Raw genomic sequence first — 202,381 nt, forward strand, 5'->3', positions numbered from 1 at the left:
CAGGCAGAGAGGGGGGAAGCAGGCTCACTGCCGAGCAGAGAGCCCGATGCGGGGCTCGATCCCAGGACCCTGAGATCATGACCTGAGCCGAAGGCAGAGGCTTAACCCACTGAGCCACCCAGGTGCCCCCAACCAGTGCTTTTTAATTAGAAAAATTCTAACGATTACTACCTTCAAGGCTATGAGAGACCTAATTCTATTTTTAAACCTAGCATTTGGTAACTCGTGCTTTTTATTAATACTTTAAAGTGTTAAATAATTCACATACGCAAAATATTCACTGACAGTCACTAGGAACTAATAAAAGCAAACAGACGCTTTTTTGGAAGCAAATTTTAGTTATAATATTCAAATGTGAAAGGTCTGAAGAAAGTTATAATAACTGAAAAGGAAATTTGACTGGTTCAGTGGCAAGCAAAACAAAGACAGGAAAGCCATCTGAAAAAATTTTAGAAAAATGTCTCCAAGTGGTGCCTGGGTGGCTCAGTGGTTAAGCGTCTGCCTTCTGCTCAGGTCATGATCCCAGGGTCTTGGGATGGAGCCCCGCATGGGGCTCCCTGCTCTGCGGGAAGCCTGCTTCTCCCTCTCCCACTCCCCCTGATTGTGTTCCTTCTCTCGCTGTGCATCTCTCTGTTAAATAAATAAATAAAATCTTAAGAAAAAGAAAAAGAAAAAGAAAAATGTCTCCAAGGATAATGATTAAACCTATTTTCATATAGGCCTGTGAATAAGCAATCTGACTTATAAAAATAAACAGATATAATTTTTCTTTCCTTTTTTTTTTTTTTTTTAAGATTTTACTTATTTATTTGACAGAGAGAGAGAGAGAGAGAGATAGCAAGAGAGGGAACACAAGCTGGGGGAGTGGGGAGAGGGAGAACAGGCTCCACAGGGAGCCCAATGTCACGTGGGGCTTGATCCCAGGACTCTGGGATCATGATATCTGAGCTGAAGGCAGACACTTAACAACTAAACCACCCAGGCGCCCCTGACTATAATGTCTATAGTGTAAAATATTTTAAGACTTAAAAATCCTGAGGCCTAATTTTTTTATACTAAGAGATTCAGAAAGTCCAGAGTAGTGCCTAGACTTCTGTATATTTATAGAACTTCACAGACAAGTCTGATCTGCAATCTCAATTAAGAAACACTGGCTTAGAAAATTCTAGATTCAAATTAAAGAAGTTGTGGCCGGCATTTTAATAATATTGAAATGATGGCTAATAATACTATATGGTTGTTGCAATAATGTCATGAGAAAAAGCACCACCAAGATATAGGAAAGTTCTTCAGAACAATGTTCTGGGTGGGGTCAAATTTTAAGCAAAGCAAATGTTGGTTATATATGATAAAGGAATTAGGCAAAAAGAATATTGAGAATGGATATTTGTTGGGAGTGATAAAAATATTTAAGATTGACCACTTACTGGGATAGAACAGAGTCAGCTGATGAAAGTAACAGTAATCAGGACAAGCTAGAAATCTGGGTGATAGAGGAAAGCAAGAGATCAGATTTAGAAAAGAAAAAGAATATAAATTCATTGTATCAGTTAAAAATTTTATCCCACAGACAGGTGTAGGAACTTATTTATGAAGACAATTGTATTGATGTATTTGAAAAGACCAACCTTCACTCATTCACACACACATCCTATGATAGTACATGTAATATATATTATTTAATATTTATATTTAATATAGTTCATGCACTTGCATCTTTTCACTTGAAGGGTGATAAAGACAATGCTACTCATTTTATAAATGTAAATATATAAAAGGAGCTAACCTCTTTAAATTTAACTAAAAGATTTCCATTAGTGATTTCTTTAGTAACAACAATAAAAATATACTTAAAGGCCATGTGTCTATCATCATTAAATAAAAATCTGATATTTGAGTTAAAAAAATTTTTTTAAAAGATTTCATTTATTCAGTTGACAGAGAGAGAGAGAGAGATAGCAACGGAGGGAACACAAGCAGTGGGAGTGGGAGGAGAAGCAGGACCCCACACTGAGCAGGGAGCCTCTGTTATGGGGCTCCAGCCCAGGACTCTGGGAACATGACCTGAGCTGAAGGCAGACGCCTAATAACTGAGCCACCCAAGTGCCCCTCAAGTTAAAATTTCCTCAGCCTACTCTTATTCAAGTAAAATATAAACAATCTTAGGTTAAGATTCAACTTTCAAATCTAAATTCTAATTAATTATGAGGGTACATTTACTCCTTCAAATGCATAAAACTGATTTTCAATACCAGTTCTTTAAGGATAATTGTTATATGCCTTATATAGAGAAAAAAAGGAAGCCTCACTGACATTCCTTGCTAATGACATGAATGCCTGGCATTTTCTTTCCTACAAAAAGGATGTGACCTAAAAAAAAATGCTGTGACCTAATGGAAACTAACAGGTAGAAACTTATTAACAGCTGACATGAGCTTCACAGGCTTAAAAGATTTTAAGCCAACTGGACAAGCTTTAGTTTCATCATATACTTTTCTAATTTTCATGCCCTGATCTATTTTTTCTTTTCTCCTCCAATTTCATCTAAGCATCATGGAATACTAATTGGAGAGTGAAAAATTGGTTCTTTATTCTCTAAATGAAAACAGTTATTGTATGTTTTAATATCTGAGACCTCACTTTCTAGGAGTAAAATCATTATCCTAGTATAAATCTCTATCACCAGGATGCTGAGATCTTTCATTGATTTCGTTGATGATTTCCATCATCACCAGTGTCGAGAAGCAAAAGCAGATGAAAATTTCCTTAGATAACAAACTTCATAGCAGCTAAGTTGAGATATTATACTGATGAACTAAAATCACCTGTTATTCTATTCTAATCATACCGTTGTTCATTTCTCCCATTATATAAATAGAAACATCTTCTATGGATACACCTAAATATACCAGAATCCCCCAAAGTATATCTTTCCAGTGATTTTATCTAGTCATTTTTAATTCAGTGGGCTACACTGTTTAGAAGAGGTTTATATTTTTCATATAGAGGTTTATATTTTACTATATTTGCTTACTTTAATAGCTGAACACAGTTCCATTCCCCTAGACTAGTATTAGTATTCGTAGATTTTCCTGAAAATCTTACATTTTTGGTTTTTACTTTTTGGAAAAACTAATATAAGGAAGCATTCCACAGTTGTGAGCATCTACTGCTAGTCCAGGTAGGATGTTTATTTTACTGTGAACGAAGGGTCTTCTATTTGTGCTACAAAATGAATACTGCTTGTTTGGTTCTTCCATCTAAAGAGCAGCAAAGTAAAACACCATAAATTTGGGGATTTTGCCCTGAAAAGTTAAACTTCTTTGTAATTTTTGTAAGCATTCATCCAAAATAATTCCAAAATCAACATTAAGTAACCTTAAAAATAAAGAAGACATCCTTATACCAAAATTTCCAGAGGAATAAGCAAAAGAAAAATTTCCAACATTTTGATTCAGAACAGTTAAAAAAAAAAAATCAACATTTAAAATATCAAAAGTCAATCATGTTGGTTCTGATGACCTGAAACCTCCTAAAAAATGTAATATAAAAAATTGAATGAAATAAATAGAAGCAACAAATCTCAATAAATAATTATCTCTATTGACTTGTTTTGAGACATTTTCATCAGAAATTTCTTAAGTCCTTAAAATGGAAATTTTCACATTTATATATGCTCTATTTTACAATTGCTGCATTGGTTTATTTCAGTGCTATTTACCTAAAATATAACCGTTTTTTTGTTGGTGGTGTTGTTTTCTTTTACTGAACAAAGCAGGGGATTTTAAATAATTGGAATGAAAATTCTTTTATAAATTATTAGTCCTGACTGAAACAGATCATATCTATTCAAAAAGCTTCCCTAAACTGAATCTTGTACTTCTCTTAATTGTTTTACTCACTCATAGGATTAAAGAAAATGGTATTAAATACTGTGGACAACCGAAGAGAAGAATTACAGAGGGAAAGTTTCTTAAAGATGCCATTGAGAAGAAAACTAGATGTAAGGAAATCTATGATTTGTGGAATAAAAAGGAGTATTATAAGAAACTATTATTGTGAGAAGTCTTTTTTTCCCTTCTGATCACAGACCCCTTTATGAAAGTCACACATGCACTCCTGAAAATAATGCAGTTAACACAGAATTTCCATACAATTTCAGAGGATTCATAAATTCCCCCAAACCCATGGAATCTCAGATTAAGGACACTTATAGTTGAAAAAGCTCTCTGACTTAACTCCAAAGATGACCTTATAAAAGCACTAGGTTTAACAATCTCTTTGAATTCCAAAATAAATCTATCAGCTTTTTACTTTAAAATATTGAATATTAAGCATATGTAATACTTAACTATGTATAATAAAATTAATTATAATCTTAGAAGTTATACATAACATGAAATAGAAATGTTTTTAAAAATTACTGTATCTACATGACAGGTTTAAGTGATACAAATCTTTTCAATTCATTTATCAATCACATGGAAGTTGTAGGTAAAAATGTTAATGTATTTGGGTATCATTGCTAACACTTCTAATTACGGGGAAAGACACAGTATTTGCTTAGTAAGGAATAAGCCAAGAAATTTTGAACTTCGCAAATACAAATTGTTGCAAATGCTACTTAAAGGGTCCACCTGTCAAAATCATAATCAGCATTTTTCCTTCATTATACTACTAATGAAATATATCTGCAAAATATATCTCTTGTTTCTCTTATTCCTACTTAACCTTTATTATTTAAGCATAATAATGTATTTTAGTAAGTTCTCATTAGTAATATGCTAAGGAGTGGAATGACCCAATGCCGGTTTCAACTGTCTTATATTCAACTTATCATGAAAACCTGGAATTTACATTGAGTTTTGAAAATCCAAGTGTGCAACAGATGCCTTTAAAATATTACCCCAATCAGAAGTTCCATAAATAAACTGATGAATTTTTAAATATGGTGGTCAGTAAACAGGAAAATGATTAAATAAAGAATACATTAAAAGCCATGTCTCTCAACTATCCAATCATCTGTACTCTTCTTAGAAATACCTTACATTTTGCTGTTTCGGATAATAATGGAATTATATACAACTTCTTCATTTTTGGAAGTTTTTTTCCCCAATGGATCTAATGATCTTCAGGAATGAACCACAAATCTAATTCAATTGTATTTTCTCAAATCCGTCTTGGTGTAGATCAAGAATCAATCAATAAGACTGGATTCAATGTTAACCAGAAATTTTTAAAGTGGATAATAATACAACCAATGTCTTTATATACACATAGCATACTGAATTTTGGTAATCCCTAAGCGATTTTCAGTGATAAAAGCCCAGATATATTTCAGAGAGTTGAGAGATGTGGTTAAAGTGCCAAAGCAATAAATCAAGTTTCATTTATCCATGACAGAAGATGGAAATAGTAATCACTTGAAATCTTGAGTATTATATTCAGTTTCTCCAGCTGAAATCTGGCTGAGTCGCTTGCTAGATCCCCACAATTTTCGAGAAAGCTGACCTGAACGCATCTGTTTAAAGTAATTCAGAGAAACAAAGAATAGATGTTATTACGAAAAAAGAAAGAAAAAAAAAGAATAAATGAAATTGATATACAAGACACCGATTCTGTAGAATGCAGAATGTAGTTTTGTTAACAGAATAATTAACATTTTAGTCATTCGTGATTAATAGTAATTAAAGAAAGGCTTCTCTGCGTTGGTTGTCTTTCAACTAAGAAAGGTCTAATGCTAATGTTAATTCTAAATTTTATAAAATTAAGTGTCCCAGTTTGTCCAAATTACCAGAGTCCCTTTCTTTATAAATTAATAAAACCAGATGTTATATGCAACTAATAAATTGTTGAACACTACATCAAAAACTAATGATGTGCTAAATGTTGGCCAAATGAACATAATAAAATTTTTTTTAATTAACAAAAGTATATTTTATTATATTAAAATAATCTTCTGAAATTTTACTTTAATAAGACACATAAGTTGAGTATTTTCTCCTCTTGTATTCTAAGTAATATTAATGCTTGTCACAGGGATAAGAAGAAAGTAAAATAATGTTTGGATGAAAAGAAAATAACTTCAGGATATTTTGATATATAAGAATTTAAAAAGATAATATTTAACAAGAGAATGATAAAATGTGATTTAGAAAACAAGAATAGCATCAGTTCTCTGAAGATAAGAATCACATTTTGTCCATCATTAAATTTTTACCACCTGCCACACTTCTCAGAATATAATAATTATTAAATATTAATCCAACTGGTGAATAAATTCCCCTCTAAAAGTGCTGAAACTTCTAGGTAGGGCAAAAAAAGAACCCATGTGGGAAACATTTCTCAGTCTAAGCATATGATTATGATGTCAGAATTACTTTCCCAAGTGCAACCTACTTTTTAATGGTGATTCATCTGCCACCCTTTTTCAATGGTTATCCTTCTCTAAGGTACACTTATTGAAGGGATAAAAAAAAAATCAAGTCTCATGCAAAGACACTTTGGGATGCTTGTTTTACATTTTCATTTCTAGATGTATTTCCAGAAACATTGTTTCCATACTCTATTACCACATTACCACCTTATTTATAAATATAAATTTTGTACTGAGAATGTAACATATAAAACTGATGACTTAAAATACACATTAATCAAGATTTTGATCTTTTAAATTCAGATATTGAAATAAAAATCTTTTCATACCTAAATCTTGATTTAATTTTGATACTGTCATATACAATTATATTTCAATTATGCAAGATTCTAAGTGTTCAATTATATACTAAAGTAGAACTATACTTCAGCTGATACATCCAAAGACATAAAATGATAAATACTCCTATTCAAAATCTACACATAATTCAGATTCTCTGTGTTGTAGACTACAAAAATCTTTCAGTGAAGACAAAAAACTTATTTAGTAAGTAGTACAAAACATTGACTGAGGCCTATGAAATGAAGCTATTTAGGGTTTTTTTCCCCAATCAATTTTTAGAAGAAAATGTGTGCACATAATGGTCACTTCACTTAAAAAAAAATCAGTAAAATAAAAAAGTGAAGCATACTCAGTGAGAAAAAGTGCTTAAAGTGTTTTAAATACAAGTGAATACCAAGATATGGACTTGCTGACATTGTTTGGGGGATTGTTAATCTAAAGGTAACTGACAATATCAATTTAATAAGACCTCTGTTTTGTTACAATAATATCTTGAAAAAGAGTATAAGAACTAACAAAACCTTAAAATATATATAAAACAAAAAGGCCCCCATGACCCGTGGTAGATTTATTAAAACCAGTGACAGTGTGTTATTCACTAGTGTCTTCTCTTGAAATGATTCCAAGAGTTGACATTATTTTAGATTTCTCAGAAGAGACTGATGCAATCAGTACAAATTTATAATGCTTAATTTGGCTCTATATAATAAAAGAAATTTTCTAGAAGAATCACTAAATTACTTGGAATATAGCCACTAAGTTTTCGAAGGAACAATACCAGATTTATGGTATCTGAATATTCAGTGATTGATAAGCCACTGGCAAATCTATAGTTAAGTACAAGAAACTCACTGAGAATTAAGCATATTTGTTCTGCTAATTCTGGTATTCTTGTTGAAAGTAAAGTATACAGTTTTATTGTTGGAGTCTATATTTCATTTTTTATAAAGGCTTTTATGTATTAGAAATCCAAATACTTTCTTGAATCTAGATTTGGAAAGATAGATAATAAAAGAACTTCCTTATTCATATAGAGGGATAGAAACCGCCAAATATGTGCTTTCACTTATATCACAATATAAACATCACTCTTGAATATTAGATTTATGCCCTTTTCATTTACTGCCCTTTGAAAAATCAAATTTGGTTTTTAGTTTGTTCATCCATAATGGAGACTTCTGATTCAGCTGGAACAAAGGAGAACCAAAGGAATCCCCAACAGTATGGGAAAAGAAGTTCTTGATGCTGTGTTTTACCTCAGCTGGCTTCCCAACACCCACTACAATCAATTTGCCATCTTCTAATCCTACAAGAATATGGCTGTATTCTTTGGTGACACAAACACAGTGGATAGGCATTCGCATGGCTAATGGGTTCATGCTGAGATTCAAACTAAAAGAGAAATAAAACACACACATAATTACATGGATACATAATAGATTCAGAGACTCTTATACTTGGAAGATAACCTAATGATCATCTGATTCTGCATTCTAATTTTACAGATGTGTAACTTAGATTCAGAAAGCCTGAATGACTCACCCAAGGGCCCACATTACAGCATTACTTAAAATACATACTGTTTTTTTTTCTAGTCTCAACATCTGTTTTTCTTCTAACCATATATACGATCTCTCATGAAATGATTTTTACTTTGTTGATTAAAAAGTTAAAGTAGAATAAAAAGGAAAAAGTTCAAAAAGTGTTCGTGTGCATGTTGGGGAGTAAGGTTGATAAAACTGTTCTATTTGCCTTGTCTTAGAAAGATGTAATATATAAACATATAAGATAAAACATAATAAAATAATACATAATATTTAAAAACAGAATGATATAAAAACATAACACAATACTCAATTATGGAAAATGTCCATGGCTTTTAGGATCAAAGAATAAAGAATCCTCTGATGTACACACTATGTTTGGACAAACCTGCTAAAAGATCTCATTCATTTTTCTGATCTGGGGTTCTATTTTTTTTTCCCCTCACTACTGATCTGGGATTCTCTTAACAATACTGTAAAAGAAAATGTTGGAAAGATATGATTCAAATAGGGACTCAGTGCTCTACTGCTGGAGAAAGAATGACAAAACTAAGAAGAGAATTACAAAAATGGGGAAAGGATGTTGGTACAGAAGTGATTCTGATATGAATGTGGTAAGAGAGAACACCCTGGGATCAGGAAATGATTTATAAGAAAGGTTTGGGAGGGGCCACGACAGTCTCAGGAATATAAATATAAATATAAACCACAATAAATTTTTTAAAAATGGAGGAAAGGATATATTTAGGAATAAAAGGAATAACAGTGCTTTGTATATATGTTAGTAAATATGAAGAATATAAAACTTAAAAACATATCCACTATTTAAACATCCTTTTCCTTCAGTGCTTTAAATAATAAGACTCCCCACCAATTTTACATATACATAATACACAATCATGAACAGATACATTAGCCTTAAAAATACTTTAGATTGTTTTGCCACAGTTAAAAACAATTTTTAAGACCTAGCTGTAGTTTGTAAAAATTCAAACTATAATTGAACAAATTTACAAATCTATAATCCAGGCTTGGCACAATGAAAATTCTTTTTCTGGCTTTTTAAAAAAAAAATTTACTATGCTAAAATACACATAACATAAAGTTTCCTACATTTTTAAAACATACCTATATATTTCATTTACTAATCCAGAAATAATTTAGCTTCCCCAATTTTTTTCAGAGTTGTTAAAAATGACAGGTTCACAATAAATGATAAACTTTACAAAAGATTAGAAATCTGTGATTGCTGATTTCTACTCTAGGCTGCAAGTATTACTACCTTTTCTTTCTTTTCTTTCCTTCTTCTTCTTTTTTTAAAATATTTTATTTATTTATTTGACAGAGGGAGAGATCACAAGTAGGCAGAGAAGCAGGCAGGAAGTAGGCTCCCTGCAGAGCAGAGAGCCCGATGCAGGGCTCGATCCCAGGACCCTGAGACCATGACCCAAGCCGAAGGCGTCTGAGCCACCCAGGCGTCCCTCTTTCCTTCTTTTTTTAAGATTTTATTGTTAAGTAATCTCTACATAAAACATGGGATTCGAACACACAACCCCAAGATCAAGAGTTGCGCGCTCCAGTGAGGTGCCCCTATTACCACCTTTTCTTAAGTCAGACTTCAAAGAATCTTATTATTTACCTGTGGAGATTTCTTATGGACAGGAAGCCTTGTAAGCTGCCCGTGATAATATGTTCTCCAGTGATACATATATCTGATACTTGTTCTGTCAGGACTTGGGACCCTAGATACTTGCCATTTATGGAAAACAGATGTAATGCATTCTTATCCTGTAAAGATTAGATGAAGAAAATTTAATGATCTCATATGAAAATGGGGTTTTAATACTGGCAATTAAAACTGTGACTATAACAGAATGACTACTGGACTTAAAATTTTGAAATAAACATATAGTTATGTTTATTTTTTATTTTTATTATTTTTAAAGATTTTATTTATTTATTTGACAGAGAGAAACACAGCAAGGGAGGGAACACAGGCAGAGAGAGTGGGAAAGGGAGAAGCAGGCTTCCCACCGAGCAGGAATCTGGGATCACAACCTGAGCAGAAGGCAGCCACTCAACCGACTGAGCCACCCAGGCGCCCCTACAGTTAGTTATGTTTAAAGAAAAAGTGTGTAGACAATATTATTACTGTGATTTTAAATGAGAAGTAGCTGTATATTTTAAGAAAATATTTAAATAAGTAATTGCCAAGTAAATAAATATTAAACAGGGACTCTCATCCCTCCAAAAGAATTAAAATCTCACTCAGCCTAAAAAAATCCCACAATACATTTTTTTAAGCCCCACATTTTTAACACAGAACAAAAAGACTCTCCTAACTTTTTTTAAAGCTACAGTTTTTTAAAAAAATTTATTTTAAGTTAGCTCTACGCCTAGTGTGTGGCTTGAACTCATAACCTGGGGATCAAGAGTTTCATGTTCTACCAACAAAATTTAAAAATTAAAAAAAAAAATTTTTTTTGAGAGAAAAAGAGAAAGAAAGAAAGAATGTATGTGTATATGGGCATGCAAGTGGGGGAGAGGCAGGGGGAGAGAGAGAGAAAGAGAGAGAGAGAGAGAATCCCAAGCAGACTCGCCACTCAGTGGGGAATCCAATGCAGGGTTCAATCTCACGACCCTGAAATCATGACCTGATCTGAAATCAAGAGTTGGATGTTTAACCAATTAAAGCCACCAGGCCCTCGGTTCTCTAAATTTTATTATTTAAAAAAATTTTTTTTAAAAAGATTTTATTTATCTGAGAGAGAGCGAGCGAGCGAGCACGCAGGCGCATAAGCCTGGTGAGGGGCAGAAGGAGAGGAATGAGCAGACTCCTTGAGCAGGGAGCCCACCTTGGGGCTCAATCCCCAAACCCCAGGTTCATGACCTTAACCAACTGAGCCACCCAGGCACCCCATCAGTGCTCTAATTTTTTAAAAACCTTGATCATGGAAAGAAAAGGAATATAATTCATGGCTCCTTTATACCCAACCTGTACAAAAAGAATTTAATTTGGTTATAATTTCCACTGAAACTTCTGAAGTCCCACATAACCAGAAATTCTTTTTGCAATCATATATTATATAGGTCAATAAAAATCCCTAAAACAAAATATGAACATGAGGCCAACACTGTGATGGGGTCCATCTAATGGTAAAGAATAAACAAAAGATGAAAGGAACATATCCTTTTAAAAATATGGTGTTCTTCATCAAAATGCCTCATATATACAGTATAACATGGAAAGAAAAAGACAGGCTTATAGATAGTCTAGCCCTCCTGAATGTAACTGTTAGATACCTTGAGATTGGTTTTTTCTTCAATGCTGGAATAGATAACAATATGTCCTTCCCAAGATATAGCCAAATTAGGAACAGTCAGGAGCACAGAACTCTCAGAAGGTGGCCGTAAAGTCCTCATGTATTGACCTTTCTGAATGGTATGTATAATCACAGTGCCATCCTACATACAGAAAATAGTAAGTATAAAAAAGAGAAACAGAACAACAAAAAAGAAGGCCAGATAAATAAATACAGGAAATGAACTCAGAAAATGATTATTCTACCAAGGACTCACGTTATCTTAGGAAAAATTTCAATCTTGAAATTTGAAATAGTATTTTATTTCATGAGATGCTCTCTTTCTGTAACTAATAAGACCAGTAAATTACCAAAGTAGAATCCAGTCTCTTTAAGTTTCTTCTGTGTTATGCTACTTCTGCAAAGTCCCACACAAACAATAAAGAATTCCTATACTTTTACCAGTCCCCCTAGAAGAAAATTTGCCATTCTAATTTTAACATATGTGCCTCTAAAACAAGTATGAAAATAGTTAAATATAAATATTCCTTCTCAATTTGTAGAAAAAAATTAGCATTTTTTTTGAAGATTTATTTATTTATCTTTAGAGAGAGAGTGAGGGACAGGGGGCAGAGGGAGAGGGAGAGAGAATCTCAAACAGACTCCCCACTGAGTATGGAGCCCAAGGTGGGGCTCAATCCCATGACCCTGAGATCATGACCTGAACCAAAATCAAGAGTCGGATGCTTAACTGACTGAGCCACCCAGGCACCCTGAAAAAAGTGAGCATTTCTTAAAGGTGAAATCTTACCCTTGATCCTGACACTGCCATATCTAGTTCAGTGCTGATGCCAACACTCAATACCTCATCGGTGTGTCCATACAGAATCTGAAAGGGTTTAGATGCTAAGCCCACAGGAACACCTCCCTAATGTCAAAAGAGAAGCAAAGGTTAATTTTCCAGTAGGCTATTTTCTACAAAAAGGTTTATACTATATTTAAATTGTCTAATCGAAAAGTAATATTGCAACTAGTTCTTACCACAGCATCTATTCATAACAAGACTCATTCTTGTGTTCCTCCTTGGATTCTCAAATTATTCTCAGTCCTTTGAAGCTCCAAAACTTAATCTGAATCATTTCCAAGTTGACTGCATTGGATCAATTCTAACAGGTGTATTTTTTGTCCTTTTCACCCACAGATTTGCTCTTCCTGTACTACAAATAAACTTCATATTCTTTCTCTGAATACTTTTCTTTCTTTGTTTTTGGTTGACATAAAATGTCCTTTCTTTCTTTTTTTTTTTGGTTGACTTAAAATGTCAGGTATACAAACAATGATTCAACAGTTCTGTAAATTATGTTAATACTGACCATGGTAAGTGTAGTTATCACCTGTCACCACACAACGTTATTACAATATATTAGCTATGGTCCCTATGCTGTATCTCTGTGACTTATTTTATAGAACTTAATTATTTTAAATATTTCATTTTAATAATTTGATATTCAGCCACATCAACTCTGTTGCTTGTTTCTACTTTTGAGTTTACTTATTTTATTTGTAATGGTATTGGTTTTAATATTGGTTTGATTCTTCTGCAATCACCCTTTTCATCTTATTAATTTTTTTAAGATTTATTTATTTTTAGAGAGAGAGAGAGAGCACACACATGAGTGAGTGGGAGGAAGGGGCAGAAAGAGACGAAGAGAAGCAGAACCCCCACAGAGCGTGGATCTGGATGCAGGGCTCCTCCGTTCCACAACCCAGAGACCATGACCTGAGCTGAAATCAAGAGTCAGTTCCTAAGCCGACTGAGCTACCCAGGTGACAATTCTTTCCATCTCTCTCTCTTTTTTTTTTTTTTTAATATTTCATTTATTTATTTGAGAGAGAGAGAGAAAGTGAAAGAGCACAAGCAGGGGGAGCAGTAGAGGGAGAGGGAGAAGCAGAATCCCCACCGAACAGGGATCCTGATGTGGGGCTTGATACCAGGACCCTGTGATCATGACCTGAGCTGAAGGCAGATGTTAAACCGACTAAGCTACCTAGGTGCCCCTCCTTTTCATCTTATTACGCCATTGTATAATTTCATCTTTGAGGTCCTTCATGTTTTACTGAATTGATATTATATTCTTCTAATAACACAATTTTATTGCAGAGATCTCTCTATACTTGAGTTGTTGTCTTCACCTGTGTTTAGCATGTTTTGTTTGTACATTACTTTCTATATATAGATATAGAATGTTTGAGTAGTTGCCATGGTATTTCTTTTATAATTATATATAGAGTATATATCTACACTCTTACTCTATATTAAACTTAAAGAAAAGTTAATTACCAATGGATTAAAGATTCAAATGTAAAAAAAAATAAAGAAAAATATTACAAGAAAATTTTTAGGTAATTATTTTAACAAATTTGGAGAAGAAAGACTGTTAAGCAAAGTAGAAAACCTAAAAGCCATAAAGAAAAAGGACACTTTCTTGAAGGAACATTATGAAGAGTATAATACGGTTGATGAAAATAATAATCAATAATTTTTAGCAGTCCCACCAGAAAGGAAGATGAAGTGTAACTACCTGTTGTGTTATTTGCCATATCATACATGTAGTATCTCTGGAACCAGAAATCAAATGTATTCCACAGTAATCTGTAGCTAAACAAGTCACAATATCTGTAAGAAAAAAGGAATTACAAAGGATGAAATGGTGTGGTTTTTCTGAATAGAGCTCTAAGAGCAATTTTAATTTATAGTCTAACTATTACTAAATCAGTTGTTTTAGCAGAAGTGTAAGAATGGCAACAGAAAAGCACTGGCAAAGGGTGACACAGGAAAGAAGCAGTATTTTTTTTTTAAGATTTTATTTTTAGGGCACCTGGGTGTAGACACCCTGACTCTAGACTTTGGCTCAAGTTGTGATCTCAGAGTTGTGATATCAGGCTCTGAGTTGGGCTCTGTGCTAAGAGTGCTTGGGATTCTCTCTCTCCCTTTGCCCCTCTTGCTCCCCAACTCCTCCTTTCTAAAATAAATAAATAAAATCTTAAAAAAAAAAAAGAATGTTAAAGATTTTATTTTTAAGTAATCTCTGTACCCAATGTGGGGCTCAAACTTACAACCCTGAGATCAAGAGTCACGTGCTCTACCAACTGAGCCAGCCAAGCACCTCAGGAAAGAAGCGGTGTTACTACTGGGTATTTACCCCAAAGATACAGATGTAGTGAAAAGAAGGGCCACCTGTACCCCAATGTTCATAGCAGCAATGGCCACAGTTGCCAAACTGTGGAAAGAACCAAGATGCCCTTCAACAGACGAATGGATAAGGAAGATGTGGTCCATATATACAATGGAATATTATGCCTCCATCAGAAAGGATGAATACCCAACTTTTGTATCAACATGGACAGGACTGGAGGAGATTATGCTGAGTGAAATAAGTCAAGCAGAGAAAGTCAATTATCGTATGGTTTCACTTACTTGTGGAACATAAGGAATAACACGGAGGACATGGGGAGATGGAGAGAAGTGAGTTGAGGGAAATCAGAGGGGGAGACAGACGAACCATGAGACTGTGGACTCTGAGAGACAAACTGAGGGTTTTGGAGGGGAGGGGAGTGGGGGGTTGGGTGAGCCCAGTGGTGGGTACTGTGGAGGGCACGTACTGCATGGAGCATTGGGTGAGGTGCATAAACAATGAATTTTGGAACACTGAAAAGAAATTTTTAAAAAATGGAAAAAAAAAAAAAAGAAGCAGTGTTAAACTCAAGTAGGAGAGCTTTGAGAGTGAAGAGTATACACAGGGCAGGGAAATGTCTGCTGGAGTCCGGGCAGTGGGTGAGGTGGCTTGGAATGGATTCCCAGGAAGTTTTGATATGCTTCTCTGCTCTCTTACTCTCTCATTCCCATTCACCTTCTACTCCCATTAGCACTGCAATCCTGTGGAATATGTACCTCTAACCAAATTAGTACATACTACATTGCAAATTCTCAATATGAAATAGATTTTTTACTAAACAGTAAAAACCTGAGCTAAGTGTCATCTCAGGAGTCACCTGTATAGCATTAGTAGCAGACTCCATTTCCCTTTCCTAATAGGTATACTAGGGGGAAATCTACATGGTCTTTTGTTTTTAGAGACAGCGAGTGTGGAGAGAGGGAGGGACCGAGGGGCAGAGGGAAAGAGAATCTTTAACAGGTCCCATGCCCAGCGTGGAGCCCAGTGCAGAGCCAGACAGGGACCAATCTCACATCCCTGAGATCGCAAACTGAGCCGAAATCAAGAGTCAGACACTTAACCTACTGAGCCACCCAGGCACTCCCACAATATTTTATTCTTTTACTGAAGGCTGAAACACTAAGAAGCACCAGGTTAAACTACCTTCAGTAATTTACCTCCCTCATGCTTAACTAATAGGGCAGGTGATATCTTATTCAACAATGACAGATTTTTTTTTTTTACCACTTTGTCTTAAAATTCTTATTTTTATTAACTAATTTTTATTTACTTTTATTTTTAAAAGATTTATGTATTTTGAGAGAGAGGTGGGGTAGAGGGAGAGGGAGAGAATCTCCAGCAGACTCCCTGCTGAGTTGCAGAGCCAATATGGGGCTCCATCCTACTACCCTGGCATCATGACCTGAGCAGAAATCAAGAGTTGGGTATTCAACCAACTGAGTCAACCAGGCACCGGTTTTCAACTAACTTTTTAAAAAAGACTTAGCCTAACATTGTTCAGATACTATAAAGCTGTATTTAGTTTGTATAGTATTTAGTATATCCCAAATACATAAATACTCTTAAAGAAACCATAATGCTCTTAACACTGCTCTATCAAAAAGTCTACTTAGCTTCGAAGGTAAATTTTAATGCTTTCTATAGGAACATGTACTACTTTTGTAGTTAGAAGGAAGTGAAACTTTTCTTTTTGGGGGAAAAAAAGTTAATACTTACCCATGTGTCTAATATTGTGTGAAATAATTTTGCCTTTTGTAAGTGACATCACTTGAATGCTATTATCCCAGTGTCCAGCACTGAAAAGCAACTTCGCATCATGTGATACTATGAATAGCTTAGAAGTGATCTCCAGCCCTGGAGCAAAAGGACCATTCATAATACGCTGAGTTCTGTAAACACAATTAAATATTAGACTTTTCCTTAAAAGATCACTTAGGCTGATACCAATTATTTTTTAAATCTGAAAAAGAAAAAAAATTAATCTGTTCAACCATTCAATTTGAAATGTCCATTAATGAATGATAACAACTTTCAGAAAATATATTAATAGTATTCATATTTTTTATTACATAAGAAGGTACCTAACAAATAGTCTCAAGGGTTAAGCTAAAGAAGTTGAGACTGGTGAAGGTGTGGAAAAGATTTAAGTCTTGCCTTTCAAAGCCAATTTGGAAGATTGTCAATTCTGTAAATGGTAGTATTAAAGTATAAAGGACAAGATAAGGATATGACAGGATGAGGAAAGTTGGAAATCAACTGAAACCAGGAATCTACTGCACAGGCAGATAAATGTGTACTTAACAATACTCATGAAGATCATTTCTCACTCAAATGAAAGCAAGGATATAGGTTTTATCTGCTTTCCTGTGAAGTAAATACCTGTGAGGTCAGTCAATCTAGATTTTGCAGACACACAATGAAGTTATACACAACCAATGAATCATTGAATACTACATCAAAAACTAATGATGTACTATATGTTGGCTAACTGAACATAAAAAAAGAAGTTATTACACTTCAGTGTGTACACAGAGAATGAGGGCCAATTCTGACAGTTCAGCTCTAGAACTTTATTATTCAGTATTAATTTGCTGAAGGTATGCTTTGTACCAAGCACAACAGTACTAAGTTCTGCATGGGATAAGAAGGAAAAAAGACATCGCTCCTAATAAACATACAGCTAATACAACTCGGAGTAAGGGAAACATTACTTGAATTTAAAATGTAACCTTTGGATATTTAAAAAATTAACTAAGGTAATAAATAAATAAATAAATAAATAGATTTTAAAAATCTAAAAGAAATAATAAAGTAAAATTAAAAAAATTAAAAATTAACTAAGGTACATAATAAATTCTTATATAAAATACACAAGGCTTATTTATAAGTAAAATTGTGCAATAAAAATACAATCAAGCCTAAAAACTACTAATAATTTTTTTTTTAAAAGATTTTATTTGTCAATGAGAGAGCAAGAGAGAGAGAGTGCCACAAGCATGGGGAGTGGCAGGCAGAGCAAGGAGCCTGATTCAAGACTCACTTCCAAAACTCTGGGATCATGACCTGAGCTGAAGGCAGACGTTTAACCAACTGAGTCACCCAGGTATCTTAATTTCTGTTTCTATAATGGTATTATAAAAATTATTTTATCCTGAAGGCAGGAAGAGGGAAAAAGGGAAGAAAATCTACATGTCTCCTGTATTACTTTCAAAATAACACCAATCAATTTAGTTGTTTTTCCTGGCAATAAGGTACCAGGTGCACCTGTTTTGCTTTAAATATTCATTTACTTACTTTGGATTTGTTACAGTTTGATCTTTGATGAATGTAAAGTAATTGGAAATGTTTCTGTCATAAGGCAGCCATCCATGGGTTCCAACAATGTAATTCATGTTTACTGTTATCTGGTAAAGAACATATGAAGACAAAAATGAAATAAAAGATTAAAGAAAGCAGCACAAAATAACGAAATGCTCATATGATGTTAGCATTTACCATTTAAGGAATAATGTGGGATTGTGTACTTAAAGCACAAAATTCATTAATTCTTTTTCTCTTTAAGATTTTATTTTTAGGTAATCTCTATACTCAAAATGGGGCTCAAACTCACAACCCTGAAATCACATACTCCACTGACTGAGCCAGCCAGGTGCCCTCAATTAAGCCTTAATAATAATAATTAATAAAGTCTTAAAATGGAAAAATCTCATTGTCTATTCTTATCTTTTAGTTTATCTTATATCTCATGGCAAGACAAGTTGTTCAACTATCTTTCCTCTTTTTTAGATTTTATTTATTTGAGAGACACAGAGGGAGAGAGAAAGAGCATGATCAGAGAGAGGCAAAGAGAGAGGGACAGACTCCCCCCTGAGTGGGGAGCCCAACGTGGGGCTCAATCCCAGGACCCTAAGGTCATGACCTGAGCCTAAGTCAGATGCTTAACTGACTGAGCCCCCCAAGGGCCTCTGTATCTTTCTTTAGTGAGATAATTTTCCCCCTCATTTCTCAAAGTTTACTAGCATCTATTAGTTGGCATTTGGAAGAAATTAAAAGTATTAAAAAGAAATTAAGAAGCTCTCTCTTAGTGACAGTCATAGTGAATATCCTTTTTTTTTAAATAAATTTATTTGAAAGAGAGAGTGAACAGGCGAGCACAGGGAGGAGGGGCAGAGTGAAAGAGAGAATCCCAAGCAGACTCCCCTCTGAGCACCGAGCCTAACACAGAGGACTTTATCTCACAACCCTGAGATCATGACCTGAGCCAAAATCAAGAGTCAGAGACTTAAGCAACTGAGCCACCCAGGCGTCCCTTATAGTGAATAATGAAAAGTTCCCCCCCCACCAGATTATAAAACAGATTACAAAGAAGATATAACTTAAAGAAATACAGGTATTAAAGGTGAAAATCACAAGAATTCTACCACTGAAAGGCACTTTTTTTGGGAGTATGTCTTTCTAGACTTTTTTTTCTAAGCAAACACACAATATACATAATTAGAAAAATAGGTTTAATTCTGGAATCTCTACTTATCCCTGTACTATACTCTTGTCTTATAATTTGTACATGACCGAATGTGAATAAGACAGACCTAGGTTTGGTCCATGTACCTGGGTCCCAGATCCCTTGCTTGCTAGCTCTGCAACTATGAGCAAATTACATTTGAGTTTTAATTTCTCATCTGTAGAAGGGAAATAATAATAGTGCCTATCTCACAGATTGTCGGTGGATTAAATTACAAAATTCATGTAAAGCACTCACTAACATGTCCTGAGTGTATATACCTTAATCAATTTCGTATTGTTTCTCATTTTCATTCTTTTACTGCCTTATAATATATTATAATAGATGATGTTATATTGTATTTTTCTTGTACAAAATTTTCTGGTATTTTCAGATATTTATTATTCCAAATAAACTTTAGAATTACAGTTAACTTGAATAACGCTATGAAACTAGAAGTCAACTTCAAGGGAAAAAATCTGCAAAGACCACAAATACATGGGGTTAAATAGCAGGCTCTTAAACAATGAATGGGTCAACCAGGAAATAAAAGAAATAAAATATATAGAAAGAAATGAAAATGAAAACACAAAAGTCTGCCTTTGGGATGCAGCAAAAGTGGTCCTAAGAGGGAAATATATAGCAATAGTGGCCTACCTCAAAAAGCAAGGAAAATCTCAAATAATCTAACCTTATACCTAAAGGAGCTAGAAAAAGAACAGCAAACAAAGCCTAAAGTAATAAATGACAAACTAATAATAATAATAATAATACAACAGATCAATGAAACCAGGAGCTAGTCATTTGAAAAAAATAATACAACTGATAAACCTGTAGACTCAATCAAAAAGAAAAGAGGTGTGCCTGGGTGTTTCAGTCTGTTAAATCTCCAACTCTTGGTTTTGGCCCAGATAATGATCTCAGGATTGTGAGATCAAGCCCCGTATCAGGTTCCCCACTCAGTGGGGAGTCTGCTGGAGATGCTCTCCCTCTCCCTCTATCCCTCCCTTGCTTGCTTGCTCTAAAATAATAAATAAATCTTAAAAAAAAGAGAGAGAGAGAGAGGAAGTACCCAAATAAAATCATAAATGAGAGGGGAAAAAATAACCACCAACACCACAGAAATACAATTACAAGAGAATATTATGAAAAACTATATGCCAACAAATCGCACAACCTGAAAGAAACAGATAAAGTCCCCAAAACACATAAATTGCCAAAGCTGAAACAGGAAGAAATAGAATCTGAATAGACCAATAACCAGCACTAATTTATTTTTATTTTATTTAAAAACTTTTTTTTAAAAAAGATTTTATTTGTTTGACAGAGAGATAGAGCACAAGTAGGCAGAGCAGCAGGGAGAGGGAGAAGCAGGCTCTTGGTCTAGCCCAGAGCCTGATATGGGGCTTGATCCCAGGACCCTGGGATTATGACCTGAGCAGAAGGTAACCACTTAACTGACTGAGCCACCCAGGGACCCTGTCCAGCACTAATTTAAAGGGAAACACATACCCCAATATTTATAGCATTACTACAATAGCCAAATTATGGAAACAGCCCAAGTGTCCATCAACTGATGAATGGATAAAGATGTGGTCTGCCTGTCTATCTATACATAATGGAATACTACTTAGCCATAAAAAGGAATAAAATCTTAATATTTGCAATGACATAGATGGAGCTAGAGAGTATTATGCTAAGCAAAATTAGTCAGTCAAAAACAAATACCATATGATTTCACTCACATGTAGAATTTAAGAAAGAAAACAAATGAGCAAATGGGAAAAAGACAGAGAAAGAGAGGCAAACCAAGAAACACACTGTTACCAGAAGGGAGGTGGGAGGGGAGATGGCTTAAACAGGTAAGGGCGGGGTGGCTGTTAAGGAGTGCACCTGTTGTGATGAGCACCAGGTGATGTATGGACGTGCTGAATCACTGTATTGTATACCTGAACCTAATATTACACTGTATGTTAACTAACTGGAATTTAAATGAAAAGTTAAAAACAAAACAAAACAAAACAACCATTTCTGGTTCTAAAAACAGACCAATAATACTCAATAATAAAAAACAGACTCAATAATAAATTGAGACATATTTATTGAAATAAAAAAATAGAATTACAGTTAAGTAATTGAAATAAAAGCTGTGTATCTAGAAGACATGTATTTTAAAAAGATTTATTTATTTTAGAGAGAACATGAGCAGGAGGGGCAGAGGGAGAGGGAGGCAGAATCTCAAGCAGACTCCATGCTGAGTGTGGAGCCCTATGCTAGGCTCCATCATAGGACCCTGAGATCATGACCTGAGATGAAACCAAGAGCTGAATGCTTAAGTGACTGTGCCTCTCAGGTGTCCTCAGAAAATACATTTTCATATTTGATCAAAATAATTCCAAAGAAATCTTCTATTTTTAAGAAGTCTTTCAAAATTTATTTTCTCAATTTTTTTTGCTATGTTTTTTGTAATGTATTTTGTAAGTATTTTGTAATGTATTTTTTGTAAGTTTTTTGTAATGTATTTTGATGTAGCAGTGTGAAAAAAATATAAGTCAACTTACCAATAACTCAGGACTGCCTTGAGACATAAAAGAACGAGACTGATTTTTGGGGACAATGGCCTTTATTAGTGGGACGCCATCACTAATTCCCTATAAAATAAAGACAGAGGCTTAGTAGCTAGTTCTGTTTATCTTTATTAGGTTTAAGTTACTGAAAACTTCTATTTCTTTGAACAAGAATGAACCCTGTGAGACAGCATTTTACTCTTATCAAAACATATCACTCAATTAAAATGTAGAAAAGGAGAATCATTATGCTGTACACTTGAAACTAATGTAACATTGTGTGTCAAATAATACTTTTTTAAAAAGCCTAAAAAAATGTAGGAAAGGAACTATGTACCATGTTTGAGTGGCACACTTCAAACTTCTAAAACCCGTAATTTTCTTGTATTCTACTACTCTGCTGTGAAAGAGAGATGCAGATTTCAAGGAGCATCAACCATTTAACACAGCCAATAATTTCAAATCTTTCTTTTTCCCTTGCCATGCTGACATGAATATAAAGTAGAAAATGTAGACCATATAAGAGCATATTGCCCAAATAAGTCAAATACAACTGGTTATATTTTTATAGAAGTTCTTTTTGGGTTTAACTTTCAAAACATAGATCTATCCGATTAAAGTGAGAAAATCCTGAATGATGGAACACTAGTACCGGAAAATAAAGTCCTTAGAAAATATCTGCCATTATCTTATTACAACATGAAAGAGAAGAGTGATTTGAACTAAGTTTTTTGATGTAACAGTAGTTCATAAATTATACTTCACATTTATTAGATAAATTATAACCTAACATTATTGGGTATATGTTATGTGTCAGGTATTATTCTAAGATACTTACTTGAATTAAATAAAGAATTATAAACCATACAAAATTAGTCCCTATCTCTTCTCTTCACTCTGTGAATCAAGAGAACAACTTACACTTGCACAAGCATAAATGAACATGGTGTTTGAAGAAATCCATTTATTAGGCCTTTGCTTTCACTGCTTACCTCTGTTTTCTTTACCATTTTAGCAACTAGGAAGAGATAACTACAGACAGACCTTCTCTTTTCATATGAATGAGTGGGGAAATAGCTCCCCCTACAACGATGAACAGGGATTAAGAAATTACTAGCACCCAAGGATATTTATTGTGTTCTTTGTCCTGCTCCAGATTCTGGTCCTGGGGATAACTACCCTGTGACATGTTAGGTTCAAAGGGTTCAAATGTCACTGAATCTGCAGATGGAACTTGGAACGCATTATTCTATAAAAACAAGGTCACAAATTATTAGACATGATGAAATAATTTTATCACCGTTGCATAATATAGTATAACATGTCCATCAGATTATGTGTTCAACAATGGGTTGTCTATGTGCAGTGAAGAGTTACCATAGCAGGCTCCAAAGAGTCTCCTTAGAACGGCCTGCCTTTAAGGTTGGCCCCTGGCTGGCATCTGGGAACTTGGTGGTCAGAGCTCCCTACACTGATACAAAACTTGTCCTCAACGATAAAGGCAGCTCGTTATTCATAGATTAATTGGGTAAACAACATTTTCTCCTGGGAGTCTGGAATTTTGGCATGTACAAGGCACATGTGACCAGCCCCCGATAAAAACCCTGAGTGTTGAGTCTCTAATGAGCTTCCCTGGTAGACAAACATGTGTTTTCACATTTCATTACTGGGAGAAATAAGCATGTCCTATGTGACTGTCCTAGGAGAGGATTCTTGGATACTTGCCCCTGATTTCCCCTATACTCCACCCCATGTGCCTTCGTCCTTTGCTGATGTTGTTTTGTATCCTTTCACTGTAATAAATTTTAGTTGTGAGTACAACCATACGTTGAATACCCTGAGTCCTTCTAGCAAATCATCGAACCTGAGGATGGTCTTAGGGACCCAGAACACATCCAGGAATTAGTCATCTTTTATCTTTCTTTTTAAAAGTTAAGCTCTATGTCTAACATGGGTCTTGAACTCATGATCCCAAGATCAAGAGTCGCATGCTTTACCGACTGAGTCAGACAGGGGCCCCCAAATAGTCATCATTTCTAAGCACTGTTTCTATGTATGCCAAGTTCCAGGCAACTGACTTAGATACTTTGGGAAAACAACTGATTCTGAAGAGTTTGTATTGTTAAACACTAAATAACTATATCTCACTAAACATGAATCTAGGAAAGGAGTGGCAAGAATTAATTATGAAGTGTTTTCAGAAACATGGGGAAACATTTAAAGTACTATAGAGTTTAGTACAACATGATTCATTTGAATAAAACCCAGTATAAAGCTAACTATAGGTAGGAGAAGAGTAAATGAAACAAGTTGGGATTGGGAGGGAGACAAACCATAAGTGACTCTTAATCTCACAAAACAAACTGAGGGTTGCTGGGCAGAGGGGGGTTGGGGGGGGTTATGGACATTGGGTAGGGTATGTGCTATGGTGAGTGCTGTGAAGTTTGTAAACGTGGAGATTCACAGACCTGTACCCCTGGGGGAAAAAAAAAATATATATATATATGTTTATAAAAAATAAAATTATAAAAAAAAAAAAAAAAAGCTAACTATAATAGAAACTTCATAAAATTTTTACACCAAATTATTTAAAAATTCTAAAATGATTTCCCATGCTAGTGAACCTAAGAAACACATTATAATGATGTTCTAAGGCAGGATTTGACAAACAGCCTATGGTACAAGTCCAGCCTACCATCTGTTTTATAGGCTGTGGGTAAGCAAAGAATGGTTTTTACATTTTTAAATGGTTCTATTTTAAGTGGTTACATAGGTACCTATATAACATTCTTGATTTTACCTTTTGACTACAGAGTCTAAAATATTTATTATCTGGCCCTTTAAGAAAAGTTTTCCACTGTCTATTGTATTGTGCGAGAGCTATTGCTTTTTTCACACATTTCCAAACTATTCTTTATCACTTTTTATCATTTTTTTCTTCTTGCCAAGAATATTATGTCTTAACCAAATTCGTAGGTATAAATGCATTTCATCAGGGAGATTCAAATTAAAATCACATTGAGATATCACCTTACACCAGTTAGAATGGCCAAAATTAGCAAGACAGGAAACAACATGTGTTGGAGGGGATGTGGAGAAAGGGGAACCCTCTTACACTGTTGGTGGGAATGCAAGTTGGTGCAGCCACTTTGGAGAACAGTGTGGAGATTCCTCAAGAAATTAAAAATAGAACTTCCCTATGACCCTGCAATTGCACTACTGGGTATTTACCCCAAAGATACAGATGTAGTGAAAAGAAGGGCCATCTGTACCCCAATGTTTATAGCAGCAATGGCCATGGTCGCCAAACTGTGGAAAGAACCAAGATGCCCTTCAATGGACGAATGGATAAGGAAGATGTGGTCCATATACACTATGGAGTATTATGCCTCCATCAGAAAGGATGAATACTCAACTTTTGTATCAACATGGACGGGACTGGGAGAGATTATGCTGAGTGAAATAAGTCAAGCAGAGAGAGTCAATTATCATATGGTTTCACTTATTTGTGGAGCATAACAAATAGCATGGAGGACATGGGGAGTTAGAAGGCAGCTGGGGGAAAATGGAAGGGGAGGTGAACCATGAGAGACTATGGACTCTGAAAAACAATCTGAAGGGTTTGAAGAGGTCGGGGGGTGGGAGGTTGGGGGAACCAGGTGGTGGGTATTAGAGAGGGCACGGACTGCATGGAGCACTGGGTGTGGTACAAAAACAATGAATACTGTTATGCTGAAAATAAATTTTAAAAAATGATTAAAAAAATAAAATAAATGCATTTCACATTTACACTGTGAATGAAAGTAATTCAGTATGTATATAAACGTTAGAATTTAAAGTACTCTTTCAATTATAGCAATAACTATCCTGTTTTACTTGATTATTCCTTCTGATATTAGCAATTAACAATCTGACTTATTGGGATATATTTTATAAACGAGCAGACACTATAATTAGGAGTTATTTTACACTCTCTCTACGTATCATTTCAGCTGTCATGAAAAGCAATTTAAATCAAATTATTTATTCTTCCTTGTCTGGAAAATGTGAAGTAGAAGACAGCAAGCCAAGAAAAACAGGTCTCACTACTACTCAGCAGCAAACAAAAACTTCCAGCAAGATTGTTTTAAAAACCAAGAACATATTATTGCAATATTACTTACTATTTTGGATTAAATATTATGACCCCCCCCTTTAGAGAATAAAAGGAACATTGATTGGTGTATAGAATTCACAGAGAAAATGCTTTGATATTACCAAGCTGGATATTACCTCTATAAAAAATGACTTGAGTTCGGAGAGATGTTGAAATACATTTAGGGTTGAAGTGTCTGGTTTGGTCTGCTTCTGCCCTGCTTCTTCTGCTGACAATCTAGGAGGATGTGGTTCCTTCAAAATAATTTTAAGAAAAAATAACTCCATAACTATATTAAGACATCTCTCACTGTATTCCTGCAGACCTACTGGACTCTAGCTACAATGGATTACATACCATGAACTGTTGACAAATTCCGGGCCACTGTTCAGACTACTCCTTCAGCAGAGTTTTTATGCTGCTCATTTCTAGAGAAACCCTGCTTCTACTTTAAAGTTTTTCTTACTGATGTCTGTCTTGAATTTCTAAGCCAGAATTAACAATTCTCTTTTATTATTTTTACTAGCACACTGTTCTGTTTAGTATTTTATTTAGTAATTATTTCTGTGTTGGATTATGTAGTTTTTTATGGTCTACCTTTTCCAACTAGGCAATGGGCATCTTTTTAAAGATTTTAAAAATAATTTTTAAGTAATTTTTAAGTAATCTCTATACCCAATATGGGGCTTGAACTCACAATCCCGAGATCAAGAGGTGCATACTCCACTGACTGAGCTAGTCAGGTACCCTTAGGCAAAGGTATTTTAAAATCAGAAAACAAATCTTCCTCATTTTTGGATTTTTGATACCCAGAATAGTGTATTGAGTGTGATAGATGCTTAATAAATATTTGGTAAAATTAAATGAATCATTCAAAAGTCAAAATTCATATGGGTAAATCCTTATTTCCTGAAATAAAAATCAAAATGTCAATACTATCAAAATCAAATTATAAATATTGCTGCATTCATTTTCAAATAAATTAAAATATTCTTCCTTAATTTTAATGTCAGCAACACAGAACAGTGTTACCTTTATTAAATAAGAAGTAAATGGCAAATCAAATTAATAAGCAAAAAGCATAATTAAAATATATAACAGAATTCCATCTAAAGGGGATTTTTCTATATCACAAAATATTAGATGACAGAAAATAATATGACAGCTATAAGTACTTCAATATTTAGCTCTCAATCCATATGAGTGCTATTCACTTTATTTTATTTTATTTTTATTCACTTTATTTTAAATCAAAGGCTGACTGGAAGTTAAGATGGTGGAGGAGTAGAGGGATCTAAGTTTGTCTCATCCCTCAAATACAACTAGATAGTTAACAAATCATTCTGAACACCCAAGAAATCAACTGGAGATCTGAGAAAAGAAATGCTGTAAGTCTAAAAGTAGAAAAGCAACCACTGTTTGGAAGGTAGGAGGTACAGAGACTTGCACCCAGTGAGAGAGAGCTGAGGATACAGCAGTGGGGAGGAGGCCTGCTTAAGGAGGCAACCACAAAGCATCATAAGCAGCTGAGTGCAAAATCAGAACTTTTGGAAGACTGCTCCTACAGTGAGGGACATGCCTGGCTTAGAGGTGCTCAGAGGTGAAGTGGGGCAGCATCCCAGGTGTGACAGCATGATCTGAGGATCCCTGGCGTCACAAGAAGAACGGGTGGCACCTAAGGGTGGCACAGTTCCCAGGTACAGGAGCGTAGAAGCCAGCTGACAACAGTGAGTCTAAGTGCCAGCTTTCTGCTCTGTGTTGCCATAAACTGATCCCCTGTGTGATCAAGCGACTGCTTTCCTGAGACAGGTTTCCCAAATGGCAGAAGGGTGGCAAGACCATCTCTGGGAGGAATAGGGAGGGTCCAAACCATGGGAGTCCCTAAACTTTGGAATTTTGAAATTCAGTCAGGTGCTAGGGATAAAAAAGCTTGGACATGGGGAGGGTGACCACAGAGTTCTGACAGAAATGCGGGAGACAAGAGTGAATGAGTGCTTTTCTGTGAGGGCTCACTGAAGAGTGGGGGGCACAAATTTTCAGCTTGGGGGGCTAGAAAACAGAGTCCTGCCATATTCATCCTGCCTGTCAGTGCTAAAGTCCTCAGGGAGCGAAAGAGAGCCACCTAGTGGAGTCTGCAGCCACCAACACCAGCCCCTGCCTCCCTGTGCAATGCAGGCACATTTCTACTCAGCAATTCCACCCGTGAATGAGCACAGTGGGGCCCCTCTCCCAGCAGACCAGCACAAACAATTCCCCTGTACCAAGTCTACTGATCATAAAGGGCTGAAAAACTTCAGCTCTAGGGGAAAACAGTAGCTAGTATTCTTTGTATTTTTATTCTTTCGTCTTTCATTATTATTTTTTATTTTCTTATTTTTTTCCAATTCCTTTTTAAATGTTTACTTTCATAAACACTACATAGATGTTTTATTTTTTGTTTCTTTTCATTGTGTGTGTGTATGATTTTCTTATTTTGGGATCTAGTTTATTTTCTTTTTAATATTTATTTGAGAGAGAGAGTACAAGAGAGATCATGAGTAAGGGAGAAGGGCAGAAGGAGAAGCAGACTCCCCAGTGAGCAAGAGCCTGATGTGGGACTCGGTCCCAGGGCCCTGGGATCATGACCTGAGCTGAAGACAGATGCTTAACCATCTGAACCACCCACATGCCTGGGATCTAGTTTCTTTTAACAAGCAGACTAAAACACATCCAGGATTTAGTTTTTTTCTGTTGATATTGTTTTTCTTTTTCTTTTCTTTTCTGGACAAAATGACAAGACAGAGAAATTCACCCCAAAAGAAAGAAGGGGGGGTAGTATTCACAGTCAGGAATTTAATTAATACAGATATAAGTAAAATGTCTGAACTAGAATTTAAAATGATGATTATAAAGATACTAGCTGGGCATGAAAAAAAGTAGAGAAGACCCTAGAGAATCCTTTATTGTAGAGATAAAAACTAAAATCTAGTCAGGTTAAAATTAAAAACCCTATAACTGAGATACAGACCCAAGTGGAGGCCATAAAAACAAGCATGAACAAAGCAGAAGAGTGAATCAGTGATACAGAAGATAGAATTATAGAAAGTAATGAAGATGAAAAGGAAAGGGGAATAAAACTATTACAGCATGAAGGCAGACTTAGGGAGCTCAGCAATTCCAAAAAGTGAAATAATATCCATATTATAGGAGTCCCAGAAGAAGAGTGGGCAAAAAGGGGAAAGAAGGTTTATTTGAACAAATCATGGCAGAGAACTTTCCGAACATGGGGAAGGAAACATACACTCAAGTCCAAGAGGCATAGAGAACTCCCTACAAAAGCAACAAAAATAGGTCAACACCATGACATGTTAATAGTGAAACTTGCAAATTACAAAGATAAAGAGAAAATCCTGAAAGCAGCTTGGGACAAGAGGTCCTAACCTACAACGGTAGACATGTAAGGCTGGCAGCTGACCGGTCCATAGAGACCTGGTAGGTGAGAAAGGACTGGCACGATGTATTCAATGAGCTAAATGGGAAAAACATGCACCCAAGAATACTTTATCCAGTAAGGCTGTAATTCAGAATAGAAGGAGAGATAAACAGCTTCCAAGACAAATAAAAACTAAAGGAATTTGTGAACAGTAAAGCAACCCGGATGAAAGGGGGCATATGAGCAAAAAAGATAAGAAAAGTAACAATGACCAGAAAAGAATATAGAAAATCTACAGGAGTAGTGATTTTACAAGTAATACAGTGATACTGAATTCATATCTTTCAATAATTACTCTGAATGTAAATGGACTAAATGCTCTAATCAAAAGACATAGGGTATAAGAATGGATAGAAAAATAAGACCTATTGATATGCCGCTTAAAAGAGACTAATTTCAGACCCAAAGACACCTCCAGATTGAAAGTGAGGGTATCTCCACCATTTATTACGCTAAGGGACATCAAAAGAAAGCTGGAGTGACCATCCTTATATCAGACAAACTATGTTTCAAATTAAAGACTGTAATAAGAGATGGAAAAGGACACTATATCATAATAAAGGCATCGATTCAACCAGAAGATCTAACATTTGTAAATACTTATGCCCCTAACTTGGAAGCAGCCAAATATATAAATCAATTAATAACAATCTTAAGGAAAGTCATTGATAACAATACAATAACAGTAGAGGACTTTAACACCCCACTCACACCAATGAATCTAAGCCGAAGATTAACAAGGAAACAAGGGCTTTAAATGACACACTGGACCAGATGGACTTCACAGATATATTCAGAGCATTTCATCCTAAAGCAGCAGAATACACACTTTTTTTAGAGTGCACATGGAACATTCTCCAGAATAGATCACATACTGAGTCACAAATCAGGACTTGACCAGTACAAAAAAGACTGAGATCATACCATGCTATTTTCAGACCACAATGCTATTAAGCTTGAAGTCAACCACAAGAAAAAAAATTTGAAAGGGCCACAAATACATGGAGGTTAAAGAACATCATACTAAAGAATGAATGGGTCCACAAGAAATTAAAGAATTTAAAAAAATATAGGGAAGCAAATGAAAATGAAAACATGACAGTTCACAACCTTTGGGATACAGCAAGGTGGTCCAGAATGAAGTATATACCAATATAGGTATACCTCAATATATACCAATATAGGCCTTCCTCAAGAAGCAAGAAAAGGCTCAAATACACAGCCTAACCTTACCCCAAAAAGAAGCTAGAGAAGGAACAGCAAATAAAGACTAAATCTACCAGGAGAAGAGAATAAATAAAGATCAGAACAGAAATCAATGAAATAGAAACCAAAAGAACAGTAGAACAGATCAATGAAACTAGGAGCTGGCTCTTTGAAAGAAGAAGATTGATAAATCCCTGGCCAGACTTATCAAAAAGAAAAGAGACAGGACCCAAATAAATAAAATCATGAATGAAAGAGGAGAGATGACAACTAACACCAAAGAAACACAAACAATTATAAGAGAATATTATGATCAATTATATGCCAAGAAATTAGGCAATCTGAGACATGGAAAAATTCCTAGAAATATATGAACTATCAAAACTGAAAGAGGAGTAAACAGAAAACCTAACAGACCTATAACCTGCAAAGAAATTGAATCAGTAATCAAAAATCTCCCAACAAACAAAAGTCCAGGGCCAGATGGCTTGCTCAGGGGAATTCTACCAAACATTTGAAGAATTAATAATTCTTCTTCTGAAACTTCCAAAAAATAGAAATGAAAGAAAAATTTCCAAACTCATTCTCTGAGGCCAGCATTACCTTGATCCCAAAACCAAAGACCCCACCAAAAAGGAGAACCAAAGGCCAATATCCTGATGAACATGGTTGCAAAAATTCTCAACAAGAGACTAGCTAACAGGATCCAGTAGTACATTAAAAGAATAATTCACCATGACCAAGTGGAATTTATTCCTGGGCTGAACAGGTGGTTCGACATCTGCAAATCAATCAACATGATACACTGCATTAATAAAAGAAAGGGTAAGAACCACACGAGCCTCTCAATAGATGCAGAAAAAACATTTGACAAAATATACAATCTTTTCTTGATTAAAAACCCTCCACAATGTAGGGATAGAGGGAACATATCTCAACATCATAAAGATCATATATGAAAGACCCACAGTGAATATCATTCACAATGGGAAAAACTGAGAGCTTTTCTTTTATGGCTAGGAACACAAAAGGAATGTCCACTTTCATCACTGTTGTTCGACATAGTACTGGAAGTCCTATCCTTGGCAATCAGAAAATAAAAAGAAATTAAAGGCATCCAAATCAGTAAGGAAGAAGTCAAACTCACTATTTGCAGATCACATGATACTCTATGTGAAAAACCTGAAAGACTCCACCAAAAAGTTGCTAGAACTGATACAGGAATTCAGAAAATCCCAGGATATAAAAATCAACACACAGAAGCCTGTGGTATTTCTACAGACTAACAGTGAAGCAGTAGAAAGAAAAATCAAGGAAATCAATCCTGTTCACAATTGCACGAAAAACTGTAAGATACCAAGGAATAAACCTAACCAAAGAGGTAAAAGATTTGTACTCTGAAAATTATAGAACACTTATGAAAGCAATTTAGAAAAGACAAAAATAAAATGGAAAAATGTTCCATGCCCATGGATTGGAAGAACAAATACTGTTAAAATGTCTATGCCACCTAGAGCAACCTATATACTCAATATATCTATCAAAATACCATCCACTTTTTTCACAGAGGTAGAACAAACGATTCTAAAATTTGTATGGAACCAGAAAAGACCCCAAATAGCCAAAGGAATGTTGAAAAAGAAAACCAAAGCTGGTGACATCAAAATTCTGACTTCAAGCTCTATTACAAAGCTATAATCATCAAAACAGTATGGTACTGGCACAAAAAGAGACACATAGATCAGTGGAACAGAAGAGAGAACCCTCAACTCTATGGTCAACTAATCTTTGACAAAGTAGGAAAGAATATCCAATGGAAAAAAGTCTGTTCAACAAATGGTGTTGGAAAATTGTACAGCCACATGCAGAAGAATAAAACTGGACCACTTTCTTACACCACACACAGAAATAAATTCAAAATGGAAGAAAGAACTAAATGTAAGATAGGAATCCATGAGAATCCTAGAGAAGAAAACAGGCAGCAACCTCTGTGACCTCGGCCACAGCAACATCTTACTAGATAGAGGTCTCCAAAGGGTAGGGAACAAAGGCAAAAATGAAAATTGGGACTTCATCAAGATAAAAAGCTTTGCACAGCAAAGGAAACAAAACCAAAAGACAACCAACAGAATGGGAGAAGGTATTTGCAAATGTCTTATCAGATAAAGGGTTAGTACAAAAATCTATAAAGAACTTACCAAACTCAACACACAAAGAACAACTAATCTAATCAAGAAATGGGCAGGAGGGGCGCCTGGGTGGCTCAGTGGGTTAAAGCCTCTGCCTTCGGCTCAGGTCATGATCTCGGGATCCTGGGATCGAGCCCCACAGCGGGCTCTCTGCTCAGCAGGGAGCCTGCTTCCTCCTCTCTCTCTGCCTGCCTCTCTGACTACTTGTGATCTCTGTCAAATAAATAAATAAAATCTTAAAAAAAAAAAAAGAAAGAAATGGGCAGGAGACATGAATAGTTATTTCTCCAAAGAAGACATGTAAATGGCCAACAGACACATCACCTGGCATAAGGGAAATACAAATCAAAACCACAATGAGATACCACCTCACATCAGTCAGAATGGCTAAAATTAATTACTTAAGTCAGGAAACAACAGGTGTTGGTGAGGATGCGAAAAAAGGTGTTGGTGGGAATGCAAACTGGTACAGTCACTCTGGAAAACAATATGGAGGCTCCTCAAAAAGTTGAAAATAGAGCTACCCTATAACTCAGCAATTGCACTACTAGGTATTTACCTCAAAGATACAAATGTAGTGATCTGAAGGGGTATCTGTACCCCAGTGTTTATAGTAGCAATGTCCACAATAGCCAGACTATGGAAAGAAGCCAGATGTCCATCAACTGATGAATGGATAAAGAAGATGTGGTGTATATACAGAGAACAGAATACTATTCAGCCATCAAAAAAGAAATCTTGCCATTTGCAATGACATGGATGGAACTAGAGGGTATTATGCTAAGCAAAATATGCCAATCAGAGAAAGATAATTATCATATGATCTCACTCATACATGGAATTTAAGAAACAAGGCAGATGAACATAGGGGAAGGGAAGGAAAAATAAAACATGATAAAAACAGAGAAGCAAACTGTAAGAAACTCTTAACTACTGGGAACAAACTGAGGATTGATGGAGGGGAGGTGAGTGGGGGGATGACGTAACTGGGTGATGGGCATTAAGGAGGTCACTTGATGTAATGAGCACTGGGTATTACATGCAACTGACGAGTCACTAAATTCTACCCCTAAAACTAATAATATACTATATGTTAACTAAATTGAATTTAAATAAAGAATTAAGAAAAAAATCAAAGGCTGACTTCTTTGGTAATTTTTTATGGTGATAAAAACTAATCAGCACTACTCTTATGAAAAAAAGAAAAGTTTAAAGCTGGTACAAAAATATTATAGAATTTACTTCAAAGCTCAGTGAAGTGTTCTGTTTTCTTCTATTACTTTTGCATTTTAACAGCAGATAGGTATAAAGCATTGATTTTAAATAGGACTATCTGTGAAAAAAGCAAATGTTGGAGGCTTTAAACAAACTCTGCTAAGGAACATCAGCAATTACAAACCTTAGTCTGATAACTGAATTAACAAAAGTTCAACATATTTATAGGCCACAATTTAGATACATTCTTGCTGTAACACTTGTGGAGATTCAATTTATAAATATTTACTACACAAATACTATATGCAAGAAACATATAAAATGATTAGGAACAGTTGCCGCCTGTAACATACTTATAATAAAGTGAGGCAACTAAGGCAGGAAATGTCATTATTAGGATATAAATAACAACCCACAGAACATGGAAAGTGGTCTGAATTCAATAGAGGAGTTTTCAGCTCTTAATTCAGAGGAGACATGGCATGGTAGAAACACTTCTAGGTTAGATGGTCATGAATCCAAATCCTGTTGCAGTAACATTTTAGTTGTTTAAACAAAATTAAGTGATTGGCTTTCTGAGTAAAAATAAAACTCCGCTGTGATTTAAGTTATTGACTATATATGTGGATTTTGACTACGATATTTTGTTATTTCAAAATAGGAACCATCATTTAAATCTATTTACTTTTTTAAAAATATTTTTTATTTATTATTTATTTGACAGATAGAAATCATAAGTAGGCAGAGAGGCAGGCAGAGAGAGAGAGAGAGAGAGAGAGAGAGAGAGAGAGAGAGGAAGCAGGGTCTCCGCCGAGCAGAGAACCTGACGTGGGGCTCAATCCCAGCACCCTGGGATCATGACCGGAGCCAAAGGCAGAGGCTTTAAACCACTGAGCCACCCAGGCACCACAATCTATTTACTTTTTAAGTGACAGTATAATTTTTCTTAAATTCTAGATAATTCTGAGAGATACAGTTTTAAATAATTAAAATATTCGAAAATGCTGGTAGTACTCCTTAGCAATTAAGTTTTAGACTTCCTATGTAATCAATAACATTTTTTTAATAATCAATAACTTTAATGATACCTTTAACAGTTGACAAGGTGTTTGCCCAAAATTATTAATCATCCCTTCTAAGGCTTTTCTTTCCTTCTCATCTGTTAAGGCATCCAGATCCACAGCTCCTAAAACAAGGAGAAGTAGTCAACTCACTACAGAGTGAAAACAAATCAGGAAGCCACACATGTTTATTAATATATGAGACTGAATAGTGTATTTTCAACAAAATATCATTCTGTTCTTCAATTTGAAAGAATACTGTAAGACAATTTTTAATTTTTTATACGATTTCATTTATTTATTTTATAGAGCAAGAGAGCACATAAGAGCTCGAGTAGGGTCGGGGTGGAGCGGGGGAGAGGACCAGAGAGAGGGAGAGGGACAAGCAGACTACACGCTAAGCGTGGAGCCCAACTCAGGCCTTAATCCCACAAGCCTGAGATCATGACCTGAGCTGAAATGAAAAGTTGGACACTTAATCCACTGAGCCATCCTGGCACCCCAAAAGGCAATTTTTTAAAAAACAGTGACTCCAAACATTAAATACGTATAAAAATAAATTCCATCCATGATTTAGAACAAAAATATTTTAAGCAAAAGTTAACTGATAATGCATAAAAAAATTTTTCTTGGGGCACCTGGGTGGCTCAGTGGGTTAAAGCCTCTGCCTTCAGCTCAGGTCATGATCCCAGGGTCCCGGGATCGAGCCCCGCATTGGGCTCTCTGATCATCAGGGAGCCTGCTTCCTCCCCTCTCTCTGCCTGCCTCTCTGCCTACTTGTGATCTCTCTCTGTCAAATAAATAAAATCTTTAAAAAAAAAATTTTTTTATCTTAAAAACGTACAAACTATCTCACAGTACATCTGATTGTTTTCTTCATGATAATCAAGCTGAACCAGGTGTAATAATCACACAAAATACTACTATAAGTTACTGCTTATCTAACAAATACTGGCATAGGTGATAATATCCAACAGTACTTGATATGCTTAGTAAGTGGCCAAACCATGGAAGTCGGATTTCAAAGTCTATGCTCATAACTACCATGCATACTAGCTCTCTACAAAACTATTACCAGATGAACATGGCAACACAAATACATGCTTGTCTATTTACCAAAAGGCATGTGGACTCTGTTCAAGGTCACATAAATTCACACTATTCACAATCTTTACTACTGAAGGATTAGAGAAAACTACTTCTTAAGGCTTTTAAACCCTTCAGAAAATGTTCTTGATTCCAAGCTAAACATTAGAATGAGGTCACCTTTTTTTTTTTTTTTAAACATTTGAAGAGTTTGTTATTTATAATACTAAAGATCTTCTTTCAAAATCTGCTAACAATCAACACTGAGTTTTTATTTTAGGACCTGACTGAATAGGACACTTACGGCAAGTAATCCAAAACTTTTATGCCACCAATAACTGACATTTATAAGATTTGCATATATACTTATTTTTTTAATCCCCTTTCACTCTTCCCTGCACCTATCTCCCCTCTGGAAACCATTTAGTTTGTTCTCTGTATTTCAAGAGTCTGTCTTTTTGTCTTTTACTTTGTTCGTTTTGTGTTTTTTAGAACTTATTTACATCATTTTAAAATTCTAACAGTTTTTTTTTTTAAGTTTTACTTAAGTTCCAGTTAACATAAAGTGTAATATTAGTTTTAGGTGTACAACACAGTAATTCATCAATTCCATACATCACCTGTTGCTCATCAGGACAAGGGCACTCCTTAACCCCATCACCTATTTAACTCCTCCTTCCATCTTCCTCCCCTCTGGTAACCATCAGTTTGTTCTCTATAGTTAAGACTTTCTTTCTGGGTTTGTATTTTTTTTTTCCCCCTTTACTCATTTCTTTTTTTTCTTAAATTCCACATATGAGTGACATCATATGGTATTTGTCTTTCTCTGACTTAGATCTCTTAGCATTACACCCTCTAGATCCATTTATATTGTTACAAATGACAAGATCACATTCTTTTTTATGTTCCATTGTATATGTTTGTGTGTGTGTGTGTGTATGTATGTATATATATATATATATATATATACACACACACACACATATATATATATCTCATATTTTATCTATTCATCTATCAATGGACACTGGTTGCTTCCATATCTTGGCGACTGTAAATAATGGTGCCATAAACATAAGGGTACAGAGCTTTTCAAATTAGTGTTTTCATATTCTTTGGGCAAATATCCAGTAGTGGAATTACTGATCATAGCATACCTCTATTTTTAATTTTTTGAAAAACCTCCATACTGTTTTTCACAGTGGCTGCACAAATGCACAAAGGTTCTTTTTTCTCCATATCCTTGCTAACACTCGTTATTTCTTATGTTTATTATTGTAGCCATTCTGACAGGCATGAGATAATTTCTCACTGTTTCTTTTTTTTTTAAACTGTGGTTTTGATTTGCATTTCGCTGATGATGAGTGATGTTGAGCATCGTTTCATGTGTCTGTTGGCATCTGGATGTCTTCTTTGGAAACATGTCTCTTCAGGTTCTCTGACCATTTTTAAAATCAGACTCTTTTCTTTGGTGTTGAGTTATAAAAATTCTTCATATATTATGTATATTAACCCCTTATTGGATATATCACTTGCAAATACCTTCTCCCACTGAGTAGGCTGCTTTTTTTGTTGACGGTTTTGTTGACGGTTTCCTCAACTGTGCAAAGTGAAGATTTGCATACATACTCTTAACTACTATTTTAAAAAACCACACATCAGTCTCTTAATATTTCAAATAGAAAAGGTCATTAAAACAATTTTTAAATGTAGTCTTTCTCATGACCAAAATATCACATATAAACACCTATTAAATGATACTTTCTATCAATGGAATGTAAGATAAAAAGTATATAGACTTATACCTTCATAACTACAGTAATAGAAAACATTCAGTGCTTCCACTGCAGCTGGCCCCCTCTGTTTGTAGCCAAAAATCAGATCTATCCATTCATGCAGATGAGCAGAAACATATTCAGACTCCTAGAAAAAGAACACATAATATAGAGATACCTTCCAACTACAATGTAATCACTGGTCCTTTAAAAAAGTAAGAGAAAATTAAAAATTTCCACACACAATTCTTATCACTGTAAATAAAATTATTCCAAAATCATGTTAAAACATTTAATTAGGGGCGCCTGGGTGGCTCAGTGGGTTAAAGCCTCTGCCTTTGGCTCAGGTCATGATCCCAGGTTCTTGGGATCGAGCCCCGCATCAGGCTCTCTGCTCAGCGGGGAGCCTGCTTCCTCCTCTCTCTCTGCCTGCCTCTCTGCCTACTTGCAACCTCTATCTGTCAAATAAATAAATAAAATCTTAAAAAAAAATTTTAATTAGTATCTATTACATATTTTGAATATATTCTATCTAGTTAATGTAGACATATTTATTAATATTTAATAATACATATATACTTCTTAACTAATGGGTAAGAAAATAACTCAATAGCCTAAATATCAACAACAAAAAACTTAATGATGGCTATGAATATATACTTGCTGTGAAATTTCCACTGAAATAGCTTTCTAGAAATTCAATTCAAAGAAACAAACCAGTTGGTGTTCATTAAAGGTGGCTGAAAGTCACTCCCTCCAACCTAGCCAATCTGACACCACCCCACTAAGAAGGTGGACTGTGTGGCAGGCAGAGGCTTGAAGGACCTCCTGAAGCCTGTTAGTTACGCTTTGAAAGACAGTATGGAAATTGTTATTGAGACAGGAGAAAAGGGGGCTCAAGTTTATTTCCATCAAAGATAGGAAGAGTACCTAATCAACTCATGAATCTGGGGATGGATTTTTTTTTTTAATTTTTTTTTTTAAGATTTTATTTATTTATTTGACAGAGATCACAAGTAGGCAGAGAGGCAGGCAGAGAGAGAGAGAGGAGGAAGCAGGCTCCCTGCTGAGCAGAGAGCCCGATGTGGGGCTCGATCCCAGGACCCTGAGACCATGACCTGAGCCGAAAGCAGAGGCTTTAACCCACTGAGCCACCCAGGTGCCCCTGGGTATAGATTTTTTGGTAATATTAGATTCTGGTGTACAACATAGTTTTTTAACACTTCCATACAGTGGGTGAGGGGATGGGTTAAATAGATGATGGGGATTAAGGAGTCCATTTGTTGTTATGAGCACCTGGGTGTTACCTGGGATGGAGACTTTCATGCTAATTGGTTTTTTTAGCTGCCTGTCACAAAGTGTGGAAGGAGTAAGATGAATTTAAAAAAATAACTATTCATGCAGTGCCTGGGTGGCTCAGTGGGTTCATTGTCTTTCTTCAGCTCAGGTCACAATCCCAGGGTGGTGGGATGGAGTTCTGCATTGGGCTCCCTCCTCAGCAGGGAGCCTGTTTCTCCCTTTCCTCCCCGCTCATGCTATCTCTGTCTCTCTCTCTCAAATAAGTAGATAAAATCCTAAAAAAAAAAAAAAAAAAATTCAGGTTTTAAGCACAATTTAAAAAATATATAAAGGAGCAGGTCTTGCTGGGTTCTAATTAAAATTATTTCACTCCCTGGATACTAGAGAGCAGAGTCTTTAATTGAGAAATGGCCAAGGTCAGTGATCAAATCAAGAGCGTCACTAGTAAAATACGGCCTAAGGTGAAAGTTTAGTTCAAGACTGTAGCTGTGAAGCAATGTGCTGAGACTTCAAAGATTTAAGGCTGTGCTGTACAGACCTACTCAACTAGAAAATAGAACTTTTTTTTTAAGTTTTAAAAAAATTAACATATATTATTTGTTTCAGGGGTACAGGTGTGTTAAATCGTCAGACTTACACAGTTCACAGCACTCACCATAGCACATAGCCTCCCCAATGTCCATCACCCAGCCAGCCTATTCCTCCCCCTACCCCCTCCAGCAACCCTCAGTTTCCCAAGATTAAAAGTCTATTATGGTTTGGTTTTTCTCCCTCTCCAGTCCCACCTTGTTTCATTTTTCCCTCCCTCCCCCCACCCCTGCCCTGCCTCTCAAATTCCTCTTATCAGAGAGATCATATGATATTTGTCTTTCTCTGACTGACTTATTTCCCTTAGCATAATACCCCCTAATTCCATCCACATCGTTGCAAATGGCAAGATCTCATTTTTTCTTGATGGCTGCACAGTATTCCACTATATATATACAGATATATCTATCTATCTATCTATCTATCTATCTATACACACACCACATTTTCTTTATCCATTCATCTAGGCTCTTTCCATAGTTTGGCTATTGTGGACACTGCTGCTATAAACACCAGAGTGCACGTGCCCCTTTGGATCACTGCGTTTGTATCTTCAGGGTAAATACCCAGTAGTAGGATTGCTGGGTTGTTGGGTAGCTCTATTTTCAACTTTTTGTGGAACCTCCATACTGTTTTCCAGTATGACTGCACCAGCTTGCATTCCCACCAACAACAAAGGAGAGTTCCCCTATCTCCGTATCCTTACCAACATCTGTCATTTCCTGACTGGTTAATTTTAGCCATTCTGACTGGTGTGAGGTGGTATCTCACTGTGGTTTTGATTTGTATTTCCCTGATGCTGGGTGATGTAGAGCACTTTTTCATCTGTCTGTTGGCCATCTGGTATCTTCTTTGCAGAACTGTCCGTTCATGTCTTCTGCCCATTTCTTGACTGGATTATTTGTTCTTTGGGTGTTGAGTTTGATAAGTTCTTTATAGATTTTGGATACTAGCCCTTTATCTGATATGTCATTTGCAAATATCTTCTCCCATTCTGCCGGCTGTCTTGGTTTTGTTGACTGTTTCCTTTGCTGTGCAAAGCTTTTTATCTTGATGAAGTACCAATAGTTCATTTTTGCCCTTGTTTCCCTCACCTTCGGCTATGTTTCTAGGAAGAAGTTGCTGTGTTCTCCTCAAGAATTTTGATGGATTCCTGTCTCACACTGGGGTCTTTCATCCATTTTGAGTCTTTTTTTTGGACGGTGTAAGGAAATGGCCCAGTTTCATTTTTCTGCATGTGACTGTCCAATTTTCCCAACACCATTTGTTGAAGAGACTGTCTTTTTTCCACTGGACATTCTTTCCTGCTTTGTCGAAGATAGTTGACCACAGAGTTGAGGGTCCATTTCTGGGCTCTCAATTCTGTTCCATTGATCTATGTGTCTGTTTTTGTGCCAGTACCATACTGCCTTAATGATTCAAGCTCTTTGTAATAGAGCTTGAAGTCTGGAATTGTGATGGCACCAACTTTGGCTTTCTTTTTCAACATTACTCTCACTTATTCGGGGTCTTTTCTGGTTCCATACAAATTTTAGGATTATTTGTTCCATTTCTTTGAAAAAAGTTGATGGTATTTTGATAAGGATTGCATTAAATGTGTAGATTGCTCTAGATGGCATAGACATTTTAACAATATTTGTTCTTCCAATCCATGAGCATGGAATGTTTTTCCATTTCTCTGTGTCTTCCTCACAATTTCTTTCATGAGTACCTTATAGTTTTCTGAGTATAGATTTTTTGCCTCTTTGGTTAGGTTTATTCCCAGGTATCTTACGGTTTTGGGTGCAATTATAAATTTGATCGAGGGGCGCCTAGGTGGCTCAGTGGGTTAAGCCTCTGCCTTCAGCTCAGGTCATGATCTCAGGGTCCTGGGATGGAGCCCCATATTGGGCTCTCTGCTTGGCAGGGAGCCTGCTTCCCCCTCTCTCTGCCTGCCTTTCTGCTTACCTGTGACCTCTCTCCCTCTGTCAAATAAATAATCTTAAAATAAATAAACAAATAAATTTGATTGATTCCTTAATTTCTCTTTCTTCTGTCTTGCTGTTGGTGTATAGAAATGCAACTGATTTCTGTGCACTGATTTTATGTCCTGACACTTTACTGAATTCCTGCATGAGTTCTAGCAGTTTGGGGGTGGATTCTTTGGGTTTCCCACATAAAGTATCATATTATCTGCAAAGAGTGAGAGTTTGACTTCTTTGCAGATTCGGATGCCTTTTATTTCTTTTTGTTGTCTGATTGCTGAGGCTAGGACTTCTAGTACTATGTTGAATAGCAGTGGTGATAGTGGACATCCCTGCTGTGTTGCAGACCTTCGGGGAAAAGCTCTCAGTTTTTCCCCATTGAGAATGATATTCGCTGTGGGTTTTTCACAGATGGCTTTTATGATATTGAAGTATGTATCCTCTGTACCTACTATCTATTCCCTTTAGAGTTTTGATCAAAAAAGGATGCTGTACTTCGTCAAATGCTTTTTCAGCATCTACTGAGAATTTATCATATGGCTCTTGTTCTTTTATTAATGTATTGTATCACACTGAATGATCTGCTGCTGTTCAACCAACCTTGTAGCCCAGGAATAAATCCCACTTGGTCATGGTGAATAATCCTTTTAATGTACTGTTGGATCCTATTGCCTATACTTTGATGAGAATAGAAAACAGAACATCTTAAGAATCTTAATTTTCCCACAGCAGCCTCCCACTGGACCCACTGTTTTCTAAAGTAATGTGAAATGGTTATTATCCAATAAAGATGATGCATAAGAAATTCATAAAATTTTATTTTTAAAATTTTTTAAGTCTTTTTTTTTAAGGTTTTATTTATTTATTTGACAGAGAGACAGCACAAGCAGGGACAGAGGCAGGCAGAGGGAGAGGGAGAAGCAGGCTCCCCACCGAGCAGGGAGCCCGACGTGGGATTCAATCCCAGGACCCCAGGATCATGCCCAAGCTGAAGGCAGCAGCTTAACTGACTGAGCCACCCAGGTGTCTCTATTTTATTTTTTTCAAGATTTTATTCATTTACCTGACAGAGAGACAGAGAGCACAGAAGGCAAAGTGGTGTCAGGCAAAGGGAGAGGAAGAAGCAGGCTCTCTACTGAGCACAGAGCTTTATGCGGGGCTTGATCCCAGGGCCTTGGGATCATGACCTGAGATGAAGGCAGATGCTTTGACTGAGCCACCCAAGTGCCCTGAAACCCATAAAATTTTAAAATATACTGTTATTACTTCAGACTGAAAGAGGCAGAAACTGTTCAAAAAAGATGAGACCTTCGGCTTCCAGTTTACTGTGGTTAAGTAAGAGGCTGACAAAGATACTCATGGAAACATTTTTTTTTTTTAAATGTAAAAGAAAAAATGTACTTTTTTTTTAAATGTAAAAGAATGACTCAAAGCAGGAAGCTAAGAGCCAAAGGGTAAAACAAAATAGCCATGGGGAACCACTCTGAGGGAAAAGGACTGGGCCCTAATAAAGGAACTGAAAACGTGTCCCTGCTGGAATTCTGAATTGTTGTAATCCAGTTACTGCTAGGTACCTCTTGTTTTTCTCTCCCACCTTTTTAAATTAAATTCTATACCCAATGTGGGGCTCAAACTCATAAGGTGATAGATCAAGAGTCACATGCTCTAGGGACTGAGCTAGCCAGGCACCCCTTCTAATTTCTCTTTTAAATGAGAATGTCTATGATGGTTCTTCCGTCTTTGTCACACCACTGTTGTCACGCGGGGACAGAGAGCCTGTCTCTCTACTCTACAGTCTTCAGATGCAAGAGCAGACAAACCTGAGTAGTTTTATGCCCACATGCATTTGATTTAGATTACTGACAAGATTCCGGACCTCAGACCTCATGCCTTAATGCAGGGATCAGTAAATTACTTACGGCTTGTGGCCCAAATTTTACTAGCTTCAGATTTGTAGAGTAGTACAAAAAAGCTACATCCATTTTCTTTTGCATTACAGTGGCAGAATTTCGACACAGGCCTTACAGCCAGCGAAAATATTTACTATCTGGTCCTCTACAGAAAAAGTTTGCAGATTCCTGACTTAAAGGTCGCTGACATGAGATTTTGGGAGGATCTTGAGAGGAAGTACATACATTTTGCATGTAGAAGGAAAGCAAATAATTTGTAATCAAAGAGCAGACTGTGTGTGGAGGATTAAAGATGGTTGCAAATTCTTTTCCCCTCCCACCACTGAGAGATGGAGTTTACCTTCCTCCTCTTGAATCTGCACTGATCCTACTAATGTCTGACTCTGACAAGGTGACAGAACTGCGGAGACCATTAACAGCCTTAAGCCTTAAGAAAGCATGGAAGCTTCCAATTTTGTACTCCTTCCTGAGCAATAGACAAGTGCATGTCTGGCTACCTAGCTAGAGCGACCACATGAATGGGAGATATCCTGAGATTACATGGGAAGGAAGAAAAGCCCAGCATCCCAGTGTCTCTCAATGCATATGACTCCATCTCAGTTGCTATGACTCCAAGGGCATGAGAACCTTGCAAGATGAGAACTTTTCAAGCAGGATGAGAACTTTTTAGTTGAGACCAGTCAACTTACAGAACTGTGAGAGATAATAAAATGACTGTATTTTAAGCCACTAAATTTTGGAGTTTATTGCACAGCAATACATAACTGAAACAAAGGCTTCCAACATATTAATACACGGAGCATGTCTTCCTAAAATCCTAGACCCCAACAGAATGCATCTGAGAAGGTCCTGGCTAGCCAATAAGTAACAGACTTTTTCTGAGTTGCTTAATTTTTTTTCCAATTCCTTATTCATGCATAGTGCTATTGCTTACAAATATTTTGATCTAATTCTGGTTTTTACAAATCTGACACACTATATACTAATGACATGGAATGTTTCCAAGCCTAATTAGCTTCAGGCTCTGAGACATTTCAGTTTAGACAGAGAACTAAGTGGACTATTGTGGGGTCGGGGGGAAAGCATCATTTACAAAATGACATAATATCAGTGCTTAACTCTCACAACTCTTTAAATCCCAAACTAGAAATTCAGCTAAAAACTAACATTTTTTAAAAGTGGAATTTAGGATTTAGTAGTCATATTAAAAACTTACTGAAATTCTTCAGAGAAAACAAGAATGTACTCATCCTTGGTTTTTTTTTTCTTTAAGATTTTATTTATTTATTTGAGAGAGAGAGAGAGAAAGAGAGAAAGAGAACACCATCACAAGCTGGGGGAGGAGAAAAGAGGAGGGAGAGAGAGAATCTCAAGCAATTTCTCCACTGAGCATGCAGCTTAACAAGGGGCTTGCTCCCAACACCCTAAGATCATGACTTGAGCTGAAACCAAGTTGGACACTTAACCGACTGAGCCACCTAGGAGTCCCTCATCCTTGTTAGATCTAAAACAAATGTGGGAACTGCAAAACACCAAATGACCCCAGCTTGGTGGATAGAATAGCTTAAAATACAACAGGCAGTTATCTTATAGAACTAAATACACACACACACACACACACACACACACACACACACACATTTTGCTATATATCCACAGGACTATACCGTATTCTTACTGTATCAGAAGATTCATAACCTCAAAATAAATTACATTATACTCTCCACAACAGTATACAACAGATGACAAATTAATCTAAAAAAATAACAGCTAGATATACATTAATCTATTCTCTAGAGAACACATGCATCTCTATCTTAGTAACCTAATAACTAAACACAAAAATCTTACCAGAGCTTTCCTATGTTTATAGATGAAATCTTCAGCTGACTTAGCCCATTTGGGGAGAATGACGTCATTTACTACTTCTTTGGAAACTTGCAGACAACCCAAGTTAAATTCTAAGACAAGTAAAAGATAAATGCATCAAATCATTTTAGATTTAAATAAATCAAGTAAAACAGATATAAGGGCACAATTCTTAGCAAAACTGAGACTTCTTCTCTAATAGGTGAGAACCAAGTTCCCTTCTTGATCTAAATTTACTGAACAGGTGAAGATAATTCTTTTCATATTGAAATGTATTTTACCAGTTGATTAAACAGGTAAATGAAAATAAAATACTTCTAAATTAGTTATTATAAAGTAAATCAGATTAACAACTGATTTTTGGTTGAGAAGCAGGGTATACTATAGATATGACCAAAACCTTAATCTAAACAAAAATGCAATATTTAGTATTCTGACATTAAAAATAATTAATATAATAGTCCCTGTTAATTTACAAAATACAGCTCCTTAGCGCTTTTTGGTGTAACTCATACTTTAAATACACTCAAAGGAAGTGTTGTATTTGTCATAATGAAAAAATATGTATTTGTGGGACGCCTGGGTGGCTCAGTTGGTTAAGCGGCTGCCTTCGGCTCAGGTCATGATCCCAAAGTCCTGGGATCGAGTCCCACATCAGGCTGCTTGCTCAGCAGGGAGCCTGCTTCTCGCTCTGCCTCTGCCTGCCACTCTATCTGCCTGTGCTCACTCTCATGCTCTCTCTCTCTCTGACAAAAAAATAAAATCTTTAAAAAAAAATATGTATTTGTATAGCCCTCTTCTAAGTAATACTGACATAAAGATTTTCTCGTATAGTTAAAATACAGTACTTTGACAAAACTATCCCAAAGATGAGGTTTTCTTGTTTATATAGCATGGAAAGAGAAAAGCGTTCACATAAAAGATCTTCATAAAAGAATCCACCCTAAAATATCAGTGTGTCCCAAAGCTGGAAAGAGGTTTGAATGTCATAAAATGACAGGATGCACAGGGCCTGTGGCTTTGTTAACCCAACTACTGTGTAACAGACATTGTTGCCAACCTGCTAGCCATCCCTCCTTATTTGGTAACAGAACCTTGATTTTATTCAAGTATCCATCCTTGTGCTTTATTTTATGCCTGTAGCAGGCTGACTGGTATAAGCACAATAAGGAGAGGTTACAAGAAAGGATTTCTCAGTCTTAAGAAGTGACACAAAGAATTAACAATCTACTTCTAAGACACTATTGTATCTGCCTATGAAGCCTAGAAATGCGTCAGTCATTTGTAACCATGAGAGGGACTAGCCAAGGACAAAGCCCAAACACTTGGAACAGCAGAATGAAAATACAGGAAGAACTTGGCTTTGATGATGTTGTTAAGCTACCTGGATACTACCATACCTTAGGGTTTTCACTGTGGAAAATACTAAAATTTTCTTGCACAATTTTGAGTTAGTTTTACTAATATTTGTTTTACTAATTAATATTAAAATTTATTGACATTCTAAGAAATGTACTTTGCTTTCTCCCACCTAACTCGTTTCAAACAAAGAAGCAATATACAATTAGAAAAGGAAGCCAGCAAGACAGTAATTCAAGACAGCAACTTGCTCTAGTGAACATCAGGAATTGTCAAGCTTAACTTCTGTGTCCAAATTTGTATGGAATCAGAAGAGACCCCGAATTGCTAAGGAAATGTTGAAAAACAAAAATAAAACTGGGGGCATCACATTACCTGATTTCAAGCTTTACTAAAAGCCGTGATCACCAAGACAGCATGGTACTGGCATAAAAACAGACACATAGACCAGTGGAACAGAGTAGAGAGCCCAGATATGGACCCTCAACTCTATGGTCAAATAATCTTCGACAAAGCAGGAAAAAATATACAGTGGAAAAAAGACGGTCTCTTCAATAAATGGTGCTGGGGAAACTGGACAGCTATATGCAGAAGAATGAAACTCGACCATTCTCTTACACCGTACACAAAGATAAACTCAAAATGGATAAAAGATCTCAACGTGAGACAGGAATCCATCAGAATCCTAGAGGAGAACATAGGCAGTAAACTCTTCAATATCAGCCACAGCAACTTCTTTCAAGATATGTCTCCAAAGGCAAAGGAAACAAAAGCGAAGATGAACTTTTGGGACTTCATCAAGATCAAAAGCTTCTGCACAGCAAAGGAAACAGTCAACAAAACAAAGAGGCAACCCACGGAATGGGAGAAGATATTTGCAAATGACAGTACAGACAAAAGGTTGATATCCAGGATCTATAAAGAACTCCTGAAACTCAACACACACAAAACAGACAATCATATCAAAAAATGGGCAGAAAATGAACAGACACTTCTCCAATGAAGACATACAAATGGCTATCAGACACATGAAAAAATGTTCATCATCACTAGCCATCAGGGAGATTCAAATTAAAACCACATTGAGATACCACCTTACACCAGTTAGAATGGCCCAAATTAGCAAGACAGGAAACATGTGTTGGAGAAGATGTGGAGAAAGGGGAACCCTCTTACACTGTTGGTGGGAATGCAAGTTGGTGCAGCCACTTTGGAGAACAGTGTGGAGATTCCTCAAGAAATTAAAAATAGAGCTTCCCTATGACCCTGCCATTGCACCACTGGGTATTTACCCCAAAGATACAGATGTAGTGAAAAGAAGGGCCATCTGTACCCCAATGTTCAAAGCAGCAATGGCCACGGTCGCCAAACTGTGGAAAGAACCAAGATGCCCTTCAACGGATGAATGGATAAGGAAGATGTGGTCCATATACACTATGGAGTATTATGCCTCCATCAGAAAGGATGAATACCCAACTTTTGTAGCAACATGGACAGGACTGGAAGAGATTATGCGGAGTCAAATAAGTCAAGCAGAGAAAGTCAATTATCATATGGTTTCACTTATTTGTGGAGCATAACAAATAGCATGGAGGACAAGGGGAGATGGAGAGGAGAAGGGAGTTGAGGGAAATTGGAAGGGGAGGTGAACCATGAGAGACTATGGACTCTGAAAAACAATCTGAGGGTTTTGAAGGGGCGGGGGGTGGGAGGTTGGGGGATCCAGGTGGTGGGTACTGGAGAGGGCACGGATTGCATGGAGCACTGGGTGTGGTGCAAAAATAATGAATACTGTTACGCTGAAAAAATAAAAAATTAAAAAAACAACAACAACAACAAAACAACAACAACAACAAAAAACAAATTTAATCTCCTCATCCTCCTAGCCCGGATACCCTGTTGTGGCAGTTCTAGTCCTATGGCTAAGAGTCTAGAATCAGAGTCCGTCAATTGATTCATTTGATTTTCTGAAAGGGACCAATTTTAAATATCTTACTCTGAGAAATCAGATGCCTCCAACAGCATGTCCCAGAGTACATGATCAGAGGACACAAAGCCCTGGATATGTTCTCCCTAATGTGGCAAACAACTCTACTACAGAAGCAAAGGGTCAAACATTAACACTTCATACTAGGGGAAGAAAAGGAAGTTGGTAATGGTCCTTTGACACTGTAATTTTCCTTAAGAACCCCAGTAGTAACAATCTTCTCATTTTCTTACTGTGCTTAAAAGGAAATCTAAAATTCCTTCAGAGAGGAAGTATTTGGATATTTTTAAAGACTGTCTTTGGCTCCATAATGCTCTACTTCAAAAACATATGATTTTTCAAATATTGTGGTAACTTATACCTTGTCATTAATTTCAATTTGCCTCCTCTCTTCTGCTCTAAACCAAGAATCAGCCAACTTTTCCCATAAAGTGTCAAAGAATAAATATTTTTTGCTGTGTGAGCCCAATGGTCTCTGTTGCAACTACTCAAATAAGCTATTATTCCATGAAAGCAGCCACAATCTATATGTAGATGAACTGGTTTGGCTGTGTTCCAACAAAATTTTATTTATAAACAAATAAGTCTACCCTGTGGATCTGACCCATGACCTACAGTCTGCAAACCCCTGGTTTAAATCCTCATCTTATCTAACTCATGTACTTTTTTTTTCTTTCCCACCCGTAACTGAAACACTTTTAGCCTAAGTGGCTAGCTATATGGCTGAAATAGCATATGGCCATTTTTGCATTTTTGCATTGGGTTCTAGAAAACCCAATACTCTGATAAATTCTCTCACCAATTCAAATATGACTCATTTATCACGGTTCACCACAGCACTTCCCTGGAAAAGTAAGACGACATCTGGGCATCAGTCAAACCCTATCTGTGAATAACAGACCAAACGAACCTTAAGTAATCTACAGAATATCACAAAAATTTCCTGAAAGGTATTTTTCAGGATCCTACACTGGGACCCATTGAATCAAAATTCTTAATCTCTCATTTCTTACGATTTTGATTTTCCAAAAACTCCGGGAAATAGAAGAATTCAGGAATAAGCTCCTTCACATCATATGCATTGTCCATGAGAGCCTGCCAGGTGGCAGGGATGGAATGGAACTGTCGATCTGCGCAGTCAAACCTGCATGTGGAGATTGACAGAGAACAATGAGTAAATTTCAGTGAGAGCAACAACAGACATGAAACAAGCCTTACACTCCCTTCAGGTTCCTAATGATTAGAGCCTCTCTTTCATTCACCTTTTTTTTTTTTTTTTTTTTTTTAGATTTTATTTTATTTATTTATTTGACAGAGATCACAGGTAGGCAGAGAGGCAGGCAGAGAGAGAGGAAGGGAAGCAGGCTCCCAGCCGAGAAGAGAGCCCGACGTGGGGCTGGATCCCAGGACCCTGGGATCACGACCTGAGCCGAAAGCAGAGGCTTTAACCCACTGAGCCACCCAGGCGCCCCTAATTCACCTTTCTCTTAATGTCTAAAAACACAAATTGGGAGGCACTTAGGTAGCTCAGTCAGTTTAAGTGTCTGCCTTTGGCTCAGGTCATGATCCCAGGGGGATCCGGCCCCCCATGAGGTTCCCTATTCAGCGGGGAGCCTACTTCTCCCTCTCCTACTCCCCGTTTGTGCTCTCCCTCTCTCTGTCAAATAAATAAATAAAATCTTTTAAATTAAATTAAATTAAAATACAATTTGTTTTTCGTACTTACGATAATATGATATATTCATATGATAATCTTTCATATTTTGTTGCCAGGAACTAAATACTACAACTTTTTTTTGAAGTTTTTATTTATTTATTTGAGAGAGAGAGAGCGTGAGAGTGGAGTGAGTGGCAATAGGGGACAATGAGGGCAGAGGGAGAGGAAGAAGCAGGCTCCCGGCTGAGCAGGGAACCCTATGCGGGGCTCAATCCCAGGACCTGGGAACATGACCCAAGCCGAAGGCAGACACTTAAGCGATGGAGCCACCCAGGCACCCCTCACTTTAACTTTAATCACTAGTATCATTTTAGTTAGAAGAGCTAAAAACCAAATCACACTGGAGAAAATTTTTAAGTAATTAAATGTAAACCTAAGAGACTTTTAAAGAAAGGCCTAATTTTTGCTGAGTAAAATTCATTACCGAGAGTGAATAAACATTATTTGGGTATTTTAGATTCACAGAATTTAAATATCATTATTAACATACATGGTTAACAGATCCATAGGAGAGCTGCTGATTTAATCCTCTATACAAACTCTTCTAAAAACCAGAAGGTGAGTTAGGGAAATGGTTCTTTTTATAATATATATTAGATATTAATATATAAATATATTATATATTAAATATATAAAATTTTATATTTAAAAAATATTTTTTATATTTTACTTGCATATACTATTATCTGATTTTATTTTTAAGTTCCACCACAGGCCTATGGTAAAGAAGCTCAAGTAGTCATGCTGCGATTTTATTATACTGTTTTTACGTATTTTCCATTCACAAAAAGCATAAATCCCCGTTTAATCTCCTTTGATATTGTTTTCCTGGATTTACTTAGTAATACCTACCAATCTTGGTTTGAGGTGGAGCTGAACTTAGCAGAATTTTGAATTTAATTACGGTCAATGATTGGGTCATCAATAAAGTCTAATAATGGTGTATCCAAATTCAAGGAGATATAGTTTTAATGGCAGAATTTTTTGTTTGGGAGAACTGCTTTACTGAGATATAATTCACATACAATTCACAATTCAATGTTTTCAATATATTCATGAGTTGTGCAACAATCACCACAATCAATTTTGAACATTTCCATCACTCCTAAAAGAAACCTTGTATCTATTAGCAGTTACTCTCTATCCATCCTACCTCAACTCTGGCAACTGCAAATCTACTTTCTGTCTCTATGGGACACTGCATGTAAATCACACAGCATGCGGCTTTTTATGTCTAGTTTACTACATTTAGCATACTATTTTTGAGGATCATTCATGTTGCAACATGTATCTTTCATTCCTTTTATCTACTCATGGCCAGGTAATACTCCGTTGTATGGATATACCACATTTTATTTATTCTTTTATCACCTGACAAACAACCTTTGGGCTGTTTTTACTTTTTGGCTATTACAAATAATGCTTCTATGTACACCTTATATAAGTTTTTGTGTGAACATATGTTTTCAATTATTTTGGGTGTATAGCTAAGAATGGAATTACTAGGTCAGGATAATTTTATGTTTAACCCTTTGAAGAACTTTGAAGAACTGCCAAACTGTTTTCCACATAGGCTACAGCATTTTTCATTTCCGCAGGCAGTACATAAGGGTTCTAGCTTCTCAGCATGCTCATCAACACTAGGTATTACCTGTCTTTTTTATCATAGCCATCCTTGGAGGTGTGAAGAGGTTATCTCAGTTTGGTTTTGATTTGAATTTCCCTGATGACTAAGGATATTCAGCATCTTTTCATATGTTTCTTGGACATTTGTATATCTTCTTTGGAGAAATGTCCATTCAGATCCATTGTTCAGTTTTTAATTGGGTTATTTATCTATCATTGCACTGTAAAGGTTATTGTATTGTAGACTTCAAGTCCCTTAGCAGATTATACAACCTACAAATATTTTCCTCGCCTGAATGGGTTGTCCTTTCCATTCTTGATGGAGTCTTTTGAAGCAGATAATCTATTTCTGAAGCCTTGTAGTAAAATCACTAATTGTTAAAATCATTAAAAGCTGAAAAGACCCAGTTATACCTTAATGGGGAGAAAACTACCTGCTATTGTGTGTATGTAACATTTGGAGATGGTTAATGTGATCACAGGGACAGAGTCTCTTCTTGAAAGCCAAGGCTTATTGCACTAAAGATAGGAGTAAGGTTAATTTTGAGAGATAAAGACTATATGCATGGAGAATAGAATAGGCAATAGAATAGGCAATAGTTTACATAGCTCGACTGGGTGCATAGGAAAGGTGAAATAGTAATGTTAAAGAATAAGGCAATACGGAGATAAAATGTAAGTAAGTAGGAAGCTATAGAGAGGATACATTGGAAAACCGAGGATTCATAAAGAAGTTTGTTTCTTTAAGATTATCAGGAAAGTGTGAACATAATATATTATAATTCTGAGAGGTAATATGATAATACAGTGGAATCATAGACATATGTGGATTATGTAAGAGCCCCTCATTCCTCCTCATTTTTATTCTTTAATAAAATATTTTAAAGAGGACCACACAGGCATTGGTTATGTTTAAATCTCTGGTAGATGTCATGGATCTAGGTCTAAATCAGTTCAAACTCTCAGTCTCTGGCAGGTACCTAAAACCAGTAAGAATCACAAAGCTACACTAGATAACCGTAAAAAGGAATTCTCCTTAAAGGTCATTTGTGTAAGTCAGTTGGAATGACTTATTCTCAAACTAGTTTGGCTGTTTTTATTTAGAGGCTATTAAATGAAATAAAATCTAATAGAGGAGACTAAAACTGATAAGGCCCTATTATACAGTACATGACACAAAGGCAAAGAGTCTTCAATGCTAACATGTGGTCTTAAGAAAATAGCTTATTTACCCAAAACATACCTTCCACTCTGAAGTTGGATGTGGAGGGTGGTGAATGGTTCTGTACGAATAAGATAGTGCATAACCCCAGCAGAATTTGAATAGTGAGTACCATAATGAAATTTATCAATAGTTCCCATGGGATCCTCAAAATTTTCATATCTAAAAAAAGAAACTAAACTTTTATAACCATAATAGTAATACTAAATTAGGACATAAGGTTGTAGTGCATTGCTAAAAACATAGTTTTTAAGAAGTCCTTATTAATATTCATTATTTACATATTCATATCATCATACCAAGTTAATAAATGAAAAAAATTATTCATTAATACTTTATCTGAACGTAGTATCACTAGAAACAGTAATACTGTGTTTCATATTATGCAATAATACATATTCACTGTAGATAAATTAGAAAACACAGAGTACCAAAAAAGGAGAAACTTAAAATCAAGCAGAGATAATTAACATTAACATTTTGATGAAAATCTGTCACCCTTAATATATAAGTTAGTACACAAATGTATTTCAATGTAAAAATGCTATACATAATACATTGTTCACAACCTATTTTTTCATTTAGCAGTTTTCTATTTGTCTTTCCAAATGACTGAATAGTCTACTTTTTAACAGCACCTGGTATTTATAACAGTAACATATACGAATGTATGACAATTTAAACATTTCTTTAGTTTTGGATATAAAGGGTTATTTGATTTTTCTGCTACCATAGGCAATGTGATAATGAGACATTCTTTTGGGGACAACATAATGGAAGAAAATATGGAGGATCATTCAAGAATTGTGGAAATGAATGTCTATTAATTAAAGGAAAAAGAAGGTTGTCTAGGAAGGAAGATGATGGATAGGAAGACCTAAAGTAGATAAAAAGGAAAGTATATATATATATAGTTAATTCTATAAGCTACCAATATGTAATTGTTTTGAATGGTGGTTTGAATATTGACATCTGAATTAGTGGGTACAAAATCTGAATAAGAAGAGTTTTTGGGGGCGCCTGGGTGGCTCAGTGGGTTAAAGCCTCTGCCTTTAGCTCAGGTCATGATCCCAGGATCCTGGAATCAAGCCCCTCATCGGGCTCTCTGCTCAGGGGAGAGCCTGCCTCCCTCCCTCTCTCTCTGCCTGCCTCTGCCTACTTGTGATCTCTGTCAAATAAGTAAATAAATAAATCTTTAAAAAAATTTTTTTCAGCTTTAACTTGATCTGCAAAAAAAAAAAAAAATTTTTTTTTTTAATTTTAAAAAAAAAAAAAAAAGTTTTTTGGAGGAAATAAACACTAAACTTTTCAAACCAAAACAGTAATTAGTTCATCGAGTTGAGGCCAATTTCCTTTTATGCAGAAATCATTAATATTCAGGAGAATAAAAAGCTTTCAGGTCAAAGTCATATCCATCTATGCAAAAACATACACTATTAAAATTTAAAACAGTGTTTCCTGTGGAACAGTATTTTTAAAAGCTTGTTTTTTTGTTATTGTCAAAAAAGTTTGACTAATGGTGGTTAGGTTACATATATATAGAATTCTACTAGTAAATCAAATCAAGTATCAAACACTACAGAGTCCTAAGATAGATTTGCAGATAAAATGAAAAAAAAAAAAAAAAAGTACTTTCAAATAAATCTACATTATTTGTTTGCAAAATAGTTTTTTGCATTTAATGTAAGTCATTACTGACAATTCATCCACAATTTCACATGGAGAAAAATGGAAATTAAAATTAGATTATTCTTTTACCTGTCAGCACCTTACTTTGAAGAAAAAAATTGTAAGACATTCACAGGATAGATCATAAATATACAGAATTATAAAAATTCCTTTCCTTATTAAAAGATAGCAACTTTCTACACATTTCGGTATACTTTATTCACATTATTTGTGAATCATAGGTTAGTATTAATTTTATATCTATCAAAGTATTGTATTAAAGGTATTTTTTCATGTTGATTAGGAGGTTAATAAGGCTAAAATATCTGGGAAGAAAAATTACCCTTCAGCACATAAAAGGTGAAAAGAAACTCTAAACAAAATCAATTTAAATTGGCACAGAAGTGAAATTAACTGAATATAGGTAAGATACTTGAGGGATAATCCTATATTTTCAAGAAGATACAGTGAAGGGATTATCAGACTGATTACCAAAAACAGTTGTGCATTTAAGAAAAGTAACACTTGGTTGGCCATATTAGAAATCAATGTAAATTCAAAATACCATCAAAAGTGATGGGTATCTTTTTTTTTTTTTTGAAGATTTTATTTATTTATTTGACAGACAGAGATCACAAGTAGGCAGAGGAAGGCAGAGAGAGAGGGAGAAGCAGGCTCACCGCCGAACAGAGAGCCCGATGCGGGGCTGGATCCCAGGATCCTGGGATCATGACCTGAGCAGAAGGCAGAGGTTTAATCCACTGAGCCACCCAGGTGCCCCGATGGGTATCTTTCAAAAGGGATAAAATGCACTTACTTTTCTCGCATGGCTTTGGCATTTTTATCATTAACTACCCCAATTGGTTTGGAAAGATCTCGAAATACAGATGGGTTATTAAGGTCCAACTCTTCTGAAGTATAATCTTGTAAAATCCAGGGAAACTAAAAAAGAGCCACAATTTACAATTTAGACATTCCTTTCCAGAGAAGTTATAATATCAAATGCTTATCTAAAGACAAAAAGGGTTAGTCTTTAAAAATATTTTTCCGTTTCAAATGTTTATTCATCTTCAGTTCCATAACCAGAAGCATTATTTCCTATAATTCCACTGGAATATTTTCAATGAAGTGAAAAAAAAAGCTTTTATTATTTAAATACTCTTCATGTTTATATACGTTTTGAAGATAGCAGGTAGAAAATATACAAAAGGCAAAAACAGTTTTTGCATCTTTTTTAAAGATGACAAATAATCATCAAACACATACATTTTTAGTGTATTATAAAACTGAAAGGCAATACCATATTTAGAGATTTCTATAAAACTTACCACAGGATACTGCGCAAGGTCATTATAGGTTCGTCCTGCCATTGTATTTATTTGAATGAGGTAGTCAAAATTTGATATCTCTCTGTTCACCCATTTCTAGATAGTACAAAAAGCAAAATCAGAACTAACTTAAATTTTTAGAAGTTAGTAACTGTTACTGATAGTACTAACATAATCTTTTGTTCCCATTATCTTCATCATCTTATTAATAAAAGGAATGGGACTTCAAAAAAGGCTTAAATCAATAAACTTTTCCTAAATTTCTTTCCTTTAAAAACTGGTCTTTAGAAAAGGAAGAGAAAATCAAACATAAATTTTTATTATAGTCAAAAAATGCAAGAGTTCTTTTTTCCAATTAAGTTATTTAAATATCTCAAAAATGTCAATTTTAGGACTGTCCAACATGGAAAATTTTGTTATAAACTGATTATTTTCAGAAGTGCACATATTAAAGAAAAGCATCCTAATGTACTAAAATGATCTGTAAATTTTAAATAAATATTATCTAACTATTCTCAGAGAACTGCCTTGAGATTTTGCTACATTAGATAATTTCCTAAAGAAAAACATAATCACCATTTTCTTTTAATCACTGGCCTATTAATTACTTACACAGTATGGGTATGCTCGAGAATTTTGCTGACAGATTAACATTCACTTTTAAGTTTACTGTTTGCCTTAAGCAAATAATACGCTTAAGGGAATGGTGAGAAATGAATCTATATATATATAGATTTAATAGAAAGCCCAATTATAATTATACTTGAGTACTAACTTTAGAAGTACTTTAACAAATAAAGTTTATTCCGCAAAAAATTAGCAAATACCCCTTTAAATAAAGCTTATTCCACAAGCAATACGAAAGAATTGCTGATGATTTCTGAACAAGATCAACACTTCAGATTATGATTAAAGCATATGGAAGAGGGAGACCTAATTTAGAGACCTAAATTAGCAGACTATTGCCAGTTCTGGAAAACAAAAAAACAACGGCCTTTCCTTGGATGTTGGTAGTAGAAATTCAAGATATATTGGGATATAGGAGAGAACAAAATGTACAAGAGCATTAATCAGATTTGGCTAATAGATGAACTGATTTTTTTTTCCTTTTTCCCCCATGGGGTCTTTTGTATTTTCCCACATTTTACCTCATGCATAGATAAATTTTATTATTAGAAAAACCCAACAAGGGGTGCCTGGGTGGCTCAGTGGTTAAGTGTCTGCCTTCGACTCAGGTCATGACCCCAGGGTCCTGGGATTGAGGCTTGCAGCAGGCTCCCTGATCAGCGGGAAGCCGGCTTCTCCCTCTCCCACACCCCTGCTTGTATTGCCTCTCAAGCTCTCAAGCTTGTATTATCTCTCTGTGTCAAATAAATAAACAAAATATTAAAGACAAGAAAAAGAAAACCCCAGCAAGCCCACCTGTTCTATTTTAAAAAGTAAAATTATTAAAATAGAAGAATTTGTAAGGTATACCCCATGAACCAAATGGTATGGGAGCTGAAAGACAAGACACAGTGTTAGTGAAACAGAAAGATTCAAAGATAATTCAAAAGATCAATTTGAATGGAAGAATGGTTGTAATAACCAAAATAAAATAATCAGAAGAGGAAAAAGTCTGAAATATAATATGAACATTACAACAGTGTTGAAATTTCCTACCTGTGTCAATCCAGATGCTTTGAATAATTCCTGTGGTGATCTGGTACCATAACTATTTGGAGAATGAAGTGACAACAGTCTACTATATACTTTGTTTCTAACCTATAAAAAACAGTATTTTACAGTTTAAAAATTGATCAAGACAAATTGGGATTGTGACTTTTGTAACTACTTTATTGAAATACATTTCACATACCACAAAATTTACCCTTTTAGAGTAGATAATTCAGTGGGCTTTTTTTAATATATATATTCAAAGAGCTGTGCAACCATAAACACTATCTAACTCTGGAACATTTTCGTCATCCTTGAAAGAAACTTCATACTCACTAGTCATCAACCCCCCAATTCTTACTCCCTCTCATTCCCTGAAAACCACTAATCTACTTCCTGCCTCTACAAATCTGCCTCTTCTGGACATTTCTCTTTAATAGAGGATTATGGCTTTAACTACTCTACTAGGTTTGGTGAAGTCAAGCTATATATTTTTTTGAAGAAATTACAGGGTATAATGGAATGATCAGCAGATACTGAATCAGAAAATAAGCTGGAGTCCAATTCCAACTCAGTCCTGTCATTTACTAATCATACTCGCAAATCAATTACTTTACTGAGTCTCATTTATACATTAAACATAATAATCTCTACCCTTACAGTTTTCTGAATTCCTCAAGGCTATACAAATAAAGTAATAAAATTCATCTTTGAACTTCAGTTTCCTCACCTATTAAAAAAGGAGTAACAATTTGCCACAGTGAATCTGAAGGTTGCTATAAAGGTTAGAACCATATATAAATGTGCTTTAAAAACTATAAATAAAGTTATACAAATAAATGTACAGTATTCAACAGGAGCATGGTTGGTTTAATTATATGACATAGCTTCCTAATAAATACAAGCTTTGTATATTCCTACTGGGAAATTTTATTTTTAATAAAATAAAAAAATATCCTTTTGTAAAAATACAGAAATGCCCTTTAAACCTCTGAGCAAAATCAGCTGTACATAAACCTGGATCCCACAAATGAACAGAAACTTAGTTACTGACTGTGCTAATCCAGATCATCTCCGAAGCAGATGAAGAAAATGGAACTGAATATTCAAGGATTTTATTAGGAGAGACGCCTGTGACAGAAAATGAAGAGAGAGCTAGGCAAGACAGGAGACCTATCAGAAACTGATGCAAGTGTCACCCAAAGCGAGTAACAGAGGGAAAGAAGGCTGGGGGCAAGCATCCCAAGTAACGTGCTGAAGATAAGTAGCTATAGCGTATCTTGATCCAGATAATCAGGCTTCAAGGGTAATCTCTTAACCACTTACACTATTCCAGAATTTACTCTATTCCCAGAAGAAATACCTGCCTCATTATTATTTAACTGAACTGAACCCAATTTCATAAATCCTATCATATCCTATATATTGCATGTTATTTCACAACTGGATATTGCGTGAGGCACCTATTGGCTGACACCCAGTATTTTACTGATTTATCTACTCATAGATTAAAAACTGAAAACAAGCACCCTAAAAAATACTCAAACATAAATCCCCCCAAAATTAATTTACTCCTTAGCTCCTAAGGCACATGTTTTTTCCTCTAGTATTTTGACTTCACAAATGAGTAGAGTCCAAAGTTTCATTATAGCTCACCAACCAGAAAATTACTTCAAGCTAATACTCTGGGACTTCCAGAAAGGCAGCATCTTACATACCTCTTTTTTGAAATTGAGAAAGTAGTTGGATTGGTCAACATGAAAAATCTCAAGAGCTGACCTCCTTAAATTATAACGCCGCAGGTGAATCTCTCGAACTTGAGAATGAGGCCACTTGAAATCAAAGCCTACTCCTAAAAACAGAAGAAATCTTGTGACCAAGGTACCATATGAAGTTCCTCATGTTATGCAGAAAATATCTCCTAGTTCCTGACAAAAGTAGCACTTAAGGAAAAGGAATTAAATTTCTGTTTCACAGAAATCATTTGTTAAATTTAGTGGATGTTTAAATGGCTTCTTTCATTTACTTTTTTGAGAGAGAGAGAGAGAGAGCGAGAGTGCAACATGCATGCAGGGGGTGGGGGGTTGCAAAAGAATGGGGAGAGAGAGAGAATCTTAAGCAGTCTCCACACCCAGCATGGAAGCGGCTCGGGCTCAATCTCAAAACCCTGAGATCATGACCTAAGTGAAATCAACAGTAGGATGCTTAAGTGACTGAGTCACCCAGGAGCCCGTAAATGGTTTAAAACTTAAAAAAAATTCTATAGCTGTTCCCGTTCCTCCTCATGAGAACAGAGAATAATCCTGATTATTATATCTCAAAAACATGTTTTCCTTTTCTCTTTATGTTGGCATTTTAGATTTAAATATCCTTTTTCTTTTCAAAGGACTAGGTGAGAAACTGATGGAAATAAATGTACAAATAAAATTAAGATTGCATTTTATAAAAACTTTACAGCAATCTCCTTTCATCAAAACCATTAAAAACATTAATAAAAAAGCATTCCTTTTAATACACTGTTGAATAATAAATTGAATCCCATATTGACTTTGTATTTCTCCTTTTAGATGATAGACCACAATTCCAGTCCTATCTTATTATTTTCTTTTCATTAGTATTTGATAAACTGGATACTTAACTATTGAACAACAGAAATTATTCCCCCAGAACTCCTCACCATCTTCTTTTTCAATGCTGCAATCATAGAAGTAAATGTGTTGAGTAGTGATTTCTAATCTGCCAGGAATTACGTCAATTATTGTAATGAGTTCACAGTCTTCTGACAACACCAATTTTTCTTTTTGATCCTGTTCTTCTTTCTCATCACTGTAAAAACAAGTATCAACCAAACAAAAACCACTGAACAATGTATTCTGTGTAAATGGAAAAGAGTATTAAGAAAGCATAATTGCATTACTTAAAAAAATATTTTACTGCATATTAAATTACTGAAATGCTGTCCAAATGTTATTGCCTAATAACACAGTTTCCAAAAAAAAGTTTTACATTTTAATTGTATGTGACCCATTAAAACAAAACATAGTGAATCTTTAAGACTACTGGCAGAGAACAATTCAAACATGCAGCAATTTGGGATTTTAGTTATATTTGGGAGACATGAATTGAGAACATATGAATCTGTGAATAAAGGACTGCATCATTAGTGATGTTTTATAAATAATTATCAGAAGCATTAATTGTAACTGATTCTCAAACTGTAAAATGAGACTTTTCAAGAGTAACTAAATCTAGGTAATGTCCCCTGACCGTGGGACTGGGGAGGATACTACTGCAATACCTTTCTTAGAGTGAAGTCACCTTGTATCAAGAAAACTGCTTCACTTTATTTTTTTGGACAAGATAACTGGGAAGGGGGAGTCTTCTGATGGCTTAGGTGACTTCTGACTGCCAGATAAAGAAATAGGAACTCCTACCACTCACAGAATGCCATTCAAGTAAATCTTGCAAGCCAGGTGTTTCCTGGACCTAGGTATTTCACATCTGCCCCATTTCCAGGATAGCAATGACTAAGTCTAATTTTTTCCCCCCCGTGGAGTTCCAGGAGGAAGTATCCTGGAAGTATCAAGTATCACCAACCTAACTGGTGATATTGCAGCCCATGACTTAAAGCCAAGCTTTAAAAAAAATAAGTAAATAAAAATCAAGAATGTTTTTCCTAAACAGTGAAATTCCAATATTTATAGTGATGAAATAGAGAAATAAGTGACCTAAGAGAGTAAATAATCTGAAGGTTATTTATATTTTATAAAAGAAAGGTTTTGGTTTTTTAGTTTGTAATTAATGAGACTGAATATTCACTGAATTTACTAGTCATTAAAGTGAGAAAATAAAATCCCTATTAAAAGGCTGATTAATAATATACCAAAGATAGCACCCTATATAACTAACCTTACCCAATTCCCTGAAAATTATCAAGGAAATCTTAAAAATTATTAAAATTATATGAACTTATTTATGCTAACAAACTATACTATCGAACCTGGTCAATTTGTAATACTACTAAGTTCCAAAGAAATATATGGCATGTGTAGCTTATAATCCACAAAAAAAGTGATGTTCAGAATAAATTATGTATTTGGGTCTTAACTACTCATTTTTGGCTGAAGGTGAATCTTTACAACAGAAAGTAAAAGGGCAGATATGTAAATCACAAAATTTGAACACATTCCCTAAAGCACACATAATTCTACTGGCAAAGAATGACACTCTTTTGGAACAAGGGGCTTAAATATAATCAACTAAATGATTATTGGTTGACCACCAAGCTATACTAACTAACTAAAAGGCCAGTATTTTTTTTTTAAACAGACTTTTTGTCTAAAAATAAAACAAAGTGAGACAAAAACCCAATGAGTACAGACATCAGTAGCAACATGCAGCAGGTAAGACATACTCCACAGAATTAGTCCAGGAAAATCACTAAACAAAAATATCACCACAATAACCACCATCAAGGAAGGGTACAGGAAACCCAAGTGGTTACAATTTATTATCTAAAATGCACAGATTTCACGAAGATTATGAGACATACAAAGAAAAGGTGAAGTATGGGCTATAAAGACAAAAGCAATAAAAAGAAACTATCTTTGGGGGACCACAGATGTTCAACTTAGTAGACAAAGACTGTAAAGTAGCTATCATAAATACATGAAAACAAGTAACGTAAACTATGTTTAAAGAACTAAAGTGCATTATGGCAACAAAGCCTAGTCAAATAGAGACTGTCAATTAAGAGACAGAAATTACACGTCCACAATAGCCAAATTATGGAAAGAACCTAGATGTCTATCAACAGATGAATGCATAAAGAAGATGTGGTATATATATACAATGGAATACTATGCGGCCATCAAAAGAAATGGAATCTTGCCATTTGCACCGACATGGATGGAACTAGAGGGTATTATGCTTAGCAAAATAAGCCAATTGGAGAACGACAACTATCATATGATCTCCCTGATATGAGGAAGTGGAGATGCAACGTGGGGAATTTGGGGAGTAGGAAAAGAATAAATGAAACAAGATGGGATTGGGAGGGAGACAAACCATAAGAGACTCTTAATGTCACAAAACAAACTGAGGGTTGCCAGGGGGAGAGGGGTAGGGAGAGGGTGGTGGGGTTATGGACATTAGGGAGGGTATGTGCTATGATGAGTGCTGTGAAGTGTTAAACATGGCGATTCACACACCTGTACCCCTGGGGCTAATAATACATTATATGTTTATAAAAAAATAAAAAAATTATAAAAAAAGAGACAAATTACATACATATCTGTAAAAGAAAGGACCACATGGAAAACTGTCCAATCAAAAAGCATAACTAAATGAAAAATTCACCAGAAGGACACAATAGCATATTTGAACTTGCAGAAGGCAGACCCAAGACTCTTGAAGACAGTTCAAAACAAATTGTCCAATCTGAAGCACACAAAGAAAAAAAAAAGCAGGATGAAAACACCTCAAAGCGTTATTACCATCATGGGGGAAAAAAAAAATGTGTGTAAAGGAACGCCCAGAAGGAGAAGACAGAGGAAAAAGGGCGAAACATATATTTGAAGAAATAATGCCTGACAACTTCCTAAATAACAATAACAGTAACCACAATAATCATAGCAGTAGTAATAGTAATAATAGTCTACACATCCAGGAAGATCTCATGAATATCCAAAGATATCATGGACATAAAGCCAAGGTGTTGAAAGGTAAGGACAAAAAAACACAACAAAAAAACACTAAAAGGTAGTGGGATGACATATTCAAAATGCTGAAAGGAAAAAAAAAACAAACTTGTCCACTAAGAACTGTATATCCAACAAAACTATCCTTTAAAAAAAGAAAGTAATTGCTGTGAAGTGTGTAAACCTGGAGATTCACAGACCTGTACCCCTGGGGGGGAAAAAAAAATATATATATATATGTTTATAAAAAATAAAATTTAAAAAAAAAAAGAAAGTAATGGTTCTCAGACAACTGGATAATCACATAAAAAAGAATGAACGTGGACTCCCATGTTATACCACATACAAAAATTAACTAAAAATGGATCAAAGACCTAAATGTAATAGACAATATATAAAACTCTTAGAAAATGTAAAACTTCTGCACATCAATAAAATGAAGGAAAACACATTCAATGGGAGAACATTTTTTAATTCATACATCTGATAGGACACTTATTCCTAAAATAAAGAACTATTATAACTTAATAATTAAAAGATACCCCAATTAAAAAGTGAGCAAAGGATCTGCATAAATATTTGTCCAAAAAAGATATATAAATAGTAAATAAATACATGAAAAGATGCTTGGCATCATCAGTGATTAGGAAAATGCAAATTAAAATTACAAGGTACCATTTCAAATCATATAGGATAGTATAATAAGTAAACATATAAAAGAACAAACATTGGGGTAGATGTGGAGAAATTTAAATCCCCATACATTACTTGGGGGAATGTTAAACAGTATAGTCATTGTGGAAATAATTCTATAATTCCTTAAATAAACATAGAATTACTATATGACTAACAAATTCATTCCTAGGTATATACCCAATAAAAGTGAAAATGTATGTTGACACAAAGATTTGTACATGAATACTCATGAAGTATTATTTTTAATAGCCAAAAAGTAGAAATAACTATAAGTTCATCAATTGATGAATAAACAAAATTGGTATAGCCATATGATGGAATATTATTCAACCAAAAAGGAATGAAGTACAGTTCCATGCTCCTCTATGAATGAACCTTGAATCATTATCTTGAATGAAATGAGATGGACACAAAAGCACACATATTTTAAGAAATAAATTAAATGTTGAAAACAGGCAAATCCAATAGAGACAGAAAGCAGATTAGTAGTTTCCAGGGGATGTACAAAGGGGAAAATTAGGAGTGACTATTGAAAAGTACAAGATTTCCTTTCAGACTGATGGAAATGTTCTGGAATTAGTGGTAATGTTCACACTGTGAATATACTAAAACCTGCGGAACAGTACACTTTAACCTAGTAAATTTTATATACGAATCTTAATTTTCAAAAAATAGAACTCTAGTTTTTAAGAAGAAGCCAAAAATGGAGGCAAAAATAAAGACTTCCACAGATAACAAAGACTGAGAGAATATGTGGCTATCAGACCTTCCTTATAAGAAAACACCACAAATCCTTCAGGCTGAAGGGAGATGACACTAGATGTACTCTGAATGTGCACAAAGAAACAAAGTATATAAGCATGGCAATTATTTTCCTTTAACTAATTTAGAGAAATGCCCAAAACAGTAACTATTAAACTGTATTGTTGGGAGAGGAGTCCAAGATGGCAGAGGAGTAGCAGTACTTGTTTAGTCTGGTCCCGCGAATTCAGCTAGACAGCTACCAAATCATTCTGAACACTTGTGAACTCAACCAGAGATCTAAGAGAATTGCTGCAATTCTACAAATAGAAAAGTGATCACTTTCTGTAAGAATGACAAGATGGAAAAACTCACCTCAAAAAAGAGAACAAGAGGCAGTAATGACTGCCAGGGACCTAATCAGTATGGATATGAGTAAGATGTCAGAACTAGAGCTCAGAATAATGATTATAAAGATACAAGATATGCTTGAAAAGAGCACAGAAGACACTAGAAAATCCCTTTCTGAAAAAATGAAAGAATTAAATATAACCAAGTTGAAATTAAAAAGGCTATTAATGAGATACAATAAAAAATGGAGGCTCTAACTACTAGGATAAATGAGACAGAAGGGAGAATTAGTGATACAGAAGACAAAATGATGGAGAGAAGCTGAGAAAAAGAGAGATAAAAAACTACTTGATCACAGAGGAGAATTTGAGAGATAAGTGATAAAGCAAAACAATATTAGAATAATAGGGATCCCAGAAGAAGACAAAAGATGGGGGGGGGGCACAAGGTATATTGGAACAAATTATAGTGGAGAACGTCCCTATCTGGGGAAGGAAACAGACATTGAACTCCAGGAGGCACAGAGAATCCCCCTTCTAAATCAATAAAAATAGGTCCACATCTGAACATATAGTAGTGTAGCTTGCAAAACTCAGAGACAAAAAGGAAACCCTGAAAGCAGCTCGGGACAAAAGGTCCGTAAACTACAAGGGTAGAGTGCTGGGTGTTATACACAACTATTGAATCACTGAACACTATGTCAAAAACTAATGGTGTACTATCCAGTGGCTAATCGAACATAATTAAAAAAATGATAAGTCCAAATAAATTAAAATTTTATTAAAAAAAAAAAAACCTACAATGGCAGAAACATTAGACTGTCAGCAGTCCTATCCACAGAGACCTGGCAGGCCAGAAAGGACTGGCATGATATATTCAGGGTGCTAAAGGAGAAAAATACAGACCTTCCTTATAAGAAATCCAAGAATACTTTGTCCGACAAGGCTATCATTCAAAATAGAAGGAGATAAAAAACTTCCAGGACGAACAGAAACTAAACCAGCCCTGCAACAAATATTAAAGTGGATCCTTTAAGAGAAAAGAGACCCCAAAAGTAACACAGACCAGAAACAGAGACAATATACAGGAAACACTGACTGTACAGGTAATACAATGGCACTAAATTCCTATCTTTCAATAGTTACTCTCAATGTAAATAGGCTAAATGCTTCCTGTCAAAAGACACAGGGTATCAAATTGGATAAAAAAGCAAGACCCAATGAAATCTTGCCATTTGCAACAACGTGGATGGAACTAGAGGGTATCATGCTTAGCGAAATAAGTCAATCGGAGAAAGACAACTATCATATGATCTCCCTGATATGAGGGAGAAGAGATGCAACATGGTGGGTTAAGGGGGTAGGAGAAGAGTAAATGAACAAGATGGGATTGGGAGGGAGACAAACCATAAGTGACTCTTATTCTCACAAAACAAACTGAGGGTTGCTGGGGGGAGGGGGGTTAGGAGAGGGAAGTGGGGTTATGGACATTGGGGAGGGTATGTGCTATGGTGAGTGCTGTGAAGTGTGTAAACCTGGCAATTCACAGACCTGTACCCCTGTGGATAAAAATATATTATATGTTTATAAAAAATTTAAAAAATTAAAAAAAAAAAAAAAGCAAGACCCATCAATATGCTATCTGCAAGAGACTCATTTTAGACCCAAAGAAACCCCCAGACTGAAAGTGCGGGGTGGAAAACCATTTATCATGCTAATGGACATCAAAAGAAAGCTGGGGAAGCAATCCTTGTACCAGACAAATTAGATTTTAACCCAAAGACTGTACTAAGTGGTGAGGAAGGACACTGTATCATAATTAAAGGGTCTGTTTAACAAGAAGATCTAATAATTGTAAATACTTACGCCCCTAACATGGGAGCAGACAATTATGTAAGCCAATTAATAACAAAATTAAAGAATACAATAATAGTGAGGGACTAACTTACAGCAAGTACTTACTTACTTACCGCAAGGGACAAGCAATCCTTGTCTAAGCAGAAGATCAACAAGGAAAGAAGGACTTTATATGACATATTGGACCAGATGGACTTCACAGATATATTCAGAGTATTCCATCCTAAAGAACAGAATACACATCTTCTCGAGTGCACACGGAACATTCTCCAGAAAAAACCACACACTGGGTCACAAATCAGGTCTCAACTGGTACCAAAAGACTGAGATTATTCCCTGCACACTTTCAGACCACAATGCTTTGAAACTTCAACTCAATTACAAGAGGAAATTTGGAAAGAACTCAAATACATGGAGGCTAAAGAGCATCCTACTAAACAATGAATGGATCAGCCAGAAAATTAAAGAATTTTAAAAATTCATGGAAACAAATGAAAATGAAAACACAACTGTTCAAAATCTTTGGGATGCAGCAAAGGCAGTCCTAAGAGGGAAGTACAGAGCAGTACAAGCTTTTCTTAAGAAACAAGAAAGGTCTCAAATACACAACCTAACTTATACCTGTAGGAGCTGGAGAAAGAAGAGCAAATAAAGCCTAAACCCATCAGGAGAAGAAAATAAAGATTAGAGCTGAAATCAATGAAAAGAACCGTATACCAGATCTACGAAACTAGGAGCTGGTTCTTTGAAAGAATTAATAAGACCGATAACCCCCTGGCCAGACTTATCAAAAAGAGACGAGACAGGACCCAGATAAATAAAATCATGAATGAAAAATGAGAGAGCACAACCAACAACAAAGACAATTAAAAGAATATACTATGAGCAACTGTATGCCAACAAATTAGACAATCTGGAAAAAATGGATGCATCCCTAGAGATGTAAACTACCAAAACTGAAACTGGAAGAAACAGAAAACCTAAACAGACCCATAACCAGAAAGGAAATTGAAGGAGTAATCAAAAATCTCCCAACAAAAAAGAGCCCAGGGCCAGATGGCTTCCTACGGGAGTCCTACAAAACATTTAAAGAAAAATTAATACCTATTCCTCTGAAGACATGAAACATACAAATGGAAGGAAAACTTCCAAACTCTTTCTACGAGGGCAATATTACCTTGATCCCAAGGTCAGACAAAGACCCTGACAAAAAGGACAATTATAAACCAATATCCCTGATGAACACAGAATTCTCAGCAACATACTAGCCAATAGGATCCAAAAGCACATTAAAAGGATTATTCACCATGACCAAGCGGGACTTACTCCTGGGCTGCAAGGGTGGTTCAACATCCACAAATCAATGTGATACACTACATTAATAAAAGAAAGGACAAGAACCATATGATCCTCTCAAATGATGCAGAAAAAGAAATCTGACAAAGTACAGTATCCTTTCTTGACTAAAACTCTTCACAGTATCAGGAGAGAGTAAACATACCTCAAGATCATAAAATCCATGTAAGAAAAGCCTACAGCAAATGTCATTCTTAATGGGGAAAACCTGACAGCTTTTCTCTAAGGTCAGAAACATGACTGGAATGTCCACTACCACCACTGTTCAACATAGTATTAGATGTCCTAGCTTTAGCAATCAGACAACAAAAAGAAATAAAAGGCATCCAAACTGGCAAAGAAGTCAAACTCTCACCCTTCGCAGATGACAAACTCTCAGTCTTCCACTCTGTGTGGAAAACCCAGAAGACTCCACCCCAAAATTGTTAGATCTCATGCAGGAATTCAACAAATTGGCAGGATATAAAATCAATGCACAGAAATCAATTGCATTTCTATAGACTAATAATGAAACAGAAGAAAGAGAAATTAAGGAGTCAGTCCCATTTACAATTGCACCCAAAATCATAAGATACCTAGGAATAAACCTCACCAAAGAGTAAAGGAATCTGTACTCAGAGAACTATAAAGTAGTCATGAAATTGAGGAAGACACAAAGAAATGGAAAAAATTCCATGCTCATGGATTGGAGGAAAAAATATTAAAATGTTTATGCCACCTATATATTCAAGGTGCCTATCAAAATACCATCAACTTTTTTCACAGAGGTGGAACAAATGATTCTAAAATTTGTATGGAATCAGAAAAGACCCCAAATAGCCAAAGGAAGGTTGAAAAAGAAAAAAAAGCTGGTGACCTCACAATTCCAACTTCAAGCTCTATTACAGAGCTGTAGTCATTAAGACAATATGGTACTGGCACAAAAACAGACACATAGATCAGTGGAATAGAAGAGAGAACCCAGAAATGGACCCTCAACTCTACGGTCAACTAATCTTTAACAAAGTAGGAAAGAATATCCAATGGAAAAAAGTCTGTTCAACAAATGGTGTTGGAAAATTGGACAGCCATATGCAGAAGAATGAAACTGGGTCACTTTCTTACACAATAAATAGAAATAAATTAAAAATGGAAGAAAGACCTAAATGTAAGACAGGAATCCATGAGAATCCTAGAGGAAAACACAGGCAGCAACCTCTGTGACCTAGACAGGTCTCCAAAGGGAAGGGGAATAAAGGCAAAAATGAAAATTAGGATTTCATCAAGATAAAAAACTTTTGCCAGCAAAGGGAACAAAATCCAAAGACAACCAACAGAATGGGAGAAGATATTTGCAAATGTCTTATCAGATAAACGTATTTATCAGATAAAGGGCTACTATCAAAAATCTGTAAAGAACTTACCAAACTCAACACCCAAAGAACTAGTCAAATCAAGAAATGGGCAGAAGACACGAACAGATATTTCTCCAAAGAAGACATACAAAAGGCCAACAGACCCATGAAAAAATGCTCCACATCACTTGCCATCAGGGAAATACAAATCAAAACCACAATGAGATACCACCTCACACCAGTCAGAATGGCTCAAATTAACAAGTCAGGAAACAACGGATGTTGGCAGGGATGTGGAGAAAAGGGAACCCTCTGACACTTCATGGGAATGCAAGCTGGTACAGTCACTCTGGAAAACTGTATGGAGGTTCCTCAAAAAGCTGAAAATGGAGCTACCCTACAACCCAGCAACTGCACTAGGTATTTACCCCAATGATATAAATGTAGTGACCTGAAGGGGCACCTGCACCCCATGTTTATAGCAGCAATGTCCTCAATAGCCAAACTAATAAGAACCCAAATGTTCAACAACTGATGAGTGGATAAAGAAGATGTGGTGTATAGATAGAGAATGGAATAGTACTCAGCCATCAAGAAATGAAATCTTGCTATTTGTGACGATGTGGATAGAACTAGAAGGTATTATGCTAAGTGAAGTAAGTAAATCAGAGAAAGACAACGTATGATCTCACTCATATGTGGAATTTAAGAAACTAAATAGAGGATCATGGGGGAAGGGAGGGAAAAGTAAAACAAGACAATCAGAGAGGGAGACAAACTGTAAGACTCTTAATTATAGGAAACAAACGGAGGGTTGCTGGAGGGGAGGTGAAGGGGGGGATGGTGCAACTAGGTGATGGGCCATTAAGGAGAGCATGTGATGGAATGAGCACTGTGTATTATATAAGACTGATAGATCACTGAACTCTACCTCGAAACTAATAATATGCTATATGTTAATTAATTGAATTTAAATTTAAAAATATAGTAAAAAATAAACTGTATTATTGGGGTTAAAACATATGAAAGCCTAGGGGCGCCTGGGTGGCTCAGTGGGTTAAGCCGCTGCCTTCGGCTCAGGTCATGATCTCAGGGTCCTGGGATTGAGTCCCGCATCGGGCTCTCTGCTCAGCAGGGAGCCTGCTTCCCTCTCTCTCTCTCTCTCTCTCTGCCTGCTTCTCTGTCCACTTGTGATCTCTCTCTGTCAAATAAATAAATAAAATCTTTAAAAAAAAATATGAAAGCCTATATTGATGACAATAATAACACAAAGGAGAGTTAAGGAAATTAATATATTTTCTGTTAATACTGATAGACACTTAACAGCTGACACAGCAGTAACAGATCGATGCTGGAAATACAGTTGACCTTCAATAATGCAGGGGTTAGTGGCACTGAACCCCGTGTAGTCAAAAATCCATGAATAAATCTGACTCCCTAAAAATTTAACTTTTGATTGCCTACTGTTGACCAGAAGCCTTACCAATAATATACACAGTCAATAATACATATTGAATTCTTATAATAAAGTAAGCTAGAGAAAAGAAAATGTTTTTAAGTAAATTACTCAGAAAATACATTTATAGTACTATACTGAATTAAATTGCAAATATACAGTATTTACTGAAAAAAATTGTATATATGTGGACCCATGCAGTTCAAACTTTTATTATTCAGGGTCAATGTACTTAGGATTATAAGCAAATATCTTCCACAATTTTATAGGCCCATTTTTCAGAACAAAATAATTTTTAATTCTTTCAAATACTTATACATACGTATTTACTCTGGCTGTTAAGTCGTCTTCAGGAAGGTCTAATTTATCCTCCTCCATATTGCTAACTTTTACTTGTTTCACTACTTCCAAAAGCAATGAATCACTGGAAGGCTGTGAGTGTTGGATACCTGTTTAAATAAATACAACATATCCATTAAACACAGTAAAAAAAAATCTTATTACAGGCCTTCTATAATTCCTGACTATTAATTACATAATAATAATAATGTGTATTTTAAGTAAAGGAGAAGGGCAGGGGAATTGGGTGAAGGAGTCAAAAGGTATAAACTTCCAGTTGTAAGATAATAAAGTATTGGGCATATAATGGGCATAAGGACCAGTTAACAATGCTATATGGCATAGCTGAAAGTTGCTACAAGAGATCCTAAAAGGTCTCATCATAAGGAAAAAAAATTTTGTAATGATGTGATAGATGTTAAGTGTATACTGCTCTGATCATTTTGCAATATGTGCATATCTCAAGTCATTACACTCTACACCTTACACAGTACTGTATGTCAATTATATCTTAATAAAACTGGAAAAAAACTAAGAAGGACTTAACATTTTCTAAGATAAAAAAGCAATGTACTGGGTCCCTGGGTGACTCAGTTGGTTATGCGTCGGCTCTTGGTTTAGGCTCAGGTGGGGTTGTGGGATTGAGCACTGTGTGGGGCTCTGTGCCCAGAGGTGAGTATACTTGGGATTCTCTCTCTCTCCCTCTGCTCCTCAAACCTCTGCCCCCGCCCCTGTACTCATGAACTCTCTCTCAAATAAATCTTTATTTTTTTAAGATTTTATTTATTTTTTTTGACAGAGACACAGCGAGAGAGGGAACACAAGCAAGGGGAGTGGGAGAGGGAGAAGCAGGCTTCCTGCCAAGCAGGGAGCCCAATGCAGGGCTTGATCCCAGGACCCTGGGATCACGACCCTAGCCGAAGACAGCTGCCCAATGACTGAGCCACCTAGGCACCCCTCTCTTAAATAAATCTTAGGGGAAAACCTCAGTTTACTACAGAAAAGTTTTTATACATGATTTAGAGTAATCTAGGTTATTTGTGATCTTAAAAACTATTACATGTATAATAAAAGGAATAAATGTTTTAAAAATATGTTATCTATTTTAATGATGGTATTATTTATATTTCAACATGGGCCAAGTAATCTCTTTAGTTCTAAAGTATGCCAATAAGTCACAGAAAGAATTATTCTCACTGTATTAACTCAATAGAACTATCCTTACTTTGTATTTGTACTAAGGAAACATTAAGAAAGAAGATGACAAATTATCTTTAATTGGAAGAGAATACATAACCCAAGAGCTAAAGTTTTTTTTTTTTTTTTTCTGGTGCACATGAAATTTAATAAGTAATTCTGGATACAAATATATGCAATAAATGTAATACATTTTATAAACTATACATTTTATAAGAAGGCAGGGCTAGTATAATGGGATGAATGAAGGCTGTGAAGTGGTAAACTTAAATTCAGATTCTGTTCTACCACTTATTAACCAGGTGACTCCTCTGAATCTGCTTTCTTAACTGTGAAATGGGGATACATCACATCACAGTGAGTATAAGAAAAACGGCAGCTATCATTATTATACATCCACTTCTCAAGTAACATAAGTACTTGAGTAACATAAGAATAGTAATAACCTGAGTAACATAAGAATATGTTCTTATGTTACATAAGAGTAACATAAGAATAGTAATAAAAATAACTGCTGCATAATTTATAGGTAGGACTGGGAAAAATTTATGTATGTAACTATGAATAAAGATATTTCAGTTGTGGGAAATAAAAATAATTCATACTAGTGAAGCCTTGTTAAGATTCTCTCTGTTCCTCTGCCCTTCCACCCCTCCCTTATGAAAAAGAAGAAAACAAAACAAAACAAAAAAACCCTAAGTAACAAAACATTATAAAGATGACAAATCCTCCCTTAGTTTTTCAAATGGTATCATTGCTCAGACATAAAAATGAGTCAACATAATGTACAAAGGCATTTTGTACATTTTACATCTATGTAAATCTGCTTTGATCACACCTTTGCTTATACCTAGGGAGGTACTGCTCACACTTTTCCTAGAACAATTTACTATTTTTATTGAACATGTTTCTTCATGTAGCCTAATTTATTTTGTATGCCAAAATTTATTGTTAAACACTTAATTAAACAAAGCACATGAGAATATGCAATGAAAACTGAAAATAAGGAATCTAGATAATCCGACACAAATAGAAAACAGACTTTATGTAGATGAATGACATTACTACATTAAGGGTTTAAGTTCAAAATTTGATAAGATTGGTGAATGAGGGGCACCTGGGTGGCTCAGTGGGTTAAAGCCTCTGCCTTTGGCTCAGGTCATGATCCCAGGGTCCTGGGTTGGAGCCCCAGGGCAAGCTCCCTGTTCACTGGGGAGCCTACTCCTCCCCCCAGCTTGTGCTCTCCGCCTCTCAATTTTTTTTTTTTTTAAAGGAAGATTGGTGAATAAAATGAGGATGGAAAACATGTCAGGCTAAGAGGCCAGCTGGGAAACTACTGTTAATTTTAGGAAAAGGTAGCACTAAGCTAAGCCATGGCAACAGCAAAGGGAATGAAAATAAGAAAAAACATTCAAAAGATGTGTAAGGGAGAATTAACAGGACATTATACCTATTATGTGTAGGGGATTAGGAGGGATAAGGATAGATTCATGGTTAATATTAATGATTCTGAGAAACTAATAGATGGAGAAAATAAAACTACAACCAAGATACAAGAAAAGCAGAGTCTAGGGTGAGGGGTAGACAAATGAGCAAGATAACGAATTCAGTTTCAGAACTTTTATATGGAGGTGTCTGTGGAAGAGGTATCCCAACAGGCAGACATGCAATTGGAAACCTTGGTCTAAAGTTCAAAAGGCAGGTAAGAATTAGAAATACAGGTGAGAAAGCATCATTTCATATACACTGGTAAGGTCATGAAATCACCACTTCACAGAAAGCGTAAGTAAAAGGCAAAATGGTATGGATCAGGGAACATAATCATTTAAAAGGTGACCAAGAAAAGAAGACTAAAAATTGGTAAAAAAAACAAAGAAACAAAAAAAGTTGGAGGTTAAGCACCAGCGCTAGAAAAAAATATATACTTATACAGGAGGATTACTACCTAAGTTCAGAGATAATAGAAACGGTGTAAGGACTAAAAATACGTTGTTGCAAATACTCAGGAAAGAGTATTTCTAATGAAGAAGTAAGAGCAAAAAAATTTCTCTAAAACCCAAACCAAACCAAAACAAACAAAAAAACAAACAAAACCATTTTTTTCTCTAAAACCAAATATTTTTTTCAAAAAATATTTTATTTATTTGTCTGACAGAGAGAGAGAGAGAGATCACAACTCAGCAGAGAGGCAGGCAGAGGGGGGTGGGGGAAGCAGGCTCCCTGCTGAGCAGAGAGCCTGATGTGGGGCTTGATTCCAGGACCCTGAGACTATGCGCTGAGCCAAAGGCAGAGGCTTAAGCCACTAAGCTACCCACCCAGGCGCCCCACTAACTATTTAAATCCCATAATTTGTAGGTGGTTGTGCTCCAAAAGATACTTTACAAATCACTTGTTTAATTCACAATGAATTTCTCATCAAAAATGTTACAGATAATAGTTAATTTTGTAGTTTAGCCCACAATGTAAAAACTATTCTGCACATTTGCAATGGGATGCTTGCAAAGCAGTACTGGGGTATGTTAAACAAAACAAAATAAGAAAATATTTTTAAAATACTATGAATTCTGGCAGCTGATGAAAATACGTACAGACAAAAATAAGGAGCAGGTAGAACATTTTACAATTACTTCTGAAGGATACTTCGGAAACTTTAAAGAGCTTTAGAGATTGATAACACTACGAATTTTTGTTTCTTCTGTACTATCTTTTTGTCACTATTATACTTGGGGTATATTTGAAAATTAGGTAAGGAGAAAAACTGAGAAATGAATAAAAGAAAGAACACGAGTTTTCCTAGATTTATTTAAAACCAAGAAGAAGGGACATAAAATTGTATCTGTGTACCAGTATAAAGGGGTGAGGAGAGGAAGAGGAACAGGAAATTTCCTGGGAGGAATTTCTTCACAAAAAAAGAAGAAAACAATAGGGGACACTATTCTTTAAGAATTACTAGATTCAAGTCATTCACCAAAGATATTTGCTGAGTGATAAGTGTAGTAAAATTTCAAGGAGTAGAGAAAGTATAATTGTCTCAAGATACGTACAGGGAGAACAAGCTGTAAGCAAGTGACTTCATATATAAGATACTCTTAGAGTTTCTTTCATGGGTAGGGTAGGGCCATTATTTTGCATTAAAGGAAATGAGTTACTGCATCTGATTTTTTTTAGGATGTAAGACTGTAAATGCCAGGCATCACAGAATGCACTCTGGATTAATTTATGGCATCAACTGTATTGGCCAATATATTAAGGCAACTTTAAAAAGACTTAAAAACTAGTACTTGAATTTCATCTAAAACTTAGTCACTGAACACAAGGTAGCTATGATAAAGCAAGTTAGTACACATATGACTGCCAATGACTCGACAGTCAATATTTTGGGTATTTCACAGATCTGTCTTCAAAAAGGGAAATATGAACTCAGATGGTTAGAAAGGCGGGGTTTCCTAAAGAGTTGTAGAGACTCTTTGAAATCTGTTTCGAAATACTGCTAAGCTATGTGTTTTTGTACTTTTCTCTAGAAAAAGGCATTGGCCCATCTAAGATACTAAAGGTTTCAAAAGAACAGGTTATAAAACAAAGATCGAAAGCATTGCTAAGAATTCTAAATATATCTAACATTAGCCTCAATCAAGGTAAGCAGACTAAGGGAAAAGAAACACTGTTTCAATATACAACAATGGATACAAGAGATAGTACATTGCACATAAACTACAGTATCATTTTAGGATTATAATTATGTTTTTCTTTGAAAAATTACAATTAATTCATACAGTAATTCATCTTAGATTTAGGCCAAAGGTAACAGAATTTAACCTTTACAACCCTTTAAGTATCAACTAATTTCTGTACGCCAAAGCTTTGTAAATAGTATCTTAACATTTTGAAAACAAAATGGCCCCCTTCATTCCTGAGTAAGCAATTCTGAAACAATTAACAAAAACAATACCAACCCACCAATACCCTCACTAAGATAACAAATAAACAAGCATCAGGACTCACCTAGATTATCTCTCAATGCACTAGCGTCTTCATGAGTTTTGAAGTTATAATTTGGCACCAATTTAAGTCTCATGCGGGAGTAATTTTCTACATTAGCTAGTTTCCAGTGAATTGGACTTTGCTTCCTATGAATATTCATAAGTAAACAAGTAAAATTACTTAGCTTGAAGTTATAAAGATTGGTTGATTGAAATAGAATAAGAAAGTATCAGGAATTTTGCATTTGTTTAGCACCATTTTATAAAAACACATTCATTATCTCGTTTGACCCAAAGAACCCTGAAAGAAAACCAGTGTGGATATGCACAGCTGCGGTTTTTACATGAAGAACCTAAGACAGGCTAAATTATTTGCCTGAGATGCCAAGTTGTTTGCAGGTATCAGAAATAAGAATTGAACATAAATCTTCACACTTATAGCCTGGTATCTTTTCCTCTTTAACTGCTCAATGGAAGTTCTTAATTAGCTATACAATGAATTTATTCTAATACAGTATTCAAAGTAAAATAATTTTACCACAAATAACGAGAATATAATTGATCTAAATATAAGAGCTAAAACCTTTAGAAGAAAAGACCGGAGCAAATTTTATTACCTGGATTTGGGAATGGTTTCTTAGATATTATATCAAAAACAAACAACAAAAGGAAAAAAAGAGATAAATTGGACTTTGAAATTTAAAAAAATTCGTATACCAGAGGCAACTACCAAGAAAGTGAAAAGATAACCTACATATTTACAAATCACATATCTGGTAAGGGTCTATTATTGAGAAAAAGAACTCTTACAATTCAACCATAAAATGTCAAACAATCTCATTTAAAAATGGGCAAAGAACTTGAATACACATTTCTTCAAAAAGATATACAAATAGCCAACAAGTGCATGAAAAGATACTCAATGTCACTGGTCATTAGGAAATACAAATAAAAAAATCATATGATACCACTTTACATCTACAAGGACAGTCATAATTTAAAAAACTGGAAAAAATTTACAAGCACTGGTAAGGCTGTGGAGAAACTAGAACCCGCAAACAATGCTGATGGGAATGTTAAATAATGCAGTTTCTATGGACAATTGGCAATTTCTCGGTAAGTTAGACACTGGATTATCTCATGACTTAGCAATTTTATTTGTACGTGTATACTTTCTTAAAGGAATTAAAAAACAGATGTTGAGGGGTGCCTGGGTGGCTCAGTTGGTTAAGCATATGCCTTTAGCTCAGGTCATGATCCTGGAGTCCTGGCCCTGCATCAGGCTCCCTGCTCAGGGTGGAGCCTACTTCTCCCTCTGCCCCAGACCCCACTCATGATCTCTTCTCTCTCAAATAAATAAAATCTTAAAAATAAGAAATTAAAAAAATACTGACACAAACACTTGTTCACAAATGTTCATAGCAGTACTATTTATAATAGCTATATGGAAAACCCAAATGTCTATCATCTGGTGAATGAAGAGACAAAATGTGGAATATCCACACAATGGAATATTATATGGCCATTAAAAAAGAAGTACTGATACATGCTACAATACAATGAAAACATAATGCTAAGTGAAAGGATTAAGGCCACATATTATATGACTCTATTTATATAAAGTATCAAGAATACACACATTCAGAGAGAAAGAAAATGGACTGGTGGTTGCCAGGAGCTGGGTAAAGGAATAGAGAATGATTGCCTAACAGGTCCAGGGTTTCTTTATGCAGTAATGAAAATGTTCTGAAGCTAGACAGTGGTAATGATTGTACACTATGAATGTACTTAATGTCACTAAATTGGATATTTTTAAATGGCTAAAATGGTAAAGTTTGTATTATGTGTACTTTACCGCAATAAAAGGGGTGTATTTTATATATATATATATATATATATATATATATATATATTACATTTTACATTATTTTATATATATATATGTAATTCAGCAAAACGTATGTGACTTAGGATCAAGTAAATTGTAAAATAGTGAAACACATAACATCACTAACTAGCTCAAAGAGGCAGTATCAGGAAGACAGATTTAAGACTTAAGTTCTACATGACAGGGTAAAAGGAAGGGAAGTAACTCCATGTGAAAAACATATATACAAAGCTCTAAACATTCCAGACCTGTAATTCACAAAAAGAAAACCAAATTAATTAAACGCAATTTTTTATAAGTTGAATGTTTTAAAAATCGGATTGGAGAGGTCACTGGCTCAAAAAGTTCTAGGCAGGAGTTCTAAAGAAAAAAGGGTTATTTGATAAATAATATCCTCCTACCTTTTAGCCCAAGGTCCCCTTTCAGATGTGAGGTAGAGCTGTACTGCCTTCCAGCGTCTCAGAGTGATTAACTGTTGGCTGCTAAGTTGTTTAAGTGTATTATTATACCTCAAGTTCTCTTGCCGTGCTTTTCTAGTAAATGGTTCCACAAAAAATTCCTGAAACAGCAATAAATAATAGCATTGAATCATTTATTTAAAGAATTTTAAAAACCTGACCCAAAAAAACCATGCAGTAAAGGAAAGAAGCTGGTAACCCAACAGTACTTTCTTGTTCCATTAGAATAACTTTCTTTAATGAAGCATATGATTCTAACTATAGTTTATCTGTATTTTGTAAAACTTAAAAAATTAAACATGTGAAGAACTTCAAAAGTGTAACGTACCTCAATACAGAATTTTTTACAGAAACTCAGAATTATTAACGTCATACAGTCAAATAAAATGATCTTCCTTTGGGACCCTTTGGTTTTTAAGGCAATGGAATGAGACTCATGCTTAAAATACAGCAGAAGGGGGACGCCTGGGTGGCTCAGTAGGTTAAAAGCCTCTGCTTTTGGCTCAGGTCATGATCCCAGGGTCTTGGGATTGAGCCCCACATCGGGCTCTCTGCTCAGCAGGGAGCCTGCTTCCTCCTCTCTCTCTGCCTGCCTCTCTGCCTACTTGTGATTTCTGTCTGTCAAATAAATAAATAAAATCTTAAAAAAAAAAAATACAGCAGAAGGAAGAGTAACCGCATCCATACTAATACTGGGGACCGGAAAAGAAATGCCAAAGACAAAAGAAATCTACAGGGGCAAATCTCTCACAATGAAAAATTTCATCATTTGGACTGCTGCTCTCTGAAAAACATCCTAGTTATTAGCAAATGAATTCACACACTTAGTCCAGTTTTCAGGATAATATAGACCCTAATAATAGGTTCTATCAGGATATAACGTTAAGCCCTGAAATTCAAGTTTTATAGTTTTCTAAAAAATTTTATTTATTTGAGAGAGAGAGATAGTGACAGTGATAGTGATGGAAAGCACAAGTGGGGAGGAGAGGGAGAAGCAGGGAGCTCAGCAGGGAGCCCGATATGGGGCTTGATCCCAGGACCCCGGGACCATGACCCAAGCCGAAGGCAGACACCCAACCGACTGAGCCACCCGGGTGCCCCAAGTTTTACAGTTTTCAAAAAGACAAGCGGTAAGACTGACTTATCTGACTCACATTGATATTCATCTATCAGGAATTAAATTAACAGTATTAATTTGTTTCAAAAATCAATACTGAATTACACTGAAAACAGTTAAAGACATGGATTTAAAAGACATCTTTTATTTATTTATTATTTTTTAAATTATGTTATGTTAGTCATCACACAGTAGATCATTAGTTTTTGATGTAGTATTCCATGATTCACTGTTTGCCTATAACATATCTTTAGAGAGGTAGTACAGCAGAGCGTGCTTAAGAATATAACTTTGTGGGCTCAACTGGTTAAGTGCCTGCTTTGGCTCAGGTCATGATCTTGATTTTGGGGTCCTGAGATCAGCCTTGCATCAGGCTCAGTGAAGAATCTGAGTGTCCCTTTCCCTCTGTCCCTGCCCTCAGCTTGTGTGTATATGCTCTCTCTCTCTCAAATAAATAAAACCTTAAAAAAAAAATGTAACTCTGGAGTTAGGCCTGGGTACAAATCTTAGCTACTTAATTCTCTGAGGCCCAGTATCCTCAACTCTAAGATGAAGTGGACAATAATTGTCATCAAGAAAGATTAAGATTTAAAGTGCTTAATACAGTGCCAGAAAAGTAGTGAGCTCTCAGTGAAATGTAGCTGTTATTACTATAATTGTTATTATCATTATTACTAGACCTTTAGAAAATCAATGATTTGGTATTATCAAATATTTACCACAGATCCTTGCTAAGAAAACTGAAGTCATGATAGCTTCATAATAATTAAACATGAATTTCATGGTGGGTGAAGTTTAAGCAAGAAGAATATTTTAAGGTTAGGTTTCCCTAGAAAAGCTAAGGGTAAAGTTGTGGAGAAAGTATTGACTGGAATAGAAATCGACAGAACTATGAGGACAGTGCAACAGTTAAAAAAAAAAAAAAAAGATCTTATTTGTCAGAGAGAGAGAGCGCGAGAGCGTGCAAAAGAGCATGAGCGAGCACAAGCAGGGGGAGCAGCAGTCTTCCCACCGAGCAAGGAGCGGGAAGCAGGAATCAATCCCAGGACCCCTGGGATCATGACTTGGGCTGAAGGTAGTCACCCAGGCGCCCCCACAGTACATTTCAAGAAAAGGAGTGGCAAACAAACAAACAAACAAACAAACAAAACAGTCATTTTGGTTTAACCACATATATACATAAAAATCAGGAAGGATATATACCAAAATGTTAATAGTGGTGGATTATAAAGGTTTCTTTTTATATCATTTTATGGAATAAATGTATTTTTATTTGGTCATCTTTGTTTCATCACGTTTGTTTTTAGATCCTGTACAGATTTTGTTAGATTGATATGAGTATTTTATTCTTTTTAGAGCTATTGTAGACCGTGCTTTTTCAAAATTTCAGTTTCCAGTAGATGGTTGTTAGTATACAGAAATATGATTAAATTTTGTGTACTGATCTTATGTCCTGAAATGTTGTTAAACTCATTAATCACAAGAGATTTTTGGTAAATTCATTCAAATTATCCATATAATTGTAATATCTACAAATAGTTTTATTTCTTCCTTCTCAAGGTAAATGACTTTTATTTCTTTTTCTATTCTTTTTTAAAAAATTTCTATTTATTTGAGAGAGAGAGAGAGCATGGTGCAACCAGGGGGAGGGGCAGGGGGAGAGGGACAGGAAAATCTCAAGCGGACTCTGTGCTGAGCCAGACATGAGGCTCAATCCCATGACCCCTGAGCTCATGACCTCAGAGGAAACCAAGAGTCAGATACTCAATAGACTGAGCCACCAAGGAACCCCTCTGTTTCTATTCTTAATGCATTTGCTAGGACTTACAGTGTAACAGTGACTAGAGGACTGGTGAGAGTGGATGTTCTCACCTAGTTCTCTTCTTACAAGAAAAGCACTGTTTTCCATCTTTTTCCCCCCTACAGATTTATTTAATTGAGAGAGAGAGAGAGAGAGGAAGCAAGAGCGGCAGGGGGCAGGAGGATCAGAGGGAGAGAGAATCAAGCAGACTCTGTGCTGAGTCTGACATGGGGCTTGATCCTACGACCCTGAGATCATGACCTGAGTGAAAACCAAGAGTCAGATGCTTAACTGACTGTACCACCCAGGTGCCCCCAGTTTTCCATCTTTAAATATGAAGCTGGCTGTAGGATTTTTGTAGAGATTCTTTTCTATTTCTAGTTTGCTGACAGCTTTGAACATAAAATGGACATTAAATTTTGTCAAATGCTTTCTCTACATCTATGGATATGATCATTAGTTTCATTTTAACAAATACGAATTTGGTCCACTATCATTATATTGATTAATTATCAAATGCTGAAGCAATCTTGCATTCCCAGGATAAATCACCTGGCATAATGTATTATTTTTTTATATATTGCTGGATCCAGTTTGCATTTATGTTCCTAAGAAATACTGTAGTTTTTTATATATTGCCAGATCTGTAGTCTGATTGTAGTTTTCTTGTACTACTTTTGTGATTTTTTTTAAAGATTTTATTTATTTATTTGACAGACAGAGATCATTAAGTAGTCGGAGAGGCAGGCAGAGAGAGGGAGGAAGAAGCAGGCTCCCTGCTGAGCAGAGAGCCCGATGTGGGGCTCGATCCCAAGACCCTGAGATCATGACCTGAGCCGAAAGCAGAGGCTTTAACCCACTGAGCTACCTAGGCGCCCCTACTTTTATGATTTTTAACCAATATAATAAATATACAGTGTTACAGGAGTTTCAGGTGTATTTTTGGATTATTTTTGTATGGTTTCAATAAGAGGATACTATTACCTTCAGATAATGATTTGAGAAGTGATTCTACTTTTCTGTTTTCTAAAGAGATTACGAGGAATTGGTGTTATTTTTCCATTAAATGTTCAATAGAATTCACCAGTGAAACCACTTAGGCCTGGAGTTTTCCCTTTTGGAAGGTATTTATTTACTTATTTACTTATTTACTTATCGGAGAGAGAGAAAGAGAGAGAGGGAGAGAGGGAGGGAGAGAGAAAGAGAGAAAGAGAAAGCACAAGCAGAGGGAGAGGGAGAGGCAAACTCCCTGCTGAGCAGAAAGCCCAATTTGGGACTCCATCCCAGGACCCTGGGATCATGACCTGAGCTGAAGGTAGATGCCCAGGCACCTCAGAAGGTTTTTAAAGTATAAATTCAATTTCTTTAATAGATAAGATTATCCAGGCTATCAATTTATTATTGAATTAGTTTTAGAAATTTACATGTGTCAAGAAATTGATCCACTTAAGTCACCTTATTTATGTGAATAGATTGTTTGGTGGCAGTCTCTTATTATCATGTTGGTATATGTGGGGTCAGTGGTGATATGCCTCTATCATTCCTGGTAATGATAATTTTCCACTTTCTTTTTTTGTCTTGTCAATCTGGCTAGAAGTTTATTAATTTTATTGACATTTTCCAAAAGATTTATTTATTTATTTTAGTATTTATTCGAGAGACAGAGTGTGAGTGAGTGCAGGGGAGGTGTAGAGGGAAAGGGAAAGAGTCCCCAGACTACACACTGAGAGCAGAGCCTAATTCAGGGCTCAACTTTACAACCCCTGAGATCAAGAACAGAGCTGAAACCAAGAATCAGATGCTTAACCAACTGCGCCACCCAGGCACCCCAATTTTATTGACATTTTAAAGAACTAGATTTTAGTTTTAATTTTCTCTACTGTTTTCCTGCTTTCAATTTCATTGATTTCTGCTCTTATTTTTGTTAGTTTCTTATTTGAAACTAGTTTAGATTAGTTTTCTTTCTCTAGTTTAAGATAGAAACTTAAATTATTAATTTGAGGTCTTCCTTCTTTTCTAAAGCAAGTATTTAGTGCTATAAATATTCTGTAAGCACTGATATATGCCCAGCCTCCTTAGAGATATGTACTATCAGCTTAACAGACTTTGTACATATCAACTATGCATAGAACATTTTGACATTAACTTTTTAGTTGTTACTGACTAATCTTTTTCTTTCACTTCTGAAATATTTTTAAGATTTTATTTATTTACCAGAGAAAGAGAGATCATAAGCAGAGGGGAGAGGCAGAGGGAGAAGCAGACACCCCGCTGAACAGGGAGCCAGATGTGGGAATTGATCCATCATGACTAGAGCCGAGGGCAGATGCTTAACCGAATGAACCACCCACCACCCTCAATTCTGAAGTAATTTTCAAACAACAGGAAATACCATTTGTTTTCAGAGTTCAGACGTCTTTACTCTTATCTGAATATTAAATGCTTGAAATCAACATAAAAAACTAGATACGAAAAACATTTAGTCATTTTTACCTGAAACTTAAGCTTGCTTTCTCCTCCTTCCCGGTCTCGTTTATGCATATCCACCATTAAGGCTTCATAACAATTCTTCCAATAAAGTGCCATGTCCTCATGACCCTCATAAAATGTATGGGTTTCATACTGCTTCATGTAAGGCACGATCTTGTAAATATACATATACATACACAGAAAATTTAACAGAGACTTCTATAAAAATGACAACTTAGAAAAATATCACTCAAAATAGATTAAAACTTACATATTTTTCGATGTAAACTTGCCATTCATTTGAACTGCAATATTCTTGAAAATCTTCAAAAAATGAAGAGCTACCATTGGTAAAAGGTAAAGAAGGCAGGTGCAAGTTCATGAAGAGAAGTTCATAGATTTTGGAAACCAGGGTACGGACCAGGGGAATCAGAAATGAATAGATTTCAGTCTGTTCCTTAATTGACTGACTTAGAACATGTTCCAGCTTCCCTAAAATGTAACACGCTTCATCCTGATTTTCAATCACTTTGGTTTGAAGAAGGGTGTTTAGCTTAGCTGACGCCATTGCACAAACCTGAGGAAACCATATAGGTGAGAAAGAACAGAATAAAGCAGACATTTAGCAAATGTTCTCTGGCTCTTCCTGAAGTTTTTTTTTTTTTTTTTCAAAATCAAAATTACAAAAGCAGAACATACAGAAAAGGTGGAGTGGATAATTAATCACCCCAACATCCATTCTACTCCTTCTTATAGTCTGCAAGGATAGGGGAATGATTCCATCTCTAGTTCCAACAACAGGTCTTAAACGATATAAACCAAACAGAATATCCAAACACTTTGCACAGTGAGTGGCTCAGGTAACTAATCTTTCAGTAAACTCATGTCGCTGTTTGAGTCACAGGGATTCATTTGGGGATGGCCTTATCAGTTCAAGTTCAGAACTTTTACATAATAACTGTCAAGCACTGTGAAGGGTTTCAGATTTTGCCTAACCTCCAAGCTAACAAATTAGCCTGCCACAGTTTATTAGATGCTGGCAGAAGATATGAGACTCCTGGTTCAGAGACAAAGACCTACAGCAATCCCAACAGCCAGAATATCAGTGTTTAACCTGGTTCCCTGAACTGATATTCCCATGGGGAGAGATGAACAGGACTAGATGATGGATGCACACCAGTGGCTGCAGTATAGGGGAGGAACCCCAAACATAAGGAACCTAAATCTTCTATACCAGGCAGTAAATTAGCCTGAACTTTGCCTTGGAGGGAGACACTATATTATACTGGGCAGTAAACAAACATGCCTTTTGCTCTGGAGGGAGACAGAATCTCGGTCTTCCAAAGTTGTTGACTATATGTGCATCCTCAAAAAGATAGTTCATAATGAAGACATCTAGTGCCTCTATTTATAAGATACAGAGAAACACAAGAGATCCATGAAGAACTGTCTACCAACAGTGAAGGTAGAAAGAAGGACTCTCTCCCTCTCTTTTGAAGATTCTATTTATTTATTTGAGAGAGAGAGCATGAGCGGGGAGGGGGCCAGGACGGGGCAAAGGGAGAGGGAGAAGCAGACTCCCCGCTGAGCAGGGGCTCTATCCCAGAACTCTGAGATCATGACCTGAGCCAAAGGCAGACACATAACCAACTGGACCACGCAGGTGCTCCAGAAACACTCTTTTTATCTGATATAAATGAGGAAGCATGTAGCACCAAATGCTATTGGCAGACATTTTGTGACAAGGGCAGCCAGCTTAAGACAAGCTGACTCATGAGCGAAAGGAGTGCTGTGAAAACAGCAAATAAATGGAACAGACTCCTTGATTAAATCATGCCTTAAACTGAACTACAGAATTTGCTATTATATGAGCCAATAAATCTCCTAAACTCAGTCAGTTTGGGTTGATGCTTCTGTTATTTGGAATCAAAGCATTATGATACATAAAGCATAGGTACAAGAGAGACTGAGTCCTTGACAGAAATGTCACTACCCTTAAACTTCCCAAGGAAAATACATGTACTAATAAGCCCAGGCAAAGGAATGCTCCATATTCCCATTAAACATTGTCCTTAACCCTGACACAGGAAGGTAAATTAGGTCATAAATGGGGTCTCCTTCTGTCCAGACTAGATCTAAGCCATATAACCATGGTAAGACAAATGATATAAACTATCTCCTTCTCACTTAACACTATATATTACAATGTTGGATCTTATTACTTTCAAAATGAAGAAAAGCAAGAGAAAAGAGGAAAGTTATCAGAATCTGACATCACTTTATGATTGTACTTGTTTCAAATGCAGTCTGAGCTGTATGCACAGGTCTTTGCAGGCCAAGGCAATAAGAGACCTTAAGCAGTCTTTCCACACAAGCCTTAAAAAGGCAAATAGCACTGGAGGAAACAATATCTAAGATGGCTCAAGACTTTAACTTTTCTACTTTTAACTTAAGCTTCTACTGGTGAAACTTTTATACTCTCCTCAGACTTTTGCAAATCCTTCATTTTAGTCTTTGAATGTGACTAAAACAACTTAATTCTAATAGGGAACAACAAATATAAGAAAAAAGGATATAAAATTTCATCATACAGGCAATTCCAATACTAAGCAATTCTGGGCTTTTTTGCTATGTGTTTTTTAAAATACTGTTTATTTTAATTAAAGTTAAATATCTAGTGCTTTGTTTTTAACTTATCAAATAAGCCATATACTTATGTATTTATTTAAAATTATAAAGATACTTGTAATGAATACAAGATAATTTATTTGACCACTGTCTTAATTTTGGATATACACACACACACTACATAAGTAGTGTGATACATATGACCCCTCCCCACCTCCACTATAAAGAGTACTGGATTAGGGTCACCTGAGAAATTACAAAAAATACCAATGCCCTAGTTCCTCCATTCTGATATAATTACTAAGGATGATGACCCACAAAGGTATTTTTAAAAAAGCTCCTCCAGGTGATTTCATATTCTCATCACTGGTTGAGTTAACTAGGGACAAAATGGAGACCACATGCTGCACTAAATAAATCAACAACCACCTAATCCTGCTTTAGAAGCTAGAAATGCTGACATTTATGTCAATATAATAGTTATATACAGGCAATTAACTAATAAGTATGAGTGAAACAAAACAAGTTTGTAGCCAGATTGGCAAAGAAGCTCTATTATAATCCCTTTAAGGGAAGAAGTTGCTTTCCCAGCCTTTTATGTTTTTATTCCCAAGAGAAAAAAATTAAACAACTAGCTAGTAAAAAATGTTTTAGGTTACTAACTACTGGTAACTAAGGTATCTACATATAGGTTATGTACTCTATTTATGTTTTGCCTCCAGGTTTTTAAAAATTTAAGTTCAATTTAATTACCATATAGTGTATTATTAGTTTCAGAGTTAGAATTTAGTGATTCATTAATTGCATACAACACCCAGTGTTCATCACTTCAAGTGCCCTCCTTAATGCCCATCACCCAATTACTCTATCCCCCCGCCACCTCCCCTCCAGCAACCCTCAGTTTGTTTCTTATAGTTAAGAGTCTCTTATGGTTCACCTCCCTCTCTATTATCATCTTATTTTATTTTTCCTTCCCTTCCCCTGTGTTTCTGTTTTGTTTCTTAAATTAAATATATGACATATGGTATTTGTCTTTCTCTGATTGACATATTTCACTTAGCATAATATCATCTAGTTCCATCTACCTCATAGCGAATGGCAAGGCTTCATTCTTTTTGATGGCTGAGTAATATTCCATTGTGCCTGTGCGTGCGTGTGTGTGTGTGTGTGTGTGTATTATACATACATATATACCACATCATCTTTATCCATTCATCTGTTGATGCACATCTGAGCTCTTTCCACATTTGACTATTAAAAACACTGCTGTTATAAACATGGAGGTGCATATGCCCATTTGAGTCTTTATTTAACAAGTATTTATAGAGCCCTACTATGGGACAGACACTGGATATTTAATGGTGGACAAATTAAACAGATATTTTATTTATGGAAATTTCATCAAAGATAAACAGAGGGTGACTAGAAGTGGGGAAGAAAAAAAAAAAAGAGTCCTCACATCTAAAATAACTATCTGGCATACTGGTTGCTACTGCTTTAACAGCCATCAAGCTAGTATTACTGAAAAAGCCCCAAAAGCTATCCTCATCTTACTTCTAGGTAGAGAAAAATAGAATACTACCATGAACATCTATGTGTACAAATGTTGTCTGGAATTTTGGATTATTATCTGAGTATAAGAGTGTGATCATTTTTTTAAAGTACCTAATTCATGTATTTTCCAGTTGCATTTGAATGGCTGCACAATTCAAGCTTCCACCATCCACGTATCAGAAAGCCCACCTTCTTATTTATCTAGTTTTTCTGCATTTTCCATGTTTCTACAATGAATATGTCACTTTTGTGATTAAGAAAAAAAAAAAACCCTATTTTTACATAGTAAGTAACATAGTACTATTCACATTATCATATTATCAAAATATGTGAAAATTTCAATCATCTGAAAAAAATATACACATAGAAAAATACTGATAGTTATTTCTTCTCGGGCTATGGGATGATGGATTTATTTTCTTTTCGTTTTGTTTTTGTGTATTTTCCATAATGAGTACATGTTACCTTTATAATTAGAAAAAAAAATCTATTGAAAACTATGGCCTTTAAAAAATATAGCAACCTTATAGAATTTTAATCTCTATTTTCATCATTATGGCAGGTTTATATATTAGAAACCATACCTACCCCTACCAAGTACTTAAAATTCCAATTATCAAAAGAAAATAAAAAGGGCTAAGTATAAATCCTTTAAAAGGAAAACTTAAAATTACACTGAGTCATATACATCAGGAAGAAACAAAGAGTTGCCTCTGAAGCCTCTTTCTGATTAACAAAACTGAAACTCGAGGGAAATCATGGATATTTTTGGAACTATTAAAAAAATAAAAATACTGAAAATTTATTATCATTTAGTTAGTACACAACTCCTATGCTGCATGCAAAGTATAGAAAATAACGCAAAAGAACTGACAAACCTGCAAATTTCCCCTTCCAATGAATCCTAGAAGCAACTGGATTTGGATTCGAGAAAGTTTTGCCCACACTTGACCTTCAGAATACCAAACTGACAGACCATCGAAGAGCAGCATCAGATCATCTAAAAGCTATCACAAGGGAAAAATTGAGAAACAAAAACACTGTCTTAAATTGTTCTGATGAGTTTTCCCCAAAGTAATACACATCATAAATATTTCAAAACTAGCTTAATGTTCAATTGATAAAAGCCAAAAGAGCTATTCTAGTAATAGCTAACAAAGTTAACTATCACTTTTTATCCATGTTCACTGTATCTGATTAAATATTAATGCTCTAAACAGAGAGGGTACAGGGGCACCTGCGTGGCTCAGTGGGTTAAGCCTCTGCCTTCAGCTCAGGTCATGATCTCAGGGTCCTGGGATCGAGCCCCGCATCGGGCTCTCTGCTCAGCAGGGAGCCTGCTTCACCCACCCCTTTCTCTCTCTGCCTGCCTCTCTGCCTACCTGTGATCTCTGTCAAATAAATAAATAAAATCTTAAAAAAAAAAAAAAAAGAGGGCACAAAATTTTTTTGTTGAATAAAGTCCTTGACTACCAGAAAAATAATATCAAGGAGTTATTACTGCACCTTCTCAGTCCACATGTTTGAATTAACAAGCCCCTCTGACTGCAGAAAGTCCTGTATGATCAGGATGAGTCGGAAGGCATTTTCAGCAGTTACTGGATTCATTTTTGATTCTCTGTTTTCTGTGACTGTCCATTCTAACATGTTCTGTAGCAAACTAAGTGTAAAACAAAATCCTCTTAAAATCATTTTAAGTTTAGAAAAATAGTAAAACATGAAAAGAAACCCAGTTATTCATTATTATGTCTTTAAAGATATACTATCACTGGAAAGGATCAGAAGATATTTAATAATAATGAAGCAGCTTTTTAATCTCTAAAGTATCTATCTTTAATAAACTTAATGTAAAAGGCAAAGTAAAAGTTATCTGTTTAATTATAAAAAAGCTATTGAAATAATTCAAATTCCAGTCTCTAGTAGGTACTTAAAAGTTTAAAGTTGGAAACTGGGAAGGTAAGAAAAAAAAGCCTTATAGGTCTTGCAGAAGGTCTAGCCCTGCAAAGAACTCTAAGTGCTTTGCAGAAGTAATTTTTATGAAAACATCACTTGGTTCCCTCAGCATGGAAACTCTCAAACATGGACAAGACTGCGGAACACAATACACCACATGTTTACATGTTACAAAAACTAAGTTAAACAATAAGGACTATATACTACTGAAGCCCAAACTAAAGATTTAAATCTCCTCATGCCTTTGAATTTCTCTCTAGATTCCATTAAAATGGCAACAGAGAGGAAAAGGGGCTGAGCATGAAGTTTTTCCTTTTCTCTCACTAAACCCACTGAATCCTGAATAAATGTTCAATAAAAAGTATTATTTTAGACTCCCATCCACTCCAAAGGAAAGAGGAAATCACCAATTGAATGCTTACATTAATTTTATTTCATCTGATGGTCGAAGTAGTTCACTGGATATTCCTGGTTTACTTAGTGCTGAAAACACTTGTCCCCGTTCAATCCAAGTACCATCATCAGACTTTTCTAATCCCCTACACATTACATAGTTCAAAATATTTGTCAGTAATTGAAGAAGCTCCTCCTCACATCTCTAGAAAAAAAGATGAACTAATATTAAATTATTGGAAGGAGGTGGTGTTAAAAGCACATAGAAAGAACCATCACATATACTGACTGTAATCATTCAACATATTTTTAAAGTGTCTTGATGTACACGGAACTTTGCTAAGTAGGCTCTAGAGATACGAGGATGACTAAAACACCTGCTTTTCTCAAGATACAATTCAGTGACTTCCAGGCTTCCAAAATCTTAGATCATGAGACTCAGAACATGAACAGAATATGGAATTGCTAACAATTACACACTTCTAAGGATTAGAAGTGTGTAACAGACATGTGAAAATAAAAACAGCATTTGGACACAAGGAATTTTACCTCTTGGCTTTCAGGTAAAGAGAAGTCATCACCAAACCCAGGATCATTTAAGACACCGCTCTCTTTGTCAGACTGCACGGAAAAGGATTTGGTAGATTCTATCGGGGAGGGCGTGCTAGGCAGGCTGTCTGGCATGTGACTTCCACTGTCGCTCAGTTCACATGAGTCTATTCCACTGAGATCTAAACTCAGATGTGAAGGGTTATTATTCCAGAATTCTTCTTGATTCTCTGATCTGAAAGATAATTCTCCCACAGAACTATCTTCTTGAAATAATGGTATGTTTGAGTCTAGAGAGTGTCCATCCTCTAAACTCCACTGATCTGAAGACACATTGGCTGAGGCAAAAGAGTTGATTTTTTCCTCATCAATCTTTTCACCAAAGTTCTTCTTAGTATCTTCAGTTGATAAATTTTTGTCACTGTCTTTTACTGAAACAGCCCTACTGTGCTTATGAAGGGTATTTCCATTTTCAAAATTTGTTTTTAAAAAAAGCCTAACTAAAGTGTCTTGCCAACCCACTTGTTGAGATATTTGATGTGCTGCATCTGGCTGGGACTGCAAAATCTGTAAAATCTGCAAAGATTAAGAATACAAAATTCATCAAAAAGTACACAGTACTTCACATCAAAAACAGTTCCTTTTCTGTTATTTTAGTGACAAAGTAATTTAATGAGAAACTGTGGGAAGATAAACTTTCACAAGATTATGTTCTTAACTGGATTACAAACTATCTGTAGGGTACATACTGTGTTTTTAACTAATCTGCATATTACTCATTGTACATAGTACTTAAATATTTGCTGAAAGATAAAAAAGGGAAAAAATGATCCTCCACATATCAACATACTCATGTTATTAATTTGGTCAGAGAGAAAATATAACTAGAATGAAGTATATATAAAATGTAATAAAGCTATATCCTCTCAACTAAATATTTGCCATGAGCCTACTACATTTGTTAAGCAAATACTGAATACGTACTATGTACCAGGCCCTGTTCTGGCCCTAGTGTTAAGGGAGTAGTAAAGAATGACACACTGACACTTTAATAGAATCTAGATATCCCAAGAATGTTTCCTTGGCTCATTTTTTTTTCCAGGCAAAGTTAATGGTTGCTTTTGCAAAAACATATTTTTTCCATTAACTCTATATTGTACAAACACTAATTCTAACAAGATGGATGCCACTATTTAGCTGTAAAAAGAAACTGAAATGAAAGAAGATACATTGACATCCAATATGTATGATCTCTACTGTACAAATGATTCCACATTTTTTGGATAACAACAAATTCTTAAACACTGTCAGATACCCAGTTAAGATCTTTCAAACACTTTTATCACAAAGCCAGTAAACTTCTATGTAGATGAAAAAAATTTTTGCTCCCAGTATTTAGAAAATCTCATTTATCTCTAACTCTGACAAGTGTCATAGGAGATGAATAATGTTGGTAGGGACTTCAGAATCAGCGGCTCTAATTCCTGCTGATGCTGATACAAAAAGCAACATGTCACAATGAGTCACAATGATGTGAAGTTCCTTTCCTCACTAATGCTGTCGGTGAGCTACCATTACTCTACTGATGCAGAATATCCATTTTTTTCTTAGGAAAGAAATTTTCATGATTTTAAAATTTCCGTAAAATAAGACTTACTTTATGGCTACTTTATATGCATGTGATGAATAAAAACGAGGCTTCATTGAAAGCTGTTTTCAAACTGAAAGGAAAGATCAATCTCTATGACCTGCTTCAAGAACACTATGCCAGAATCCATCAAAATGTGGAATACGAGTACACTTTGACACAGCAATTCCACTTCATGGATAATGTCTCACAGATGTACTATCAAAACCAGGTAAAAATATATGTAAAAAAGTTCTTAACAGAAGTTTTACACAGAAAAACAGGAGACAACCTAAACATCCATGAATAGGGAACCAGGTAATACTTTATTCAATAGCCACAGAATAAAAACTATACATAGCTGTTAAAGAAAAAGATATATATCCAGACTTACGGATGGAAAAATACAATAACATAATTAGGGAGTAAAAGTAAAAAGAAAAGCAAGGAAGCAAATTAAATAGTAGGTCAGTGACTACTAGTGGAAGAGAGAGAAGGCCAAAATCAGGAAGAAGCACACGGGGTAACTATTTCTTGACTCAAGTTAAAGGCATGCATGGAAGGCAAGTCACTGTTGCTTTTCCACAAAGTTCAAGATTCAGAAATTCTAAAATATGATATATGAATTAGAAATGGTCATAATCGTTGAAGTTTCCTGACAAAAAACTATTCTCTTGTACTAATTTTTTTTACTGTGGAAAGGAAATATTTCCAGGAGACCATGTAAAGCTAAGAACACATTTTTATGCTGATTTTTAAATTATAATGAAGTTAATTCATCTCAAAAAACAAAATTACTTTTTTATAAAATTGTGTCACTTATAAAATAACAGAAATTAAAACGTACACTCAGTGTAAAATACTTAGTATAAATTTATTCATTAATATATTCATCATGAATATAAAATTATTCATCAGAATTATTCACAGTATAATAATACTGTCATTTTTAAAGTATATCTTAAAAGTTTACTAACCTTTCTGCAGATAACCACTCTGACATTTATATGTGTTCTGTGAGATATATATACCACAGACAACAGATCTTTGAAATTAATAGCAGTATCTATGGTGGGAAAAAAAAATAAAAATTTAAAATTAAATTCTAGAGATAGCCAAAGAGACTGTGAGTGACAGTTAGATAATAATTGTTTCATTTTTATTTTTCTTGCTGCCAACAAGATATCCTTTATTTTTTTCTAGCTTTATAGCGATATAACTGCCATAAAACAGCATATAAATTTAATTTACAACATGATAACCTGATATACTTATATACCACAAAATAATTACCACAATAAGGTTAGTTAACATCCATCACTTCACATAGTTACCATTTTCCTTTAGTGGTGAAAACTTTTAAGATCTGCTCTTTTATTTATTTATTTATTTATTTATTTATTTATTTGACAGATAGAGATTGCAAGTAGGCAGAGAGGCAGGCAGAGAGAGAGGAGGAAGCAGGCTCCCCGCTGAGCAGAGAGCCCGATATGGGGCTCGATCCCAGAACCCTGGGATCATGACCTGAGCCGAAGGCAGAGGCTTCAACCCACTGAGCCACCCAGGCGCCCCTAAGATCTGCTCTTTAAGCAACTTTCAAGTACATAGTATTATTAACTATAGTCACCAGGTTGCGCTTTAGATCCCCAGAACTTATTCATCTTATAAGCGGAAGCTTGTACTCTTTGGCCATGTTCACTCATTTGTCCTCTGCCCCCAGCCCCGGCAACTACCAATCTACTGTTTCTAGGAGGTTGGTTTTTTGAATTTCACCTATAAGTTAGCAGAAAAATGCCCTGCAGGTTCTTCTGTTACAAATGGCTGAATAATATTCATATAAAACACCTCATCATTATCCACTCATCCATCAGCAGACATTCAGGTTGTGTACGTCTTGGCTATTATCATTGGCTGCAATGAACATGGGGATGCAGAAAACTCTTCAAGATAGTGATTTCATTTTCTTTGGATATGTATCTAGAAGATGGATTGTTGGCATATATGACAGTTTATTTTTAATTTTTGGAGGAACCTCCATACTGTTTTCCACAGTGGCCATCTAATTTGCATTCCCAGCAACAATGTACAAGGGTTTCCCTTTCGCCATATCTTCACCACCATTTGTTACTGTCTTTTTGGCAATAGCCATCTTTTCAGGTGTGAAGTGTTATCTCCTTGTGGTTTTGATTTACACTTCCCTTATGATTAGAGATGTGGAGCACCTTGTCAACTACCTACTGGTTATTTGTATGTCTTCTTTGTAAATATGTCTACTCATGCCCTTTGCTCTTTTTTTTTTTTAATTTTAGTTAGTTGACATACAGTTCAATACTGGTTTCAGGAGTTGAGTTCAGTGGTTCATCATTTACATGCAACACCCAGGGCTCATCATAACATGTGGCCTCCTTAATATCCATCACCCACCTATCCCATCCCTACCCACCTCCCTCCATCAACCCTCAGCTTGTCTTCTAATCAAAGAGTCTCTCATGATTTGTTTTCCAGTCTCTTTTCCTTCCCCCTCCTGAAAGTTCATCCATTTTTTCCCCCTAAATTCCACATATGAGTGAAATCATATGGTATTTGTCTTTCTCTGATGGACTTATTTCACTTAGCATAATAAACTCTGGCTCCAACCACGTCATCGCAAATGGCAAAATTTCATTTTTGATGGTTGACTAGTATTCCACTATCTTCTTTATCCATTCATCAGTTGATGGGCATTTGGGCTCCTTCCATGGTTTGGCTATTGTTGATATTAATGCTATAAGCCTGGGATGCATGTACCCCTTAAAATCTTTATTTCTGTATCCTTTGGGTAAATACCTAGAGGTACGATTGTTGGATCATAAGGTAGTTTTTTGGGGACCTGCCATACATTCCTAAGTAGGAATTTATAAATTTTTAGCTTTTTTAGGAATTGCCATACTGTTCTCCGGAGTGGCTGCACCTGTTTGCATTCCCACCAACAACGCAAAAGGATTCCTGTTTCTCTGCAGCCTTGCTGTTTCCTGTATTGTTAATTTTAGCCATTCTGACAGGTGTGAGGTGGTATCTCATTATGGCTTTGATTTGTATTTCCCTGATGATGAGTGATGTTGAGTACCTTTTAGCCATCTGGATGTCTTCTTTCGAGAAATACCTATTCATGTCTTCTGCCCATTTCTTAACTGGATTATTTGTTTTTTGGGTGTTGAATTTAATAAGTTCCTTACAGATTTTGGATACTAACCCTCATTTGCAAGTATGTTCTCCTATTTCATAGGCCGCCTTTTAGTTTTGTTGATTGTTTCCTTTGCTATACAGAGGTTTTTCATCTTGATGAAGTCCCAATAGTCCAATTTTGCTTTTGTTTCCCTTGCTCCCAGTGATGTGTCTAGTACCTTGTTCATTTTTTAATTGGATTTTTTTTTGCTATGTTGTATGATTTCCTTACATATTTTAGATACTAATTCCCTCTCAGATATTTGATTCACTAGTATTTTCTTCCACCCTATAGACTGCCTTTTCACTTTGTTGATGGTTTTTCTTGCTGTGGAGAAGCTTTTTAGTTGGATAAAGTCCCACTTGTTTATTTTTGCTTTTACTGCTTGTGTTTCTGGTGTCATTGCCAAGACAAATGTAAGCACTTCTCCTCCTCCTCATGTTTTCTTCTAGGAGTTACATAATTCAGGGCTTACATTTAAATCTTTAATTCATTTCAAGTTAATTTTTGTGAGTGGTGCAAGATAAGGGCCCATTTTCATTCTTTTTTTTGTTTTTTAAAGATTTTATTTATTTGTTTGACAGATAGAGATCACAAGTAGGCAGAGAAGCAGGCAGAGAGGCAGGCAGAGAGAGAGAAGGAAGCAGGCTCCCTGCTGAGCAAAGAGCCCCATGCGGGGTTCGATCCCAGAACCCTGGGATCATGACCTAAGCAGAAGGCAGAGGCTTAACCCACTAAGCCACCCAGGTGCCCCGCCCATTTTCATTCTTTTGCATATGAATATCCAGTTTTCCTAACACCATTCATTGAATAGACTATTTTTCCCCCACTGAGTATTCTTGGACCCCTTGTCACATATTAGTTGACCAGATATACATGGTTTTATTTCTGGGCTTTCAATTCTGTTCCACTGGTCTATGTGTGTTTTTATGCTAGTACCATACTGTTTGGATTACTGTAACTTTATAGTATAGTTTGAAATCAAGAACTGTGATGCTTCCAGCTATCCTCTTCTTTTTCAAATTCTTTCTCAAAGACTGAACTGTGGGAAATAGTTATATAAATACTGAAATAACTGTCTCATTTAAAATAAGGATTATAGAGGAGCTCCAAGGTGGCTTAGCCAATTAACCAGCTAACTCCTGATTTCACCACAGGTCATTATCTCAGAGTCCTGGGATCAAGCCCTGTGTTGGGGAGTATGTTTGAAGACTTTTTCTTTCCTTCTTCCTTACCCTCCCCCACATGCACTCTCTCTAAAATAAATAAATCTTTAAAGAAATAAAGAATTACAGATGTTATAAATTTTATGAAGAAAATAGATTTAGAATATTTGACAGTCTCCTGAGTAAGCCCTAAATAACTGTTCTTTTCTTTTAGTTGCCTGAACACACCATCCATACTGTTTTGATCTTGTACTATTATTTATCTTTTTATGTAAATGTCTTATATCTTATATACTTATCAATGAGAAGATAAACCATTCAAAACAAAGAACCTTAACTTATACCTTTTGAACCCTTAGCATCTGACATAAACACTACAGTTTATAGTAAGTACTAAAAAAGTTTTATAAAAAAAAAAGAGAAACAAAAAAGAATATCTAAAAGAATATCTGAAATTAAGGATTTAAGCTCCCTAAAGAAAAAAAAAAACATGTTTTGTATGTTATTTTCTCTAGCATCCTTTTCTTATTATAGAGGACCCTATTATTTACTAATCAATGAATCAATAATTATTGAAAGCCTACCAAGTAAGGTACTATACTATGCCCTGGGAGACAAAAACAAAAAAGGTAAATAAAAAATAGTACCCAAGAAAAGCCCTGCTGAATCAAACAATAAATAGTTAAAAAACAACCTGAGGAAGGGAAAAAAAAAACTCTTTAGAAAAAAACAATTGAGAACCATCAAATAGAATTATGCTACTATGAAGAACATTTCTTAAATATATCAGTATTATCAGCCTTAATCATACCTGTATTTATAATTTGATTGGTGAGGCTTTTAATGAGAGAGGTATTAATGGGTGCTTCATTAAGAAGAAGTCCCAATCCTGAATAGCCAACTTCTCTGAGCCGAATACGTTGTTTACTTCGTTCATAAACATTTGTGCATTTCAACATTTGTTCCATAACCTGGTCACAACAATAATATATTCTTCTCAATACAGAGAACTAAGAACAGTCTGTCACTTAAGTTAATATTAAATATAATGTTACTGTACAAGCATGATTTTGGAGAATCATTTTTTCCTTAAGTGTAACAAACAAACCCAGCAGTAACAGGGAGGAATATTCCATATCATACTCTTATTAAAAAATGGGTTTAAGAAGATTGAACTAAAATGCATTTGTATTTAAATAATTAATGCAGGGGCGCCTGGGTGGCTCAGTGGGTTGAAGCCTCTGCCTTCGGCTCGGGTCATGATCCCAGGGTCCTGGGATCGAGCCCCGCATCGGGATCTCTGCTCAGCGGGGAGCCTGCTTCCACCTCTCTCTCTCTGCCTGCCTCTCTGCCTACTTGTGATCTCTGTCTGTCAAATAAATAAATAAAATCTTAAAAATAAATAAATAAATATTTAAACCTGTAGTTTACATGTGTTTGCATGTCTTTACATGTGATTCCTGTGTTTACATGTGTTGCAGATCAAAGAAATAACTTAAAACTTCCTTTTTAATGGCTAAGGCTTAGATAGAAACAAACCCTACAGCCTCCATGAAAAACAAAAGTATGTTGTGAAAGAGAAAAAGGATATTCCAGATCCATCTAGTGATTTATCTAACATTTATGTAACATTTATATAAGAGTTATCAAAATAATTGTCAAGAACAAGGAAACATTTTGTGAAGCAACACATCCATATGCCAAAATGGGAGAATGAATTAGTAATTCCATACTTTTTGAAGTGAGATCAATGTTTTAAAAGTGACATACTGAAACCCTATGGAAAGGGTAATTTTGGCAGAATAATATGATGAACAATCCATATAAGGCCAGTTTTGAACAAATAACATTTAATCTCCATAAAGGAACATTTGTTTGGGCAGATACTTTAAAGAGCAGCCACAGGGGTCACCATAATTAATACTCATGAGAGACTATGCCAGGTAATTTTTATTGCACTTTTGTTTTCCAAAGTTTAGGGATTCCAAACAGCGGCAATCCAAACTTGACCACATACGTAGACCTTATAGTGTAACACTAATGAAACAAGAGGAAACAAATGTCACAGGCGATCAGGCATAATGAACAGAATAAATCATGAGAAGTAGAAATATGACTAACTCTTTTTTTTTTTAAAGATTTTTATTTATTCATGGACAGAGAGAGATCACAGTAGGCAGAGAAGCAGGCAGAGAGAGAGAAGGGTGGGGGGGAAGCAGGCTCCCTGCTGAGTAGAGAGCCCGATGCGGAACTCGATCCCAGGACCCTGAGATCATAACCCGAGCTGAAGGCAGAGGCTTAACCCACTGAGCCACCCAGTCGTCCCAACTAACTCTTTTTTTTTTTTAACAAAAAAGGTAAGGTGGATGGCTTCAACTAAAGTTCAAAGTGACTACTTTGGATAGCTTAACAAAATATATTCATTATCCTTTGACAAGTTACTAACCTCTCTGGCCTCAGTTTATCTGTAAAATGGGACTAATAATATCAACTTCGTAAAGTTTTTGCAAGGACTAAGCTAGCTAATATATGAAGAATGTTTACTGCATGATAAATAGTGGGTGCTACATAAGGTTGGTTATTATAATTAACTGCTAAAATGTCTGACCTGCCTCACAGACCCATGGTAAGTCAAAAGAGAAATGAGACAAAATTAATGAAAGAGAGTGGGAGGTACACGCTTCTAGTTATGAAATGAGTAAATCACAGGAATAAAAGATAGAGCAAAGGGAACATAGTCAATGGTATTATAATAAGGTTATATAGTGACAGATGGTTCCTACACTTGTGGTGAGCACAGCATATGCATAAACTTGTAGAATCACTACATTGTACACCTGAAGCTACTGTAACGTTACATATCAATTATACTCAAATAAAAAAATGTATTTTAAAAGAAGGCAGGGCGCCTGGGTGGCTCAGTGGGTTGAAGCCTCTGCCTTCAGCTCGGGTCATGATTCCAGGGTCCTGGGATCGAGTCCCACATCGGGCTCTCTGCTCAGCGGGGAGCCTGCTTCCTCCTGTCTCTCTCTCTCTCTGCCTGCCTCTCTGCCTACTTGTGATCTCTGTCTGTCAAATAAATAAATAAAATCTTTAAATAAATAAATAAATAAATAAATGAATGAAGGCAAAAAAGGGAAATGAGAGGTTTTATACTGAGGATGATATAACAAAGTGGATTTTCCACTAAATAACTGATCAGATTACAATACAATTAGTTTTTAAATGTTCAAAATAGGAGAAATATATATCAAAACAAACTGAAGAATTAATTAATTAATTTTTAATGTAGGCTTCACACCCAACATGGACCCAACATAGGACCTGAACCCATGATCCTGAGACTGAGACCTGAACTAAGATCAAGAGCTGGACACTTAACCTACTGAGTCAGCCAGGCACCCCTACAACAACTTAAAATTAAAGTAGACATGAAAAGAGAATTTACATTCATAAAATGGATATTTACAAGTAAATTCATATACTCACAAATGTCCCCAAATATAAAGATGCTTAAGAAATGTTTGTACCTTAAAAACGATTTCTCTTAGTCTGTCAGAGTACTTCTGATTTAACAGCAAGGCATAAAGTATGTCAGCATTTCCTGGTTCAAACAGCAACAAGAAAAGCTGACCTCTAGTTGGGCTGGTACGGAGGAGACTGAAGAGCATATCCAAAATTCCAAAGAGCTTTTAAAATTAAACAACACAAAACAAACAACCACACTTATATATGGAAGTACAAATAAAGTCATAAACCACAAACAGTTATTTAAACTAAATCCTATATACCCTAATGTTTTAGTGCTTAACTCAATGATCTGATGTCTTCTGAAATAGCCCTGCCTTTTACCTCCATTATGCTTTTGGCTTATTTCCTTTTGTAAATCCTCTCAATACGAATATTCACCTGCTGGGCCATATGTATAATGCTGTAGCCACATAAAAAACCATGTCTTCCATAAAACCTTTCCTGGTCTTCTCAATAGTAATACTCTTCTATGAAAACCTCATAGGACTTTGCTTCTCTCTTATAGCTGTTGTCATAGTCTTTTTTTGTTTGTTTGTTTGTTTCATAATTATTTATAAACCTCTCTTATCCACCCTTGCTTTTCTTAGGTTAAAAGAATGCTAATTCATTCATTATTACATACCTATATTATCTACTATTACTCTGTGTGTATAATCAGCATTCAGTAAATACCTCTTTGACTGAATTGACCAAGAAAATATCACTGGCAATGTGACAACACAGCTATCATGAAATAAGACTATTGGTTACTCTAAATAAAAAGAAACTTCTTCTTCTTCTTCTTTTTAGTATTTTATGTATTTATTTGACAGAGAAAGAGCAAAAGCAAGGGGAGCAACAGAGGGAGAGGGAGAAGTGGGCTCTCCACTAAGCAAGGAGCCTGATGTGGGGCTTGATCCCAGGACCCTGGGATCATGACCTGAGCCAAAGGCAGATGCCTAATCGACTGAGCCACTCAGGCACCCCAAAAGAAGCTTCTCAAGTAGTCTAACTTTATGGGGACATAGATTAAGTTAACTCACTTATATAAATCAATTATGAAGTCATGTAAACTCTGAGTACACAACAAATACTTCATTATAGAGCACAAAATATTTGAATCAGCATAAATTAAGGATACTTAAGTTTGGTGCTGAGAGTGGTATACAGAAAGTGGTATACAGAAAGAGCAGAGAAACAGCAGTAAATATACCTGTGTTCTGTTCCCACGTTTGTCAGCTGTATGACTTTTTAAATCACCTAATCTATCTGAAAAGTACTTCCAAATGCGCAAATGGGAAGACTGATTCCTGGTCTGTATACTTAACATCAGTGGTCCTCAAATTTTACCATGCACCATAATTACCTGGAAGGCGTGGTTCAGTAAGTGTGCATTTATGACAGGTAAATCTGGTCAGGAACCATACATTGAGAACAATTGTCTTAAAGGGTATTATTCTCTGAGGTATAAATGAAAAATGTACGTAAAAGTATATAAAAATAGAAATATAATTAATTCTTTATGCAAAATTTTTAAGAACCTATGTTAAAATTCATGTCAGAAATCTGCCCAGTATCTTTGATGACAGGTAAGTATACATTGTGTGACCTATGAAAAAAGGCTTCAGAACTGCCAAAAACTATTTCCAGATACTACTTTTTAGCTAACTAGAATATTTTATTGCATCACCATCTATTATTTTATTTAACTTTCAGTTAGGAAATAAAAATTTACTTCTATAACTGCAAAATACTATATTTTACATAATAAACATCTTACTCTTAAAATATTTTTAATATATGTATAATTTCAAAAGAAGATGATATAGCAACTTAAGTGTGAAATAGAAAAAACAGATTTTTCTTGAGCAAAATACCTGTTCTTCTTCATTGATAGCAGCTATGTAACCCATAATACTCTGTATCTCTTCATGAGTTCCACCTTTGCACAGAAAATATTTAATTAGTCCATACAAAGAAGTCCTTATTGTCCGAATGTCATCTAGAGACAGCTCACTATATTTACAATCACTCCTGAAAGAGAAAGTAAAAGTGCAAGAATTGAAATTTTAAATGTTTACATTTTAGTGCTTTTTTTATACAAAAGAATTCTTAGTTTAAAAAAAGATGTTTCCATGTAACTATTAGAATTCATGGTATCGGGGCACCTGGGTGGCTCAGTGGGTTAAGCCGCTGCCTTCGGCTCAGGTCATGATCCCAGGGTCTTGGGATCGAGTCCCACATGGGGGCTCTTTGCTCAGCAGGGAGCCTGCTTCCCTCTCTCTCTCTCTCTCTGTCTGCCTCTCTACTTGTGATCTCTCACTCTGTCAAATAAATAAATAAAATCTTTAAAAAAAAAAAAAAAAAAGAATTCATGGTATCTTTCTTTTTCCTTTTAAGGAAAACCTTGGGTTTTAATGACAAAGATATAGTTAAAACAGCTTATACTTAAACAACACTAGGTGACAGACACAGTTTTAAGTGCTTTACATGTTATTAATGCATTTAGTTTAATCCTCAAAATGGACAGGATGTCACAGGTTTATTATCTCTTTGTCACAGACAAGAAAACTTAAGCACAGAAAAGCTGAGTAAGTTGCCTACAGCCAGACAATTAACGAAACACAAGATTCAAACCCAATCTACGTGATCCATTGTTCATCATCTTAACCTCTGCATCATCTTTCTGAAGTTAAAGGATATTAGAATTTCTGGAAAATAAATAATCTAGACATTCCAAGCAAGCAGCAGGCAGAAAACAACATCAAACTGAGAAGGAGCAAGGACATCATACCCATAATAAATCCTAAGTGTATCTAGGAGAAACTGCACACCATACTTCTTTCGGAAAACTCTCCTGCTGTCTTTGATGATGGTGGAAAGATACTGTATATGACCTAAAATACAAAGTTCACTCTTAAATGAATAACTAAAATAAAACCTCACAAGTAGTTATAAATTTCTAAAACAAATGTAAAATTTGATCCAACAGACTGTTCTCACCGATTCGAAAGGGAAAATCTCCACGGTTCCAAATACGGAAGTCAAAGAGTAAATATTGATACATTTGTTGCAGGAGCTGCATATTTTTCTCTAATGACACCTGTTCAATTAATAACTGAACTGCCATCAGTACATTAACATCCATCAAGGAGCTTGGCACCTGAAATCCAAACAGATGAGGGTCCTGTAAATTTCAGTTTAATAATTATCATTAAGCTACACTTAATTTCAAATGAATAATTTAGAACATCTAAATATGAGAATCTTTGTTACAAAAATAAAAACTTTAATTTACCAATGTACATTAGAACATATTTTTCCACAACAGTCTTAGATTTATCAAATATCCCAAATACCAATATAAACAAATTCTTACATATCAAAGATTATATACTGTTATATAAGATGAGTAATTCTTATAAAAAGGTGATTCAGAGTAGGTTTTAAAAATCTGCCTGTGAAATAAAATTACGTCCACTAATATAACTGAAGCCACAATAGTGTTTTTAAAAAAATATTTACTTAGTAAGAAGAAAACCCCTAAAGACAAACTGCTAATTACAATCATCAGCCATATCTTCGAATGTTAAACTAGCTCACCTTCTGCAGCAAGGCACCAAGAGTGGCAACTCCATGGGAGTGAGTAAGATTGTCCTGGTTGATAGGATGTCTTTGAATAAAGTGCTTCACAATCAAGATAAATGTTGCAATTAAATTCCTTTCTAATCGTGACTCTGAGGAATTGTGAACATGCTTTAATTATCATAATTACTTTAATCACTTTTACATCACATTTTCTATGTTATAGCGCGTGTTGTAACAAACAAGAAATTTGGTTGAGCAATTTGTTTCCAAAGGTCACTTGCAGAATGCAAGTGTCAGAGAAAAGCAGTGACTGCATATCATATACTTACATACACATGCAAATATTTTCATTACCATACATTTAGCAGTTCTATCATATTTCCACTAATAGTACAAATTAAGGATAGTCAAGAGTAAAACCAATTTCTTAATTTTTTTGACTAAGGTATTATGAACTTTTTGAATTACATTAGTAAAATTAGGAGTGGGCTGCTTCAGCTACAAATGGTTAAGTTTCTTCCTAACGGTGGTAAGACATTTTTATCTATTTTTCAATTAATAACCAAATCTCTCAATGACTATTTTGTATTAATTTTATTTCAATACCTGATGCCTTTGTGGAGGTCAGTACAACCCAATCTCCTTCTACAGGCGTTAGCAATTCAGAAACTGTGCTTTCATTCATTCCTTCAGAAATCTGTCCTTCACCAAAGTGACTGATTTGTTCCAACAGAGGAAACAATACATTTAATCCACCTATGCAGTTTATGATGTCCTGAAAAAAGACAATTACAATTTTTTAATTTTATAAAACAAGGACAATTCTGTCATTTATTATTCACACAAGCATGTATGAAGTTACAATTTGCTAAGCTTTCAGGCAATGTCGAAGTTAAAGGAACCCTTGTTTGGGGAGCTGCTTTAAAGAATAGCCATGGGGTCACCATAGTCGATACTTGAGACTATGCCAGACCATTTTTACTGCATCTTTGTTTTCCAAAGTTTAGGGATTCCAAACGTAAGGGCCTACTTAGCCAGAGCGAGCCATTTTGTTGTTTATGCAGTAAACTTAGATTGAACATGTCCCTTCCCCCAAGAGGAAAGCGCTTAGAAACAGAATTGGTGAAATACGGCCAAATAGCCCCTGATAACGGAGTCCAGATTCAAGGACGTGTCCGGCCAGATGGAAACGTCCAATCAAGGGAAAGCGCACGTATTACCTCCCTACCCGCCAAGGACATGTTCGGCCAGGTGGAGACATCCAATCAGGAAAGCACCTCCCTAACCACCCAAAAATGTGGGCCCTGCCTTTTGGGCGCCAATTCTGACCAGGGTGATAGGCTAGTTCAAATAACTACTATGGGGTAGAATGTAATTCAATTGGCCACCTGTGTGTAGTCAGGCTCAACCACATGGCCTTTACTCTATAAAAGTTAGTCTGTGAGGCTGGTGGGGGAGGGGTCGCCTCTTTGCAAGAGACGGCCCTGGCTCGTCAGTTTGAATCTCAATGCTTGGCGTGAAATAAAGCTTTGCTTGACCTTCGCTTTCTATCAGTCTCGTCCTTTTGTCTACGGACCCTTTCACAAACACAGGCAATCTAAATTTGACCCCATTAAGTAGACTTTATAATACAACACTAATGAAATAAGAGGAAACAGCTGTCAAAGGCAATTAAGTATAATGAACAACAAAATAAATGAAGAAAAAATTACATTTGGTGGTAGAAATATGACTGACTCTCCTTTTACTTAACAAAAAAGTGAAGTGGGTGGTTTCAACAGAAGTTCAAAGTGACTATTTTGCATAGCTTAACAAAATACAGTCCATATTCTTTAACAAGTTACTAATCTCTCTGGTCTCAATTTTTTCATCTGTAAAATAAGGCTAATAATAATTCCCACTTTGTAAAGTCGTTACCAGGATTAAGTAAGTTAATAAATGAGTGCATAGTGTCTTACAAACAGGGTACTACCCAAGGTTAGCCAACATTAACTGCTAAAATGTTCTGATCTGCCACCAAGACTGAGTTTCATTTATTGAACCCTCTTCATACTTTTTGCCTGTTTTTCATATTGATTTTTAAGGTAATAGCAAGCAAATTAACTTTTTGGATGGCAAGTATTTTTTTTCTCAGTTGTCATTTAACTATTTTTGTGTTTGCTTTTGTTGCAGTATAAAAATACAATGAATGTAAGAGACACTGAACTCTAGGAAACAAACTGAGGGCTGCTGGTGGGGTGGTGGGTGGGGGGATGGAGTAATTGGGTGATGTGCATTAAGGAGGGCACTTGATGGAATGAGAGCTTGGTGTTATATGCAACTGATGAATCACTAAGTTCTACCTCTGACACTAGTAAAAATAGCTCTTAAAACTAACAAAAAAAGTAAAATATAATTTTCTGAAGGAAAAAAACACAATGAACATTCTTATTAATTCTATTCCCGTTTGATTTCCCACAGTTATAACTCAAAGGCACCAAAAACTACTTTGATTTTCAAGTATAATGTATAGCAAAAATAATCAGCTTTCTATATATAAGTAAGATATGCAACTAGCCTTTTAAGGCCAATCTTACAAGTGACAGCAAAAGTTAACTTATGAATGGACAAATGTCATAAATCTTACTATTTTAACAGGTAAAATTAAGTGGTTTCATCTCAAAGTCAAAGAGAAAAATGCTTTATACCATGAGAATAACACGACTAACATTAACTGATAGATTCATTTTTACACTGGCAGAATTATTCTAATTACCTCTGTTCCACTGAAACAGTAAGTGTATTTAATCAGTGTTAACTGACTACAAGATAAAAGGGATCTGGGGGACTCCTGTCTGGCTCAGTCCGTTGAGCATCCAACTCTTGATTTCAGCTCAGTTTGAGGATTCTCTCTTTCTGCCTCTCCCTCAGCCCCTCCCCCTGTTTAAATGTGCATGCTCTTAAATAAATAAGTGTTTAAAAGAAAAAAAAAGAGGGGCACCTGGGTGGCTCAGTTGGTTAAGCATCTGACTTTGGCTTGGTCATTATCTCAGGTTCCTGGGATCCAGCCCCACACTGGGCTACTTGCTGGGAATCTGTTTGTCCCTCTCCCTCTGCCCCTCCCGTGCTTGTGCTCTGTCTCTCACTACGATAAATAAATAAATTCTTAAAAATATATATATATAAAAGATATATATATATATATTTTTTGCCAATTTACCAGCAAGTTGCCTTATAATATCTTTTATATTTTTAATTTTACTTAGGCTATAATTTCTTTGTAAGATAACTTGCAAGGGAATACTATATTTTAGAAATAGGGTATCTCTTACTTGACTTTCTAAAGTTAACTTGACATTAATTCTAAAGTCAAGTTAACTTGACATGAATCTAAATAACCTTTATTAATTTAACAATTCAGTAAACAACGTTATTGCATATGCTTGTAAAATGCACCAGTGGAAAAAAGCTGTGGTACGTCCTTTCAAAGTTCTTAAGGACTACTGCAGAATCAAAGCAAGCAAATATCAAGCAAGTCACTATTTACAATAAGTGAAATGATAAAGTGTTACAGTACTCATGACAAAAACGGTTAACTCAGTCTTAGAAAATAAACAGAGGCCTCTTAGATAGAACCAAAGACATTATGTCCAACTGACACACACATATGAGGCACATCAAGAAGACAGACAAGTCATGATAGCTAGAGAGGGATGCAGGGAAGAAGAAAAAGTCTCTCATCTTTAGCCTCACAGAGGAGAGATCTGTGTTCAAAGCTAACAAACAGGAGACTACAGACAGAAGTAATACAGAAGAAAAATGATCATCAATGAAGTCCCTGAGAGGTTAGGAGGGGTTGAAATCTGCCACACAGTTTTAGGGATTAAATACCTTAAAAGTGGAGCAATGAACCAAGGCAGTATATTCTTCTTAAGGAAACTGTTAAATTTATGACATAGTTTAAGGAGGTAACTAAGTTTCAAGCAAATTAATCGTTCAACTACCTATCTGTTTATACTTCAGTTTATCTTGCCTGCAAAAATTTTCACCGGAACTTATTATTCAGATCAATCCAGCGGTGCTTAAAAGGTAAACTCTTTAAAAGGATCAGTAAACTTACATATTATGTAGCTCATCATTAACTTACCTTAATGTCCCAGTTCACTACTTTGTTTCCTGTTAATCTTCCATGCAAACAATTAGTAGATAAATCAAGACAGATTGAATTTTTGCAGGCCTAAGAATAAAAGGAAAATATGGCAAACAGCTAAGCACAATGAAGACAAAACATAATTTTAACTATATGTGAAACAGTTCACTATAATTTAAAAGGGTATATATTATAGTCAAGGATAAGATGCTTACAATATGAAGTTTAGTATTACTATTCTAATTGTCCTTTAAAAGAATCAGGGACTAGATTCTAAAGCATTCACTCATCAAAAATAGGCCACTGCTGCATGCCATTTGACAGATGAGCTATAGCAACAACTTACTCACCAATCACCATAGTTTAAAATTTTTTCTCTTTTAAGAACAAAGTGATAGTTGCCACAGGGGAGGGGAGGAGAGGGCCAAGGGCAAAACGGGTGAAGGGGAGTGGAAAATAAAGGCTTCCAGTTATGGAATGAGTAAGTGACAGGGATAAAAAGTAAAGCAAAGGAGATACAGTCAGTGGTACTGTATCAGTGGTGTATACTGACAGATGACAGTTACACTTGTGAGCATAGCATAACATAGACTTGTCAAATCACTATGTTGTACACCTGAAACTAATGTAACATTGTGTGTCATTTATACTTCAATTAATTTTTTTAAAATTCTGTGAAGTTAAAACAACTAAAAATAGAGAAGTTTTAAGCCAATTATATGCAAACAGATTTTTGGCTTTTTAAAAAGTTCAGTGTTCTGGGAGCACCTGGGTGGCTCAGTGGGTTATAGCCTCTGCCTTCGGCTCAGGTCATGATCCCAGGGTCCTGGGATTGAGCCCCACATCCAGCTCTCTGCTCAGCAGGGAGCCTGCTTCCCCCCTCTCTCTGCCTGCCTCTCTGCCTACTTGTGATCTCCATCTGTAAAATAAATAAAATCTTAAAAAAAAAAAAGTTCTGTGTTTTATTCCCATCAGTATTTCGCTAGGCATAATTTCACTGATAACATATAAAATACATGGTTAAAATGTGATATAAAAATCACAAAACAATTTACAAAAATCCAGTCACAGACATAGACACTATTTTCTTCCGTGTTCTTGACAATTCTGGTTATATTCATACTCAGCGTCTAGTCCATAATTCTAGAAATTGTCAAATTTATTAACTTCCATAAAGAATTATAAAGCACACAACTTCATGTTTAATCTGTGAATTTGCAGATAATGAAGTATCCTTGAATCCAATCACCACTCCAAAAAATCCCCCAAAAACAAAAAAAAAACCCAAACCCTATAAATTGTAGCACAAATGATGTATTAGTTATTTTCTTCTTAAAGCAACTGAGGAAATATGCTTTAATAAAACAAATGTAAATCGAATTTACAGTTAACCCAATGTAAACTATATTAGTCTCAGAGACAGAAATGTTTTTCTCCCATTACAACCTTTGTTTGGATATCGTGTATCTATGACTTGTCCTCACACAGTAAAACTCCTTATGGCATGACTGCCTCCCATCTGCTATCCCTCCAATCCAACTTTCACAGTGCAACTTCAGACCTTTTTTCTAAAATGCAAACCTAATTATATTTTGTTCTTCTCCTCAAAATCCTGTGCACTGCCTAGTTAGTCTGGCATAGGAGGCTTGCTATCATCTGGTCTCCACGCGCCCTCTAATTTAATTTCCTGCCATCTTCTCTTCTTAGTGCCTGCTTACTTAGTGCCCTAAACCCAAATATATGTAGATCCCAGTTTTATAGTATGTGCCTTTGAAGGTTCTGCTTGTTAGGCCTGGCACATGCCTCCTCCACTTTTTAAAACAGAAATCAAACCATCTTTTCTATGATCTTCTAGCCTTCTGAAAGAACCAACCCCTCTCCTGTTGCTCACTGTATTTTGTACCTAATTCCAACAGAGAAATATTGTATAGGTTAAGGATATGCATTAAATAGGCTGAGTTCTATATCCAGCACTACCACTCACTACAATTATGAGGCTAGGCAAGTTACTTGTCTTTACTGAGCCTAAGAAAACTAGACTTATAAAAGACACAAGTAATACCATATAACCCTTAGATTTTTGTGAAGGGTAAGTGAAAAAATACATGTAAAACATTTAGCATAATGTTTGATACAGTGTAAATACTCAATAAATGGGAACTAAAATGAAAAATGCTCATAAAATTATATTGCACTTATTTTTTTTTTTACATATTTACTTCACTTTAGGTTATAAGCTTCTTAAAGTCAGACACTTTATTCATCTTTATATCCTGAAAGTTCCGCACAATTCTTGGCTCAGAGAAGACACTCAAAAAATTACCAATAATGGATGATTTAACACCTCCTACAAATGAGTACAAAAATGAAGAACTGTTGACTGTCAAAAAAATCCTCTAGAGCAGCTCCTCCCAGACTAGCATTTGTTAGTAAGTGAGATTAAAAAATAGAACATGTTCTATGCTCAAATAACTGGTGAAAAAGTAGGATTAAATAAAAGTAAACTAGTTTCTAACAGGATTCTAACAAGATTTTTCAAGTGTATCATCAATCTCTAAAAATGGATATACGGAATACAGTTCTCCAAAACTCTGTTAAACACAGAACCCTCGTATCGTGATTTTATCACCATTTTCAAGAAATATTCTTCCAAGAAATTCTTTATTGTATATATTTGTCATCTGAGTTTCTTGAAGAAAAACAAGAATGGCTATTTTCTTATTACAAATTTTTTACTGTTGGAAGTTCCAATAAAAAAAATTCAACCTAATGTTATCAAGTTTAAATCTGAAAAAAGAATATGACAACCACAATGCCAGAAAGATTCCGTTAGCTATCACATGTCTATAACATGCTACCAGATACATTAGTGAGATTAAATTCAATTATTTCCTATCTATTTATAATATAGTAAAAATAAATATATGATATAGTTCTTGCCAAGAAAATAAAGTCTAGTTCAGCAGACAAACATATCTTTGGAAAAAAGTTAATGTTACAAAAGGCAAACACTAAAAAAAAGGAGGCCCAAGAGACATGATGGCCAACGCAATGCATGAACCTTGATCCAGATTAAAGTTTTGAAAAGGCTAAACAAAGTATTTTTGGGAAAACTGGGAAAATTTGAATGAATCATATAGTACAGAAATTATTCATAATTTTCCTGGGTACGTTAATGATTACACAGAAATACTTAGGAGTAAAGTGTCTAATAGTTATGTCAATCTGCCTTCACAAAAGACTGGAAACAAAGTCAACAGGTATGGCAAAATGTTAGTGATTAGTGAATTAGTGAATGAATGGAGAGTACACAGGATTTCAGTTTACCATTCTTTCAACCGCTCTAGGCTTGAAATTAATTAAAATAAAGAGTTAGGGGAATACAAATGATAGGTAAATTTTATTAGGTCAAATATAACAAGTATTCAAGGTAATAAATTATGACAAGGTAATAGCTGGCTAAACTAGAAGAAAAGTTCTACAGTGTATAATCTCACAAAAAGCACTTTCTGGGTCAATGTAACATTTAGTATAACAAAGACAACTAATACTGTTTATGCCACTTTTCTTTTTCTTCTTCCCAGTTCTACATTTGATCTTTCCCTCAGCCCTTGTTGACCTTAATTACTTTCACTAGGTAGTTCTTTGAAGGAAAAAGGACAACACATGCTATGCATATATGTAGTTTCTTTTTTCTCCTTCTGAAATAAACATTCCATTTTTTTGGGTTTGTTTTCTTGCATTACATTTTAAAAATAAACAAAAAAATTTTGAGCATAATTTTGTTTAATCTCTCCTTCCAAAGAAGTAGGATAACAAAAAGTTTACACGGTTTCATTTACTGATGTCAATTCATTAGTACAAATTCCCACCCCAACGATTCCCACTCATACTACTGGGATGACATAATGATTAACATTTGAATCCTAGTTGAGAACTGCACTTTAATTTTATTGCTTTTCCTCTTCTTTTGAAAATTAATAATTTTTTAGTGGAAATTCAAGTCTGTCCTTCTTAATTATCCATTGAAATGACAAAAGGAACAAGAAAGGAATTTTAGCTCACAGGATAGTTACAACTAGATACACGCCATGCATTTACTCTCACCTTTGCAGTGTAGTGAAGAAGGATGTTAGCAGGCACGTCAGCCATGTCAGACTCCTGAAATTTCCAAGGGCTTAAACAGTTTGGACCTGAAAATTATTTATACACATATACACAAACATCATTGAATATATATGGCCACCTTGGTTTGTGTAATTAGAATAAAATTTTAAATTAAGTCGTTTCAAGCTACTTAACACAGTTAAAACATAATAGCCAAAATGAACTTTATTTTTATACCACCTGTAGCTTGTCTAAAACCTAGAAAAGCTGGGGGGTGGTTAGATCTCCACTACAGAAAGGAAATTTTATATGGTATTAAAAAACTAATATCAAATATAACTAAATTTACCTATTAATTTATCTAATGTAATTTAAATTTATATGACAGAAGAGCAAAACAATCAAACATGTGAATAGATAACATAGAAATTGAACAGTAAAATAATAGGACTTACTAAAAAATCAAAGAAACAGAAATTACAGCAAGGTTCCATCTTACACCAAAAAATGGAGGAAACAGTACTGATCATTCCATCTTAATGAGCCTGTGGTGAAACTAGTATACCTACATTTTACTAGTATGCACTGTGAATTTGTATACACCTTTTGGAAATTGATTAGGCAACATTATTGAGAGCACCCCTCCAAAAAATTCAAACACTCTGAATATTTATCCTGGGAATTTATCATAAGTAAACCCACCCAAATAAGGAAAAACACCAAAAGTACAATAGTTCATCTCATTTAATACCTGAAGTTTATATCAAATTAAAAATTATAAACAACCTAAGTAAATCATGCAATATGGATTCAATGAACTATTATGCAGCCATTCAAAACAATCATTATAAAGACTATACAACAAATAATTATTATTTTATAAGAGTAGGATTATAAGTTGGAAAAATTATGAAAATAAAATCCAAACTATATAAGCTGTAATGACCACACTAAATGACTCAGTAACTTTATTTAGATTATAGAGCACTTTCATATACTTTGGTGAGTTTTAAAGTAATTATAAGATTCTAATATAAACTTTCAAAGTTTGGGCAGTCCCATTCACCTCAAAACTCTTATGTTACCTAAAAAAGATATTTTTACATAAAATAGCTCTTCTGAAGTTAATATATATGAATACTTAAAGTTTTGAAATTTGAAAATAGTTATGATCCAATAATAACCATCAGTGTGTATCTTTAAAATCACAGCCAAAAGAAAAGGAAAAAGCCAAAACAAAAATAGCTTATAATCTTATCCAAGGTCTCCTAATTCTTCTGTTCTCATTTCATCAGGTATATTAATAATAAAGTATAAAAATGACAAGTTTTAGAACAAGACTCACATGATTTTAGAATCAGTCATATGATTTCTTATAAATACAGGTTTATATTGTGTTTCACCAATTTATTAAAATCTGTCAAAAGTATTGGCAATATTATATACTGAAAAATGTTCCCTCCACATACTCGTATGTTGAAGCTCTAACCCTCTTTATGACTATATTTGGAGGTCTTCAGGGTAACTAAGGTTAAGTGATGTCAAAAGGGCCCTTTATAAGAAGAGGAATAGATATCTTTCTCTTTGCACATACACCAAGTGAAGATGGATGCCATGTGAGTACATAGTGAGAAGGTAGCCATCTACAGGCCAGGGAGAGTTCTCAACAGACCAAGCCTGAAGGAAATTTGATCTTGGAATTATAACATTCAGAATTATGAGGAAATAGTGTATAAGCCACCCAAGTCTGTGGTATGGAGTTACAGCAGTCCTAATAGACTAATACAGACATTATTATGGATGATGTTTGAAAAATTTCCTAGGGTGCCTGGGTGGCTCAGTGGTTAAGCCTCTGCCTTCGGCTCAGGTCATGATCTCAGGGTCCTGGGATTGAGTCCCATGTTGGGCTCTCTGCTCAGCAGGGAGCCTGCTTCCCCCTCTCTCTGCCCGCCTCTCTGTCTGCTTGTGATTTCTCTCTGTCAAATAAATAAATTTAAAAAAAAAATTTCCTAAAGGTTTGCTTTACTTATGCCTACCAAAAAAAGTATGGTGTACTATAATTAACTACACTATATTTTACCCCAAAAAGTTATTAAGAGAGTAGATCTTAAATGTTATCACCACACATGTAAAACAACGTAATTATGTGAGGGATGGAGGTCCTAACTAACCTTATTTTGGTAATCATTTTGTAATATACATGTGTATCAAATCATTACATTGTACTTTCTAAACTTACCTGTTTTATGTCAATAATATCCTAATCAAGTTGGAGTGTGGGGGCATGGAACGTAGTAGGTTTCTTCTTCCCTTTCAGCTTCCATTACAAATACTAATACACTCTTCAGATCAAATATATTCTTCAAAATATATGTAGGCAACAAAAAGACTATTTAAGTTTAAACAGTATGACTATACATGCTCACCTGCTAAATACAATGCCTTCACCTGAGGAGGCTGTAGTGCTTCAAAGAAGATGATAACAGACCCTAGCTGACCCTCCAGAGATGTGGGGCAGCCCCATTCACTATCTTGGGTTCCAGCTGATATCAATTTGGTAATCAATTTTGATTTTTCAAGTGTTCCTCCCCAGGAGGCTGACGACAGAATTCCGCCAAATGATGTCCGATGAGGGGTAATGGGGGAAGAAAAAGGTGGATCTGGGATTTGGGAAGGTGGAGGAGTGGTGGTTCTTTGCCCAGCTGAACCAATGCAGCAGGAAATAAAAGGCTATAAATTAAGAAACAAAATAAATCACATAATTTTAATTACATCTCTATCTTGATATTGAAAATAAAGAAAACAAATAGATGGAAGATAAAACTGAAGTTTTAATTGTATTGGATCATAATGTGTGCACATACACAAAGTCATTATAGATATTACTTTCGGCCTATGGGATTTAGATGCATTACTTTTATAACTCACATTTCAATGAGTATTTTTAAAAACTTCCACTATTTTACTATATTCTAAAATAGAGGAAATTACTACTTTTCTCCCTTTAAAATTTATAAAAAAAACTACACATTAGTATAATAATACTAATTACAGGTTATCCTATAATGAGCATCAGGATGAACTTCAACAAGAAATTACTAGAATCCAGGGCGCCTGGGTGGCTCAGTGGGTTAAGCCTCTGCCTTCAGCTCACGTCATGATCCCAGGGTTCTAGGATCAAGCCCCTCATCGGGCTCTCTGCTTGGCAGGGAGCCTGCTTCCCCCTCTCTTCTGCCTACCTCTGCCAACTTGTGATCTCTGTCAAATAAATAAATAAAATCTTAAAAAAAAAAAAAAAGAAATTACTAGAATCCTAGAAGAACTTGGGAAATAATAAATTTCTTTATCTTTAATAAAGGCTCTTTCAAAATCATCTAAGAATTCTCAAAAAACTTTTACACTAATGTTAAGAATTATCTCAGTAAATAAATTCCATCTTATATTTGACTACAATATAATATGTAAAGGCTTAAAGTTTCTTCATTATTAATTCAAATTCAGTGGGATGGAAATGAGTCCAACAAAAGCGTCTCTAAGTATTATTTATTTATAGATTTTATTTTTAAGGAAACTTTACACCCAACATGGAGCTCAAACTCACAACCCAAAGGTCAAGAGTCCCAAGCTCTTCCAACTGAGCCAGCCAGGCATCCCTTGGAGAGCTTTACTTAATGACCCTTTGCTCTGCTCTACTCAATTTCTCTGGCTTTCCTATTTTAAGCCTGACTTCATCTAATAATAATGGACTAATATTATTAAATATTAACTTACTATATCTTAGAATATAGAAAACACTTTAAAATTCATGGGCACATATTTAAAATAAACAGAACCTTCTACATTAAACTGAAATTTTTCAAAAGTTCTCAATCAATGGGTCCCATAAAGGGTAGGTTAGATACAGAGAAAGGGAAACACTCTTACACTGTTGGTGGGAATGCAAGGTGGTGCAGCCACTCTGGAAAACAGTATGGAGGTTCCTCAAAAAGTTGAAAATAGAGCTACCCTATGACCCAGCAACTGAACTAGTGGGCATTTACCACAAAGATACAAATGCAGTGATCTGTTGGGATACGTGTACCCCAATGTTTATAGCAGCAGTGTCCACAGTAGCCAAACTATGGAAAGAGCCCAGATGTCTATCAACAGATGAATGGATAAAGATGTGTTTTATATACATACAGAGTGGAATACTGTGCAGCCATCAAGAAAAAATGAAACCTTGCCATTTGCTACAACGTGAATGGAACTAGAGGGTATTATGCTAAGCGAAATAAGTCAATCAGAGAAGACAATTATTGTATGACCTAGCTGATATGAGGAATTTGAGAAACAAAAGAGGCTCACGGGGAAGAGAGAAAAAATAAAACAAGATGAAACCAGAGAGGGAGACAAACCATAAGAGACTCTTAATCATAGGAAACAAACTGAGGGTAGCTGGAGCGGGAGGGGGGAGAGAGCGACGGGATAACTGGGTGAGGGCATGTGATGTAATGAACACTGTGAATTATATAAGACTGATGAATCACTGAACTCTACCTCTGAAACCAGTAATACACGATACGTTAATTAAGTGAATTTAAATTAAAAAAAAAAAAAGAGTAGGTTAGATGTGCTTACTTCATTCATGGCAGGAAATCTGAGAGGGGCAGAGACCTTCTGCTGTCCATTGTCATAGATAAAGACAAGGCTATGACCAAAGGGTCTTTTTCCAGGCATGTGAACAATGGTTATGTTGTGCTAATAAAGTAAGACATACATTTAAAGACTAAAATTACTTTAAATCTTTGGAATGACAACTGTTTTCAGAGTATTACTTTATAACTAGTTTGTATGAACAATAGAACATTGAGTTTAAGATAATTAAATGCTGGTTAAAATTCTGTTCTTAAAGTGAATGACAATTTTTTCTGTAGTACTATAAAGTATAAAGGCATTTAATCTGTTCTAGAAATTTATACATAAATGTAACAGAGTATCTTCTCTGTATTTTCCAAGTCTGAGTATTCTTTACACTTAATTTTTCTAATAAGAAGCAATTTATACCTTAAGCAATGGAAATGCAATGTTTTCAATAACTTATGTTCTCATTTTAAATTAATTTCAAAATCAAATCTGATTCTAGAAAACTTGAAAGGAATGATAACATTTCCTTTTAACTTTTTAGGAGAAAACTTACTGCTGCTGAATTTATAATGATGAGGAAAGTGATATTAACTTCCTTATAAACTTGAACATTCATAGAATTTTAAAGTAAAAATTAATCAACTCTCAAAAAGGAGACAACTCCTGATGTACATGCACCAAATGTGTTTTTAAAGGAAAGAACCAGAAAGTTAAATGTGATGTCCTAAAACCTTACCCAGAGGGAATCACAGAAACTGTGGTCAGGAAGCATAACTGTAGCATATTCTCTTTTTGTGCAGACTGCCACAACCAACATACCTGAATGGGTAATAAAAGCTTCAAAACCCATGCCACTTCCTGTAAAGAAGCTAACAAAAATATATATTATCAGAACTTTTGAAATCAGTTGTTCAGCTTTATCACCACTGAAACACACAAAACCATGTTATCATGAATATCTTTATCAATAATGCTGTGGCTTACAGTCTACTGCCAAGTATCAGTCCAGTCTTGCTTGAAAGATAATTCTTAAATCTTTTTTGGGCTTAATGGTTTAGTAAATTATAAAAGGTAGCCATATGAGTGGAATTCCATTAAAATTCCAATAAAATGATAAACTTGAAAATCTTCAAAATTCTTTCAAATAGGATTCAGAAAGCATAAATGAAAGTCAGGCATATTAAAAATTATTAGTTACTGAAGTAACTTAAGTTTGGATGTACATACACAAAGGTTTTCTGATCCTTCATATAAATACACAGATTCTTCAATGGAGCACAAAGATCACCATTCATTTTAAAATTTGTTATTCCTTTTTTTCTACTTTTACAATACTTTTAAGAAGGAACTTTCTTCCCAAACTAGCCTAAGAACTGGCAAAATATTTGAGCTATGTAATCACTATCAAGAAAGCAATAAAACACTTATAATTAAACTGTGTACACCCCAAGGATAAAGAGGCTTCAGATAAACTGTTCTGCATTTAAAAAGCTTGAAAAGCTTTTTCCTATTTGGGAATTACAGCATATACTGTTATGACAGTATTCATTTATATTCCGTAACTTGTACAGTACCTGTACAATTGTTTTCTTTTTCCTCCTTTGTTAGCGTTGCCAACAGTCAACTGATCCTGATCTAAGCAAAACCAAGCATTGAAAGAAAAGGCAGACCCTGGCCACTTCTGTATGGAAGGCACAGAAATTCCTGCCATACTATGTGACAAGTTAAAATACTGCAGTGCGCTCTCTAGACTTTGTTTTCGGGCCATTGTCAGCATTGCTCGAGTCACAGGAGTGGTATAGGGGTGAATACACTCAGGTTCATCCACTCTCAGCAATCTTAGTAGTCGACGGATTTCTTCTGAGCTCACTGACTGACTCCCCAAGGAACCATAAAGTGTAATCAAGTTCTCAGCACAAGTTCGGTGGAGGGAAGAATGGGAATCAAGGGTTTCGATGATGTGAATTCCCATGTTTGCATTGACACAAATAGTTCGGCTCTGCCTATTAATACAACAAATTCTTTTCAGCCAATCAGAGATGAAGATTTGCAGATCATGGGATTCTAGCTCTGGAAGCCACCGGATAAGAAGCAAGAGAGGGTGGACATTACTAATGCCCAAAATCCCAACTGAAGTGTGGTCACCCTCTACAGCCTATAAAGTAACATAAAAGACAAAAGGTTAATAACCACCTTGGAAATGGAGATAATGGAACTTGTTTAATAAAGCTAAAAAACTCACCATGTTCATGAGTTCTTTAAGTAGTTCCAGTGGTGGCTGACCCAGGGATTTTAAAACCTCAAACATATGTGTATAACCAATTCTTTCTTTAAATACTTCCTAGAGGAAGGGAAAAAGGGAAATAAATCCAACAAAGCACATTTTCAAAGACTGAATTTGTTAGAATATTTAAAATGCTGAATAACACCTGTTTAATTAACTTAATATTGAAAAGACTGAGTTCAATATTTGCTTCTTACATCACTTCTTCATCTTAAAATGGATTCCACATACCTCCTGAAATATGATGTGACCATAATCCACCAAATGTAAAATAAATGAAATAAGCAATAATTGTATATTATAAAATTATTATATTAATTTCAGATTAGGGTACAATCACTTCCTTTCTTCACTTGATTTGTAATCACACAGTATTATGTGAAGTCAAAACAAAACTGAAGAAAAAATGAGGAGACTCTGGCGATAACAGGAGTCAGACAGCAGTCTCAGAAGACTAACGAGTTCTCACAATATTGAGTGGTGACCACAAAAAACTAGGTAGTTTTCTCTCTGCTTTTCGTATCAAAATGGAATGCCTTATCTGGAGCATCAAGTTCATTTTAGTAAGGTCTAAGTCCTATATATTTTTGAATTTGTGGGCACACAAAACTATAAAGTAAAATAAAAAGATAACCAAAAAAGCTAGTAACACTAAATTGGTCCAGTAACTCAGGTATAAATTTATACACTTACTATAAAATCAAAAACTTCAAACAAATAATTCACTCATGTCTGCCATTAGAAAGGCAAAACAGGGGAAAAAAAAAAGGCAAAACATGAAATATATTAGAGGTGGTAGAGAGAAGGTAAAACGGTAATAGTAAGAATAATGATGATGATGATAGACACTGATAATTATTAAGCATTTACCATGTGCCTGGCACTATGCTTACCACTTTACACAGATGATCTCACCAATCCTTAAAACTACTCAATGAGACAATTACTAGCACAAAACAAGCATGAGTGAACAGCAGGACAAAGTCAGTGGTCGTGAATGAGACAGAAAGAAAATCCTGAGAGTAACAAAAAAGAATTTCCAAGGCCATATGGAAAAACAAGTCCCAAACTGATAAGGCTGTTCACATGTAGAAAATGTTCACAACCTAGGCAGTCATAAACTGAGAAACAGTGAAAGAGTAATTATTTTATTAATGAAGAAAAACTATGATATAAAATGTAATTCTTAGACACACTAACAATTGAATCACATAAAATGATTTCAACACCAGTGCTACCTTTGTTGACTAACACTGTAAATCTCTACTAGTTGACTGTTCTATCGTATAATCCCAAAGTAGTGCCCATAGGTATTTTACTCCAAAATTATTAGCAAAATGATTCTGACACTGAAATAGTTTGTGACTTTTTCACTTCAGGTGTAAAACCACAGGTATTATATACATACTTTCATATATTACTTTGGGAATTATACAGTGAAAATTAGTTTATCTAAAACAACATTTTATGAAACAAGATGGATCAGGAGGGAGACAAACCATAAGAGACTCTTAATCTCACAAAACAAATTGAGGGTTGCCGGGCAGAGGGGTGTAGGGAGAGGGTGGTGGGGTTATGGACCTTGGGGAGCTTATGTGCTATGGTGAATGCTGCAAAGTGTGTAAACCTGGCAATTCACAGACCTGTATCCCTGGGGCTAATAATACATTATATGTTAATAAAAATAAAATAACATAACATTTTAGAGATTAAGGATGTATGTTTCACCTTAGCAGCTGGAGATTTGTTCATTACTGCTGTCAAAGCCTGAATGGCTGATATAGCCAAACAATCCAACTGTCCCTGAAACACCTACCAGAGAGAGAGAGAGAAAAAAAAAGGGTAAGAAATTAATAATGTGTTTGAGATTTGTATTCCATTAGGAAACCTTTGTTCTGAAAACCTGAAAAAATAATTACTTAACATGCAATACATTCCTTTTCCAATAGAACAGATTTCTGAGACATACCTGCAAAAAAAGTTACCTACCTGACAGAAAATAAGCCATGTGTCAAGAAGGATAAAGTTAAATTCATTCATTACTTTGAAATGTTTTGGAAAAAAAACAAAAACCAAAAGGAACACCAAGCTTAATACATGCTTTAAAAAATAATGGACAATCTCCAGAGGAAGGAAGGGAAGTCTATCATTGGAAATTTGATCATATTTTAATTTCCCTTCAGAAATATACTAACTTCCTAGTTTGAAATTTCACTAGCATGTATAATAAGATGTTTAAAATGGTGTTGTCTATTTGTTTTACAAGCCCTGCATTATAATTGAAATGGTATGTTTATTCACCGATCATACTTGTAAACATAAGGCATTATCTATTTTTAACATAAAATGCAAAATTTGAGGCAGAATAGAAAATGAAATATCTATAATCATTATCACATTTTTGAGAAGGCAACCCTTAATGTCAAAAGCTGTAAAAAATAATTAAAAAATAAAAACCAGCTTCGGCTTAATTTTGTGAATTTCGTTTAAGCTTCATCATAAAGAGATGTATTAAATTTCAGGGCTGTACATTTAGAGGAAAAAAAGTGAAAACAAAAGCTAACATTAACAACATTAAAAAACTGAACATGACTTATATCATCAGGTTTAATCAACCATGAAAGCATAGCAGGAGAAGCAGAAAGTTATGAAAACTCATAGTCCCAAAAATCTGCCTTTGGGAATATATTACTATGACTTAAAACTAGTTATTCCATGAATAGAATTTTCCTTTCTCCCTTCCACTAAAAATGATTTGAGTAAAAGGGGACTCATTAGATTTTTTTCATTTTAAGCTAAGCTCTACCACTTTTAGGCAAGTTGTATAAGCCAGTATCTTGATTTCTGTTGATGTTATTAAATATTACTACATATACATAGTTTACATTAGTCATTCTGTATAAAGAATTTCATATGAATAAGATCTTTCCTACACTTTGTTCAAGACTACTAGAGATCAGTAGTACCTACAATTAGGAATATTAATATAAACCTCTTATCAATATCATTGTAAATATTTTATTAATCTAAATAAGAAGGCCTTAAGACTAACATAGAGAAATCTAAAATAGTACTCTATAGTTGGTATTTTACATCCTGAACAGAAAATAATAGATTTTCATGTCTCTTTATAACACAGCTCTATTTACAAATCTCGGTATTAAGATAATAATAAAAGACATCATGTAAGCTCTCTCAAAACATTTTGGGGAAGGAAAAAAACCAAAGCATTTTTAATCGGTAGTTTCTTCAAAACTGAATTACTTAATGCTGAAAAGCAACAAAAACTGCTTATTTCTCCTCTATATCCATATAGAGGTGACTTTAAGAAAGGAAAACAGTTAAGTTTTATGCTAAATTAAGATTCAAAGTGTTAAGCATCTTCTCCCCTTCCTCCAGGATTTGGATGTCCACTGAATTATAATCATTACTTGTCAAAAAGAAGCAAAGAATCAAGATATTAAAATTGACCATACAAACTCACAAACAAAGCCTAAGGTCCCAATACACTGCAATGCTTAGAGAAAGAAGCTCCCAAAATATGAAGTCACCACCACGTGGACAGCATTGATACTGGGATCCCATTCCTGTACTCTGTGTCTCTTTAAACTGAAAAGGATGCACACATATACAGATGGAATACTGTTGATCATTTATATCAACCACCAAGATTTCAACGTATTTATCTTTTAGATGAAAAAATTTTTATTTTTAATTTTTTAGCAATTTTCAAAAATAATTAATGAAGATTAGAATTAGATAGTGTTTGTGTATTTTAAGACATAAGAAAAGTACAGGAATAGTTGTTCCCATTGACTGATTTTGGACTTCAGCTGAAACAAGATGCAGGCTTTGTAGATACCTGGTCCTCATTTATTTCTGTCAGTAATTTGTTGGCAAGGTCTTTCTCGTTCTTGTCTGCCACCTTATTGTTAGCATTTAAAAACAGCTGTTAAAAACAGAGACAAGAATAATGGAGAAAGAACATTAAATAGTTACCTATAAGCAGAAATGAAGTTTAAGTGGATTTCCATGTTTCTTGAAAATAAATTCAAGAACCCACTGGTGAAGTATATCACTTTTAAACTGACAATCAACTATTCACTTTTTGGGTTACAAACTAACATTAGTTCATACACCATATAATTAATTATTAGTTATTTCTCTCTTGGAACTGAAAGTTACTAAAATAAAAAATAATAGCAACAAGGAGATTAGTTAACATTTCTAAATTATTAAAGAATCAGCAGAAAATAAATGTCTCACAAAAAAGGAAATTTGCTATTGAGACAGATTAAAGATACTGTAATAAATAATGTACAATAAGGATTCTGTAGTCAAGTATGTTTGTAAAATGCTATTTAACTTTAAAGAGTTCTTTCTGAAAATACTTCTCAGTCTCAAGTACACTAATGTGCTTTGACAAAGGAGGTATGTATTTTCCAAAATTATCAAGAGTTGAGTATAATTTATATTAGTTTCTACACAAAAGGGGATTACGATTATCTCTGACATACATGGAGATTGCTAAGGGAATCTAGTATTTTGGTTTAAGTATATAAAACTAGCATTCCCAAAGATCTCAGGCACATTTCAGATAAAAAGAAAGATAGTTCAAATGGAAGTGGAAAGGGAAAGAAAGATTTATAAAGGAATTTAACAAGAGAATCCTAAGAAGAAAGTTCTATCATTTCAGAAAATAGAAAACAAAAGTCCAGTAATATACTGAAATAATGTGATATAAAATAAAATAAAGATAAGGTATGATATGATATACAGAACATATAAAAAGCTTAACCTAAAAATAGATTAGTGTACACAACATAGGCTTTGGAATAGAAACGGGATATGAATTGTAGTTCTGCTAATTATTAGCTGTTGGTTTTAAGAAAAACTTCTCTAAGCTTATTTTCCCAAAAGGGAAAAGAGTAACTCATGAAATAGAGGCGCAGATTAAACGAGATAATCCACGCTAGGTTATTAACACAGTATCTAGCACATAACAAGGATTTAATAAATGAAAGCTGTTATTATTAACAACAAAACTTACTTTTAAAGATTTTAGTCACTTATTTGAGAGAGAACACAAGCAGGGTGGAGGGGCAAAGGGAGAGGGAGAAGCAGACTCCCCACTGAGCAGAGAGCCTGATGGAGGGCTCCATCCTCGGACCCTGGGATCACGACCTGAGCTGAAGGGAGATGCTTAACTGAAGGGAGATGCTTAACTGATGGATCAACCCAAATTTTTAAAATAGTAATACTCCATATTATCCGGTGCAAGGACACAGGAATGCCAAAAACTGACGAGAGCAAAAATGAGTAAATGCTTCCCAGAAAGTAACCCGTATCAAGAATTTTAAAATTACTTCTTGTCAGTAACTGTATTTCTTTTTTTCTTTCTTTTTTTTTTTTTTAAAAGATTTTTATTTATTTATTTGACAGACAGAGATCACAAGTAGGCAGAGAGGCAGGCAGAGAGAGAGATTGGAGGAAGCATGCTCCCCGCTGAGCAGAGAGCCCCATGCGGGGCTCGATCCCAGACCCTGGGATCATGACCCGAGCCGAAGGCAGAGGCTTTAACCCACTGAGCCACCCAGGCGCCCCAGTAACTGTATTTCTAAACATCTACCTAAAAGTGGTCAAAAACTCAAATGAAGATTTTAGAACCAAGATGCTCACTTCAGCTTTATTTACAATAACATAAAGAAACCACCCAAATATCATTAAATAGTGAGACAGTTAAATAAATTATGATTCAACCATACACTGAAAGGGAAGTCCTTAAACTTTTTGGCCTCAGGACCACTTAATAGTCTTAAAAATTATTGAGAACCCCAAAGAACTTCTGTTTACATGGGGTTACATCTCTTAATATTTACCATATGAGAAATGAAAATCAAGACATTTAAATAATATTTGTTTAGTCATTCAAAAACAATAAACCTATTATATGATGACATAACACATCTTTATAAAAAAACCCTTTATTTTTTAATAAATTACATTAGTGAGAATGGTACTGCTTTTACATTTCTGCAATCTCTTTAAAAAGTCTGACTTGATAGAAGACAGATGAATTCTAATACCTACTTTGCATTCAGACTGTTACGATGATGTTGTTTTGATTCAAGTTTATGAAAAAAATCTAGCCTCAAACTGAAATATTAAGATTAGACTATAGATTCCCTAAAATGATCTTGGGGACCCCATACTTTGAGAAATGCTGGGTTGAAATATTTGCAGTCATTAAAAACAATGTTTTTGAAAAATATATGGGAAAGACTCGTGATATAATACATTTAAAAGCAGAATACAGAAATATTCACTGGTATTCCAATTTTGTAAAGAAAAGTATATCCTTGGAAAAGGTGCCTGGGTGGCTCAGTCGTTAAGTGTCTGCCTTTGGCTCAGGTCATGATTCCAGGGTCCTGGGATCAAGCCCTCTGTTGGACTCCCAGCTTAGCGAGAAACCTTCTTCTCCCTCTCCTGTTTCTTCTATTCCCTCCCTCGCTGTCTCTCTCTCTAGGTCAAATAAATAAATAAAATCTAAAAAAAAAAAAGGGGGGGGAAGAATATATATGGAAATATTGTTATGGGTATTTTGCCACAGTTTTAAAATTTAAATATTTATATATACAGACATGTTTTATTAAAAGATTAAGAAAATATGTTTTTGATTTCATTTTTCCTCCATTAAAATCTATTATTAACCATTGCTCTAGAACTTTAAAAAAATAAAAAGAAACTTGTTCAAATAAGGCAATGTGTATGAATCCAGGCAAGTACAACTCCCAAAATCAACCTTTCAACTATACCATTCTATGTATCCACTCCCAACATTCTTTTTCACAAAGCATCCCTTAGGTGCTCCTTTCATAAATTCTCATTCCTACTAAGACTGCCTTAATGATAAATTTTTTCTTGTAGTTGATTTTTAGGGGTAGATGTGGAGAAGAAAAGGAAGAATGTGAAGAAAACAAATTAAGGAATGTAAACAAGACAACAGTATCAATAGCTTTCCAGAATCTTATGACTCAAGTCCTCAAAAAAAACTTTACATATTTAGAATACATTGCAATGTCTGTATTTTTAAAAAACTGATTAAAACTCTAAGCAGAAATTGCACTACTGGGTATTTACCCTAAAGATACAAACGTAGTTATCTGAAGGGGCACGTGCACCCAAATGTTTATAGCAGCAATGTCCACAATAGCCAAACTATGGAAAGAACCTAGATGTCCATCAACAGATGAATGGATAAAAAAGATGTGGTATACATATACAATGGAATACTATGCAGCCATCAAAAGAAATGAAATCTCGCCATTTGCGACGACGTGGATGGAACTAGAGAGTACTATGCTTAGCGAAATAAGTCAATCAGAGAAAGACAACTATCATATGATCTCCCTGATATGAGGAAGTGGAGATGCAACATGGAGGGTTTGGGGGATAGGAAAAGAATAAATGAAACAAGATGGGATCAGGAGGGAGACAAACCATAAGAGACTCTTAATGTCACAAAACAAACTGAGGGTTGCGGGGGGTGGGGGGGGTGGGAGGGAGAGGGTGGTGGGGTTATGGACATTGGGAAGGGTATGTGATATGGTAAGTGCTGTGAAGTGTGTAAACCTGGCGATTCACAGACCTGTACCCCTGGGGCTAATAATACACTATATGTTTATTTAAAAAAAAAAAAAACAACTTTAGCAGAGTGCTAAAGTAAATGTTATGGTTTTGAATTCTTCTCTTTGCTACTAGAAATTTGCTGTTATTTTCTTCTCATTACTCCAAATATCCTTGGAAAGCTTCTAAAAATAATTTTACAATAATTCAAAGCATATCCTCCTTCCAAAATACAATATGGTGACACAAAATAACTCTCAAATGTTTAACATTCATCATAGCTATCAAGAAAGTTAAATGTATGATTCCACTGAATTATATTCTAAGTACTTCACAGTATGATGAAACTCATTTTGACAAGCCAAAGGTCCTCACATAAATACTTAAGGAAATTAATGTATAAACTGGCTGGTGAATCTCATAAAAAACAAAGCATAGAAACTACAGCAGTCAGCCTAAAGTTTTCCTTGTAATTCACAAAATGTTTGTTTAATAAGCAACTAAAGTTGACAATGTTTCCTCTGGGTCTGAATATTTAAACAACAGTTGTCTTGATTCTATTCTGTATTACTATGTAAAACAAGAATCCATTTTTATATATTTAAGAATCCTATTAACCTATCCCTATCAAGTGTATTCATCAATAAAACCTGTACTCCTCCTATATTTAATACACAGAAAACATTTTTCTATTGATCTTAAGTACCAGTACAACAAAACTACTACAACCAGTGAACCCAGGGTCAGAATACCTGGGTAAGAAATCCTGCCTCCATCATGAAACATATTAACCTTGTGCTAATCATTTAATCTCTTAGGACATATTTCTTCATTTGTATAATGAAAGGGCTGGACAATTTATTTCATAGGTTCTTCCATGTTGTTAGGACTCCATAACTATAATGGTTAGTGATGAGTTTATAGTGATACTTACTAGAATATCCTGCCTAGGACACTACCTGCAGCAGGGAAGGTTGGGGATGGTCCCAAAGCCTAGCCTTCCCCTCTGAAATGGGTTTCTACTCTAGCATTTCCTGGCTCAAAACAAAATGTGGTAAGTGCTATCAAATAATTAAATTTTAAAACACAAGGACTGTCAGCAAGTCTCTTGATCTAAATTACAAGAAACTCTGGCCTATATAACAGTAGAAAGAGTAAATATTAGCTCAACATCATGACTGCTATGCTAAAAAGCTTAGTACTTTTTAAAAAGATATTGTTGACCATGATATGACATTTTAAAAAATACCTGAGTTTCATATATTGAAGAAAAACACTAATCAATTTTAGCAGAACTACATTTTATCCTAGTGATTTACCCTTCTACAATGTGTGACTGGCAGGTTCTCTTATACATGGGAGGTTTTGTCTAGATGAAGTTGCCTTTGTAACTGATATATTTTTTTTTTAAGAACAAACAAAAGGTTTTATAAAGTTTTCTTATGCTGTTTTCATCTCCCTAGGATTTCTTTCCTAAGAACAAGTTTAAGGGATGGGGGAGGCTTGTTCACTCTCTAGTGGTAGTTTAGTACTTATAATTGAGTCTATAAATGTTCATCACAATTTACATCATCAATATATATTCCTTATTTTTAAAATGTTATTTCTTAACTTTTCACTGAAAGCTAAGCAACATAGTGACATAAATGCTTTCATGGATCTCTCTCCTAACAGTGTGGGAAAATTTGAGGGGCTGATATTAAAATCCTCCTTTTGGGATATCTGCACAAAATCAGGATGAAACCCTAGTTTCTCAGCACAGATTCCATGAAAAGAATACCTCAAACAGGAAAGTAAAAGCTCTTTGAAGTAGTTCCATTTTCAAAGACTTTTCAAGAAGCACTCTAGAAAATTTCTGATACCATCTTGAAATTTATGAAAATATAATAATCAGATATTAATTATTACATACTCACAAATCTGCTACAAGTATAAACTAGTAAAAAAGAAAAATAATAGCAAATTGGCAGTATATACCAAGAACACTAACAGTATTTCTATTTTCTTACTTTTCCATAATCCCCAATTATTTAAAAATTGTTTCTATACAATGTTCCCTAACTTTAAAAAAGCACATTATGCCCTTTGACCTAGAAATTCTACTAGAAATAGAATTCTAGTCAATGAACTTAAAGGAGTTCTGTAACAGCAAAAAAGTTGGAAATTAAGTTGAGTATCTGCCATAGGAAATAGGTACATTATGGCACATCTACTTAATATTATATAGGTATTTAAATCATACAGAGGAAAATGCAAACAAAATCATCTTACATGAAACAAAAACACAAAATTATATACATCAAATGCTCACACCAAATTTTAACAATGTACAACAAAAGACTTTAAAACTCAACAACAAAAACAACCCAATTTAAAAAGGCACAAAGAACTTGCATAGTCATTTCTCCAAAGAACATATACAAATAGCCAATAAGCATATGAAAAGATGCTCAGTATAACTAATCATTAAGGGAAAATCAAAATCACAATGAGATACCATTTCATACCCATTAGAATTAGAGATCATCAAAAAGAAGAAAATAACTGTCAAGGAGAGTGTAAAAAATTATAACCCTTGTGCATTGTTCACAGGAACGTAAAATGGCACAACCACTGTGGAGAACAGTAAGGTGGTTCCTCAAAATACTAAAAATTTAATTACTATATGATCCAGCAATCTCACTTCTGGAATATATCCAAAAGAACAAAAGCAGGGACTTAAAGAGATACGGGTATATTCAGGATCACAGCAGCATTATCCACAATAGCCAAAAGGTGTAATCAATACAAGAGTCCATCAACACATGACTAGGTAAACAAAATGTGGTATGTAGACACAGTGGAATATTGTTCAGCCTAAAAAAAGAAAATTCTGCAATATTCCACAACATGGATGAATCTTGAGGCCATAATGCTAAGGGAAATAAGTCAGTCACAAAAATACAAATACTATATGACTCTACTTACATGAGGTATTTAGAGTAACCAAAAATCATAGAGGCAGAAAGTTTAATGGTGGTTGCCAGGGGTTGGGGAGAGGGGAGAATGTGGAATTGTTTAATGGGTATAGAGTTTTAGTTCCATAAGACATAGAGAGTTATAGAGAATGGAAGGTGGTGATAGCTGCACAACAATGTGAATGCATTCAGTACCACTGATTAATACACTTAAACATAGTTAAGATGGTAAATTTTATGTGTATTTCACCATAATCAAAAAAAGAAAATTACTAATAATATGTTTAAATTTGAATTAGAGCATAAACAAAATAATAGCTTTTTAAAGTGAAAGACAACAATAATAGAAAAATACCTTGCAATTCTGCAGCAGTCGTATGAGATGTTCAAAGCAATTACTATTAAGAAAAATGGCCTGAAGAACAGGCCTATCGGTGCAATCTAACATGGCTGTGATGGTATCTAGGAAAATAAAAACAAAATCATCCATTTATATAGTGGAAAATTTGGGATCACAGAAACATTTCCCTCTGGCCATATTTTTAATTTAGGCTTTTCAGTGACAAACAGATATAAAATGAGTTAGGAAGAAATAGGGATGGAGATTGGAAAAAAAAACTACTTATTACTTGTTAAGAAAAATGAATATTTTTATAGTTTACTATTAAAAATATGTTTTTCTATGTAAGAGTGACATATATTTCCCAAAGATTACAGTTATTCTTCCACTATAATGCTCAAGTATAACTAACTGTGGTTTCCAACTCGCTATTAATAAGCAACACCTAGTTAGTTATATTCTGCAACAGTGTCATTTATACAGTATAAAATCAGCATGTGGCCAGAAAATAAGACTTAGGGATTCAACCCATTTATGATGATGGTTTGCTCTTGTTTCCTACTGAACAGATACCCTCATTCAGAAATCAAGGGATAACTGGCATAAGTAATACAATAGTCCTTAATAAATGAGAAGTCCATTCAATATAGACTCAAACTTTCTTAGAAAGTTATAATACAATTATAAAACACGTTTTATAAAAGAACAGAAACTAAATAAAAGGAATCTTATTTTCTTACAGAAACAAAGTCTCTTGTTGTGCACTGATCAAGTTTCACCAAGATTTTGATGTCCAATATTTTTAAGTTGGACACCACACACACCCTCATACAACCATGTTTTTAAGTCTCTAGAGCTGTACAATAAACCATTAATGTCAGTTATGTCTAGGTTGTAGGATATAAAAAACTTCTTACTTATCCAAATTTCCTAGTACAGCTGTAATGAAAATATTTTATTTCTATAAAAAGACACTCTCAATTAATAATATTGTACTATCAATCTAACAGGGGAATGAAATAAGAAATCACATATACTGATGAAAGCGCTTACAGAGAAAAACCAACAAAACAAAGAGAGGGCAGAGAAACAAGACACACATACATAGAGGCTCTGAGAAAAACCAAATAGAGGCCCTCTGAAGAAAGGACAGATGTTAAAGTGACATCTACAGAGATTTATAGAAGGACACTTAATATTGCCGTATGTTACTCTTGCCATAGGTTAGACAACGCAAATGCCATCTCCTGGAAACTTACCTTTCCTAGAATTTGAAAATAATAGCTGACTTTCTTTTTAACAGTGATGCTTTTACTGGAATACACTTTCAAAAAACAACAGAGGCTCAATTTTGTTAAAGCAAAGATGCTATAAACAAACCGATTCCATGTTAATTATTTTAAAGTCATAATCTAAAGTTACATAATAGCTGAATTAAACAATCCATACTTCTATATGACAGCCCTGAATTTCAAATAAGTCTAAAAAACAGACTCCGAGAAAACGGAGTATAAGAAATTTTATGTAATACTTACTCAACATTTTGATCTGCAGAGCTATGAACCGGCTTTCCCACTGTCTGGATCTCCTTTGATTAGGTAAAGCTGAATGATCTGAATTTAGCAATTTAAAATAGTTCTCCAAAATAGTGCTGGTTTCCACCTGACGTTGATCAGAGCTGCTAGTGAGAAGGATATGTACCACTTCTGTAAGGCACTTCAGAGTAAGTTCGATCTTCCTCCCCACTTCTTCAGGATTTCCATCCTCCCAGGAATCACAATCTGCCAAAACTCTCATAAGAACTTCCAATGTGGCTGGAGAAATTGCTTGCAAAGCATTCCTCTGAAACATGAAAGATAATAAACGTGAAACCCAACCAAACTGAAGTTCTGTATGTTTGTAAAAATAAAGTTTAATAAATCTGCAGACTTTCTTTTCTTTTTTAAAGGATTTTATTTGACAGAGAGACAGCGAGAGAGGGAACTCAAGCAGGGGGAGTGGGAGAAGCAGAAGCAGGCTTCCCGCTGAGCAGGGAGCCTGATGTGGGGCTCGATCCCAGGACCCCGGGATCATGACCCAAGCTAAAGGCAGATGCTTAATGAATGAGCCACCCAGGAGACCCTGCAGACTTTTTCTTTTAATAAATCAACATAAAAAATTTTAAGCACATACCTGATAGACATTGCTAGTTTTTATGCATATTAAGTTTTCATTTCCTTGCTAGATTACTAGATTTTCATTTTTATTCAGGTAGCAATCTGCCTACATAGAAAACTTGTTTACCACCCTCCCTTACAGCTTGGAGCAGCCATGCATCATAGTTCTGGTCAAGAATATATGCCAGTAGACTATGAAGGAAATATAACTTTACAGATAAAAACAGAAGGACCCTTTGCTCTTGGCCTTTTCATCTTTTGCCTGCCTGGAATGCAGATACCATGTTTGGAGCCACCTTTAAGTCATGAAGAAACAAATCCAAGAATTAAAGTAATAGGCTAAAGAGAGCAGAAGAGGAATGTGAAAGGACTTAGTCCTTGCCGATGCCATGGAGCCGCTATACCAGCCCAGAACTGCCTATGCCTACATCTAGATTTCTAATGTAAACAAAAAAACAAAAAACAAAACCAAACAAAATCCTCAATTTGGCTAAGCTCCCTAGGGTTTTATGTTGGTTATAGCAAATTCATCCCAAATGACATAGAGATAGAAGAGGACTGGCTTGACTCTGGTTCTACAAACATATTTCTGAAATTCTAAATAACTGGTAGCTATTCAAGGTGATCCATTAAACTTGGAAATAATATATATTGCCTAAAACTGTTAAAATGATATAGAATGAATCCAAACATAATGATGCAAAATCATCTGAAAGTAACAGCACTTAGGCCATTAGAGCTTGTTTTTATCAATATAATAAATAATACCAGTAACAAGGGCTACAATGGAAGAAACTGTCAACAGAGCACCCAAACATCCATTTTCCTCCGCTTCCTTATTAAAAGAATCCCTGATGTTTTGGTGGATAGGAGACTAGCAGAAATAAAGATTACATTTCCTAACCTCCCTTGTTGCCAAGGAGGCTGAGGAAGCAAGTTTTGTTTTTTTTGTTTTTTTTAAATCGAAGTTATTATATGGACGTATTTCCCTTTTTCACAGTTATCTCATGGAGTTTGGCAAATGAGATTAAAAAAAGATGAGTGTCAGCTTTTTAGCATCTCCTTTAAAGATAATTGGCATGTGCCATTTGTCTCCCTCCTCATCTCCCCCTCCATTTTTGTGCCCAAAGTGCAAATGCAAATGGTTAGAACTCTAGAAGCTAATCATGTAGCAAAAGAAATAATAACAAATTGACATTCAGAAGGAACCTGGATCCTCTGAAGATCCCAGAGCCACCAGACTAACTCTGGACTACTTACTGCTACTTTTATTTTTTTATGAAGGAAAAAGGTAAAACTTCTCACTTAAGCTGTTATAGTTTTAGTATTTACTGCTAATTATGGGAATCACAAATCTGATAGATCTGTGACTTACTTAGGGCTTACAAGCACTTTACATATATCATGTGTCATTTGGTCCGTATGACTATCTTGTAATTGTTAACTGTTTTCTTATTATAAAGAAACTAAAACACATGTAAATCGTTTATCCAAGGTCACACAACGAGAGACAGACATGGGATTCAAACCTCTGTCAGTCTGTCTCTAAAGCTTATCCTCTTAACAATGCGAAACAACACATATGTCAACAGTAAGTCCAGGCATGATGCTTAGAAAAGGGAGACCAGTCACAGGACTTCAATCTTCCGGCCCTTTATGAGTGAAAGGACTTAGTCCTTGCCGATACCATTCAATTTTCCTGCCGTTTACACCTTTAAATATTCAATTCATCTAAATATCTCTCTAAATATCCCTGCACTTACTCTATACTCAATAAATAAACTCCTGACCTCAAAATAGCTACAAGTACAGCTATAACACCTGATTATAAGGATTTTGAGTATTTTTACTATATAAAATAATAAATTGGCCTTCAAGTACCTACTTGATTTCTGTGTGAGTTTTAATTACTGGAGGTCTCTTGATTTCTATGTGAGTTTTCATTACGGGAGGTCTCTCAAGGCTTGATAACCCCTGGGCACTAACAAAAACAAGTCTCTGTGTGTTCAAAATGGTAACGGGATCCAACCAGCTTCTCCACTAGTCAAAAACACGTCATTTCCAATTTTATTCATGTATACTTATTAATTCTTATTTTTAGTAGCAGAGAAATGATGGAAATGGGTAGATACTGATGCAAAAGAAGATTATCAGCTAATAAAGGAAGGTGACAAAGCAAACAAACTGAAAAATAAGATTCTAGTCATGATCCCCCTCACAAAAAAAGACTCTTCTACTAGAGTGAAGAGGAAAAGGAAAGGTAGGCTACTAGGAAACCCAAATAGTATTATTAGCAATATCTGAAACTTTGTTAACCAAAAGAAATCCTATATATTTTCATATTTTATAGTTGTTGCAATGTCTTGAAACATCATGTTTGTCTTTTTTTTGAAATCACATTTATTACTAGACTTGCTGCTCTATCTCTTTTGTGTGTTACAAAAACACATTACTATGTTACACATTTATTTTAATATTTTAGTAACTGCATTTTAGCATAACTAGTTTCTTTTCCAATCTTATGTATTTTATTGCATGTATTTGAAATAGTCCAACAAGGGGCTTTATGCAGGACAAAAGGTGTTAGAAACTTCTGATCTGAACTATGTACTTAAAGAAAACATAGAGGATGTTCTTTCTGAACTATAATCCTATTTCAACTAGTACTTATACTCAAAGTTTACCACAGACAACTTTTAAGATACTCACCTTCAAAAATAAAGAAGTAAGTATTACTAGAATTTCTTTCTTGTGAGTAATAAAAAGCTGGTTGGGTTTGTTGAAAAAAAAAAAAGCACATAAACCTTGTATATATGCATTTAGAAATTACATAGAAGAGTGGTTAACTCATATATACTTAATTTTGAGTTTGATTTCATCATGTGGAGTAACAAGGGGTGATTTTATTTATTTAAGGTAAGAACTAGTAGCTGAAAGTCAACACAACGAAGAACTTACAATAAAAAAATTGTTAAATATGGTTATTTATGTAGTAATTTTATTGTTAGTGCTAATATTATTAGGTTTTTAAAGAAGTTTTAAATAAAAGATTAGTTTTAAACAAGCTATAAACTTGGAAAAATATCTGTGTGGTTGATGAAATTATAAAAGAACAAAGAATACATTAAATAATCCATGGAAAACTTTTTGTACTGTTAACTATTTTTTTTAAATATTAACTTTCAACACTTTCCTCACCTGCCCACCGGCCACAATGGCTCCAAAGAGGTGCAATAAGCAACACTTGAGACTTTCCTTGAGATGTTCACTTTCCTGAAAACACTCTGTGAATATAATACACAAAACAAATAAGACTTCTCTTTCACAGTATGACTTATCTCTAAGGAATGTCTGACACTGAAACATTAAAAACTATTAAAAGGCTAAAAATGTTTAAAAGGCAAGGCTGATACGCATTTTCTCATAATAAAGGAAAAGAGAAACCATCTACCAGGTAGTAGTTTAGATTAGTTATGTTATCTCATTTAATTCTCATAATACTCCATGTGAGGATGTTTTGCCCTTATTTATAAATGAGCAAGTGAAAGGTCTTAAAGTTACAGAGCTGCTAAGTGACAAGGCTAGAAGCTAACTGAAATCTGACATTAAATTAGATGTGTTTTTTTGCTACTACTACTTCCTCTTATTAGTATAATTGACAATAATTATTCAACTATAAAATTGGAATAATTGGATGAAAAGATTTCCTGGGTTTACTCCAAGGCAAACATTCTAAAGTTCTGGTACCAAAAATAACCTTTCTTTTAATATTATAAAGTATTTTATTGTTTTCAAAAGGTTATACATGCACATGACAAAGAATAATTAAAACAGCATAAAACAACTGTGACCAAAAGTAAGTCTCCCCCAAACCTATTCCTCAATATACCATGTTCCCCACACCTTAAAAAAAAAAGTATACATATACCACTGCATCATGTTTTCTGTTTTTAACACTAATATATACTGGGTATCTTTACATATATATCTTCCTTATTCATTTTTATGACCAATAAAATGATGTACCTTAATTTACTTAACCAATTCTCTACTAATAAACATTTATGATTTTCCTCTTCATTTTGATAGTCTAATAACCCAGTAATGAATATTTTTTGTATATATCATAGACAAGGTGTTAACAACAGAATTATTTCAATTTTATACATAATAAACATTACCAAAAACAAACCGCTTTGAGGTAAATATACTGACAGAAGTCTACATTTAAAAAATTAAATGATTCCAGCTATGCTGGAATAACTGTCACTATACATGGCTTCCTCCTAGAAATAACTAGAAAATTAGACAATATATGTAGAAATTAATGCACTCTAGAAATTTTCCTTCTCTCAAGAGAAACAAAGTAAGCTCAATGATTATCTCAGCTTCCTGTTGTACATATGTTCGGAACAACTGCACAGAAAAGGGAAAACCTAAAGGAAGATGACTATTTGTTGAGTTAGGAGGCAGATGAAACGTTTGAGAAGGCCTAGGCAAGCAGTGCAGGAGTGGAAGGTATAAAGAGAAAGCACTCCAGAAATATTAGTAGGACTCACTTTGAGTCAAAGTATCAATCCTTTTTGATACTGTGAAATCCCACAAGGCAGGAAAAAACCTAGCAAGAAGTTTTAAGCTGAGTAACTGTGAGATTCTACACAGAGCTGCAAGAAGACAGAGTTCTAATCAGCCTCAGGAGACACATAGAAAATATGTAAAGGATATAAAAAGATAAACCATGTAAACGTTAATCATAAGAATGCTGGAGGGGCTATATTAGTATCTGACAAAGCAGGCAAGAAATATTATCAAGGTAAGGCAAGGAATATTGCTACGGGTAAAAAGGGAAATGTCATTATTAAAGATAGGAAATGAAAATGAAACTCACCTTTTAAAAAATCTACAATAGTTTATTTTAAAGACTTCACATTTCTAAGTACCTTTGATAACTTCTTTGGGATAAACTATCAAAATATGTGCACAATCTATATTCTGCAAACTATAAAATATTGATTGAAGAAATAAGTAACAAATAATGAGATTATCAGATTCATGCACTGGAAGTCTCAATATTCTCAAGATGTCAATTCTCCTAAAATGGTTCCTAGATGCAATACAATCCCAAACAAATATATCAGCAGGCGTTTTTGTAAAAAATATTTAAAAACTAAAATGCATATAAAAATGTATTTTTATACATTTTTTGTATTTTTTATACATTTTTATGTATTTTTATACATTAAAAAATATTTAAAAACTAAAATGCATATAAAAATGTAAAGGGTCCAGAACAGCCAAAAAATTTTTGAAGAAAAACAAAGTTAGAGGACTTAATGATTTCAAGATTTAGCATAAAGTCACAACAATCAATGTACTGTGGTAATATCATAAGGGCAGCTATGTGGAATAAAAAAAGAGAATCCAGAAATCAGCCTATTTTGATTATCTAGCTGAAGCCAATATTACCACTGGTGGTCAAACAGAGTGGGCACTGCAATCCTCTTCACCAGGCACTCAAACAAAGGACTATTTCTCTCTCTCTTTTTTAAAATCATACCTTTAATGTGTATATATTCATTTCCAATGACAAAAGCCAAAAAAAAAAGGCGGGGGGCTATTTCTGTTTTGTTTTAAATTTTAGGAAAAAAAGAAAAGAGAACTAAAGCAAATATGGCGAAATGTTAAGGCAAGATCTGACAAATGAGAGTAGGAAACACAGGGTATTCCTTGTATATATTCTGCAATATCTTCCAAATTCCTGAACTATGGCATAACCATTTTTTAAGAAAGAAAATTAAATCCACATAGATCACGCCTATAGTAGCCAAATCTCTTCTAAGTTTTTTTTAGTTTGACTATTTAATTTTTAATTTTTTTAATTTAATTTTCTTCAGTGTTCCAAGATTCATTGTTTATGCACCACACCCAATGCTCCATGCAATAGCTGCCTTCCTTAATACCCACCACCAGGCTCACCTTTCCCCCTCAAACCCTCCCTTGCAAAACCCTCAGCAGTTTGTTTCTCAGAGTCCACAGTCTCCTGTAAGGGCCTCTTCAGCCAGAGCGGCCCCATCCCGGTTGAACAGCCATTTTGTTGTTTATGCAGTAAAACTTAAACCGACCCGGGAACTTACTTAAAAGCAAGTCTGGGAAACCAGTCCCAGGTAACAAAGCCCAAATACATGGGTGGGTCTGGTCAGGTGGAAGTAACAACCCAAACGCTGGGGATGAGTTGGGTCAGATGGAGACATCCAATCAGTAAAGCGCGCATACTGTCTCCCTCGCTACCAAGGAGGGTGGGCCCCGCCTTTTGGGCAGCAGTTCTGACCAAGGTGATAGGCTAGTTCAAATAGCTACTATAGGGTAAATTGTAATTCAATTGGCACTTATGTGTGACCTAGCAGGACTGTGCAGCTTTCTCTGTGTTACAATCTCATTGGTCACCTGTGCGTGGCCAGGCCCAACCACATGGCCTTTGCCCTTAAAAGCTAGTCTGTAAAGAAGAGAGAGGTCGCCCTCTCTGTAAGGAAGGGCCCCGACTCGTCTGTTTGATTCTTGATGCTTGGCACAAAATAAAGCTTTGCTTGACCTTCGCTTTGTATCAGTCTCGCTCCTTTGACCATGGACCCATTATTGGGGGACCCAACACTCTCATGCTTCGTCTCCTCCTCCAATTTCCCCCAATTCACTTTTCCTTTCCTTCTCCTAATGTCCTCCATGTTACTCCCAAGGTGGTTTTTTTTTTTTTTAAACTCACATAACTAAGTGAAAACACATTAAAAAACACATAACCTATAGATCATCCTTTAAAACCAAAACAGCCAAGTGAAAATTCAGTAAAGAATTTTTACTTTAAAAAGGTTTAATAAATAAATAAAAAGGTTTAAAAATTAATAAGCAGAAAATTTATATACATATATACACATATGGGTATGGGGGTGTGTATGTGTGTGTGTGGCTAGAGAAAGAAAGAGAACAGGAATTCAACAACTATGTTCTTCTTTCTGGAGGAGATGTGACATCATGTTTTCTGGTCAGTTCTTTCAAACACTGTACTGAATCAAAGCAAAGAGATGACCAGTAAAGCTGTTTGCTGTATCCTACTCATGCTGATCTGGTTATACCCATGGAAAGCATCTTGGTAGATTTTGACAGGAAGAAGGAATTCCTTACCTCAAGAGAAAACCTAATGAACCTGTTTATACCGTAAGGGTTTTAGCAAACCTACACAAACACTTAACATGCTATAAGAAAAGGATACCTTTTAACTTACCTCCAGCAGAAGTATACATTTACTGGTGCTCATTAACAGAGAAACACCAAGGCAGAAAGCATTTTTGCTTTCATAGTACTAATAACTAAAAAGCACACAGCATATATTAATTTGATCTTCAAGTGGGTGATCATGGACGTTCCAAGATTACATCTGCTAGGTTAGCCTGAGTATTCATCTAAAAAAATATTTTTTTCAAAATGCTTACAATGAGTTCAATTAACAGTGGAACTACATCAGGACCAGCAGAAGACAGTGACACAAGGATTGCAAATATAAGACTACAAACTTATCTTCACATGTAGCTTTTGGGTAAAGGCCCACCTCCCTCACTTGATTCCTTTAGCTAAGACTAAACTGCTACAGGAGAAGCTTCAGAAATTTCAGGATGATCAGCTGGCTTAATGCCCTGGATAAATACTCCTAGTCAAAAAACCCCAATGAGGCTGCAGGATTGAAACTTTGATGCATATAAAACCCCGAGTGTACAAAATGCCTGTTGGGACATGCAAAGCCTGTTGGGCCAAAGAAGGTTGGTGATGGTGAAAAACACTGACACACCAACATGTATGCTGGGGAAGAGGCCCCCAGGTGGAATGCTGGCCTTTGAGTTTGACTCAAAAATCCCTGAGAAAGGTGTCTACTACAGGGAGGAGTAACAGGGTCACTGAATACAAGATGGTGTTACGAGAGAAACAGGTCCCAGGAGGGTCAGGTAATTTTCTTTTCAACCCAACGATACTTAACATTAATGAACAGTTGCCGAACAGAGTCATTCTTTCCAAGATGTATTCTTCTGTCCCGTTTTAGCTTTAGCCTCCCCCAGTCTAATGGGCTGGCACACCCACAATGATCACACTGCCTAGAGGTGCGCCCTAGGCCTCAGATCTGCCTGGGAAGCTGATAAAGATGAGTTGCATAACAAAGTCACCACTAAATCGCTCCATAAACCCAGTCCCCAGACTTCTTTTTCTGCTCTATAGCCCAGAAACATTTCTTTAAAAGCCAGAAATGCTGTAAACATGAACAGCATGTCCAATATGTCACCAGCTACTTCATCTTCGCAGTACTGGAAAGACGCTGTGCGAGTCACCATGTTAAATCCAGGAATCTGCTCTAGCCGATGTTCTTCAATATACTTTTTCTACAGAAGACATATACTCATTACAAACAGGTGGGAGTGCCTGTCTATAAAAATTTCCTTTAATAACTGGAATTCTTCATCCATGATAATAAAATCCAACCACAGCATCAAATTCTGTATCAGAGGTGGAAAAGGACAGTGCAAAGCTCTCTGCCTCTAGGGTGTCCATCACCATCACCCCTACGCCATGACCTGTGGGGGTGAGTGGGCCTTGTAGCCCCCTATCCCGAATGTGGCCTGGGCCCAGGCTGCACTCAGCTCTACTGAGCTCCAATTGGCAAAAGGGAGGCCTCATCCATGAGTCCATCACCAGCTCACAGCCCAGCTGGGTAGTGCCTGGGCAGGAGGCCCTGGCCTCAGGCTCCCGGCAGTGGCCATGCACAAGCTGGGCCCCCATGCTGCTCTTACGTTTATTTCAGTAAAAATACAGAAGGTCTATACTACAGTCATTACAATATTAAGCTCTTCTCAAAATAAAAACACTTTCAGAACAATAAATTAGAGGAAGAACAATACTCATAGCAAAGTATGAATCAAGTACTCCAGTGATAGGTTCTTATAATCTTTAGTTTACAAATACACAAAGATGAATCAAGTAGAATCAGAATAAGAATATAAAGAATAATCAGAGTAACATCAAAATCAAAGAGAAATTAGGATCGATACTTACGATAAAAGAAAGGGACAAACTCCACTGTGAGAGAAGCTGGTTTGTATTTCTGTCTGCTCTTTTCCACAGTACTAAGGATTCGTCTGTCATTAAAAAGAAGTTAACACCAAATTATAACCATGGTGAGTAGAGATGGCCTAATTACAGAAACAACTATAAAATAAATTTAATATATTACTTTATATGTATATACTGAACAATACATCTCTAGGATTGAGATAATTTTAAAAACGAAGTCTGGCCTACAATTTAAATGCTCACCAATGAAAGATTTCTTCTTTTGAATTAAGCAAAAAAACTCTAAATGCTTAATGGTGAAACAAGCAGCCAGGTCAAGTCACCAAACAACTAGAAACGAAAAAGGAGCTAGGCATTTAAAATTTCCAATCTGTAAAATTAGTTTTTCAGCAATACTGCTAATTTGACACCTAAGTCTGTAACTTATTATCACAGGGCAAATAAAATTGATCAGAAATCACACCACTCTGTCACTTTCTGAAACTTTATCTGAATACAAAGAATCTATTCCACTGCCTTCTTCCATTTTAAATTAATGTAGATCTAGTATGGGCTGGGATTATTTTTTTTAAAGGATTTTATTTTTTATTTGACAGAGAGAAAGCAGAGCAAGGATAAGTGGGTCTGGAGGGGAGGGAAGGGCTGAGGGAGAGGGAAAAGCAAGCTTCCTGCTGAGATGCAGGGCTTGATCCCAGAACCCTGAAATCATGACCCAAGCCAAAGGCAGATGCTTAACTGACTGAGCCACCCAGGTGCCTGGGAATTATTTTGGTTTTTAATGACAATTCCAGTAGGTTTGATGGCTGAAATATTTCGATAGACTTTGGTAAGGCCAACCCAAGTTATCATGTGCTTTTACCAAGATCATTCCAATTCAACACAAAATGAGTCTCTTAAATGAGCATGGTAGTGTGGGGATTGGGAAATAAAAGCTACTGTTAAAATGATACATCTGACTAGCAGACTGCAGAAAATTAAAAAACAAAGAACTCAGACACTTTTTTTATACCCTGAAAAAAACTCTTAATGTTATTAGGTAAACTCAACAAAAAAGGAAAGATTTGAAAAACAGCCACAAAGAACTTCTATATGTCTAAATATGATCTACTGATAAAGTAATAGATTAAGAGGACTTCTTTTTAACAACCATAATTGAGATATTAAAATTATTTTCTTTACTTAAAGCTAGAAAGAAAAGTCCATTGGTGACAGAATAAATCAAGTAAGATAGACACAGCTGGCCAATAATGACAGAATAAAGAGTTCTAAAATCCAGATCTAATATTCAGATTCACTAGAAATTGTATTAGACAGCATTTGCTACAATGCTTTCCAAATCTGTGCCAACTCCCCCCCCCCCTTTTTTTTAAAGATTTTATTTATTTGACAGAAAGTGTATGTGCACAAGCATGGAGAGCTGCAGGCAGAGGGAAAACCAGGTTCCCCACTGAGCAGGGAGCCTGATGTGGTACTCAATCCCAGGACTCCAGTGGGATCATGACCTAAGCTGAAGGAAGGCATACACTTAACCCAACTGAACCACCCAGTGCCCCCAAATCTGTGTCTATTTCCATTGTGGAGAAGACAGAAGAATTATCATATTTTATATTTATCCTAAATTCAAACATAATATCCTAGAATATTATTGGATCTTTCTATTTAATTAAAACCAGTACCAAGATTTTTCTTATGTCTTTAAGATAATACAAATATTACTAGAGTTTCAAATTAAAAATTCAAATTTAAAAAAATTAACGTGGTAGAAAAATTAATTTTAAAATGACAATTTGGGGGGAGGGGGGTCGGTAGAGGGGGGTGGGGTTATGGACATTGGGGAGGGTGTGTGCTATGGTGAGTGCTGTGAAGTGTGTAAACCTGGCGATTCACAGACCTGTACCCCTGGGGATAAAAATACATTATATGTTTATAAAAATTAAAAAAAAAATAAAAGATGATTTAGCTTTCAGTTAGGTCTTTCATGAGATTACTTACATTGTTTATATTTGGCACATTTATTATAAGTTATAGTATGAACTAACAGATTGGATATATCCTATCCAAATATCCTGTACTACAAACAATATACATTCTTACTTTAGTAATATGATGAAAATGTACTCCTGCAATTTGTGAATAATGACTTATTCTAAAGGCCCTGTATTAAATGTAACATATGAACATAAATAATTTCGATTATGAGGCACCTGGGTGGCTCTGTCCGTTAAGCATCTGCCTTTGGCCCAGGTCATGATCCTGGGGTTCTGAGATCAAGCCCCAGTAGGGCTTCCTGCTGAACAGGGAACCTGCTTCTTCCTTTCCCTCTGCTGCTCCCCCTGCTTGTGGTCTCTCTAATAAACAAAATCTTTAAAAAAATGATTAAAAAAAAAAAATTCCTGGGTTCTGGGGTGGCTCAGTTGGTTAAGCATCTGCCTTTGGCGCAGGTCATGATCTTAGAGTCCTGAGATTTAGTCCCATGTCAGGCTCCCTGGGTCAGCAAGGGTCTGCTCCCTCTCCCTGCTCCAGTTCTCTCTTTCTCTCTCTCTCTCTCATAGATAAATAAAATCTTAAAAAAGTAAAATAAAAAAAAATTTTTAATTACCATTATTGTTGTAGTGAAATTTAATATACTAACATGAATAAAGGGGGTAAAAACCATTATATGTAACACAAATATTGAATCGTAAGTAGTTTGTACTACACATTTGCAACACGTTAAGACAGAACAGGTAAAAATTATTAGTCTTATTTTTAAATCACAGTGTACTTTCTTGTTAAATTATTATCTGATATTTGGGTCAAGCACGTGGCACCTAGCAGAGACTAACACATACCAATTTCTGAGGGTTGTAAACATGTTTGCATCTTAGTTTTCTAAGTTCGTGTCCCTTGGTCAATTACTTTGTACTTCTTTCTTATGTTGCGATCATGCCTAAGACATAACTATTTCTCTTAAGGTTTTAATCTGGAAATAAATTCAAGCTCTTGCAAAAGTTGCAAGAATAAAAATTGTATAACTTCAAATATATGTCACCCACATTCATCATGAAAATTTTACCCAAATCCTTTATTATTTGTTCACCTTTCCCTATTATACAAAGGACACATATTTATATATACATGCATTCACACAAATAGCACTTTCCAGAACATTTAAAGGGAAATTATGTATATTTTGGTATGTTACTTCTAAATACTTTAGTGAATACCTGATATGGTCTTACACAATACAGTATAATTCTAAATTTTAATACATTTAATATAAAAAAAAAAAAACATTTATCTACCACTTGTAATCCCATTTTGTTAACTGACCCATTAGTATCCTTTGCAGCATTTTCTCCCCCTCTCAGTATAGCTTCCTGTCCAGATATTTCATCTGGCTGTCATGTCTCTTTGCCCTCTCTCAATCTGAAACATTTCTACAGCCCTTATAACATTTTTGAATAATGCTGTCCCACACTCCTTCCTTTTATTCATTAAAATATTCTTTATTTTGGGTTTGCTTGATGTTTCTATATAATTAGATTCAGATTATGCATTCTTGGTGGAATACTATAAAAGCAATGATATGTCCCTCTAAGAGCATCACAGGTGGAGGCACAAATGTCCATCTGCTTGTCACTGATGTTAATTTTGATCATCCAGCCAATGTACTATTCAGTACTATACAAAATAACTACTAATTTTTCCTTTGCAATGAATAAATAATCTGTGGGGAAACATTTTAAAACTATGCAAAAATCATGCTCTTTACCAAAACTTTCCCTAGATTTACCATCCTGATCCACATCTTTCCTATAATTTGTGTAAAATGCAGATTTTCTTCCAACAATCCCTATACATTTACTAACTGGCACTTAGCCTTCTACTATAAGCAAGGATCCTCTCTTTAACCTTTATCAATCTACCTACCTACCTATCTACCTACCTATCCATCCATCCACCCACCCACCCACCCACCTACCTAGCTATCATCTATCACTGGTATGGACTCATTAATTCCTTTTCCCCCACAATGGTTTATATATATATTTTTTTTTAAGTGAACTCTACACCTAGTGTGGAGCACAAATTCATGACTCCAAGATCAAGAGTTATATGTTCTACTGATTGAGCCAGCTAGGTGGCCCTGTTTATAGTTCTTTATGGCAATTAATTATTTTCATATATACATTGTCCCAGATCTGGCCAGAAGGAGCCCCAGGGCATAACTTAATCTAATTAAATTGTTTTTCTCTTTGGGCAGGTAGTAAGTCCTACTGTACTTACACTGCACAAATTAGAAACTCGATAAATATATTTTTAAATAAATTCTTGAATGATAAGGCCTTTTTAGGAAAGAATTCTTTCCCTACATATATTTTAGTTCCACTTGAGAAAATCTTTCTAAATATGTAAGATGCTACAAACAGAATCAAAATTGAGCTAATAGATTAATCAAATCTATTCCTTAAATCAAATTACATCTGGAGAGATGAAAAAAAATCCATATATTTCATCAAATAAGAAATATACTTTTTTTTTTTTTTTTAAGATTTATTTGAGAGAGAGCAACAGCACGCTAGCAGAGGGAGGGACAGAGGGAGAAAGAATCCTCAAGCAGACCCCACCATACACTGAGAACAGAGTGCAGGGATGGATCCCAGGACCCTACTACGATCACGACCTGAGGCGAAACCAAGAGTTGGGACACTTAACCAACTAAGCCACCCAGGCGCCCCAAGAAATATACTTTTAAATGGCTCTGTATTTGGAATAATGCTAATTTACATTTGTTCTAATCTGTTTTAGTGTTTTAGTAAGCAACAAACATAAATAATACATAAGAAAATACATACATTTCATGTTTCCACTTAACTTCAGAATTAGATCAATATATAAGGTATAAGTTATTGCTATAGCTCCCTTATATAGGTCTCCCATGAGCTATAGATTTTTCCTAATTCCATGATTTATTTGTAGTATGTTTCATTTCCCTATCAAAGTCAAAGAAACCCAAATCTGAACCCTTGCTATACTGTTTACTTCTGAAGCAGTTCCTACTATTAAGAGCAAAATTTGTTATGCCCTGTACAGATATGGGGACAGCTTCCAGCCTAATTCCTGGTATGTATATTGGACAAAGTTATGAAATGCCACCACTCATCCGTTACTTTGTACCTCTTCCTGTTACTTTATATATGCAGAATTCTCTTTCTATACCATAGCATTTAAATATCTTCTTGTTTTTGGTTCTCAAAAGTTGTTTTTTGCTTTCATTTACCAATTTTATTTGTTTTAATTTGTTGTCAGATCCACTTTTTTATATCTTCTCTCATTCCCCCAATTTCAAATTCATTTTGTTCTTATTAAGATTCCTTCAAAAGCTTCTCCTCTGTCATTTTCAGACTGATCTCATGTTCCTCTTTCTGTATATGTCTTGCTGTCTATAAAGAAAAACTATCTGTCATTGTTTCAAAACTTAAAACATTATCTTAGATTTGCCATTACTGACAGATCTAAGGTAGAGGACGGGGAAGTAGCAAGAATGAAAGGAAGAGATATAATTTCCTTAAGAAATCCCTAGCATCAATGTCAAAATAGACAGAACACTGGCTTCCACCAAGGGAGCCATGAGGAGAAGCAGCTAAGGCTCTCCACTACCTATGGCCAATGGGCCTCAACAGGGGCCACAAGAAGGACAAAGAATGTGAGCAAGCTAAGGCACACCAAGTTTGTGTGGGACATGATCCAAGAGGTGTGTGGCTTCACCCCATATGAGCAGTGTGACATGGAGCGCTCAAGGTTTCTAAGGGCAAGGGTGCCCTCAAATTCATCAAGAAAATTGTGGAAACACACATCCGTGCCAAGAGGAAAGAGAAGTTAAGCAATGTGCTGGAGGCAATGGGGAAAGTAGCAGCCAAGAAGGAACCCCTCCCCCCTCTGTATATTATAAGCCTTTCTGGAAAAAAAAAAAAATAGAACACTGATTTTTTGAGAACCATAGTGATAAATGAGTAGAAAGGCTACAAATGGAACACTGTTATGTGCCTCTTTCAATCTTCAAAGAGTCATGAGCAGTGCTCAAGCAGAGGCAGAAGGTAGTGATAGTGTCATCTGCCAATTATTCCCATGTCTACCCCTTCTAGTCAAAGTAGAACTAACTTCTTGGTTTCACTGTAGTAAATGGGGATGTGGGACTAATTCTGACCAATGAGTTCTGAATGAAAATAGGATGTGTCATGACCAGCCGAGAGCATTAAATTGCTAATGTGAGACATTTCAGAGCTTTTTTTTTTTCTCAAGTGGTAACTAACAAAGCCTTAGATGCTTGCTCCTCTGTCATCTTAGGATCTTGAGGGACTAGGATGACTGAGGGCTTCCTGCCAACGATGGTAGACAGCATGAACAAGAAACAGACCTTTGTTATTCTAACCCTTTGTTTGTTATTGCAACATCGTGTGTCTTATCCTGACAGATAAAACATCTTTGTCAAGGAAAATTCAAAGCACTTTCTCTCTGGGAAAAAAGACATATTAAAGCTCAAAAGAAAAGAAGTATTCAATACTAAGTAAATTGTAATAGAACTGTTTACTTGACACAAATTTGAGAGTCATGAATTTCCAACAATATAAGTGTACTGTAAGCAAAAGCTAGGTACAGCTTAGGTTGGTATTTTGATATGATAAGTACGAACTATTTTTATCTATTCTTTAAAGCAGGACTCCTGTTAGATGGCACCTTTTAACCCTGGTTCAAATTGCAATATTTCTTTGAACACAATATTGTTCCTCTGGTGGGGAAGGGGAGAAAAGGAAGCATTCAGAAGTCATTACTTACTTCCCATTAATGAACAGTCAAGAAAATTATTAGGACAATGTGATGGTTAATTTAATGTGTCAGCTTGGGAGGGTGTTTTTGGATGAGATTAACATTTAAATTGGTCAAATACAGGGGCACCTGGGTGGCTCAGTCATTAAGCATCTGCCTTCAGCTTAGGTCATGATCCTGGGATCCTGAGATCGAACCCCACATCAGGGTCCCTGCTCAGCGGAAAGCCTGCTTCTCCCTTTCTTATTCCTCTTGCTTATGTTCCCTCTTCTCGCTGTCTCTCTGTCAAATAAATAAAATCTTAAAAAAAAAAATACAACATTCAAATTGCTCAAATATGGATAAAGGAGATTACCCTATACTAAATGGCTCAGTCAGTCAGTGGAAAGACTGAGCAGAACAAAAAAATTGGCCTCTCTAAGCAAGGGGGAGTTCTCCACCAGACTGTCTTTGGACTTCATCTGCATCATCAGTTCTGGGTCTCCAGCCTGACTACATCTGGACTAGAACTAGAACGTTGGCTTTCTATCTGCCAGCTTTCAGACTGTAACTGTACTTTGGTTTTCCTGGGTCATAAGCCTGAGAGCCCACATTGCAGATTTGGACTTGTCTGCCTCTAAAATCACATGAAGCAACTGCTTATAATAAAACTCATTTTGTGCGTGTACATGCACACGTGCGCACGCAAGCACACGCACACACACCCTACTGGTTCTGTTTCTATGATGAAACCTAATAAAGACAACTTCTTTCAACATATAAAGGAAAGACCCTGTAAAAATAAGTAGATAGGATTGTTATATTTAAAACTAGAGTAGTTGTTCCTATTATACCTACTTTTTATTCTTACTTTAACTATAGGATGTGTTATTTCAATAAAATACCACTACACAGAACAAAGTACCACCATATAGTCTACATAAATGTTCTCTCAGTTAATCAATTCTTCACCATTATCTAATGGTGGCAACTCAAAGTGAGGGTATAAGACCCTAATAAGCCGATAAAGACCAAACATTTTAGTAGCGACAAGTTGCAGGAAGTGCATTGGTATAAGTAGGTTGATTAAATTAAAAATGAAAACGGAAAAACTGAAAAAAAGATTTTTCAATCTCAAAAAATATTGAGATTGAAAACATAGCAGATTTGGGAGACCTAAAAAAGTAGCCTGACTGTAGTTAATAATACAACTCTTCCTATTCTGTGTCCACTGGTAATAAAGATATGAGTTCAAAACTCTTCTCTGTAAGCCCTGAACTGTTATTTATACTACTGTCACTAAGCTGCAAACCCATCATCCTATATTCTATCTGCTTTGTGATGCTGTGACAAGCACTCTGCAAACTATACATCTCTTTTTCCAGGTACTCCACTGTTGGATTCACCAACAGTGCATACTAAACGGAGACTGGAAGGCTAAGGGTGAAAAAGAAACTGATTTCTTATTCCTTATTTTCTTATCAGCCAATAGTTCTTAACTGTAGCATTCACAGCTGGTTCTTTGTCTTCAGGTTATTTTTGGTAATTCCAGCACCAGCCTACTCACGGCTGCTCAGTGATACCCGCACAGCTAAGCAATGCTCTTTCAACAGAGGGCTGAGACCCAACTGCAGGAGCTCTTCTCCAAACTTACAGTTTCAGAAAACTCCAGTTTCTTCCTTTTGTCCCATACCCCCAGGGAAGTTGCTGCTTCCTGAAGTCACTATCTCTGTATTACATCAGTATCCCTACTTGCTTTTTGAGTCCTCTAATACCTATTTAACAATTTCCTTCTATTATATCTTATAAAATACCTGGTATGATTTCCGTTTTCCTGACCAGACCCTAGTGGACACAAGCTCCACAATTAAGAGACAAAATACTGTTAAAATCATTTTCATCCCATGAAATGAGCTTAAAAAAAAGAGAACTTTCCTTGAAAAATATGTACACTCTACTTGATGTTACTGTGCTTTGAAATTTTCCTATTAGATTATTAGAATTCCAAAACAAGAGTTTACAGGAAATTTCATTACTTCTAACATGGTTCTATATCTCAGAGATAAAGACAGGGGTCTTATACACACCTTGCATACTTCTTTCACAGAGAATAAGACCTGCATTGAAGAATTACATATATTTATGACATTCAGGTGTTTTTTTTTTTTTTTAAGAGTTTATTTATTTTGACAGATCACAAGTAGGCAGAAAGGCAGGCAGGGGTTGGGCAGGGGGGAAGCAGGCTCCCCGCTGAGCAGAGGGCCCAATGTGGGGCTCGATCCCAGAACCCTGAGATCATGACCTGAGCTGAAGGCAGAGGCCTAACCCACTGAGCCACCCAGGGGTCCCGACATTCAGGTTTTAAGTGAACATTATGATTTATAAGACATACCCTGAAATTCTATGCCTCCAATTCCGATATGGATCGTATAAACTCTCACAAAATGCCAATGCATGGATTACAAATTCTTCAATAGATGTCTGATCTGCCAATTCTTTCTCTTTTTTTTTGCTTTTTAACTGGGAGTAAAGTTAAAAAAAAATTATAGTTAGAAATATTAAACTGCATAACATACCTACATCATTTAAAGACAACATGTTTTATTAATTATCTAATAAATCATTTTTATTCAAATAAACCTTAAGAGACTCTTAATCAGAAGAAACAAACTGAGGTTGATGGAGGGGATGCGTGGGGGATGGGGTAACTGGGTGATGGTCATGGGAATTTAAAGCGCCAGTTAATCATATGGACTGGACTGGACATAATCCTTCAAATTTTAAATATGGCCTAGGAAGAGGTTTGAATGGATAGCAAAACAGAATATGTTTTCAATAAGAGGGATATTTGATGATAAATAACATGTAATATATATAATATACATAAATTGACAAATTATGTCATTGTAAAAAGCCATTTATAAAACACTTTCATTTTTAATTAAAATAAAATATATTAATAATTACTTTTCTTAGATAATATGTTTAAGATTTCTGAAATATATAGTACCTAATGGAAATTTTAATTCATTTCTTGATTGCCTCCTCTAAAAACATTTAACATTACGATAATACTTTAAAAAGTAAAACCTAGTTACTCTCAGTAAAGCAACAAAAGGAATATATTAAGTCACCTACCTGCTGAATATAGAGTGTTGTCATAGTAATGACATGATTAATATATGAGCAAGTCCCAATTTCTTCCACATTAGATAAATTTCTGTGAGGAAAAAAAGAATATTTATTATATGAATAATGCCAAAAATGTATGTTCATCTATTCAGGATGAATTTTGAAAATACATGCTGGTAAAGGAAATATAAATGACATTTATTAAAACTTAAAATCAATATATTACATAACTGTTTTTCCACTAAGAATATGAAACACACCTCAAGCACCATTTAGCTACTCTAAATAGAATGCTTAAGAAGTACATGCTGATTAGCAATTATTTATTATAGAAAAAGTAAAAAATACCATAAAGTAGAAACAAAAGAGAAACAAAAATCAGAAATATTCTCACAACCCAAATATTCACAACTATTTACATTCTGGATTGTTTCTTTTCAGGTTTGTTTTATTTTTGTATGCAGATTCTTAGCTCGGTTTTATACATATTATTGCCATTATGGCATATGTATAGTTTCAGAATTTTCATTTTGCTCTTTGAAATTACAGTTCCCTTATCTAGACATATTTCTCAACTATACTGAAAGGCCTTGATAGAAAAGCCAGCATCTGTACATACATTCGCCATGCGAGCGTAGTATATATCTTGTTTAAAGCAGTGAGTGGCTCAATAAGTGATGTTTAATTACAATGTGGTTGTGGTCCTCATTTTTATCTCATTTTTACAAGACAAGATAGGACACATAATGCTAGCATTTCATGCATCTAACATCACCAATCTTTTTCTTAGCATAATAAAACAGTCTATTAATTTTCACTTCTGAGACACTGACACTGAAAAAAACTATCTAAAATACAGCAGAGGTCCATTTGCGATGACATGGATGGAACTAGAGGGCGTTATGCTAAGCGAAATAAGTCAATCAGAGAAAGACAATTAACATATGATCTCACTCTTGTGTAATTTAAGAAACCAAACAGAGGATCATAGGTGAAGGGAGGGGGAAAAACAAGATGAAATCAGTGAGGGAGACAAACCTTAAGAGACTCTTTTTTTTTTTTAAGATTTTATTTATCTGTTTGACAGACAGAGATCACAAGTAGGCAGAGAGGCAGACAGAGAGAGAGGGGGAAAGCAGGCTCCCTGCCGAGCAGAGAGCCCGATGCGGGGTTTGATCCCAGGACCCTGGGATCATGACCGGAGCTGAAGGCAGAGGCTTTAACCCACTGAGCCACTGAGCCACCCAAGCGCCCCCCCTTAAGAGACTCTTAATCAGAAGAAACAAACTGAGGTTGATGGAGGGGATGCGTGGGGGATGGGGTAACTGGGTGATGGTCATTAAAGAGTGTACGTGATGTAATGAGCACTAGGTGTTATGTAAGACTGAAGAATCACTGAACTCTACCTCTGAAACTAATAATACACTATGTATTAACTGAATTTAAATTAAAAAACAAAATAAAATACAAAAGATGTTAAAAGAACCCCAAAACAACAGAAATAACAGACCTGTACCCCTGAAACAAATAATACATTATATGTTAATTATTTTTTTAAGATTCTATTTATTTATTTGACAGAAAAATAGAAAGAGACCGCAAGTAGGCAGAGCCACCAGCAGAGGAAGAGGGGGAAGCAGGCTCCCTGCTCAGGATTCTGGGATCATGACCCGAGCTGAAGGCAGACGCTTAACCGAATGAGCCACCCAGGCGCCCCTATATGTTAATTAAAAATTTTTTTTTAAATATATAAAAAGTAAATGAATAAAGTTGACTAGTTTAACAAAAAAAGGATTAATAGTTTTAATATAAGAAGTCAGACTGGCATGACTTCTTTGGGAAAAGAAAAAGCACAGGAGAGGTAAAATTCAAAGACCCTATGGAGGAGTCTAGGAAGACGGCAGAAAAGGAAGCACCAGGAATCTGTCTCCACACCTAGAAAACAACTGTGCTGGATAAAACTTATTCTGGAACTCTGAAGTCTGCTGAATGCTGGCAACTTCCAGGGGAAGGTATGGGACAGTAAACTGCAGTTAATGTTCATTAATTTTGGTAAATTTCAGCTATTATTAGCACAGTAACAACCATTCATGTGGTAGGCAGCTCTGCACATCTTCCCAGAACCTCCTGCTAACAAGTTAAAGGAACCAGGGTGGGCAAAAGGACCTTGTCCTTCAAATATCAGGGATTTGTGCTCTGATCACTGACTGGCTTCTGATCACAGAAATGTAGACAAAGAGATGGGCAGCCACTGTTAGTGCACCTTGTCCCACTGTTGGGAGCCCCTTGCTCTCTGGCTGAAGTAACTTTAAGGGAACTTAAAGAGTCGTGGATGAAATACCTCAACATAATAAAAAGCCATACATAAAAATTCTAGAGCAGACATCATACTCTACGGTGAAAGACTGAAAGCTTTTCCTCCGCTGCTATTCAACATAGTACTAGAAGTCCTAGCCGCAGCAATCAGACAACCAAAAGCAATTAAAGGCATCCAAATCGGCAAAGAAGAAGTCAAACTATCACTTTTGGCAGATGATATGATACTTTATGTGGAAAGCCAAGACTCCACTCCAAATCTGCTAGAACTTATACAGGAATTCAGTAAAGTATCAGGATATAAAATCAATGCGCAGAAATCAGTTGCATTTCTATACACCAACAAGACAGAAGAAAGAGAAATTAAGGAATCAATCCCATTTACAATTGCACCCAAAACCATAAGATATTTAGGAATAAACCTAACCAAAGAGGCAAAGAATCTGTACTCAGAAAACTATAAAATACTCATGGAAGAAATTGAGGAAGACATAAAGAAATGGAAAAATGTTCCATGCTCATGGATTGGAGGAACAAAAATTGTGAAAATGTCTGTGCTGCCTAGAGCAATTTATACATTTAATGCAATCCCTATCAAAATACCAGGAACTTTCTTCAAAGAAATGGAACAAATAAGCCTAAAATTTGTATGGAACCAGAAAAAACCCCAAATAGCCATAACAATGTTAAAAAAGAAAGCCAAAGTTGGTGGCATCAGAATTCCAGACTTCAAGCTCTATTACAAAGCTGTCATCATCAAGACAGTCTGGTACTGGCACAAAAACAGACATAGATCAATGGAACAGAACTGAGAACCCACAAATGGACCCTCAACTCTATGGTCAACTAATCTTCGACAAAGCAGGAAAGAATGTCCAATGGAAAAAAGACAGGCTCTTCAACAAATGGTGTTGGGAAAATTGGACAGCCACATGCAGAAAAATGAAACTGGACCATTTGCTTACACCACACACGAAAATAAGACTCAAAATGGATGAAGGACCTCAATGTGAGAAAGGAATCCATCAAAATCCTTGAGGAGAACAGAGGCAGCAACCTCTTCAACCTCAGCCATAGCAACTTCTTCCTAGAAACATCGCCAAAGGCAAGGGAAGCAAGGGCAAAAATGAACTCTTGGGACTTTATCAAAATCAAAAGCTTTTGCACAGCAAAGGAAACAGTCAACAAAACCAAAAGACAACTCACAGAATGGGAGAAGATATACAGGAATGACATATCAGATAAAGGGCTAGTATCCAAAATCTATAAAGAATTTATCAAACTCAACACCCAAAGAACAAATAATCCAATCAAGAAATGGGCAGAGGACGTAAACAGACATTTCTGCAAAGAAAACATCCAGATGGCCAACAGACACATGAAAAAGTGCTCCACATCACTCGGCATCAGGGAAATACAAATCAAAACCACAATGAGATACCACCTCACACCAGTCAGAATGGCTAAAAATAACAAGTCAGGGAATGACAGATGCTGGCGAGGATGTGGAGAAAGGGGAACCCTCCTACACTCTTGGTGGGAATGCAAGCTGGTGCAGCCACTCTGGAAAAGAGCATGGAAGTTCCTCAAAAAGTTGAAAATAGAGCTACCCTATGACCCAGCAATCGCACTACTGGGTATTTACCCTAAAGATACAAATATAGAGATCCGAAGGGGCACGTGTACCCGAATGTTTATAGCAGCAATGTCCACAATAGCCAAAGTATGGAAAGAACCTAGATGTCCATCAACAGATGAATGGATAAAGAAGATGTGGTATATATATACAATGGAATACTATGCAGCCATCAAAAGAAATGACATCTTGCCATTTGCAACGACATGGATGGAACTAGAGGGTATTAGGCTGAGCAAAATAAGTCAATCAGAGAAAGACAATTATCACAGGATCTCTCTGATATGAGGAATCTGAGAGGCAACATGGGGGACTTGGGGGGTAGGGAAGGAAAAAATGAAACAAGCTGGGATCGGGAGGGAGACAAACCATAAGAGACTCTTGATCTCACAAAACAAACTGAGGGTTGCTGGAGGTAGGGGAGTATGGAGAGGGTGGTTGGGTTATGGACATTGGGGAGGGTATGTGCTATGGCAAGTGCTGTGAAGTGTGTAAGCCTGATGATTCAAAGACCTGTACCCTTGGGGCTAATAATACATTATATATTAGTTAAAAAAAAAAAGAAAAAAGAAAAGTGAATTCAAATAAAAAAAAGAAAATTAAAAAAAAACACTAAAAGACATGAAGAACCTTAAATCTACTTCCTAAGTGAAAGCAGTCAGTGTGAAAATGGTACACACTATATGAAACATTCTGGGAAAAGCACACTATAGGTATAAAAAAAAAAAAAAATCCGTGGTTGTCAAATGTTGGGCATGACCAGAGAGAAATGAATAGATGGAGCATGGGGCATTTTTAGGGTGATGAAATTATTCTGTAAGATACTATAATGGTGGATACATGACAGTACGCATTTGTCAAAACTCAAAGAACTGTACAACACAGTAAACTCTAATGTACTCTACAGACTTTAATGATGTATCAATACCTATTCATCATTGTAACAAAGGTATCAACCTAATGTAAGATCTTAATAATAGGGGAACTACGGAGGAAGGAGAAAGAGCATACAGAAACTCTATACTTTTTCCAAATTTTTATATAAAACTAAACTGCTATACAACATAAAACTTAGTAAAATTTTTTAAAAGAATTTTTTTTAAAAAATGAGGTCTCTGAAAATAGAAACACATTCTGTGATTGATAGCTATTAAACATTAAATTTGAAATAAAATAAACAATACACTTATCATCAGAAATTATCTCCTAATAAAAAAAATTCAACCAAAAGATGTGTTGGAATATTCCAGTGTTTGCCTATAATGATCAAGAGCTATGGGGGGCGCCTGGGTGGCTCAGTGGGTTAAGCCTCTGGCTTCGGCTCAGGTCATGATCCCAGCATCCTGGGATCGAGCCCCACATCGGGCTCTCTGCTCAGTGGGGAGCCTGCTTCCTCCTCTCTCTCTGCCTGCCTCTCTGCCTACTCGTGATCTCTGTCTGTCAAATAAATAAATAAAATCTTAAAAAAAAAAAAAAAGAGCTATGGGAGCCTGGATGGCTCATTTAGTTGGGCTTCCAACTCTTGATTTCAGCTCAGGTCATGATCTCGAGGTCATGAGATCAAGCCCTGTATCAGGCTCTGTGCTGAGTGGAGTCTGCTTGGGATTCTCTCTCTCTCTCCCTCCATCCCTCCCCCAAGTTGCATGCACGCACCTATGCTCTCTCTTTTTCTGTTTCTAAGATAAATAAATAAATAATTTTTTAAAAAGAGCTGAACACAGTGGATTTATTTTTTTTAAGATTTCATCTATTTATCTGAGTGAGAGAGAGAGCAAGAGCATGAGTGGTGGGAGAAGCAGAGGGAGAAGGAGAAGCAGACTCCCTGCTGGAGAGGGAACCCGATGCAGTGCTCGATCCCAGGACCCTGGGATCACGACCTGAGCCGAAAGCAGACACTTGGAACCAATGGAGCCACCCAGGAGCCCCTAAACATACTGGATTTAAGACAGTTATTTATCTATAGATTTCTGATTTCTGTAAAACTGTACTAAGTAGTTAACAGGATAAAATATAACAGATCAACAGACCAACTCATGTTTTATTGCCTAAATAAACCCTCTTTCCCTTTTATTTTTCTGAATTTTAAGGATAATAAAGAGCACAAAATCAAAAAAATGTCTACAATTCTGGGAGAGCCTAAATTACGGGGAAAACATTTTAGCAATTATTGCTCAATCTTTCCATGATTCCCGCAATCAAATACAATGAGCAATTATGTGAAAGGTAAATAAATGCACAGTAATCTAAGTCCCTGTTTGTCTACTAATTCTAAAATACTTACAAATCAAATAGCATATATTATAGGAAATGGTTTCCAAAAAGAAGATAGACTTTAAAGAAGAATAAAATGCCCCTAACCCAACAGTTCTTAAATTTGCATATGCAGGTTAATAGGGAATTCATGAAAAACCAGAATGCCTGAGCTCTTTGGAGTCAGAATTTCCATAAGGCTCAAGCTCTGTAGTCCTATTAAGCTTCCAGTTGATACTTATGAACATCAAAATTTAAGTGCCACAGACCTAATCATCTATAAACCTGGAAATACAAGCTGTAGAATAATTCTACTTTTTTTGGTGAAATTATAAAATGAAAGATTAGAAAAATACATTTCACAAATGATAATACACAGTACTCGTGCAACAACTCTTGGTTAGGTAAAAACTTCAGTCATTGTCTTTAGAATAATTTTTTTTTTTTTTTTTTTGACTGAGTCTCTCTATAACTAAGTATGGTACCTAAAAGGCTTTCTAGTAGGGCACCTGGTTGGCTCAGTAGGTGGAGCACGAGACTCTTGATCTCAGGGTCCTGAGTTCGAGGCCAAAATTGAGCACGGAGCGTACTTCAAATAAAGAAGTAAAACATTAAATAAACAAACAAATAAAAAGCTTTCCAGTATCATAACAAATCATAAGCCGTTCATAAAGGGTGCACTCAAGGGGTGCCTGGGTGGCTCTGCTGGTTAAACATCTGCCTTTGGCTCAGGTCCCAATCTCAGGGTCCTGGAATGGAGTTCTGAGTCGGGCTCTGCCATCAGCAGGGAGCCTGCTTCACCTGCTCCCTCTGCTCTTCCCCTGCTTGTGCTCCCTCTCTCTTTCTCTCCCTCTCTCTCAAATAAAAATAATAAACTCTTAAAAAAAAAATGGCGCACTCATCTTTAAAGCTCCATATGAACAACAAACATTAATAATCAACAAATGCATTGTTATTTTGGTAATTTTTAAAAACATATAACTAGTTTGTTTGTACCAGATACCTGCAAAGAATAATGAAGAACTTGACAAGCAAAACTGACAAAGCTTGTTGTTGTTCCTCTAACCCATCTGCCATTTTCTGAACACACTGTAGTAGCTGGATCCTTAAAACCTGCAGAATATTATCAGGAAGGAGAGAGATTCCTGGAGGCACATCGTCTACCCTATAAGGGGAAAAAATAAGAAGGGTGATTAAGTACAGGACTAAAATCTTTGACACGTTAAAGGAATAGCATTTTCACCTCAAACCCTAAAGAAACGCTTTTATTCCAGATGCTCTATGCCTTCTCCGCAAGTCACCACCAGATCACTGTGATCCCTTAGAAGGTTAGTAGAGCACAATAGTTAGTCTCATTTCAGAAGAGGCTTACTGAAAAGAGGGAGAGTTAGAGAGAGAATCTATTCAATATCTTCAATTGTGCTATTTTCAAAGAAAATATTAAGAATTAATTCACTTTCTACTTAGAAATAAAACGTGTGTGTATATATACGTGTATACCATTTCTAAAAGGAACAATAACTAGCAAATAAAAATGGAGTACCTATAACTAGTTTAATATCTGTCAACTACTTTACTAAATAAACAATATTCACCTACCTATAGGCTTTCCAAGCCATGTGGTCAGAAGAGGGAGAGAAAATAACCAGCAAAAGGAAAGGAGAAAGGTGAATGGAGAACCCTAAGCATGAACATTAATAAATTTTTTTAAAGTAATACATAAATATTTTATGACAACTGGTTTCTGGGTAAGAAGTCCATCTGGGGGCTGCCTGCGGGGCTCAGTTGTTAAGGGTCTGCCTTCTGTTCAGGTCATGATCCCAGCGTCCTGGGATTGAGACCCATGTTGGGCTCCCTACTCTGCAAGAAGCCTGCTTCTCCCCCTCTCCCACTCCCCCTGCTTGTGTTTCCCCTCTCGCTGTCTCTCTGTCAAATAAATATTTAAAAAATCTTAAAAAAAAAAAAAAAAAAAAGAAGAAGACCATCTGGTTCTTTAAGGACAAAGCCAAGACCAGATGTGACTGGCTACTCTGTCTTAGAGAGATTCCCCTAGAATCTACGTGAGAAGACCTTTGTACCAAGTTCTACCTCTGTACCATAAAGTATGGTACTTAATCTCTGAAGTGCCCTAATCTATAAAATTGTAATATCATCTGCCCTATTTCACAGGGTTCTGAAGCCAAAAGGTCAATGTCCATTTTTAACAATGAAATATGTAAAGAACTATAAAAATGTAATATGTTTTAAATATGCTATCACTAAAGCCTACAAATCTTTTCATAAAGTCACTGATTACTAATTTTCCTACTTCTATTAAGAAAAATACCTAATTGCAAAGGAGCACCATGAAGAGCTCCTATGATTAAATGACAATCCTACTTTATAAACAGTATCTTCTTCAGATAACACTTAAGATGAAGATTTACTATTATTTTTACCCTGAGTTTAAAGCTTCATTCACTGTAGACAGAAAAATTTGAAGCACCTTACCAGTAGTCATATAATTATATATGACAAATGTTTTTAGCCTCTTCCAGAATCATCCCACAACATAAAGTGCTTTATAAAATAAACACATGACTTCAATTACACAGAAATCATAAAGCACATTACCAAGGCTGCAGAATTCTATAACCATGTCACAAAAATACATGTTTCATTTTAGTCTGGGAATCACTTCACTTATAACTTGGATTCCTTCATTCTCTTTTATAGGTGGTATAAGAAAAACTCTCATTTTTATACATACATTTTTCTGTGCTAAAGAGCTAAAAAGAGGTGATGAGAAAAACCACAGTAACTTCTAAATAATATTTAAATTTAAATATAACTGATTTTTAAGACTAAGCTAAACTATTCCTACTCACTTTTCCAAAATCGTAAGTCAACAAGAAAGAAACATTATATTTCCCAATATTCAATCCTAGTTTCTTAAAGGATTTCTTCCCTTTTTCCTTCATTGTCCCATTCTTTGTTGCATTAAAAAAAATTTTACTAGACAAGGACACCTGGGTGACTCAGTGGATTAAGCCTCTTCCTTCAGCTCGGGTCCTGATCTCAGGGTCTTAGGACTGAGCCCCGCATTGGGCTCTCTCTCAGCGGGGAGCCTGCTTCCCCCTCTGTCTGCCTGCCTCTCTGCCTACTTGTGATCTCTCTCTCTCTGTCAAGTAAATAAATAAGATCTTTAAAAAAATTTTTTACAGACAGAAAAAAAATTAGCTCCTAAAAGAAAAATCTATTGTTGTACTTACACTCATTATAAAATTGGGCTTTGATTAGAACATGACTCAGATAAAGTTGAGAAAGTTTTGACCATATTCCTAATGTGATGAGGATTTAAGAATGTGGAAGCATTTTCCCATCATTAGGACTTTACTGCCCCCAAATTCTAAGCATCTTTTGCTGCAATTTCCCAATCCCCAGAAATCTGTTTCACTCCTCTGTTTGGCTACTAAATGTCTATATTAAACAGCTGCTCATTATTGTCTCCATCTAACACAGGAAAAAGTCCAGCTTAAATTCCAAGGCTTTAAATTCTGGGAAAAGCATTCCTTGCCTTGCATTTTGAATTCTCTAACTTGGAAGTTCTACCAAGTCAGTTTAATTTAAATGAGGATTATCTGTGAGTTTCTTATCTTTAAGGTGAACAGACTAGTTTTACACATCTTGTACATCATATTCACTTGAAAAACTAAAAGTTTTCTATTAGTAAAATCTAAATTCATGGTTTACTCTCAGGTATGAAATAAAATTTTAAATAAACCAGCTAAATCATGAAAAAGGCAATGTTCTGGCATTCTTCATCTTATTTTAAATATAGTAGCAATGTAAGTCTACATAATGTTTTTAGATATGACCTCCCAAGAAAGGAGATATGTATAATAAGTACATCTTCCAAACTTTAGAAGACCTCATTTCAATATTTGAAGAATTCAAAGGCCCAAATCCTGACCTCATAAAATCCTTAGGCTCATGATTTTAAATGCGCTGCAAATTATTAAAATAAAAGCAACTTCTAAGCACAAACCACAAGAATACTTCTATGAGTAGAAACCAATAATATGTAATCTTGTTTTGAATTCAAGATTTAATAGTTTTCAACTTTTCTAAACCTACTACAAATCATCTAATGAAGAATTCTGAAACTGTATTTATAAATAATGAAGCACTAGTGCTTTCTGAGCATTAAAGCACATCTTAAGTTCAATGCCTTGGTCCAAAGCTCTAATGATATCTTCTCTGAATTATTAAAATTGCCTCTTAACTGTGCTTGCCTTCAGTCTCAAACATTTCCAGTTCAACATCCTAATGCTACCATAAGGACTTTTAAAAAACAAAATTCATCATGGCATTCCCATGCAGAAAATTCTTTAGTAGAGCCTCGCATCTTCTGTTACAAAAAATATAAGTCCATTAGCAATGCATGCGTGGCATTTTATGATCTGGCTTCTGATTCTCTAGGCTCAGTTCACACAGGCCCACCCTCTTACTGCCTACCTCTATCCCCAAACTGCAAACACTTTCTTCCTTGAAGATTTATAATTCTCTAAATACTCTTTCCCGTCATCGACCACCACCCATTTCTCCCCTTCCATCTCAGTATATCTCTATAAATGGATTCCTTTTGTGGCTGAAAGTGTCTAGTGTCTCCTTTTTTTCTCCAGCTTTTTATCCCAGCCAACCTAACCTCTCTTACCTGAGTAACAAGTATGACGTCTTCAAGATGGTTGGAGAAAAAACCATCTGGGAAGTGGGCCCTAGGAACTGTAACGTAGGATGGTAGTAGGCAGAGCAATGGGAGCTAAGATTTATACTTTCACTTGCACTTTTCCACAAAATTTGAATTCCCCCCCATTTTATGATTTTTTAAATCTAGCTTTGAAAAATCTGAATACTTCACCTCCTCCAAGATGTTTTTTAAGACCTTACTCTATAATGAAACCATAATTTTAAGTATAGTATTTTCAGTGAATTCTGTGACTCTAATTACTGAACTAATTACTGAGTCATGAAAGCTTTCAAATTTGTATCCAGTTGGTCAGAGATATGGGTGGCTTCCAAGACTTGCAACTGGTGTCTGAAGCGAGGGCAGTCTTGTTGAGGACTTTGCTCTTAATCTGTGGGATCTGCCACTAACTCCAGGTAGTGTTAGAAATGAAGTGAACTGCAGGACACCCAGTTGCTAGTAGTTAGTTCTCTCTACTCCTAGGAGCCAAGTTTCATATTAGCAGGAAAGCCTGCTATAATCAATTAACAAAGTCTGCCATGAGAGCAGGGTTATGCAGGAATACTTTGCATGTCACACAATCGCCATATTTCTAACAGGTCTTCAATGAAGTCTTTGTGCCTCAAATTAACAAACTCATCCAAGGTTAAGAAATTGTTTCTACATACCTGGTAGGCAGCTTTTCAAAGTCAACATCTAAGAACTGTTCATAGCTAGAAACAAAATTGTCCAACCAGAGCTTCAGGTAATCTGGATCTTTCTGAAATAAGAAAACCAAGATTAAGTACATCTATCAGAAAAAAAAAATGCTTTCATTCCTATAAGCAGATATGAAGCAATAATATGAAATCTCTTAAGTTATATTCATGAAAATGTATGTGCTATTTTAAAACGTCTATTAAGTATAGGGGCGCCTGGGGTGGCTGTCAGGTTAAGCACCTGCTTTCAGCTCAGGTCATGGTCTCAGGATCCTGGGATGGAGGCCCACCATCAGGTTCCCTGCCCAGCGGGGAGTTTGCTTCTACCTCTTCCTGAGCCTCCCTGCCACTCATGTTCTCTCTCTCACTCTCAAATAAATAAATTAAATCTTTAAAAAAAATAATAAAATGTCTATTAAGTACAGGGAACCCTCAAATGGCTTCCCATGTCACTCACACAAAGAGCTGCAGTCTTAACAATGTCCTACCAGATTGTAAACAATTTGCCCTCCCCTATCTCTCTGACCTTATCCACTATTACCATCTACTACTCTGGCTTCCTGGCTGTTACTGAGACAAGCCAGACTACTCCCACCTTAACTCCTTTCAGTAGCTGTTTTCTCTACCCAGAAGACTCTTCCCCCAGATAGATGAATGGCTAACTCTCTCACCTTCTTCAAGTCATTCCTTAAACAACATTCTCGGAAAAGCCTACTTTACCACCCTTTCTTAAAACTGCAAATCTTCTTACTAACCTTTACCTGATCCTATTCTTTTCCCCACCCCACAATGCTTTCTCACTATCTATCATACCATGTCATTTACTTAGTTATTAATTTATTGTCTGTCATTACCCCTAGAATATAAGCTTCACAAGTGTAAGGCCTTTCTAAGGGCTTATCACAAGTGACTTTCTTTTTTTTTTTGGTAAAAAGATTTTATTTATTTATTTGACAGAGAGAGATCACAAGTAGACAGAGAGGCAGGCAGAGAGAGGAGGAAGCAGGCTCCCTGCTGAGCAGAGAGCCTGTTGCGGGACTCAATCCCGGGACCCTGGGATATGACCTGAACCGAAGGCAGAGGCTTTAACCCACTGAGCCACCCAGGCGTCCCCACAAGTGATTCCTTTTCATTAACTGATGGATACCAAGTGCCTAAACAGTGCCTGGCACTGAGCAGGTGCTCAATACATATGTGATTAATGAATTAGTGAGAAATACAAGATACATGAATAAAAATCAGATATAGATCATTAACCTAAACATAAAAATTAAAACTCTTCTAAAAGAAAATATAGGAGATATAATATACCTTTTATGAGATACACCTTTGCAACCTTGGGGTAGACGAAGATTTCTTGGGGGGCACACAAAAAAAATCACAAACCAAAAAAATAATAATTAAGTTTTAATCAAAATTAAAAAGCATCTATCCACCAAAAGACACCATTAAGGAAATGAAAAGGCATGCCATATACCAATTGAAAATATTCTTAATACATATATCTGACAAAGAACTTACACCAAGAATACATAAAGAACTCCTAAAAATCAATACCAAAAGGACAACCACTCAATTTAAAGATGGACAAAGGGGGGCGCCCGAGTGGCTCAGTGGGTTAAGCCTCTGCCTTCGGCTCAGGTCATGATCTCAGGGTCCTGGGATCGAGCCCCGCATAGGGTTCTCTGCTCAGCAGGGAGTCTGCTTCCTCCTCTCTCTCTGACTGCCTCTCTGCCTACTTGTGATCTCTGTCAAATAAATAAAATCTTTTTAAAAAAATAAATAAATAAAGATGGACAAAGGGCAGACATCTCACAAAAGGGGATACAGGAATGATGAGGATATGAAAGCATGCTCAAAATCATTAGCTCTCCAGAGAAAAGCAAATAAAAATCAAATGGAATACCCACTGCACACTCACTAGAATGGCCAAAACTAAAAACCCTGTAATTCCAAGTATTGGAGAAGATGTGGAGCAACTAGAACTCACACTTCTGGTGGGAGTATAAAATGGTATAATCATTTAGAAAATAGTTTAGCAGTTTCTTTTTTTTTTTTTTAAGATTGTATTTATTTGACAGAGAGAGATCACAAGTAGCAGAGAAGAAGGCAGAGAGAGAGGGCGAAGCAGACTCCCTGCTGAGCAGAGAGCCCAATGCGGGGCTCAATCCCAAGACCCAGAGAGATCATGACCTGAGCCTGAAGGCAGAGGCTGAACCCACTGAGTGACCCAAGTGCCCCTTTGGCAGTTTCTTTTAACATTAAACATAGACATGTCACTTGGCCCTTCCATGAGAGAAGGAAAATCACAGAACTACAAAAAAGGACAAAAATGCTCATGGAAGATTTATTTTTAATAGGCAAATGCTAGAGACAACCCAAAATTCCATCAATCTGTTCACTGACAAAGAAAGTATTGTATATTCATACAGTGGATTACTATTCAGGAATAACACTAAATGAAAAGTTGATACAATGACAAGCAGAAATTTTAAAAACATGACTCAGCAAGAAATGCCAGGCATTAAAGTGTATACACTGTATGATTTCATTTATACAAAGTTCTAGAGCAGGCTATGGTGACAAAATAGATCACTGGCTCTCTTTCAGAGGACTGACTCTAAAGGGACAGGAAAGAAACTTTCCTAGGTGATAGGAATTTTCTATTTTTTTATATAGTAGTTACACAATGTTTGCCTGTATCAAAACATGCAATTTCACACTTAAAATGTGTGCATTTCACAGACTGTAAGTTATATCTCAAAGCTTATTTGAAATAAAATGCTTCCTCAGAAATGTCTTTTTAAATATAAATCACTAAAAATGATGCTCAAATTTATTTCCTTCCTCTCCTTAACTCTTCTTTACTGCAGTCAATTTCAACAATTCTCAGAAGTTTTACTTAGTCATTAAATATTATTGGTTAGGCATTGCACTTGGAAAGGGAACTCAAGTAATTTATTTCCTAAAATAAAAGCATTACACTACAAATCAGAATTGCTAAAAAAATGTTCCCAGAATGTACAGAGACTGCTGACCTTTTGTCTGTTTGCTTTTTTCTATTAATATACTGTTCCAAAATCAGATTGTAAATTGCCACTATCTACATCATCACTGAGAAATAAAATGGAAATATTTCAGAAAAAGATTTCTCATGTGAGAAATTTTCTCAAGGGTTCCATTACTTGCTATTTTCATTTCCAACTAGCACAGTCCTCATTTATTCATTTATCCACTCAGAATAGGAATCCAGAAATACAAATAGCTGGAGCTCTCCCTATCACTTTTGATAAAGCAGATGATTATCTCTCTGTAAAAGTTAGACACAAAACAGTCTCATAACACCATAAAGAATTAATGCATTTGTCCTCATAGTTTATTTAGGAACTCTACAGTATCTGGTTCAAAGTCTAAAGGTCAGGGTTACCAAATGGTTGGCAGGTACAAGGTTCTCCTAGGAAGTTGAACAACTATACTGAAAGAAAAGATACTTAAATCTGGAAATATTTCATTTAATAAAAAGTAAAGCAGTTGTAGTTTTTTGAGCATATGCCATGTGCTAAGTACAACAGGCATTTTCAAATACGTATCATTCCATATACTCCTTACACCTACCCCAGAGGTTTCATTTCCCTATTTTGTAGGTTAGAAAAGGGATGTTCTAGAATATGTAACTTGTCCAGTCACACAGTTAGTAATTGATAGTGCTGGGATTAAAATGCAAGATACATGAATCCATCTGTGCTCCTTCTACTACACTATGCTATCTTTGAAATACGAGCACAGCTTTAGTGAGCAAATAGAGGAAAAGAGTTATCAGGGTCAGCAAACTCAAAGCCATAAACAATTTAACACAAAAAAACAGCCACATTCTACACAGCCTGATAAAATTCTTAGAGAATCTACACTTTACTGCCAAAAACCATAAAAAGAAAGATCTCCACAAACCCAGAAACCATATTAATTAAATCTCAAATTTAGTCACTTTCATGGTTAAGAGTTTGGTATACTGAAACACCATAGTACAATCTATCTTACCATTTGTACACTATTAACATAATACATAAATGTATTATGTACTCAGGAGCACTGACGCCAAATTACAGGGACTCTAATATCTGCCTTGCCACTTTCTTGAACAAGTCATCCTATGTTTGTATATCAGTTTTTTCCTCTATAAAAATGAATATAATTATAGTACCTTTCTTACAAGGCTGCTATAAAAATTAAATAATCTAATACATGTCAAGGACTTAGAATAATTCCTTGCACAGAGTATATGCTTAAGTATTAATAATATTTTTATAACCTACTACATGTCAAAATTAGGAAACTCCCATAAAACAGAATACCCTATGCAACAAACATAAATGATCCCCCTTGCCAAATGATTTTAATTGTATTCTTGTCTTTTTAAATCTCTTTGCATTTATTATCTGCGTGACTTTGGCCAGGTTACTTGATTTCTGCAATCCGATCTTCATCTGTAATATTATTTCATACCTCATAGGGTGTTGAGAGCACTAAATAAGATAATACATGTAAGGCATTCAACAATGCCTGTCATTTCGCGATTATTTAAAACATGCCCGTTACCATTATTAAGATACAGACTCTGTTATCAAGTTGGCCATGATTCAGTGTTAATAAAATAAGCACTTACGAAATAACTACAAAATCAACTTTACTGATTCTGCTCTCAAATATTCATTCAATCATCTGCCATTGTTTAAAATAATCTTTCGTTTGAACTGTTATATAGGTCTCTACTGGTCTTTATAGCTTTAATTTCTCCTCCCTATACACAGTTACTAATGGGATTTGTTAAATTTAAACCTAATCATTTCTTCCTTCCTGTTCAAATACCTTCAATGGCCCCCATAACCACGGATGAAGTTTAAACACTGTCTAATACAGTAGCCACTAGTCAAATGTGATTATTTAAATTACATTAACACACAGAAGGCTTTTACCTTCTCTTAACACCCACTCCCCTGTTGGAAAGCATTAGTAGGTAATGGAATTAGGAAATCCAAGCAATTTCACCTAGTTCTTAAGGGGTGAGGTAACAGGTTAAAATGGAGGAACACCTGACTTCCTCCATGCAATATTTGGAATGCAGTATTCCTTCAAGTTTTAAAACTATACACTTTTAAATACATAGATGTATTTCAACCAATACTAGGCAGTTCCCAACTTACGTATGAGTTGTATTTATAAAAGTTCATTTAAGTCAGTTACATTCATAATATAGTTTCCAATTCCTACCAAAAGAAGATAAATCTCCCCTCAATAGAAACACAATTATTAAGGTCAAATCATCTTTCAGGTCAGTCCTCAAGTTTTTCTTGACAGAATCTAGCTACCTCAAAAAAACATTTAGTAAGTACATACAACCATGTAAATCAAGAACAGTACTAGACTCGGGGCGCCTGGGTGGCTCAGTGGGTTAAGCCTCTGCCTTCAGCTCAGGTCATGATCTCAGGGTTCTGGGATGGAGCCCCGCATCAGGGTCCTTGTTCAGCGGGGAGCCTGCATTCCACCCCCACCCCCCCACCTGCCTCTCTGCCTACTTGTGATCTCTCTGTGTCAAATAAATAAATAAAATCTTAAAAAAAAAAAAGAATAGTACTAGACTCTATGGCTATGATGACAACTAAAATGTAATCTTAAGTAAATTTTACCTAAAGAAACAAACAAAAAATCTATAATCTTATCCTCAAAGTGCTCACTGTTCTATAGAAGAGAGGCATAAATAAATAAAATGCACAACAGCGTAAGAAGTAAAGCAGTTGTAAAAAGTATTGAAATAATAAAAAGGTGAAGCCTAGCTGGCTCAGTTGGTAGAATACGCAACTCTTAATCTTGGGATTGTGAGTTCACGCCCCACAGTGGGGTTAGAGAGTCCTTAAAATTAAATCTTAAAAAAAGAGGTAAAGGATCTGTACTCGAGGAACTACAGAACACTCATGAAAGAAAATGAAGAAGAGAGAAAAAGATGGAAGAGCATTCCATGTTCATGGGTGGGAAGAATAAACATTGTTAAAATGTCCATACTGCCTAGAGCAATCTATACTTTCAATGCCATCCCCATCAAAGTTCCACCGGCATTTTTCAAAGAGCTGGAACAATCCTAAAATTTATATGGAACCAGAAGAGATCCCGAATTGCTAAGGAAATATTGAAAAAGAAAAACAAAACGGAGGGCATCACATTGCCTGATTTCAAGCTTCACTATAAAGCTGTGATCACCAAAACAGCATGGTAGTGGCACAAAAACAGACAGACCAGTGGAACAGAGTAGAAAGCCCGATATGGACCCTCAACTCTATGGTCAAATAAATAATCTTCGACAAAGCAGGAAAAATATAAAGTGGAAAAAAGACAGTCTCTTCAATAAATGGTGCTGGGAAACCTGGACAGCTATGTATAGAAGAATGAAACTCGATCATTCTCTTACTGCATACACAAAGGTAAACTCAAAATAGATAAAAGAACTCAACATGAGGCAGGAATCTATCAAAATCCTAGAGAAGAACATTGACAATTAATCTCTTCAACATCAGCCACAGCCAACTTCTTTCAAGACATGTCCCCAAAGGCAAAGGAAACAAAAGCAAAAATGAACTTTTGGGACTCAATCAAAATCAAAAGTTTCTGCACAGCAAAGGAAACAGTCAACAAAACAAAGAGGCAACCCATGGAATGGGAGAAGATATTCACAGATGACACTAAAAAGGGCTGACATCCAAGATCTATAAAAAGCTCCTCAAACTCAACACACACAGAACAGATAATCACATCAAAAAATGGGCAGAAGACATGAACAGACGCTTCTCCAAAGAAGACATTCAAATGGCTAACAGACACATGAAAAAAATGTTCATCATCATTAGCAATCAGGGAGATTCAAATCAAAACCACATAGAGATACCACCTTACACCAGTCAGAATGGCCAAAATCAAACAGGACAGTAAACAAGTGTTGGAGAGGATGTGGATAAAGGGGAAGCCTCTTACACTGTTGGTGGGAATGCAAGTTGGTGCATTCCTTAAGAAATTAAAAATATAGCTACCCTATGACCCTGCAATTGCACTACTGGGTATTTACCCCAAAGATACAGATGTAGTGAAAAGAAGGGCCATCTGTACCCCAATGTTCAAAGCAGCAATGGCCACCGTCACCAAACTGTGGAAAGAACCAAGATGCCCTTCAACAGACGAATGGATAAAGAAGATATGGTCCATATATACAATGGAGTATTAAGCCTCCATCAGAAAGGATAAATACCCAACTTTTGTATCAACATGGACAGGACTGGAGGAGATTATGCTGAGTGAAATAAGTCAATCAGAGAGTCAATTATCATATGGTTTCACTTACTTGTGGAGCATAAGAAATAATATGGAGGACACTGGGAGAAGGAGAGAAGTGAGCTGGGGGAAATCCGAGGGGGAAACAAACCATCAGAGACTGTGGACTCTGAGAAACAAACTGAGGGTTTTGGAGGGGAGGGGAGTGGGGGGTTGGGTGAGCCTGATGGTGGCTATTAAGGAGGGCATGTACTGCATGGAGCACTGGGTGAGGTACATAAACAATGAATTCTGGAATGCTGAAAAAAAAATAAAATTTAATTTAAAAAAAGAAAAAATTAAAAAGGGAGTTATTGACTGTTAAAATCAGAAATAACTGAGACTTGCAAAAGAAACTGCTATTAACATACTCTTAATCTCACCTCCACATTCTTAAGATTATATACATATAGTTCATGCCATTCATCCCAAGATGTTATATAGTGACTTATTAAATCCACTCCTTAATACATGTCAGCCTTCTTATATATGTGTTTTTCTTACAAAAACTGAAAAACAATAAATTTGAGAGAATTTTCACATTAAAAAACTTATAATTTCCCTCACTCTACCTTCTTTGCATTTATTCTTGTCTTCTTGAAATGGGTGGTATATTAATAATTTATTTCTGCATAACAAATTAAATAAATTCAGGAGTTTAAACAACAAATATTTTATCAGTGTTTTGGGTGAGGAATTCAAAACCAGCTCAGAATTTCTCATGAGCCTTCATCATAATGAAGATGTCAAGCAGGGCTACAGTCAGAGCAAAGCTGGACTGGGCTGGAAGAACTACCTTCAGCCTCACTCCTGTGGTGGCTGGCAAGGCTTCAGTTCTTCATAACATGGGCCTCTCCACTGGGCTGAACACAACACAGCAGCTGGCTTCACCGAGTCAATTATCCAAGAAAAAAAAGGAGTAACTGAGATGAAAACAAGAATGTCTTTTCTAATTTCAGAAATGATACACCATCACTTTTGCCAAATTCTATGGTCACAAAAGAACCCTGGTCCAAGGTAGGAGAGGATGTGAGGATCTTAAAGACTGGTGACCACAAATGTCTTTCTAGTTCACTAATTTTTAGCCTTTTTTTAAACATATGTATTTTTTAACGTTTTGTTTATTTGACAGAGAGAACACAAGCAGGGGGAACACCAGGCAGAGGGAGAAACAGGATCTCTGCTGAGAAAGAAGCCCAATGCAGGACTCAGTCCCAGGACCCTGGGATCATGACCTGAGCCAAAGGCAGATGCTTAACAGACTGAGCTACCCAGGTGCCCCTAAATAGATATATTAAAGCAATAAATTTTCCTAAGTAATGTGTAGCCACTTCCCATCAAGTTCTAAAATACAGTATCATTCAGGTCCCCCAAAATTCTTACTTATCTATTTTAGGGGGGCGACTGTGGAGGAGGGACAGAGGGAGAGGAAGAGAGCAGGCTTGGGTCTCCATCTCACAACCCTGAAATCATTAGCTGAGGCAAAAATCAGGAGTCAGACACCTGATTGATCCACACAGGTGCCCCTCAAAATTCTAATTTTTATTGCTTGTTCCTTAATCAAAAGTTTATTTAAAAGGGTATTTCATGGCTTCCAAACATTCCTTTTTAATCTTTTTGCTATTGATATCTTCTTTCATTGTCATTGTTAAATATACTCTATTATTTTGATCATTAGAAATTTGTTGAAATTTGCTCTAAGGTCTGTTATATCACTTTTGTAAATGTGTGCTTGAAAGGAATGTATGTTGGGTATAGTGTTCTACGTAAATCCATAACATCAAGTTTGTCAATTCTATTGAGTCTTCTGTATCTTTACTGACTTGTCTATTCATTCTATCAAGTACTGACTTCTTTTTCTTAATTAGGAAGGCAAGTTAAATAGAAAAAAAAAAAAAAACCTTACAATTGTCATATGTTCATTTCTCTGTGCTTGCTTTAAGACTATGAGGGACACACAAATTTCAAATTGTTAGATCTTCCTGGTGAACTCAACTGTTTTGTTTTGCTCAACATGGCTTTATTTCACTTTACCCTTTGGAAAAATTTCATTTGATTAGAAATAATAGATTTAAAATGTCAACCTTTTTCCTTCTGTCATTCTTACTGAAAAATCAGCTAGTAATCTGTCATCCCTTTGAAGATAATCTTTTTTTTTTTCCCTCTGACAGCTTTTAAGATTTTTGTTTTGTTTTGTTTTCTGCAAAACCACTACAGTTTCCCTACAATGTATCTTGATATGGGATTAGTTTTAATTATTCTGCTTGAAATTCAGTGGACTTTCATTAATCTTGGAACGCTCTCACCTGTAATCTCTTCAAATACTACATTTGTTTCATTCTTCCTTTCCTTTCCTTTTCAGAGTCCAATTAAAGTGGAGGTACAGCTCAGTGGCAGAGCATTTGACCGCAGAGTCCAATTAAACATGGATTAAGCCTTTTCATACTAGCCCTCCTACCTCTTAACCTTTCTTCCCTATCTTCCATTTCTTTGACTCCTACTTTATCCTGTAGAAAGGACTTATCTCCCTTCCAATTAACTAATTCTCTTTGGCTGTCTAAACTCTTATCAGCCACATTTACTGGTTTTTAAATATCATTATTAAGTCTCCCCCCTATTTCTAGATACTCTATTTCTTTTTTTGAAACTGCTAGTTCACTTTTCATTATCATATTTCTCTGATTCTAAGTTGTTTTGTTTTTAAAATTTTGATATCTTTGAAATCAAAATGCATCTTATTCAGAGAGGCTGCTATTAAGACCTATTTGTCAATGCCTGTGCAAACCTGGTAAAAGCTGTTTCATATTGTCCTTTCACTAGATTCATGTACAAATTACTATACGTTGAATTTAATTGGTCAAAAAATTATAATATGATTATGCAATAAAATGAAGTTTTCGTGTATACAAAAAAAAGACATGAAAAAAAGACAAGGGTATAATTTGACATTAATGATACACCTATTCTTTACTATAGAAATAATCACAATTTTATGTTTTATGGCAAGGCAACAGCTGAGGGCTTTACAAAGTTGATAATGGCAGATACCCTCAAATAGAGGAAACTGAAATACATGCAAAAGAATTACCTACCATATGCCAATCAGTGCAAATAAAGACTAGAGAATCTGTCAAATCCCTTGGAAAATATGAAAGAAATTCCAAGGCAATGAGAGTCTAGTATGGTTGATTCATACATCATGAATTAAAGTATTAAGTTGCAATTTGAAAAAACATTTGGTATCTGAACTGAAGTTTCTTCTTCCAGAAGGACTGCGTTTGCTTTTACCAAGCCGCAGACTAGTCTGCAAGACCTAGAGCTTTTGGACTTTCCCTACAATGAGAGGCAAATTTGATTTGCAAATTCATGAAAGAATCAACTGGTGGTCTCATCCTCTCAGGGACTTTTTACCTTTTAGCTCTGTTAACACAAAGTCATTTTCTCCTGGAGTCCCCAAGTGAAGATCAAAGAGTGAGGTGGGTTTGTTTCCACTTGACCTTTACCCCACGGATGTATTCTTTTGGGGGTCATGATGGAAAAATCTATTAGACTTCTCACTCTGATTAGTCCCTTGCCTTTGATTTCTTCCTTCCATCCACAAGACCACGAAAACACAAAAGCTCAAGTTCGCCAGGAAAGGTAGCTTCATTCTCCATCTACCTAAGTTCCTGTTTTCACTAAGATATAGCCTCATAATGCCTTACCATCATCTTGCCAGCTTCTCAATGCCATTAAGATATTTCTTAATTTTATTCAGAATCGCAAATGATTTTCAGAAGGGTTGGTCTAACAACCTAGACTAATTTATTACCAAAAGTAAAGTCTAAACTAAGGTCACTTTTCCTTCATACCTTTGGTCAGGATTTCTATGAGCCTGGAACATATTCTGTGGCTACTAAACTACTATTCATTCTTTAAAACCTTGTCCAAATGCTACCTCTTTAAGCAATCCGTGATGACTTCATTCATCTTCCCTAAGGTCTCACATCTAAGCCCACAATCTAAATGGGAAACTATCTGGAGATGAAGTCAGTCAATTAAATAGATAAAAGAGACAAAATTTTGATGAAAAGAAAGTCTGTCACATCTTGAAAGGTTTGGAAGTCATTTTAACATAAATGAAAAAGCAACATTCAAATAGAGGTCTAGATAAAAAATTAGGCGTAGAATACACCAATCCCTAGAGAGAAGATTTCAAATTTTACTTTAGGTATATCTTGAGTTTTATTTTACTTATTTAATTTTTTTTAAAGATTGTACTTACTCCTTTGTCAAAGGGAGAGAGATAAAGAACAATCACGGGAGCAGCCAGCAGAGGGAGAAGCAAACCCCCAACTGAGCAAGGAGCCCGATCCCAGGACCCTGGGATTATGATCTGAGACAGATGCTCCACTAAGCCACCCAGGCGTCCCTGTATCTCTTAAATTAAGGGAAAGAAAACCAAACCTGTTGTTCAGATAACTAAGTTCCAGGTTTGATCAACGTAGTGCAGAAAATTAGGCTAAGGGGCGCCTGGGTGGCTCAGTGGGTTAAAGCCTCTGCCTTCGGCTTAGGTCGTGGTCTCAGGGTCCTGGGATCGAGCCCCGCATTGGGCTCTCTGCTCAGTGGAGAGCCTGCTTCCTCCTCTCTCTCTCTCTCTCTCTCTGCCTGCCTCTCTGCCTACATGTGATCTCTGTTTGTCAAATAAATAAATAAAATCTTAAAAACAAACAAACAAAAAACTCTGCTTTAAAAAAAAAAAAGAAAATTAGGCTAAACTTAGCAAGACTTGAAAAGCCAACATCTGGAATGTTTTATGTTAGGTATTACATGACTCGCTGCATTAATTTTGTGTTCACCTTGGAGTTTCACACACGGTAGACAGGTAAAGAAATGTCTGACTCAGGTGTTTTTGGGAAGGCAGTCAAGTGATCAAATGTACCGCTGTGGTATGGCATGCTACTAGCAGGAAAGGCTGTACATATGTAAGGACAGGAAATACAAAGGAACTCTCTGTACTTTCTGTTCAATTTTGCTATGAACCTAAAACTGCTCTAAAAATGAAGTTTAAAAATTTTTAAAAAGAGAAAAATACACAATTCAAGGGATGACAGTAAATAACATCTGTATACAGCAGGCACCCAATAACTAGTTGAATTGGACTACAGTGAATCCTTTTTTTTTTTTTTTTTAAGATTGTATTTATTTGGGGCACCTGGGTGGCTCAGTCCTTAAGCGTCTGCATTCCGCTTGGGTCATGATCCCAGGGTCCGGGGATCAAGCACCACTTCAGGCTCCCTGCTCAGTGGAGAGCCTGCTTCTCCCTCTCCCTCTGTTGCTCCTCCTGCTTGTGCTCCCTCTCTCTCTCTCATTGCCTGTGTCAAATAAATAAAATTAAAAAATAAAATCTTTTTTTTCTTTTAAGATTTCATTTATTTATTTATTTGACAGCGAGCACATAAGCAGGGGGAACGGCAGGCAGAGAGAGAAGCAGACTCCCCGCTAAGCAAGAAGCCTGATGCAGGACATGATCCCAGGACCCTGGGAACATGACCTGAGCCAAAGATGCTTAATGGACTGAGCCACCCAGGAGTCCCTGAATTGTTTGTTTTTTTAAGGTTTTCTTAAGTTTATTTTTTTTTAGTAATCTCTGTACCCAACATGGAGCTCAAATTCAAGACTCTGAGATCAAGACTTGCATACTCTTACAACTGAGCCAATCAGGCACCCCTACCTACAGTGAATTCTTTTAAGAAAAGCCTACCATTGTGAATGTATTAACTAAATATAACACTGATATTTTTTAATTGGAGCTTAAAAGCTTAAAGTTGAAGTTTCATGTCAGGTTGAAGTTTTTCAAATTTAATATCTTAATGATTCACAGTAGTAAAGGTAATTAATTTACAGATACCCATAAAGTACTTTAACTGAAAATCTCTAAAAATGAAATTTTTTACTTTTAGCATGTCTGTATTTTCTATAACTAATTGTATCTTAAATTTAAAAAATTGTAATTCTAACATAAAACACTACTTTCCTTAGAACATAACTCTAAATTAGAAAACTTATGTATTTTTATGCCTAAAAGGAAGCTCATTCACTCAAAAATTGAAATTTTTATTTAAACTTATTTAAATATTGTATTTTGACAAAACTCCTAAGTCAAAATTGCTCAATAAAAAAGTATAAATTCACCTCACAATGATATCATAAATAAAATAGTACTTATCTTTCTTACTATTCAAATGTTTTAATGTCATGAAAAATAATTTGACAATTAAATATATCAAACAAAACTGATTTTTTAAAATATTTTTTTTAAAGATTTTATTTATTTGACAGACAGAGATCACAAGTAGTCAGAGAGGCAGGCAGAGAGAGAGGAGAAAGCAGGCTCCCTGCTGAGCAGAGAGCCAGATGCGGGGCTTGATCCCAGGACCCTGAGATCATGACCCAAGCTGAAGGCAGAGGCTTTAACCCACTGAGCCACCCAGGCGCCCCAAAACTGAATTTTTTTAGAGGCAAATTGTAAACTTTTTGAGAGACGTATGAATCAGTTAATACTTTGGTTCAATGTGAATAGACAACTCTGAGTTTGAATTTAAGTCACAAGACATAAATTAAAAATGTTGAAACACCCAAAGAACAAATAATCCAATTAAGAAATGGACAGAAGACATGAACAGATATTTCTTCAAAGAAGACATCCAAATGGCCAACAGACACATGAAAAAGTGCTCAACATCACTCGGCATTAGGGAAATAACAATCAAAACCACAATGAGATACCACCTCACACCAGTTCAGAATGGCTAAAATTAACAAATCAGGAAACTACAGATGTTGGCGAGGATGCAGAGAAAGGGGAACCCTCTTACACTGTTTGTGGGAATACAAGCTGGTGCAGCCACTCTGGAAAACAGTATGGAGGTTCCTCAAAAAGTTGAAAATAGCTCTACCCTATGACCCTGCAATTACACTACCAGGTATTTACCCCAAAGATAGAAGGGTAGTGATCTAAAGGGGCACCTGTACCCCAATGTTTATAGCAGCAATGTCCATAATAGTCAAACTAGGGAAAGAGCCCAGATGTCCATCAACTGATGAAAGCATATAGAAGATGTGGTATATATCTATAATGGACTACTCAGCCATCAAAAAATGAAATCTCCCCATTTGCAACAAGGTAAATGGAACTAGAGGGTATTATTGTAAGCAAAACACATCAATCAGAGAAAGACAATTATCATATTATCTCACTGATATTTGTAATTTAAGAAACAAAACAGAGAATCATAGGGGAAGATAAGAAAAAATGAAAACAAGATGAAACCAGAGAGCGAGACAAACCATAAGAGCCTCTTAATCTTAGGAAACAAACTGAGGGTTGCAGAGGGGAGGGGGGATGGGGGATAGGGTGGCTAGGTGATGGGACATTGGGGAGGGTATGTGTTGTGGTAAACGCTGGGTGTTGGGTAAGACTGATAAATCAGAGAGCTGTATGCCTGAAACAAATAATACATTACTGTTAATTAAAAAACAAAAAAAGTTTAATTAAAAAGAAAAAGAAAGAGAAAAGGTTGATATGCCTTAGATACAGATAAGAAGACATTACTTTGAATATTTTAAAAGACAGTATAGTAGCTCAACCAGTTAAGTGTCTGTCTCTTGATTTAAGCTCAGGTCCCAATCTCAGTGTTGTGAGACTGAGCCCCACGTTAAGCTTGGCGCTGGGTGTGGAGCTTGCTTAAGAGTCTCTCTCTCTCTCCATCTCTCTCTGCCCTTCTTCTTCCCCATCCCCCCAGCGCCACTGCTGGCCCATGCACACAAATTTTACTAAAAAAAAAAAAAGTAAAAAAAAAACAGTATAGTACATATTAAATATATTTAAGAGCAGAGCTCCCTGTTTTCCTTATTGAAAAAGAAATAAGGTGACTTCCATTCTTTTTGGTAAAAGCTGAGGAAATGAGGAGGAAATGAGTGTTGCTAACTCTTGTCTGAATTCTGACAACATCAAAGGAACTGATTTACAGTTATGACAGATGCCAGTCATTTCAGATAGCTACCACATCTTCGTAGATTTTGAATGACCAGAATAAAATTTTCTGAAAAAATAAATACCATTTTCATAAAATAAATCAAAAGTTTACCAAAACCTCTAAGTATAAACAGAAAAAGCAAGTTAGGTAGGTCAAACACTTAAATTCATATACTACAGGGCAATAAACTTTGATCTATAAGCATTATATTTTACCTATTTTAAAATGAAGGACTACTGAGAATTAAGTGCAGTGCCTGATTCCAAATGTACCTACTTATAATTCATAATGATTCTAATAAAGGAGAATATTTGAAATGGCAACCACTAACTACCAAAGATTAAAGTAAGTTATGATTTTTTCATAACTTTTTCAACTTTAGTATTTTTCTGGAACTTAGGAATAGTCTAATTATCCACATCTTAACAAGTACACACATAAAACTATTCTAAGTAGTTTTACAATATATTGTAAAAGTAGCAAACCTGCATTAGAAGTATCAATAGTATACCTAAGAAAAAAATGAATAAAGTAAAACATCTATCATTTACCTACCATAAATCTGATCCATGAGTTAGAGGAACTATACATTACAGGTCTTAGTCCCAATGCCTGAAGCTAACCTAATAGGAAACCCCAGCATTTTCCCCGCTAAAGTGAAGGGGAAGACAAATATGTCTTTTATTTCAAATACTACAGAACATCATGCTGGAGTTATTAGACAACGTAGTTTCTAAGACATGAGAAAATAAGTGAAGGCAGAAGAATTAGAAAGTGGACTTCCCATTTTCTATAGGGGACTTTCTGTACGCAGGAAGCCAGATGAGTTGTTCAGTCATAAGAAAGTATGGTCTCCAGTGCCCTCCTCAGATGTACCAAAAGAACATCTAAGAATATGGAGCCAAGAGCAATAAAGAACAGTGGCCTGTGCAACTATACCCAAGAACAGAACCACGGGAACATTCCTTCTCTGAAAGTAAAGAGACCAGGACACATTTGCCCAGTTTTCAGAATTGCTGTGGACCAAAGCCTCCTATATGCCTCCCATTCTTTCTGTTGTTTCAAGAGTCTTTACTGTGGCATTCCTATTTCAGTTACCACAGTATGTTGGGTTGATTGGGGCCAGATACCAACAGTATATTCTGAGGTCACGGGTCTCAGTATCAATAAAAACCACAACTAGACCTAATACATATTACAAGATCTTGGGTTTCAACTAATTCCATGATTGAATGAGACTTCTGGAATTCATAAAATGGAGATGAAGCGAATTTTGTATATGGGAAAGATATGAATAACTGTAACCAAGAAATCAGAAGGTGGTAGACTAGATTCTTGATCCCAAATTTCACCCCCTTGTCATAAACCTGCCAAGTAATTTTGCAATAGGGAAAGGAAGCTATAGAAAAGGTAAGGTAGCAACAACGTGTCAATACTGATCAAGGTTTCCTAAAACATGTCCAAGAACCCTGGGAATTATTAGAAATATTTCTGGTTCCATAAGTTTCATATAAAAGTTTGTGAAGTTTGTATTTACATTTCTATTAATTTCAAATTAATTTAAGTATATTAAAGTGGACTACCTTGTAACTAGTACTCAATTTCAGTGGTCACATTTGCACTGCTACCAACGAACATCAGTGATTCTGCAATTTGTAGAGCTACATTTTTCAAATTACAGATGGATTCTTGGCAATCTGAAATTTTTCAGATATTCTAGAGTAGTGCCATGCAAAGTGTGGTATAGACAGCAATAAAGGTCCCTTGGCCAGAGAAGTACAAAAATCAAAATTAACATTTTCAAACCTTAAAAGAGGCAGTTTGGCAGTAATTTTAAGCCTGCTACTTTTAATTTAAAAATTAATGAAGTGGGGATTTATATTTTTAACATTTTTTCCCACCTGTTTTAGAATTACTTGGCTAAAGCCAATAATAATCTATTTTTTAAAAAGTATTTATTTGAGAGAAAGAAAGAGAGAGAAGGCATGGGGAGGTCGGGAGAGGGGTAGAGGAGAGGAAGGGAAGCAGACTCCCCGCTGTAGCAGAGCCCCCACGTGGGGTTCAGTCTCACAACATTGAGATCACTACCTGAGCCAAGAGTCTGTGCCACCCAGGCACCCCAACAATAATCTCTTAACTATCCATTCCAATATATGTTCCATAATGCTTTTCTTTATTGCCATACTGAATTTGACAGTATTGACTAGTCCCTTCTTTATAAAAGCCCTCTACTTGACGCAACTACTCACTCCTGGTTCTCCTCCTTTATAAACCCTTTACAATCCCTTCTTCTGACCTCTTCTTAAATGATAATGTTCCCCAGGGCTCCCTATGACCTTCTTCTCTTCTTACTTCCATATAACTCTTCAGTAATTGCCAATAAACCTGAATCTCCCAAGAAAAAAACTGAGAGTTATTTTAGCCTATTATTTTTCACTCATGCTCCTATCTACACAATTAAGTGCTATCAATTCTACTTTCTACCAGGGAAGTTCAAATTTTGATACTCAAAAAAAAAAAAAAAATTCATGCATCTTAACAACTCTTTCAAGTGGTGCATGAGCTCCTCAAGTCAAACCACAAGGGTAATATTCCTTTCCTAAAGGCTACTTCCATGTTTGTTGATATAAAATATTCATTTCTTGCTTTCACATCTAACCCTAAAACAAACAGGTAACCACTACTACTGAGCTGCTAGCAACTTTTTTTGTTTTGCTTCAAGTCACTTTACTTTCCTTATATACAAAGTCATTATTAAGCCACAAAAGATTAAGAGCCATTTTCTATATTACACATACCAGAGACTTATTAAATATAGGTTAAATTATAAGGGCTGATGTATATTGAGGCATCTTACTAAAAGCTTCACTTTGGATTATAATTAAATTATAATTTTCTCATTGGAAGAGTTTATGTTCATCCCTTTTTTTCCAAATCTACATTTAAAAAAGAGGTACTTGCCTTTTTATTTGAATAAAACAACTCTAAATTCTATTTTCTTTATGAAGCAAAACTTTTATTCTGAAAAGGAAGTCTACTCTGAGCTCATTGCAAAACTATCTATTTCAGTCATATTCCAGATTTAGCAGGACAAAGGGCAACAGCAGGAAATGGAGCATCACCAAGGTCCAAAACAAACTTGGTTTAGAGTTAAAAAAAAAAAAAAATCTCATATTAGGATAATTAAGCACTATGTTTGAAAGAAAAATAAAAACAGATTAGAAATTAAGACACTGAAGAGGGGCACCTGGTGGCTCAGTGGGTTAGAGCCTCTGCCTTCAGCTCAGGTCATGATCCCATGAGATGGAGCCCTGCATCAGGCTCTCTGCTCAGTGGGGAGCCTGCTTCCTCCTCTCTCTCTCTGCCTGCCTCTCTGCCTACGTGTGATCTCTGTCTGTCAAATATATAAATAAAATCTTAAAAAAAAATTAAGACAGATGAGCATTGCTTCATCACTAGATAAAAAGACTTGAATATTATTCTGTAATATTAAATAAAGGCAAAATGGAAGTAATGATACACTCTCCAGCTCATACATGTATTTCAAAACTAACAAAGATAACATTTTATATTTCATAGCCTTACAGTGCATTTAATATAATCAATTCATCTTTTCTCAACAACTCTGAGATGCAAAAATAGTTATTCCTTTCCATTTCACAGATGAGAAAACTGTTAACATGAAGAAATTATGTAACCTCTTGTCAGGTCCTTCCTTAAGCTCAGAAGCAAAACTGGGGCTAAATCTTGGCTAATTCTGTAGCTTTCCAAAACTTTTTAGTGTAAAATGAGTATCCAAAAAAAAGAAAAAAAAAAGCAAATGACCAAAATGAACCATAAATTTTCAACCCACATTGCCACATTTCAAATGTCATGATGCTTTTGAGTCACCTTGTATCTTTTTAGTGAGTTCATACATTTGATACTTTCCACTACACAGAACAAAAATAACTTAATCTTATCTAAGAATTTGAGAAGTTCAGTTTCTCTTTTGCATATTCTGAAGATCAACTATAGCACTCCCAAAAGGCTAAATGTGGAACAGAAATATATCCTAATGCCTATCCAAGGGGAGTTGAGAGAAGGATTTTATGATACATGTATGTCTTGCTACTTATAATATATGAATTCCAAAAAGTTGTAGGATAATATAGAGATGAAAACTGTTCTCAGCACTCTCTCTCTTACCATAAGCACATTATTTAAAAAAAAGTCAAAGGATACAGGGAATAACATGGTGCCTACGACAGATAATATGCACTAAAATGTAAATCAATTTGTCTTTAAAACTTAAGAAAAATATGCTCAGACAAGAAATAGTTAAGTACTAAACTAAAATACAGATACATGATTAAACCTGTTCAAATTAATGTTTAACTTATAAGAGCTATATGAAATGCACTGTTAATGAAATCCTTGATCCTGGGTGTGTATGACCGTTTGGAGGTAAGAAAAGTTCAGACTACATAATCTAGTGAAATTATCTGTAGAACGTAGGAATGCTGGGTGTTCAGAAATCATCCTTCCAATATTATGTAATAATAACTACATGACATTAATAAATAAGCCACTAAGAAGATGCATGTTTCTAACAATGCAATTAATTTGACTCCTAGAAGGAGAAGTGAAAAATCAGACCTGAAAAGTTTGGTTAGAAAAACAAATAGGCAAGGGGCGCCTGGGTGGCTCAGTGGGTTAAGCCTCTGCCTTCAGCTCAGGTCATGATCTCAGGGTCCTAGAATCAAGCCCCACGTCATGCTTTCTGCTCAGCAGGGAGCCTGCTTCCCCCCACCCCTGCCTGTCTCTCTGCCTACTTGTGATCTCTCTCTCTGTCAAATCAATAAATAAAATCTTAAAAAAAAAAAAAAAGAAAAAAGAAAAACAAATAGCCAAGTTTTTTACCCCAATTTTTTTTTTAAGATTTTTATTTATTTATTTATTTATTTGACAGATCACAAGTAGGCAGAGAGACAGGCAGAGAGAGATAGGAGGAAGCAGGCTCCCTGCTGAGCAGAGAACCTGATGCGGGACTCGATCCCAGAACCCTGAGATCATGACCTGAGCCGAAGGCAGAGGCTTTAACCCACTAAGCCACCCAGGCACCCTACCCCAATTTTTAAATATCAAGTTTAATATGTGGGAAGCCACCTGCTAAAAACTGAAACCAGTAATTTAATTGTACTTGAAAAACTTTAATCACTAGCATTTAAGCTTACAACCAAACCCAGACTAATAGAAAACATATTTATATATTCTCTTTTCTTTTGCCTACCTAAACAGTATGACCCAAGGACTATTTCTGATATTACGCTATTTAAACACCTACTAAAATTTTATAATTCTAAGTAGTAACTTTTAAAACATTACATTACACAAAAACCCTAGAACAGTATCTTTTTTTTTTTTTAAAGATTTTATTTATTTATTTGACAAGAGAGATCACAAGCAGGCAGAGAGGCAGGCAGAGAGAGAGGAGGAAGCAGGCTCCCTGTTGAGCAGAGAGCCCGATGCGGGGCTAGATCCCAGGATTCTGAGATCATGACCTTAGCCGAAGGCAGCGGCTTAACCCACTGAGCCACCCAGGTGCCCCCCTAGAACAGTATCTTAATATTGATCTATGACTAATGCACTGTGGAATACCTATGCTGGTTAGCACTGTGGCAAATACGGAGGATGTCCTAACCTTACCACTCTAGAGCAGATTTTCAAAAATTTTCAAAGTCATCTTCTTTATCGGGCATGTATACAATGTTTGGTATGTATAGCACACCAACTAGGGCAGCAAAATGGTAGACAATATTTAAATTTTAATCATTAAAGATGAACTTGAGGGGCACCTGGGTCAGTTAAGAGCCTGTTTTCGGCTCAGGTCAGGATCCTGGGATGAACCCCCCCCACTGTGCTCCCTGCTCAACTGGGAGCCTGCTTCTCCCTTTCCCTCTGCCTACCACTCTCCCTGCTTGTGCTCTCTCCCTCTCGCTCTCTTTCAAATAAATAAATAAAATCTTAAAAAAAAAAAAAAAAAAAGATCAACTTGATACTTAAGAAAGATAAGTGGTCACCTTGGGGGGATGCTAATAAATCCAGTCATTAAAACAAAGAGAAAGAATCAAATATTTATTCTGCTTGCTTTCCCTTCAAGGAACTGTCAAACAGCTGACAAGGGAACGCTTGCCTATGTATGTTCTGCCAATAAAGAAATGATAGAATTGGAATATCACAGTTTTGCAAATTCCTAATGAAATAATCAATACATGTAGGTAAAACTCACTGATAGCGGAGACACTTATAAATTATTCTAGGCTTCCCCCACCAAATAGAATGTAAATCAGCCAAGTCTCTAGATCTGCTAGTTTGCAGACACCAGGAGAGAAAAACAATTAAAATCATGGATGTAACCAGCAAAATCCAGACTGAGGAAAACGTTAAAGTCAAAAGCTGGTTTTGTCAACAAATAAATAGAAGGAACAAAAAGTATGGTGAGGGAGAAATATTTAACAGACATGTTAAAATATTTAACAGACATTTTCAACAAATATGATGTGTATACTTTAAATACTGAATCAAACAAACAGCAGGGGGCGCCTGGGTGGCTCAGTGTGTTAAAGCCTCTGCCTTCGGCTCAGGTCATGATCCCAGGATCCTGGGATCGAGCCCCGCATCGGGCTCTCTGCTCGGCAGGGAGCCTGCTTCCTCCTCTCTCTCTGCCTGCCTCTCTGCCTACTTGTGGTCTCTGTCTGTCAAATAAATTAAAAAAAAAAAAAAAAAATCTTTAAAAAAAAAAAAAAAAACAAACAGCAGGAAAATAAATTTATGATACTACAGAAAAGTCTGAATACTGACCAGGTATTTGATGATTCAAAGAATTATCGTATTCTGATTGTTTTTAAGAAGAGTTCTGGTTTTATAGATACACTTTTAAATACTTATTAGATAAGATTATGTTGTCTAGGATTTAAAACAATGCAGGGGTAGTAGATTATTGATGAAAACATTACTGAACATGAAACGAAACAGGATGACAGATACAAAAGTGTTCACTATATTATCTTCTTTATTTATGTCCACTTGAAATTTTCCATAAGGAAAAGCTTAAAAAAGATGAACTTTTTATATGACAATCCACAAGCATTAGGACAAAATACGCCTCACTCTGAGGTCAAAACAAATGAAAATCTTAAGGGTGAGTTAAACAAGCATTCTCCCTATACACACTCTTAAATGAAATATGAGAAAATGAGACCAGAGGTTAAGTCTTGCTCAAGGTCACAAAATAAAATAGGAGAAGAACCAAAACTTGACTTCTCAATATCACAAGCCCACAAAGAAGTCCAAGTTGGAGCTAAGTTAAAAGATCTGTGCAATCCTGAAGAAGACTGATGGCCCATCAAAGGTGTTAAAAATGGTAAAGTTAGGTGAAAAAAAAAAAAGGCAGGTGCTTTGAAAGATAGAATGCTAGAATGAGAACAATAAGCCTAGGGTATAGAGACCTGGGCATTTGGTAATCATCCTCAACAGGGGAGCAGAAGTGTTAAATCTAGGATATATATTTGGAAACTATTTGAATTCAAGGTGTTGGTAGAAAACAAAGTTGTTACCTAGCTTACAAGCTTATACTTAAACTGATGAAACATTAAATCATTATTTTAATAAAGATTTTGAAAATAGTTGAAAAAATCTTAAATCTTATTACTTGCACAACTGATTTAAATCTCAAACATAAAAATGGATTTATAAAAAAAGGGGGAAGTGACTTATCTTCCTATCCAAAAATAGGCTTTAAAATTTGACCATGAAGGGTCTTCATTATCTACTCAGACATCTTCATAAAAAGAGTGAAGATTCATATTTATATTAAGTTATCAAGAATAAAACTCTGGGTATGCCAACAAACTATTTTTTTTTAAGATTTTATTTTTAAGTAATCTCTACACCCAATGTGGGCTCAAACTCACAACCCCGAGATCATGAGTTGCACACTCTACCAACTGAACCAGCCAGGTGCCCCATACCAACTTTTCAATAAGCACAATGACAAAACGAGAACTCCACCTAAAAGCAACATAACTAATGAACAAGACAATGTAATGCCATTTACCTTTTATCATCCTAAAAATGTAAAACCTACTAAGTTTAATGTATTTTTAAAAGAAATCATTTTTAGACCACCAGACATTCATACTAAAATGCATTTTAATTTTTGGCTGACATGTGTTAGTGACTATTTTCAAAAGTGGTGAATTAAATTCCTTTTTTATTAGAAGAGTGGTCTATTTTTAAAAAGACATTTCTGGCATTAAATTACAAAAGACTAAAAAGCTATTTTAAAAATCCATATCAAACATTTCAAAGTGGATGTCCTTCAGTAATTTTGAGAACTACCAAACCAGGAAGTCAAAGAAAATTCCAGTGTGATCTCTAAAATTTAGTATTAGAGATAACAGAGATCGTTTGTTAAAGAATAACTTGTTCTTTAAAAAGCTGAATGAAAAAGGAGCCCAGAGGGATAATGCAGAAACAGAAGCTGAGACTTGAGAACTTCACCAGACTTAAAGTAACTCAAGTAGTAAATTAGAGATGTTTCTCTAACCCTCGCCAATATCTTCAAACTACTAATGTAGCTCCTCTCTTGAAAAACATGTTTTTAGTAGTATCTTTCTCCCCCAACAACCCAAAATCAAAGCTAAGGTGTAAAAATTCACATAAAGACAAACACAAAAATTTCCTTTTAAATGCAAAAATAGGGGTGCCTGGGTGGCTCAGTGGGTTAAAGCCTCTGCCTTCAGCTCAGGTCATAATCCCAACGGGGAGCCTGCTTACTCCTCTCTCTCTCTGCCTGCCTCTCTGTCTACTTGTGATCTCTGTCTGTCAAATAAATAAATAAAATCTTTTAAAAAATGCAAAAATAAAATATATTAAGGAGTCATAATGGATAAAAGCATGGACCTGACTCAGGTGGTTCTGCTTCTCATAGCCTGTTTAACCTCTGTGTCAATTTTCATACCAGCAAAAGGGGATAATTACAAAACCCATCTCACAGGATTTTTGTGTGGCTCAAATGAGACAACACTCAGAAGGTCCTATCATCGCAGTAAACTTATAGTAACCACCTCAAACCAATAACCATTTTCACATAAGCAATAACCTTTTTTAAGCTAATTAAAAGGTTAATTATAGGGAAAATGCTGAATGCTCTTCTCATAAAAATATCTCTATCCCACCTCCAATTTGTGGGAGAAAAAGAAAAACACATAAACAAATATTTTATTTTTCTCCTAAGATCATAATATCACATATAATTTGGGGATCACTTAAGAAAAATATCAAAACCAGGGGTGCCTGGGTGGCTCAGTGGGTTAAAGCCTCTGCCTTCGGCTGGGGTCATGAGCTCAGGGTCCTGGGATTGAGCCCCGCATAGGGCTCTCTGCTCAGCAGGGAGCCTGCTTCTCCCCCTCTCTCTCTCTGCCTGCCTCTCTGCCTATTTGTGATCTCTCTCTCTGTTAAAGAAAGAAAGATCAAAACCATACCTACAGGATTTAAAAATTTGTCAGTATTGTGTATGTGTTCCAACCTGGAAAAGTGGAAAACAGAAAACTCCATGGTTTTTTTTTTTTTTTTTTTTTAAGATTTTTATTTATTTATTTATTTGACAGAGAGAGATCACAAGTAGGCAGGCAGGCAGAGAGAGAGAGGGAAGCAGGCTCCCTGCTGAGCAGAGAGCCGGATGCGGGACCGATCCCAGGACCCTGAGATCATGACCTGAGCCGAAGGCAGCGGCTTAACCCACTGAGCCACCCAGGCGCCCCAGAAAACTCCATGTTTTTAAATTTGGCCTCACTACTATGAATAAAAATATGCTACTCCATTAAATAAAATAAAGCCAGTCACAAAATTTTATAACAAAGTATTTTTAAAACTTAGAAATAAAAAGGAAAGCAATTACCTTTGTACAATAAAGCATCCAAAGTTCAAAGAGCCTCTCTCTGGATGCCATTCTGACTTTCCCTCTGGCTCTTTAATTTTTCCTCCAAAAAAAATTGTGTTCAAGACCACGGCATGTTCATTTTATTCTCCAAATTTTTCAGCCGTTACAGTAAAGCTCAAAGCAGCAGGGAAAACAAAAAGAAGTGAAACAAATGAACTGTCTTCTGGCCAATAAAATTCAGTTCAAGCAGTTACTCCAACTTATCTTCATCAGTGGTAGCTGGGCGATTAAATAAATCTGCGAAAGAGAAACATACGCAAAGGTTTGCTAGAAACAAAGACCATATTTTTAAAAATGTAGATTTATCAGAACTATAGATGATTTTACTTCACTTCCCGCAAACAACCAGCTAAGCTTTTCTAGTTGAGTTCACAGAAACTAGTGCTTCAGGAAAACATCACAGCCAACACAATATTTCACACCAACATCAAGTCAGAAAACCCTAGGGCAGATCCTGAAAGATGAGTACTCATAACCCAAAATGCATCCTGTTGCCACTCGTTTATTTTCTATAAACATAAAGCCACACTCAGTAGTGCTGTATTTCAAAGACAAAGAATCCCTTAGAAATTTCTAGTCCGCTTCTCAAAACTTGTTGGGAATGTCGTTCAGTCGCAGGGCAGGGCGTGGGGAGGAGGGTGAAGAATTCCTGGTTTGTTTATTTTAACAGTATCGGAGAGTGAAAGTTGACCAGCCCACCTGGCCTCACAACCTCTCCCTCCCGGAAGAAGAAAGGAGCAGCAAAGACCCTCCCAGTGTTTTCAGGGATCTTTAAATCGCCTCCTCGCACCCCAGACAACCACGACAGAGGCAAACCCAAGGTGTGCCAAGCTGCGAGGAGAAGCTCTGGAAATGGGGCGACGCGAGCTCGGCATCCTCCGACCCGCTATCCACGCCCGGCCGACCGCACTGGGACACACCCGGGTCCCCCTCGCCCCCTCACAGCCGCCCCAGACTCTACAGCGCACCCCGGGCCCTCCCACCTCTGCCACACAGCCGCTTCGTCCCCAAGACCCGCTCCCCTCACCGCGCTCACATGGGGGGCTGCGCCAAGGCCGCCAGGCCGACGTCTAACTTACTTCCCTCGCCCCCTTCCCCAGCCGAAGCCCCGTGTCACCTCGCAGCAGGACAGGCGGGCGGGAGAGGGAGGCGGGGCGGGGACGGAGCGAGGCGGGGAGCGAAGGCCTGGAGGAGCCAAGGGCGGGACCGTCCTCTCGGCTAATCACTCCGGCCTCTAAGGATTTATCCCGCCCCGGGGCAGGAGCTGTTCATTGGCCGCACAGGCTGGAAGGGGGCGGGTGACTTGAAGACCCGCCCCAGCATTCCTGCGCAGTCGCAGTCGACCGTGCTCCCGAAGATTCGGGGACTGGCGCCAGCTGGGGCGTTCCAGCGAGTCGTACCCAGGCTAGACGTGGAGGCTGACCGACGTGCTGACGTTCTTGCCCTGCCACTACGGGGGACGGTAGCGTTCGGCTGACGGCGTCATTTCCGGGATTCATCCGGGGGCGGAGAATCCTGGAGTGCTAACTAAAGGGGATTTCGTCTTGATTTTGTGTAAAAAGGGGTTTGGTCTTGGGCGCGTATACTACTGTGAAAACAAAACAAAAACAAAAGTCCTTTTCCCCTATTCGCGTTTGTGCTTTTTACTTTCCACGTTGCGAAATGTCCGATCCGAAGGGATTACTTTGACAATACTAAAGGCTTCAAAGGGTTTTTGCTTTTTCATGAAAACAAAAAGCAAAGGCTGCATTTCCTAGATACAGACAACTTTCAGGAGATATTAGTCTAAATGGAATGGAAAGACACGTAGATTAATCACCTCTGGCATACCTAAACGTTGTAAAAACTTTGTATTATGAAAAATGTCAACCATATACAAAAGTAAACGAGTATAAGGAAACTCCACATACCATCACCCATCTTCAAAGATTACCAACTAATGTCCTATCTTGTTTCATCTATACCAAAATTTGGTAAACTGTAAACAGTAAATATTTTAGGTTTTGCGGACTGTCTTGCTTGGTACGTATTTAAAAATTAATAAAAGAATAATATTTAGTGACATTTGAAAATTAGGTGAAATTCCAGTTTTAGTGTTGGAAAGTTGGTTGGAACACAGCCATGCCCATTCCTTTACTTTTTATTTACCACCACCACTACCACTCTGAGGTGAGTTACCACTAAATCTTTTCGAGGTTATTATAACAACCCCTGCCTCTGCACTCTCCTCACCCACGGATCTTCCAACACAGTAAGCAAAGTGACCTTTTAACCTAGAAATAAGATGTCACTCCTCTCCTAAAAACTCTCCAGTAGTTTCCCATTCCATTTAAAACAGTGAACAAGGACCTGTGTTTTCCTTCCACACTCAGCACTCTAACTTCTCCCAACTATTCTGGCCTTACCTTATTTCAGTCCAGACCAATGGCTTCCTTGCTGCTCCTAAAATTCACAAAGCTACTCCACAGTGATTTTACATAAGCTGTCCCTCTCCTTGGAATGCTCCTTCCCCAAATGTCCACACACAATCTTCATGTCTCTGCTGAAGAATCACCTTTTCCATTAGGATAGTCTGAATGTTTGTGTCCTCCCAAAATTCATATATTGACATCCTAACACCCCAAATAATGGTATTAGGAGGTAGGGCCTTTGAAAGTAGAGCCTGAGGGAGGAGTCCTTATGAATGGGATTAGTTTCATGAAATCAATTTCAGAGAGCTTCCCTAGCCCTTCTCACTACCTGAGAATACAAGATGTCTGGGATCTGGAAGATGGCATTCACATAATCACCCTATCTTGGACTTCAAGCCTATAGAGCTTTAAAAAAAAAATTGTTTGTAATTTACCCAGTCTGTGGCAGTTGTTATACCAGCCCAAACACTATAAGACATCAGTAAATCATCCCTCATCCTTTTCTTTGGAAAATAGCATCCCTTTTTCTCCCTTACTCTATTTTTCACTGTAACACCTAACAGCTGACATACAATTTCTTTGTCTATTATGAATTTCCCCCAGTAAAATGTAAGCACTATTAAAACAGGGACTTGGGTGCCTGGGTGGCTCAGTGGGTTAAAGCCTCTGCCTTTGGCTGGGGTCTTATTCACAGGGTCCTGGGATCGAGCCCCGCATCAGGCTCTTTGCTCGGCGGGGAGCCTGCTTCCTCGCCTCTCTGCCTACTTGTGATCTCTGTCAAATAAATAAATAAAATCTTTTAAAAAATAAAAAAATAAAACAAAACAAAACAGGGACTTTATTCACCGGTATATATTTTCAGGTCCTTGAACAGTGTCTTCTACACAGTAAGTGCCCAATACATATTTGCAGACTATAAAATGAAATAGTCTATTTCGCCATACGTCTGTATATTATTCTAAGTCTCTTCATGAGTCTGTCAAATTCTGCTGCATTTAGATGACATCTAGGTGTCAGCAAGATGAAAACAAGTCTTCCACTGCTGAGATTTCTGACATCTCCCTGGAGTGGGGATAAGCTTCAGTTTTATGAGTGGGTCCTTAACCAATACTTAGGTGTCTCCACTAATGAAGCTAAAACCTCTTTATCTTCAGATATACCTCAAGGCAAACACATTTGCCATCTGGAGAACACATTTTCTTATTAAGACTGTTAGTTGCCTTCTGAAACAACATGGCCTTATGTTAAAATCATATTTCTGGCCTAATTTTCCTGACAAAACGTGTTAACCTTAAAAAGAAAACCAGAGAGGTGCCTGGGTGGCTCAGTCGTTTGAGCAGCTGCCTTAGGCTCAGGTCATAATCCGGAGTTCCTGGATCAAGCCCCAGATCGGGCTCCCTGCTCGGTGAGGAGTCTGCTTCTCCCTGTGCCCCTACCCCCCTACTCGTGCTCTCTCTCTCATTCACTCTTTCTCTCAAATAATAAATTTATTAAAAAAAATTTTTTTTAAAGCCAGCAAAAATGGCTTTATCTGGGAATAACAGAATTGCAATTCAGAACATGCACTCTAAGGCAAAACCATATGCAAATCCAACAAACAAAGGAGAGGAACTTTATTTTATGGAGGAAGAGGAAGTTGGGAGGGATTGCTCTGAATGAAAGTCCATTGGACAAAAGCACGAGTTCTGCACAATGATGGTTTCTCACTGGCCAAGTTGCAGGGGCAGTAGATATCTTGCAGAAGGTGCAATGTACCTCTTTCCCTATTAGGACTGTAACTGATGATTCCCCCCCCCCCGTTTAAGATTCTTCTTTTGAGGTCTATAATTGACAGTTCTTCTGGTAACTGATGTTGAATAGTACTGGCTCCCACTGGCTTCTAATCTCCCTTTCTATCTTTCCTACTCTACTGTAGTGAGGATTCGCTTTATTTTTGAAAGGCATACTCATGAACTGAAAAGGGTCTGCCTAAATCCACTGGATGTTTCTGTGTTCAAATAGCTTCTCCTCTGATAACAGGGTTAGGAGTCCCAGTTCACTTCAGGCATATAACCTTAGATTGTTTCTAAATTAATTAACAATGCAAATTACATCTACCAAGACTATTGGATAACTTATGTAAATCAGTCAGGGCATTATCATCCCAGAAAAATAATTACATAAAGAAGTAAATTATAGGGGCACCTGGGTGGCTCAGTTGGTTAAGCATCTGCCTTTGGCTTAGGTCATGATCTCAGAGTCCTGGGATCCAGCACTATATCAGGCTTCTTGCTCAACAGGGAGCCTACTTCTCCCTCTCCCTCTGCTTGCTGCTCTCCCTACTTACGCTCTCTCTGACAAATTAATAAATAAAATCTTAAAAAAGAAAACTCTTCCTTAAAAGAAGAGAGGTAAATTATAATCTTGGATTGCTTTTTTGCCATAATTCAAAGCCAGTAAAATTAGTAAGATTAACTCGATAGGTAGTGATATCTTGTAAAAACCTGCACGCAGTCATTCCCATTATGGACAACCTGCCAACTGAGGCAGATACTCAACTGTGTTAGATAGAACAAAGTTTCACTTGTGCAGAGCTGGAGACATACAAACAAATTATTGCTCTGAACTTCCCCGTTCATAAGTTCTGTCCTGCCCATTTCGCTTGAATCCATACCTTTTCAGTCAGCATGGCTACAGCCTTGTTGGTTTTGTTGATCTTTTCCTAAAACCAGTTTTTGGTTTTATTGAGTCTCAATATTATTCCCTGTTTCCAATTTCATTGATTTCTGCTCTAATTTTTTCTTATGTGTTCCTGCTATTCTTTTTCTAGTTTCCTAAAAGTTTAGATGAATGATTTTAGATTTTACTTCTATTCTAATGCATTCAGTGTTATGAATTTCCCTCTAGCACTGACTTTGCTGCACACCTCACAAGTTTTTGTGTGTGTGTGTGTGTGTGTGTGTGTGTGTGTTTTAAGATGTCATTTATTTATTTGACAGAGAGAGAGAGCATGAGCAGGGAGGAGGGGGAAAGGGAGAAGCAGTCTCCATGATGGGATCATGACCTCAGCCAAAGGCAGATGGCAGATGTTTAACAGACTGAGCCACCCAGGTGCCCCCACACCTCACAAGTTTTAATAAGTTGTATTTACACTTTCATTTAGTTCAAAAAATGTTTTAACTTCTCATGGAATTTCTTCTTTGACCATATATTATTTAGAAGTGTGTTGTTTAGGGTCACCTAGGTGGCTCAGTCAGTTGAGCATCTGCCTTCAGCTCTGGTCATGATCTCAGGGTCCTGGGACCCAGCCCCAGGTCAGGCTCCCTGCTCAGTGGGGGATCTGCTTCTTCCTCTGCCCCTCCCCCTGCTTTTGTATCTTGCAACTTTACTGAATTCATTTATCAGTTCTAGTAGTTCATTCCATGGAGTATTTTGGGTTTTCTATATATAGTTTCATGTCATCTGCAATAGTGAATGTTTTAATTCTTCCATAATGATTTAGATGCCTTTTATTTCTTTCTGTTGTCTGATGGCTGTGTCTAGGATTTCCAGTACTATGTTCAATAAAACTGGTGAGAATGGACATTCTTGTCTTGTTCCTGAACTTAGGTGAAAAGCTCCCAGTTTTGCCCCTAAGTTCTATTCTTTTAAATGTGTGAAGGTGTGTTTTAGTCACAGAATGGAGTCTATCTTGACACATTTTCCATGTAAAATTAAGAATGTGTTCTGCTGTTGTGTGAAGCAGTTAATAGACGTCAACTGTATCCAGTATGATTGATGATGACATTGAATTCAACTCTGTCCTTATGTCTGCCTGCTGGATTTGTTCATTTTTTTTATATAATTGGAGCGGATTCATCTATTTCTCCTTGAAATTTTATCAGTGTTTCCTCACATTTGATGTTTTCTTCTTAAGTACATACATATTAAGAATTTGCTTATTTCTTAATTAGTTAATTTATTTATTTAAAGTAAGCTCCAGGGATGCCTGGGTGGTTCAGTGGGTTAAAGCCTCTGCCTTCAGCCCAGGTCATGATCCCAGGGTTCTGGGATCAAGCCCCGCGTCAGCTTCTCTGCTCAGCGGGGAGCCTGCTTCCTTCTCTCTCCGTCTGCCTCTGCCTACTTGTGATCTCTGTCAAATAAATAAATAAAATCTTAAAAAAAAATAAAGTAAGCTCCATGCCCAATATGGAACTTGACCTCACAAACCTGTGATCAAGACTTGAGTGCCTGGGGCACCTGGGTGGCTCAGTGGGTTAAAGCCTCTGTCTTTGGCTCAGGTCATGATCCCAGAGTCCTGGGATTGAGCCCGGCATCGGGCTCACTGCTCAGCAGGGAGCCTGCTTCCTCCTTTCTCTCTCTGCTTGCCTCTCTGCCTACTTGTGATCTCTGTCTGTTAAATAAATAAATAAAATCTTAAAAAAAAAAAAAAAGACTCGTGTGCCTACTGACAGAACCACCCAGGCACCCCCATGAATTTGTATATCCTCTTGGGTAATTGGCCCCTTTATCATTATGTAATCCCCCTCTTTATTCCTGATAAATTTTCTTTCTCTGAAGTCTGCTCTATCTGAGGTTAATATAGCTATTCCTTCTTTCTTTTGATTAGTGTTAGGATGGTTTATCTTTGCAGCCCATCTATTTTTCACCTATATGTGTCTTTATATTTAAAGTTTGCTTCTTATAGACAACCTATAGTTAAGTCTTATTTTTTGATCCACTTTGACAATCTCTGTCTTTTAAATAGTGTTTCCTGAGATTAAGAGTCTCTTATGGTTTGTCTCTCTTCCCAGTCCTATCTTGTTTCATTTTTCCTTCCCTTACCCCATGGCATCCCCCCCTCTCAAATTCCTCATATCAGAAAGATCATATAATTGTCTTTCTCTGATTGACTTATTTCACTTAGCATAATACCCTCTAGTTCCATCCATGTCGTTGCAAATGACAAGATTTCAGGGGGGGGTTGATGGCTGCACAGTATTCCATTGTATATATGTACCACAACTTCTTTATCCATTCATTTATTGATGGACATCTAGGTTCTTTCCATAGTTTAGCTATTGTGGACACTGCTGCTATAAACATTCGGGTGCCCATACCCCTTTGACAAATCCACTTTTAAATAACCATATACTGTTTCACAGATATTTTAAGAGCCTTATAATAACAAAATATTTCCTAATTCCTCCCTCCATCCCCTGTATCATTGCTGCCATTCATTTCACCTATACATAAGCATGTAAATGCATATATACATAAACACATAATTGAATGTATTATTGGTATTACTTTAAATAATTGTTAGAGCATTGAAAAATAAAAGGTTTTATTTTATCTTCACTTATTCTTTCTCTGATGCTCTTCTCTTTACGTAGATTGGAGTTGCTGACCTATATCTTTTTTCTTCTCTCTGAAAAACAATTTTTTTAAGAGAGGCAGAGAGTGAGCGGGGGGAAGGGCAGAGAGAGAGAGAGAGAGAGAGAGGGAACCTTAACCACACTCCATACCCAGCCTGGAACCTGACACTGGGCTCAAGCTAACAACCCTGAGATCATGACCTGAGCCAAAATCAAGAATGGGACACTTAGCCGACTAAGCCACTTAGGTGCCCCTCTGAAGAACTTTTAACATTGCTTGGAAGGCAAGAATTTCCCTTTTTTTAAAAAATTTATTTATGTATTTGTCTAAGAAAGTCTTTATTTCTACCCCCTTCATTTCTTTTAAATTTTATTTTTTGAGTGTTCCAAGATTCATTGTTTATGCCACAGCCAGTGCTCCACGCAATACGTGCCCTTCATAATACCCACCACCAGGCTCACCCAACTCCCCACCCACCTCCCCTCTAAAACCCTCAGTTTGTTTCTCAGAGTCCACAGTCTCTCATGGTTCATCTCCCCCACTGATTTCCCCCAACTCACTTCTCCTCTCCTTCTCCCAATCTCCTCCATGTTATTCTTTATGTTCCACAAGTGAAACCATATGCTAATTGACTCTCTCTGCTTGGCTTATTTCACTCAGCATAATCTCCTCCAGTCCTGTCCATGTTGATACAAAAGTTGGGTATTCATCCTTTCTGATGGAGGCATAAAATTCCTTTGTATAAATGGATCATATCTTCTTTATCCATTCATTTGTTGAAGGGCATCTTGGCTCTTTCCACAGTTTGGCGACTGTGGCCATTGCTGTTATGAACATTGGGGTACAGATGGCCCTTCTTTTCACTACCGCTTTACACCAGTTAGAATGGCCAAAATTAACAAGACAGGAAACAAGTAGTACTGGAAAGCATGTGGAGAAAGGGGAACCTTCTTACACTGTTGGTGGGAATGCAAGTTGGTGCAGCCACTTTGGAAAACAGTGTGGAGATTCCTCAAAAAATTAAAAATAGAGCTACTCTATGACCCTGCAATTGCACTACTCAGTATTTACCCCCTTCATTTTTGAAGGATAATTTCACAAGGTACAGAATTCTAGGTAGGTGTTTTGACTCTCAGTACTTTAAATAATTCACTCCACTCTTTAATTGCTCAAATGATTTATGAAAATTAGTCAGACATAATTTTTATCTTTGCTTCTCTATAAATAGGTACTTTCCCCCCTCTGGCTTCTTTCAAGATTTTTCTCTTATCTTGGGGAAGCCTGGGTGGCTCAGTCAGTTAAGCATTTGCCTTCAGCTCAGGTCATGATCCGAGTCCTGGGATCGAGTCCCACATTTAGCTTCTTGTTCTCCCTCTTTCTGCTGCTCCCCTTGCTTGTGCTTGCTCTGAAAAATAAATAAATAAAATTTTTAAAAAATATTTTTCTCTTTGATATCTTTGATATTCTAATATTTGAATATGATATGTCTAGGTGTAGCTTTTTTTTTTGGCATTTTTCCTACTTGGTGTTCTCCCAGATTCCTGGAACTGTGATTTGGTGTGGGGAAATTTTCAGACTTTATCACTTCAAATATTTCTTCTGTTCCTTTTTTCTCCTCTGGTGTGCCCATTACATATGTTGCACTTTCTGTAGTTGTTCCACAGGTCTTGGCTATTCTGTTTTTATTTTTTCAGTTTTTTTCCTGTTTGTGTTTCCATTTTGGAAGTTTCTGTTAACATATCCTCAAGCCCAAAGAGTGTTTTCTCAACCGTGTCCAGTCTACTGATAAAAGTCACTCTTCATGTCTGTTATAGTGTTTTTTTTTAAGATTTTATTTATTTGACAGAGAAAGAGGGAGAGATCACAAGTAGGCAGAGAGGCAGGCAGAGAGAGAGAGGGGAAGCAGGCTCACCGCAGAGCAGAGAGCCCAATGCGGGGCTCCATCCCAGGACCCCAGGATCATGACCTGAGCCGAAGGCAGAGCTTAACCCACTGAGCCACCCAGGCGCCCCGGTTATAGCGCTTTTGATCTGTAGCACTTTTTCTTGAATCTCAGAATTTCCATCTCTCTGTGTACACTATCCATCTCTTCTTGCATGCTGTTTAATTTATGGTAGCCATTAGCATATTAATCATAATTGTCTTAAATTCCTTGTATGATAATTCTCAACATCCCTGCCATATATGAGTCTGGCTCTGATCCTTATTCTGTCTCTTCAAACTGTGTTTTCTGCCTTTTAGTATGCCTTATAAGTTTTTGATAACCAGACATGATGTGCAACGTAAAAGGAACTGCAACGAATAGGCCTTCAGTAGTGAGGTGGGAAGATGTTAGGATAAGGGAAGCTTTCTATAGTCCTATGATTAGGTCTCAGTCTTTTATGGAGACTGTGCTTGTGAATTTGAACTTCAGGAGTGTTTCTCAGCTTTTTCCCCACTTAAATGGGAAAGAATGGCTAGAGTGGGCTGGAGTTGGGTATTTTCCTGACCCCTGGTCAGTAAAGCTCTGGTAAAATAGCTTCTCTTGATGCCAGGTCTTGTTAAAAAGAACAGAGGGGCTGCCTGGGTGGCTCAGTGGGTTAAGCCTCTGCCTTCAGCTCAGGTCATGATCTCAGGGTCCTGGAATCGAGTCCCACATCGGGCTCTCTGCTAGGCAGTGAGCCTGCTTCCTCCTCTCTCTCTCTCTCTCTCTCTCTACTTGTGATATCTCTCTGTCAAATAAAGAAAATCTTAAAAAAAAAAAAAAAGAACAGAATGCCCTGTTTACTTGAAATGGTTCCTTTTCCTCTTCCCGTACCGGAAGCATGAGGGGATTTTCCTCTAATATTTACTCTGAGAACTTCATCAAGCTCCTAGAAATAAAACTCACGAAACTGTGCCCCCTACCTATGACTGGGACCCTCTAGATTTTTTAACTTTCAGACTTACCCACTTTGAGCCTCCAGCAGTTCATCAGTTATAATTTAGGTTTTCGCATCACAGTCTGGGTCCCTAGGAAGATTCTGTGAAGGATTTCTGCTCTGATAAGTTGTAATTTTCATATTCACCTGTCTCTTCAGTTTTGGGAGTACTGTTTTGCCCTGTGACTTCACATCTCTGATGGAGCTAAGTAGAACTGAGTTTTCAGTTTGTTTGGCATTTTACTTGGTATTAGGATGGAGTGAGGACTTTTTTTTTTTTTAGATTTTCTTTCTTTCTTTCTCTCTCTCTTTCTTTCTTTCTTTCTTTCTTTCTTTGGCAGAGAGAGACATAGCAAGAGAGGGAACACAAGCAGGGGGCGTGGGAGAGAGAGAAGCAGGCCTCTGACCAAGAAGGGAGTCTGACGCGGGGGTCTATCCCAGGACCCCAGGATCATGACCTGAGCTGAAGGCTGACACTTAACAACTGAGCCACCCAGGTGCCCCATGACTTTGAAGATCTTAATGCTGAACCAGAAACTGGAAGTCTAGTCCTTATCTTTGTGGTAGGTACCATAAAGTTGTTTAAGCTTCAGGGTCAGACATGTAAAGACAAATGCTCTGATTATGATTGCACTGATGAGAATATAGGTAATTCCAAAGTCTCTTAGCCACCCATCTACCATTCTTTTATTAAGGTACATTACTTTATGTATTCTCCTTCAGAGTCAGAAAACTAAGGGTGCTTGGCTGGCTCAGTTGGCAGAGCATGTGGCTCTTGATCCCAGGGTTGTGAGGTTTTTTTTAAAGATTTTATTTACTTGAGAAGGTGGAGGAGGGGGACAAGCAAACTCTGCACCAAGCGTGGAGCCCAATGCGGGGCTCAATCCCAGGACCCTGAGATCACAGCCTGATCCCAAACCAAGAGTTGGACACTCAACCAACTGAGCCACCCAGGTGCTCCTCGGGGTCATGAGTTTGAGCCCACATGTGGCACAAAGTTTACTTAAAACAAAATTTAAAAAAATCAGAATCACAAAACTGGAGAACTGAAAGTTACCTTAGAGATCATGTCATTCATATCTCTATTATAAATATTGAAAAATCAAGGCTTGATTCTGAATGTAATGAAGTCTCCAGACCAGCACTGTTCAATAAAAACTTTTACAATGATGGAAATTTTCCACATTTGTGCTGTTCAGTGCAGTCGCCATTAGCCATACACTGCTACTGAGCAACTGCAATGTGACTTGCGCAACAGAGAAATTTTTTACTTTTACTTAAGTAGACACCTGTGGCTAATGACTGCCATATTGGACAGTGTAGCTCTAGAGCTAATTTACATGGTAGCAAACAGAGGATAAAAGAATAAGTTAAATTACTTGTCCTGCAATGCACCATTTGTGCAGGAACTAGAACTAGAACCCAAAACTCCTTAATCTTGGACTTTTTTTGACTATATTGTGCTGTCTTTTCAGAGTCCATAAGATGATGAGTTTAAAGCAGGGTTTCTTTCTCATCCTCAGTACGACTGACATTTGGACTGGACTAATTTTTTTTTGCCCTGTTCATTATGGACTGTTCAACAGCATTCCTGGCCTTTACCCAGTAAATGTCAATAGTATCTTCCAGCTGGAACCACCAAAAATGTCAGACAAAGCCATACATCTTGGGGGCAAAACTGGAGGCAAAATCATCCCCAGCTGAGAACCTCAGATTTCCCGGATTTCCTAAGCACGTAAGATGTCCTTCGGGGGGTGCCTAGGTGGCTCAGTCAGGTAAGTGTCTGACTCTTGATTTCCGCTCAGGTCAGAGTCTCAGGGTTGTGAGATCAAGCCCCATGTCAGACTCCATGCTCAGCGGGGAGTCTGCTTCTCTCCCTCTCCCTCTGCTCCTCCTCCCACCTGGGTGTTCTCTCTCTCTCTTTCTGTCTGTCTCAAATAACCCTTTAAAAATAAATAAATAAAAGATGTCCTTCAGCATCCCCATAAGAGGAAAAGTAGATGCAAATCAACCGTGCAAATTAACTCAACAGGGCTTCCTATTGGTGGCTACCACTAGAATGGGGTAGTTTGTTGAATGTTTACTATGTACATAATACAACGTGCTTTACATATTTTATCTCTAATTCTCAAACTAACATTGCAAAGCAAATGGAATTCTCTTCATTTTACAGATTAGATAACTGTAGTTCAAGAAAGTTTAATTGGTACAAGGTCACCAAGCAGGCTAGCAAAAGAGAAATGCAAAATTCATATCTATTAGTTATAACCGAATTTTACACCAATGTTATTTTCTACTTAGGTCTATGTCTCTCTAACAACCTCTTTAGCACTCAAGACTGAAGAGCCAGGTCAGAAACATAAGACAGAGAAAGAAATATAAATAGAAT

General features: G+C 35.9%; 1 protein-coding gene and 1 pseudogene across 1 annotated transcript; both read right to left on the minus strand.

Annotated features, from left to right (window-relative positions):
* Positions 1 to 3,429: 3,429 nt before the first annotated feature.
* NBEAL1 (neurobeachin like 1) lies at positions 3,430 to 190,658 on the minus strand. Its single transcript, XM_032860042.1, has 56 exons — positions 190,424 to 190,658; positions 189,303 to 189,384; positions 163,959 to 164,050; positions 159,568 to 159,729; positions 152,369 to 152,450; positions 151,623 to 151,750; positions 142,424 to 142,506; positions 136,535 to 136,620; positions 132,716 to 133,022; positions 131,196 to 131,302; positions 124,120 to 124,206; positions 121,986 to 122,069; positions 120,216 to 120,314; positions 119,548 to 120,128; positions 118,710 to 118,842; positions 117,968 to 118,087; positions 115,774 to 116,077; positions 113,348 to 113,433; positions 109,238 to 109,327; positions 105,718 to 105,886; positions 105,127 to 105,260; positions 104,527 to 104,686; positions 104,318 to 104,420; positions 103,401 to 103,557; positions 101,544 to 101,702; positions 98,825 to 98,984; positions 94,620 to 94,708; positions 92,016 to 92,591; positions 91,496 to 91,671; positions 90,627 to 90,780; positions 89,999 to 90,127; positions 85,210 to 85,515; positions 84,963 to 85,112; positions 79,495 to 79,652; positions 77,228 to 77,352; positions 72,012 to 72,138; positions 60,878 to 61,026; positions 59,919 to 60,052; positions 58,207 to 58,308; positions 56,545 to 56,640; positions 56,034 to 56,158; positions 53,570 to 53,710; positions 49,997 to 50,127; positions 45,620 to 45,729; positions 38,038 to 38,155; positions 35,174 to 35,271; positions 26,141 to 26,257; positions 21,863 to 21,952; positions 18,095 to 18,204; positions 16,517 to 16,689; positions 14,147 to 14,241; positions 12,376 to 12,492; positions 11,566 to 11,727; positions 9,902 to 10,050; positions 7,975 to 8,110; positions 3,430 to 5,521 (listed from the first exon to the last, which is right to left on the minus strand). Exons 2-56 carry the CDS (start codon positions 189,351 to 189,353, stop codon positions 5,420 to 5,422), a joined length of 8,169 nt encoding a protein of 2,722 aa, XP_032715933.1. The 5' UTR covers positions 189,354 to 189,384; positions 190,424 to 190,658; the 3' UTR covers positions 3,430 to 5,419.
* Positions 141,472 to 141,922, minus strand: LOC116869023 (annotated as a pseudogene).
* Positions 190,659 to 202,381: the final 11,723 nt, after the last annotated feature.

The sequence above is a fragment of the Lontra canadensis genome, unplaced genomic scaffold (assembly GCF_010015895.1).
Source record: "Lontra canadensis isolate GAN:19392208 unplaced genomic scaffold, GSC_riverotter_1.0 scaffold18, whole genome shotgun sequence".
Classification (NCBI taxonomy): Eukaryota; Metazoa; Chordata; class Mammalia; order Carnivora; family Mustelidae; genus Lontra; species Lontra canadensis.

Bases quoted from the DNA above. Each gene is read 5' to 3' on its own strand.
- NBEAL1 (XM_032860042.1), bottom strand. From the start codon at position 189,353: ATGGCATCCAGAGAGAGGCTCTTTGAACTTTGGATGCTTTATTGTACA. The intron at 120,315-121,985 runs GTGAAACATACA...CCCTTCCTCTAG, and splicing joins ACAAATCTCCAGCTGCTAAG to GAAGTATTTAAAGAAAGAAT. The intron at 101,703-103,400 runs GTATTTTGCTCA...TAATTTTAAAAG, and splicing joins CTATCAATGAAGAAGAACAG to CTCTTTGGAATTTTGGATAT.